The sequence below is a fragment of the Onychostruthus taczanowskii genome, unplaced genomic scaffold (genome assembly GCF_017590055.1).
Source record: "Onychostruthus taczanowskii isolate IOZ18803 unplaced genomic scaffold, ASM1759005v1 scaffold7, whole genome shotgun sequence".
NCBI lineage: Eukaryota > Metazoa > Chordata > Aves > Passeriformes > Passeridae > Onychostruthus > Onychostruthus taczanowskii.
Window position 1 is genome coordinate 13,249,824 of NW_024504786.1, and position 268,410 is coordinate 13,518,233.

Consider the following 268,410-nt stretch of genomic DNA (forward strand, 5'->3'; position numbering starts at 1 on the left):
GCTGTGCACCCACACTGCTGGCGGCCGTGTGGGGCCATGGGCAAAATGAGTAGCACAGTTTCTTGTTAGGAACATTTGAAAGCAGTTTCAGAGAAATGTATCACATTTGGAAAACTCTGTGTCACAGAGCTGTTGTGTTTCTGGAGGGAGGAGACAGGAGGTGGAAGTGCAGCTTTACACAAGCGGGAGAAAAAAGCTTGGCACTGCTTTCAGCTCCACAAAATCTGAGCCTCTGTTAGCATGGATGGAACAGTGGTTGCCCAAGCATTCAGGTAATTTTTCCCAAGCTATACTCCTGAAGGGCTATTTTTTCCTTTTTTTTTTTTTTTTTTTTTTTTTTTTTTTTTTTTTCCAACACGCCCCCCCCCGGCTTTTTTTTTTTTTTTTTTTTTTTTTTTTTTTTGTCACACAGCATCTCCCAGGTCCTGTGCTACTACCTGCCATCAGTCTCCTGAGGACAGCAGGACTGAGTGGCAGCAAATGTCCCAACAGGAGCCCAACCCCAAGAAGCAGCACCACCATCCACATCACCCCTGACCCTCTTCCCTGCTGAGCTCTGCTGGCTCTATTCCCAGTGGGATGCTCACCCTCCCACGGTGACATTGACATCCCCCACAGATTCTCTGCATCACAAATGAGCTGCAAAGCTGCCAGCAAGGGAAGAGGAAAGGACACCTCTGAACTCCTGCCCTGCTCTCTCTTCTCTGGCAGCCAAAAGCTGGGCAGAGTCTTCCCTCAAACTGCAGCAGCAAAGGCTCACCCAGGGGTGCTGGAAGGCACTGGGGTGGGTCCAGCCACGTCTCCATGCCCGGGTGGCATGGCCAAGCTAACCAGCTGGAGCGTGGAGGAACAAGAACTGCTCCGTGGTTTTAAAAGGGGAAATTATTTTTCTGCCAGACCATCCCAAGCTTCCAGCACTCGCCACACCATCTGACCATGGACTACATTTAAAACATGCTTTCTGGCTCTTTCTTGCCTGGGAAAGGATATGAATAACAAGCTGGTACAGCCTTCTTATAATGTCACATTTTTCTGGTTAGTAAAATCTCTGGCAAAAACATGAAGAAGCGGATGGCTTGCTATGTGCCAGCACACCAGATGCAGGCTGGATGCCTGTGTGATGATGGACAGCTGGACATCACCTTCTCTAGCAGCACCCTGGCCTGGGAAACATCCTGACCCTGGGGAGGTGGAAAGGTAGGCTGACTCAGAGAAGACAAGTGCCCATTTTCCAATAGCCCTTCTACCAAGCCAAACACTTGGAAGCACTGGTGGAGCCATGAGCACGTTGTGGGCAGTAGAACTAATGAGACTTCATTTCCTATGGATTTGTGTCTTGCGGTTGGACTTTCCAGTGTCTGAAGACCATAGGAGCACCAAGGAGACACTCTCTGTGGTCAGGGTGTTCACAGCCTCTCCCTCTGCATTCCCACCTTGGATTCTTCCTCCAGACTCTAACTGGAGCTGGGCTCAGGCCATTAGCTCTCCAAGAGCATTGGCACCATCCTCTTCCCCCAGCTCCTCACCTTCCCTTCCTGGGCTCTGTCTCTGTCATAATCTCTTGGAAACAAATACTTTCACTGTGGGGTTGGCTGAAATAGATCCAGTGAACTCAAAAACAGAGAGCAAACTATCAGGCAGAAGTGACTAACAAAAATGCCTATAGTAAGAAAGCCAGCATAACAACCTTACATAAACATTAAATATAAAGCAGAAGCAGCCCACATCCTTGAGACTAGAAGCCACAAATGAAAACTTTCTCAGGGCCAGGAGATGCTGGGCATGTACCACACACCCCTGAGCTCTCAGGGCAGTGAGGGAGAGGGAGGGAATTGTGATGATGGCTCCCAGTTACCTCCCTGGACATCAGCACTGTCATCTTCCCAAGCTCCTGCTGCATCCCCAGAAAGCTCAGCAGTGCAGTCCCTGCTGCGGGTGTGAGGATCAGCGAGCATCCCAACCACTGCACAGTCCTGCCACAGGCACCCAGCACAGTAGCACAGGGGTGAGTGGGAAAAGGCTGGGCAGGCACACACTGCATTTCCCACATCAAAAGGGGATCCGTTTTGCATATGGTGCTTACCCTCAGTGAAACTAATTATGTAGTGCCAGCAAGGAAACACTGAGCTTTGCTGACCTGCACATGGTTCGGTGCTACGGACTGACTGCTGCTGCACTAAACACTGCCTCACATTAATCTCTTGCAAGGGCACAGAGATTAATGCTTCACCATGAAGATACACGACAAAGTAAACGGAAGAGATCGGATGCAGAAATGAAAGGTTACCCAGCTCTATTTACAGTGTTGGAGGTGTCATATGCCCAAAGCTACGCAGTTTTTAAAATAGACAGAAAACGAGGGGTTTTCTGTCAAAGGCAGGGGCAGGAGCACGGTGCAGCCCCAGCACAGTGTCACGGTGCCCGCTGGAGGGGACCAGCGATTCCCCTGCCCCGGGGCTGCAGCAGGAGGGAGGAGTGATGCAGGCACGGCTCCCTGCGTGCACACTGGGCAGGAGCCAGCAGCAAACGTGGCTGGGCTGAGGGAAGGGTGCTTGTCGCCATGGAGAAGCAAAGCCTGGCCCCCAGAGCAGCCCTGGCACCTCTGGAGCGTTATCCATAAGGCAGAGCCAGACTGATCCCACTGGTGCACACCAGAGAGACGCTAGGCACAAACAGGAATGAGAGAGGCTCAGGCTGGGTTCGGAATTCCAGCCTGAATTATCCAGTGATCTTCTATTTTCCCTATGGCTTGGCTTCCCATGTGTAAAATGCAGAGGCACATATAGATAGCTTTTCCCACTGACAGTAGAACACATGCACTAAGACTGTGCGGCACCAGAGACCACAGAGGCTTAAAAATAAATACCTTTTTAAGACAATGAAGAATAAATACCCATCACATGAACAAGTGCAAAATTAGCTGGGACTATGTTGTCTGTGGAACAGGAATTCACTTTGCTGTCAAGCTGGTTTGTGGCAGAGCTGACTGGCCACAGGGTGGGATCCTACAGCACATCCCCTGCTGCAGGAGGCGACCAGGACAGTGGGACATGGCCTTGGTCTGTATTTACAGCTTACTCCATGCGTCCCACACTTACTTTCTTTGCGTGATAATCTGCTTGCCACAATATTTTTCTTCCTAAAACTAACATGGAAATGAGAGCAGAAGAAACCTAGCCTCAAACTGCTGTTTGAACAGCACTGGGTTACTAAAAAGTAAAGTTAAAAAAAAAAAAAAGCAAGCTGAAGATGCTATCATCTGAAGTAAAAGAGGCTAGACTGAGAGTCAGCAAGAGACTTCAAGACAAGCTGAGGGAAAGATGGCTCTTCTTCACATCAACAGCAAAAAGTCCCTCAGCAACTGAATCAGGTCTCCTCTGCACTGGAAATCAGCTTTTGGATGGGGCCAGCCACTCTTTCATATTGACTGCCTATGCCACAGTGACAGCGCCACTAACACCTAATTTATTTTGTTCATTTAGGAGACATCTGGTTATCTCAATTATTTAACAATGTGTAAAATTACAAACATATTCAACTACAATATGTTCCTCTTGCGTAAACCTCTCCTCTTGGCCACATACATAATGAAAACCCTGTTGAGTCAGTAATAAAATCCAGAAAGCTTTCAAGTCTCAGAACTGAATGTTCAAATTTTGTGGCTCACTTCCTTTTCTAACCAGACAGCAGGGCTGCCAAGAGAATTTCTGGGCGTTCAGCCCCTTTTGATATACATACACACACAAATATATATATAGCACTCTGCTGGGACTGGCAGAGCGCAGGCACTAATTGTTTTAAATGCAGTATGAACAAATGCACTTTAAAAATAAATCAGAATACTACTTGTTTTCATCTGACAGAACAGACATCTCAGACTTGGACAGGGAAAACGATCAGCTTGAGCTCTGTCAATAAATAAATATTTGCATTTCACTCCAGGAGAGGAAAAATGCAGCACCAGTTTTGGGAACAAACCTCAAAAATTCCCGTGTGGAAATACCATGGCTCTTTATGCAAATAGACTGGTTACACATGCAGATGCATGATTAAGGTACTGTGTGCAGGTACAGATCAGATGTGATCTAGCACACCACAGGTTTGGAGGCCAAGCTCTGCTCCTGTGAAAAGCAGAGCATCCTGACCCTGCACTGGAGCCAAACAGTAATGAGCACACTGGACCAATCACAACTGGGAAGTTTTGATAGCTAAATACAAGAGCTTTAAGGTTATAATACACAGAACACTTGTGGATCCTGCCCAAAAAGGCTAAATAGCTTCTAAATCCTTTGCACTATTTATAACAACAACCACCACCACAATTACATTTATTTCTCTTCAGAAGCACTGCCTGCTTTTGTATTTAGTGTAAGCAGCATATTAAAAAGGGGACCAAATAGATTTCACATATGTCAGTGCAATCCAAGAGCAGCAGCCATGTGAAGGGACGGCAAATATTCAATGAGTTTCATATGGCATGGAAATACAAAGCAGAGTTCAAGTCTGAGAGTTTTCCCACACTTTGGCTGAGTACATTACCAACAGGCACTGTGCAGGAGCAGGAGGATCCAGGGCACGGGGCAGCATCCCCACAACACCCAGAGGTGCTTAAACTGCTGTGGGAGCAAAGACCATGGAATGAGACATACACTGGCAAACAGGCACTGGCTGAGGAATTAGACTCTGTGGCTCTTCACCTGACAGGCGCAGCAAGGTCATCCTAACCTACCCTGCACTCTAAACTGGGAGATTTTTACATCACTTTCATGATGAAACTTTTCCACTGTCAGTGGGCAATGAGTCAGAAGGGAGAGGGATGCTGTTTACTGAAAAGCTCTTGGCTCTAGAGAGAGTAAAAGGGAAATATATAGGAGGGGCTAAGGATGGGTTCCAAGAACATAAGAAAAATAAAACACAGACAAAATATGGAAGTGAGGGTGGAGGTGGAAGCAGAAATACCAAAGAGAAGACAAAAGGGAAGACACATCTAGAAGAACCCAGACAAAAAACTGGATACAGACAAAGAATAGCAGAAGGATGTAAACAGGAAACTGAGAGATGAAAAATGGAGGGATAAAAGGTGGTGGGTTCCCAAATTGTGTGCTACTGAAGTACATGTGCCCTTTTCAAAAATAAATCCATAGCAAGAAGACCATGATATTATCAGGATACCATTGATCCCATCAGGACAGCCAGCTTCCTCCAGCAGAGGATACAAAATAAAGGTGCCTGACTAGTGAAAATCACGACATTGACTAAAATTATTGGAATCAAAGGGAAGACCCATTGCTCCCCAAAAAAATGCCATTCCTCCTCTTGAGAGAGGTCAGCCTGTGCATTGTAGCTGTTCTGCATATGCTCCTATCATTCACAAGCACACATTGTATTCTCACTTCTGCTTCAGGTACCTCGTCCTTAGCACACCCTCCTGATCCCCAGGAGTCAGGCAATAACATTTATCTCCTGTCTGCAGAGAGACACTGAGGCACGGGGAAATGAATGGCTTGTCCAAGGCCATGCTGGCAGACTCTGGAAACCAGAGCTTGAACCCAGCTCTCCCAAGTTCCAGGTCAGAACTGCAGCTGCTAATGAGAACCAAGAAAATGTAAAACATGCAAACGAACCATCTTGAAAGTTTTATAGGTGAAAGTCCTGCTTCAGGCATGAATGGAGTAAGTGCAGACTCCAACAGGCAAATTCTTTGCCATCCCATCTCCTGAGTCCCAGAAATCCCGTTGATCTGGGCTAATAAATTTCCCTGAGCCCTAGACATTCTCTTGGCCCTCATCCCAAGCTCACATAAGAAGTTATTTCATAGACGAATTCCTTATTTACAGTTACTCAACTCCCATAATATTTTATCTGAGGTGGCATTTTTAACACTCCCCTCCCCAATACTGGATGAACTGTCTCTTTCTTTGCTTTATTGGTTTGTAACTAATCTAGTTAAAATCCCATAAATATTGGGATGTTTCTGTGCTCCCCATTCAGACAGGAGGCTGGCTGAGGAAAAAGTCCATTCGCATTAAAATGGTGGTGACATCCAGACTGGAGCTGACAATTAGTTCATTTTCTAAGGCTACTGTCACCGTGCCAGCTGCCCTTCAGGAGCTGACTGTGCATCAACTGTGTAGCCTCCTAAATGTGCGATACTTGGGCAAGAGTGTCCATAAAACCCATTGAGAGTCACCAGTCCTTGCCAGGTCTCACAGAGGGTTAATGTGCTGTTTGCTACCCCTGGGGGGCCTGGGCAGGAGCCTGTGCTTTACTGCAGCCCTGTGTGCCACTCCAGCATCAAGGGATGTGGGGGTCATAAATGCAGGGAATGTGGCTCCAGGGAGCAGCCAGCAGGCTGCCTCAGGCCAGCAGGACTGCTGGAATCAGTCAGTCTCAGTTTGGGTCCAGCCAGGCCAGGTTTGCTTGAGCCAGAGCTCACAACTGATGCACAGCAAAGAGGTGTGAGAGGGCCATAAATGAAAATGGGCTGTGGTTCAGCTTGCAAAGAAAAGATGGTGCTGCTCTGCCCCTTCTCCTGGATGTGCAATGGCACCAAGTGCTCCTGTGGCATTGCCAGTCCTGCCCCAGGCCCAGGATACCCCTCCTTTCCTGATGCTCCCTGGGCAGTGGGGTGGTCTGTGCATCCTTGTCCCAAAAGGAGCTGGCAGGCAAGGGAGCTGCAGCCAGGGCTCAAGGCAAAGGCAGCCCCTCACCCCTGTACTGGAAAGCCCCAGGAAGGAGAGGTGCTGAGCTGCTTTCACCACCATGGTGCTGGCCTGCACTCAACAGGTACCCATGGGACAGCTCCAGCCCCATGTGTCACCAGGACAGCAGGAAAGATGTCCTGGGCAGGTGAAGCTGGGGAGAAAGCAAAACCATCTCACCAGAACTCCTGGCCTTCTTACACACCTGAGATGACTGCTAATTTTTTTTTTTTTTATGCATACTTATACATACTTAATCATAAAGTGCTCAGCTAGCCCTAAGACAGGCTTCTGCTTCCTCACTCCACTTTTTCTTCAACAGAAAACTTTTATGAGAAGTTAAACAGCCCAAGATCTCCCTTTAAAAGTTTTTTTTTTTTTTTTTTAATTCAAAAGCTGCCAACTATTTAATCAGATTACTGAAATAAACTCACTTCTCAACCAAGGATAACTTCTGAGGAAATCAGAGAGAGGCAGTTGCAGCCACCCATTCCTTGGGAACTTTCCAAAACCCAAATGTCAGATGTTTCAGTTAATCAATGTGTGCTAGTTAATTGATGCCATTAATTTTGACAAGATGTATCAGCCTTAATGTCAGTGTAATGGAAGAGAAGCTAGTCCTCAGAAAATACCTCAACCAATGTCAAAACTAACACATAAAAAAACTTGGAAGTGGGTTCCCAACCATTCCTGTCAACATCTCACGTGTGTGGGAGGTGTGTCCAACCTATTGGGTGGGGAGGGTTCTGCACATTTTGCTTTCCCCACAGCATCTGGTTCCTCTCAGCTTTTAGAAATGTGCATCCTAATAAACATCCAGGATCTCAGCCATGGTCCTGAGCACCAGCTCCTTGTCTGTGGAAAACCACAAGCCCTGCATTCTGGCCTGCATCCCCACCTACCCAGGCTTCCCCACACACAGGGTTGCTGCCCTGGTCCCTCCTGATCCCTTCATTGTACTCCCCACCTTCATCAGGGGCATTTCAGCAACAACCATCTGCTCCTGCCAGAAGAACTGCCCATGACTGTCCTTTCCCTGGCTACATAGGAGAGGAAACACTTATTACAGATCCCTACCATCCAGTCCTCTATTTTTCAAGTATGGAAGGCCTGAAATGTAGAGTTTGGGATTTTACACCAGCTAATATTAATAGAAACATTCTCAGGATTTTTTCCCCCCCAATGTAAATGGAACACTTTTATTTTTTTAAGCATGTCCCTGCAGAGCTCACAGGCCAAACACTGCAGCATTGTACCTGCCTGGGGAGCACGCTATAAACACATCTGTCTAGCTGCTCTGTCAGGCCCACTGAGCTTTCTATAAACCAGGAAAAGTAAACCTGTACATTAAATATTTACTGTTTTCAGCGTGTATAATCTAGAAGTGTTTTTAGCAGCACAAGCGAGGCACAATTTTAATCAATGATTTTTATTTTGACATGGCACAGTTAAAGGCTGCAAGGGTACATCCTTGGAAGCAGAGGCTCTCCTCTCACAGCCAGTTACAAACATTATCATGTTATCACACACTGCTCACCTGAAAGACCCATCCTATCCACCACTTTTCTGCTCTGATAATAAATTATCCTGTAAGTCTGAGATCTGAGCTCATGGGGGGGCCATAGAAGCAGACTCCAGGTTAGGCAGTGAGAGAGGACAGTGGCAAACTTGAGTGGTGAGTGGTTGAGTGTGTACAAAAGAATAGAGATGGATGCAAAGTGTTAAAAGAATTAAAATAAAAAGCAAACTTATCTGAAAGCAAGTAGCTGGTGGCCAGCACTAATTTTCTTTTACAAATAGTGTATCAGCTAGCTTTTAATGCTTGCTCCATGCAGAAGAGCTTCTGGTTTCATCTCCACACTGACACTAGGAGCCATAACTTATGTACAACAACAGGAAAAGTCATGTTAATGCAGTCATAAAAAAGTCTCTGCACCAAAGCAGTCTGCTGATAGCCTCTGCTAACCTTCTACTTCCTGAGAACACTGGTGGCTGGGAAAGCAGTAGCCAGGCTTCCTGGCTGGCTCAAAGAGGTGTCCTTCTCCCTGAGGCTCTGCACACAGCTGCTCGAGGGAGCTCATGTCTGCACCCTTCCTCAGAGCAGCCCACCAGCTCTCACCACCTCACTCCCTCCAGTTTTATTTTAGCCCCCACCAGAAAGAAGGTAAAGAAACATTCCATTCATGTAGTTTCTTCTTTGCTCGCCTAGAAAAATCACCCCGGCCAGCTCCCCATAACAAGACAATCTTTTGTGTTTGTACGCTAGTCAAGTCTAGAGATGGTTTAGCACTTCTTCCGCATCACAGGCATGCAACACTGGGATGGGCAGCTATTTGCACATTCTTGGATCATAACTCCATCTCCACAAGCATTCTTAAGGCACATACATGATCTGCTGTCTGCCTGCAAGTCCTCCCTATCTGCAAGGATGACATCGTGTCTAATTATTTGTCTGCTATTGATTTTTCCACTGCACTATCACAGACTGGAAGCAAGAGGCAGAAGCAACTAATTTCCAGCAGTGGATATCCCTGGAGGAGGGTGGCTGGCTTCCTTGCATCACTTAGCTCATGACATAAGCATGCCCAAGAGAAGAACACAGCTAGCTGCCACTGCAAGGTACTCACATAACATGCTGGGGGGAAAGGGTAGGAGTCCAGATGGAGCAGAACAGAAATGAACAGTAATGCAGCAAACACAGCTAAGGTCTCACTGTGTTTTAGTAACAGAAAATGAGTACATAGCAGAGAATGAGTAATGATTTTGGACAAAGCCAACAGGGACCTTAGGGGATTCTGAAATTAATCCTGTGACATTTCCAGCAGCTAGCCTGGAAAGCACAGTAAGTGACAGAAAGCACTGTGTGGCATAGCATGTTCAGCATCCTGCCAGAGCAGGCCTCTCCTCCCATTTGCATGCAAATAAAAAAATAATTAATCAATACTCTCTTATTTTTTCAAGAAAACAGCTACAAAAACTTGTTAATAAAATCAAAGGCTAGGCAACTCCTTTGAATGTCCACAAATCAGTGAGAGAAAACTATTCTGTCATGTCATAAACAACAGGGAGGGAAAGCATCAGCAAGAAGGCAAAGGCTTCCCATACCTTAACACAGACTGACCTCAAGAAAATATAGTTGTGATTATTAATTATAATGAAAGAAAGCACCTTTGGGAAAAGAAGAGTTTGTAATATATTTTAAATGAAGACAAGGAAAACAAACAAACCTGAACCTACCAAAGAGAGCATGTTCTGAGCAGACAGTCCCACAACACAGATACAAGCAGGAGATGGTTGTCTCCAAGGTGCAGTTAGGCTGTAGGCTAAGGCAGACTGCAGCTGACAACCATTATGGATCACAGCTTGGAAACGTGCTTTGATCAAGGATTTCTCAGGCACAGCCCAACTGACTGCAATCTCAGGTTCAGCTGGCTCCAGTAACTCCTTGAGATCACGAGCGACTTTCTTCTGAGCATGGTTATTTTGTCTAAGCAGATGTCAGTGCACATGCATTGCTCCACTGGGAAATGCTGCACTCTGAAGACCAAAGTTTAAAGTTAAGATCCTTCCACTGAGGTCACTTGGGATGATGAATTCTCTGCAATGAGATCTCTGCCTGAGACTTTTGTCTCAGCAGATGCTGGGGAAGAACCTGTGTATGCCCCTGACACCTCAGCCTCCTTCATGTAAGTCACGAGACGCAGCTGTGAACTCTTTTCTGGAATTTATAAAGAGATTACAGGCTATATTGCTACCTTCTGCAAGCTTCATGACTGCATGGGATGAAAACAATAGACATAACTAAGAAATATATGTGCAGCCAGGTGTAGCTAGGACCACCTGATGATTTTTGTTTTGTGGCATGGAGAGACACATCCCACAATAGTCTCAGCATTGCAAACCTCAGCTATAGGGAGGTGTTTGATGCAAACTGCATCTTCTGGATGTAGCCTAGTGCTGAGGTACACCTGCATGAGAGTAGGTGAACATGTGCAAGGAATTCACTCATCTCATTGAGGTAATGGTAGTCACTGGTGCTGAAGTAAAGTTAATATCAGATCCTTGAATGACCATGACAAACGTGTTTTGAGTCTCTGACTGGGGAGGAACTGAGCAGGAGCTGGCTGTAACTGCTGCACGTTTCTGCTCCAGCTCGATGTGAGGAAGCCATGCAGTACAGACACAGCCCTACAGGGGTTCAACAGGAGCATGCCACGCCTGACCGTCAGCAGGGATGTTTCCTGCCTCTGTCACACTGCTGTGTCCCTTATGTCCATGTAAGTTGCAGGTATCTTTGTATGCATGTAAGCAGCAAGTATGGCCATGCAGTTCACGCACCGAAGCAGAAATAAGCACGACTGAATATGACATCAGATTCTCCTTCTCTGTTTCCCTGCTGGATGAGGAGGCTCAAAAGTCTCCCTTGCACTTCCACACAATGGGAACCTCCACAACACTTTGACAGCAGCCAGGGGAAAATGCATCACACTTACAAAGCACAGTGTCTCTCACTGCACAAATACTGCAAAGCAACCCCCCACATATTAGAAACCACAAGCAAGGCACAGACTGTACAAAAACTGACAGGCATGAGCATAGCTGAAGGGAGGGCAGTAGGGAAGAGGAAGAAAACAAATAGGAAATGCCATACTCAAAAGAATGCAGCATAAACTCTGAGCAAATCAAAGCAAGGAAAAACTTCTGAACCCACTTGAATTTTAGCTGCCGAAGCCTCCTGGCTACTTGGCTGCTCTGCCTGCGCATTGCTATGCTTAATTTGCCCCACTGGATTTGCACCTCCTGTGAGTGACTGAGAGGAGCCATTGACTCAGGGAGGACTGATTTAGTGCGGCAGGAACCAGCGGCCTGGCAGAGGCTGCGGGAGAGGCCCAGCCCAAGGTAGGTAAACACGGTGGTGGTTTAACCCGGCAGGCAGCTGAGCACCACAGAGCCACTCGCGGACTGCAGCGGGCTGGGGAGGGAACGGGGAACAGTACAGCCCAAGGGTTAGACAGAGACACTTTAACAGAACAGGAAAGGATGCAAAGTAATAGTAATAGTTAGTAATAGTAATAAGGAACATACAAACCAAGTGATGCCCAATGCAATTCCCCGCCATCCCCTGACCAGTGTCCAGCCAGTTCCCAAGCAGGAGCCCCTGGCCAGCTTCCCCCTAGTTTACACACTGACCATGTGTCATATGATACAGAATGTCCCTTTGGCCAGTTGGGATCAGCTGTCCTTGCTGTGTCTTCTCCCAGCTTCTTGTGCTTCCCAGCCTCGTTGGTGGGGTGGGGGGAGAAGAGCTGAAAAGTCCTCAACTTAGTGCAAGCACTGCTCAGCAACAACTGAAACTGTGTGCTACCAACAGTCTTCTCATCCTAAATACAAACACAGCAATGTACCAGCTACAAGGAAGAAAATTAACTTTATCCCAGCCAAAACCAGGACATAGCAGAAGAGGGAAGGATGTGGTGGAAGAACAAAAAAGAGAAGAAAGAGTAGGAGAGATGGAAGAAACACACAGCAATGGATATAAAAAACAGAATGAGAAAGAGGAAATTAAACACAGTACAAAAAAAGGGCTGGATGCTGGATTTAGTAAGATTTTTCTCCAGAGTCCACATGGCTGTAAACTTCTGGTGTGCTCCAGTTTGGGGCTGGATACTTACTGCCAGTGGGAGCACCCGGGCAGCCTCTGTCCCACACAACCCTTCTTGCTGCTCCATGGTCCCTGTGTACAGCTATGAAGAGCTGTTGCTGGGTGGAGGGAAATTAAGCCAGTTATTTTTTCTTGATTTGTTTCTCTGGAAAGTCCTTTCCCTGGAGAGACATAGGCCTGTAAAAATGACAGGATATACTCAGTAAATCTGTAATAGCTGCTATGAAAGCCAACAGCGTCAAATTCCTGCTTTGCTTTAGCCAAGGTCCCAGTGATTCCCTACTAAAAGCACTAAAAGTGAGAAACCAGTAAAGCATTCCTCATGACATGATGCAGGGGTTATTTCCCAGTAGGCAAACAAAGTTCTGTAACTCTACATTACACTGAACAAAATCTAAAAAAGGAAGATACTGCAAACTTCTTCCTGTTTCCTGAAGTACATCCAGGATATGTAGGCACAGCCTGGAGTGCAAATGCTGGCTCATGGTTTGAGACAGGGAAGTGTGTGCAGGGAAAGGGTCACAGTCTAACCTGAACTCCAAACAAACTCAACCTATCTCAAGTGTTGTCAACTACTTGAAATTCAGGACAGGTTTGTTAAAAGGTTCTTCAAAGCTTTTGAAGTGACCTTTTCTTGAGCAAATGTAGGTTCAGTTAGTTTCCCATCAAAGTTGTGTGAATATGTGGTAAGACATGAAACCAAGTGAGAAAAGGCACTATTCATTGACTTTTCCTGTGGCATTTGCTGAATGTTGTGAAAGCCATAGATCAAAGCAAAATGCTCGGTGCATGTCCTTAAATTAAATGTAATTAAACAAACATTTTTTTTTGTTTGCATAAATCCCTGAAAAGCAAAACTGGCCAATTTAAACACACAATAGTGTGTTAGCATCTTCTTTTTCAAAATTTTTGAAATTTTTTGAAAATTTTCATAAATCAAGGCGTTGAATCAAAAACATTTTCCTCCTCATCATAATGCTGCTGTGTAAAGAGTTACCCTGGGAAAAATGTAGCAGTCAGATTCCCCATCTAAAAAAGTACTTTGGATTTTTAAAACTGAAGTACCACAGAAAAACTCATACACCTGTAAAACTAAGAGAAAACCAACGTAGTGGATAGCTTGAAGTCTAGAGCCCTGTTCCTCCTTGTCACCAGCTGGGGCTCAGCTAAATCAGTAGGGATGGAAAGTCATTACTATCATTACTGGCAGCCGTCAAAGCTTGCTGGTGGGTCTCTCTCCAATTCTTGAAGGACACACAAAATAATTTCTGTCATCAGAAATGGCACTACATGGTACATATTGGCAGTCTCCAGAGAGCTGCATATCACTAAGGACTGGGTTTCCCTCTCAGCTGTTGTTTTTTATGACCAAATTTTGAGGCATACAAGTAATGAACAAAACCACTGCCGCTTTCTGAAGCGCAAGTTCCGGCCAAATAGTGCCTGGAGCTTTCATCCCAACACCTTTTCTTCCCACCTCCCCAAACCACCACAAAGTAAAACGTCAAGTCAATTTACTTGAATGAAAAGAAAGCCACGAAGACAAGAAACTGAGGAGGGGAAAAACCCTGCGACGGGAGCTGTCTATCAGGCCTGGCGCGGGCAGGGGCCTGGCCGCGGGTCCGCAGTGCTGAGGACATGAGCCCCTCTGCCGGGCACGGCCTGGCCGCGGGGACATCCCGGAGCAGGAGCAGGAGCTGGAGGAGCCCGGCAGGCAGCGTCATCCTGTCCCCCGCGGGACACCCCTGGCACCGCCCCGCCCCCGGGGTCACGGCATCCCTCTGCGGGAGAGGCTGCCCATCCACAGCGCCCACCCCGCCTCGTCCTAGTCCCCGTGCGGTCCGGTCCGGTCCGGCGCCGCGCCGCCCGCGGAGCCGCTGCGGGGCCGGGGGCAGCGCCGGGGCAGAGCCGGGCTGTCCTCACGCCGAGGCCGGGCCGGCAGCCGCAGGTGCGCGGTGGCGAGCCGAGCCCGCCCGGCGCTGCCCCGAGCCCCCGCAGCGCTCCCGCCGGCCCGGACGGGCCCCCCCGTGCTGCGGCCCCGGCAGGGTCCCACAGGGCGCCTCATCATTCCCGCTGGTGTGGGAATGCACGGGGAACAGCACACGGGCCCGCGGCACTTACCGGAGCCCTGCGCACCGTCCTTGCTGTCACCCTTTGGGCCGTGGCACCGGGCTGGCGACGAGACGACCGGGCTGGGCTCCTCGGAGCGGCGGGGCTGCGGCTGCCTCCCCTCCCCGGGCGGGCGGCACGCAGAACACCCGCTGAACGGGAATGCCGCAGCCAGGTTAATCGCATCCCTCCTCTCCGCATCCCCCCACCCGCTGTCCCCCTCGCCCTCTCCCCCTCCACTTTTCGTGGCCTTTGGAGGGGGTTTTGCAAGCTTTCGCCTCTCCTTTGAATCCGGCTTCTCTACCTTCCAGCCTTGAAGGCGACAAGAAAAACCCCAAACTTGTGTTGGGAACAGTAATCTCATTTGCAAAGAAAAATCCCTGGAATGGGGACTCATTGTAGCGCCTTTGGGCAGCAGACCCAACTGCTGGGCTATTTCAATAAAGAAGCGAACTGCAGCAGAACGCCAGTTGGCTCCTCCAGCAGAGTTCTCCTAAATCATGATAGACAGATTGCGTGAAAAACAGGAATTCCAAAGAATTTCCTGCCCTGGGAACAGAAGTTAAGGCTATATTTAACAACATCTGAAGCTGTCAAGAATGCTTTGTGGTTGGATAACAGAGCAGAAAAATGTGAAAAATGCGGGCTACTGCTATACCAAATATGGAAATATTGTTACGTCTGGGGTCTAAATCCCATCTGGAAGTACTTACAGCCAGGAAAAGAAAAGACGCCACAACAGAAGCTGAAACTCTCCTCCCTATCCCCAAATATTAAACTTCAACAATTCAAGGGCACCCAACCAAAGTGGGGGGCAGAGAACCCGGGGGTACACAGGCTGAGGGGGCTGCTGGCTGCGCGGCCATCCCGTTCCTGGCCCGGTGCCGCCGGGCATCGCCGGCTCCCGGGCTCCGGGAACCGCTTGGATGCTGGCTCGCACCGCAGCAGCAGCACGGAGCGAACCCCGGCACGGCCGGGCGACCCTGCGGGCCGTGTCACAGCGCGGGGCAGCCGCGGGCGCTCACGGCGGCCCGGGGAGCTGCCCCGCCGCTGCCCGCAACGCGCGACGTCAGCGCCGCGGCGCACGCGGCGGCCCCGCGCCCTATATAAGGCGGTGGCGCCCGCCGCCGCCTCAGACCGCGCCGGCCGCGCTCCCGCTCTCCTCTCACACGGCTCCCGCTGCACCGGCGCTGGACATGGGCTCTGCGGGCACCCGGCCCGCTCTGGCGGCCGCTCTCCTCTGCCTGGCCCGCCTGGTAAGTGCCGCGGGTCTTCCCGCGGTCCGGGGGAGAGGGAGGGAGAGGAGGCGGGTCGGGTGGCTCCGCTCGGCTCCCGGCGCTCACCGGACGCTCCGCTCCGCTCCGCAGGCTCTGGGCTCGCCCTGCCCCGCCGTGTGCCAGTGCCCGGCGGCCCCGCCGCAGTGCGCCCCGGGCGTGGGGCTGGTGCCGGACGGCTGCGGCTGCTGCAAGGTCTGCGCCAAGCAACTGAACGAGGACTGCAGCCGATCGCAGCCCTGCGACCACACCAAGGGGCTGGAGTGCAACTTCGGGGCCAGCCCCGCCGCCCTGAAGGGCATCTGCAGAGGTAAGCGGCGACCCCGCTCGCCCGGGACGGACCCCGCGCCCCGCGGTGCGGGGGTTCGGTAATTTCGAGCCCATGTATGGTTATGCTTTGTTGTCGGTAGCTTGGCAGAAAGGCACATGACTTCAGCAGTCTGGAATGCGATTCAGTATGTCTGGGCTCCGCTAAACGCACATAAGGAAAAGTGATTCCTGACTAAGTTATTGTTCTGGCCCCGCGTCCCCGGGGGGTTGTAGGGAGCTCCGCCGTACATTGAGTTTAAGAGACCAGCAAATACCTGTGCTTAAACCAGCGGTTCTCGCCGCTCACCCCCTTCTTTCCCTTCCTGTTGATCTCTGCAGCACAGTCCGAGGGAAGACCGTGTGAATATAACTCCAAAATCTACCAGAACGGCGAGAGCTTCCAGCCGAACTGTAAACACCAGTGTACGTGCATAGATGGAGCTGTGGGCTGCATCCCGCTCTGCCCGCAGGAGCTCTCTCTTCCCAACCTGGGCTGCTCCAGCCCCAGGCTGGTCAAAGTCCCCGGGCAGTGCTGCGAGGAGTGGGTCTGTGACGAAAGGAAGGATGCACTGGAGGAGCTGGAAGGCTTTTTCAGCGAAAAGTTTGGTCCGGATGATTCCGAAGGCGAATTAACCAGGAACAATGAGCTAATTGCCATTGTGAAGGGAGGCCTGAAAATGCTACCCGGTGAGTGTGGGTTTATCTGGGTGACAGTTTAGGGGAGAAGGCTAGAGGGTGGCTAGACCTTAGACCCCAAGGGGTCTAAGAAAGAAACCTAGTGAGAGGTTATATTTAGACTAACCCCTCCTTTTCTTTTCCAGTTTTTGGATCCGAGCCACAAAGCCGAACTTTTGAGAATCCCAAATGCATCGTGCAAACAACCTCATGGTCCCAGTGCTCAAAGACGTGTGGAACTGGCATCTCCACAAGGGTGACAAACGACAATCCTGACTGCAAGCTCATCAAAGAGACCAGGATATGTGAAGTGAGGCCATGTGGCCAGCCCAGCTATGCCTCCCTAAAGGTAAATACAGATTCTTCTGGTGTTCCTCTTCTTTCTAAGCTGCTTCAGGTAGTCGGTAAAGGCTGCAAACGAATCTCCTGCTAATAATGTTATCGCCTTTCCTTTGCAGAAGGGAAAGAAATGTACCAAGACAAGGAAGTCCCCCTCCCCGGTGAAGTTTACTTATGCTGGATGTTCCAGTGTGAAGAAGTACCGGCCCAAGTACTGTGGCTCCTGCGTGGATGGCAGGTGCTGCACACCCCAGCAGACCAGGACTGTCAAGGTCAGGTTCCGCTGCGATGACGGGGAAACCTTCACCAAGAGTGTCATGATGATCCAGTCCTGCCGATGCAACTACAACTGTCCTCATGCCAACGAAGCCTATCCCTACTACAGACTAGTCAACGACATTCATAAATTTAGGGACTAACTTGTGTTGGGGGTGGGATGCAAAACAGAATTTTGAAGTACCCAGCCATGGAGAAAGGACCTTTGATGGAAGTGGTGCCTTGCCCATGTGAGGGCAACATTGAGATGTTACAGGAGTGCACTGTGCAACTGGACACTAATGCAACAGAGATTTAAGCATACTTAAAGCTTCATAATACTGGAGCAACTTTACTGCTTCTTTTTGGAGCACCTTATCTAATTATATACTGTTTTCTGTTTGTAAGTGATCAGATTAATGTTTTGTTCCGGTTATGAAAACTTTTCTATCCTGTTCAATTTAACACTATGCTTCTTCCCCTTCCTTCAATCTTCTCCCACCCTTTCCCAACTAAGTTGGAAGTTACATTCCTTCCTGAGGTGGGCACCTGTGGGGTGTTCACAGTGGCAGCTATTATGTACCAACTGTAGTTTAATGGCAAACAGAAATCAGTTGTTTTAAAGCTGAGTATTTTATTTATCAAACTGTAGCTTATTGTTTGTTTGTTTCCTCTGAGTTTTTTTTACCCCTTCCAGCCCCTGTAATACTGGAATAAGTTGTAAATGATTTTAATTTTATATTCAATGAATTAAAAGAATTTATTTATGGAATTAATCATTTAATAAAGAAATATTTACCTAACTACTCTTAGTAGAGTATTCTGATAGGCAACAGGCTTAAATACAGCACATGCAAGAGGTTTCTGTAAAAACTTGGAATTCTGAAAAGTTTGGATTCTCTGAAAGCAAGTTCTGCTGCAGATGCAGAAATGGACTAAATAGCCAAGTCCGTTTCTTTGGATAAATGTTTTGAAGGAGTATCTGCAGTCTGCAACCCCATGCTTTAGAAAGTATACGTAGAAAGAGCTTCTTGGCACTGAATGCAAATCTTTGATAGACTGAAATGTTAATTAGACTGTCAGATTATTCAAGCTGTCCTGGAATTTGCAACATAAGGTACTTCATTAGAATGCAGTGCATGCATGGTGATGTTGAACATAGGGGTGAAAATGGTCATCGGGTCTCACGTTTTTTGGTGGCTGCTTTTTCCAAATTAATACATTTCTATGGCAGAGGAATGCTTCCTACAGACTGCACGAGGTAGTTTGCTTTCACTAAATTCAAATTAAATGAGCTTGAAGCAATGACTTTTGTTAATCCTAATAACACAGTGATGAAAAGTAAACATACTGTTAACAAGAGAAGAATGTGAGGAATTTCAAGTACTAGTCCCAGAGCAGAAACTAGTAGCATTAGAGTAGAAAGCAAGGGAGCTACTCTTTTCCTCACATCCCCTTCCCAATTTTAAATATGTAATTACACTTTATGTTGTGGGACACAGAGGACATTTGGCTAAGCAAGGGAGCTCGCTGGCATGCAGTAAAAAAAAAGGCATTTAAAGAAATTAACTAGAGCAGGATCTGAGAAAGCATCCAACATAGTACACTTCTGGTTAGCCTAAAGCTGTGCTACACATAAGACTGACAGGAAACCTGCAACAGAGTATTATTTTCTTCTCCTTGTGTGGGTATTTCTCTGTCAAAATATTCTCCCACAGTCTTTAATAAGAAAGATACTACTTATAAAAAAGAGCCTGATTTTGAGGTTTTAGAATTGTGAAGGGGTGTCATCCAGTGTCATTAGTTACAAGCAGAATTGGTTAAGGGTCAATTTTTTTATTAATTAGACATAAATATCTCAAGAAAATAAATAGCCAAATATCTCAGAAACTTATCTCTGGCAGCTAATGCTTTGTCTGAGAAATTACAGCCTTCCCTCTTTTCTGCTCAGTCAAGTTTTCTCCCTGAAGGCTTTCAAAAGTTGAGCTGTTTTGGAATTCACCACCTGGCCACCAGTCTCAGCTGTACCTAAACTTGTCTGTACAGTATTTGTTGACAGCAGAAGGGTAAAACACAAGGAAGCACTTTTGTTTGGCTTCTATGTAGATCCAGCACTAAACAGTTCACAACATCAGCTGCTCGCTGGGAAACCACCAGGTTTACACACTGGGTTACTGTCGGGCAGGGATACACTGCTCCCAGACACCCAGCAGCTGCAGGCATTCCTCGCCATCGCCACTGTCACCCACACTTGAATGACATCCATCTTCACACCAACGTAAGTCACAGCTCCCCAAAAATCACACGTACGTGTGGCTGTACTGCACACAGAGACGTGGCTGTGACACACGTCACGGACAAACAGCGGCCCTGCCGACCCCGGCCCCGAGTGTGGTCCCAGCCAGGCCCCGGGCTTTACAACCTGCCCTTTGGTTTTATCATCTTACGGGGTGCTTCTGTACCCTGCTCACTGGAAACAAGGGCTGTAGAGGCAGGTCAGATAAACAAAATATACTACGTGAAGTTATCCTGATGCAAAAAGAGTAAAATGAATCCCACTAAAAAAACCTGCAAGTCTTTCGAAGCGCGCTGTCACACCGACTGGTCATCATCCATATAGTCCTCTCTTCTATTTTGCATTTCACAATTACATGGCAAAACTACTTTTACCACACTATAAAGGGAATCACTGTCATTTTTTGTGTGTCATCTTTGTACTTGCTTTGAAACCTTTACATTCTCTGTTATTCCAGCAGAATAAAAAAAAACCCCTAAGTAGTGGGTTTGGATATATAAAGGATTGTAAACTCAGATTCCATGAAGTGAAGCAGCAGGGCTTACAGGTTAAAGGTTCTTTACAGGTAAAGTAATGAGCACATCTATAATTGTATTTCTTGTCAAAAAACTAAAATATCAATATACTGCTTCTGGAGGAATACTAGGAGATGAAGAGTTAGGAACATGATAAATATTGTACATAACAAAAAGCTATGCATTTGGAATGAATTCAAACCCTGAAGTAAAGCCACCAGCACGGTGTGGAGCTCCCCGGAGCTGGGCAGAGCCGGGGGAGTCCCGACACGCCAGGAGGGAGCGCGGCACTGCCTGAGGCCCCAGCGCAGGCTGCAGCACTGTCCCCTCCACAGCAGCCCTGCTCCAGCCACCCTGCCTGTCCCCTGGCCTGTGCCCCGTCCTTCGCTGCTCCCCTCCCAGCCGCTGGCACCGGCACGGGGTACTCGGCCGGATCCGGTGCTGCCGCCACAAGGAGCGTTTCTCACACTACAGGTTTGGGATCGAAGGAACGCGCAGCCTTGTGTTTCCCCACGCTTATTTCCTTGATGGTGGGAAACGCTGTAATATCGAGGTTACACAAAATCTTCCCTACTATTAGTGAAGACAAAATTTCGGCTTCCATAAGTGCTCCATGACAAGAAACAAAACAAAAGCAGACAGACTTCCATGACTACACCAAGTTCTTGTGGGATGCTGCCAGCTCGCTCCTCTGAAGCAGCAGCAGGTGGAGGTAAAGCCAATACTGTACTGACAGTGGGACAACTGAACTACTACTGAACCCTCGTGGGGCTGAAAGAATCTCTTTATCCACACATCAGTTACTGCAGAGCCCACGGCAGATCAGTCCCCTGGGCTGCCTGGCCCTCCAGCTGCCACCGTGTGGAACAGGCCCATCTCCCTGCTACTCATGGGCAGCCACCGGGATACCCAGGAACAGGCAGGCCCTGTGATCAGTGGGACTGCTGCAGGAGGATTTCCAGTCCACTGAACCTGCATGAATCCCTCACACATTTTGAGGACTGAAACAAAAAAGTTTGCAGTGGGCAGTCATTACTGGCTGGAACTCAAACCTACCTACCCACACAGAAGCAGTTAAATGTGTCACACCAGAGGCTTGCTCTTGCCAGATGCTTGCCCTTCTGAGATGATCCTGCAGAAATGCATGTGCACAATTTAGCTCACTTGTTTAATCAGTGAAACTATTTCGATGCAGGGCTCCAAGTGCTCAGCACACAGCAAGGGAAGGCTGTACAGTTTTACCAGCTGCTCTGCCTCAAGACAGCTCCTTTCATGTAGACATGTCCCCATTTTCACCTTCACAGTTTTTTTCTGCATATTACATAGCCACAAATAAAACAGCACACAGAAACAGGGAGGTGTCACAGTGAAAGCAGTAATCTATAACTAGCTTTGGAGGTACTTAGAAATGCACTCCAATGCACAACTAAACTGCATTAAACTGCAGTGAGACTTGGTATTTAGAAAATATAAATCCTGCAAAAAAGAAAAAAAAAAAATACTCCAACCAACAGAATGATACAATAAGCATCTCTCTATCATGCTGTAAAGACCAAACACCAAGAAACTGAATAGATGGCATCCACTATGCTATGGTTCCCCCCATAAAACTACACAGCTATGATTTCTATGTACACAATTTATATTGGAGAAGATCCTGAAAGACCCCAAGGCACCATTCACATAAGCAACTTCATCTGTCTTGAAGTACAACCACTTATGAGATGGAATGTAACAACCATCCCAGAGGAAAACATTACACAATTTTTTGGTAAGTTTTCATTTTCTAGTCAGAAGAACTTCAAAGATGGGGTGAAACCATTTGCCATTTGCCCAGATGGGAATCCAGCTGGGACATACACATTAACTATTTCACCTCCTGACAAATGGCAGCTTGAGTCAGAATGAAGAGACTCAATTTACGTGAGTGAAACAATCAGCAGTAGCCCAGCAGTGTTTTGAGACTACTGAATGTCAGATCAAAAGAAGCCCAGTGTACCAGCCAAGTCAAAGACACTAGTTTCTCTGAAACTACTCATTTCCTTCAGCATCTCAAACCAACAGGTTTGAGAACAACTCCTACTTAATCTATTAACTTGACACAATCAGACATCAAGATGTCATGGCTGTAAAACCAGCAGTCTGTTAGGAACTTGAAACAGGAAAATGCATTTTTCTCTAGGGGTAGGTGTTTGTGCTGCAGTGGAACAATGCTGCTAAAATCAATGTGGATGCCCAAGCACAGCTGAAAGTAGAGGCTGGGAAAAAAGGTCAACAAAGAGGTATGACTGAGAATTTAGATCACAGAATCACAGAAATGCTAAGCTGGAAGAGACACAACAGGATCATCAAGTCTAACTCTGGGCCCTGTGCAGGAAACCCCAAGAGTCACACCATGTGCCCAAGAGCATCACCCAAACACGTCTTGAACTCTGGCAGGCTGGTGTGGTGACCACTGCCCTGGGGAGCTGTTCCAGTGCCCAAACACCCTCTGGGTGAAGACTTCTCCTGATACCCAGCCTAAACCTGCCCTGACTCGGCCTCAGGCCATTCCCTCGGTCCTGTCCCTGTCACTGAGCAGAGATCAGGGCCTGCTGCTCCTCTTCCCCTCACGAGGAGGTTGTGACTGCAGTGAGGTCTGCCCTCAGTCTGCTCCAGGCTCGACAGACCCAGCGCCCTCAGCTGCTCCTCACAGCTTCCCCTCAAGGCCCTTCACCATCTTTGTTGCCCTCCTCTGGACAATCTCTAATAGTTCAATGTCTTTCTTACATTGTGGCACCCAAAGCTGCCCCCAGCACTGGAGGTGAGGCCACCCCAGTGCAGAGCAGAGCCGGACAATCCCTCCCTGGCCTGGCTGGTGATGCTGTGCCTGATGTCTCCAGGACATGGCTGCCCCTGCTGGCTGCGTGAAAGTGATGGGGACTTCTTGGCAAGCTTCTAATGCCACCCATCCATTCTTTTTTGTTAGTATCTACACCTCATCCACTGACTTAATGTTTACCTCACTTTAGCACAGCTCTACTTCCTATTGGCACTCTTGGCACAACAGACAAGTTCTGGAGCTACAATACAGAGCCAGTAGAGAACCTGGAAGCAAGGAAAGGAAAAAGAAAACCAGCTTTCTCAGTTGTTTCTTCCTTCTCCTTGAGGCAGAACAGGGATGATGGGAAGAAAGTGGCAATGCAATTTTAAAAAAAGTTTTGCTTTTCCACCAGCTGAATTGATGCAGGAACCAGCCAGCTCCCAGTGTAGTCATTTATTCTCTAAAAAAAGATTCCCTCTCCCTTCTCATTTCTACTCTTCCTTCTCTGGCAGATTATTTTGACCTCATTCTGATTTTTCATACAAACACATGAACACCTGTACTGATGCAGCTGATGCAAAAAGAAGCCTCATGCAAATGGATCAGATAAACACAAGGACTACTGTGACAGTCAAATAAAAATGAATTAATTCCACCATTTCTATCACGAGTTTATAAAGACTTTCCCTTACCCCAAAGGCAGGCAAAGCTCTAGTGGCTTTCCATATTTTATCACCCTATTGATTTTTCCTGCCAAAAAGCCTACTATAATAAGGAATCCTGAAAATGCTTTTCTGCAGGAAAAGCTAGCAGCCGTGAAATCAGGCCAGGGAAACTTTGCTTCCAAAGCAACAACAGAAAAGCTACAATGCACAGGACCATTGAGGGAAAGAAGCTCTCACTACAAAAGCATCACTAGAGCAAAGTTACTATACCATGGGTCTCTGAGACCTTCTGGGGCATAATGAGAGTACACTTCTGTTATCAAATCACAGATAACAGAACAACCACCCCTCTTTTTACCTGGTTTTACATGACATCTCTAACTTCCCTTGCAGTTTCAGTATTTCTTTTGAGTTATTTTTGATGCCATTTTTTGTCTTGCATACATGTGACTTCTTTCCATTTCACCACAGATTTCCAGCAAATAAAACCATATGCACTACCATAGCAACATTTTAACACAAACACAGTGTAATCTTTGTTCACTGAAGTACACAGTTCATTTCTTTTTCTCTTATTAACAGAACCTGCATCTGCATACAGTTTAACTGAATGTCATAGCAACAACATAAACATCAATTCAAGATATTTTTCCTCTGGATGGCAGAAGAATAAATGTTTTCAGGAAGAGTGTGGGACTTCAAGCAGAATGAAATGTTTGTGACTAAACAGGGCCTGAAGTTACATCATCATGGCTGTATATTTATGCTTGGAAAGCCTGCTCTTGCACAGTGTTATACATTCTCAGCTCCTACAGATGTCAACAGAGAACAGCCATATCTGGCAGGGCAAGGACTGAATCCCAGCTATGCTGATACACAACACGTAGCTGGGACTTGCTATCAGCACTCCCATGAACTTAGAAATCCATGTACTCCTTCAGACTGGAGTCCACGTTCTGCACTGAACTTTCCTCTACTGCAGAGTAAAACTGCACTGTTGACTGGAGTAACAAAAACTGCTCCAGCATGCCTCCAAGGACCAGTGCCAGCCACACATTCTGTGGCATGACCCTCTTTTCCTCTACGGATCAACAATTCCTAATGCCAAGATAAATGCAGCAAAACTTAGAATTCGAATGTGTTCATTCAAAACTGAGCTGTTACACTGACAGGGGGTACAACGCTGTTTACCCATGACAACTCAATTATGCCTCGTTCCCCCAGGAAGTTATACAAAAAAGGAAAAGAACCAAGTTCTCTCCCATGGCTGACTCAGTCCTACCTCCCAGCTATTGCTGTGTGTTTAGATATGCTCTATTTTTGTCCTTTAAGGTTTGTGAAAGGGATGACATCATTAAGCTTTTAATTTTTCTAAGTAGTGTTTTCATTCAAGACAAGAGCCTTTACTCTTTGTAAGCTGATAGTCATTCAGCTCAAGCATGCTGAAAAGTCTAAACATTAAAAGAAATGCTGTAACAACACTACACAGAAATAGCTTGTTCCTTCTGTGACAAATAGTTTACAGAGGAAAATAAATGAGTAAGCATAGTAGGCATAAAATCAAGCACTCAATGCAAGCTGGTGTTGAATGACGAAGATTAAAACAACATCACACAGTTCTCATTCACAGACATGATCTGTTCTGAATCAAGGCAGAGTCCTGTAGGGATCTGTGTGTAAAAGGACTACAACAGTATGTTTTCAAAATGGACAGAATGGAAGCCTCCTAGGAAGCCTCAGCTCCATGTTTTAAATTTCTAGTTCTTGACCAAAAATTTTAAAAATACAGAAGATGCTTTTTCTCTCTTCTGTTTATTAAAAGGTGCCTGTTCCAGGTTAAAAAAAAAATTAAGAACTTTCCTTAACTGCCTATTAGAGTGTTCAAAAACATCTGCCTAGCACAACAGTGCATAAACTTTGATTAAATCAAGAACCGTATTATTATGAAGAGTTATGACTAATATGAAGAATTTTGATTTCTTATTATAAAGAAAAATTGAAAAAGCTTAGGAAAACTGAATAAAATATTTGAATTGCATTTTGGTTTGTATTTGATCAATCAGCTCTGTTCAAACTAGTGTAACCGTAAAAATAGGTAAGTAGCAACCTAGGAAAGAAAGGCAAATGCTAGCTTTTACTCTCAGTTTGACTGAACTCTGGGAGATTATTCCCAGCTTGGTCTGGGAAATTTAAGTTCTAGTAACCACCACAGGAATGCTCCTTAAAAATGTTTTAAAGCCTTCTTTAAGGTAAATCTGAAGGACAGATTTAACAGAATCTTCCTTTAAAAATAAATTATGTTCTGTTTGATTCACAAGGAAGTTTAAAGTAGCTTTATATACGGAAAAAAAACCCCACAGGCAAACTCTTTGGTACAATTAATGAAAACCCCCAAGAGCACAGGAAAATAATGCAAATCACAAATCTGTGCTCCTCAGCCAAAGACTAATCACACACACATGCAGATCAACACCACTACTTGCAGCACTCTCATTTTCACTGTGCTCTGGATCCAACAGAAGTGCCATGCTTTTACTCCAGATGAAGCATTTTCTAGCAAATGAACTGTGGCAGTTTTGCTATTTGGCTCTTTTATTGGTATTACTATGAATGAGTTCAAGACTGGTCTAAAGTAATTTGTGGCTACCAAGTCAGTGTGCAGCAATCACTGATTAGGAAAAGCTTATTCACTTTCACTGAACTGAAAAAATATGAAAGCAGCACCTATAGCTAGGAATCCTGGTCCTTTAAAAAACGTTAGAAAAACAAACGTTCAAACAAGAGGTGGGCAGAGGACCAACAATGACTAAGAAAGAAAATAGAGCACAAGTGGCTTCTGCCAGGTGAGAAGCAAAACTTTCCTGTTTCACCAGAGGTTGCAAAACACACAAGAGAAAGGACACATGATACCACTGGGAGAAAAAGTAGTATGTGACTACAAAGGTCTGACACTGGCCAAACTTCAGTAGTGAGCTGTCATGGTAAAAAACTTATTAACTCCAATTTCTTTACAAGGGGGAAAAAAAAAACCCTTCTAAAACTTTGAACATCTCAAAAATCCTCTCCATGCAGCATGACTGGTGAGGACCCAGCAGCCTGGTGCCCTGAATCCCAGACTGAGAGTCCAGAAGCCTAAGCCCCCTCAGTACTGCTCCCCCAGCCTCCTGGTACCTCCAGAAGTTCCTTCTGTTGTGGTTCTGACCCCAACATCAGCACTGGCAGAAGCAGACTTATGACTGAAACACCGCCTTCATGGCAATTTAGCACACACCCCAGGCTACCAAGACACAAAGGTGCTTGTCTCAAGCAGGAGACAGTCTGTGAACTGCAGCAGCAGCAACCTCAGAGAACTGTTTAGAGTGAACATGTCCTGAAGACAAATGCTGGCTTGGCCAGACCCTTGCAAAACTCAGGCAAAGGCTGATGCTGATTCCTGAGAATGCCCTGGTGCAGTGGGGAGAGGGGCTCACCTGGCTTGCACCACTTGTGGCATTGCTGTTCTCATCCTCCAACAGTCCCCACAGGCACAAGGGACTTGGATACAGGATAGGTGGTCTGTGATCTAAGAATCTTTTCAGAAGGTAAAAACTGTCAGCAGACAATACCATACAGGAATTTCTATTCCTTTACAATTTATTTGTTTTTAAGTAGGTAAATATGCCAGTAAGTATTTACAATAACTAACTGCAGTAGGTACTAGGAATATGAGAGCCATGACACAGGCATTCTTTAGAAGTCCAGTGTTATTTGCATAGTGCCAGTCTATGCATCCATTTCTATGGATTTAAAAACTCATGCTAATTTAGAAGACCTGGAGAGAGGACTAAACACACTTGCAACATTCCCCCCTGAAAACACAGTCTGACTTCTCCATTAACACATGGAACAAGATGCAACCAAGTAAGGAACCAAAAAAAAAGTAGTATTGCATCAAGCACCCAAAATGTCACCAGAGAAGAACAAAAGTAACATAAGACCATTTTCAGTAGCTCAGTGTTACACAGAAATACTGTAAAATGAAACTGATCTAATGAAATACCTGTACTTTTTTCTCCAGTAAATTTAAGCATTAAGACTCAAATCAACATATAAATACAAATATGTGATCAGATATTTAAACCCAAACATTTGGCACTGAGCTGGTTAGGAAAAAGGAAAAACAATGGTGCAATTAAAGACTGCAATTAAATTAGAATAGTATTTTTTTTTCTGAAACCACAATTCCCCATCTTTTTGTTTACATCTCTAAATATGCATTATTAAATCCAAAAATAGTCAAGCACTTTGAAAGTGCTAACTTTAGTAAAGGAAGTTAAGCCAAACCTCCAGGAACTTAGTTGTATAAAAAAATTTAATTAAATAATTAAAAAAATAAAAGCTCATTCCATCCTGTTCTCTCAAAGAACTGTCACGAACTGTCCTGAATCTCCCCTTCTTCCACAGATGAAAGGGATGAGCTTTCACTGTCTGAGTTCTCTGCAGGCTCACTGCCATCTGAGGATAAAGAACACAAAAAACAAACAAGCAATTAGTTTCAGCAATGTTGTTTGCTCATCAAACAGAAGCAGTTTCATATCTTCTTTTCCTTTTAATCATTCTTCTTTAGAACACCTATTTCATAAGACATAACCAGTTTCATGACATAGGATAAAGCCCTGGATAGGACCTCAATTGTGGAAAGAGAAAGCAAGACAATGTTGAGAATTCTTTTTACCTTTTAAATATTGGTCTTTCAGTCAAGTAGGAAAGCAGAATATTTAATCCCCACAAAAAACTCTAGATCTACTGAGAATTTAAAATTATTCTTTTGGCTTGTTTTAAATGTTGTTTTCTGGGATGTCACAGATATATATCACAATTGGAATGCATTATAAATAATTTACAGTCTTCTTAGCATTTCAGTTAAGATGAGGAACTACAGAGAAATTGGAAATGGAAAATTAAAATTCCACATGTTCCAGCATCCCAAAGAGAGTGATAAGCTATTTAAGTCCATAAGCTAAGGCTGGTGAAGTTCAAGGTACACAATAACTTGTGCTTTAGGGCACAGCTATTGTGCTCTGCTGAGATCATATAGTGAAATTCTCATCTCCAAAACTGGTCTTCAGCCTCACACCCCATGGATCCTTATTTAACAAGCCCTGACCCTGGTCACCTTGTGCTGATGTCATCAAATGCCACTTGGTTGGTGACACTCAAGCAGCACAAAAATAAACTACAGCAAAGCAGGCCCATGATTCACACTCTGCTCTCATTGTTATTTTCAGTATTTGATCTAAGAATTTAAAGATGTTTTTGAGCATTTAGTATCAGAGGTTTCATTAAGAAAATGTTACCAAAAGGGAGCTGATGAAGTATAGCTACTGTCTGGTCAAGACAAGTTCTACAGCTGGCAAATATGGATAATACACAGGACACAGTGTGCACCTGTACAGTTTCCAAGGAATTTGTTCAAGAAAATAGAAGCATTTCACCCAGAAACATCAGAGGTCACATTTTGTCTATATTAAATCTAGTGTATAATCAATTAACATTTATATGCCAGATATGTACTGAGTAATGCACAAAGTAAGGCCTGTGAAAGCTTCCATAATCCCCTGCTATCTTCAGCCATGACTGACCTTGTATGCTGAAATCAGAGCACCTGTAGTTTTTGCTGTTACACAAGTCAAGCAGCAAAACATCACATAAAAGAATGTGGCAATCTTCTGACTCACAGCAATGCTCAACAGATAGATTTTACTTCTGTTACAGTAATATTTAACAGGAATTATAGATTGTTGTCACTAAAAAAGAGCATACTTTGGTATGGTATGGTGCTGATAGCATTGCCTACAAATTAAGATTGCCCAATCCATGTCACCATAAAACTGTCTGCAGTTTAGTTATAATGTATAATTTAAACTCTGAGTTTAAGTTTTTCAATGGCAGTTTCCTTCCTCAATCTTTATTTTCCTTATGTAGTTGAAAGTTTCAGCCAAAATACTTCAGCCATTTCTGACATGAAGAATAGGAGAAATAGGCTTTATACTCATTAAATCCTAGCAGCTTTTCTTTGAAGGTGTCCAGCTCTAGCTATCCCCTAGTCCTTGGGGGTTACTACTTGAATCTCAGGGAGAATGGTGATGTTTCCCCAGCATGTGCCTGTTGCTGTGGCCATGAAAACTTGATTCTGTTGTTCCTGGGGAAGGGGGCAGATCTGAGATTGCTCAGGAAGGAAGAAGTATTTTAGCAATTAAATTCCCGCAAGATTTCGCTTCTTGTTCTAGCCTGGGTCCCCTGCAAACAGGGTCAGCAGGGTTATGGCTGCCTGAGCCCATGCTCAGCAGACACCCTGCCACATGTCCACTCAGCAGTGTGGCAGCTGTTTGCCTGGAATGCAAAGGGAGGTCAGTGCCAGGCTCCCAAGTGTCCCTCGGGGCACGCCAGCAGGCAGACAGGAAAGGCAGCACTGGGGGCAGTAGGATCAGCAGGATGGATGGCTTGGGAGGAGAGGGCCACTGATACAGAAAGCCATACATGGCAAAGAAACTGGACTGCAACAAACACAGAAGATGCTGTAGCAGAAAGGTCACTTCTTGGGAGATGGGAAGGGGAATGGGAAGTCTCTGATTACAACATTCTCCTCCCTGGACAGGAGGTTAACATAAGATTTGCACTCTTAGCAATTCACTCTGTGAATGCAAACTGAAAACTGCTTTTTTCCTCTTATATTCTGTAAAGATGACATGCAAAAGAAAAGCACAATGATTGTGACACACTAACTAAAATGGTACTTTGTCTTCAGACAGAGTAACAGCAACAGAAAAGTCCTCCAACTTTTATATTCATGTTGTGAATATGCTTTTCCTCAAGGAATTTGAAATTACTGTCACATACTTCTACTCTGAACAGAAAAAATACCAAGAACACAAGTTCCCAACCTAACTCAAGGCCGAAGTTGATTATTAATATCTTAACCAAGAAGATGACAATAAGTTATGATAAAAGTTGTGAAAATCATGGTATTTTTGCCATTAGCTGTAACTTTTGCTGTCATACCTTAACACGGAGATATTAAATCCATTTTTATGGAATTTATAGAAACAGAACAAAACCAACAACAACAACAAAAATCAATGGTTTTCAAAACTTGAAACGCCTGTAAGTGTTCTCAGAACCCCTGCAGGGATGACTTCTCATCAAATGATTCCTGCAGCAGAGGAAGGTTACTGTCCTCAAGACACACACTTGCACTGCCCCGTGGCAGAGCTGCTGCTTCCCAGCTATTCCTGGCTCTCTCTTCCCCTCCTCTTCTGCCTTTCACAGAGTCAGGTAGGTGCTGCAGTAGCAGCATGACCTCAAAATACCGTTGTTTCAATCACCACTCCTTGAATCTATATCCTTAAAAGGACAACCACCCTATTAGCTCAGAAGACAATGACAACCCTATACACATTAAGTACATGAGTCAATCAACTGTAATTCCCTCCTGACCTCTAAATCATAGGGGTACATCTGAGTACTGAAAAGCAAGGCTCCTAGACAAAGAAATAAGGGATAAACTCAAAAGCAGCCAGCTCCATGTACTGCAGTGCGTATCACAGTTACCCAGACCCGACCCCTGCCTTATCCCCTGCCGTGCTCTCTCACTCTCAGAAGCCCCTGCAGTGCATAGCACCAGGAATGTTTGCATGCCAGATCTTTGGGTGCAGATTGCTCTCACCGAGGGGATCACTCAGTGTAATCTAGCCAGAACAGCCAAGCTCCATGGAGGTCCAGTATCACTGGTACAATATTCTCAGCCCTGTATTTCATCAGTCAAATTACATACATATAGAGCCATGGCTGAGCTGCTGCAGGGAAACAGTAACTGCAAATATATATCAAAGCTTTTCTACAAAAATCTGTAAGAATTAGAGACTGGCCCATCACTGTACATCACGGGATATGATAACTAAGGTGACTAGGTGGGTGACTAGGAGATGAGAACTGATTCCCTATTTCAACAGCTAAAATATCCTTTAGCAATCTTTTAGCTTTAGAAACAGATGCTGAGACATGATTTCTAATAATTATCATCTCACAACTCAGAATTATTTGTCCAATGTTAGAAGCTATGCTAGAAAATAATGAAGAATGATTCTTTGCATGATTATCAGGTTTACTTAAAATTAATCTTCCCCAGGCAGCCTGACTCTTCAGAAATAATCAACTCTGTCCAACTTTGTTACATAAAAAAAGTTAGCACAAGTCTGAATAGCTGTTTCACCTTAGTGGCTAAAAATATAAAAAGACCCCAGTAAAGCACCAGTAAACAAATTTAGAAAAACCACATCCAATACAGCTCATGGATGGATGCCATCAGCCAGCAATTTTAAGACTAGAGCATTTGTAACAGCTTTTTCTATAGCAATCTTTAAGCTTCAGAAGGAAATATCCTTATATACTGTATATATAACTGGCAATATCCTTAACTACTGTATATATAACTAAAATATCCAAGTATAACATAACAGGAAATAAATATATGCTCACCTTGGCCAAGGACCACCATGTCATTCTTCATTGTTTTCAAGACCACAAATAATGTTGGATACTCAATTATTACTTTGCCTTTCAGATTATCTAGAAGGCTTCTGTTGGCATCCAGTTCATTGTACCTTAAAAATAAAAAAATAGAACAAGAAGTTTATTTTGGGTTTTAATATTAGCAAGGATGTAATGTACATTTGCTGTGCGGGGGGAAAAAAAAGTAAAAGGCTTTCTGGCATTTCACATGATTTTCAGGTGATACCATGTCCAGAAGAAATACCTTATAATTCAAATTGCATATCCAGTCTTATTCTCCGACTACATAATTTTTTTAAACATTCTTAATATCTAAGCATAAAGAACAAACGGAGAATGAAAGTCAAATTTCCCTAAGGGTTGAAATGTTTTATTATGTCTTAATGAATATGTTTAGCAAATCAGATAAGGACAAAAAGGTTATTAAAATGGATACATTTACCAAAATCTGATTATAAATTAAAAATAACACTTAATATTTTACTCATGGGCTTTAAGACTACAGGTTTAATTTACTCAACTAGTAGTGTACCTTATTTATCACATTTTGCTTATGAATTACCAGTGAAGCCCTAGGAAGATGAAATAAAAACCTTATCCGAACAACTACAAAAGCACAGGCATACTGGAGCTCTTAGAGCTCTGCTTTTGTAGGAGAGGTATCCTTGTTCTGCTACAGGAGCATTACAGCAATCATTTCTAGAAGATGGTACAACAGCCGCTGTGCCAGAGCAAACCTCTGCCCACAGCACCAGCAGCGAGGAGCTCCCTGCAGAAATCCCCACACGTGTGTGTGCTCCAGAGGCACAGGACTGGATGTGCAGCCCCTTCCCAGGAAGGGCACCTCTTCAGCCCAGACAGTGAAACCAGGTGCACAACAAATGATACCACAGTAATGAAAAGCAAACTGAGCATGCTCTCCACAATTACTCTCTCAATCTGTAATGCTCTCTCCCAGCTCTTGAACTAGAAACCTGGACATGGGATTTTGTGGAAAGGAAGGGAAGTATTTCAAAGGCTTCTGAAAGAGGGACCTTTTTGCCTTCACTTAGCAAAAACTGAGGCATCCAAAGGATGCTCTGATATTATTACGCTGCAATCTGAGTTATGCAACTTTCTGTATGCAGCATTATTAAATTATTAGTAAGCTAATGTATCAGCTAAGGGCAAATGAAGTTCAAAACCAAAATATATTGTAGGCAATTCGTGGGGTATTTCCCATAGCTGCTCTACCTCCTCTGATCATTAACATATTATACAGTTGTGTTTTCTTTTGCCAAAATCAAAGGGATAGGTGAAGGAAATTATATACTTAATGATTTACAATAATGTGTGATTAAAAGCAGTACACTAGGAGTCAGCACACAAGAAAAATATTGGAGGTAAACCAGGAACTGAGTTCCTGGGATTTAAGGGAGACTTAGTTTGAGCAAAAATTCTCTCAATATTCAACTTCAAATCATCATGAAAATATTTGGTTTCATGTTTCTCTCAAGCCAAAGTAATTACAACCTCTTCTTACTGAAACCCTTGAAAAGGGATAACAGTACATTACATGTCTTATTGGATGAATGCATTCATAAGTTGTGGATTAACACACATGAACAGAAACATATTTACTGCTTTATTTACAGTACTCTAAATGCAAAGTATGGCAATACCTTTCCATTGGCAAGGCCCTCAACACATTCCTTTCTGGTTAAGCAAACATTTACCACCGAGAGGCTAAAGTAATTCACATGCCACAATACACTTTCCATTATCTCATATTTTAGACAAAACATCTTTAGAGTCCAGCTTGGCATAAGATAAAACATTCGTACTTAAAATTATTTTATGATAGCAAATTACTGAAGTGTTAGATCACTGAGTCAGAGCTTTATCTTTTTTTGTTAAAGTAAATTTTATTGGTTGACAGTAACAGGAAAAACACCTAAATTTTTAGTCCATAATGTGGGCCATAAACTTCAGGAAGAATGCAACAAAGGAGCTTAATGCTTCTCTTATTCAAACTTGTCTGTTACTGTATATATTATCCAAAAGACCTAAGTCTACCACATTTTCTACTTCATACACAAATGCAAGTTGAGGTTTTCTGCTAATCCACCTGTCAGGCTCTTCCTTGACTGTGCATGCTTAAAAGATCTCAAAATAAAACTATTGTCACATCAATTCCAAAGTCTACTAAAGAACAGCTCTTGAGTAAGACTGACTTTTCAGGCTATCTCAGAAAGACCAGGTCATGATAAAAACCTTCCCAATTTCATCCCAGAGCTAGAACAAAGTCATACATAGAGGGTCAGAGGGTGAACAATAGAATTTTTGCCCCTTCTATGGGCAAAAGAAGACTGCCCTGTAGGATTTAACCAGACGTGAGGATGTAGAGCAACACTGGCATAGTAGGCCCTTCTATGTATGTGCAGCAAATTGGACTCACCACAAGCAGGAGATAGAAGAAGAAGAACATCACAGATATTACTAGATATCCTTTTATCACCACTTTTACCCACTAGTTTTGTTTCATTGGGATTGCATAGCCTGTGTGAGAAGAACCCATAAGGAGCTGTAACCTTCTTCAAACCCATCCTTCACTGCGCACTTCAACTGCCAAGCCAGTGAAATGAAGAACGACCAGTGTAAGTCTATCCTTTCACTTGGACTCCTCCATACTCCAGGACCTCCTGCAGGAACCAGCTTAACTGAGGCTGTCATCCTAAATAAGATCCTTCAGCCCTTCATGCCAGGATGGATTTGAGATAACCCTGGCTCCAAACTAACTGACTATGCCAACAAAACCATTGCCTTAACCCATCTTCACATCTTTCTTTTAAAGCCTCCCTCTGCTTTCTCTTTTCTCCCACTGTCCCATTCATGCAAATTGTCTGCACTATGGCTTCCTAATCCCTGTATTCAGCAGGACTTCTCTTTGCATGCTTCCCCTCCATCTTCTTTCCTTCCTGGTATTTACTTTCCACATATTTTCTCTCTCCCTTCCTTATGTTCCCTCAGCCTCTCTGAACAACACTCACTATCTAATAATACACTTTGCTGATTATTTTCTTGCCCCAAGCAAAGCTTTATGCCCATGTTGCAAAGCAATAAATAGGCCTGGCTTTTTTCTTAATATGAAATGACTCTACTTATAAGGACCACAAAGAGATGATCTTAGACAACCGCTTCTGATTTTAGCTGGAATGAAATAACAATAAGTGCTTTTTGAAGAACCAAAATTAAGTAGAATTTGCCTGCTAGCAGGCAGTTTAAAAGCCTACAAAAATTGTGACAATTGAGAAAATTTGGCAAGATTCAGCAATCCCACATCAGTTCCCATACAAATTGTTATATCTGCTCTATGAAAGTTGTTACCTTCCTCAAAATACTGAAATTAATGTGTCTCTGCACTTCTGATAGAATCTGTGAGTTTCTGCAAAGACTAGTTTCAGTATCCATAGTTATTCCACCACCTTCCAGGAATTCAACAATTCAGTCTCCTAATCTGTCTCCCACAGGCAGGAATGCCACATTAGGTCACTGCATCACAACAAGTTCCCCTCAAATGGAGCCTGTGGCTATAATCTCAGTGGCGTAACTTGTCTCCATGAATTCAGACAGCAGGAAATTCCCTGCTGATCAGGTTTTCCTGAATGCCATCTACAGGAATTTTTTATTATTTTATAATAATAAAAAAAAATCTGTAACCTGGAATTAAAGATAAATTGTAGCCATATTATTTCTTTAGTTGTCTTCTATAAGCTGAAAAGAGAACAAACAAGTTTTAGCTATCTAAATAATTGTAAATATTACCAAAATCTGGATTTGTGTAATGACATTCATGATTTCCCTGTGAGAGTGATCAACTAAACTGCTTGCACATATTTTACACAAAGATGACTTTTCTTCCTAGAACTGAGTGGAAACATCGAGGTATTTACTTGGCATAACTCAGATACAATAAATCATGCTATCTATTTTGGGCCTAGTCCTAAAAATCCACAACCAAGCTTACTCTAATGTATGGGAAGAAAAAAGGATTTTTTTTCACCAGACCAAAGAGGGTAGCATTTCCTAGGTATCTGCATATGCCTAGAAGGGGGCAAAGACTGGGTACAGCATTTAAAGTCTCTCCCAAGCACTCATTCTGAAGTGCTGCAGTACTGCAAAGATAATAACTAACAGATGGACTTTCATTCCTAAGTGGTGAATAACCTCTTCGTGTGGTTATGATTTGGTGAACATCGAAGTAGGGAAATGCTCTCTTGAATTAGGTATGAAAGGAAAACTGCATGGCAGAAAGCAAATACATTATATTGAAATAATGCACGGTATTTATATTTAACTTTGTCACTAGAATTCTGACATTCTTAAAAACCTAAACCAGTGAATTTGATTAGTCCAGATACATGACAAAATTAGAAAACTCAATGCTCAAAACAGCAGAGATCTTAGAAACAAACAAACATAAAAAAACCCTCAAGACATGCCATGATACTTCCTTTATAACTAACTCTTGCCAACAGCAAAACAATATGAAGGAATATTCTCCCTGAACACTCTTTTAAGGAAAGAGACCTGCTAGCTTCTCCTTTCACTCTTGGTTACATTTCTTTTTCTGGTCTAGGACCTCCATAATTTGCCTCAACAGATGTTCATTAAGCTCTCCTCCTTACTATTGATATCTGCATACCTTAATCAATACCAATACAGACCAGATGCCTGGCCAAACCCTTTTCAAGTCAAATCCCTATCTCAAGCAACACTTCCACCAAAAACATGCTTTTTCTGTGAAAAAAAAGAAAAAAAAAGAAAAAAAAAAGAAAGTTATGACAAGAAACGTTCTCTTATCAACCACTTGGACTACAAGCGCTGCCAGGAACCAACTAAAAAAGTATAGGAAGAAAAGTTGCCAGCAGAGCAGGAAAGCATCTTGGACATCATCACCATCTCCTAACTATGCCTACCTTCACAGAGCATATAAAGGCACAGCCAATTAATGAGACAGCTATGGAGCTGTTCCTTTTCCTTGTCATATTTCAGGCATAGTCCATCCTCCAACAATGACTATATTAAGACAAGCTGTAACAATCCAAGGTCTCATCTCTTTCATGGGCTAAGAAATGTAAGAACTGTTAAAAAGTCAAGTGTAAAATGGGGAAAAGAAAAACTGAACTCACAACCCTCCTCTTACGACAAATGTATTTCAGGCAGTTTAAACATCCTGCAAGAAAAATGTAATACCCAGGTGAAGATAGCAGGAACAACAACTGTCACCAAAATTATTTGACACAATAGTAGATGTCTAGAAAAACTCATTGGTGTGTTCACTTCTACCCTAGAAAATATACAAAACAGTTAATGGAGAGAGAAGCTAAGTAAGAGTACAAGTATGTCACCATAGATGCACAAAGGCTGTCCCTGTTTAAGCCTCTTGAGAATGAGGCAATTGCACAGAGGAAAAAAAACACATTAAAAGTTGTTTAATGGCAGTAATGGAAAAATATATCAATTAAAGGCAAAACACATTAAGCAGATAAGGCAACTGCTTCAACAATTTAGTGGACTGAGCTTTAAGAGTGATGTGGTAAAAGGATTCAGGATCACAATAATGACCTAAAGATTAACTGAAGTACAGAACATTCTGCATCTTTTAGTTATAAAACAAAGTACAATAAAACAAAAGGAAAATGTGAAACCAGCAAATGTCAGTTTCTTGCATTTGGCAGAATTTGGTGCAAAGAATACAGAAATAAAGTGATACTGAATTTCAAGAATGCAAATACTTTCCCCATCTCATAAGACATAATAAAAAAAAGAACAAAAATTCAGCAGCAAATAAAGATGTTATAACTCAAGTGCATCACAGCAATAGCTCTTTACACACATGGGAATTTACTTACTTTGTGAAGCCAGACAGCTCCACAAACTGCTCAAAAGCTCAAGGTTCACAACTCTTTAAATATTATAGAGCTGACATATGAAAAAAATGTAAACCACAATCATGTAAGGCCATTATATGACTTAGATAAAGAAACAAAACAGCGTGAGTTAACACTAGCCAGAAGACTTATTGTGAATATGAAATTTCACAAGAAAAAAGTTGTGATTAGTAAGACAGTGATTCGGCTGCAGATGATTGCTTTAAGTTTCAAACACTGAAAAGGTATCAGTGGCATATTTAGTAGGAGTAAAAGCTATGCATGGCTCCCCAAAAATGCAGAGAAGTCAAAACATGAATCTTGTATCACTAATACAATACTGGCTTGGTCACACGGAAAAAGCAATGTCGTAAATCTACTTAGTGACAGCATACTGATACACAGCCCCCTGAAATCTAACTGTAAATAATTTCAGAGTATAAGGTGTACCAAGGAGTATCAAGAGATTAAATTGAAAACACTTAATACATCAAATTCAGAAAACTAATACATCAAATCTCATTTGACAAATTAACGCAAGCAAGCAGTACACTGCTAAAATAAACAAATATAAAACTGATGAGAAATCAGTCACCTGTAAATTGGAAATACTTTTGTTATTATGCTTGGGTTAATCTCATGAACCTTCACTTCAAGAAGAACTGATCCTGCTCTAATTCTGAATCCCCAAAAAGCAAGTATTAACTTTTGAATTTAGCTCATATGGAGAGAGTCTATATGTCTTTAACACTCTGGTGGAAACATATTCACCAATATTATACTTATTTTCCTGGGAATCACAGTATCACAAACATTCCATTAAGGTAACAGGTTACCAATGCTTTACAATGAAAAGGAAAAGCTATGAAGTAAAGAAAACAAATTATTCTCTTGGGAAACAGGCAGGAAGGTCAATTCCCTACTTGGCAATGTTGAAACAATCAGCCCTAGCTCACTTCCGTCAGAAGGGAGGGAAAAAAAAGAGGGATTCCCTTTTGGCAGGATCAGGAGGAAATAACAGGTTTTCTCCTTCCTGACAAGAACAGGGAGAAGCTGCCCTCTCCTCTGCCTCTTTAAAAACACCGATGGCTATGCTGCCAGGTTTTACAGTGCTGCAGATTCCAAGTTCAGCCTATCACTTAAACTGTCCAGGGCAGTTTGTATCTTTGCTTCTAGAAGCCTCTTCAGCCTTTCCATACTCCTGGTCCCTGAAATTTAGGAACTATGCTAACTTTAAGTCAGCATCTCATTGTTTTTTTCTTCCAAGAAACCAGCAGCAAATCCTCTTGTTCCTTCAGAAGAATATTTTAACAGCAACCCACAGAGTTGAATTAAACCCCTCAACAGATCTCACAACTTTTATTCTACACAGGAATAGGACAGAGTTCGAACATCACTTTGGCTCTACAGCTCATTTTCACCAGCTCCTTCCCTCAGCCAAGGGGCTACCGATTATTCAACAGGGTTTTCTTGAATTTCATGGCCTATTTTCCTGCCTTCGGTCTGCCTTATATGTGCATGCTACACAGCAGATAAACTTGCATGAGGACTTTTTCCATACTATACATGTTACATAGGTACATACATATAAGGCAGTTCCCCTCTGTTCTCCAACAGAAATGGCAGGCTGGAGCAAACTGCAAGATTTGTTCTGGAAACAGTCTTTTCTAGCTGCACATTCTAAGAGAGGAGAGAAAATTTGCCTGTTCATGTGCTGGGTAGGCTGCTCCTTGCTTTAAACTCAGACACAGTGAGAAAAAGAGAAAAACTGTGTACAGTTTTTCTAGTTTAGAATTTGGAGTCTGACTACCTGCTTTGCAAGCATGAAGCATCTGGGGTCTTCAGATCTGGCTGTGGTGCTTATAGAACACCACTACATGCTGGACAGGTCAAACTACAGCTGAAGCCAACCAAAAGTAATAACACTTTTACTGTTCTCTCATCCTACACCTCTTTGCTTACATATTCCTCCTCTGTGAGTTGTCTGGATTTAGCCTGCTGTACTATAGACAGCAGAATTTTGGAGTGGAGGCTATGATTTCAAACAAATCTTTGTGCAATAAATGTCTCAGTCAGCAACTCTAGCTGGGACACTCTAGAAACCCTAATGCAATACCATTAATTATAAAACAGTTCATCCAAAAGAATTTAGCACGGATTACAAAACACTGGATTGTTACTTTAAAAAAAACCAGGCGTCTACTGGTTCATAAAGGAATCCCTTTCAAGAAAAAATGATTGCACAAGATAGTAAGATGGACAAACTCTGGGTGTTTTTGAAATCATCCCAAAAATCTTTTGAAAGGTCAAGTAATTGTAGTCAGACATCACAAACATTTAACTATGCATGCTAAAGATTCTGACCGTACACACTATACTCACCAATGAGTAGTTTTTTGCTTTCCATCTCTGTTGTGTAACAGAATTTCACTGAAATATGCAAGTAGCTAGGAAGGAAAGTGACTGTTTTTTACAGTAAAAGCTGTGTAACCTGGCATTTGCTGCTCTGCATTGCTTTTGTCAGCAGAGAGACTGATGTTCAGATAAAGAAGGAGCATGTGAAAAAATGACACTGAAAAGGCTGCAGTAACAAACTAGGAAGTCTGAAATGACTGAAATCAGGAAAATGGAAGGAAGTATTCAGTAAGAAAAGCAAGAAGTTTTAATTTAAAAAACTCCACAAACCAAAATCCAACACTCTGGGGGAAAAACAGCAGGAAATTTAAATACACAGGAGTGCTGTGTTTAAGAAACAGACTACAGACCAAATTCTATTTCCCCTTGAACAGCACGAAGTCACCGGTGCCTGACTACAGTTGTGCAGAATGTGAAGAATGACTATTGTAAGCTGGCTCCCTGCTTTTGTAAAGCTGGCAGAGCAGCTTTTGTGCCAGCTGCTGCAAGCTACAGAGAAGTAATGAATTCTACTGTCAATCTTCTGGCATAGGTTAAAGCCAGCTTGGGGTCTGTTCCAACTCATGCCAAGGCCAGCAGTTCAGCCAAGGATTTGTATCCTAATTCCTGTCTCATGTATATTGTCTACTACACAAAAGTGAAAAGAAATTGCTTCCTAAGTAAGACTAGAAAATCATAAATAAAGCACACCACTTTTCAACATTTGCAGAAAATGCAAAGAAGAAATAATGCCTGAAATGTGCTAATTCTAGCACACTTGTTCTGCAAGATGAAGTTTCTTTTTAAAAGAAACTGAGTTGTGTGTGAAAAGCAGAAAGCAAAGACTGTAAGTTCTCTTGGTTTTACATGAAGTTATTCACAAATGATAATGCAGAAGGAAGTGCCCAAGGAAGAGAGCATGAAAAACTAATGAAAACATAAACACCTCAATACCTGAGGCTACTGTCAAAGTATTTCAATAACAGGGTTCTAAAAATAATCTTAAAGTAACTGACAGAACAAGTATATAATAGACATTTTTAAAGATAAGGAAATAAATTCATCTAAATGCTACATTAAAAAATGTGGTTCCATTGTATTTCTACCACTTTTTGAATTCCAGGATAATTTTCCAAAAGTATTTTGGCTTATTTGCCCATACTAAGACACAAAAGCTTCACCTTCCTAAATCTATTACTGCAACTACTGCAACCTACTGATGTGATCTAACCCATAGTTATTTAAAAACAATAGACTACAAAAGAATATTCTCTTTGAGCACAGAGCTAAGTCATCCAAGGAAATAACTTTCATTTCTGCCAGCTGATCTTGAGACAGGGAAGGGATCCAAAATTACTAACATCATCCAGCCTTCTGGAAAGCAACTCAATTAGATCAGTTAAAGCAAAAGAAGTTCACCACCATAAAACAATGGCATTTAGTAGAGGAGAACCTCTGATACTTGTTTAGCAGATTTTCTTCCCTGTGGTCCACAAGAATTAAGTGCCAAACATGCCATTATTCTCATGTGCCCCAGCCAGTACCACCACAGACAGTTAAGAAGCCCCTTGATGTTGGAACAGGCACAAAAATCCTTTTGGTATTTTTTGCTTTCTGAGTAATTGAAGCATGAGCTACACCAGTACTACTGATACAAAAAACAATTCCACAACTGATTCTGTATCCATCCCTGTATGATGTGGCAGTTTCACAACAGGAAAGTGACAGGATATAGTCTGGTACAGTTCTGTACTCCAGCTCCTTCATGGATTTGCTATACTGAAAGCAGTAGCCTTTGCAAAGCTCTTAAAGCCAACCAAACTGTATTTTCCAGGCACCTAAATATTCTGTCAGTGCATACTCTGACCTTCAAATCCCCAAAAAGTCTCCTGCAACAACTTATTCTGAAACAATGCTCACATGCTACTCTGAATAGGCCAAAAAAGAACATTACCATATAAAAGACCTAACCTTGATGTTTAAGAAAGCATTCTTTTTCAATTCTATTAAATCCTGTATATATGATTAAAGTGTCAACTATCTAAACAAGATTCATGCAAGATGTTACTGAACCCACTAAAACAGATATTCAATTTTTGTGGTTTGACTTCATTTAGATTTATTTAATTGTCTCTGAAAGTATCTACTGCAAATTAAGTTTAAGTTGCAGTTATTTATCTTATAGAAATAGGACCATCTTATAGGATAAGGCTGAGTAAATTAATTTCTCATTAAGTATCTGCAGTTACAAAACAACCTAACTCTGACTACTAACTTACTAATAAAAAAGACCAAGGATCTTATTCATTTTGGAAGGGCTGGTTGCTGTTTTGGTTTAGTTTTTTTGTTACACAAAGCCTGATAAGGCTATTCTCAGGAAAATGAGAAGGTGTATTTCCCAAACCACACTGTGTCATTTGGCTGTTGCACCTTTCCTTTCCTTACTGGAAAAATCAATACTCTTACCATATGAAGTCACTTTGAAGGCATCCCAAATAAAGGTCTGAAGACAGGACACTAATTTATCCTGAAGAAAGAAAATACTACTTTATGAAAGAATGCAGACTGTAAAATTCATCCAAGAGGCAGAAGTTAAACCTTCCTTGGAATAGTTACACCCAAGGAGAGAATGGACACCAACACTAACTAAATATTGCATAACAGGTGATCAAAGCAAGCAATACCAAATGGAAAACTATTCTGACCCATTCAAAGACAGATTTCTTCCAAACTTTATTTAAAACCAAAAGGTTTTAAACGAAGAAGAGAGTTATGTAATGCTTGTTTTTTGAAACCCTAAGTTGCAAGACTCCTCATGAAGTAAGTGTAGCAAATGAGAAGATAAACTAAGTGTGACTAAGAGTTACAGAGCATGAAATGACAGGTAAAGCTGGGAAGACATGAGGAGAAATTATGCTTTAGGTTACCCCAATTAACTGTGGAGTGCTACCAATTCATACTGAAAGCAATCATTACAAGCTGATTTTAGAAAAGACAGAAATAAGAACCTATTATAAAGTTCTCTAAGAACTGCCACCACTGATGGTAAAAGACACATGGCAAGAAGAAAGTAAGGACTGTGTTTGGCTGCTACCCAGGATATCTGCACACCAGTGGCTTTCTGCATTTCCACAGAACTCCTGTGAGAAAGCAGAAATCAGTACTTCATGGCTAATTTATATTTCTGGAGAAAGAAAAAATAAAACCCCAAGAATTTAAAGCATTCTACAGAGGACCTTCAAACTAAAAGGATGATTTGCTGTGAAACACAGAAAACAGCCAAAACTAAACCACAAACTCCTGTTTCATAAACAAGTGCAGGAAATACTAAAATCCTTCTGTAACATACTTATCTTAAAACTAGAAGACTAACATTTTATATTCCTGTTTAGATACTCTCTGAAACACCACTGCACTGCCTCAATAATACAAAATTGTAACTATGAAAATTATTTTTTTCCAGAAGGTTCTGCTAAGCCTAAAACCAACATTTGACATAACAACATATGTTTTCAACTTTTCTATCATCTAGTGCTTGTGGAGAAGAAATTTTTCTGGTGGACACAGGAGCTGCAGATAACAAAACGTTCATGTAGACTTACATGTATCAGTAGCCTACACCAATCTACTGCTTCAGCCTGCCCTCAATGTGATGGAAGAGCATTTTGCCATACAGGAATGTGCAGCCTAAAATCATGCAGAATGAGGAGGCACAGGATGAGAAATTACACTGAGCTGACAGTGGCACTCAAGGCTACACAAACCAGCAGTTAACACTTCTCACTGTTAAAGAAACATACATCAAGAAAGGTGAGGGAGCTCTGTTTTTGATCCATAGGGAAGACCACTAAGCAGCAAGCTGGTCATGTTTCAATCACAAGTACTTCCACTGCAATTCCACCCATTGATTCATAGAGTATGAGCCAGTACTCTCCAATTAACTTAGGGATGAGGAACCAAAAGGACAAAAAAATCAAAATAAATTCTCTCTTACTTATCTGTAATGAAACTACAGTAAAAATCTGAATTCCCTCACAGAGCCTTTGTCACAACATCCGCTCTCAGTGCCTGCTGTCACAGACACAGCTTATGTTGACAGAAGTGACTTTATGCTGACATAGCAGTCCCACCATTTCAAACAAACTTTGTTCTTTCCTTTCACAGGAGGAATTTTTTTTTCAGTATGCTGTTTCCTTGACCTGTCTGCACTGCCCCAGCTGGGCCTGCTCCACAAACTTATATGAAGAGATTCACATAATTTCCAAGTGAGGAACTGCAGTTTTCAAGTCAAGATACACCCCTATTTTAACTTTCTACTGGTTTTCCTGTACATGAAACTTTACATTCACTAAGTGGAATGTATACCAATTACTCCAACCTCATTATCAACCAACACAGAATACAGATGACTATAGACTTGAGACTTGAGAATATTTAGGTTAGAGAATTCCTGCTCAAATCTGTGACATAAGGAAATGCTATAGATACTTCAGAAGAGGCAAATGATTAAGTAATGAAAAAGTCTTAATGAGCACATGAGACCGTCAACTTCTATATTAAACTAGTTTCTTTCCCAAACCTTCTACACAGCTGCTAAATAAACAACTTTTCCTTCTTTCTTAAAAAAAAAAAAAAAAGTGAAAGACCACTGCTTACACTGTGAAGGTCATTTCAGCTCCTCACACCACCCCACCTGCAAGTAGGCTGGAAGGCACAAGAAGCTGGGAGAAGACACAGCAAGGACAGCTGATCCCAACTGGCCAAAGGGATACCTGATACTGTATCACACACGGTCAATATTAAAGGCAAATTAAATTAAATTAAAGGCAAAGCTGGCTGGGCGCTGCTTCTTGGGAACTGGCTGGACACTGCTCAGTGGAGAGCAAGCAACTTCACTGGGCATCACTTGTTTTGTATATTCTAATTATTTTATCATTCTCATCCTTTCCTTTTTTGTCCTATTAAACTATCTTTATCTCAACACAAGAATTTAAATTTTTTCTTTCTGAATCTCTTCCCCCTCCCCCTGGGGATGTGAGGGGTTGTGTGAGTACCTGAGCTGTGTTTAGCTGCCTGCTAGATTAAAACATGACATCCAGTCAACAGGGACCTCCTCAGACCTCAGGCCTTTAATACATGATCAAAAGGGGTCTTGCCATAACATCCAATACCTCTTTCAGTACTCTGGGATGAAACCCATCAGGCTCCGTGGAATTCTGAATATTGAGTTGAAACAGCTGGTCCCTTACAATTTCAGTGTCCACAAATGAGAACTCACTATTCCCACACTTACAACACTCATAGGGTACTGGGTAGCCCAAGTACCCAGTTTCATGTTTTCTCCCTGCATATAAGAACCAGGGCTCTCTATCTTCAAACTCACTTAAAAACAACAGGTTTCTAGCTGCCAATTCTGATGGCAAATGTCACAACCATATACCAAATAATGACTGCAAAGAGAAAAAAAATCAATCAAAATCTTTAAGAGTTTGCACTTGAATCTGAATTGAAAAGTACATTACACATTTTTTAATATTACTGGGAAAAATCCCCAGCATAAACTGCTAAGTTACAGCAAAATTCTTGCAATATACCCTTATTTCCCCTTAGAAATAATGTATCGTATTTTAGGGAAGCACATTATTTACATTTGTTACATTTGAAGACAAAAATGTAATTTCAGATGCCTAACTAGGAATCACTGGTGAACCACAGTAACTTATGCTACTAAGCTGATACATATCCTTTTCAGTAACAATGACAACAGGGTGGAGTGTTCAAAATGGTATTTATACTAGCAAAAAATATTTATTTGAAACTTAATTTTGACGTTCAAGATTATTGTCTGTTCTGAAAAAAAAAGAAAACAATTCTGCACAAGCCTGAATTCTGAAGACATAAAAGCCCACACCCAGAAATCTGTTAATATGAAGAGTGATCAGCAAGTAACTTTGAGAAAAATGTGTAATTTCAAATGCAGTGACTGGTTGTGATAAACACATAATTTTTGCTGCACTAATTTAAAAAGATAACCCTCCTTGACTATCACTTCAGCTCCCTCTGGAGTTAACACATCCACAGCAGAACTTCCAGAAAGAAATGGATGTATGCATTTCTGTGGGTCAATACAATTATTTAGCATTTTAACACACAGCTGTGCTCTGTTACATTGGCATGGACTGCTGCTGAAGCAGTTTAGGTACGGGCACATTCATTCAATAATTGCACTGAAATGTCAATGCTGACATAATAAAAGACAAAGAATTAGCATTTCTGCCAAATCATTTTTATATCCATTTGTAATTACTCACTGAAGTTTAATCCATGACATTATGTAATCTCCAATTGTAATATTAAGGACTAAGAAACATGTTAAATCTTCTTGATATTTTTAATTAGTAAGCATATAAACTCAAGAACCACCTTACCTGACAGAGTTTCGGCTCCTGTTTTCTATTTTCATTAAAATTCGTACATCTGATTGAGGAGATGCTGTATAGATTTTTAATCTGAAAAAAAAAAACAGCAAAGATGCAGAAATGATGTACAATGACTTTTCTTCCTGTCATCCATAAGAGATGGATCTCTTATGCATGTCAACAGGCAAAGTAATGTATTTTTTTCATTAAAACAATAATTTGTCACATACTAGATGTTTTCTATAAATGAGGGTTATAATTATTAGCATGTTTTTCTAATTATTCTGAAGGTTTACTGTCACCTCCACTGAAGTTAATTATGGTTACATTTTTCAGAATTACAGTTGCTTTATTTGGTCTTTATGCCATGAGTCAATTTCTTAATTTTTTTGGCTGGTTTAAATTTGGACCCCAGGGTCAGTTTTTTGATGAATGTTAGGATGGTTTTTGTCACAGGAATTAAAGGTGTACTGCTGACTGGGAACTAAGCTCTGCAAGCTGATAGTGCAGCTAATTTAAGCCATGTATTCAGAACCATTACCTTTTATTAGTGCATTAGATCAACTAGGCAGGAAAGTTATTCAATACACACCTTTGACAAACTACAGGATCTGACTCCACTGGATCAATGTATGGCTTGAGGATATCAGCAAGTGTTTTATCGTCAGGCACCCTTTCAGCAAAGATAAAAATCAAGCATGTGAGACATCCTTCATCATGTACACAAATCTATTGTGAGTCACCTGGAGGAAGCTGTATATTAGCATGCTACAGTGGCACAGCTGAGTAGTTTATGGGAGGATCATAAATGTGTATCAATACTGCACAGATATGGGTAGCTTTATCTCACTTTCAGCACTGGGATTTCACAGGCACGGATGAGGAGTAAACAGATGCCTATCTCTAGTTTCTAAGCCTGCGAAAGAAACATGCTATTCCTGCAGCCCTAGGAGCAGACAAGCACATAATTCTCATCTCCCTTCAGGCTAGGAAAAAAGGAGAAACATTTGTCAATAAAAGCTTATTTTTTTGCCTTTTCAGAACGTATTTGTGGACTTTCCTACAAAGCAAACAATGCAACCATTTCACCCTGTATGAAGGTCAGTTCCAGAGTGCAGTGAGGAGCAAATTGTGCTGAACATCTGCTCTGTGAGAAGACAATATGTCAGGTGTGGGGGTTATGAATATCATGAATATGCAAACTCTCTATTTACACAGAGAAAAGGACTAACAAACATTATGCCTGATTTGGAAAGTCTGCTAGCTTTCAGAGAGAAAAGGACTACACAACTTTCAATATTTTTTAGATTGAAATGCTCTTTTATTTAAGACTAAAATTAATACCTGAGTTTACCTTGCATAACTGAACTCAGTAAGAACTGATCAAAATATTTTGCAGTACAACTTCAGCAGATTAATTTAAACTTTATAACAATCGTTTTTAAAGTTCTGTACCCTTTTAAAGTGTATTCAGCATGACAGTGAGGAAATACGAGCTTCAAATGCCAGTAGAACTTGTTCTCCCTGAAAACAAAAAGAAATGCATATTCTTAGTCATAGTTGATAACAACTACCTTTTTTTTTCCTGTGATAAAGCTTGGCAACCTACAGCATGGGTGCAGAAGAAAATACATGATTAAGATTTTGAATGGCTTCAAAGAGTAAAAGGGGCATGCAGAGAAGCTGAAATGTCCTTTGAAAGATGAAATGCTCCCACATCCTGCTAAATTTCAAATCCTCATGGAATTAAAATCTGTTCCTTACAAATATAATAATATATCACCAATTAACTGATCACATTTTAAAAGCGAGTATAGTCCAGCTTTAATTTCAGAAAAGGAAACTGCTTTTTGGCACATCACCCAGGGCAGATTACCAAACCTCTACAACAATAGTAGCCAGAGTCCCAGGTGAGGCTGGGTCCTACAGAACACAGGGGACTCAACTTTTTCCAGCAATGATGGCCTCAATAGAAAATGTGTCATGGCCAGGGAAGGAAGCTGCCTTCTGGCATAACATGGATAAGAGAAGTTAGAAAGAACAAACATTTTACAGAAAGATCGTAAAACTTCTGGTAGAGACAAAGTGATGTCACATTCCTTTCTTCTGTATGTCAGTTGTTATTTTTAAAACCCACCTTCCCTTTCCAGCTACCATAAGTAATACCTGAGAACAGAAGCTACTGAAGCATAGCTTAAGAGCAGTATCATCTCAGGCAGTATTTCTAGAGAATACCTTGCTACATCAGGCAGTCTCTATTTGCCTTTTTGCTCATTTGCAAAAAATCTGTGGAAACTTTTCTGAAAGAATTCCCTGAGAGAAAGCACTAAATCTAGAAACCAATCTAAAAGGTAGGTTCCTGGCCTTTGGCTCTGGTTCAGAAACTCACAATCATGACAAACAGCAAAGATTTAGAAATTGGAGCTCAAACACCTGTGAAGCCCAGGGACATCTAATGATGTCTTTTTTTTTAACTACTTTTTTAAACATTATTATGATGAATCATTGCATCCAGGATAATCACCCTCAGTTATGCAAAGATTCTGGTCTACAATAAAAAGTAAACATGGTGTTGTTCCAACATGTTGTTTAATTTGTTTATCAGGCAAATGAAACATTATCCAGCAGGTTCTAGCTGGCTGCAGAGAGAAGTGTACGTGCATTCACTAGCAAAACAATAAACTTAGCTGCTAAGATCAAGTAAGTGTGATATCAATTTTTAAATGCAAGCACTTTTTATAAAGTGAGCTTATCAAATAAGTAATTCCCATACCTAGATGTTCCTAGGAGAAAAGTGAGCTTTACAGCTGAACTATACTTTCTGGAGTATAAGTAAAATCACATGCATTAGTATTTACCAAATAAAAGAGCAAGCAGGAACCTCCAGCTCCAAGAAAGTAATAATTAGATTAAAACAAATTAATGAAGTCCAGGGTCCCCAAAGCAAATATATGCCTCAGCAGAGTTGTGCAGCATGCCTTGTGATTCCTCCCTTCTCTCTGCTCGTGTTTGTTAAAGTACAGAATGAGAATGTGGAATTAGAGAACATCAGGTCTGGAAGAGGTAAGAAGACTCTACAGCCAGAGCCGGAGGGTAACCCAGAAAATGTTATTAATCATATAGCATATATATATAACCAGAAGTTGACATAGTATTTGGGCCCATGAATCTTATGCTCTTTTGCACATTGGTATGACAGTCTTACATTACCAAACTGCAAAATGTTTTGAAATAACTCAAAACCATTGAGTGGAATTTTGGGAGTTTTTTGCAAGGTAAGTAAAACAAGGTTTTGCAATTCTTATCTTGACAGCTGAAGGAAGCACCAATGGTACCACACACACAGAGCAAACTGGAATACCAGTAAGGTTATGTAACTTGTTCACTTGTGATTAACAAGCTTGTGATTCCTCTCAGACACATTAATATCTGCCATTTAACATGGAATGGTGTTATTTCAAAGCACTTTCCCAGAGAGACTAGTAAAAGTTAGTAAGCTTTATACACAGAAATAGGGTCACCAACATCAGCTGAAGGAAATGCTTATGATGGGCACATAAATTAAAAAGTTTATCAGGACTGTTCAGATGAGGGTTTTGTACTATGTTATTAACTGACATGAGGCTTGGTAGCACGTTTTCATTTAACTCACCATATTCCACAATTTTTGCAAACAGGCCATGCTCATCTATTCTAAGCGACCCTTTCTGTGAAACCTTGATCTTTAAATCAAGACAGCCAAAGCATGAGAGAGACAAACCACGACACAGCTCACAGAAACATGTATGTGGCCCAAGGACTGTCTCTAACACAGGCACTAGAAAAAGAAATACTCCAAAAAGAACTTCTAGCTATCTGCTACCTGTTGCTAGGAACACTCTATATGTGTCTGTAAATGGCTGTCACACAGCACATCCTCATTTCACATGCAAGACTGATTCCCTGTGGGCTCACTGAGGCAGACTGAGTTCATCACTGCAGCTGTAAAATCAGCTTAGAGGATTCTTCTCAGACTTCCGCCCTCCCTCCCCCTTCCAGGCACAATCTAGTCTATGGAATAGTGCACAGAAAGTGCTGTGAATCAGGGAAGCTGAAGTTAAAATCATTTCTCATATATATAACAGAAATATTGATTTTTTTCTCAGCAAACTAATAGCATAACTGGCAACTACTGACTTCATCTCTCTTCAAAGTACTTTTGCCTGGAAGTAAATGGCAAGCAGAAAGAGGCAAGACAGTTTAGGAACAGGATAAAAGTAGGCAAGAAAAAAAGAAAGCTTGGAACAGGAATAGCCTCACTGTATAATGAAGTCTTGAAAAACAACCTGCTGGGTGCCTGTTATTGAAGTGAAGCCTCCCTCACCATCACTGATGTGTGCCCACAGAACTTGATGTCAGCTGTAGATGCTATCAAGGCTGTTTCACAACAAGTTCTGATCAAAGTTAGATATCCTGGCTCCAGATCTCACTGACTTAATTTTCCATTACGGTTCACTGGAGTAATATTTCCTTCAAATACAATGGACATGTAGTATTCTAAATGAAAATGCCTAATTGAATAAGTCATCTGCATTTGACTAACAGCTCACTCCATGAAGCAGTACCATGCCACTCTGCTGCCATGGAATGCCGCTCCAACAGCGCCCTGGTTTTTTGGATACTGACTATAAAACTACCAAACAGCAGAGATGTGGCTGGAGCAGAAGCACATCAGTGATGTCAGTAAAAGCAGCATCATAGCCCATCCCTGCACTGCTTGGCTTCATCTCCTATTCTGGCTACTTCAGAAGCATGGAAATGGATCAGAGGGAAAAGGGGAGCCAAGCTCTCTCTGCATGAGATGTAGATGCAAAATACATTCAGAACTGCACAGGCTGTTTCACAACTACAGTTTTACAAAAAGTGACTATCTACCTTTCATCTCTCCTAAAACTACCAAAAACTTCCTTTGTCTTCAACCGTAGTTCCCCCAGAACTACATGCAGATGATCTAAAATTTTTTCACAGCAACAATGGAAACATTTTTACTTCTGATGTTACAAAGACAGCAGCAGTATATACAAAGTGGCTGTCTCCTCCAGCCGGCTCTCAGAAGAACTGCAAAAATTTTCACCACATTTACAGTTATAGCAGTACCTAAGAAGATGCTCAAAAAACTGAGACTGTAGACAGTACAGCTGCTGAGAATTAAAGGATTGATCTAAAATGATTCTGGACTTGGACATACCTGTTAAGTGCCTTGGCAGATTTCTAGAAGTGTCTAATATTTACACATTTCTTTAAAAATATATAAATACCTCATAAAGCTTAATTTTCTCACCTAGGCTTCCTTTGAGCATTTCCTCTCAGTTTTGTCTAGAATGTAGTGGAACTGTTTTAAACATGTTTAGAAGGTGTTTTTAAATATGTGTGTGTGTGTGTATATATATATATATATATATATGCAAACTAAAATATTGACAAACATTCCAAATTAATCACATCTTAAGATATCAGCTGCAGTTCTGGCTCTACAGAAGTATTTCACTGGCAGCCTGTCAAAGATAGTGATTCACTGATGATTCTGTTTCAATTTAGCAACTAGTATTCTTAAAATATTAGTACACAGGATATCTTACGTCAAAGTTCAAATACTGTAGTATTTCCTGTCTCTTTCACTTTGAATTCATAAAAGTGATTAAAAGGACATGAAGTTTAATGACAGACCAGTTATCCTTTCATCTGACAATACCCAATACTCTGTCAGAATGCAGTGAAGTTTAAATGAAGTACTGGGCATTCAGCTTGTACAGTTTCGGATAATATTGACTTCCTTCAGCAACTTAACTTTCTTCTTCATGGGTTCAAGAAGGCAAGCAAACCTATGTACTAAGTAACAACTAAATTCAAGTTTAACAGCTCCAGTGGTGCTACATTAAGTCAAAACCCAGCTCAGAAAACTCCTTGCTATATTCTCAAAATCAACACTTCAAACAATAATTGGAATTATCTCCACCTAGCTAAGGATTAGAGCTGACATTTTAGATCCAGGTGTACCTCGAAGTGTAACAATAATGATCTCCTAAATTATGCTAATCCCAAATCCCCACACTGTATTTTTTCCTCACAATTACATTGAAGAGGTGAGGTAACGTAAAAACTTCCTCCTCCCACATATACCCCTCTGACCAAATGCTCCCAGGCTGCAAGCATGCCTGCTGCAAGAAAGGTTTGTAGACCTCTGGTCCCTCTTGGTGGGGAGGAGAGGTAAAAACGATTTTGTCTGGGAGACATATGCTGTGGAGTGTGGAAGAAGCTGGCTGGAGATGTCTATGACAGTGCAAGCAGCAGGGAGGGCTGGAGTAGGGCAGCACAAGCTGCAGAGCTCAGGGAACTGCACTGCCCCATTTCAGTGTCTCACTACATCATCTCCTGCCAGGGAACAGGAGCCATGGACTTGCAAGCTCATTCCCCTCTTCCTGTTTGACCTGCTGGCTGGAGCTTCCCAGTTGGTGCTCCTGCCCTTGGATTCACCCTGGCCTCACCCTTCACCCTTTTCCCAGAGGTCCCCTATCCCAGCAATTCACCCCATCAACTCCATGGAAGAATGTATACAGGGGGCAACTCTCAGCTGTATTGAAAAGAAGGACACCACAAGAAATGTAGGGTGAAGAAGCCCTTGAAAAACAATTTATGGATAAGAAGTCAGATGCACCATGAGTTCACACTCTGGACTCAGACACTACTTTCTAATGACCCTCCATTACCTAGATATTCAATATTACACATTAGTCTAACCCATGTGTTGCCCAGCATTGGCACATATGCTTCCACAACATCGGATTTAGCACACAAATTCATGGAATCCAGGAAGTGCAGAGTCTGGCTAACACTTCAAAACAACACTGATGTGTCCTCCAGTGCTGGCACAGGCAGGGGATGACACAAGAATACATCTTGTACTTCCTAGTTCTGGCCTACTCTCCTTCCTGCTGTGTACTGCCCAACAGCTTGGCTCACAGGAGGGTGTCAAGAGGACAAGGGAGAAGCCTGTTCTCAGTTTTCCATGCACAGATGTTGAGCAGCTTCCAGCCTCCACCCTCTGGAGCAATCTGTCTACAAATCTCAACTGACAGAGTGAGAAGGGGCTCACAACTACAGGAGTGACACACCAGGCCCTGAGCACTGTCAGGTGCTAAACCCATATAATGGATATATGACTATTTGCACAGGTTTACCTCATTTCAATGTGATGTTCAACAAAATGTTATGGGTGTCATGAAGTCCTGTGACACAGGTGCTAAATGCCTGATAATCACTGGTTTGACCAAACTTGATTCCTTAGAACCCATTTAAAGAGAGTAGGCAGAACAAGCCAATTAAAAAAACAAACCAATCAAAAAACAAATTCCCAAAACCTGGTGTTAATTTTTAACCTGCATCACGGAGTGAATTCCTGAGTGAATAACAGCAGCAGCAATAGAGAGGAAATACATCCTTTGTGTAATAATCACTGAGCATATTCCATACCCATGGACAGCATTTGCAAGAGAAGGGCAGTGACTTCTTATGCTCTTCAGGACAGAGAATGTTATCAAGTCCTTTCTGGTGAGATGTAAAAGTTCCATAGAAGCTACCATTCCACAGCAACAGAAGTTCCCCAGGACCTTATGAATGACACCAACCAGTAAGGCATTTTACCAGAAAGCCTGTGAAATATTCCCATGCCTATTCACCAATAAGTCACCTTCCTTGCCCCTTCTTAATTTGTCCTCAACACAAGCAACACTTCAGTGTGTACCCCAAAAAGCTTTCTAGAGGAAAAACAAAATGGTACGTGAAGCCAAATGTCTGTCACTACAGCATTGTACCATGCCCAGGATCTTCCCAACCATGTCAAACCTGCCTGTGTCTGTGTCCTCTTCTGTCCTCTTACCTACTGACCCCAGCATTCCTGGGCTTCCTGCACTTGGTCTTGAGGGCTGTTCCTTACCCTGTACTTGTTAAGTGTGTTTATGTTGTTTTATCTGTAACACTGAGGAAATTCCCCATTAAAGTGAAGCTCAGCTCTAAGCCTGAGGTACTTTTTCCAGCATGAGACTAATAAAAGGGATCTGTATGCAGCCAAAGTCAGGGAAGTCAGTGCAGAGGGAGACAACCTCTGCAAAGTCTGGGACAGGCCTGGTCTGTTTTGAGAGGAGACCTACAAATCTGGGGCAGAGGGAGGAGAAAATACCTCAGATATCCTTTCTTTCCATTGGTTCAGTCTGGGTTTTCTCTAACAGAGCTGGTAAAATATGTAACTTTAAAAGGTTACACTCTACATCTATTTGATGCCTAATGTTCTGCTAAATGTACTCTATGTGCAAAACCAAACCTGCCTGTGTTTTTCCCTAGAGCAGCCTGAACGAACCTGGTGGGTGTGTTGAGCAGCTTCCAGGTGGGTTATTACTCTGTCAGAGACAGACCTCTGGTGGCCAGCCAGAGACCGGCACCGTGGAGCACACAGCTCCCAGAACAGAGGGAAATCACAAACTGCCACCAAAGCCGAGACCATGAACAGAACAAGAAAGGAGGCATCATGGGCATATGAGCCATCAGGGATGTCACTGCTGTGAGATGCTCAGAAGGCATTTCTATTTGACCCCAGTGTACCACTGAGTTGAACTGTAGACCGGATTCCTGTCACAATGAAATACTTCACAATTTCTTTCATTTTCACTGTGAAAATACTTTAAAATACAATCTCTGAATATCAGAGAAAAACCACAGCATGGATAAAGGAAGAAATATTTCAATTTTCCTCAGCCTTCTTCCTGAATTTGTATCTGTCTGCACTTGTCTCTCTAAGCTGCTCTGTACCAAACATTCCCATTCTGCAGCACAGGAACTCCCATCACAGAATGCAACTCGGGTACTGAAGCACCTCTTCAGGTTTGAAGTCAGCCTTTTCAGAGACAGGTATTTGTGCAAGCTTTCTACAGCAATCAATCCTCTATCATAAAACCTCCAAAGTAGCATTTTCTTTTACCAGCAAAAAACCCCCAAGTGTTAATTAAAAGACCACAACAGCACTGATTCTTTGTGCTGTTACCCAGTGTTAGCATTTTTCAAAATAAAGCATGAATTATGTAAGCTGTTAAACTGAGCTCAAAGAACCCAAAGAAAATGAAAACGTAAAGCATGAAATATGAAACAGCTTTTGCAAAACAAAGTGCATCTAACAGATTTCAAAGCAAGCATATTGGTATGAAGTCAAATTCTCATCATTATGTGCTCAAAATATTGCTGACTGTAACCAACTGAAGACTCACATCGAATTGAAGGTGGTAGAATTTTCTCTTCTTTTTGTGAATCCAATAGGCAGTGTTTTTAGCTCAATATTACACCCTCGAGCTTTGTTTCTCAAGCAGTATAACTGAAAAAAAATAAAAACATGAAAAAATTTGAACCACTTAATTTTTAGGTGATTATTAAATCCATTGTTTACCTAGGAAGTGTGTATTAAAAAATTCAAAAGTTGTGGAGGTGTAAGGAAACATTCAGGCTTTCTTAACACACATCTATCATCCAACAGCAACAGTGGTCACACATAAATTTTAAGAAATGTTAGTGATCTTTTCTTCCAAGCAACTGGATGTAGGCATCAATACTATTGCTGCACAAACCTGGAGGCTTCTTTTGATTTCTGGCTCTAAAATTCATGATCATTCATATCTTCATAAGAGAGGTACCAGCTCTGGAATGTGGACTGGGACTACCTCAGTGGAACTCAAAGGTAGCCAACCCTAATTCCAGCGCAGCAAAAGGAGAATCAAAAACTTACAAGTCTTTTTGTTGCTGGACTATGCACAATACAATGTCGAGCAGCAGCATCAGCTGTCCTTCCTACATCTTCCAGGAAACGATAATCTGAAGGTTGAATAGAGCACAGAAAAATGCAGTGCCAGCCTAGTAAAACCAGGGAGTTTTAGAATGCACACAGTATGTTCTTACCACTCAGAAGGTTCAAGTCAGTAAATTCATTTACAGAGACAAATGCTGTTTTATCCCTGACTCCGTTACAGCTCAGTGCAAGCTTGTGTTTCTTTACACACAACAGGCTGAAATGACAAAAACAAAAGGAATTAACATGTTCAGCACATGAATGGGGGAAATAATCAAAACTATTTAGTTCAGATAACAGATACCTGCACGAATATTTCATGCATCGTGGACATCTGTACTTAGCTTCTTCTTTGCTACAGGTTTCACACCTGAAAGAAGTAAAAAACACTTCTCAATAAGGGAGCATTTTTGCACCTACTGGCTTATGGAAGTACCTGCTCAGGCACTAGGCTATCCATCAGCATTTTCAGGAAAAGCTATTTTAAGTACACCTCGAAAGCACCGAGAGAAAATACAAATATCCTGAATTAGGAAAGGTGGCAGACAAAACAACACAAGGGAGTATCTCCAAACACAGGCACATTACAACACTGTAGATGCTTGAAAGAAAAAAACCCACATGCTAACTGAAGAGCTGGAAACAGAGCAAGCCCTTACCAGCTTATGTCTTGTAGCCTGTGCTTTTCTCCTTTTGCATCATCTGCACTCTACCATGCTGGCTTACAATACTCCCAGCTTTAGGCAGACAGAAAATAAATTTCATGGATTCACACTAAACCCTGAACAATGCCTCCCATTTTCAGAACAAAAAGAGCATGAGAACATGGTCAACCAAACAACTTCTGGCTGTCAGCAGGGCAGACTCCAAAGTCAGGGAACCTTTCAGGCACAATGTGTAAGACTTATCAATTTAACTAATAAGTATCAGTGAAAAATCATATTCCTCTACAAATATGACCATATGTTTTTAACTAGGCCATCAAAACAGCTCTTTCTCCCGCTCTTAAGAAAAAGGTCTCTATATATGTCAACAGAAATAATCATCACTTTTATTTTAAATCTGACAAACAGAAAAGAGAAATAACAGTTCCCCCACTTCAGTAAGGTTTTCGAGAATAGCACAAACGCACGATTTTCAGCTCCTCGGGGGTAAACGCCAGCCCTAACCCATCTCCCTTCCTCTCCCCACCACGTGCTCGCTGTTTGCTGCTGGAGAGGGCCCGAAGGACAAGCCCAGCAATCCCACCCGCCCGACGAGCTCTGTGAAACAGCAGCACAAAGCCATTCCAGGAACCGGGAAAAGGGTTTCAAACATTGCAAACCAGGAACGGGGAGTTATTCTGAACGGGGATTCCCCTTCCCTGCCCCGCACGATCTCAGCAGAGCCCGCTGCCCATCACCGCTCCAGCGAGGCTCTGCCCCGGGCCGAGGCAGCGCGCAGCCCCTCGCTCGGTCGGGCCTCACCCGCGCGGGAGCTGCAGGCCACAGGACTACCCCCGAGCCCCAGAGAAGGCGCTCCCGAAGCCCGTGCGGCCGCCGCCGTGCCGTACCTGTGCAGGGACATCTTCCCGCCGCCCGCCGCTCGCCCGGGCCCGTCCCGCTCCCGCTCCGCCATGGCCGCGCCGCGGGGCCTCACGGGGCACGCGCGGCCTCTGCTGCGCGGCGGCGCCGCCTGGCGGCCGCCAGCCGCACGGGGCGGCCTCGGAGCCGCCGGGCTGCGGGACCTGAGGGCCCCGGGAGCCGCGGGGCTCGGGGACCTGCGGGGGTCCGGGATCTGAGGGGCTCGGGGACCTGCGGGGGTCCGGGACCTGAGGGCTCCGGGGCCGATGTTCCAGCCAGGGGGGCTTTCCAGAGCACAGAGCAGGCTTCCCGAGCCGCACAGCAGCACGCCGCCGGCCCCTGAGCCCGGGCACCGCTCCTCACCTGCCCGAGTCCCGCTGCCCCGGCCGCCGTGCCCGCTGTCTGCGTGGGATGTGCATGTTTGCCTCAACTACGGAAACGCACATCCCAGCAGCCTTGTAAGACTTTAAACTCCTTGCTTTGAAAACGGATAATTTATGAGATTAAGAACTCCCAAAAATAGGACCATGAAATGAATAAATATATACATGAAGCAGGCGTTTTCTAAAAATTTATAATTTTAGAAAATACCCCCAACATTTGCCAAAACATCACCTCCAAAGCCCAACTAAGAGCAAATGTCAAATCACAATGTCACTGTATTGATCGTGAAAATGCATAAAATGAAACATTTTCTCATTCTTCTGTAATCTTGCTTTGTTTTTCATTTTATCCGATTTTTCTCAAAGTGGTCAAAAATGATGCTTTGATAAAAAATAAAAGATGGGATATGCACATACATTACTTTGTAAAAGCAAACATTGTCCCTCTGGCAGTGTTCCATGCACAGAGCATATGGATTTCCCCTTGGGAGGAGAAACACTGCCACCTAAGAAAAGTGCCCTTCTAGAGGATTTTCACAATTTCTAAGGAAGAACTGTACAATATGAAACAGAATAGTAAAAGACAAAGAGATAGCTTGGAAGCTTGTTTTATTATACTTTGGTGGTGTGGTTTACTGCAGGTGAAGACAGACAGGTTGTTTGCACACTCCTGGGCTCCCTCAAATACAGTCCGGTATCACCTTGCCATGTACTGCTGAGCACACTTTGAATTGATAATAGATAGAGGCATATCAATATAAAGAGTGCTTTTCCTAATAGTAAAACTCTTCCTTTTTTCCTAAAAAAAACCCCTTCACTGAGCATTTTAGGCTTATTTTAAAAAACCTAAAATAATCTAATAAATTTTGAAAAAAAAATTTCTAAGAGGATGAAATGGTGATTATAATTTAACAGGAGCCATTCAGAAGACATATTATAGTAGATCTTTTCAGAAGTTACAAAATATATACAGAATATATCATCTTAAGATGGCTTTGGCATTAGCAATGTTAACTGAAATACAGAATTTAAAAGTCAAAACTACTTTAGGTAGTTCTTACAACAATTTTCACAATGGCTGTAACGGAAACTGTTCTGACTATATGCATCATATACAATATGCTGTCTTATACACCATTTCCAAAATAGTACACAAAAATATTTTAAACAAGAAATCCACATAAATAATGTTTTCAATTATATGAAGTATGTGACCAACGGTTTAAAACAAGTACCTTCACAACAGAAACATATCCTGATGTAACCAGCACATACAGTCTGAAAGATAAAAAGGGACTCAAATAATCTCTGCTAAGGCCACAAGCACCCTGTGTTATGAAGAGCACCAAGGCAACATGGACAGGAAACACAAAAGAGGTAGTGTGCCATCTGTTCAGATGTGTGTGTCCACGAAGGACTGGAATAAAGCAATGGTTAAGAAAAGACAACTTGTTGTAGTGTGGCATGATTCACTTTTCAGAAAAAAGCTATTGCACATTTAGGAGCATTAGCAGGTATTGCTCCTCAGTATCATACGTCTCCAGCTTTCCTCAGGATGGTTTTTGTGCAGTGCTGTTGAAAAGATTGCTCAGAACACTTGACGTCCTGAAAAACTCCATGTTCAGATACTGCATTCCAGAAAATTATGCAAGAAAGCACCAAGAAATTTATTTTTAAATACTTTAAGAAAATTGCTTTAGTATATTCTTTTATTTTTTCAATGTCATTTCTCCTTAGGAGGAAGTCTTTTTCTTCCTGAGGTTCTTTAACCAACAATACTTGAAATGATTCTTCTGTTTCCTAGTAATTTTGCCTGCAATGGATCTTTACTTTTGTATTCAATCTGTGCAGCAACTCCATGTTGATGCCACAAGAAACCCAGGACAGAAACCTTAAAGGAAGCATATGGAGCCACTTTCTATGAAGTGCTGCTGTCCTGGTTTGAGGTGAGGAAGTGCATTAACTTGAACAACTGGAAGCTGATTCGTGTCCTGAGTGTGAAAAAAGAACTGTGTCTTATGCCAGCTGCCATCTACGATCTGAAACACACAGGAGAAGCATATTAGAATCATGTAAAAGATGAGCTTCAAAACACAAATGAAAATTGTGCTTACAGAGTGAAAGAGAAGTAGTGTACAGAAACATTCTCTCAGCAGGTCCTAAAGAAACTGTGAAATGTAACAAATGCCATTTCTGAAGCCTGGATTTTCATTTTGAGGGTAACTGTTTCTAAATTTTCCTGGAGGACCTCCCTATTTCTGTGCTGATGTCTCTGAAGTGTCTTTGTACAGTCTCAAAATACATGAGACAAAATGCAAACAGCAAGTACAGATGCCCTGTATCACTGCCATTGCTTTTACCCTTGAAGAGATGATGAATTCAGTATCTAAAGGCTGGCATATGCAGAACTACGTAAAGAAGCAAGTTTTAAGAGATGTGAATCTAAATGATTATTTATTTGCAGAAGATTAGTAATGTCATCCCTCTGTCATTCCTTTGATAAAGTGATGCTAAAAGGTATTTACCATGCATTCATCCAGCAGCACTTTGGGTTCCAGTAGCGTATTTGCTTTAAATATTTGACCATTCCATCCCTTAAAGGTAACTGATGTCTTCTGGCCACCTGCTGTAGTTAATCCCCACACTGGTGTGTTTAGACAATGGATTGTGATGCTGTGGGTTGCTTCTGAGCTCAGTAAGTGAAGGAAGTTCATCTGCACTTTTCCAACACCGAACTCCAGCTAAATTCCGAGAGAAAAGCGTTGTTAGATTTACAGCTGGACTGTGCTGAATGCCTCAGCAACACAAAGTGCCATGGACGTGTCAGTGTGGTGTTCAGGCATGGGAGCATGCATACATGTTTATATACATTGGGGTCAATGCCAAAGAGCACAATCTGCATTCCTCAGCGAGATGTTAGGTCCTATTACAGTCATTACTATAAACAGAAGCTTTCATAGGACATTTTCAAAGTGTAAATATAAACATTTGCTGATGCTTACAACATCGCTGAAGCACAGCTGGTCAGAAAACAGTATTTTTAAATAAGGAAACTGAAAGAAAAATTCAAACAAAGATATTATCAGCAGCAGTGTTTTAACTGAAGCCACATCAGTCTGCTGTTTAGTCATCTTAGACCACAGGTTCTGGCAATACTGATAGTCCATTACAAATGCAAAAGTTCCTAAGTGTATTTTGATTTTAGACAAAAAATATAGTAACTCATTATACAAGAAGAATTTCTCCAAGACTATTTCATATTCAAGGATCTTCCAAATGTAGGAATGCATATGTGAACTTCACAGTATTTCTGAAGCTTTTCAATGACTACAGTGTATATACAGAACTTCACAAACATAAAATTTCTATGCCCAAAAGTTCAAGAACTACATGTAAAAAGGAGCATGAACTAATGATATACAGAAATCCAGTCCCTCCCTAAAGACATTTAAAAGTTCCCAAGTGTTGGAAAACAGTAATAATTTTCATTCTTTCTATTGTAACAACCTCAGCGTCTCTACTCTTAGGCATCCTGAGTGATGAGATACTAATGTAGCTTAAATGTATTCCAGGCTTATTTTTATGCCTTGTAAAAGAAAGTGTAAAGCAAAACAAAACAATTCCATCAGCATACATAAGTTCTCACACAGTGAGAATTACTAACATGTAGTCTCCAGAAAATCTGTAACTTCTGTACCAGAATACATAACGTCCTTCCACAAAGATGCACAATAATGCCCCCCTGAAATCTAACTCTTTTTAATGAGTTATGTAAATAAGCATGCATTTGTTTAGAGTTCAAGCACAGACACAGTGTCTCTAGAAGCAATGCATACCTTCGTCACAGACAGTGGTGTTAAACATGTCTGACCACCTGCAGTAAAGTTGCAGAAAACTTCAATGGCATCAGAAGGACAGCCAATATTTGGGTCAATCCAGTATTTTCCTAGTAGTATATAATTTCAGACAGAAAAGAAAACCAAAATGTAATTACTACTAAGCAATTTGCTAAAATATTAATACTTCTTGGGAAATATTACATATATTATCACTATACCTCCACAAGGAGATAAAAGGAACATGAAAATGTTCTATTAAAATTATACTAATAACAGATACTGAGAAAAATTACCATAATAAACCATTTCTGACTACAATTACACTGACAGCTTTAAATAGTAGGGTTTTTTAATTTGAAATATTGATTCAGGGACTTCTACAGTCAGTATATCTGACAGTGGTAATGTATGGTATGCAATTTTTTCATTAGGAATCTTGCAAGATTAGCTACAAATATTTGGAAAACTTTGAATCACAAAATTGCATTCAGTTTCAAATTTTCTGGACACATGTTTATTGTACCAAAAAACTATCTATATACCTATAGCTATCTACATTAGATAGCTACATACTTCCACCTTTAAAATTCAGATATTTTATCTTAAAGATGAAATAAATATATTTGTGACAGGCACACTGCAAGAGAATACAATAAAAAAAGAATTAAAACATGAAATCTGTCAGATCAGAATTTTAGTGTAGAAAGCAACATTCAGAAGCAGCACCTTTCAAAGGTCCTTGAGTGAAAGTGGGCACTTACCATCTGACACTTTAGGTTCACAATGGAGCAAATCCCTGCAGATGCGTGCTGGGTTATCCCGTGTGCCAAGAGGGTTCTTGATGCTGTGCAGTAAATTGCTAAGGTAGTGGAGCGTTTTGAGTATCTCTGTACTCTGATCTAGTAAAGTTACTTCAGTATTCTGGTATTTCTGCCAAGGGCCATTAGCAAATGTGTTACCACAAAGAAGCGTCACAACAACAGTTTATGCAGTAAGAGTCAAACGTCAAATGGCCATTGAATAGCCAGACAGAATCAAAGTGTTTATATGAATGCAATCAGCCATGTAAAACAACGTAAGGCTAACATATCCCAATAAACAAATTAGGACATTTTATTAAAATTATCAGAGACGTGACATTAAGGCAGCTTTAAGTCATGCAAATTTGTCATTATGATCTATTGTCATGAAAATATGGGTACAAGGAAAAAAAGGAAAAATTGGTGCATTTTTAAAGTAAACTTAGAGGTTTCAGATTTGAAATAGTGAAATTTACTCTAAGGCTTAACCTAAAAAATATATGCAAATTTATTTGACTTCACCCACATAAGGGATTTTCATGCAACCAATGCAGCCAGACACCTATATGTTGATTTTTTTAAAAATCAAACCCTAAATGCTGGTATTGTTATCTGTGTTTGAACAGATACAGTCCAATATGTGTGACAGTCAGTAAATTTTCACTACTACGAATTATCACAAAATGTAGAAGTCTTGCTGGTTCTCTTAACTTCATTTCAACTCTATCCTGTAAATCCTAGCATGTTTCACTACATTCTATAATTAGTTTAAATTAATAATGGATAGCAAGTAAGTCTTTGAAAATAAATGCTGTTATGTCCTCAAAATTATAATTGCATTCCCTGTATGATAATGTAAATACATTTAAATATATACCTCCATCTGCAAGGCAGCATTTGACCCAAACAAAGCTTGAACAGCAGCATTGAGATCCACTTGTTTCTAAAAAACAGGTATTTCAGAATATAAAAAGATGAACAAAAACATACAAAGGTGCATCTGGTAAATTCTTTGAACAGTGGAACAAAGAGTACATTTGAAGAGGATCCTGTTATTTTCCCTTTCAATAAAGCACTGGTTAGGGTAGGTTAGGGTTGTTACAGAATTTACCCTTGGTCCTGGTGGTCCAGGTGGTCCCTGGAAAATGGGAAAAGACAGATATTAGGCGCTTCACATCTTTATATAGTGCAATCAAAATGGAAAAATACAAGCACATTTTTTTATGCACTTACGGGTGGCCCAGGCTGGCCCTGCCGTCCCTGAGGCCCCTAGAAGAAATGGAGATAAAATGCAATGGTTATGCATTAAAATCTCTGGGTTTACATTTATGTATTTATTAAATCACAAACATGTCCCAGTCTTTAGAAGGAAGAAGGTGTGATATCAGTTGTGGTAAAGTTATGGATTATTAGTTACTATTTTTAAAGCACCTTGCTCCATTTACCATATGAATATTCATGTTGGAATTCCTGTGTTGCCTGGTTTCTTGTTTCTCCAATTACTTCTGATATTAAAGGAACATTAGAAGTCATAGAAAGTATTCATATATAATGTGCTCTACATTGTGCCAGTGTTATATGTATGCTGACAAGATAAGTACTAAAAAGAGTAAATAATCACAAGAACATTGTAAATAATGTTATCAGTATCTGCAAAAAACTAACTGATCCACTTTAGTCTAGGAGTATGTGCCAGGCTTTTATCAGTTTAATTTATTAGCAGTGTCAATTTTCAGCCAGAATATGTTATGTTCATTGTTTTACAGTGATATGGCAGACTTCCTCTTTATTCAAGAAGTTATGCCCTTATTTTAGTGTGTAGGATGATTGCAGAGGAGAGGAGGAGAAGGAACTGCTTTTCCCTAGCTTATGGTACCTACAGTGCACGTAAATCTGAGTTTTAGGCTGCCTTAGGATTGAACATGGACTTTTCTGGTACAATAAACCCATGTAAATAATTCTTTCTTTATTCAACTATCCACACTGAGCTGGAATGGTTGTGGACATTTATTAACATGCAGTGATACTTGTGTCTCTGTTAGAGTCTTATCTTGAATACTCAAAGCTTCTTGGAGCTATTGTAACAAACAATGGCACAAATGATCACAAGGGGAAGAATAAGTGGCAGTGCCTTAAGAAGAGAAAAAGAGAAAGAATGAAAGGCATGGGCTAGATCTGCACCTTAAATTACTAAAACCCTTTCAACACAGCTAAGTCAATTTAAGCAGAACATTCTTTTGTCAGTGCTGCTTGTACCAATTACTTGAGCACAATAAGCTGTTCCAACAAAAGCCCTCATACGTCAGTACAGTCATGCTAGTACAAAATCTCTGCCAAAAGAGAAATAATCTGATGTGACGTGGTCACGCTGACAAATGTTGTGAAACTGATCTAGTCAAACAGGAATTAAGCTGTATCACTTGATATAGTAATAACAAGTGTTTCTGCTGTGAGATTTCACAGCAAGCAAGGTCTGTGTGCCACTTCATGCTACAACTGCTGAACTCGGGTTGTGCTCAAGCTGCCACAAGCAAGGGCAGCTGGAAATGGTTAAAGAAAGACCAGATTCAATCTAATATTAATTCATGTATATTTTAAAAAAAGGATCTCAAACCAGATAGAAGCAATGTACCTAAATCACCGAGGCTGCAAATTTATCAGTACTTAGTCCTAATGCAGAGCATGCGGTAGTGCCAGGGAAGGCATCTGCTGGGGGTTACAAGGACAGCTGCACGACTGAACTATGTCTGCACATCACCTGCCCCGGCCATGCCAAGGGCCTCAGGTGCTGGATGATGAAGGATGTGAAAATTGGGGCCCATCATATAATTCCAGGCACCAGCTCTATTCAAGGCTATGTTGATGGCTGTGCTGCCTCAAATGGCTTTGAGGCAAGATCCATGTCTTGTATGTGTTCTTTGGAGAATAGAGGAAATTCAAAAATGAAGCAATTTCTGGATGTTTAGGTACATGATTTTCTGATATGTAACCAAGAAGACCTTAATAAGATAACGTCTATGGATTGTAAATATTGTGAGCTTTTCAACTGATACCTCCTGACCCTATTTATGTTTCATCCTCTTAAACCTATAGAAGGGACTGGAAGCCATCTTTTAAGTGGATATTTAATGATTAACATCTTTATAAAAGATGTTAATCATTAATGTTGGCAAAAGGAAATAGAAGAACAAGTAATTTTAGCACATGTAGTATAATAGTATGGACATCCCTGTGGGTTCTGTGTGAAGTAACTAGCTGTCATTACTCTTCTGAGTTTGATTATTGCCCAGCTTGAATTTTTCTTTGAGATCCTAAATAGTAATATTTAACATTAGTGTTAAATATGCTTAAAATATTGTTGCTATTCATTATTAGAAAACTGTTCAAAGTTTACAAAGATTACATTCACTATTTTGGCATAGCTCCTCAGCTGTTGCAAATCAATTGGGTTTCACAGAGCTATGCTGTTGCATGCCAGCTGGGAAGGCTGACTCCACATTTAATTAATCAGGTCAGGTGCTCAGGTGCTATTAGACTGCTCCAGGATACCTTCAGTCTCATGTGAATATATTACTGGCCTGTCTGATCATGCTTGGCCAAGTATGTTTAGAATAAAATGAAAGAGAAAGTGTGAAAAAGAATCTTGAGAAACAAATTTGACATTGTAAGGATATATTTGTTTTTCTTCGTTCAGGACTTGATTATGCAAATACCAAACCAAGGAAAGGCACAAAGTCTTCAACAGTTTGTCCCTAAGTAACCACTGCTCTCGGATGAATAGATGTCCTTGTTCTGAACGCTGAGATTTAGACATTCCAGTATATTTTTCAGATGAGTGAATGGTTCAGTTAATGTTCTATGTTCTTGGCATATGTCACCTTTTAAAGACTCAAGATGTCTTGGGACAAGAGCAGCTCAAGTTTATAGTGGTTTCTGAGATAGAACTGAATGTTTTAAAAATAAAAACCTTCACTGTTCCAATGAGTTTAAGGTATTTTGCAAAAGTGGAATGTCATTTGTCTTGATCCACTGTCTCCTTGCCAGTAAAACCCATGAAAGAAAAAAGAGGTAAATAGTGAATGCTGTTTGTGAACTACTTTGTGGAATATCACATTTCTTAAATGCATTAAAACTTCAGAGAGCTATAGCAATTATCTTTACAAATCTTTAAAATGTAATGATACTGCACAGTGCAGGGATTTTACCAATGTTCTTTCTTTCTGCTGCAGAGCAGAAAAATGAGGCTTAATTACACTTTTCATGAACTAAGTTAATTGCTAAATGTTTTACTGGAATGTACTGGATTACTTTTACAAATCTACTTAACTTAACCTCTGGTCGCATGAGAATTTAAGTGAGAAAAGTGTAATTCCAGTCCATGCAAACAACAGCAGAGACTAAACCAGTTAGCTTCAGTGTGTTCTTAATTCTTTAAGCACTCCATTTGATTGAACAGAAGTTCAAAGGCCAAAATCCCAATCTTTTACTAATGCTGAGAGGCCCTGATTTTGCATACAATAGTACATACAGTTAACTATGAAAGCATGAGCAATCCCAAGGACATTCATGTTTTCTAAGAATTTTTAAATTCTTGAGGAGTGTATTTTTAACAGAGAATGTGTGCTTTACCACTCAATAAGAAGACATGATTCTGCATTCTATGTCTTTCTGGGGATAAAAGGATATTTCTTTCTAGTATGAACTCTGTAACCCTGACAGACTGAAAAATATAACTAAATATACTACAAAAAGGTTAAAATCTATGTGATTCTAGGAAGAATGCCAATATAAATTTTAAAGGTATAAATTAAAGTTCAGAATACACAGTTGGATGAAAAAAAAATTCATCTCCTTTGTATGTGAAAGCAGCTGGAAATAAATCCCTTTCTTGGGGGAAAGTAATGCCACTGTATATGACTTAAAATTAAACATTCTTCTTCTGAAGACAGCCTTACTAGATTAACTCATCATGATGAATTCAAGAACTTACTTAGGAAATAACTTCTTAAACACCAGAACCAACAATGGAAACAGATGTTTCTTGTTCACCATTGTGGATGGTTTTTTTAAGGATTATTTTTGGATTTTTTTTAAGTGTCAGCATTTTTAGCTCTGTGCTGTCATAACAATTCTTATGAACAAACAGTAGAAAAAGACAGCTAAGATGGATAACAGCAAATTGAGAAAATAGTTTTCCTCTTATTCTGAGATAGCAATTGGCTCAAGAGCATTAGAATCAAAGAGGAGAGTTCTCCAAGACACAGAAAAGAAGCTTCATTTCAAGCTTTAGCTCTTTAAAATGTTTTGAATATTTCAGATTTATTTTTCAAAACTTTTATAAGGCAGTTTTATTGAATTTTTTGGAGGTGGCTGCTAAAAGCAAAATAGAGTAAGTGAAACTAAATAATTTTAAATGAGATAGGATGAAAGGCAGGGTAAGAGAAACAGGAAAAAGATCACATCTGCTAGTTACTGGAAAATGAACTAATTATACATCTGTCATAGAAGGTAATATCATAGTTATCAACTTTGTGTTTGTAAATTTGCTGTAAATACGATAACTTAATGACTTTTCATGTAGCCATAATTAATTGGAGACTTTACTGGCTCTAACACAAATTTAGCATTAAATCCAACATTCACGAATGTACAACGACTCTTGCTGAAAAATGAAAGACAGCAAATTCATAACCCATCAGTGCTGCCCATAGTTCCTACAGCTGGAATGCATTGCATGGACACCCACCCGCAGGTCTGGGCTTCTCCTGAGCTTCTCCCTTCCTAGACAAGAGATCCAGATCTATGAATGTGTGCGTGCTGTGAGGCACTAGATCTTTGACAGCAAATGTGGCACAAGATTTTCCTTTTAAATATGAACATGGACAGATTTGGAGTATGCTCCAAACTGCTGTATGACCAGGGCCCAGCAGCTCACACCCACTGGGCATAACTCCTTAAGTCAACTTGAAGAAGAAGGTCACACTTCTAACCCAGGCTACCAGCTTCTTGGGCACTGCTCTCCAGGAGCACAACACGACTGCCTGGCATGCAGAGCATGCATGAGTACATTCAGTGTAACACAGGAATAGATTTTACACAGCCAAAAGAATGAAAGCACAAAAGTTGTTTCATCTTACCATTTCACCCCTCGTGCCCTTTTCACCTCTCGGTCCCTGTAAGAAAGAGCAGCTGTTAATCTGATATGCTTTCTAGTTGCCTAGGACTGAAATAAGCAGATTAATATCCATGAGAATTATACTGCTCACATGAAAAGTCCAGTCTCATCTGTGGAAGTATTTACAGCTCTAGGGGTTTAATTACCCTGTACTACTAGAAAAAGAAATTAGTTGAAAACATCTTGTGATTCCTATATGTTGAAAGCTGTGTTCTTTAGCTTGTATGTATTCTCTCAGTAATTTTAACTGTTGTCTGTCAATCAGCTGTGTTCTCCACAATTTCATCCACATTCAACGTATCAGTGCTTCACCATCTTTAGAGAACAAAACTCAATACTCTCCATCACTGAAGAAATCCATTCATCACATATATGTTTTTGTTATGTTATTAGTTCTGCCCTCATTACCAGATAGACACCATTTTTCTGTCCCCATTTTTGGCTGGTTTTGCACTTGAATTGCGTTCCCAAGGATGGCAACAATCTTAAAGTTCTTCTCTGGAAAAATTTTGTATCTTGTTGGCTGCATTTCATAACATGTAGAAGTAGCCTTCAACTAAAATGCTTTCTTGATAATGGCAAACTTTTACTTTCAATATGAAGTCTATTAAAAGCCTTCATACAAGTGCACATAACTGTAAAGTTTCTTTCCTCAGTGCAATTGAAAAGAATGGAGCAAGACAAAGTACTGATTTTTCCAGCAGGTGGAAAGAATTATAGAAGGGACATTCCCCTTCTTTCTATTTCACTTGTAAATATTTGCATTTATTACTTTTATTGTATATTTACTATTTTTATGATTATTTTGATTTTTAGACATTCTCATTTACTCCAAGTCTACTTGATCAGACAGAGAGTTTCATGGTACAAAGAGTTCTTAAAACTGCTTACATGGTTGGGTGGTTGGGAGACATGAACCACGGGGTTCTCTTGCAAAACAAATCTGGCTCTGACCGTGAGTGTGACAAAAGATGGAAACAGGAATGAGGGCAGAGCTCCTCCAGTGCAGGGAGCCTTCGGTGCATTGGAAGCTGTCAGAGAGGCCACAATGATGTTTGAGTTGTAACAGGGACCTCATCGGCACCTGGAACAGCCTTACAAGGGCACACAGGCACTCCCAGCATGTCTAGAGGGGCACTCTGGAGAGTTCAGCCCACAAGAAATAAAAAATAAACTATATTGAAACTCAGTGTGGATGTTCTCCAGATAAATCTCAGACCAAAGGCTGAGAAAGGATATCCAGGTGGTAATTACTGTGTGCTGTTTTACACCTTGGCTTGCCCACTGCCCCTGTACACATGCTCTCTGCACGCTGTACTCAGGCAGAAGGCCATTGCAATTACTTTTTTGTCACTGGTTTTGGTAATTGTTTTCTTGTTTGCACTACAAATGCTGGAGTCACATACATTAACTTACCAGCATGGTATAACAAGGAAGGTCCTGTTAGTTGCTATTTGCAAACAGAAAAATAAGAAGGTTGCTAGTTGAAAAACAAGATGGTTAAACCAAAGGGTAATGAAATAAATTATGCAAAAGTGAAGGGAAACTTACAGGTCTGCCAGTTGGGCCTGCTATGCCTTCTTGACCAACAGGGCCAATATATCCCTGTAAACAAGCAAAGAATTTATTAGTACACTGTGTTTCCAAAATAAAGAAAATCCTTATGACATGTCCTGATTTAAAGTTGCTCAGCACACAGACCTGTCAAATATCCAAAAGATCATGGTGGTACTCTCTAAATATTGAGTGCACATTACGACAAAATCAGTAAGGTAAATATTTTAGTAATTTGTAATACTTGTGCTTGGAAAGCCCTCACACATTCTTTAATGTGAAAAGTGATGCACTAAAACCAGTGGAAACTTAAGTACTCTGATTACAAAAGATCACATATTTATTGAGCAACAACCAACTCTATCGTGAGCTGTGTTACTGCCCACAAGGGCTCTTGTAAGGCTGCCAGTAAGTGCTGCTAAAATGCCACTTTTCAGTTCCATCTCACTTAGAGCAAACTGCTTGTGTCCAATGTTTATCTCATATAGGAATGTTTAGAAAAATAAAGTAGCTATGAGAACCCTAAAGCTGCTGCTCTGCACCTGGTTAACTGAACAAACTCAGTTCTGTGGTGGTAAAGGCGGCAGTGAGAGAAGATGTTCTGGTAAGGCCTCCCATGCTTCAGCCTTTCACACTTGATGCAAAAAATGCTAACCATGTTTTCATGTTTTTTGGTGAGTAGCAAAGCAGAATGTTACGAAGAATGAGCTAATGAATGTTAGGAACATTTCAGATAAAAAGAGAATCTTCATTAAAAAAAGATTACCTATCAATCAATAATGCCTGAGCACCACTGTGCTTTTACTGCAGGCAAAGTTTATCCCTATTTTCTTTTGCTGTAGAACACAGTTACACAATCAGCAGTTTTGCCAGTAAGAAGAATGATCAATAGACAAAGAAATACAAAGTCATAAGGTTACACTAGGAGATCCACACTTAGCCAGCAGAGCCTGCTTTTTTCTTTCAAGATTAAGGGCCCAGCTCTGTTCGTGTGTCTGTGTGCATGATGTAACCAGAGCAGTGTTGTATCCAGACTCAGACAAAGGTTTGGGTAGAGGCTTCTGGCCTTGCTAATAAGAAAAAGGACTATTTTCTATGTTGAAAATGTATGCCACTTTCAAACCATCCTAACCATCTCTTTCATGTAGTGAAACACTTACAACTTGGCCTGTTGGACCTTTCGGGCCCAGAATTCCAACTAAGCCAATGTCCCCTGCAGGGCCCTGAAAATGCAAAGGAACAGTTTAATCCAACATGGACATTAGCTATCCACCTGTTTCAAACTCTTGTAATTTCCAAAAGTAAGATAATTTCTAAGAGCAGCAAGAGTGAAAATATCAAGCGCACTGACGCAGAATGTTTGTCCTTAGACAGGGAATACACAGTTCTGCCTACCATGTTCCAACAATTCAGGGATATTTTGAACAAATGAGTGCTAAAGCCGATTAATTTTATGCTTTCATAATGTTCTCACTCTGTAAATAGCTTACAATCTGAGAGAAAAGAACAAGCACATACTTTTGGACCTGGGAATCCTTGAAACCCCATTAAACCTTGATCTCCATCTTCTCCCTGTAATAGGAGCAGGCATCCTTACCATTAGTTCACGTTGTTAACTCTTGGACTACTTGTTTTGCATCAAGCACTGTGATTACGTACAATCTGTCCTTTCAGGCCAGTGTCTCCTGCTGATCCTTGGTCACCTTGGGATCCTGGAAGGCCTCTTCTGCCTCGCTTTCCTGGATGACCTAGAAGCCCTTTCTCACCCTGCCAATAAAAAGAAAATATATATTTTAATATGATTATGGAAGTTACAGAGGCAAATACACATTTCCTGTCAGAAGTGTGGAACTTGCTTTCTCCTTAAGAAATACACTTATTCCATTCCTTTTATTTCCCTCAGGAAAAGAATTAAACATACACTAAAATGCAAATGTGACTTGACTGCTCCTTGAACTGGAAACATAAAAACCATACATGCTGGAGCAATTCTAGTATGGTATCTCTCAGTGTGAGCAGTAAAATTCACAAAATTAAATACAGAACAGACAGGTTAAAAGTAAATTTTAAAAATAATCCTCTGAGCAAGACACAGTGTACTTGTCAAACTCCCTGCTGTTAGACTAAAAATCCACATTGATTCAAAAGGAAACTAGACAAGTTCCTGCAAGAGAAATCCTCTGAGGACTATCAAAAGCACAGAAGACATGTCTAGCTCAGGAAGTTATTGAGGTGCAGTAATGGCTGTGAATATACAGGTTTCATGCTTTGTGCTTATGCTCTTTTCCAGGTTTTACCTTTATTTTATTTGCCTTGAGTGTATGTGCATTATTAATGCTTATTCTGTAGTACATGTGGCAACAGTTTCCCCTCAACTCATCTATTCCTTGCCTTTCTCAGATTGCAGGCACTTCTGAGCAGGAACTACCTCCTACAGCTCATTGTCTAGGCAAAGTAAAATTCAGACTGGAGGCACTGGCAATAAACACTGCAAATAATGAATACATTTTATATTAAATAAAATGATAACAAAGACATTATTTCCAGTTTCCAAGTAACTTAAGGTTTAAAAGAATGGCTTACTAATAAAATCTCACAAAGAAAATGAATTTAGATAAAAATCATGATTTTACATAAAAAATCTATTCTAAATAATGAAAATTCCATTCAAAATGAAGAAAATTATCTGTAATTGTTACTTGTTTTCTTGTTTTAAAATTGAAATTAGTCTAATTTATATGAGGATATGCTGATATCAGGTACCTGGAACTGCCTGTAAAATGAAGCACACTCAGATTTCTCTTTTTGAAAGGGCTAAACAAAAACAATTTATGTCCTGTGGTAAATGATGTACTTATTAGCCCCCAAACCTGGAACTTAGGCTTAAAGTTATGGTAATTCTCTGCTATTAGATTGCTTAGATGTTTAAATAATCCTGACTGTTCTAGTAGCTACAGAAGTTTAGAAATAAGTCAGGCAACATCTGACCCTAAAGCTGGAGTGAATAAATACAAAGTGTTTTAATGGCTTCTGGAGTTGGAATAGCATTCAGACCGATGAGATCTCTATTTTCAAATTACAGTTTATAGAAATGTGGTAAACACAACTTATAATCTTAGCCTTCAAATAACACTTGATGTCTTTTACTCACGTGATTAACAGCAGTGTGGTGGCTCCACTGCCACCAAATGCAGCATGAAGAATAAGCAGTACCAGCAAAACTCTACTTAAACAACCAGATCCCATGTAGGTACCCACCTTTAGTCCAGGTGCTCCCATGGGCCCTGGCATGCCTGGCAACCCCTTGGGACCTCGAGCTCCAGGATAACCCGCTAGACCTGGTAAGCCTGAGTTTCCTTTATTGCCCTTAACAAATTGAAAATAATGGTTCACAAGTAGAACAGCCAAGCATGATTTTTCACTATATGCTGAGACAGGCAAATAACATAAAATCAGCCAAAACCAGTTAAGGCTGTCTGTATATAAGGACACACAATGATAGTACATCAAAACATATAGAAAGACAATGATCAGCAGTATCATGTGGATTTCTGCTAATATTCCAAAAGTAAAAGGCTGAGAATTGTTTGAACTTCTCAGTATTCTTCTTTCAAGAAGAAATAACTCCACATGAAACAGAATGAGACTACCTTCCCAAAGAAATATTCAAAATTCAACATGTTTACTTCTGAGGATCAGGCACACCGGTAATACTAGCATGGCTGTGTACACTCTGTAAAGATTCACACACAATAACATTACCAGATGAAGAAAGACCAGAACACTTGTTGTGAAAATGTATGAGAACATCAACCTATCAACAAAAGCAAGTATTTTAAATGAAAAAACCTGCTAGTGAGTACATGGAGTCAAGCCACTTTTGACATGCTACAAAATGGAAATTTGCTACCATACAAACGAACATTTCTGTGGTAAAATTTAATAGAAATGTAAGCGTATATAAATCTTCCTTATTTTCTATGACATTCAGTTAAGAGCTCATAGAAATAAAAAGGTTGTATAAAACACCATTTTTGTATTAAATGTCATTTTTTTGGCTTTTGAATATGGTGATGTGGCTTATAGATGGATGGACTGATAAACTTACATAGCAAAAGTTCTGCTCTTTTTATTCATTGTGGCAAAAATCAGTTATAAGCCCCCTTTTATTACAAACTGTAATGGGGTAATGGAGTTGTCTTTACTATGATTGTATGACCTTTTTGGTGGAAAGACAAAAATGTAAAAATTCTTTGGGGTGATTCTCCTAAATCCAGCTCTGAAGAATTTTAAGAACTTGGAAGAGGTTCATGACCTGAGACTGGAGAAGCTTGAGTAGGGTGCACCTGCCCCCTACGGGTAACTTGTTTAATTTTCTCTTTGCTCAACCAGATTGGAAATTTATACCTGAAACAACAGTCCCTCATCCAGCATCCTGGCTAATTCCTAACTCCAAATCTAACTCATTAATCTTTTATAACAGTTACTGCTCCATCTGGGTAGAATACTGAGACATTAATACTCAAAATCAAAATGGTCAGACTTTCAATGATGAGAACTACTCAAGGAATCTTCCCCCCCTCTCTGGAAGGACTAATTGAAGAGCTGTGTCACTGCTCCCAGTGGCAGCAGGTCACCACCTTTGGCCCACAGCAAAGAACAGTCAGACAAAAAAAACATTTCCAAGAATGCTTTTAGATACCTCACATACCTGGCTTTGGACAAAGCTTCATAATTATTTAGGTGGAGAGACACAGGTTACAAATACAAAGTCAATAAGGAAATGTGGGATTATCTCAGACCCTAAGAGGAAATAGTCTCAGGTTAATTTTCAGGACCAAAATTGTGCAGCCTCTCTAAGAAATGACTTTCACTTAGCTGTAGTTACTACTGTCATATACCAATGAAACTGTTCTCACAGCACACTTCCCTTATGCTAACTTTGTATCTTGGCTGGAATATCAGGAGCAAAAGAGAAAGAAAATAAAAAAAAATGGTCCAATTTCCAAGATACTCAGGGAACTGAGAATGGTCTCTTCCTTTTAAATACCTTAACCCTGGAAAATCTGTAATGCAAAATGACATAGAGGAAATGTGGAAAGCAACTTACCCTGGGGCCAGGCTTCCCTGACAGCCCAGTCTTTCCAGGGTTCCCAGGAATGCCTTCTGGTCCAGGGTACCCAACTACTCCTTTCTGCCCTGGTGGCCCTGGTTTTCCCTTGAAAAAAATTCAAATCAAATATAGCACTGTTTGCTCCCTTCATCTTCACCCTCCCATAGCTGGATTTCAGTCACAGTATTTCCTAAACCCTACGTAACAGCAGACCCAGTGATATGAATGAATAGTTGCAGAGGGAGCTCTGAGTTAGGATGTTTGCTTCACAATTCTACTAGTTTAACCTTAGACTTGCCCTGCCATGGGATCTGAGCAACTTCAGCTGAAATCATGGGACTGTCCCCTTTGTGTGCCAGCCTGGAAGAGTGTCAGTTCTTAAACTGAAGTGAGGAATCCTGATAAAGTTGTCTATTTATCCCTGGAAAAAACAATCATATACCTTTTCAGCCTTTATTTCACTAAATGTTCAGTACTGGACTTTCACAAATTTATGCTGTTCACATTTGAACATATCAAAAATACAAATTTGTAATGTGGCAAGTTTGTGGTAACTGTTGCTGTACTTGCACAAAAAAGGCCTCATCCAACAGAGGAACATTGATTTATTTCCTTACAATTGTTTCCCTTTAGACTGACAGACTGTCTTAAAAGGCTTGGAGTGCTGCACTAATCTCTCTATAAATGCCATTTCTCAGAAATGTAAAATGTTCTAACTACAACACATTTTGTCTGAAAAGGTATTGGTAGCACCAGCCATATAGAATATAAGAAGTGGGCCACCCTAATCTTATTTCTAATTTCTGGTTGCTTAAGTATCTTCATTTTGGATGTGCTTTGAAACTTCCTCACATTCTAGTTTTACTGCCTTCTCCTCATTTCTCTGTATGTTCCACTTTCCTTCTTTTCCTTTGCCTGCTGAATGATCCCTGCAGCTCTCCAAGAGAAAATGCTGAGTATTTACAAAGGACACACAGTTCCTTGTCTTCAAAAGGCTCCTCTTGCACTCTGCCCAGCAGGTACAAGGTCTGTGCAACAGCTGCTTTTCTCCAGTTACTGACAATGTTTTGATGTGAGGTAGTAAAAGTTATTTACAATACGTGCTTGTGTGGCATTATTTATTAGGGGACCAAAATAACCTTGATGCATTTTGTTCTTCGTTATGTTTACAGGACACCTACTGCTTCCTGCTCTGTTTTCTCCCTCAGGGACAAAGGCATGCAAGTCAGCTCCTCTGCAGTAACTCAAAAAAAAACATTAAAAATTTCAGCTCAGGGCAAGCAAGAGACATAAATAAACCTCAAGGCATTTGCCACATGTATCCATCATGGACATATGGATCCAGGCTTCTGTAGGCTGCAGTGGATCAAAGAACTGATGGGGTCAGAAGTGAACACAAGTACAGTTCTGTACAATATAATGTGATAACTTCCAAATGGACTTCACAAATGAGCTAATTAAATAACTTCACAAGTGGTAAGAACCTTGTTGTTAGTTGCACATCACTTCCATATGCTGAGTAACTGAATATAATTCAGTATAATTTAACAAAATTTCAAAAATCATTAATATTCAAAAATGACAGGGGCTCCTTTACATTTCCTGGATAGTAAAAAGGTGCTTTAGAGTGAACACAAGACCTTCTGGTAACCCTGACACGACCCAATTTTTGTTTTATTAGTTAGTATTTTCTTTGTTTTATAATTTGAAAATGGGCTGTAGAATTTTGTTACTTACAGGAATTCCAGCTTTGCCTGCTTGGCCTGTTGCTCCTTTCTTCCCTGTGGGTCCCTAGAAGTTACAAATATTTGTGAACTGACAAATGTCTTAAATTCAATCCCCTAAGAAGAGCTGGGGATTGTTCCCCTCTAGAATTCATGTTCACATTGCCTGGCTTTGGACCAGATTATTCACATTTCAGGAGACAGCAGAAAGTTGTTCAAGTAAAAGCAAATACATTTTTGGCAGAATTGTGTATGTTTTTTCCCCGTTGTGAACCAGTTTTTAAAACTTTTCCAACAATAATAATAAAATGTTTTCATCATGAATTTGGTAATTTCTCCTGTATCAGCCCCCCCCATACACTTTTACTGCATTTGCTGTACTCTTCAAAAGGGAAGTCATGAAAAGTAGGCAATGTAAATGCACTGAATGTCTGTGGAAGAGAATACTAGAAAACAATAGTGTCACATATCACAGATGTGAACATTTGTTTTTATCTAAGATCTACACAAAATATAAAATTGGCTTGAAATTGGCTTCAGAATTTTTTTCATCTTGACTGATCTTGAAATTGGTAGTCTTAGAAAACTGAGAGATACTGGGCAGATAACATTCTTGTAAGTGGTTTAGTGACACAGGAGGTCATGCACCAAGGAAGAAAAGCTCAGAATGGTCAAAAGCTTCTCAGAGAACTTTGTTATAGGATAGTCTGCACAGAATATAAAGATTTATAGCATCAATTTTATCCTACCTCTAAAAGATGCAACCACTGAAGAACAGGGACAAGAATAACACTTGTTAGCACAGAACAACTAGAAAAAGTTTTCTAAGATTTTTCCAGACTATTTCAAAAACACTCCTCAAAGCTATGCTACCACTACCATGCTGCAATATGATACAACATGCAATAAGGTGAAAAAGCATGGGTTATTTTAAGTGTAAATGTTTTATAATTATGCAAATATGACAAAAGCAGCAAAATATTGTCCTATTGTTAATTTAACACCTTTTTTTGTAAAGAATGGCATAAAGGAGTCCACCACTCAGAACTGGAATGAGCATATTCAAATAACCTAATGTAGTTTTCATTAAGATTTCTGGATGCATGTAAAGAAAACCCAGCTGATTCAGGGTTGCAGTTTGTGGGATTAGCTTTGCAAGCCTTGCTACAGCAGCACCAGTAAAGGCACTGGGGTTAAGACTGTGCCACTGTTCTCACTACTGACACTTCTGTGGAAACCTTTAAGCCCTTATGGGCAGCTCCATGCTGGATATTGGTTGCACATTTGTAAATGGCAGTATTGATCTGAGGGGCATTTGCAAGACAAAGAAAACGTTTCTTCAAGAGGAACTGCTGATTTTGTCCTGGGATGTAAGTAGTTTGTCAAAAGCAATACAGCAATATATCTGAGTTCACAGCTGGAGTACATGTTCGCAATGTCCCCACACCACGTTTCCTTTCTGTTGCTTCAGTCAGTCCCAATCTACTACAGATTCATGTAGTTACCTACAAAATTTTTAAACTCTAACAGAGCTGCTTCATGGAACTTCTCAGACAAAATATCTCATTTAAATTGGAATGGTAATTGGTATTTTAAGAAAGCTTTCAGCCTAAAGCTTTTGAAATCTCAAAAGCCAATGACATTCAGTCCATGGAAGAACACAAACACTTTTGGCAATTTTCAACACATCACCAAGATGAGCTAATATTTCTAAAGAGAAAGATATGGTCTTTGATCTTTGTCATGACTTGCTCTGTCATTATTGCTCTAGTATTCTGTAGCAAATTCCTTATTCCCAGGTCTCTGAAAACTCAGTGCAGTGCAGTACCAGGAGGCTCTATTTACAGATCAGAGAAGCAAAATCCCTCCAGAGCTACTTTAACACAAGAAACTCCACTTTAGGGGATAATTAAATATCACTCCAACGTTTCCAAAAGAGCTTCTCATCATGCTTGATATCACTCCAAAGTAAAACTACTTACCTATCAAATAACACCTAGTTACTAATCAAGATCATTATGCAATTTTCCACTTTATATTTTTTTTGTCCCTGCAGGTATGAAAAGGAAACCCAAACACTCAGTTTTAGCCTTATGGAACAGTTTTCCAAGGATAGCCAGTGAACAAAAAACCCTGCAAATTCCAAGTAAGTGCAGTTTTGGTTTACTTTTTTCTACTTACTTCTGAACCTCTTTCTCCTTTTAGTCCTTGTTCTCCCAATTCACCTGGCTCTCCCTTTGAAAAGAACATACATTAAATAAATGCAAGGAATCATTTGCATGCAAATGAAAACATATTTTCAATACTCAATAGAGAACTCTCCCTTGTTCGAAATACTTACTGGAGGTCCTTGTTGTCCAATAGGTCCTCTAAGCCCTGGAAGACCTGTATGACCCTGGGAAAGAGAAAATATAACATATTGCAGCACAGTAACTTAGGCTGCCGTGCTCAGTGAGCTGCAGCTTCCTGGTAAAGCCCATCCTGGGAGGTGTCCGTGGACCCAGGTTCACCGACACGACCCAGGTAAGTATGGTCAGATCTCCAAGATCAAACTCTACAGAGATTTTATTCTTTACACACTCTACTCCAAGCTGCAAGTGGGAATTACATATTATTTAAACATTTCTGCACTTCTGTAATCATAGATTTGGTTCATTCATTTATTACTGTGTCTGTCTGTATTACTGTGGAACTGGATATTCTGTGTCAAGGATTGTCTCTCTTGTATCTCAGTGAACTGCATCAGTGATAAGCATGAGTTACCATCCAATTTGTATGTGTTGAAAGACTGAATATAATTAATGAATAATTTTTAGGATTAGATTTAAAATAGGTAGTGCTTAAATTTCAGAGAAAAACGTTAACTAATACAGTATTACAGAAACACAGAACTGTTTAGGTTAAAAGTGACTCTTTCTCAAGCAAGGCCAGATAGAAATGATTCAACAACAACAACAAAAAATTTTGAAAGGAATTTCATGTGTTTCAGTTTTTGCCCTTTGCCTCCTGTCCTGTCACTGGACACTATAGTGACAGATCTGTCTACCTCATCTTAATTTCCTCCCATCAGGTATTTATACACACTAAGGTCACTGGGGTCTTCTCCAGCTGAGGAGCTGCAGCTCCCTTTTCCCACAGGAAAGATGCTCCAAGGTGGTCCAGGAGTGCACCAGTGCAGTGAGGGACCAGCACAGGCATCCCTGCACACTTCTGAGGGAAGATGACACTGCTGCTGCATTACTCCACAAGTCTGCAGAGCATGCCATGCCCAAACAAAAAGATAAACCCCAAAAGGTATTACCTTGTAGCCCTCATCACCAGGCTCTCCTCTGTCTCCACGTTCACCACTTCGACCCTAGAGAGGAAACCAGGGAGCAAAATGAAACAGCTGAACTGAATATAATGCTGCAGTGAAATATGAACAGAAAGCTGGGATTTGTCTTAAACTATCCACTGAGAGGGAACTGAGAAATACAAATATGAAGGGCAGCTTGGCTAAAGGAATAAACAAGATTTTTTTCTAAACAGAATGCATTGCAGTCAGACAGTAGCCACAGTCTACAATTTTTTGTGACTGAAGACTAGAAGCTAAAAGATTAATATTACATGGTGCTTAAATGAAAGAGGAGGGAGGATTGACCTCAGTGGAACTTCTCCAGATTTATACTTATATTAAAAAAATTTAAAAATATATGAATTTAAAATCTGAATGGATAAATGCAGTGACTCTGATTTCAAGACATGCAAGGAAACTCTCTTATGGCTTCCTTAAGACAGCCCATTAAAAATTGGATTCTTTTCTGAAATTACTTGCTGTCCTCAGAATCTGTTTTAAATTTGAAGTTTGTACTAATAATTTTGACAGGTTCATAAATGCTGCAGAGATACACTCCACATGTGAATTCAGTACAAAAATGGTTGCAAAATGCAGTTTATAAATCAGCTGAATTAGTTTGCAGTGATAATGAAATAAGTCAAAACATATTTTTGATTAGTAAAGCAATGATGTATAACTCGGGTTAAACACAGAGGGAAAAATTATTTTCTAAAATGTGCTGATCTACACACAGACTAATGGCATTAGTGTAATTAAATAGAGGGCACAGATCTTTAAGCAGGAAAGAGCACACAACAGCATTTTCAGACTGAGATTACTCATGAAAGGACCATCATTCTCTATATTTGTACTGATTCCTGAGACCTGAGATGATATAAATCTTCAGAAATAAATGCATTTGCTCTTGTCTTGAGATGCACTAGTATAATTTTTTTGAGAAAGAAAGACCTACTGGTTCACCTATGGGCCCAGGTAGTCCAGGGACTGTATTGTCTTCGCCTGGGTAACCCTAAACCAAAGAGAAGTATTAACAAATGTTAACTTGGAAGTTCAACCTCATCTACCACGCACATAAGTTCAAATGCTAATAAGAAGCAGAGATGATGTTGTATAGATGCTAAAAGTGAACATGATGCTTATAGTTTAATATCATGGATATGGTAACTCAATTTTAACATTCACCTAAATGTCCCAAAAACATTAAGGACTAAAAAACCTAAATATTTGCTTTATTCTCAAAGGCAGCTATAAGGGAAAAAACTGATTAACTGAACAATATCCATGTCATTGTGTCTTTATTTAATGAAAAAAGGATAAACAGGATATTTGACAAGGGGAAAAAAGACTATTTCTTCCACTACTTTGAGAAATACACTTAATAGAAAGAAAAACAAGAGTACAGAAGACTCCTACATTAAGTCTGAAGCCAATTACAATTAAAATATGAAATAACTGCCATCCAAGTTAATAAACAAAAGATTATCTATTCCAGATGATACCTAGCAATAGCAATGCAAAGAGAATCACAATTTAAATATAATTACAGATTCCTACAGTGCATCAAAGTGGTTTTTCAGAAGTGACCCAGCAATCTAAGCACCTAGCTGCCAACAAAGCAGTTTTCAGTTATTGTTTCTTAAAGCGTATCAAAACCTGTTTACAACATCAGCCACTAAATGCCTATTTACAGTATTTATTGCAAAACTTGCTCCAGGTTGTAGCTCTGTGTCAGGACAACTCCAATCGAATCTCCATGAAGTGAATCCATGTACCTGCCCTCTTGGGTTACATGGGTCTCAGTGAGCATACAAATCTGTTTTCAGCATTTGAGACTTGAGAGAAAAACAATAAATTTGACACTAAAATAGCAGTACTGAGGCCACATCCTGTCCCTAACATTTTATATTAACCACAGACATTTGTCCATCCTGGTTGGACTTTCAGGCAAGTCTGTGGGTGTACTCACAGGCTCAGAGTTAAGTAAATATTTAGCTGGTTCTGCACTGATTATTTTTGTCAGCAGTGCTCGCTAAGGGCAGTGGAGCTGTCTGATACAATAGACTGTGTTCTGTACAATGGGTACCTTGTGTTTTAAAACCTCAAACATTTTAACAGTGTAATTTTGGACTCCAGCTCTGAATGACCCATTTCCTCACTTTGCATTTCTTTTCCTAGTCTTTGACAATACTAACAAATACTGCAAATGATGGCTTTTGCTGCTTGCTGTGGAAAACAGTGGGTGTGCAGTAACATTTCCTCCCTTTATAATTTCACAAAACAGAGCAGTAAAACCCATGTTCATACCTTTTCTCCTTTGGGGCCTGGGGGCCCTGAGGGCCCTGGAGGACCCTGGTGACCCTAAAGAAGCAAACCAAACACAAATTATTTTAAAACAAATAATTAAAGAAATAGCTAATTCCAAAATTTCTTTTAGCTACTTGCTACATTTCTTTTTCTGCTTGAAAATTATTCTAAATCTTGTTATGACAACAAAATCAATGGCAGAAAATGGATTGTGTGCAGGAAAAGCTCTATGCATGTTGGGAAACTACATGTTCTGATAGGGCTTAATGCAGGTGATGGGAGCTGGGCTGGTTCTTGCTTCAAATTCAGGGTCAGTGATGGGTGTTTTTCTTTGGAAAAGAGACTGGACAGTCTGCTCCGTAAGAGGATGACTCAATCCATCTATGATGATTTTCACAGCTATTTTTCAGTGAAAGCCACAATATCTTTATGTCCTTCAACTAACCTCATTCAATCAGCTTCTGTTATTTAAATGGAAATACGTGGCCAGACAGTAAGCAGAGGTGGGGTGTTTGCTGAACTCTCTTTATAATGAATAGCTGTAGTAGTTTTAGAGGAGCTTTATTCAGAAGGGGTGAGATATATTGCATAAACAAGAGTTTAAAGTTTGTGGTAAAACCCCCCCTGTGAGCAAACTAACAAAAACCAGGCATCCTTGCTTAAGGCTAGCATTTCTGTGTAGGCAAACACACCATATAAACATACATGAGTATCTGGCTGTCCTGAAAATATTTGTGTAGTCTAGATATAGATTCTTAGGATATTTGAAATTAGAGTACCATGGACTTTGGGATGTATGTGTACCTGAATTCAGCAAAAAAACGTACCCCATAACCTGGAATTCCTGGCTCTCCTTCAGGTCCCATTCCTCCTAGATGTCCCTGTTAAATGCAGTAATCAGAGAGAGAAACAAAATCCTTTGTAAAGTGCTACAACAATGCCTACTATATAAAGCAAGGACTTGGAAAAATCTTGAAATACTGACATTTGACACCATGGTTAACTTTCTTGTAGATCCTACTTCATTTATTAAATAATTCTGGGCTTTCCATTCTTCTGTGGAAAAAAGTGGTCAATGTTTTGAGTTCCAACATTATAGTCTTTGTGCATAATTAAATCAAAATGATCTAAGCTTTGAGAGGTGAGGAAGAACTCTCTTTATAAGTGCTAGTATGCCAAGGGAAGCAGGGGGTGGTCATCACTTCAGAAAGTTGACTCCTTCTCTTGAAAACGTTGGCCATTAGATAGTAAACTTTGCTTCTGTACCTCATGTGCTCAGGAGCACACAGCTGCATTCAGTGGCCACAGCACTGGACTGAGACAGGCACTTGGCCTCTAGTGTGGAGCCTGGATGCTTCTGTGCATCTGTCACACAGTATGGAGCAAGCTTGGGAGCTTACTATGAAAGGAACTAAAAGTGAATGGAATGGACTTCATTCAGCTAACTTTGGAGTAGATTCCTATCTGATAGGAGTAGTAGCCTTCAGCTGAAGTGCTTTGTTTTCAGCCATGGCTAAGGCTGATGGTATGTGACAGCAAACCCCTTGATTTTTGCTCTTGGATCTGGAAAGGTTTATGAGCAGCCACAGCAGTGAGGCTGTACGTGCAGCGTGGGACATGAGTGCTCCGTGGTGTGCTCTGCCATCCCACCCCCACAACTGTCAGATGACCAAAAGCTTGAGATGGCTCTTTCCAGATCCATGGGCCAGGCTTCTGTCTGCAAAGGTGAACAGGTCTCATTCTGATGCTGAAAGGCCTCTGTAACTAAATATGCTTTGTACTAACCGTGGGACCTCGAGTTCCTCTTGCACCTTTAGGACCAGTTTTTCCAGGTTGGCCAGAATCACCAGCAGGTCCAGTTTCTCCTGGAGGGCCAAGCTGCCCCTTTTCCCCCTGTTGGTATTATTGTATTAAAAATACTAAGAGATTGACACTAAGTTTCAAAATGCAGTTGATGCTTAATCAAAATGTGTAACAGCATTATTTAATAGGTATGACATTTACTGGATGTTATTTACTGTAGTTATTAGAATGTCTGAGCCCAGAACTCTGCAGTATAAAAGAGTCTCTGCTAAAGCCTTCCCATTATGTTTTTGTTTTCTTTTGGTCAAAGCTTAAAGCAGAAACTCTCCTGAGTTGCAAAACCACATCTTGATACAAATTTAAATTTCCTAAGACCTTGAATGTTATTGATTACAGAATGATGACAATTCTAATTGCTATGGCTAACAAGTAAAAAATTGGCTTGAAGCATGACACAAAACAGGAATAGTTTTGGTTCAATGGAATTCTGTAATGTAAATTTGAGTTTCAGATGAAAGGAAGGGAACTGGGGAAGATGAAAAATACTACCTTCTTTCCTAAACGGCCCCTCTGACCTGGATTTCCTGGTATTCCTTCAGGGCCCTATAGATTTATTAGGGAGAGAAAGAGAAATTATTGAGAAAGGCCTGGAAACAGGTTTAACCTCTGCTCCAAAGCGCATAACTAAGTAGGCTTTGGTAAAGCAGAGAGGTGGGAGGAAAAATATCATAAACTGTGTCTTTAAGCAAGTTAGAAGGGCTGTCTCAAGTTTTAGGATAAACAAGTTTCAGAGATTATTTATCAAAGCAGTGTAAATGCACTGCAAATAAGGGAGAAAAAAACCCATTACCTCTTGTCCACACAGAAATTATTACTTTACAGATTTGTGAAGTTTATTTGTCGCTTGTAAGCTACTGTTTAAGGAAAATGTAATGTTACTCTCACCTCCAATGAAACACTCAGACAATGGGCTATAGGAAAATGATTTCCATGTTTAGACTAGGATATCATGATCTGTCTGCATCCCTAGAACGAGGTCAAACTAAAGCTGTGATGTGTACACTCCCAGATGCCAGGGAGGACAAGTGGAGAAGGAGGCAGCTCTACAGCTGCCTTTGGAACATGTAGAACAAAAACGTGAAAAATCCCTCCCTAACCACATCCTCCCAAAAATCGAATTGCCAGACCTGCCTGTCTCACTGAGGCACAGAAGCACTGCTGATGCTGATTATTGTACACAAGTATAATTACATAAAGTAATGCCAGGGTTGAGCTGTTTTGCAACGTCAACATATGAAACTTTCAATGTTCCCCAAAACTACCAATTCAAAATAGAGAGTCAAAGAAACAAAGCTTTTTCTGCACAAACACCCAAAAGAATACTTTTTTCTTTCCCTAGAAAAGTAGTTCACAGTGAAGAACCCAGAACTAAAGACAGCAGAATGTAGCACTGATGCTTAGAGGACAGAGTGGACAGTGCTCCCAGCCATGAAGAGCTGGAGTTCCAAGCAGCATTTTGTCAGACCCACCATCACATAAGAGCTACGCAGAAGGCAGCCAGAGGACTGCAGATGAGAACATGATGATTTTTGGTAAGGGAAGCTGGTCTGATTTAAAGCTACAGTCCTTGCTTTGGAAACTGTGCTCCAAAATTAGTTCTCATGAAGAAGTTGCATACAATTTCATGGATGGATTTTAGTTGCTAGGAGTGATGCCAGAACAAATAGGCAAATGGATCTAACAATGTTATCTGTGAATTCTAATGCTTTTCTACTATTTGATCTGTGTATGTTTGATGCCACATTGTTTGGAGAGGAGAGATCTGAAGCGAGAGGCTCCAGGCTGTGTGGTACGTGTGTCTGGATGACAGATGTTGAGGAATCACTGTTTGCCAAGAGGTCCCATATTTAAGATAGGAAAAGCATTTGTCTCCTCTCTCTACCAATCCTGAACCACATTGGAAGCTTATTTAAATACGGTCATCTCTAATTACATAGCAAACCAGGAAAATAAAAAATAAAGGAAGAAAGAAAAATGAACTTTGTTTACTAAAAGCAAACAAACAAGAAGTCCATTTCAACCAGAAAACACTTACAGGAATTCCCATTAGGCCAGGTTCACCAGGGGGCCCAGCAATTCCTGGTAATCCCATCTCTCCTTTCTCACCGCCTTCTCCAACAAGTCCCTGGTCTCCAGGGTCTCCCTAAAACACAGCAAAAAACCCCCAAAAATCCCTTAGTCAACCTGCTGCTACAGAATTATTTGTTCATAGGGAATTCTGGACCTCTGAGTTTGAAAAAAAAGCACACTGAAACTGATGTGAACCTTACCAGTCACATTCAGATCAGGCTTTCTATCCCATTCCTACACTCCTCCAGCCACATTTTGCCTCATCCATCACCAAGTATCTGAGGTTGCTCTCCATGACATCCCCTGTCGTGGCACCTGCCACAGTCCCTGGCACAGCACTGACCTGGTCTGTGGAGCAGAGCAGCCTTGGGCTTGCTTCCTCCAGCACTTTAGTCACCACAGACAAAGACTGCACTCAGGTAAAGCTTGCTTTTCTTTGTCAAGCCATTCAGCTCTGCAGCCCTTGCAAGCTAGACATGTACCCAAAAGATACAGAAAAGCCTGTGCTTTACAGGACCTCCTATGTTAAAACTAAGGCTCAGCTGATCTGGTGCTGACCTAGGATAAAAAGGGAGATTTGGGTCCATAGACCAATTAAAGTACTTTACATCTGCTGCAAAAATTTAATGTACCTTTGGGCCATCTTTTCCTTGAACACCATCTTCTCCTGGAGGCCCTGGTTCACCCTTATAGAAAGAAACAGTTGAAAAAGTTATTGTCTGTATTTCTTGACTAGTTTTATACATGCTTATTATATTTTGGATAACTTTTAGTTGCTGTTATGGTTTATTTATCTTCAGTGTCACAGCCCATGAATATCCAATGCAAGAAAACATAAAAGATGATCAGCATTAGAAAAATGAGGCAAAACTATGCCCATATAACCCTGGAGATTTAGACAGTGGCACTGAGATTTTGTTTGGATTCAGAACATATAATTACAGTAACCTCAAAAAATATACCTGTTCTGTCCTGAAACTTCCATGTTTATGTGGATAACTACTATATTGGTATGTTTACTGTAGGGCCATTTACCATTAGAAATATTTCAACATTATAATCACAGAATCATCAAGGTTGAAAGAAAGCTTCAAGACCATTGAGTCCAACCATCAGCCCAGCACCACCATAATCATATTCCCAAGTGCTACACCCAGATGCCTCCCAAACACTTCAAGAGACAGACTCCACCACCTCCCATGGCAACTTACTCCAATGCCTAACCACTCTTTCGGTGAAGATTTTACTGCTAAAGGTTCCAATGTGAACCTCTCCTGGAACAACTTAAGGCCATTCATTCATTCATTCATTTGTTACCTGGCAAAAGAGACTGACCCCCACCTCACTACAGCCTCCTTTCAAGTAGTTATAGAGGGAAATGAGCCTCCTTTTCTTCAGGTTAAACAACCCCTGCTCTCTCAACTGTTTCTCAAAATGTGTGCTTCAGCAGCTCCATTGCCCTTTTCTGAATGTGCTCCAGCACCTCAATGTCCTCTTTTGAAATGAGACCCAGAACTGGACACAAAGCTCAAGGTGCACCTTCACCGGTGCCAAGTACAGGGAAACAATTCACTGCCCTGCTCGCCACACCATTTCTGACACAGGCCAGGAGGCCATGTGCCTTCTTGGCCATCTGGGCACAGCTGGCTCATGTTCAGGTGCTGTTGACCAGAATCTCCAAGTCCCTTTCTCCTGAGCAGCTCTTAAGCCACCCTTCCTGAGTCAATACTCTTTCTACCTTGCCACAATATTACACTGGGGTTTTTTTTGGTTTTTTTTTTTTTTTGGGGTTTTTTTTTTTTTTTAAAGAAGCTATCAGAAAATAGCTTTTTATTGAATTCTTCTGTTAAATCAAGATTTCTCAACCTGCACTTCATTCGTAACATACTTCTCTATTGTGGAAGAAGATTTGTATCCACAGCTTACCCTCAAACCTTGGTCACCTGGTTCTCCAGCTTTCCCAGCAGGTCCAATGTCTCCCTGGGATATCACAAGAAAAATAATTCAATTTTAAAGGGCAATATCCGTAACAATGACAGGGTTTACAGCTGATGGAGTCATCACGATAATAACGGTATTTCTTAATGGTCTGTTTCCTGTATCACTGTCTACTTGGCTAATGAATCAGATCTCTCTGATTTTCTTTAATGAGAATTTGAAAATATAAACATCTTGCGTGAGAATAATTTCAACATTTACCTTTGTGCCTGGTTCCCCCTGCAGACCAGGTTCTCCCTCAGGGCCAGGAGATCCCTGCATGGTACAAGAGCTACTGTTACATGATCACTAGTAATAATTTTGCAACATCTAAATAATACACCCAAAACTGAAGCAGAAGAATGGCCTGAGACACTGGGAAAGATGAAGGTCTGAGAAATCAAATCAAGACAACACAGTTCTTTGTTCTTTCTAGAGCCAAACAGAAAAGAAATGAGGGTATAGAAGGAGTTCAGGAAATACAGTGTGGGTGAGGATCATATTGAAGACTCAGCAGTACCACTAAGCCTGTACCTTTCACCATAAATTACTGCTGAGCAAGCATCTATCTTCTGAAAATCTGACTGACAACTTCAGCTCTGTTTAGGCTTGGAGCCAAGTGGACACAGCCTTTGGAGAACTAAACCCTTTTTGGAGGCCTCAGCCCCTAATGAGTTGAAGATATCAGACTGCTTTTTGCAAAGTTTAATATAAACCTTTTCTTAGTAGCTAGTCAGAAGTCTGGACTCTGGGTGACTGAGGAAGAACATTTCTTTGAATAAGCCAAATCCCTACTGCTCTGAGTGAGCTCATCCCTCAGTTACTTCATTACAAATGTGGCTAATACATTCTGTCACTTTTCTCTCAATGAAATATTAAAAATAAAGCAAAAAACAAAAGCATAAGTGAGCAAGAAGGCTTTCTACAGCTGCTTTCCTTTATCTACAAATTGAAAGAACATATGATTAATGGTGTTTTACTGCTAACTGCAAGGAGAAGAGTGCTTTCAAAAAAATTGTTTGCTCAATTAAACATTCACCTTCTATGACAAATGTCATAACTGTGTTCTCAAAGACAGCGCTTACAACAGAACAAGCTACTTATTTTAGACATTCTTTGGTAACAGCTTTAAGTAAGAGTCTCTGAGTAGCTCATGATATTTAAGTCATCCAATTTTTTTAATTTAAAAGATTTTTTTATAAACATTGTCCAGGATTAGTCAGTTGTTTGAGTATTTGTTGCTTATATAGCAATCACTTATTGCTATATAAGTGATTAAATCTCACCTCAAAACCCGTTTCTCCAATAGGGCCAGCATCCCCTGGTTGTCCTCTTGGACCCTGGCATTAAACAAGATTTTGGATGCATTATTCAATTAACATTAAATTACATTGTAGAGTGTACAATTTGTCTCTTCACAAGTCTTCTAACTGGAATAAAGAATTGTATTTCATTGTCTTTCCTCCTGAATCCAACAGTGTATCCAAGCCCCATGATGGCATACAGTACCATCCCTGATGCACTGAAATAACAGATCTCGAATAATAGCACAGATGTCTTTTCTTTTAGATCAAAAATAAATTATTATCTGAACTAAGCTCTTCTCTTGACTAGCTGAGACTTTGTTTAATTAAGGTTTGTTAGACTGTCTGGTTTGCTTTGTGGAAAAGCCTGCAGTCTGGTATGGAATTAACAGAAAACAACTACTTCACCATGGACAGAGCAGTCACTGAGGCATGACAGACTAAAGGCTGGAGCCTTCTTAGTAATATTGGTAACTGTAGCATAAGCATTTTATGATAAGCCTTACATGTAAGGAGTAGATTTACTGCTGTAACATCCAGGGATCATTTTCCAAAGAGCCATGTTCAAATTCTCTGCACATGTAAGATCTGAGCTCACAGAGCAGGATTTGTGTGCTGGGGAGCAGAAGCTGCCTGTAACAGTTTAAAGCTGGTTCTACAGCCACCATGAATGTATGTCCAGACAAATCAGCTCTCTGCATGGAACCAATCCTTGAACTTCAAGGAAGTTCATATCTATTTATCCCTTTGGGACTCATCTGTGTCTAAACACATTCTAAATTCAAAACATTTTCTTGATCTACAGTTCTTATGTAAAGGAAAGATGCTGCTTCTATTTTATGACAGAAGCCTTTTAAACAAATATTTACTCTTATTTTGTTTCACTTCCTCTTACAGATTCTGCATATGGTTTTCCTCCTCCTGATGACCTGTGAATATTCTCTTCCCTTGTAAAAACAATGTAAATTGCATCTTACTGACAGAATTCTGGCAGATGCATCTATTTTGCATTTTATCTTCATTTAAATATGAACAACTAAAACTGCAGTTACATCCCTTCGATAATTCACTTTGTCCTAAACTAAGTTAGTTGATTTTTATTTGCAGAAACTCCATGAAATTCCACTAGGCAAGCGTCACAAAGCTTCAGTTTGCTTCACAAATCAAGTATTTCTTCGTATTACCATGGAGATAAGGCTGCTGGATCAGTAATGTATCTTTCTCCCAAGACTTTCTGAAGCCAGAATTTTATAGCAGTATTGGAACTCCTTTTAACCATTCACATCAGGAAACTTGCAAAGGATTTTACTGAGATGTCTCGCCAGTAGATAAAGTTTGAGTGCAATTTAGAGCAATCCCGTTAATACAAATGGTTCTAATTGCTCATATTTCTCTGCTCCTCCACCAACAATTAGGGTTTTTCCTATGTGTAGAACTAGTGACAGGGCCAGAAAAGCTCAGCAGCTGGCTTTCACATAGTGGCTATCTGACAGAGGATGAAATCAAGCTGCTTGGATAGGCAGCTAAAAAAAAGAGCCGTGCGTTTCGTTGCGCAACATCTTCTGTCATTTTATCACTTCCTTACAGCTCCACAGACCTTCTTCTGAAGACATTTCACTCTTTCAGCACTTGAAAGAAAAGATACCCTCTTCACAGAGTAAGTTTTTTCTTCTGACAGTGAATATGTAGTTTCTATGATGGTGAGCACAAGAGAAATGTAGGCTGCACAAGAGTAGACCAGGTAAGGCAGACAGGCATGATATTGATAGGAAAATTCAGACTTGGCCAGAAAATGGCAGGAATTTGACATATAAACCTTTCATTGTAAAGCTCACAGATGTTGCAACATGAAGATATAATAAACTAAAGAGATGAAGTAACAGGAATCCAGTGATAACTCCTGGAAAAACACATTTTTTGTGAAAGATTTTGCCATTCCTACAGGTTGGGAGCTCAAGTTAAATATGCAATTCTACCCTAAAGAAAATTTGTTGGGGTTTTTCTAGCCCTCAAAATGTGCAATTACTTTCTGTAAGCATGGAGTTGTAGAAATAATATTATAAAAAATACTAAAACACAAATAATACTAAAATTAATACAATTTTTATCAGCACTTCACTTTCGAGATTTAAATTAACTATGTGAAATTTACTGTGCAAAATTACTTTCCAGAAGCAATGTAAACACACAATTTTTGACAACTCTATTAGATTTCTGCACCAGAAAATGGGAGCCTTCTCTCAAATCCTACTTAGCATATATTCTTTTACTGTATTTACATAATCTGATTTACCCCCAGAGATGGTGCTGCAATACTATTCACAGCTATATCTTGCAGTTCAGTGCATATATTTGCTGCAGGTTCTGCCTTATCTTCTGTAACAATATTGGCCACATGAAAGTGAGCGTGGCTTTGACACAGTAACAAGAATCCATCCAGCAGAGGAATGTCTGAGGTTTATTATAGCAGTCTCTTCTTGAAAATTTAACCTGCCAAACAGATGTGGTTCCTGAACAACAATCCTAATATTTGCCTAAAAAACCACCACTAAAGTATTGCCACATACATTTACCTAATACATAACACAGATTTCCAGCTCAGTGTGGTGTAAATTCACATGACACTGTGGTCTATGCTCTGTTATGTTCTCTTATGTTGTGCCCCCCTTACTACAGAGCTTCCCAACAACATCAACAGGTCTCTGTGAACAAGTTACAATAAGCAAGGGAGGCAGACTCCAGCTCTGCAGCTTTGGAGCAATCACCCCACAATTCCTGCCTAACCACAGCTGGCAATACTGCATCTCAGTAAAATGGAGCTTGAGTTGTAAGGAAGCTTGTGTAATACATGGAAAAACTTGGAATAGGCATAAGGATCAACTTACTGGCTCTCCCATTGGTCCTCTGTCTCCTGTGGCTCCTGGAGGCCCAAGCAAACCCTGGAAGATTAAAACAAAATTAAAAAAAATCACTGGAAAGAAGCCCCTTCATATTCTGAGCACAGCCACTTCCTCTCTTGTGCTTGCTCACACAGTAACTAACACAGAAACACCCATGAAATATGTGCAGCCTTTTTTTCTGGTTGACATGCATTGACATGTCACTGGCTTCTGTGGCAGGTGAGGAGGTCCTGAGTAAGTCATTCCTCAGTTTTTTACATACAAATGAATCTCAGGTGAACCACCATTTACCAGTTCATTGTAATGCTCCTTAGATCCACGTGCTGCTTGTATGCCCAAACTGCCCTAGGGGCTGTAATTTAGATAATCAGGAAGGTTCACAGCACACTTTCCTCTCTGTTCAACCTTTCTCATAGCATTTCTTTTTCACACTGTCTTCTAGAAACTGCAGCTGTAAGAGTAATAGATCTGTATTCTGTACTTTGCAATAAATGTGCTATTTCACATCATTTCAGCCTAATGAGGTTTTGCTTCATTTATTTCTGTGTATATGAGTACATCTAAAAGTTCTAGTGAAATGAAGAGGAAATGAAAACCCCTTGTGTCAAGTGTGAGAAGCAAGAAGCTCCTAAATCTGAGCAGAAAAGGCAAGAGAAGTATGGTGACAACCAACATTTTCAGTTTCAACTGCAGAACAAAATCACCACCATTACTGCTTTGCTTTTGTTTTTCTGCTTCTCTTTGTTGAAAATCCAGTACAATTTGGACTCACTGATAACCTGCTTTGTAAAAAAAGCCTCAAATAGAACACATTAGATTTCCATTCCAAAAAGCACTAAAAGAAAGCATTTTCTCCTATACATGATATTCATTTACCACATTTCTACATTTATCCCTACATTGATAACACACATCTACCCCAAATTCTATCCAAGAATTATTGTTCTACATTACAAAGACTTTCATTCTTAAAACTGCACTTCTGTCCCTGGTTCATGGATAAATGCAAACTGTCAGAGCTTTCCAGCTGCCCTGAAATAGATAAACTTCCTCAGACCCAAGTGTCAAAGTATGAGATTTTCTGGATTTTTTTTTTGGTAGAAGTACTAGCGAATTTCATACTCACAAGTGCACCCTGATCTCCTCTTTCTCCTGGATTTCCAGCTTTACCCTGGTTAAAGAGAAATACCAAAAGACAATGCTGGTTCCAAGCAACTCCCAAACACAGCTCAGAAATCAGAGTTACTGTGTTAAAGCTTACTGGAAGCACTGGCTCCAATACTTACAATGAGCCCAGGAACTCCTTTCTTTCCTGGATCACCTCTTTCTCCCTGACAAATAACAAACATACATTTTCTTGATAAGCTGCATACAGTTACTGTGAGTTTAAATGCTGGGTAACTACAGAAAATGCCGCAAAATACCTGGAAAAGCCAGAAATTTGCAACTCTCTTGGATTAAATGGAAATCACTGGCTTCTGCCATGATGGGCTGGAGGGTTTTTTTTTTCTTTTTCTTTTGTTTACTTTTCTCTTTTATGGTCTACCTCAGTGTTTTATATAGTACTGAGCAATGCAAAGACTCACCTTGACACCTTCTGTTCCCAGCTCTCCTGGAGGACCATCGAGACCTCTTGGCCCCTGAATATTGAACAAATGAGTTGGAATACTAATTATGCATTATTTTTGCTTGTCATTAAGGAGATGTTACATAAGCTTTAGGAGAGGGGAAACATTTTGTTATCAGGAAAACCAATTCTCATTGTGTGAAATAAAGCTTCAAAGAATAAAATAAGTTTCTGGTTTGTTGAATTATGAACTTAAGAAGAAAGATTTTTTCAAAAGTATGTAAACAAAACATTCAGTGTCTCTGTGGAAGCCAGATGGCAGGCTGATATTTTCTGCTCTTTTTTAATCCATCTTGTACTTGTGCAACAGACATGAATTTAGAGGGACTTAGATGATCACTGGATATACAGAGTGCTTGCTTTTGAGCACATTATAAAATGTATATGCAAAAATTAATCTTGCTAGTAAGACTCTAAAAAAAGCAGATAAAATTCTTCCACTAGTAAATCACTTTGAGGAAAGATTAGAAGAAATTTATAATTGTGAACTATTGTGCTCTATTGTTAGACTAAAATGTTTTTGTAAATTAATATTTATAAGCAATAGATGAACAAAGATAACATGTTATATTATTGTAGCATAATATAGCAAATACCTATTGCCAAAAGATTCAGAGTTTTATTATTTAAGATTGGTAATCTAAATCCATTAGCTTACAAGCAAATGAAAAATCCCTAAATACATCATGAGCAAAATGGAAAATAAGATTTTATCCATGCTGGCTTAGGAAGTTATTCCCATAATTCTAAAAACTGTGACTGTTTAGGTATGGAACATTAAATTAAAACCAGTTAATAATAACTTAAAACTAATGACCACTTCAAAGGAAGAGCTAGATAAGTATCAAGACAGGCTCTTTACAGCAGGGTGCATTGGGAGGATGAGAGACAAGAGCTTTCCTGGTGGCATTTGAGCTGGGCTGGCATCAGAAGGAGTTAGTGCACTACTATGGCAGTGCCTAGAGGAAAATAATCTCCATTTCTATGGTGAATTTCTGAGTTGCAGACAACCTGACATCTTGGGTCATGGTTTACAGTGAAGGGCATCCAGTCATGACTGATTTTCAGTTGTAAGACTGTTCTAAATGATAATAATAGGGGCTTGTAAAATGACTTTGTTGGAAGCACATCTGAGTTAATTTAGTTTACTTTCCCTGCAAAAATTATCAGTGACTTCCATATCTCTCTTGAATATTTTGAGAAAAAACATACCAGAATTTGTTCTCTCTGACTCAGACTCACTGATTGATATCAAAGCCTCACTTGCAACCTCTCTCTTTTCTCTGGAGCAGAAGTGAAAATGGCTGATTGGTAACTCAGGAACTGTGTGTATCCAGAATCATTTAGGCTTTTCTCCTGAAATGAAAACCTCTCAGCAACAGGCCTTTCCTGTGAGCTGATATAGAACTACAACCCCTGGCAAAGCCAGAAATATCCCATGAGAACTCATCTGTCATCATTTCAGCACTGCCACTTCTGGCCAGCACAAAGGAGCACAGAAAGCATAGGAAAAGGGAAAAGGGAGAGCTGAATGAAATACTCTGTAGCTTGGGACACAGCTTTTGTGAGGCAATCCTTGGGCTAGTCTGGCCACCGTTTTTGTTTTGGTGCAAGCCAGGACTCAGCAATTACAGGCATTTTTTTGGGCTAGAGAGGAAAAGAGGCTACAGAAGACAACACTGAGCTGCCACATGGCACTCAGTGTGAAAGGTCCCAAACCAAATAATACCCAAGTCTATGGAAGAAAACCTGTGACTTCAGTGCCCTCAGAGATTAGAAACAAAAGGCTAGTGGTGTTTTCAAAGGTGAAGGAGGCTTTTATAAAAACAGTTATATTTGGACTCCTGTTAAGATTATGCAATTGGGTAACTCAATTGTTGAATTACTATATAGCATAATTGAAAAGAAAGCTAAACAAATTGATCCAATTAATTTCAGGTCACTGCTCTTCACTTTTTTTCTGTCACTGCTATCTGTAATACAGATATCAGTTGTGATGAAAATTCAAAGCAGATTTAGCAGGTTTATTGTTCCCTGATCTGAAATATCTCAAAGAACAGGAGGATAAGAGACAAGAAGAAGCTGAGATGGATTGAGGACAGGTCATTCAGCCCTGGGGGTAGAAGGGACAGAAGCTCAAGACCCGTGGAGGAACCACCTCCAGCAACACAAGGAAGGGGGAAATTGAGAGCATAAAGTTAAGCAATTGCAGGGTAGTTTTAGATTTTCTCAGACTTTTTAGATATGTGATCTATCATTTCTCTTTGTGCATTCTCCACAGGGCTGACCAGAGGACAGAATCTCAACATTAAATATTCAAGGAAGAAAAAGAACATGTTTCCATTTTACAGATTTGTGTAATAAGGAATTGTCTTTCTAGGTTTCATCTTCTATCATTCAGAATTTCAGATAAATTCTTTCAACACTTCTGACATAATTTTAATCATAAAGAGGATCATAGCTTGAGAAACAGGCCTGCACAAGATTCTTAGTCCCTGTTATGCACATTACACACCACAACCCTTCTGGCACTCACACAGATCTCCATTTCAGTGGAGTTCACCTTGGCAGCCCATGACAACTGATCTGATCACTAACAGTTAAGCAAAAAAGTCTACCATTTAAAACACCAACTTTCTACTATATAACTTTGAATTGAAAGCAAAGTAACAGAAAGCAACATGATGCTCTGGGCCATGCCTTCCTTTAGCCAGCCACAGAACAAAGGGCAGGAATCCAAGGGAAAGGCAATTTAATATCCTGACAAAAGCACACAATAACATTCCTATAAATAGTATGGTGTGACTCCTTATTGGCACAGATGAATTGGATGGTACAATTTCTTACTAGAGCTAGTACAGAATGAGATATACTTGATTTGCCTGCTGTTATTTAAATTAGGTTCCAAGAGAGCTAAGGAGAGAGGCTGCCAAATTATTGCTACTGCTTTTTTCTTTGGCATGTGTACAGCTCTGTTTCCAAAATGGAACATTTTACATTGAAAACTCTAGAATGATAATCTGAGAAAAAGTTCATCTAAGAAGGTAAAAAGCACAAATTAACTATTTTTATTCTTTCTCATCCTGTCTCCCAAATACCAGAAGGGCAGAAATAACACAAACACAATATATAGTACTTCTCTTTTTTGGTGGCTGACATGGAAGAATATTAGAAAACTACATCAATTTACTCTCACTTCCTTCAAACAACTGAGAGAGATAAACATTCAGCTATCAATGAAGCACACTGGACACTTGTTTCACAAGTGCACACAGTTTGCTATGTTCCATATTCCCTGTGAGAAATATGAAAGATATCACTCATTAAAACCAAGCCCAGATGTCCTCAGGCAGCTGAGGTTCTTCATGCCAGTACAGATACCACTAACCAGGCACAACCCTACTGGCTGCTAGGAACTGGCTGCTGCTGCCTGACCCCAAATTTACATCAGTTCACTGTGTCATTTATCTGTATTTTCAAGTACAAATTTCATGATCTGCATTCCAGGAAAGAGCAGAAAAACTACTTCTTTTGAGCTTTAAAATACCAAATGCCAATCTGAAGAATATTAAATGCCAAGAATTTTAGCACCTCTTGGGAATTTAGCTTAGGTCTGACTTATGAAATGAATTTAATGATACAGAATCTCTTCCTCTCAAACTAGGAGCTACAGTTGTGTTAGTCCAAGATTATGGTATGGACTGAAAGCAGTCTCTGACATTGTAGTTTACGTCACACACTAGCAAACAAAGACAATGAAAGATCATGCAACAACAAGTTCATGGCTGCTTACGCTGCCAGGCTTCCAGACCAATGCATTTGTTCCCTCTGGTCATGGAAAGCAATTCTTTCTCCTACATATTGATACTCTCACCCTCAGTGTCATTCTGCCATTGAAGTATCTACAAAATTATGCTCTCCCTCTGTGTTTTCATGAGATTAAAAAATAAAAGAGACTAAAAAATAAAGTGTAATAAACCTTTCACATTATTCTAGCCAAGTGCATTGAGTCCCAGGCATGACCTGAGGAAGCTGTGCCAGGGCTGTGCTCAGTGGCATATTCCCTGACATCCCAAGGCTGAGATACTCCACAGCCTTCCAGGCAGCCTGCCTTCAGCTGGCCAGAGCTCCGGGGTGTACAGAGAGTGAACAGCTGGATACTCTCACACAGAAGTAAGCGCTGGCTAATCCTGGATGCAAAACCATTGCTGAAAGGTCCAGAATTTATGAAGTGAAGGAATTCTATTCTGTGACAGTGCACAAGTAGAGGGTCAGTGCTTCTAAGACTTCTCACAGATTCCAGCTGTGAAGACAGAGTACGTTCTTGTTTCCATAGACAATGAAGGGAAATTTCCATATGATTCCATTTAACTTCTGTATCTGACTGTGGTATGCATTTTCTGAGGCCTTCCACACAGAGCTCTGGGTTCTGACACTTCTCTTTCTGAATCCAGAGATGACAAACCCCAGGTTTCAGGGCATCTCAGATATTTTCCGTATATGAGATTCCACTTTTGGTCTGATATTTTGATCTTGAGAGCAGATAAAATTCTCAGTGGCTTCAGTGGGAGTTTATTCTCAGAGCCTGAGGACCTGGGTCTGTTCTGAGACCCTCTTTCATGAGACATTCCCAGTCACGCTGGCTAGAGGCAAAGGCATAAACCACAATTCCAAAACTGGACTTTCACAGAGTTTGGGATATTTGGGATTTATTTTGAGTGATCTTTAATTATAAGCACTGTGCTCCATGATGTGCTGCCAAAATCACAGAGACATATTTATCAGGGATAAATGGAGCTGTGAAGACACACTGGTCCAGCCACTGGTATGAGCTGTACAAGTCTCTTAGGAATCACAGACATGCTGTCAATCTGGTAGGGGAGGTGAGAGACACTTCGCTAATGTGGGCTTTGGATCAGTGTTTTGTGTGCAGTGAAAAAATGGTTTCCATTTCCCTGATAACAGAGGAATGGAAATGACAAGCTAACAAGTGCAGGCTCAAGGTTCTAGCACACACTATCTTCTGATTGCACTTCTGCCTCCCTCAAAACTGTGTTTGAGAGATTTTCATTGCATTTCCAAAGTACTAAATGCAGGTAAAGAAAATTGTCCTTAAAACATTGAACTAGTCCAGTAGTAGTTATAAATGACAACTTTTTCATGTTTATGTGTACAGAAAAGAGTCAAGTGGTCATCTTGGTTCTAGTTTTGCTCTCAGCTGAAACCAATGGCAAAGCCCATTTCACTGTGAGGAGAAATGAAGATTCATATTGTTTCCTACCTGGAAATACAAGTATAATCTATCTGATTTCAGTACAAATGAGTTCAGTCCAGAGGAAAGAGAGCAGCTGTAAATGGGTTATATTTCAGATTCATATTTGAAACACACTGCCCTCTGCTCTAACATGAAGGAGCATTAGTACTTACTCTTCTTCCCTTCGGCCCCTCTGGCCCTGATGGTCCTCGTGCCCCTGAAGGTCCCTATATGTCAAACAAACGTATTATTCATTGTCTTCTAAACACAGGTTCATGAAAATTACAAAGCTTATGCACCTTGAGCAATCAAGCTTATGCACTTTTCTTGCAATCAATGCAAGAAAAGCAAATGAATCACTTTCACTCATGGTTCAAATTCAGTTAATCGTGTTTGTACAATTTATGTAGAAAAATATAATTAACAGACTCTACGTAACATTTTCACAAAACACTGATGTGACTGTTGGATAGATTACTTCTAATATCGCAAAATTTTTAGAAGATACTTGTATTTCAACAACATTATGTTAAAAAGCATTAATATTTTCTGAAAAAAGGTTCATTTTTTATCTGCATTGAAGACCCATGGCAGACAAATTATAACAATTATACACAGCAGATCAGAATATATATTTTTGTATTAACAATGAAACTAAATACATAATGAGTCTATTTATACTGTATTATGCCCCAATGAATTTTAAAAATATTATGCAATTATTAACCATCCTTGTAAAATTGCATTTCCCTACTTGTCTAAATGGAGTGATTTTTAAATGGATGAGTAAATCATATAACTACTTTTCCCTCTCTCACAGATCATTCTGGCAAAGAGCAAGTGAACAGATTCCATCTGGATGGGTACATTTTCATGACAGTTTTACAGATTGCAGTACAAACTAGAAACCATTCTTAGCTTCACCAAAGCAAAAAGACAATTTGAAAATAGTTCATTTTATGTAAAACCAAAGCACCACCCTATACCTACAGGTAATCCTTCTGGCCCCACAGGTCCAGGCCCTCCTGGAGGTCCTGGATAGCCCTAGAATTAAAATAAACATAAAAGACAGAACAGTTTTATCTAAATTGCTATTACAGCAACAGCCAAGCATGCAGCACATTTTCTAGAGAACTTCAACAAGGACAAGGCCATGGGCACATGGGCACAGTCTGCCACTTCTGCACCCCAACACCCTCCATGGAGTGACCTCTGGGCTGCATGGAGTGCTGTGTCCTGCTTCAGGACAAGGGTCTTGGCAGGAAGCCAGTCCTCCCACCAGAGTGGCACCCAGGAGCTGTCTGGGAAGTGCAGGGCAGTGGAATTAGAGGTGGTGATATTTACTAGTCTATCTACTAGGATAACCTGGGTTACCCTGGTTTACACAGGAAATGGTTATTTTACTTTCCCTCCTTTTAATTTTCCCTGCTTAGAGCCATTTTTCAAAAATGCAGTTGCTCTGCTGTTTCATTCAGCAGATCACTTTGCAATATCACTGCTGCAGAGGGGATAAAGCCATGAAATGAAACTTTGTAGGAACCATGCATCACAAAGGCTACTCTTCCATAAGGCCTGCACAGCTAAAAGGGTGAGAACTTATTACTGTTTTGGAGACCAAAGTGCCTCTGTAAGTCACATAATTGTGGATTTTACATTACTTGTAACTTACCATGACACCTTTTTCTCCAGGAGGACCTACAGGTCCTGGGCTGCCTCGCTCTCCCTTTAAAAACAAAGAAACAGAAGAAAGAGAAAAGAACATTGAATATTCTTCCCCTTCTTCCACGTCCCCTGAGCACACCTCTCAGTGCATCACACTACTGGTTGAGAGGCTGCTCTTCAGAAACAGTACAGAGGCCTCTTTTAACTTCTCTTTTTTTTTTTTTTTAATCTCTGCATTCCTTCCTCCTACAAGCCTATCCATCTTTTCAAAAAGCGATCAAAAAATGACAAAACTGAATTTCTTTATCTTCTCTTTTCTAGAAGACTGAAGAAGAGGTTTGACTACCTCAGTCTCTGAGAACTGCTGATAGAAGATATTTTGTCTCTGTTGTGTGCATCATATTAGTAGTATGCTCCTTAATCCACAATATTCAGAACAGCAAACAAAGAAAAAAGACAATTTTTTTTCTCTCTTCCTCTTTTCTTCAGTCTGTGTTAGGAAAGTACAGCTCTAAAAGGAAGGCCAGCCCTTCAACAGCTGGAAGCAACTGGAGCAGGGGAAGCAGGAAGGGTGTTTTTCTAGTCTTCCATACCTTTTCACCTTTCATTCATGTCACATCCAGCCCAAATATCAGACTTAGCTGTAGATTATCCTCAGAAGATTACACTTATATTACAAATAGTGCACATGACATAGTAATAACACTATATTTTATACTTCATAGTATAATTATGATGGAAATACATTTGTCATTTAAATCCACATAGCATCTCTTTAGTATTTAGTCTTTTTTGCACTACTTAATCCATAAGAGAGGAAGACAAATTCTACAGAAACAGCATAGCAGTGACAATTATTGCACCATGAAGAAGCTTCCTTCCATTTGCTGATGATTTGCATCTTTTACTGCCTTTCCTCCCCTAGCTAAACCAGCAATAGTATCACAAGGTAATCTTTTTGAGCAAAGTGTAATTATCAAGAACAAGAGTCCTTTGATATGAAATTCTATGATATTATCACTAAAACCATATGAGATTTGTCTAAATCTAAAGCAGGGCTTTCCACTGATGTATTTCCTTTCAGAGATTATATAAATTATAATCAGATTTTAATGGAATTGTTAATAGTAGATGAAGACTTCCTCAATAAAATATCTAAATAGCAGACACCAGTCTAGGTGAAATAATTCAGCCTGCAGCAAAGAAATACAAATGGTGCTGCATCATTCTGACAAACAATTATGTTTTTATCATAATTGAAGCTGACATGCAGTCCAGTAATAGTTTCCTGTTTTTCAGTTTTAAAATACTTCACCTAAATAAAAGCATGCCAAATACACTTAAGCTACTTACACTGTTTTAGTCACGTTGAGTCTGCCAGACTTTGCTTTTCACAAACACAACTGTTACTGCACAGCAGACAAAACTCAGTCTTGTCTTTTTGATTCAGTTAATGTATACAGCCAAGTTTTACCTTTCTGCTTTTGTGTTCATTATGTAGTAGTGCAAAACCAGTGAATACTGTACAAAACAAGTATAATTCATGCCAGTTTGAAACAATAGCAGTAAAGTGATATAAGAAAGGTATCACATCTATCAACTCTAAATTAACTGTGGTGTAAAATCGAGGATATCAGATACATACCTCAAATAAGAACATTGGGATTCGCAGTTATTACATCCCCATGCTCTGAAATAGCTGCAAGAATATTAGCTCTGACAGTGGTCAGTAAATGATCTCTCACTAGCACTTTCTCAACCCAATGGTTTTCAAAGAGGCTGAGTAGTCAGATACATTATTATACCTTTTCACCCAGGTTTCCAGATGGCCCAGCTTCTCCAGGTAAGCCAGCTGATCCCTGTATAAAAACAAAGCAGACTTGAGCTTGCATGATGTCTATACTAGTTCATGGTCAGCAGCTCTCCAGCAAGAGAGCAGGGCCCATTTCTTGCTGACAGAGAGCCCCATGCCAGCACCTGAGCCAGGTACCCTGGCTCACAGCCAGGCAGGAGCTGCATCTCAGCTCACCAACTGCAAACTGCTTCTGCCAGAAGGGAAACTGCCTCAATTCCATCACAGCACTACCCCACCAACTTAGATCTGCCACTCAGCTCAACCTTGCACTGCTAAAAGCTTTACAAACGTACAAATAAAGGTGATAATTGCTCTGCTAGTGCTTCAGTCTGACCACAAATTTCAAAGGGAATGAATTCAGAGGAACAAAGTAAAATGCAGTCAAAACAAAAATTATATTGGATCAGGTGTTGTCAGAATTTTCCCCTCGACAGTAGTAGCTCCAAATGCCTTTGAAGTCAGAGGATCAGAGCCTTTCAGGCATTCAAAAATGAAATAATTCTCTCCTGAGGCTCTCTCACAAATTTCCACTGGGTAGAACAAGTATGACCATATGGGATGGGAAACAGGATAGGAAGTACTTTTAGAAACCTTATTCCCAGTGCTTACAATATCTACTTTATTATGAAAGCTAAAAGAAAAAGAAATTATAGCACAAGGTTCTAATTGAGAAAAATATGACACAATGAGCTTGAAGAAAAAGCACTGAGTGCCCAGAGTACACTGCACGACTGCTCCTGGAGCATGGAAGAAATGTGGAAGCTCCCAGTAGTGATGTAACACACAACTGTATGATGTCTGTATCACTTTAAAAAAGGGAAAAAAAGGAAGTGATGTCAATCCACACATTGGCATTGCTGCCTTTATGTGTGCAAGAAGGAACTAGCATTAGTAGCACTACAATCGCATTGAAGTACAATTAGAAAAAATAAAAGGCATTACTTAAAAAAAATAAAAATGCAGTCTTTATCTGTATAATCTGGATACAGTTCAGCCTCAAGTCCTTTAACAAAACAGGTGCAAAGTAAGTAGAGATTTTATGATTACTTGTTCTCTTGGACTGCTAGCTATGCTGTAAATCCCACAGTTTGAACATATGGCAAAGAGCCAGCGATACAGCTACTTTTGAGGCTGACAATACTGGCACAAATTACTTTATGGAAGGGACTAAAGAGATAAGCAGGCACCTCTATGGCCACGGGACCGATATATTATGTGTGGGAACTTGTGTATTATATGTCAGAACTGAGATGTCTCTTGCCTTGGCAGCAGCCAAAGATGGGTCCTGGTGATACTGGCACTGAGGCAATGGCCCCGACGTCACTGGCAGCAATGAGGGACTTTTGTGATGAATTCTGAGAGTGAGAGCTCCCAGTCAGAGCCAACAGGAGGCCTCAGTAGAAGGCAGAAATCTGTGGGACAAAGAATTACCCTGTACTCTTGCTTATCAAGGTAAGAGGCATGGAGGTACAATTTCAAAATGCTAAAGATTAATCACTTTGATTCCCTTATTCCAGAAAGAACAGAAGACATAATTAGAGCCAAGGTGAAACTCAGACCTATTCTCTTCCCACAGAGACACTCCTGATCTCCCACCCAATGCCATGTTGTTTATAGGACTGAAGATGCTGATCAGAAAGATGGAGAGCTGTGCATTGCCCCAGCAGTGAATAATTTAATATACAGCCTCTGATCAAGTTCTGTTTTCAGTTCAGAAGTACTGTCTTCCTGATTTGGTTGCTCTGAGCTGAAAGAGCAGGAATGACTGGGAAGCAGTGACTGTGAATGTGCTCTTGTATTCCTTAGCACATGAGGGCAAGCCTATGGCACCGTCCAGGGAGAGGACAGAAGCTGGCTATTCAACAGAAAGTTTCTTATACATTGGCTATTCCTCAAAAGTAGTTAAGAAAATTTACGGCAAAAACACTAAGAAGGTTGATAAAAAGATGCAAAAGAGACTTGGCATACCTGGAATTGGATATCCATGACAAGCAAAACAATAGTCAAGATAACTAGAAGTGAAGTCAGTGAAATGCTAAAAGCAACAGGGCCTTCAGAAGGTATGAAGGGGAAAGAAATTCATGACAGGTTAACTAAATGCTCTTCCACCCCTCTATTCAAAACAGTGGTCAAGTATCTGAGACTAAGAAAATGCTAGGGCTGGTATGCACACAGGCAGAAGGGCCAAAATACTTAAGAATAGAATCTTGAATTTCAAACAATTAGTAGCATCCAGTGAAAAGAAAGCACAGAGAGCAAAACATTTTGTTCTGTCAACATATTAGCCAGAAAGTGATGTTTTCCCTGCATCATTCCTGACAGACTTTCTGTAAGATCAAGCGTTTCTTAAAATCCCAGATTTGGACTGGCTTGTTATAAAGACCAGCTACTAGGACTGGACTGAGGTTTCAACTCTCTCTCCATCTTTTGTAAGAAAATAAATACAGTCCAAAGCAAATCTGTTGAATCAATGTCTTCCAGCATCCCTTGAATCCTCTGGAGAGCAGTGATGGATTCCAAATATAAAACTGAACGCATTAGAAAACAAAAAAGTGAAGCAAAAATCCTGAAGTGATTAAAAAAAGAAATCAGCAACTTATTAAAAAAATAGTCATCAACTTTCATTTACAAGGACTTGTGCAAAAGTCTCCAGTGACAATAACAGCATTTCAAAAACCTCCTTGACAGGAGCATTTTGTAGAAAATGAATCAGAGACCAGACCTCACAACTAACACATGCCTGAGAAAGACAAAAACATCTTGGCAGGGCATATGCTCTGTGTTAGAAACTGGACTGTGGTTGAATAATTGAAAACACATTGTACACTTAATGCAAACCCAAGTATGGAGTAATCCATTGAAAACCCTGGTAGTGAGAAATGAATATACAGCTAGTTCCAAACATTCCCATGGCAGCAGTTACCTTGTACTTTAATGTGCTCTTCTGTGATAACTGAAAGTTTTCCAGTCCAGTGCTATTTCATTTACAGTTCAGCATTCCCAAATGTTTTTATTGAACATTCATTTAGTAAGATAAGATAATACATTTGAAATACTATCTTGCCACAATAACATTTTTCTATTAATTTTCTGTCTGTTGAGAAAGTTAGTTCGTAATCAACCAGAGGTGATAATCTGAGTGAAAATCTGTGATTTGCTATGGCCAGTGGAGGAAGGGAACAAGAACAGAGATGCACCGTATTTGCACCTTGCAGCTGATATTTCACTCAATTCTTTAAAGGACTCAAAAATTCAACTACCCAAATATTTGAAAGGCAAAATGTACTGGCACCAATCACCTACTCAACAGCAGTTTCAGGAAATAAATAAATGGATTAAATTTTGCTTCCAGTGTACAGCAGGGTAATTCTGTTTGATAGCACTTGTAGGGGAATGCTTGCATTTAAGGGAAGCTGCCTGACCAGGTGGGGGTAGGATGTGCTCACTGACAAAACCTTGGAAGCTAAACTGCAGGTACTATTATGAACCCTGAAAAACAGCTGAACCCAAATGATAAAGAGAACCACTAGCAAAAAATCCTTTAAGAAAAATGAGTAACAGCTTGATAAAGCTAACTTCTAGATACTGCAACCTCTTTCTCCACGGGTCTCAGCAGGAACTGCAGCATATCAGGTCATGTAGGGTAGAAACAAGAAGCACAAGGTAAGACACAGAAGTATCTTTATTGCCATTCACTGTTAAGTCCTTCACAGAACCCACAATAATCTCTATCCAACTGCTTTCTGAAAGCAGCTGAAGCAGTTCCTTCTTTGGAAGCCCTTGGCAATGTCCCATGCATTCACCAGACTTTGAAAAAAAAGAGACTTTCCTCAACTGACTTATCTTTTGGCCTATGGTTTAAAATTCTCTTTTGTATATCCCTAAAGCCCAGACTTTTCAGGATAATTCAAACAACTCCTTCTCTTGAGCATCCTGAACACATCAGTTAAAGTTCACTTAATCTTTTCTTCAAGCAAAAGGAATTGCAGTTTCCATTCTCCCTGAATTATGCATCCCTAGTGCCTAATCCAGCTAATTTGTACCTCGCTGAAAGATGTGGTAATTACTTTACAGTAATTCTTCCCAAAAGCAACTCAGCTACAAGGCACATGGCCTGACTGCAGTATTTTATTGCCATTCACAGATTCCTGGAGCTGCCATCGACAGCCTGAACATCACTGGTTTTCCTTTGCTGCATTGTAAGGGGTTTTTTTCATGGCAAAGCACTTTTTATTTCAGCTTGGTTTCCTTCTGTTGTTTCAAAAACTATGTGCAACCAGAGAAATTTGCTGACATGTAATTTCTGAAGATTATTTTTCCAGGATTTGTGTTCACGAACTCTGCCTTTTGACACCAGTTGCACATACTACAGCTGACAGTTCTACTCTGTCTCAATGTGTGTATAAACATCATGGATTTCTAATTCAGAAGTGTACAGGCTGAATTTCTTTAGCACAGGTGGCAAGGAAAAATAGAAATTAACTTGAACTTAGTCATTCAGAGTGGTGCAGCCTGGGTAAACACTAGCATTATCAAACTAAAACAATCCTGGAAACAACTGTTTTAAGCTCAGATGAGTTCTGAATAATTCAATAAATTATTTTCCTAAATCATCCCTGACATTTTAGTAAAGAAATCGTTTGTATAAGGTGCTTGAAGTTAGTTTCAAATATTTGCTCTCCATCACTGAGCAGTATTTTATCTAAGCATAAAAAAATTCAGTTGCACATGTCAGCAAAGTCAGATTTTCCTCCCCCAAAATGTGAGGGGAATTTTCTCAGTAGCTGAAGGGGTTGTTTCTTTTGGCACAGCTTCCAAAAGATTTTGTCTCATCAGCAGTGTACATTTGCTCTGTCTGCTGTTCCCTTGCTTCTCACTATCTTAACCAATCCCTCTTCAATTGGACCTGCTGGTCCTGCAGTTAACCAAATATCCTGCAGCAAGGAACAGCTGCTGGATTCTACCACAGCTCAGGGCTCTGCTGAACCAAGCAGCCCCACCTCAACAAACACAACACATGCTGTAGCCAGAAAAACAGTTTTTGTTGTAGGATTTGGTTAAGGAATAGTGTCTGAAGTCTGACTTTAAGCACATTCCTGATCTACTCTTAAATGTGTGCCATTTAAGCTTACAAGCACAGTGAACATTTTATAAATTTAGTCTACTCTGTTTCCACAGTGGACAAGCATCCAGAATATTTTGGCAGAAATGTGCTCTGAAGAATCAGCAGCTTCATGTGACCTAAGAAATGTTGGATGCTGTGGCTTCTAGCTTATTGACAGAGCTGTATTTCAGCACATATTCCACCTTACTAGGCTGAAAAATCAAGTGTTGTAGTCCAGTCTCCTGCAGTTGAAATTTCCCTGCTTGTGCAGAGTTTCCATATGTACTTTTCTAAGCAGGTATTAAGCAGGACCTGGGAAAGCTGCTACAGAAAAGGAACAACCATTTTGGCACCTCAAACAGACAATGATACCAAGAGAAGTAAGCAAATTGAAAGAAACAGAAGAAAAATATTGGTACAACCCTTTGGTATCAGCACTAAGCCAAAACCAGGGATCGTATCTCTCCTCAGCATAGGTTAACTCTAGAAATAAAATCAATTTAATAGTGTTCTACGCAATATTTGGGTAACTCAAGCATGGGCCAGCAAGATCACATCTACTCATAAATCCCAGACAAAAGTTAAAAATGCAAAAGGGCAGGGGATGAAGTAGAGAGAATTGCAAAGTGGGTGTTTCAGTGACAACTACCACCTTAAAAAGCGCCTGCAGTGGAAGAACTGAGAGAGATCAGGCCTTTAAAAAACATAGGATAGGAGGCTGTGAATCTAAAACTGAATAAGAATTCACTACTGTAAAAGGGAGCACACCTATGCAAGAAGTAGGCTCGTAAGAAGCAATGTTTCCTCTCTCAGTATTCTCAGCAGCTGGGGCAGTGGGCTGGAGTCACAGATGTTTGGATGAATTGGAAACAGACTACAGGGGAGTTAGATTGTGACTTAAATGATCTCAAAAACATAACAGGCTAATTGAATTGGGACTGTTAAGCCTGAAAAGAAAGAATGAAAGAGGCACAGAATAACAACCACCATATGTAAAAGGCTGTTTCCAGCAGAAAGGAATCAGGTTACACAAGTGAAAGAACTGTTCAAAAAATAGAGAAGCCCTGGTCTTGGCACTTTTTAATAACTGGTTAGACAAATATTTGTCAAAAATTATGCAAAGATAACAGGTCCTGCCTAGGCAGAAGAGGATGGACTAAGTGTCACCACAAGGTCATCTTGAGCTCTGTGATTTTATGCAGCATAGATAGAACAAGCCTGCAAAATACAACTCAGGCTAAATGCAGCCTCTCAGGTGATGTACTGGAAAAGGATCACTTGTTCACATACATGAACGTGCCTTGGAAAATCCCTACAACCACCTGCAATATTTACACAACATACTGGGAGAACAGCAGAGCTAATTTTGGAAAATGTTTCAAATGGGAAATTTCTTTAAATAGTATGAATCTTAAAGACTACAAAGGTATAACTGACATACTACAGCTTCAAGTACAGGGAAACTTCATCAGACAATGTCTGCAAGCAATTATTAATTCACTCTCAAATAAAACAGAATTAAAAATTAAACCAGAAAGAGAATTCAAGCTTACTGCTTCACCAGTTTTTCCAAGGTTTCCTTGGTCTCCTTGTTCTCCCTGTTAAATGTAGAAAACAGATGATCTAGTTCACTAGAAAAGTAATTTCCTTCATATGTGTATATTAAAGCCCTCTGTTTTCCTAGGAGCCTCTTTGTTTTCTATCTTACATCTGCCAATTAAAACTTTAAAAGCTAAAATTAAGTGACCAAAACCAATTTTGTCAGTCACTAATTTTGATTTGGTAAAATGATGTCCTAATGTATTCAGGATTTGCCTGCAAAAATAAAAACTATCAATTTACTGCTCATAAAAGCCATTAGGTCAGCAAACATTATAAGTTAATTATTCTACTTTTATTTAAATCTTTCTTTCAGCAAAGTACCTTCACTATTTCACTACTGCTTCAAAGATAGATATTGCCTGTGCCCTTTATTGGTTACTGTAATTTTGTTACGAAATATTAGGAAAAGTGACATTTGAATGACATTTTAACAAACCTCTCCCACTTCTCCCAAAATCTTGAAACTGTCATTAAGTATTAATTCTATTCTCCAAAATAACACTGTTACATAACTGGAATGTTTCGCTGTGTGTTTCACAGGTGGAAGCTGGGTGTGTAAGCACTATTGATGATCTGGCTGGGACTATAATCTCAGATAGATAACAATTGATGAACAGTTATTTGCATACATCTGCAGATGGCAGATCAGCACTGGGAAATTCTGCTGCCAAGAGCTCCTCTTTTGAGCTGCAGCACTTCATCTCATCCCCATTCACACTTCCAAAGTCCTGCCAGTGCAGGAACTGCCCTGAATCCCTCGTTGCCCCCTGGTCCAGGCACCCTCACATTCCCAGGCTGCTCAATTTCATTCTAGCAGGGGCAGTCTTTGCTCACACATCCCTGTCTCTTGTACAGTTCTCTCCTTTTTCAAAATGGGATCTTGCAAGAAACAGAATCATCAGTATGATACACATTTATATTCTTTGGAAGCACGCGTGCTCATATGCTTTCACTGACATGGCACTGTAAATAGCTGTGTATAACTCTATTCCAAATACATTCCATTTCATAATAAAACCATCTCTTACCTTTAAACCTTCTGGTCCAGGATCACCTACATAACCTTTCTGTCCTGGTTTTCCCTAAAAGAAAGATTAGAATAAAATTGCAAATATTTTATTTCAAAAAGGTAATTTCATCCCAGTTTATCCATTTATCAAAATACATGCACTGAATATGTACTGTTTAGTAATATTTAATACAAAAAAATTTAAGCAAGTGTATTTAGAAATCTGTATCTGAAAACACACTGCTGAATATTTCATCAAATACTGGAGCAGTAAGCAAAATTTGTATTAAGTCTTACAGCAGTTAACACTGAGGAAAAACTGTCACAATCCAAGATGGAAACACATTTCAATTTCACTTTGAAAAAACATATTAGGGAGACAAAAAAAAAAAGGCATTCTCTCCTGCTTAATTCCAGCAGAATAGGGATTCAACACTAGTACATAAAATTTGATGCATAGACTACAGGGACTGGTGTCATCACAGTCCTTCCTCAACCAGAAAAATTCACCCTCTCCTCCTTACTCAGAAAACGGATGATTTTGAGCCTCATTTCTCTTTACTAGCATTTTGCTGCTGACAGATCTTGTTGCCGTGATACTGTGGCAATAACACTGCTAGCCAGAAGAAATACAGCAACATCAATCAGAGCAGGAGGCCACAAAGGTACAGGACCTTTGAAGCACTTTACAACATGCATCCCTCCCTCTGTCATCACTCACAAAGACTCACAAAGGCACACAAACCAGAAAGCTTTCCCCCTTAATTTTCAATTAGATGTTTATAAGGTAATTATGTCTCCCTTTTAAGAAATTGTTTTCCCTCCCAGTATACTTGACTTCCTCTACAACATAAAATATGGCCTAACCATTTGTCTATCTAGACAGCCCAGCCCTGCCTAGACAAACTTTCCCCATCTGCCCTGAGGAAAAGGCCCTGGTCCAGCAAACAGGAGTCCAGGGGACTGGACCTGGCTCCTGAGCAAGCTGCTGATGAGATCCCTGGAGGCTGACAACTGGAGAAAGAAAATTAATTCAACATTTTAATGATTCAGTATCAAAACCATGCAGATTGGTCCCTAAAAAGAAATGATCAACAGCTGTTCCAGCAAAGTGAATAATTGGAATTGCCAGAGTCTGTAATCAGAGTTTTCCATCCCACATAAACTGAGAAAAGAGCAACTGAAGCAACAGATAATAAAATGTTTCTTAAAAAGAGATGGCATTTTTTCATTTGGCTCATTTGCTTCATCTGCTTTGTTCCTGTATTTCAGAGTATGTGTGTTTTAGTTTCTGGGAATCAGAGAAATGCTCTATATGGCTTAAATCTGTATGAAATTGCCTTAGCAGGTTCCATGACTTCTTATATTAATCCCTTTCTGTAACTCTCATTCTCTTTGCCCACCTGAGTAATCACTCATTCTGCCCAACAAGTTCCAACAAATAAAATCACTTTAGGAACATTTGTTTTTGCCAATGGACTAACATATGGTAAAGCCAAGAATGCAGGGAGAAAAGACCATGAAGAGAAGTTCTGACAGAACCAGATAAAGCAAGTCAAGTCTTTCCACAAGGCTTAACAAAAAACAAGGAATGGGCTTCTGCAGGTCACTACGTACTGTTTGACTACTTTGTTGTAAAGAAACTTAAGGTCTTTCTATACAGCAAGACTGTAACATAAAAATGTTTTTTTAAGTTAAATTCATCAAAAGACAACTAGTGGCCCCTATTAACTGCCTTGATAATTTTAAGCCTTATGAGAGCTGAACTGGAGTTTCAGCTTGTAAAGGTTTCTTGGCTGTCATTGCTCCTATGTACTAGCTGCAAAGGACATAGAACAGATGGAAGTTGATCAGAAAATGGAACAAGTGGATTTAACTGGTAAAGCAATCTGAAACACATGGATTTGGCTTTAAACAGAAATACATTACACTTAAACACGGAGGAAAAGCCACTGACAGAAGGTTAAAGTAGGGATGGCTGCTTTTCTACTTGCAAACCCCTGAGAAAATTACTCTTCCAGGGCAGGGTAATCCCAAAGGAAATGTCTGTTTCCTAAAATATTAACTGCGAGTTCTACCCTTCTCTTTCAGGAAACAGCAACTGACTGTGCTTCCTTTCACCTCACAACAGGTGTGGATATAAATATCTCCCACTATCACTCTACTTCAATCCCCCCACAAGCTTCCCACGTGCCTTCAGCCCACAGGAAGGCACTTGCAAAAAATACTGCCCTGGGGGTGTGGGGCAGATTTGAAAACATTTTCCACTATCATCAGGAGAAACTGCTCCGCTTGTGACTATATAAATTCCAGCTTCTGTTTAACACAGATAGCTCATAAAGGAATCAACTTGCAACAGTTCCTTTTCACTTTCTGGTTTAAAACAATCTCCACTCTTTTAAAGGCATTTTCTTCCCCAGCAATGAAGATACAAAAAAAAAAAAAAAAAAGCATCAATGCTTGCATTGAGTGAGCTGAGCTATACTGACAGTCACAGTGTTAATATTTGGATAGCCTTTGAGAGAGAGGGTTAAGTGAATGGACACTAAATAAACAGTCACATCTTTAGTGGCAGCTCCTGTATTTTCATGGGACAAATGAGGGAAGCACCAAAAAAAAAAAAAACAACAAAACTTTTTTTTTTTTTTAATGTAGAAGGATTAATTTAAGAGAATGCAAGTATTTGACTTTGGAATAGAATAGGTGGGAAGGTTTGGAAAGGAATTAATGAAACATCAAATGATGCGATCAGATTCAGCTCAAACACCTCTTCCAAAGCTTTGGAACTGAGATATATCCTGAGTAAGCAGGGGAATTTTTTGTTTCTAGTTGGTTTAGACACTGGGAAATTCTTTTTTGAGTGGGGACTGAGAACCCCTGTGCAGATTCATATTCACTTCTGCTCCAGCAGAAGATGATCTGTTTTGATGGCAGCATTGGTCAGGTGGGTCACAGGGGTTTTTGGTCTCTTTCATGTTTTTTAAAGCAGATGATAGAAACAAGAGCAGGGGAGGGAGGAGGAAGAAAAATGAGGTGAAATTTTATGGCTGCCAGCTTGCCACAAGCCTAACTTGAACTAGAGATTGGATATTTTGACCTGAAATTGTAAAAAAGATGAGGATTACAGAAGCACTAGAAACCTGCTCTGTTATTGTTTCATAAGAACAATGAAAGGTTTACAGTACATCACCTACATTTACCCACCTCAGACAAGACCCAGAAAATTAAGGTAAGAGTGGCTGAAAAGAGAACTCACCTATTTAACCATGCCCACAACTAAAGTCTGTGGGGCAGGAAGCAAGGCTGTGATGGGAAAAAGGCAAGATTTTAGATAGAAAAGCTAGACATTAGGATAAAGGACTGTAAACCCGGCAAACAGCCGAAGCAGACTGATGAGGAAAATGAAGAATTCCCACTCCTGGAGGCTGCAAAACACAGGTTAAACACATCTGTCAGCTAAAGACAGAGCTGACAGCTGATGGTGCCTTGGGGCCATCATGGCCAGACCACTTCTTCAGGTCCCTCCTCTGCCCCCATGGCTATTTAATTAGTGCAGGGACAACACAGCTGGGACACAGTTTACTTTGAGGTGTAACAGCCACTTTTTACAACTCCTTTCACAGAAGATGGAAGCAAAAGCTATGTAAATCAAATGAACATCAAATTGCAGTCAAGGAAGCAAAATTAAAAAAGACAGATGTGTTCAGCAGCTTGTTGACTCAGTCCTGCTACACTGTGTGAGATCCCAGTCCTGGCTGTGATTCTCACCCACACGAGCTCAGCGTGTGTCACACGTGGGAGGGACCCAGGACAGGCAGAGGTGGGAGCAGAGTGCACAGCAGCAGCACAAACAAGTTGGCCTGGAGCTGTGAAACAGCTGGAGTCAAGAGAAGGCAGAGAATCCAGGAAAGAGCCTCTGGGCCCCTGGAAGAGGAGGAAAAACAGGCAGAGCTGCCCATCAAGAAAAATTCCCTTTTCCCCTATCTCTAATTTCAGGAGGGGATGTTAGCCAGGAAGCTACTAAAAAATGTCTAGAGCCAGCAGCCCTGGGGCTCACTTCAGATGCACATACTCTGCTCTCAGCAACTTGCTGTGAGAGAGAAACCAGAGAGCCATAAGACATGCCAATGGTGCGCACATTTCCCACTGGGAGAAATAAAAACCTAAATAATTCAGGTCAAATTGACCCAAAATATATTAAAAATATTTCAGTTTGCTAGGTTACACAAAAATGTTTCCTCTGGGATCACTTTGACAGCAGCTGATGGTGGCCTGTGCGTGCCTGGTGACGTGGAGGATGGAAGGTGGGTGTCACTGCCCATGAGTCACCCACTGCAGCATCTTCTTTTCCAATGGCCACAGCACAACATGGGAGCTGCTGTCCAGCCATGAAGCCCTGCCCAAGGAGGAGACTCAAAGGATGATGCAGCCAAAATAAAAATTTCCATGAGGCTCTCGGCAGAAGCTCAGACAGATTAAACTCAATATTGAACTAAGTTACAAAACGTTTTGAAATTCTGTTTAATTTTTTGCATGTTTTCCTCAGCTGAAAAACAAAAAGACTTTTGTGGGAAGGTTTTGTGTTTGGTCTTCTGCCTTTTTTCGTTTTGGTATGGGTTTGTCTTAACACCTAATCTATGTGGCAAATAAATATTGTAATATAATTTTTAGCAGAAAGCAAATTCCCAGCTTTAACTAGCTACTAAACAGGAAAAATGACATATGCATATATTCACTCCAAAAACAGAAAACAGTGGAAAAGACTCTCAAACTCATGCAAGAAATGGGAAGTCATCCAGAATGAAAGCCAAGTCAGTGATTACCACACATAATCAAATCATGTAAAGGCAGAAGATCAAATTGCATTCAGTAAACTTAGAGACACTCCTGTAATCCCTAGAGCAGGTTAGTATCCATTTTAGCCTAAAAATTTTCTAAAAATAAGATTCAAGTTCACTGAAACACTCTTAGACAATAGTATAACTAACAAAAAATTGGATGATAGTTTTAATCTGCTATCTTTTAAAACATGTCAGCATAAACAGCATTGTGACCTTCCAACTTTATTGTTTTCAGTAATTATCTGCCAGGTTTCTGGTAGATTTCTTAAAGCATACATCCTTTATATTTCCCCCTGTGAGCCGAATAGGTTCTTCCCCAGTTGAAATATTTTGATATATCAGCCACTGCCGTCCCTAGGAGGTGCATGGCAGTTTCATCTGTCTCAGGGGAGCACTACATTTTGTGCACTATAGCAGTGATTTCCCGTCAAACCCTTTGTTTGGAAAATCATTCCCCCTCCCAGCTCTGCTTTGAGCACGTTCTGAGGAAAAACACACATTCATTCAGGAGATGCCTTTTTATCACAGTCCCTTCTCACAGTAAACTCACATTTCAAAGCAGTATTCCTACTGAAAAACAGCCTGCCCTACCGAAATTCCTCATACTTACTCTTGGGCCGACTCCCCCAATAGATCCAGCTGGTCCTACTTCTCCCTAAAAGAAACCAGCACTTAATGATCATGATGACAAGTCTAGTTTTAAAAAAGAAAGTCTGCAGATAAATGTTCATATTTATTCCATCATCCTAAGCTGCATGTGTGTTTGTCTGAGTCCAAGTCTGATAAAAACACCTGGAAACAGACCATTGTGCCACTGTTAGCCTTCACTCACTCAATACCTGGCAGAGAATCCCATTGTTTAGCTGCTTAGAAGTCCAGAGATCTATTTTCAGAATCACCAACTAAATTATTTTGAGTGTTAATTATTTTTAGCATACAAGATAGAAGCTTTTGTTTTTGTGATGATGAATTAAGAATACTTGATGAATGTGTAAGATGAGGAACTGCCTTTCTCCCCTTTCAGTTAATAGGGGTCTAAGTGTTTACTTAAGAGTATCAAGGACACCGTAATTAAATTTGTATGAGCTTTCTATTTCCATACAGCTGCCATTCCCTTCCCTCCCATCTCCCCAGTTTAACTAAAATAACCACATACAGCTCTGGACATATATTATCTGAGACTCCACTGAAATTAAAATAAACCACATAATGGATGCACATCCCCATAAGGCTGCTAAAAACTTTTAAAAACACTTGCCAAAATGCAAAAGACACTTGAAATTTTGCTTTACAACACCACACACACCTAACCATTGTTGTCTAACCCTCTTAACCCCTCACAACTTGGAAACATAATCTCTTAATTGGACAATTTTTTTCACCTTACCTCAACTCCTTTGGGGCCTTGTGGCCCTGGAGGCCCTCGGTCACCCAGAGCTCCCTAAACATCCAAACAAACACAGTGAGAACTTACATCAAGTGACAATCATGTTGGTCTGGTTTCTCTCCTCTTACAAACCTGGACTGAAACACAAAACTGAGGTAGCAGACCTAATCTCTTACCATTGTTCATAGTGTTTCCCATAGAAAGCCAGGCATGCAGAAAACCAAGCATCCCAAAAACTTCCATACAGATTTTGCTGAAACATTATTCTTTTTATGTTATAAAAAGGAAGTAAGAAAATATTTGAACACAATAGAACAACTTCTCTCTTTTGGAAGAGGTAAAACACACCACCATAGTAAGATTAAAGCATCATCAATGTGCAGACCTTGTATTAGGGAAGTCTTTAGAATAACACATTTTGACAACATTGCAATGGGAAGAAACTACAAAGTGAATTTAGACCACTAGCTTGTCCAAAACTACTTGTGATTTTCAATCCCTACTTTTCTATTAGGATTAGAATCAGCTACCCAGAGATAAAGCACCTTAACCTCTGCCAGCTCAGAGTTTTCATGACTGCTCACACCAACATTTTCAAAACTTGGTAAAAAAGACTTTGCAGCTAGCAGTGTATCAAAAACCTCAGGCACCCCAATTACAATGGGATAATTGGGAAAAGCACTTGATCTGGCATAGCACAGCAAAAAAAAAGTGTAAACATATTAATGTTCTGGGAAACCTAAGCTTAACAATATCAGATAAAGCAACAAGAACAAAGAAGCTGCCCTTTAGGAGAGATATGATTATCCTCTGAGGAAAGCAATGGTGGAAAGTGTAAACCTTATTAACTGTGTACTAATGAAGCTGAAGTCTAGACTTTGGTCCAGGCATTGGTCCAGCAACAATTTACTCAGCAGGCAAAGTAAAATGGAAGAGCAAAATGGATCAGGCCATCTCAAGGTAGTGAGAGTCATGGAAGAGCACATCAGTCTGGGAAGGACTGGGGTGGAGGGCTGGTGGACACACCACACACAAGTGACAGGAGGGCTTTCAGCAGTAATTAAAATATTACTAGATAAGTAATATTCTCCTATGGTTAGCAAAGACATTTTGTCATTGGCACAGCTGCTGTTTTATTCTAACAACAAAGCCCGTTAGGAAATCAGGATTTCAGTGCAGTGTAACTGAGGTGGAGGTGGCAGCAGCACTGCTACCGTACCCACCCTTCCACTGCCCTGAACTGAAGCCAGAAAAAAGTTCCAGGCTGTAAACTCTATATTAATACTAAATGACGTTTCCATCTCCTCCTTGGGGTTTTAGGCAAAACCAGAAAATGCAGGTAGTCAGTACACATGTGCCAAAGTGTCTGGAAAAAAAACGGGAGTCAGCAAATGGGGTATCCTGTATTTCACATACATAACTTCCCACTTGACCATCCCTTCCAGAACAGGTGAAACTCCTAATAATCACTTTATTAAAATGTGTTATACAAACAAACATAAGTTAACAGGGGAAGGAAGCTCTTAGCTTATTCCATAGTACAAAACACACTGCTGGAAAACCTACAGCGGTAGTCAGCATATTCTGACCATCTTTTCCTCTCACTTTTCTTGGTTAGAGAGCATAAATACTTGCAAAGAATAAAATAGAGAAAAAACAAAGTTATTTCAGAACTTCTTTAAAACATTCTTATTCCCTTTTTTAAAAAAATGTGTTTTGCTATTTTTTAAATAAGTGGTGGATCAAGATCAAACACCTTCTAAAATATTGTTTCCAAGCTGAGTAAGGTTCTGTAGACCAAATTACACAATAAATCCTTTGAACATTGAATTAGAAAGATCAGATTTGCTGATTATTTCACTAATTTGGGAAAAACTTACAACCCAGAACTTCTACTGGCATTTAGAGACAGCGGATCACACTCAATGGAGCTTAAATGTCCAACAAGTTGAATTCATCCCACACCAACAGCTAAAAAATGAAGTTTACCCTGCTTTCTTAGCTTTTAAATGGGTATTGCTTCTGAGGAAGCATAAACGAAAACATGAGGAAAATAGCAGCATAATGAGAACAGTTTTCTAAAAATAAAAGCTGGAGGAAAATTTTAGAACTGCAGTCAACTCAAGGCAGCTGGGAATCCCAAAAGCCAAACATTTCCAAAGTTATGCAGACCTTGTCCCTCAGTACTGGGAGCAGCATAAGAGTTTTTCCAGTTTGGTAATCCTTCTTTTCAAATGTAAGCCATCAATTCTCCCTGACTAGGGCAGGCTGTCTAAACTTTTTGTCTCTAATACCAAATGTGCTGGAGAGCACCGAATCTGGTTCAGCTGTGTAATTTTGTAAAGGAACATGGAGTCTCAAACTTTATGGTCCACCTCTTAGTAACTTTTTTCTCTGAAATCTTGAAAAGGCAACAAATCTGTAACATATGTATTAAACAGAATTCTAACAGAAACTCCTCAGATATGATGTGCAACAACTCGATCTCACTGAAGAAACTGAGCAGCAGGGATTAGATCTGTCACACCATTCATGTATGATCTTGGGCAATTAAATCTGAACTGCAGCATGATAATTGTTGCATTTCTCTTCTAGTATTTTCACTAGACCCTAGACAGAGTCTTTCACCACCACAGGGGGTTTTGTTGTGAACACTCTGGTAAGTCAGAAACACAAGAGCAACAGCCACTGCGATGGTGGGACAAACTCACTCACATAAGGCTGCTAATATTGTGCACACACACCAATAAACAAGTTACCAAAGCAACAAATCAGAATTGAAGGTGGACACCCTCTAGAAACATATTTTAACTTCTCAATTTGCCCCATCAGATCACTAGCTCTCAGCCTTCCTAGTCAATTCATGTGCACTTTGGTAAAAGGCTCTTGCCATGGGTGAAAGAGAAGAGATACAGCAAACATTGGCTATGGCTTCAGCAACTGGATTATTTAGCAACTGTAATTAAGAATGATCACCTTTGGCTTGGAGGTATTGTTACAATCTTCCAGGTACAAATAAGAGTCTTTAAATTATTTACTGCTCCCTATCCTATGTTTTCTTGAGTAGTTTGCTACAGAATTTCACACCTTTTGATAGAAAATGTTGTAATTTCCATGTCTGTTTATTCATAGACAATCAGCATGATTTGTTCTTGGTCAAATGATATTGCTGGTCTTGCACAGTTCTTTTGCCTCATCAGTTTCTGCCCTCTGGTTTACTTAAAGGTCAAAAAAGGCCTCCATTTTAGTCTAATAAACAGTGTCTCAGAATAAAGCCATTCAAGCATTATTTCTGCATCTAGTCTCACTTGATTGAGTCCTTCTGGAATAAAAATGCCCAGTAATGGACTACAGAGATAAAGCTATCTCATGCTTTGAGCAGTGGCATTAATGAGACATTTTGCCTCATATGTTCTACAATTTCACTTGATTTCTAACTGCATTATTGTGCTTTCATTTCAAAGAGATCAGGCAATGTCTTTGATCTAAGTTTATAATGGGATTTATTGTTTTAGTCCCTACATGAATCAATCTGAAATAACTGAAGTGGGATGAATTAGCAAAAAGTGCATTTTTTTAGATAATCTAAAGATGCTCAACTTGGTTCCATATACAGATTTCATTCTGCCATACTTGTGCCTATTCACCACATAAAATACAATGTAAGAATAGTCCCAAGGCTGATGAGTAAGAAACTTCATTGGTATTTGCCTTTCAACAAGTAGTTAATCTTCAGATGTCATTCAATCATTTTCCTCTGGTTAATTTCTGAGCTACCTGCACTTTTTCTATTAGTCTCTACCATTTCAAATTCAACAGAAATTTCCTATATCTGCTTTTATTCCACGCTTCATTGAAAACTCTATCCATGTGAATTACTGCCTAAGCTGGGTCTACAATCTTAATCTACTAAAAAGCAGAAGCTAAATTATTCTGGCACAGTTTTGAGATAAATTTTATCCTTAATTGTTATTTCTATTATTTTATCTATAATTTAATCTGGTGCATGAATTTGACACATTTTCCATACCTTCAAATACTATTTCTTTTAAAAATTGTTGAAAACAATTCTTAGGGCAGGTGGAACCTGAGCAATACAAAGATCTGCAAATATTTGGCATACATTCTATTTAAGTACAGGTGAAACATATGCTACTTTCTGACTACATAGCATTTTCTCAAACTTATTTTGCCATTACATGCTTCCACCTAACACTGTAATTACTCTCAGAACTGTGTGGACAGCATTAAACATTCAAATAACTTCCTCATATAAATACCTGAGGCAAAGTATCTGCATTCTGACAGTAGTATTGTCTTCTCATAATGCCAGTGTCCATTTCTCAGAGCCTTTTCCTCAGACATTAACACTATTTACTGTTATTTTTAATAGGTTTTCATATAATCTTACCTTAGGACCTTCAGGGCCATTTAATCCAGGTACACCAATATCTCCTGGAAAACCCTAAAGAAATCATACAGACAAATTATTTGCAGAGTAGGAGTGTTTTCAATGTACTTCTTTTGATTCTGTTCATTCATTTAATAAACCTGAGTCACAGAAACAAGAAATAAATTTGTTCTACCATCCCAAAAAATGTCAAAATCCATTATGTTTCCTTGAAAGGACTTGGATAAGTGACAGATTTTAGGCAGCTTTTGTTAAACTCAATTTAGCAGATGTCAGCACAGATTTAATTTCTCTTACGATAAGACTTTTTATCCGTTAAGCAATGTTTGAAATTAAATTGGACTGGTTTGGAGGCACAAAAAATTCACCACAGAAAAGCCTGCACCAGCTCCTGCACTTATGAATTCAACTGTTCTTTTCATAAAGCTGTGAGAGCAGCTGAAGCCCTTTAATCCGTGGCCACAGGTTAAGGACAAGATCACTGCAAGATTAAGAAAAAGGTAAGAGGCTTTTGCCTCCAAATCAGCAGGTGGTAATCGAGGTCTGGCTGGCACTAACTGAAGGTCATCAGCACGTGGCTTTATTCAGAACAGACCTTTGTGAAATACACTCCAGTGTAGGTCAAGCTGTTAGTAAAGAAAAAGTAACTATGCACAGAAAAGAAATGAGCTAAAATAGTCACTGCAAGCCACCTGGCCAGTGGGCATTGACTTGGGACACCATGAGGAGGCCCCTGAGTAAGAGGAATTCAGCTCCAGTTAGACTCATTTCTTCTAAAGCAATCTATTTTAAGGAAAAAAAAAATGGTGCCATTAACCTTAATGCAATAGAGTAGTAGATGAGTAGTAGCGAGTTAAATTTCATAAACATCCAGGGAGGAAACATGATCTTACATTTGTAGGATAAAATAAAGCATTGGTAATTAACCCGTTAGTTAGCACACTGCTCTTTCAATCTCTTGACAAGATTTTGCTTTTTTAATGAACTTCCATATTTCATTAAATTTTGACCATCTGAAAACAGCAAGACTGCCACTTCCTCTGAGCAAATTATTTATTACTACATCTAAGCAAACCCATGGTCTAGCATGGGAAGAACAAGTTTCCTTCTTCATTAAGAGAAAATAATTAAGATTAAAATATATGCATACTTTTTCCAATAATGGAAACAAAAAGCACATACACAGAACTATTTCTAAAAATCAGGTTTAGCACTTGGATGCTAATGAGTCTGAAAGAAAACCACTAAAGAGTTAAAATGGTCTGAGTTTGCAGAAGATGGGCAACAACTCTAACACCCAACATTTCACAAAACATCACAGTGGTTTCCCTCTCTTCTGCCATAAATCAGCAATTACAAGCAGAGCTGTGCAACAATTTCAACATGCCTCTAGGTGGCACAGAGCATTTTATTTACCTGTGACCAAGGCCCTGAGACTCACATCTAGAGCACTCACTTGCATCACCCTTGACTTCTACACAGTTCAAAAGAGGAGGTGTTGTTTTGAAAATCCTGGCCACTGCTGAAATTCATTGAGGAGTTAGGTCAATTCCTTGGTAATTTTTTCTTGTCCTTTCTTAAGTTTAAATTTGCTTATTTATAGACCTTAAATAGTTACCAAGGGGAGAGTTGCTTCATATATCTGTAAATCTGCACGTTTCTAGTGCGTGAACAAGTGCTAAATGCTGACACAGACAATTTCCTCTTGGCAGTAAACATTCCAGAAAACAATCTGCCTAGAAAAATGTTAGTTTAGAAAGATTTGAATGATTTTATAAATGAATAGATCTATTTTATTTATTTGTTTAATTTTTTCTAGCAGGAATTCAGTAAGGACCACGAGATGTAGGTGTGGACAAGTACTACTGCATGTAGAAAAACGTGGTATTTTGAAATCTTTTCATGTCAGGCAAAGTCTTAGAACACAAGAGGGTTACTGGCCTGAGAACATCAACACTAAACAATGCATTTAAAAATTTTAAATCCTCATAATTTTTATCTTTTCTGTGAAGATGGATCAAGACTTTTCTTCTTGAGCACAACCATGAAGAAAAGGCAGATGCCCTGGCAGTATTAAAACACTGTTTCTAAGATGTTCTCACATTAATAATCCATGAAATAAGTGTAATAATCCAGGACACAAACAGCCACTTTAGACAATTCCAGAAAAAGAAGGAACCAGGGAGGACCCCTTGAAATACCTCAGCAATGGTGCTTGCCAGTCAGATTCCTCGTAGTGAAGTGGGATACATCTCTAGCAATACCTAAATTTGAAATGAGTTATTCAGCAGCCAGCGCTCTGGGAAGTTTCTCCAGCTTAAAAATTAATTATTTTTCCATAAGTAAAAGGCCAGGAGATTAGTGTATAGTGTCCAGCTGCAATGTCGTTTTCAGCAGAGACTATTCAGAACCAAACAGCCCTTGGTATTATGACTTCTAAGGAAATGCAGAGTCTTCATTTCCATCAGCCAGAAGCCCAGCAGCTGGTAGGATACATATTATTTTCAAAATCTTGCTACAGATGTGGTCTTTTGCCAGCAAAGCACTTTAGAATCCACTTCATTTAATCAAAAGAAACGCAGCATCAGAAAAACCTGAAGTGCCAACTATCTTAACACAAATGTGCTTTAACCTTGCTGTGGGAGTGTTACTTTTTGTACTGAACACTTAAATATAAAATTAACATATTTATTGCTCTTATTTATCAATATAATGTTTAATTTAAAAAAAAAGCAGAGATGACCTAGTTGTTACTATGTTGGGGCATATCTGAGTGCCCCAGAGATGAGCACTCTGCCAAAGCTTTTGCTCTGCTTTTGTTTTTCTGTGTGGCTGAAAATATGGAAGCAGAATATCAGAAATATTGAGAGACATTACACTCCATTTCCATGGGGATTTCTCTCACATTTGCAGAATCCCACTTCAAATTGTTTCCACATGACATTTGCCAGCATCACTGGCCACCCATCTTCATGCCCTTGGCTGCCCTCAAGGGGATCAGGACAAGCACGGGTGGAGGGGCACCATGGAGGGAAAAGTCTCCATGGAGAGCAATAGTCCCTTCAGTCACCAGGTTTCCCTGCTCCAATAAGAGTTCATCCAATCACAGACTGCAATTCATTTCAATGAGAATTTAGTATAAATTTTCAGAAGCAAGACTGACTGGATGTAGCTACTGAACTTCAACGAGATACCTCATTAGAGATTTGTTACTAATTATTATAATTAAATCACCAAAATAAAGTTTCTGCAAAAAACTACAATTCTCCAATAAGTGTTTTTTATTCTTCTGAAAGCATGTGCAATGCAGACATAGAACTTTGGGAAAGGACCAGATGAAGATTCTGTGCACAGGCAAGTAGAGAGTATAAGAAATTTAACAACAAGAGCATTTCCTCAGATATATGCCAGAACACACAATTATTCAGCCCTTAAATTATCTTTACTTCTATATTTCCTACAAGTCATTTGCATGCAACTGATTTGATGCAATATTGAAACAGAAGGCTATATTATCACTGCACACCTGGCTTTGTTTGCAAAAACTAAAAAAATCATGTGATAATGCATGTGAAACAGGCACTAAAAATAAAGTTGGGTTTTTTTAAATGCTTTTTCAAAGCAGCCACTGATTCACTTAGAAAATGTTTGCCTTTTTGATTCTTTACTATTACTTGAATGTATCCTTTCTTTTGGAGGGCTACTGCCTTGAGCATGGAACACTCCAGCCGAGTCCCTTCCTGAAGGAGTAAGCTAATGACTCCAGATCAAAATACTGCACAGATGAAAAAAGTTCTATTGAAGACAATGAAAAATTCTCTCTGCTTCAGATAAAACCTATTTATAACACTCTGAAGGCACATCTGAAGGGAGCCATCACCCTCATTTTGGGGGGATAATTAAATGCAATTCCTAGAGCAAAATTTAACTATAAAATATTCTGAATACACGTGGAAGCCTTGTCAAATTTCCTTCACATTAACAATAAGCACTGCATACTTCATTGTACAGACATTGTGGGTTAGAACGGTCAGATCAGCACTTTCCAGCTGTCATGCCAATAAAAGAAAGCTCTACAGAAGTTTCCTATTTTGGTGGTTCATTTTCAGGTGCATGACAGAGCAGCACAATGATGAAGAATCCACTCCATGACGTGTTCACTGAGTAAATGCAGTGCTTTGTGAGCAGCAGGCACTCTGGCACATGGCAGACCTGGCTCTGAAGAAACACACCCAGGAGAGAATTTGGCCTGACACTGCAGGAGTCTTGCACTGAAAAATCACTTGGCAGCCAAAACTTGTCTGGCCACCCAGAGAGCAAGAGCCAGACCTCTGTCCCTCCCTCTGCCCTCCTGCCAGCAGCACTGCAGGTCCCAAATGGACCCTGGCTAGAGGTGGGTGGCTTATTTCAACTCTGACCTGGTGTACCTTGGCTGCACAGCTGCAGAGGAAAGATTTAGGAAGCAACTCACTGGTGATCTGCATTTGAAACCACAAAACCCCGTGAGGAGGATCAGAGTCTGCCTGCCTGCTCCCAGCACTGCGTGCTCAGGGGGTTACAGCCTTCAGCTGCTGGAGTGCCAGCCAGAATTACTGCAGAGTTCACATGGGAGGAAAATCAGGGACAGGACTACTCATTCTTTGCACTGGAAATGAAACACTCAAATGTGTAACTGGAAGGATGAAAGGATGCCCAGGTTCTTATTACACGTGTACCCAAAACAAATGGGGACAGGGCACATTTATAAATCCCGCTGGCTTAATGTTGGACAAAAGGAGAGAGGAGTAGCTGGAAGCAGAGTCTGAGAGGTTCTGCCACTGTGCAGATGCAGCCTTGCTCCTCCTGCTCACAGCAAAGTCCAACAAATCCCAATATAGGTTTTGGGGTTTTTAAAAATAAAATCTCTCTTTTAGAAGGCATATGGTATGGATTGTCACATCTATACTAAATCCAAAATACTCTCCTTGAACTACACTAATTCATCATATTCTTCTATTTCCAGAAACATCAAGGGAACATTTAGTATACTATAGAATGCATGTTTTCTACATGGGGTCACAGGAAGTCTGACCATTCAGATAATGAAACAGGAACAAGGATAGTAGCCCTGTCTGACCTGCTAGCTGTCTGGTTTTGGAAGAAGAGACCTAATCAGACATATGACAGCAGGCTTTTCTTGTGGAAAAATATACATTATTTGCTCATACTTCATATATTTGGTTGTGTCTAAATAACTTCTGGCAACAACAACTAGTTTATTTTTGTAAGACAATGTAACTGGAGGGACATATACACTCTTCAGTTTTAAGCTGCTTATTTTAAATTCCTTTCAATATAGAACTTCTAATATCTACAATTTGTCCAAAATCCCAGTATGCTGCTATCCTACATCCCTTCTGTTTCTATTTTGCCATATGGTGACCATATTTTTATGAAGTAAAAGGTGGAAAAACTTCTTACTTTATTTGGAACTGTCTTGCATGACTGAAGTTAAGACAAACATTGCTCTGCAGTTTTAAACTGACCATTTTGCAGATAATTACTCAAAAAAACTAGCTGGACACCCAAATTTAAATTATCTAGCACCATGCACCTTATTTGCCTTATAATGATGAAGTAATTCTGGACTCCTGAGTAAGGGGAAATGCTGAGCTTTTCAGACAGAAAGATTCCCATCCATGTCTGCCCTGAGGATAACCAGCCCATGATGATCTTTCCCCCAGACACCAAGGAGTAGCATGTCTGTCCTGGAACAAAGAACAATGAAGGACTACCAGCAGGGACAGCAGGACACAGGCCTCAAGACCAACAATTTGGGATTAACCTGCCTCAAGTCTCCCTTGCTGGAAGCTACGCAAAGAAATCATGCAATGAAGAGTCTGGAAAAATCCAAAATGCTGAGCCACAGAGGGTGGCAGCTGTGGACAAGATGCACAGGCTTTGTCTTCTGCACACCCTTTGACAAGTGAGAGACAAGACTGCTTTGTGTTGCTACAACGCACTTCCCAGGGAGTTTTCTCTCAGTGAGGGCTTCTGCCTAATAGGAAAGGTAGGAACACAGAGCCTCGGTTTGAGGAGATGTGCCCATGTAAATGCACAAAAAAGATCATTGCTAGTATATGTCTTCCATTCATACTTTTTTTTAAAAAAGGAAAACCCACAAACAAACAAAGAAACCCCACCACAAACCAAACAAAACCCAAAATACATTCATTGCAGGAGGCTGATTAGAAAGAATAAGCCACAATTTCTGCTTTCATCTCTCCAGCAAATACATGTGTCTGTGTATAAACATGTCTTTCTGGTACAGACCACAGCATTTTTCCTGAAAGCCTGTGGTATAAAAGCAAAAAAAGCACTAAAATGGGACAATTTGGAGACTGAGTTTCTGCACAGACTTCCATAGCACTCAGTAGTTCTTAGGAAACTTCACTTCTAGATTCAGCTGATTGGCAACACTTCCCAGGTGACTGGGGCTTATCCTCTGTGTTTCTTGTGATAAATATGCAACCAGACCTGGAAAATCCCATTTGTAAACATGTTTTAGTATTTACAAATGGAAACGTGCCTGAGAAATCACATGAGCCTCATTCCAGGTGTACCCCATAACAACAGGATTCAAGAGACAGCAAGTCCTAATCACTTAAGAAAATGAAGAACTAATTTGTATGCAAAGATCCTATACATTAATATTTTGCAGAAAAAAATGAGCTAGAATATTTTGTACTTCATGGAGGAGCATGAATTCATCAAATATGACTGAATAAAAAGATTTTCCTAATTCAACTAAGAAAACAGTCTTTTATGAAGCAAACCCATTTAGCTCCTATTTTCATAATTTAGAACCAACATTCAATTTACTGCTACCAAGCAATTCCTTACCTCAGGTCCTTGAGGACCCAATGGTCCACGGGCTCCAGGCTCTCCAATTTTCCCCTTGAAAAAAATCCAAACAGTTAAGATTTCTGATGATAATTTATTTTTAACAACAGATGGTTATGAAGATTTTAAAAACGTTTATTAACAAGAAGGCCAACAGAAAAGTTGAGATGAATTTTTCACTAAATAGGACATTTTATACCTGCCTCTCTTCTGACTTAATACTAGCTCTTCATATCTCTTACTTTATTTGGAACTGTCTTTGAAGTCACAACAAAAAAAAATATTCAAATTAGTTTAGGATAGAGAAAATTGGGAATTTTGGGAGGAACCATACAAAAACCCCTTTAAATATATAGCTGTTTTCACAATAAAACTATATATTATTTAAACATCTAGAAAGCAATGGTTAGAGATATTGGTTTACACACTAATATATTTTAAGTATCCAATCATAGCCAAAGAAATGGCCATTTTGTGATTAACAACAACAAAATCAGATCCTATCCACAAGTAATGGTAGCTTCATTATATACAAATTTCAAGCCATCTAAAAATGGGCCAAATTTCTCTAAGTTATATCTGTTCTTCCACATTTTCACAATCTTTAGGAAAATTAAGGTCTGACCTGCAAAATATTTCTCTAATTTTTAACATGAATGACTTAATTGTAAATTCACTCTACAAAATTTCTATTACTTGGATAGTGATAGATTAATTTAGCATAGATAATAATTGCATAGATTAATTTAACATAAGTCACAAGGTTGGTCACATTCAGCTTGTGCTTAAAATCCACAACTCTTTCAGGAATCGGCCAATTCACATGCTTATCTTAAAATGAAAATTCTTGTACCTTTAAAAGCAAAAAATAGGATTTTTCCCATCAAAGCTCAAGCAAATTTGTGTACGTTTATTGCAGGATTTGTGCTTATACTATAAATTCTATAGGACAAGGAAAGTGTTATTGAATTTAAGGGCCCATGACATTCATGTGGTCAAAGTAGGTGTACCAGTTATTGGCTTGATTGTACATAAGAAAATTTACACTGGAGTGAGTATTGGAAGCTTTTAATTATAAATGGAAAGGAGACAGATATTAGCACTGAAACAGGTGAGGAAGAGCCAGGTATCCCTGTGCAGTATGCCTTTTCTGCCTCAGCATCTAAAAACCCAGCAGTGCAGCAGTGCACAGATGCCTTTAAAGCTGCTAAAAATCACTAAATACAGGAATTCATGACTACTCCCATCCCTGTGAGAAATGACTTATTAATGAGATCTCACACATTGCCTGCAAAACCAGCGAGTCCAAATGGTCATCTGGAAGTTCCCAAAGCTCTCAGCGGATTTGTTTCAAATATTACCTACATGTCCATTCCCCCTCACAGTGATTGTCCCAGAATATATAATATCCTAAGCACTCTATTAAAATTTGTCACATATACTGATCTTGGTAATAAAGTCTCACATTTTAGGATCTGACTCACTCATTAACACCAGTCACTAGAAATAAAAGCAGCTTAGACCTTATCCTTTGTGCATTTTGAATTAGGTCACTTCTAGGGGATTACATGCACTGTGAACATAATCCAAAAAAGTGTCAAATATCAATAACACCCAGTGATATACTGAGGATAAAATTTGATGTGCAAACTTACTGGGGGTCCTGGTTTTCCTCTGATCCCTGGAGGTCCTGGTAAACCAAGAGCACCCTGAAAAAAGATAGCTATTAAATACACATGAAAATCGTTGTGTTATGTTGGAAGCAATAAATTGCTATACTTTGACACCTGAAACAGGCTTCAAAAGAATTCTTCGTGTTGGAAACCATTTTCTAGCATTCAACTTTCATCAAAAGAGTTCTCACAGGATGTGCTTTTTCAGTGACTTCTGATGTACTAGCCAAACAGGAAAGAAGATCCTTATTTATCTCAGTTTGATGATGTGAAGGAGCATGCCAGACCATGTGCTGCTGCTAACCGCAGCAGGTCCAGGTGAGCTGCAGATGAACCTCAATGGTTAAGCGAAAAACAGCTTTTCCAACAGTTCCTCAGAAAGACTGAGATCCCACCATAATCCTTGTTTGTTGCCTCTCTGTACACACAGCTGCCAGAGCTCTGCTCGTGCAGAACTCGTCTTTGTGCACACTTTCCATTACTGAGTTTTAATTAGCATAGAATTTCTTTAAAATATGTTAATACAGTGATATCCAGATAGTATTACTACTGCATTCTACTTTTATGAAGCCAACCTGCTGCATTTTAAGAGACTGATAAGCCTGATGAAGTTGCTGAAATGGGATCATTTTGTAAAACAACGCAGTTATAACTTACCTTGTCTCCTGGGTACCCCTGATCTCCTGGCTCTCCTGCAAGGCCATGTTCACCCTAAACAATATATAATTTTATACAGACATATGTGTGTGGCTTAAAATGGGGAAGTTTTCAGAAATAGAGAAAGATTAATTCAATATTCACTATTTAAAATTTACACAGATCTTTGACAATGCAAGGTGCTGCACTGAAATACCTCTTCCAGGAAAGTTTGAAGGCACAGCCCTGGATATTATTATGTTCAGTAGTTAGTGTTCTGTTCAGAAAAAGCCTTGTCTAAACTACCAGATCATGAGTCTGACATAAATTTTAAAAATAAAAGTCAGAAGACAAAAGAAATCAAAAGGAAAAAGAGAAAGCTTTGCCAAGCACATTATGCTGAAGTTTTAAGGAAGGGAGCCTGAAAGAACTATGTATCTCCAGGATAATGAAAATATTTAAATCACCTTATCACCTTTCATTCCAGGCTGTCCCACACTCCCTGGGAAACCCTGTTAAAGTAAAGAAAACATAAATCCAATGCTTGACTATAATTTGGAAAGCAGCATGAGCACCTGGCTGTGGGGTGATTAAATACCATACCGTGGGCCCTGGAATTCCTGATGGTCCACTTGGTCCTGCTGGCCCAATGTCTCCCTATCAAACAGCAAGAAAGGTGACTGCATTTGGTGAAATGGAGTAACCTAAAGACTCCTAACAGAATGTGGCATTTTTATGCACCACAGAGAGAAACCAAAATATTTTTTAGGTTAATTTCTTAGGGGAAAAAAAGGTATTGGTATCATAAGCTCTCCATGTTTACCAACATCATCAGCAGAAACACAAGAAACAAAACTTGCCTCTTCTCCTGTAGATTATAAATTCAAGAGAAGATCACAGTGTATTAGGCAATGCAAATTAAGAAAGCTTTCTTTTGTACTGCAGCTGCACTTTCAGTGGCCATCACTGCTGTCCTTAGGGCTACTTAATAGCAGTTCTCTGTAGGGATCAAATTTGGCCCAAATACATTATTCTGTGATGAGCAGGGCCTTAAAAAGAGGCCTTTTTAATGGTCCTTTTACTTAATATCTCATCTATCAGTGGCTTCTACGAGTTAAAAGAAAAAAAAGAAAGATGTGACTCTAAATACCACGTGTACAGAATCAAACCTACGTTCCCATGGGCATGCTAACCTTTTCTGATCTGATGTACTTTAAGAGCCCTTACTACAACTATTCTTTCTGGGATTTATTTAGGCAGTTTTATGACAGAAAAAAAAATAAGTGAATCACAAAAATAAAGCATCTTTAAAGATCAGCACAGCAACAGCAATAATATTAATGAAAAAGCTAAACATAAGACCTGACTCAGAATAGTTAAAAGTATATTACAAAGGTAGAAGTCTATCTACTTTCTGCCTATTCAAGCTCGGGAGGAAAAAACCCCAAAAAGATAATGTTATGTCTCTATGGCTACACAGAAATTTAACAAAACATACAAATAAAGAAATCATTTGCCACTTGCTGAGAGTGATATGGAAAAGATGAGATGCACATCTATGCATTTCCAGTTAAAGCACACACTCATTATTCTCTGGAGACTCTTTCAGCAACCACATTCTTCTGCAGCCACCATCAGACTTGTGGCTCAGTGAAGAAAAAGCAAGACCAATCCCTTAGTTAGTGTCTTAATGGTGCTTGGCAGAGCTCCCAAGAAAACTGCCACTCTACATTGCTTTAGCCTTCCATGACTGCTTAAATGATATATTCTGTCATGCTAGCTGATCAAGGAAACTGTTTGCATTGCTGTCTCTGAGCTGTGCTACACATTCAAATTCAGCAAGGCATTTATGCATTCATGGTACTGAATGTTGAAATGCACATTATGGTAACAACAGCATTGACTGGAAAATCACAGAGGGATACTGAGCTGGGAAATTTAGCTTACAACAGCAACAGGAAGTAATTCCAAAACAACTTTACAACATTCAGGTTCATTAAACACCTGCCACAGTCTCCAGATACATTGAATGACTTAATTAAGAGCAAAGAATGGGAACTGCACGAAAAATAAAACTGAAAAAGTGTTGAATTAGTTAGTCTGTCAGGTTTTTTAACCATTCTCCACCTACAACAGCCTTGCTATATGTTAAGATATGCTTATCACTTTGGATAAAACTTACTGATCAATAAAACCTGCAGCCACATAAAGTGTACCTTTTCCAACATTTCCATGTGACAAGTGAAACTAAAACCAAATTGCTTTTTCCAGGCAAAAAGATAAAATACCAGAAAAGCAAAACTAATTGTTTCTTAGTATTTAGTGGGTTTTTCAAAAGGAAAAAAAAATCAAAAACTGATTTGGGTATCAAGCAGTGAATTTTCTGCAACTCTTCATCTTATTAAAACACATGGCCTTGCTAAGTCTTGAAAGACTGACTATTCAGCCAGTCAAAACTCTGAACATGACAACAGCTTTGTATATTGAAAAAAATCATGGATGGAAGGAATTACTGGACTCAGCTTGCTGATGCTGCTCATTTTGCCATTGTTCTCATGAACAAAGACAAAAATAAAACTAACTCTTGACACTGACCAGCTGGGCTGGACGACCTACTTGAATTAATGCTTTTGATTTCTGCCAGAAAAATACATTTAATCCCATGTTCAATACTGCATCTTGTAGTAGTATAGTGTGTTATTATTGACTAAGTATTTTAAAGCAAACATTGAGGGCTGTGGCTCTTCACTCAGTTTTGGGTGCCCATCAGCATCTGCCTGGACAAGAGCAGGCTGAGGCCAGGGAGCACAGACCCACTTGGAGAGCAGGGCTGGCTGAGGACAGGGATGCTGGGGTCACCTGGAACTCCCCCAGGGTCCTGGTGAAATTCTGCTGCAGATTAAAGAGTGCCATGGTCCCTTGTAAAGAAACTCTGGAACAGAGCACAGCTCTTCCAATTATCTGACTGTGAAAGAGGAAACCAGACTAACCCATGCACTGGAACCATGAGAAAGAGTCCCACACATAAACACAAGAAGGCCACTCAAATGGAAGTCACACTCTAAACAATTGTTAATTTTGTGCTGTTCAAAATCTAAACATGCCAAATCTAAACATTCTTTTCTCCCCAATAAATAGCTCTCACTATGGTTATATTCCATCTATGCACAAGAGGCAAAAACTTTGGACTGGTTATAGAGAATTATTTTTCTATTTCACAAAAAATTGACACTCAATCTCTCTGTAAGTGACTACAGCTCAGCAAGAAGGCACATGCAGCTTTGATCCTGCAAACATTTATGCTCATGAACTCTAGATAGGGCTAAACTGATAAGTTTTAGTCAAAATAATCAGTAACAGAATCTTTTTGAAAGTGACACATTTTTTAAAAACCTCAGGTACATTTGTACAAGTATCAAAGCCTTTGAGATTAAATTCCAAAGACAGTCATGTAAGAGAGAAAAGCAAACCACAATTCTAAACAAATTCTCAGGAGAGCAAGCTCCAGCTTCACGTGTCAATTGGTCTGAAGAACACAGAAAATCATGTTTGCATGATGAAGGCTGGAAGATACAGAGGTTTCTTGACCTAGCTTTTGTTTTCACTATAGCAATGCCATAACAATCCTAATCAAGACAGCAAGGGATGACTTACAGGAATTTTTTTTTTTTTGTTATGAACATATAATTAGGAAGAGTAACAATTGAACTCAACTGTTGTGCTTCAAAGGAAAAGTAAGATGAACATCAGTGTAAAGCGTAAACTTATCAAGAATGTTTCAGATCTGCAGATATCAAAAAAACCCACAAAGCAAACACTGGAGACAATCATAGCTTTCTTAGCTCAAGTGTAAACACTTGCTATTTCTCCCTTGTTAAGAATGTGGCCATGTAGCCAGACATGACTGAAACAACATCAAGAATCAGAGGTCCTCTATGAGCAAACACATGAATTAAAAACATAAGGGAGTGAAACTACTCAGGAGGAAAGTCTTTCCCACCTTCTGTAGGACTCAGAGAGCTACTCTGGCACAATTGATAGATACAACTACTGTGTGCAACTCCACAGTGAGCATCACAGCCTTATTCTACATACATTTAAATAAATTAATATGATATTGTAAACATGATAAAGTAATTTTTCTTAGAAATTAATTCTGCTTTCAATTTGGTAGCCATGTGCAGGAACCAATAAGGACTGGTTGTTAAAATGTTTGAGACCATTGCACCCTTCACACTGGCTTTAGTGCCATAAACTAGCAAATTCAGTCATTTCAAACAAAAGACCCAAACACACTGGATCAGAAACAAACATACAAATCCACACCAAGTATAGAAGTGCTCCATACTGCCAACACGACAGCAGTTTTGTAGAGTGGTACTGTTCAAAATCATGGCTATCTAAAACAAAAGCTGTTTAAATCCTTGAATTTTCATAATTGTTTTTATTATTTCACAAACACACAAGACAAACGGTCTAATAAAGTAACAATAAAAGTATACTCACTCTTAGTCCTGGAAATCCAGGAGGGCCAACACCACCAACAATTCCCTTTAAAGAAAGTTAATCATAGATTATCTGAATTTTACCATTTTAAAAAGAAATCCCAGTGACAAGATAAAAGCAACCTACAAAGCAAATCAGTTTTGATTTTTACAGAATTTCCACAGAGTGACAGTGTATAGAGAAATATGCTCAGTATATGAGAAATATAATACTGTATACACTTATCAGCATATAGAGAAATATACTCAGTAAAATCCCTGAATTGTGGAATGAGATCACCAGATATTTGCACCATGGGAACATTTCTGCTGTTAATGTAGGAATATGAGAATTTTTTTTACCATGATACTTGAAGTGGAAGGAAGAAAAAACAATTTTTGAGGGTGAAAAACAAATTTATTAAGATTCCCTAGAAAAATAAATAAGAACACCATCTCAGTTAAACTGAGAAGAGGCTGGAACAGTTACTAAGTCTCTTTGCCCGTGAAACAGATATTGCAGTCCTCCAGGTCACCATGTCTCATGCAAGCTGTCCCAACACCTGGGACCTGCTACTCAGTGGATAACATTCCCAGGGCCCACTGCAGCTTGTTGGCACCCATGGGGAAGGAGAAGTTTTATGCAAGCAAAGCTAAGCCCATTCTGAAAGTGTCCAGCTGGGCACGGCTGCTGGACATGACCCAGAGGACACCTCGGTGCTCTCCTCCCTCCTTGGCTGCCTTCACACTTTCCCCAACCTGCTCAAAACTATGCACAGGGAAGCTGAATGCTCCAGCAACATCCTCCAAGGCAGAGAGCCACCCTCAGGGAATTGGGAGGGTGTTGTGGAAATGAAGGATGGCATTAGCCAGTTAAGCAGAAGAAATTAGGCATGGAGATAAACGCCATTAGTGTTAAGTCAGCACATGGGAAGAAATGTCTTCCCTTCAAGTTCCTGCTGCCACAGGCCTCCAGGCAGCCCCTGGTCGGCAGTGCCAGCTCTCAGAGATGCTCTGTAAATATCCATTAGCATTGCAGACCCCTGCAGCTGCAGCACTGGCCCCTTGCCTGAACAAGCCCTGCAGGGTGAGCCTGGGGAGGAGGGGAGATGCTGCCTGTCAAAGAAGGCAGTAAGATCAGCAGCTGTCTTGGCAGATTAGATGGAACTTGTTTGCAAATGCTTGCAGTGAAACGGGCTTCTTTGTAACATGCAAGTCTGAAATTTCAGACCCAGGCTTTCTGAGCTTGTTTCTATTAAAGCACTGTTCTGCAGATCTAGTGGAAAGAAAATATCTGCTTTATCAGGAATGGAGGGAGACTTGGGAGTACGAGGAGGGGAAGGAAGAACTCTCCTTTTAATATCATTTGCAAAGCAGTTGGTGACACTCAACCGCTCAGTGGGTTTTCAAGATGAAAACCATACTGATATCACCTGACATTCCAACAAGGGAAGCTTTGCCTTAGGGACCAGAAATGCATAAGAAATCTTTTCCTGTGATCCAGAATGTTGACACCAAACATTGATAACCCACCAGCAAAATCCATGTAAGCTTTCTAAAATAAGTTTCTAAGATGGGTGTCAAGGCAGACCTTCAAAAATTAGAGAAACTCTGTCTAGCTGATGACTCTGCTGCACAGCAGAAACATCTTTAGATTCAAACTGACAGCAGTTTCCAAAGGAGCACCCAACAATGCAAGATTATTTAAATCACCTACTCTTTTACCCAGCACCTATTGCTGCTCTCTTCACTTGCCCAAAGCCTTTCACTGGTTTCTGACACCAAAGGAAAGCTGAGTTTGGAGTCTGCAGCCAGAGTTTCCCTACAAATAGAGCAAGACAGCAAAGCTCCCTGGAGGGCAGCCTGTGAAGTGAGGTGACTGTGCCACAGGCTGGACACCACGCCGCAAGGGCACACACTGCCAAGGACAAAGCTCTCACCACACTGATCACAATGCACTAAATGACAGGCTAGCATAACTGTGTTCAGTACCTCTTCAAAGGATGAAATCAACTATCAAATGCACAAGCACACAGAAGCTGGGGTTTCACATGCAGGCCAAATCCTATTTTGTTAAGGTGATCTTAGAATAATGGTTTAAATAAACAACACAAAGTCATAGCTAATGCAAGAACTTTGGAAGACAGAACATTCATCACTCACGCAATGAGGACAGCAAGAGATCTGATTCTCAAGGTAGTCAGCACATGCTGCAGTGGAAAATGTGTGCTCTCGGCAGCTTTCTGAGTATTTTCTTCCTCTTTTTTGTACTTATTACAGTACTTTCATAGCAATTTCCATGGGAAAGATTTAACAGTCCAAAATTTTCCTGGGGACTTCAAGACATTTCTTTCGAGGCAAAAGTCTCCTTTAATTTTGGAGGAGAGTTAGCATTGAGTTTTACAAATTTTATCATGTTAATCAACACACAATTCAGTACTTACAGGACTTCCATCTGGACCAGGGGGGCCTCTATTTCCAAAGTCACCTGGAAAACCCTAAAGCAGAATAGAAAATACCTGTTCTTCATTATTCAAGATAGGAAAGGTGGTCTGAGGACTGAATCACTCTCAGTTTGGGGAATTAAGATATCATAAATAGATTGAGGGAGTGTGATGGCGGAATGGGAAAACCAGAAACTTTCAGCTACACAGTTCAAATAAACAGAATAATGATATTTGTTGGCCCCCTAAAGTCATAAACTCAAAATGATACAACTATACACAATGGACACAAAGAAAAAGCAGACAATTGAATTACTTTCAGAGCAATATTAAACAAGTATTACTTGAATTGTTTTCTTGGAGCCTGTTTTCTTATTTCTTAACTCATTTTTCTTTTTTTTTCCTGTTAGCTTCAACATTCACCAAAACATCCGTCCTTCTTTCCTTAACTCATCCCCAAATATTAATGGTTGACATCTCAGTGTGAGGTCTCATATTCATTAGAAATCAAAATTTTCATCTTTCTAACCAATGTGAACACTTGTCTTGGTCTGCATCTAGACACTGAAACAATAACTCAAGACACAATAAAGCCTCATTTATTTTATGAGAGTTTTGACTTCAGAGACACAAGTATCAGAACAGGAAAGAAATCTGATTTGCCAAGTCAAGCATTGAAGCTTAAAACAGAATTTCCATTTCTTGCTTCAGAAAGAAAATGGAATGGAATTCCACCACTTTACTGGCTCTAATCTTCCTTCCTTCCTGTTAGGGTTTTGAAAATTGCTTTACTTCTTTCAGATGTTGCCCACTGCAGAAGCATATAAGTTGCTGGGGAAAAGTTACTTGATTTTTTGTTTGGGTTTTTTAGGGAGAGTGGGGGTGGGAGGGTAGTTTTTAAATTAATTTTTATCTGCTTAGTATTGCTAGGCACATCTCACTATTTTACTAGAAGAGCCACATGTAGCTAAGTAGAAACTCATGCTATTAGTTTGAAGCTGTACCATGAAATATTTTCATGATTGCTATATATTCACTGTATGAAATTAGGAGAAGGAAGGTAGTGCAGATAACTGAGAAGTCAAAAGCATTTTTTAGCCACAGAGTAAAGTCTATACAGGAGTTTGCAAGAAAACTTGCAAAATACTAAGCTGGAAAGGGATTCTACCTGGAAAAACCCAAGCTATGGCAGGCAAACCAAAGAGACTTTTCTTGGAATTGAAAAATGTCACACAGTATTACTGGAGTTTTGAGATAATGGAGAGATGCACTGGCCTCAAGAAATCAGAAATTATCTTTGCATTTTCAGCGTCTTTTTACCTCTCCATGTGTATCAGAACAGTACTTGAAGGCATTAACCTTTCCCCTCAGTAAGACCATGTTCAAACCTGCTGCAGCTCCAAGGTACAGCTCATTTGGCCTTTTAAAGCTGCTTTGTTCAGAGAGCATCCACACAGCTGCCCAGCCCAGGACTTGCTGCAGCACTGTCTTTCCTCAGTGGAATGGGGGGATCTACATTACCAAAAAATAGTATTCCAACAGTAGTCAGGAAGACAATATAAAACTGTGTCAAGGAGATGGAAAAATCATATCATAAATCAAAAAATTTTAAGCACTGCTTAAGCCATATATGGCTTCAGTAACAAGCCAAACTTTTATAAAAAGGAAGGCAACATTTTATGCATGGATGCACACTGCCAAAATATTTTGAAACAACTATTAATTACCATCATGCATGATAATGTGACGTAATCTGAGACAGTCTTCTGTAGCAACTTTTGAGCTGATTTTAGGTGGAGATTTTTTTATGCTTTCTCCTGTTAATTCTGAAAAGCTAGACACAGGAATTCCTCTCACTGCAATGAATTTTTTGTTCAGCATCTGATCACAGAACTCACAAATAAGAATCTATAGTTGTAAGATCTGACAATACAGGTCTTCATATTTTTGCCACTTTATAATTTAAAAAGCAGAGGTTCTTAGCTAACGGTCAATAAAGCAGATTTAATTGATTCTGAAGGTTGTACATAATTGGTCATTTTTTTCCCCAGGTGTCAAAATGTGTGTAAAATTTTACATATGCCAAATGGATATTTGAGAGTGACTCTGTTGTTAAAAGCTACCAACTAAGAGGATGAAGCCAAAGATTAATTTATGACCCTTTCCTAAACAGCATAATTGGGTTGTACTGCCTACCATTGGTAGATGTTGGAAGAGGCAAAATTGTCATAACACACATGCATATTCTTTTGAAACTACAAATGAGGCCTCAAAGGGGAAATGAAGGATGCTATGGGACAGTTTTACCAACCACACAGAATCACAAATAATACAGCACAATCCCAGCACAGCAAGTTACAGAAGCGACAGATCACCCACAGTCATTGTAATCACATTCTCAACAGCATGTGTTTTTGAACTGATACTCAAAAATCTATCTTAGTAAGTAGAAAAATGAAAGCAAAATGAACAGTCACAAAAGTATAAAACTGGAAGCAATATAATAAAACTACTGTGCAACAACTGTTTATTAAATCAATATTATCATTTAACATTATTGTTAAGCATACAAAGGATGATTATTCATAACTTTAACACAAAACAGAACCTGAACTGTTTTTACAGTTACAATGGACTTGATTACTGAATTCTTGGTAAAATTTACAAGGTCTGTTCTGACACATTAACTACTGGTTTTAACTAATCACAGATAGAAGAGAAGTATATTAAAATCTTCCCCCAAATAAAAGCAAAATGCATCATGCTAACAGGACAGAAAATGCATTAGAAATACTGCAGAACTAGCCAACAGAAGGAAACTGAACACATATACTTCTACCATGAAATATTTTCTTTAAATGATATTGTATGCAAAACAAATATAAAATTAAAACAAATCCTCACTCTATAGATTCAGGCAATTTAATATTTTGTTCCATTTCAAATATGCCAGAAATGTTACAAATATGAACAACTGTTCAATAAACCTACTACGTAGCAGCATTTTGTCAATTATGAATGTTTACAATCCCTTGCATGATTCACTTCTATACTTTAAAATTGTTTTCCAAAAATGAGATTATACTTCAGATCTCATTTCTTTCAAAAAGATCTCTGCCAATCAGACAGGGTTTTTATTTTCTCAACTATTATTAGGGGCAGTTTTGTCCAAAATAATAAGCTGCACCCTAGAACAAAAGGTGAGGACCCTGACTTCAGGCACTGTGGAATTCCCATGCCAAATTTCTTTTAGTGACAGTGCCCTGCCCCAAAGCATTGTGAACTCCAGGGCACTGTGCCAAAAAACGTTGTCATTTCAGCTATCATTGTTTTGGGGGTTAAAATAACATGTCTTCTCTAAGCTTGTGATCCAGCAAAGTACTTCAAGCCAGGTTCCCATGTGATTGCTGTGCTGGCTGGTCTCCACATCAGTAGCCTTTAGTCAAATAAGTACTTTGTAGATCATAGAAAGGAATTGGGATGAACCTTGGGACTGAGGGAATTACAACGTTACAAAGAAATCAGAACTGAATGAAGGTAATCTCAGACATCGTGCAGAGGTGTTTTTGGGGCTCTGTCACCTATGTGAATCCTCTCTGAGCAGATTTATACTAACAAAAGTCCTTACAGAACGTAGCCTGGCACCAACAGAAGCTCTGCTCTTACTGTAAATGGAAAATAAGTGCTGACCACAGCACCAACAGACTGCTGTGGGCTGGGACAAATCCGACAGGAACCACGGCACTGGCAGGCAGAAGCCTCAATGAAACTGCCACAGACTGATGGCAGAAGGCAAAATGTGTTTCAGTGTATCTGCTGTCACCTCCACTTTCTATGTCACACTGAACATGAGCCTTTGATTCCCATCCAGGTTCTTCTCCCCTTCAAACGCTGCATGTGACTCAGGGGCACAAGACACTGCCAACTTCTGCAAGGGAGCGATGGCACAGGGCCCTTCTCACCCAGCACTCAGATACAAAGAGTAGCATTTCATCCAGATTATGTGCAAACTACAGGATGGTCTCACAGCAGCTTCAGAAAGAGCAGTCTAGAGACTTAGTGTAATTTTGCTTGCCTTTCTTTATATCAAAGCCATTCTTGTAGGCTAGTGACTTTTCTGGCTGGTGTTAGATCACACAGAAAACAAAACACAATTAAACAGAATCCTCTACATCTTCCATAGCATGCATCAAGGGCCAAATGATGATCATCATGCTACTGCTGGACAAATTTGTTCAACATGGTAGATGAAAATCATCTGAACTGCTGAGCAGAACTGACTGCACAGCTGGAGAGCCCTATGGTGTTTTCCAATCTCAAACCACAAGAAAGTTAAAACTGGAAACTCCTGGATAGCTTCAAAGACCTAAAATAATATGGTTGCAACAGAAAACAAAACATTTGACATTGAAGACACACCACAGGAAATATGTAAACCTTGATAATGTGTACTTGGCAGACTTGTGTTTATTCTCAGCTGTAGAAATACATGTTAAGTAGAGGACGGCTTCAATTTACTACAGTCCAGAAATATCAGACATTAGAAGAAGCTGATTTTCATCCAAACCAACACCAGACTTATGAAGCTTCCATCATATCTGCACCTCATGCTAACACCAATTTTACAGAATATATTTGTGTGTTTCTGTCACCTTCTAACCCTCCTCCTAGCTGATATCAGTAACCTGCCTCAAAGCTCACAGTGATAAGTCTTCCACACTTTAGTGCTTATAACTGCACAGAATCTGCAGTTGTGAAAAGGACTAATTGAAAGTGATAGAAAGTAATTTATGGACAAAAATAAAACTAACATTTTTCAGCTGTTTAAAGCTATAGAGTTAATTCCAGGTGGGTTTACACTGGCAGCAGGAATTGTAACAAGTATTAGAATCTTTACCTGTCTCCCTTTAGGACCTCTTTTTCCACGGAGGCCTGGGATACCCTGAGAAAGAAATAACCCATCATAAATAGATTTTCTTTTCTTCAATACTTAAATTCAAGTAATTAAATCTGCATTTGATTGGAAAAAACAGTGTGAGGAGCACCATTTTAAAATAAAATACAAAAAGTGTTTGAGCAAAGCATCATAGAGCCAATGTCCTGGAGCAGAAAGACAAACTTTGTCTTTCCTGTGGTAATGCCAGAACAATTGTGAAAAAAGGCCTTGTCCTGCTTCCATCACAGTACATCTCCAGACAGCCTTTTTGCTCAAGTGCAGTAAGAAAAGGCTCAAGCAGAGTGATAGAGATTAACATTTCCATGGCTGGTTCTACTGCAAAGATCATCCAACAAGACACAAGACACAAATATTAGTTATTGTCAAAAAGTAATTGCTTAAATGCAAAATATTCATTCACATTTTGCTGAAGAAAAAAAATAACCCTAATCCTTGCAGCTGTAGATTAAAGTGAAATAATACCTTACAGCTACTCCCCATTTTACTTTAGCACCAAGGCATTTCATTGATTAGACTAATCGGGTATGTCCTCTTCATCTTATTTTCTTCAAATCAGCTTTCCTTTTAACCAAAAAAAAAAAAACCAAAAAAACCCACCAAAAACCAAATGAATGGTTAAACTTTGTACATTTTCCTCCGTTCTAATATATATTGCATTACCATACAAACATCAACATTTCATTAATGTTCTGTTAGCCCTACCCTTTCTCCTTCAGGTCCTGGTTGTCCTGCCACACCTGGAGGTCCAATGAAACCCTAAAAATGCAAGAACAGTGCTTCATTTCAAGGCTGCTTGTCCCTCAGTACTGGCCAGCTAGAGCTCATGACACAGGAAATAAATTCAGGCTCATTTGAAACTATCAGTGAAGCTTTAGAAATTTAAATGTGACTAGGATTTAATTTCTTGGAGGCTGATTTTTTTTTAATTATGGAAGATGGTACCTACCTTATCATCCAGACCTAAGGAGAGTAAGGAAAACAAAGACACATCTACTTTCTATAGTTACTAGAAACAGCTGAGAAGCACAGTTTGATTACAGGAATATTTTAAAGCTAAAGCTCTAAAGATACTTCGCATCATGTTGATAAACACCTCCAAGGCACAGGAGTATGTGTCAAGAGGGCTGTGTCATCATTTTTACTGGGAGTTACTTTTAGAATTCACACACAAGATTTAGCCTTAAGGTGTTTTCCCCTAAAATGACTCCGCATTGGCCATTTTTAGCTTTGTGTAAACAGAGAAGCAGTAACTTTCAGGAAAGTGACTGGGATCACTTATGTCTTGTTCATTGAAGGGAGAATAAGTCAAAATGCAGATGAGAATCTGAACAAAAATAAACTGAAGAAACATAAATGAAACAATCCCTGAGGGTGCAATATCTGTTGGCACTTGATCCTGCCAAACTGATTTTCCCCATCACTGTAATCAAAAGTGGCATTAAAAAAACCATTCCAAAACCCCCAGACATGTGTCTGAGAAGCTGCTGCAGGTAAAGTCTTCTAGTAACTACACTAAAAAAACAAGTCAAAAGCAACACTTGCAACACAGTAAGATGATATTAATTGATACTTGAGAACACAATGCACTGCTGAGAAACCTGTACATGAGCTGAGGGCCTGAAAATGCCCACAAAAAGCCTCCTTCCAATCCTGGATGCAAGCAGCAATATACAGGTTTCTGTAAACCTGTGCCTTCTCCTTGATGGTGAGAGTCAGTCTGAAGAAATACTCATCCATGCAGAAGCATGTGTAGGCATGCTCATGTGTCTATTCACAGAAAACTAAATTACACAGCACCCACCCAAAAAAAACCAAACCAAAACAAAATGAACAAACCCACGACCCTCAAAAAAACCCAAACCACCAAGAAAAAGAGAGAGAGCATGATAAAAGGCACACACAGAGAAAAACCCAAACCAGCCAGGAATAAAAACCAATCTATTTTGCTTCCAAGAATAACCAAAACCAAACCTTGGATGCGTGGAGCATTAAGAACCTTCAGTGCCTGGGATACATATAACTATGACTGAATCATTCTAAAATCTCAAGATCCCTTTCATGGTTTTTATGTGACAAGACTGTTTCCTTTTATCTACTTCTGTAGCTGTTACAGACTGCAAATGTCAGATCTGTCTCCCTTCTTGACAGCCTCCATGATGGAAATAAAGCTTCAGGCCTGAGAAACATCCACTCAGCCCTCACACCCAGCACGGCTTTTCTTTCTCTCCTGCAGGCAAGTGAGAGGAAGGGCAACAATGGAAAACTGCTGCTCACCATGGGAAAAAAATAAACTCTTGCACACATATGTTGAAAGAAGCTCTGAGTTTTCTCATTTGTAGGTTCTATAAAGGCAGCATGGTTCTGCAGGCACACAACTGGCACAGCTCAGTTAAATTCCTCACCCCCTTTCTTACTGTATGGGTAAAAATAGACATGGATATCAAAATGCTTAAGATGCTTACTTACTCTTACTCCTTTAGGACCTGGGTTACCTTCTGGTCCAGCTAGACCCTGTTACAAAAAGACAGAAGTTGTAATTTTAAACAACCAGATATGCTCTGTGTAAAAGAATTGGAACAGCACTTGTCAACTGTAAACTGGCAACGCAGTCTTGAAATTTTTAAGACTGAAGAAAGTGTCATCAAGTACCCCCCTGGGACTGTATTCAGAAAGGTCTCCCATTAGAGCATGCCTGAAACATAGATCATGACTGAAACTTCCATTACATTAAAATTATTTATTCGGGGAGAAAATTTTTTTTTCCAGACACATTGATCAGGCATTACAGTGACATAATTTCACAGGATTTTTAATGAACTTTTGTATTTGGACACATTTCAATTACATTCAAGCTAGTGTCAGAATTGCATATGTGGTCCAAATGCTCTAAACATTTTATGTGATTCAACACAAAACGTTATCATCCATTACTCTATAAAATATTGTAAAGGAACTTTGAAATATATAATCACTACAAACTTAATCCAACAATACACTGAAGTATTGGTGAAATTCACCCTTTAAGCAGATACAAAACCACAAAGTCTGTTGTTGCCAATTGGCTCACAGACATTTACATGAGGAAGATGCTGAGCATTTCACTTTTTATCTTATTTGTATTACTGCACTGAGGTATCTGTTACTTTATACATAAATCAATATTTATATAAGTACTTCTGTGTAAAGAAAGCTGCTTTCTGGCTTTATTGGTTGTCCTAAAATATCCCAGTGGGGGGAAAAACCCATCAAACTTTTAACATTCCCCTTTCCTAAAGGACTGAAGAAATAAACAGCAGTGAAAGAAACACATTGGTGAAAAATCAGGAGGAACAGGTAGTTTCCTATTGCCTCTGGACTTGAAATACAAAGAAGATAAACCACACAGAACCACATGAGTTTTATAAAGAGAGTGTAAAGTATTTAGACATTCAGTTCTTTGGTAATGCCATTTATATGCTCCAGAAAAGAACAGCATCTAACACATCCAAGTTTAAAAGGCATGAGAATCAACATTCCCTCCAAGCCACTACCAGAGAAAGAGGTTTGTTTCAAAGAAAAAAGACAGGATGTAAACAAATACATTTTTACAATCAGTAGTTTCAAAAGAGTTAGATATGGTACTTTTGAAAAGAGTAAATGAGAAAAACAAAAAATAAAATGCAAAGACATTTGTATAGTTACTGCACCTGCCTGCCAGGGTAACCAACTGCCCCAATACTGCCAGCCATTCCTGGAATTCCCTAAGTGGAAAAGGAAAAAAGAAAAGGAAAATAAACAACAAACATGTTTAATGTCATGGTTTGGAGTCTGTTCTATCATTTCTCTTTTAACATCTACTGGTATGACACAGCTTAAGCACGTGGAAAAATTACTCTTCAAGCAAGCTACACGCAACACCCAAAAACTGACTCATCTTATGTAAGAACTCTGCCAATTTCAGTCACATGTCCTTTCAAAAGTGTCTAAGATTTTGTGAAATACAACAGTGGACACCTTATTTCCATAATTCAAACATAATTCAGGAGGGCAATAGGAGGCAATGAGGTAATTGCACTGGTCTTAGATGTATTTGAAACAAATACCTTAAACTTTCCATTAAAGAATCCTTGTGTCCTTACAAAGCCAATTTTTGTTTTGTTTCTTCCAGAATCAGGTCTATATAGCACTGGATAAAACATGAATGCATACAATTGTCTCTACATTCCTCTTCTGATGTCAAGAATCAACTTTTTTTTCCCCCATTAGTTATCTCTATCTCACTGATAGATTACAGTCATCACAGAAAACATCCTGTGAGACTGTAACAAAAATCAGCACTCATACAGTTAAGGTTTGGGCATAGAACTCAGGAAAGTCATGAATGATGTCCTTGCATTTTCATCTCCTTTCAGGTGTTTACCATCAGTTATCATCACCATTTCCTTTTCAGTGTGATCCAAAAGGAGACTCTTTCCATCTCCTCTGCCATTAGGAGCATCATAAATGCTAACAAGAGACAGTAGCAATTGGATGCCTTTGAAATTACATTCAGATTTCTTCCTGAACTGACATGGCAGTTTAAAAAGTGCTGAATAACTATTTCATTTCCTACATGCTAGGAGATGTAAAATGCATTAAATCAGTAGAGGTTTGAAATGTGTCTCTTATAAGAATTTTACATCAACATACTTCAAATTGGTGTGGTAGCTAAAAAACAAGCTGAATAAGCTTTTACATTTCATTTAGACTCCTTTTTTTACCACACTGACCTCAACACAATCAGAATTAGTGTTCAAAACTTGTTCAATATTTCCTTAAGCAGTTTACACAGCTTGCTTGTGTTGAACACTTATAATGGATTATACATTCTCCTGTCCTAATGGTTCACCTGCAGAGCACAGAGCACTGTGCTTGCATCCCTTACCTGCTCACCCCGTGGGCCTTGCAGTCCTGGGTAACCCTTAAGACCCTACAGGTAGAGACAGATATCTGTGATAAATACAATTAAACAAAATGGGCATTCTTTTTCTACTCTATTCTCTCTTTATCAAAGAAAAAAAATCCAGATTTGTCTGCCTGCGGAATTAGCATGGTTTACATTTAGCAGCTCATATGAAAACTAAGCTAGAGAAAACTTGGCAGTTTAGACAGAAAACTTGGCAGTTTAGACAATTTCAAGACATAAGTATGCTTAAAGGCAGTTTCAGACTTGTACTCTTTTAAACAAATGAATACACGGGATGCTGTCCTAGATTCTGTACTGTGCATTTCCCCATCCCAAACCCTTGTCACAGCGCCCTTTCTGAACACGGCAGCTTGGAAGAAGGGTATAGAGGGTCATGCCAGACTGTTCTAGGACACACTCAGGAAAGACAGACCTTCCAGGACACAAAATACCTCTTTTTAAAATTCATATAGAACAAATTTTGGCTCTTATACTGTGGAATTTATATTGGTAGCGAGAACATCATCCCAGAAATCTCTGTGGGGCTGGAACCACAGAGAGAGATGAAACTCTTGAACTTCACTCCCTATGCATCGGCTATTTCAAGCACATTTTAACTCTTTAAAAAAAAGAAGAATTAAAATAGAGCCGGAGCCTGCTGCCTCCATCAGTGCACTTGAAAGAGGAACCACCTCCTTGAACATCTTTGCGCTGGACTAAACACATCCAGACCAGCTGGCCTAGAAGGGAGCCTTGACTGTTGCATGACAGATGCAGAAGCCTGGTCTCCACATCCCTTGCAAGAGGTACTGGGAATACACAAGTCCAAAAGCTACAGCTTGAAAGACAAAAGACCAAAGCAATCCTTATTCTGGCTGGAAATCTATCATAAACTTGGACTCAAAGGCATTGGCTGAGCCGTGGGAGTGTCTTGGCTGATGTTGAACATCCATCTGCCTTGCAGCATGATAGTACTCATCACTCAGTAGAGACTTGAGACTCACTGGCATAAAAAGCAATTCTGCAACTGATTTCAGCACATCAGGTATTCCAGAGTTTCAGATAAGCTTCTGTGTGACCACAACAGTATTGCTGCATGACATTAATTTTTTTATCATATACAAAGTTAAAAGATAAAATTATTTTGCTTGGTGACAATTTTGGCATAAACAGGTAACTCCTCTTTAATTTTTGTAGTATGCCTCAAGAAACTACAATTTCTTACAGTCCCAGCCAATCCTTTATCTCATGCATTTTATCCACTACAGAATTTTATCTTCTCTCTATACTTAAATGATCAACTGAAGTAGGTGTAGCTAGAAGAGACCCCTCAGTAGTTTCCTTATTTTGTACTAGAACAAAAGGAAAACTATACACAGAAATGCTCAAAGAAAAGTTTACCACAATTATTTCAAAGTGGGTCATTTTAGCTGATTAACACCAGTACAGACAGACCCAAAAGAAGGCACACAAAAAAGTGAGATGGACTGATTTCTGCTTTGTATATTTCTACACAACAGCACGTGGCTTCTGTAGAGGAAAACTGCTCTTAACTAATGTTTTAGAATAGTATGCCCATATTTTCATTCAGAATTAACACGGCCTTAATTCATTGTAACTCACTCAGTGCTGGTTGGGAATGCAACTAAACCACGGTAAAGTGAGCACCATTCCAAAGAGACAGTTTTCACACATAGGTTTCTTTTTCTGTGACTTAGCTAAGCCCCTTCAAATTCTTCATTTTTTATTAGCTTGAATTTGTATTCTTAAGTATGCCCACATAATTAAGTTTAATCTGCGCTAAAATGAAAATTAAGAATAAGAATACAAGTTCACATGTGCTAGTTTGAAAAATCAATTACCTTCCAAATTCTATGAAGATTAATTCTCTGACTTAAAAGCTCAATATGGAACAGAATGGTTTGAAGCTTCCAAATACAACTTCAAGCACATTTCAAAAACACAGCAAGTTGTAAGAATAATTCAGTGTGCTTGAGAGAAAAAAATACTTACTGCCAACTAAAATGTAGCAAGTTTAAATGTCTGACTTCTACCATGTGCAGCACAGTGGGACCCAGACTGAGTGAAGTATGTATACAGCAGTCTGTACATGACAGCCAGGACTATTCAGGCTGAGTCTTTCCATTTTACTGCTACCCATTGTGCTTTACCAGAATTTCTAGGTATTTGTAATTAAAATCTAGCACAACATCGGCAACTACACTAGAGTGCCAGGAAGTCCCTGTAACCCGTAAAAATCAGTAGGTAAAGTTGTTATGACTAACACTACAACCATCAGCTACAGAGAGAAAGTAAGTGCAGCACATAAAAGGACTCCCATGTGCTGTCAGGAGTCCTCACAATGCTGACTTTTGAAAAAATGTTTCATCAGAGAACAGCTTTGTTTTATTTTTCCTTAATAGTTCCATTCTATCTTGTTTGCTGATCTTTATTCCACAACTAAGACTTCACCTAGCAACTCAGCCCAAATATCTCAAGGAATGGAAATACTACTTTTCTCTCACAGGACTGGAGTTTCCTTCTGGTCCAGGAAAATAGGATTCTGTAGAAGAAGCACTGGGAGACACTCAGCAGCATAAAGCTGACACTTAATAGAATAATGCTGATCTTAGCATAGGTATACTTCTTTTGAAATTTGCTTATCAGCCTTACCCTTACATGATGCCAAAGTAAAGACAAAATGAAATATGGAGCCCTTCTCTGGTTGAAACCAGCCCTTTTCCTTTCCTATTTCTTACTGTGTTCTACTTCAGTATGCAAATTTTACCAGGATTTTATACACCCAGATTCTCATGAATTACTGTCACACACAGATAGGGAATAAACTAGAGCAGAAATCTTGGGAAAGCTCTTTCCCAGAGCCATTCCAAACCACCCTAACCCCAGAGCACTGCAGTGGTTCTCAGGTACTGCCATGGCCTTGGCAAGCCCCTGCCCAGGAGTGATGTCCTTTGGTGCCAACCCTCCCCCAAGTGCCCTGGCTTGTAGGGGCAGGTACTGGCCTCTCTGTACAGTCCACTCAATTCAGGGGAGAGGGAAAGGGGAGCCTTCTGCCCTATGAGGTCTCCAGACTGATATAAAGAAAAACACATAAAAAAAACACTTTATATGCTGTATTATAGCATACAACTGTCCTGAAACTGAGCACAATTGAAGTGAAGTGGTTTCATTTCACAGGTAAGCCTGCCTTCCCTAGTAGCACTTCTCTCTGAACAGGGAACAGGGGCACACCATGCCTTTTGGAGAACACCAACATAAACAGCTGTGATTTACACCCTGCTATGATGATCCCACTGAATTGTTGTAAGGGGAGGTTTTGCACAGTAGACACAGTGCCAACAGCAAGTCTTGACCATCAGACATCCACCTGGTGGGCACTGATTTGAGCCAGGATGAGTTAAATGGAAATGGAAACAGTGTCTTACCTTTAACCCTTTGACCCCAGGTGGGCCTGGAGAGCCCATGGGACCTGGATCACCCTATAAGACAAAACAGCCAGAATCAATATGTTTCACTGCAACATCACCCAGGGTTATAAACATGTAGCACTTAATATCTTCTCTGCACTCTTGGACACTTGGTATGAAGAACTAGCTAATGTTATTTGATTTTTATTACTTTTTTAGAGGAAGAAAATTGAAAAGGCAACAGTTCCTCAACTGCAACCATTGGGTGCAACACGTCTGCTCCTGTAACATGGCCAAATCATGGCTGGAACAGACCTGGTTCACAACCTCACAAGGTTTTCAATTAGCCAACATAAACAGGAGTGAGGAAGCCATACAGCTCTTGAGTCAACCCTTTCCTCAGAAACAAGTGGTTTTACCTCAAATTAATACATATATATATATAACCACTGCTGTGGATTGTTTGTTTTAATGTTATGCCAACAATCAGCAGCCAAGAGCCAGACACCATGATGGTGTGTGCTGTCAGAACATAGCATAAATCTGATCTCTGTGAAAGTCAGCTGGAGAGGAGCACAAGGACAAAGAGGCTGTGGGGGAACACTGCTGCTCTCTTCAGGTGCTTTAAACTTCACAACCACATGATGGTACATGGCAATAAGAATCAGAGCATCTCAAATGCTGGGGAGATGGAAAAAGACAGAAATTTTCATGGTTGCTGCACATGGGGAAGGAGGGAAGGTTTTTTTAGCTCTTCTTCTTGCTCAGGACTCACAGTGAAGAGATTCACTCATTCATGATTACTGCCTGAATTCAAACCCAGTAAGTCAAGGAATGCATCCTGGAAGTGAATTACTGTCCAAGTAAATGCAAGTCTATTAATGTAAGTCTATTAATCTAAGTGTATTAATTAGAGCAAGCAATTTTGATTTGAGGGAAAAAATTAAGAACAGCACAGGCTAACATATTAGAATGCAAACATCCAACTACATATTAAGTATTATCACATTACTGTGTAGGAAACTATAGTGCCAATCTGAAAATGAAACAATCACAAGCTTTCAAGCCCACAATTTCTACAAAAAATGGAATATTTATACTCAGATATTTGGGCAGAGAAAGCAGCAACTAGTTTGGCTAAAGTTGCTTAGGAGGCAGTAGCAGAAAAAGCCTCTGAAGTGAAAAGACAAATTCTGGCTATTTTAAAAAGCAGTTAAATACAATACAGCGTGCAGTAATTTGTTCACTTGTCATCACCAAATTCTGTTTTACACAACTTTCTGGAATATAAGGAAAACTGGAATCTGTACTTTGTTATATCAGTGTGAATCTAGTCCAATTTCATTGTTCTATAGTCCTTGCATTTCATTTTTATAAATTACATCAAATACATAATTTAAATTTCAACTTTTAATATATTTTTTAATTTTCCTTGGATTCATTATGTCACCTGTGTCTACAGTGGTCACTCTAATGTAATTAACTGCTAAAATACATCAGTGCTAAAGTAAATACAAAGAATTTTTCTGTTATAATTTATCTGACTATTACACGAGACTTCACAGAAGAATGGGACAGACAAAACATTTTTCTATAATTAAGTAAATAATACCTTTTCTCCACATTTTGCCCGTCCTGGAGAGAGTCCTGGGTCTCCTTTAGGGCCCTGTCACAGAGAAATTAAGCTCAATAATACCACTGGAAGAGAATTTCTAATAATATATGCTAAAACAAGTATTCTCAACCATTACAGCAAGAGCAGAAAAAAATGTAAACTTGCTTCCTACTATAGATATTTTTCTCATAACTTTTTCAGTAAAGATCTAGGGAAAAAATAAAATAGTGCAGGTTCACACTGAAATGAGATTTACCTTTTTCAAACTTTGTAAAGTCACAAAACTTTGAAAAGCAGATTTTTTTTGGTAAATCCAAGCAGGATTAGAGCAGATGCTCCAGCCAAATTGCTCTGCCCCTGTGTCCATCACTTTAGGGCAGCAGTTGTTCCTCCAACAAAGTGCAGGATTATCAGGCTGTATTGCTGCATGAACCATAACCTCGTACACGTTTCCTCAGGCTCAGCCTTCCCACAGTGCCAGAATCCACAAAATTCGATTTTCTTAACTAATCTATTTTTCAAAGAGCCAAGAATAAAGCCAAACCTCGTGGATACCTTACATTACTTTACAAACTCCCCCAAGCGTTTATCAGGAATTAAGTGCTGAGGGGTTGGCTATTGCTTGGAACTGCTGGCCCTCACTCAGGGCTGGACACTTTGCTGCAAGGATATTAAAGTTGTGCTTTGTTTCAGAAGCAGCTGCAGAAAGGATCCTTCAGCACAGGAGGGAAACATTCATGCATGTTAAAGACAGAATAAAATTCTGCCTTCATTTACTGCTGGAAAATTCTTGCAACTCATCTGCCATGTTTTAATATCAAACAAGAGTGTTTGTTTCAGTGTGGTCAACTGGATCATCACAGACAATAATTCAGGAGCACCTAGCTGATTTTTATTTAGAGAATACCACTTCAGAATATGCCTGTATCAAAAGGATAATTTATAATCTAACAAATTACAGAGATCACTAAGCACCTAGCAATATATATATATATTTATACTTAAATAAAATATATATAGGTCCATACACACATGTACAATTCCTTCTATTCTTAAACTAATGGACAGAGCTACAGAACTGATCAATACTATCATCCAGCAGAGGGAGAAAATAAATTCTAAAACAATGCCTAGGAGTAATTGGTTACAATAAATAATTATTTTCCTAGCAATGTATTCCATTACATAGCTAGCATAACTACAGTAAAAATTAATTATGAATCTTTAACTGTCCCTATAGAACTAGATAAAAACAAACACACACAAAAGCCACATTCACTTGGTTTTACAGCACTTGGCACTGAAAGCTTTATTAAATTTCTTTTTATGTCCTCAAGCAGATTTTAGCACCTGTCATGACATGTCAGATTCCTGCAATTAGGAATCATACTAAACAAATCATGGTGCTGCCTTTTTCCTAACAGATCTATCAAATTGTTCAAACTAAATTTGAGTTGAAGGCATTCTGCAACTGCACAAATCTGTCAAATCTATTTAAAGGGCCTATGTTACACAAGATGGAAGATGTTATTTGAGCTTCAAGTCCAGTATTTTGTCTTTGACTTTAAATATCACTTCCATAAATCTTCAGAAAATTATTCTAGCATATTAATAAATAAAAATGTTGCAGATATTAGAATATTTAAATAGCAAAGCTTGGACATGGACAATAAAATAGCAATTGACAGGGACTGACCATCTACATTTTTCCTTTTTTTAAGCAAAGCAAACATTTACAGCAGTTAAGCATTTAAACCTCAGTTTATCAGAGGCTGATTTATAGGTACTCTTTTGGGAAGTACAGATTACTTGCAAAGATAACCATTTCCAAGTCATCATTCTGCACACATAGGTGATTTTCTTTCCACTGAATAATCTGCTATTTTGTTTTGATCTGAAGTTCAATTTGATTGATTACATTTAATTAAAATATGTTTATAGTAGCAGTCTCCACCTGTAAACAAAAGTAGCCCAATTACTTCTATTGTAGGAAACAGTTCTGGAGCTTCCAAAAAGTATTAAAAAGTTCATGTATTTACATGTCACCATGGATAAATAAACTCACCTTGGGACCTGGCAGTCCTGGCAGACCTGGGTTCCCATGTGGTCCTGGAATACCCTATTAAAAAAGCCCCAAACAAATGAAGAGAACAACGACTGGGATTACTCTGTACACCACTGAACAAATGTGAATGGATTGCAGAGAACAATTTCACTGCATCTTTCCTGCTTTTAGAATCACTGGTTAGGATTTTCAAAGGATTCACAAGAAATAAAACATACACTTCTTCCTAAAAATTAAAAGTGAAGGTGAGTACCCCCTTTTTTATTACAAATCTCAGTTTCTGTTGTCTTCCCAGGTAATTCTTAACAGGTTTGGCATAGTCACTGCAATGTTGCTCTCCAGCTACAACACTTGAAGGCATGGAATAAAAATCAGAAAAAATCACATTCTGGGGTTCCCAGCTACACACTGCAAAGGGAAGGAAGTGGATGAGTATCACAGACTCTCCTGATTCTCCCACAGCCAGTGTAGAAAATGGACTTGTTACTAAAACAATTCAACTGTTCCAGGAACAGAATAAGCTATCAAGACTATCCACGCTGTCCAGTATAAATGTCTGTTCCTGCAACATATTCAGCAATCTTCACTCCTTGAAAAATTGCATATTAGGGAAAATATTTGTTGCAATGGTTGTCAGCAGCTATTCATCTTCCAAGTGCTGAAGGATCCAACTGGTGAAAATCTGTCCCTGAAAAACTGGCAACAAAGCTTCTGTTGAATTCACTAAAGCCAAAATTCTTCCAAAATCCACATATAATAAGAATACTTTTGGACTTTCTTGTATACTCAGTGGTGTAACAACAGATAAACTCAGTGTTTGTCTTTCCCCCAAAAGAGGGCTCATTTAGCAATTACACCTTGCAGTAACACTGAAAGCTGCATCTCTTCAGTGCTCCCTCTCACTCATGACAATGTTGACATAACCCCACAGAAATGCTAATCCCACGTGCTGTTTGAGAGATTAATTTGCACACTGGCAACTCTGGAGGCACTCTCAGGGATTTAGAAGAAAGGAAACAAATAGAAAGTGCCAGCAGTGCTGCAGTGGCTCCTGCTTTCGCTGCTGCAGCGTTACTGTCTTGGGGCACGGACCTGGGATACAGAAATTCTAGCACAAGATTCTCATGGAATGAGGTATCAGAGGAGTTTCATGACATCACTAATTCTGAAACCGCTGAAATTTCATTATCAAGAAACTTGGAACAAGCCATGACACTTAGAAAACACTGTCACATGTGAGCTTCTCTACCATACAATTGCAGGGGTCAAAATCGTTTTCAGTGACGTCTCTAACCATTAACCATACATGCCCCAAGTGTCCCAGCCATGTGGGTCTCTGTCAGGATCAGCTTTGGACACACACCCTGAAGAAGGCCCAGGCAATGCAGCTCTGCACTCTGCTGTTTCCCTTTGACACCTTGAGTCACATTTCAGGATCACAAATGGCAACTCAAGTGAAGGAAAACAGAAGTCACAGGGCAGGCTGCTAGATGAGGATCTGAATTTTCAGTCAACAAAGTTTGTGCAGGCTTTTTGGTTCAAAAAACTCTTGTCATAACTTACATCATCACTAGCTGCACCTGCCTAAATTTATCAGTATTGTACAAAGGAAAGAACACTGACATTTCAAAACCATTTATTTTTTTATCAAATAAACAGGTTTATAGACTTGCTTGGCCTGTATAAATATACTTTAAACTCAGAACTGCTAGTAAATATTCATCTCAGCCATTTTCATACTTCTCCAGGCACCTTACTGTAAGCTGTTCCTTCACATTGGAAAGTGTATCCTACACAATAATTAATCCAGAGAACTCACATAGTAGAGCACAGTGCTTTTAAATACTCTATACCTGTAAAAAGACCTTCAGAAAAAAAAATCCCAAACAAATTGCAGCTAGGCAAGGGCAATCTCACCAACAAGCATGCTTTTAAACACATGAACAGCCTCCTCTAAAACAAAGAAAACTTTCCAGTTGTGAGGATCTACCTGCACACGTGAGATCCTGCCTCTGATGCCAGACATATCCTTGCCACAGGCAGTGTGCAACATAAAAAAGCCGAGTTGTAAAAATTGTCAGCTCTTACACAGAAGGATCCAAGAAGTCATGAAGAGATTAATTAGAAGGAATACTTTTCATTTTATACTTTTAAATGTGCCTCTTCTCCTTTTGCCTCCAAAATGCTCTGAAACATCAGTTAGGTTTTTGGTCTCCTTGACCAGTGCACTTCCCACCCATCAGGCCAAGTTTAGAACATCCTGTGCTGTGCTGCCTTTCAACAGGCTATTGAGCAGCATCTTCTTTAAACCTTCCTCAAAGGCTGAACCAAAACTCCTCCCACACATCTGCAGATGTCAGCTCCTTTTCTCCCACTTCCCATCTGCCTGGCTGACTCCAGCCACAACCATTCACATCCCCAGCTACCACAGCCTGAAATCATCCCCACACCAAACCTTCAGCTGCTCCCTCCAGCTGCCCTTCCCCTAAAACCCCACTGATCAATCACGACCTCAGGGACTGCTCAAACAGTTTTAGTGCACAACTGCACAAACACAAATTCAGCCTCCATTGCACCCTCCTCTCCCCTGCTCACGGCAGCGGGGGTCACTGGGCAAAGCCCCTGCTCTGTCCCGGGCACAGGGCAAGGCTGCTGCCCCTGCTCCTGCTGGGCTGCACCCACTCACACCAAATAAACCATTTCCTACTGTAGCTCATTCTTTAGCAAAGCACCCTGATAGCAACCTAGCATCAAGCTGTTGAAGCTCAAGAGACTAAAAGAAATTTTTAGGATTACTTTTCCCCCTCCACTCTGTCTTGCAATGGTTAATTTTGTATCTGTGCCTGCTCCTCAGAGGATGCATTACTCACTCCTCCTCACTCCAAAACAAATGAATGTGGCTTTAGATTGCAGCAGATGGGAGCAGCATGTTAAAACTAGAAGTTAATTCTGGGAGCAGCAAAATCCAGGTACAAATATAACAATGCTCAGTGCATGCGTCCATACATGGAATTAACTATGCCGGAAACACAGCAGAAGAAACTGTTTGTTTGTCTTGCTTTAACCCATCTGCCAAATGTTAAGAATCATACACTTTCATAACCACTAAACATATGAATAAAGTTGAGAAAAACAAAATTATGCAAACTCCAGTCTGATTATTATGACCAGCCCAGAGGCGCAGAAGAACACAGAGGTTTTACTCACCCGAGGACCTCTCTTCCCTGAAGGACCAGGTAAACCTGGAGGACCTGGAGGACCCTGGTGATAGAAAATCAAAGCAGTTGAGGCTAAAACCTGACAGAAGGACAGTATCACAACTCCACATGAGACCAGTTTTGCTAAGTGACAACCTTGTGCTCGTGCTGACCTCCTCAATTTGAAAACCAATTCTGAAATTACAAGGAAGTGTGTTTTTGATCTGACTGCAAATCAGATTTCTGTTTAGAAAGTATCTTGTGTCAGAGAAATTGGAGCTAACAATCTGGATAGTAACTTTTACTCAAGTGTATTGGTACTAAAGGAAGAAAAGATTTGATGAGGAAAGCAAGTGCAACGTATTTGTAAACAAAGGACAGAGAATAATTAAGGCTCTTCAATAAGCTTGCTGGCATACCACACATTTCAGAAAGGTTGGAGTAACTGTGAAAAAATAAAATACTACCTCACAGAAATTACAAATATGAAATATAGAAAATAAATGTGGACAAATTACTGTTCAGTTTCCTATTAAAAGCTTTTACTAAGAATAACTGGTAGCCCATTTGCCCTTGTACATAATGAATATCATTCTCTTTAAAGATAATGCAGACTTTTCAAGATGCTAGTATATGATCAAATGTTTCTTTTGTAAATGAGTTATATTACTAGTCACCATATGAGACAGTGTAACAGCCCCTGCATATCTGGTTGTTTTGAACATAGAAACCTTTCTTTTTCTATACAACGACTGCTGTTCAAATTTGAAACCCCAGGATCAACTTCACTGCACTTAAATACAAATGAGTGCTCTAAACTAAAATCTGCACTACCTTATGTTACATTTCCCCTATCAAATTAAGGGAAATTAAGAGCCCCAGCTGTAACAGGAGCCATGTACTTTCTGCAAGGGCATATGGGCATCAGCAAAGCCAGACCTCTTGGAGGAGGTCAGTGGATGGCAGCAGTCAGGGTTCAAGCTGCTCCCTCACCCAGGCTTCCTCACACTGCTCTGCAGGTGTGACACCCTCCCAGCTGAGACACCAGGCCAACCACTGAGCACCACACTGCCCACCACCCAACAACAGAGCTGAAAACCGCTGAAAGGAGCACCAGGAAAACCAGAAGCGCTATTATGGTGGCTGAAATGACCAGCAGGAAGGTTTTGCTAAACAGGGAAGAGATAAAAAAGGGAAGTGTGGAAGGAAAAAAAGACAAACAGCCTTGAGGGTTTTATCAGCAAGCAACATTTCATTAAGATCAAAGCTGGATTTTTGAAAACTTCCCATTTTGCATGATACTTTTTTTTCTTAGAAAGGTAATGTCACTGCAGACAAGACAGTGCTGATTATGGAATTCAGGCATCGTCAAGCTAATGACATTAATTTGGTCAAAATACAGATTACTTATGCACAGTTCTGGGAAAAACACTGTTCTAAGGAACTAAAAATATGAATTATTTCCTCTCCAATTAATCACAAGAAACATAGGAGTTTTAACGCAGTTGGGAATATCTGCATGTCCCTACATGCTACATTAAATCACACTGAAACCCATGCCTGCACTTTCCCCTCTGTGCAATTTAGAGGACACAAATCTGTGTAACAGCCCTGATCTTTAGATCAAACCATAACATGTCATGCTTTTAGCATAGGACATCCTCTATTCATTATGATTCCATAAATGCTCACTAACATCCTCATTTTTCTGAAGTAGAAAGACCCCAAGTTTAATAGCACAAGAAACATAACAGGGAGATATATGGAAAACTCTTGACCTGACATTCTTGTCCAGGTTCAAAAATGCACTTGAAAGGGCACAGAGAGCTCCCACCCCACCCTGCTGAAGCAGTATGTTTTTAAAAACTCCTCCCAAAATGTAAGTTAAGTGATGCCTTTTGATTAGATAATTATCCTGGGACTACAAAAGAAAACATATTTTTGTTAAGTGAAACAGTTGCAACCAGTGTGCATTCTTTTGTAATTTGTGTTCTTCTCTATCCCTCTTTCAGACATTTCCTTAAAAATACATTAATAGCTAAATCACATACACTCATTTTCTTAATAGAATCTTGCTGAGTATTAAGATCCCTGATCTTTGTTGCTGGTTTATTGAATGAGGGCAGTGAGAACACGTTTCCTTATGTGACTTCTAATTTTTTTTAAAACATTATCTGCTTCCTTTGCAACAGAAAACAAATAAAAGAACACCCAAATCCATCCACCCTTACTTTCATTACTCTAATTCAAACCTAACTATATCTTTTCATACAAAAAGAAAACCACAAAAAAAAGGAAAATCTAATCAACAAAACAAAAAAAGCAAGTGAAATTGTACTTCATGATATGGTTTAAAAATTTTAACCAAAATCTCACACAAGCACAAAGCATGATCTATCATATTTCCCAGGCTAAGCATGAACTGATGTTCCTTCTGGTCTGTAGCTTCATATATATGGGCACATTTCTATGTACTAAAAAGTTTATGAGCCTTGTGCACACAATAACAAAAGATTAACAAGTTTCTATTAAAACCACTACTGTGCATTTGCAGTTGTATCAAAAATCACTTACCCTGCGAACTGAAAAAATACCTCCAAATCTTGTAAGACTGTTCTAAAAACCGTTTTCTATCCAGGTTTGTTTAACCCCATAACCTTGAATTGATTGCAGACTAGATTCTGCAGCTGGTCTATTTCTACAACTATAAATTTTGCCTGCATTGCTCAACCAAGACAACTGTGTCAGTTTTCCAAGCAGCCTGGTCTTTTTATGGACCAGCACCCTTATTTGTGAACTACATTGAATGAGCCTGCAATTTTATTATGTGAGCAGTCCCTGTAATTAGTACTTACAAATATCCAGCTGCATTCAAAATTTTAAAGAAGTCTGGATTGCCTACCACTTCACCAGAGGTGAATGTCTTGGATGTCTTTATATTCTTCCAGTAAATAAAAGTATATGACACTTACATTAAAATTACATGTGAGAAAAAGACACATTTAAGGCAGACAAATATTGGTACAATACAGCTAGGAGAAACCAGAGTCACAGCTTTGGCATGCTTGGAAAGGTTTCTTTCAAAGCCTCTGTTAAACATATGCTGCCTCAATATAGTAAAAAGAGTAATAAAGATAACTTACAGGAGGTCCAGTTTCCCCCTTTGGACCTCTGACACTTCCCCTTTCAAACATTTTGCCAAGATCTTCATAGTCATAAGCATAATTATCAATACCATTTGCATAAGTATTTTCTGTATGATAAGTCTCATCAGCATCAAATGCACCTTCCTGCCCCGGATGGAGTTGATTATCCAGAGGGAGCTCAGCAGGCAAATTGTACGGGGTTGTGTTGAAGGTTTGCTGCTTTTTGTTTAGTACATCCAAATACTGTTTTGCTTTTTCCATTCTCTTGCTTTTAGTTTTACTCTGTTTTACAGGGGACATCAGAGAAGGCTCACTATGTCTGCCTGCATCTTTTGTGGTATTAGCTGAACTATTTGGATATGATGCTGCAGGGGTTTTAGTGATGTTTCTTTTTCTGCTCATCTCCTGCTGCTGAAGAGCCAGATCGATGTTCTCCTGGAGTTCTGTTTGAGGCAAACCTTCCAGCAACAGAGGTTTGGTCTCTGCAAACTCCCATACAGAAGCATTTCTTAACTCAAAATAGTCTGGTAAAAAGTGAATCTGAGAAACACTGGTGACAGGCATGTTTGATACTTCTTTCCATCTATAAGCTGATATATCTTCCTGGTTTTCCTCATCAATGATCATTGAAAAAGCATCCAGCCCATCTGGCAGAAGTGAAGCCCCACGCAGGGATCGATAGGTTTCAGCCTGGCGACACTGCTGCTTCACATACCTGCAGTAGTTTGCAGAGGCTTCTGCAGAGGGAATAATATCGAGCTGACATATAACTCCTTCAAAGCTGACAGAGTGAGAGCTCATCCTTCCCAGGGTAAATACACCCTCTGAATCAAATGTCTCTACTTCAGAAAGTACTTCACTGCTGTAGTACTTGTTTCCACACTCAGCAAACAGTGAGACAGTCTTGTCCCCAATGCCAATGGCAAATGAATGCCACTGCTCATTATGAACACAATAATCAAAGTACACGGGCTGCTTCCCTCCGGTGTACACCGCTACCTTTCTCGGTAGCAGCTGCACACCAAACTGCAGTCTGCTTTTGTTCCTAACACTGAAAAGAAAAGCATCACTGGCTCCGTAAGAGTACAACCCAACCAACAAGGTGAACTGATGCCCTAGATTTGACGGGATGACTTGAGGGACGCGGGACTCGATATGTGCATCACTGCTTAGCACCACTCCTGAAGCAGTTAGACGAACACCCTGAGGTAACAGAGAGGATGTTGAGGGCACTGCTGTGTCTGAAGGCTCTTGGACATCTTTCACAAGGCCTAGTTGATGAAGAACATCTATTGCTGTGAAAAGAAATAAAGGCACACTGTTGATTTAATTTACAAGCTCATACATTCGGATTCATATAAACAAATGTACACACAACATTTTATCAAATCTGTACCTCTCAGAGCATATACACTTCACCCAGTAAGGCCACCAAATCCCTCCTGGAAGGCACTGATCTTTCACATAAATCGAACAAATAATTAAAGCCAGAGCAAAATTTCCGTCTTCAAAAAAGCCCAGCCAAACTAAACAAACACACAGAAAGGTCCACAAAATGCCCATTGTATGTAAATTCACTTATGAAAGTGAGAAATCCTCATTTGCTCTCTTCAAATTTTCCAGTGACCAGTGAATACACTTTGGTTAGTTCCTTATTTATTTAGCTAATCCTGTCTACTCTTTGAGCAGAGAATTACTCTTTTTTAGAAAATCTTTTCTGCAAGAAACCTTCTGCAATAGATCCATGCTGTTGCTCTTTATAAAAAGTTCAAACCAAAGCATTTGAGGGAAGGGTTGCTTTGTTTATAAGAAAGGACAAGCTATTTATAGCACAGTAATGCCTCCTTTCCCTTCACACAGTTTACTTGTTAGAGCCACGGATAAGGTGAACTCTGGAGTAGTGGAAGTGGTGAGGAGCAAGGAAAAAGGAGAATTGTCAGGACCCAAGGGGTAGTGCTCCTGTCTTCTGGCTCATCCCTCCCCCTAAAGTGCACAAGGCTGCAGCTACCATGACAAGACATTGAATAAAAAATGCACTCCACAGCAGCAGACAGAGCAGCCAGCTGTCCTACTGATTGATATTCTATAGATTTGGCTTTGACTTATAGAAATCTGAATAGATCTTCCTACAGGGAAGAATGGGCAGTGGTTTATTCACTGTTGGATTCTCTAGTTTCTCATTCAATGTGAGCTATGTTAAGCTTTTCCTTAGTCTGGGCCATACAGTGTCTCCATTTTTTACCTGGCTAAATAACTTCACCAAATGGGTAGAAACAAATTTATCTATCATCCTGATAAACTGAAATTCTATCTGTTCTGGGATAAGAAATCAAAGATACCTTTGGGTAAGTCAACAGTTGAAGGTGACCCAATTAATTTCTTATTGCCGAAATCAGATTTGGGCAAGCTGGAGTTGGTGGGCACAAATACCTTCCTTCAGAATGAACATAGAGGCACTGTTACATCCCTTATGATGCAGCTGAAACACTACAAAGGCTTGAGTAGGAGCTAAACCACACATCCCCAGGAGCCTTTCTCCAGGACCTCAAAGTAAGATAGCATTTATGGCATTGATAGATTGATTGAAACTGCCTGCCTGAGTGTTTGTGAAAGGTGCAGAAATATTGCAGATGTTGAAACAAAATGCAGTCACGGAAATTTGAACAGTAACGGAACAAGAAGATCAGGAGCTAAAAGATACTGAAAAGGCTGAAGAAACAACATTTGCTTGGCTTAGAGACAGGAAGGTTTGGGGGAATCTAAATAAAATTGTCCTTTGTCTGAATTGAGGCCACAGGGAAAACAGAGAAAAGCTGAGGAGTAACAGTCACAAGCTGCAGCACAAGAAATTTCAGTTCCCTACAAAGAAAAAGCATTCCCACCACAAAAGTGGTCAAGTGCTGAACCAGGGGGCAGAGACATGGGATAATCTCGATTCTTGGAGATTTTCAAAGATCAGTTGGACAGAACCCAATAACCTGAAGTGACTTCAGCATTGACTCTGACCTCAGCAGAAGTTAGGACCAGATGAGTTCAAGGTCCCCCTAACCTATATTTTAGGATTTTTTTTCACAAGGGGAAGCTGAAGACTAGTTTTCATAAACAACATTGCACAGCAGCATACGAAATCATCTGTTTGCACCTCTCACTGGAGCAACTTCAGAGAAACACCTATATTAAAAATTACTTGTATTATCTAATAGTTGCACTGGTTAAAGAAGCCTGGCTGGGCAGACACAGGCTGGGCAGACACAGACACTTTCTACTATAGCATTTTGCTGAGGCTACTTTTGCTATGGACATGCTTATACTAAGTAAATAAAACTATCATAAGACACGACAAAAATTTAAAGAACAAAAGTTAAGGATTTGCTGCAATATTAAATGGAAAGAACCACTGAAACAAATGGATATTTACACTTTGAGTGGAAAAAAGATCACCTTTCCCAGATTCCCTTTCTCTGTTTACTGAATGTATTCATAGCAAACTTTAAGAATAGACAGATGTTGGCTTAGTTTCAGTGCTAAATTATGAGAAGTGCCTGAGATTTCTTTGAGAGTGATTTATAAGTTGGAACCAAACGCATCAACCTGAACACACTGTACATCTTGAAAATTCATTACACACCTTGTAGTGTTTCTAGTCATGTTTGAGATCCACAGACGAGCCAAGACTATCCTGGAGAGTGGCCAGGGCAGACGGGGGTATGGAGAAAGAGTATTTCTGCAGAAAGTCCTGTGTGTGCCAAGTTCTCAAGATGTTTTGCCTCAGAGCAATTAATTCACCATGGCTGTATTTTTATCTGTCAGGCTGCTAATAGAGGTCAGGTTGGAGTAGAGCTCCGAAGAACAGTGCCTCTGCTAATGAGCCACCGCTCTTTGCCAGGACCCCGTCCTGCCTGGTCTGCCTGCAGCTCTGCAGGAGAAAGCTGTGCTTGCACTGCCCTGGTGCAGGGAAGCTGGGAAGAAACACAGGTCCTGAGCTCTGGGCAACGCAGTCTTACACATGCAAAGAGCCCCCAAGGCAGAATACACTGCTCCACTACTTCTGTCCACTGGCAGGGCCAGCTGACTGCACAAGGAGAATGGCTGCTAGTCTAACCTAAGGTTGTGTCTAAATACCACATCCTAACCTGAAATACTGTGCAAGCAGTTTTATTTTTAAAAATTTTTAATTACATATTTTTGTTTTAAAATAGTAATGCATGTGATCTATCAAAAGTATTATAAATTAAAGTGTAAAATAAAAATCTTAAACTGGTTTTAAATAGTCAGCTAAAAATTGCATTTAACCCTATCACTAATAAAAGGCACCCTGCAAGCAAAATAGCCAAATTTTTGGCAGTTCTGATTTGAAAAGAGCACATAGTTTAAATGTTATTAAAGAAAATCATCAGCATGATGAGGAATAAGATTTTTTTTTCTATTCTGCAAACAATGGCAGGTCTTGAGAGAGCCAAACACAAATAAATATTGTGTGAAAAATGACATTAAATAAGTAAATGTAAAGGAATTACTCCTTGCTGACTTGCTGCATGTTAACCCACTGTCAAGCCAAAAGACTGTTCCAAACTTTTTTGGCCAGTCATTTCACTTCTGGTCCAACATGCATATTTATTTTATTTTAAGGCTTTCAGAAGCTCTTGGCAGCACACTGGATTTTGGGAGCAGGCAACCCTCTCATTCTTCCTCTCAGCTTGACAACCACTATTTGCTTTACCTATCAGTTGTCAGTTTTCTTTGTTTACTCATGTCTGCAAAGCATCTGTCTTCACTTACTGCTTATTCAACCCATCAGTCCCCCAAATTGTAACAGCTCAACTTTTTGAAGGAAAGGTTGTTTTGGGTTTTTGGTGTCAAGTGCTTTCCTTCCACCTTCTAGGAGATCTTTAAAAATTCACAACCTTACAGCATCATGAGGTAAGGCAAAGCCTTACACCAGCTTTGGCAAAAAGCCTTCACACCCTCATGTGGCACAAAAATAACCCCACGAAAGAACTGGGGAGGGATGAAGGGATTTGACTATAGGATTGTTTCACACACAGACTCCATTCAGTCCCTCTTGCTCATTTCCCACGTTGCTCCATACCCACGGCTACTCTCAAGGCAGGATCTCTGAGATGCTCTCCCTGTTTCAGCAATCTTAGTACACACATTTCTCCTTTTCCCTTTCCAGTGTGGTAAGGGAAAAGAAAAGGGCCATTCATCAATCAGCTCCACCAGAACCAAGAGTAATTTTTCATCAGATTTGCCCATTTTCTAGGTGATGATGCATCTGCAACTGGGTACATTAGAGATACCTGGCTGCAACAAGTGCTCTCCTGGATGCCAGAGCAGATTACTGGCATAGGAAAGACACATTATTAGTGTGTGTCCTTGAGCCGCACTCAAAGTATTATTCCTAAAGTCTCAGTCTGTATCTTTACACACACTTCACTGAACATGGTTTATAGCAGCATACCAAACTGAACAACGTGTATCTTCCCAGCTAAAGCATGCAGAAGTTGTCTCCTCAGCTCAGGAGAGAAGGCACATTAATTAGCTAGCATCTTCGTGTTTGGCAGAATATTCTTTTTTCAAAATACAACTGCCAAGGAAGTCTAAAAGCCAAGGTGTTAACATGTTCCTAATGGGCATGCAATCCTGTTCCTGGACAAACACTAAGCACCACAAATGTAATAATGCAGCTCTGCAGCTTACATACTGAAACTGAAGGATATACTTGAAATGCTCTCTGTTTTTTCTGAGGAGGTTTCCTTCTCTGAACCGCTTTTTCCATCTTTGTTTACACGCTGCCCAAATAAAGTGCAAGAGGAACCAAATTCACTCATGGGAAGAAAGTTGCATCAAGGTTCAATGCATCATTTTGATCCCAAGCAAGCATTTAAAGAAAATAAAGTCATGTATGGCACTTGTGCATCAAGGATGGAAAGGAGTTTCCATTCAGTAAGGTTTCTCGTATGGCTATCTAGAAATGTTGTTGAATAACAGTAATAACAATAACAACAAAATAATAATAGAAAAAAAAGGAAACTCCTTCATCTGCTGGTAACAAAATAAAAAAATAATTCAATATAAGCATGTTGAGACTGAAGACTTTATCCCATTTCTGCAAAGCTCTGTGCATGGAGGCATTCTCAGCCAAGAGGCAGGTAAGACTCAGTCTCCACCCACTCTCCTGCGTTCCTCACCCCCAGCCCTGCAGCTTCCACAGTCCTTGCCTGTAGGGCCAGTAAAAGGAATTTCCAGACTGAGGGACATGAGAAGTGAGAGAAAAGGTTTATTTCTTTGCAGAGGAGGAGGGTGGGCTGGAGGGATGAAGACACTCAAATTGTCACCCCACAGCTGTCTCTGGCATCCGCCACCTGCTCCTGCTACACCAGGAAACTGTAAACTGCCTCCCTAAAACTGCCTCTTCCCTTTCCATCCCTGCAGGCCTGGAGCAGGATGGCCACACACATCTAACAGTGCTGCCCCTCCTCCAGTGAGAACTTGGCTCAGCTGTTATAAAAATCCAGGAAAATCCCATCATCACAAAAGCATATGGCCCCCATTGAGCTGGATGTGAAAAATCAACAACCAATCTTAGCAGGCAAGCAATGGGCAACACTGGAGGGCAAAACTACAAAGGCAACGGGGGGGAGACAAAACAAAAAATCCACAACTGAAGGAAAAACCAAGCTTTGCCAATCTCTGGGAATGACAAGCAGGAAAAATGCATTGGTGAGAATAATGGTGGGAGGCTGCTGAGATATCCCAAAGGGCTCTAGCAAAACATTATCAGGAATGAGTTTTGCCTTAACCACGCAACCCATCTGTTTGCATTCAGATGAGTATTTGCAGTTACACACTCACCAGCCAAGGATGACCTGCTTCATGCTTCACCTGCACAGCAGAGGGCCATGGTGGAGAACTGATGCTGCCACTCTCATGGCAAATAAGTGACTAAATGGCACATTGGCCTCCACCACTTCAGGACGCTATCATTCCCACAACAGTCTCCAGAGCAAGCTGCACATCTGGTGCTGTTATAACAGCTGGCAGATTAAAAAAGAAACTAAAAACAAGACAATCCTATTTCCTCACAACATCTGCATCTGAATGCAAGGCCAAATGAATACCAAATTTCACATTTTGCTCTAGCGATGCCAGCCTGTATTATGCGCCGTGGCTTGCCTGCCTTAAGTGGAAAGGTAACTCAGTCATAGCTTGCCACCCCCAAGGACACCCACATACAGAGAAGACACAATCCAAGCCTTTTCACTGTACAAGGCTTCTTTTTTATGAAGAGCTTGCTTAAATATGTAAGCAATTTCATAGACAGAAAATCTGAGCAATTTTCGAAAGGTCATCTTTTCCAAAACTGGTGCTTTAAACTTTTGCTCTCATTATGCTGTAATTGGTATTTTCTTTAAGTCACATGCATTAATGAACTGAATCCAAGGTCACAAGTAACAATAGCCATTTACTCTTTTCATCTACTAACATATTACACAAATGTCCTATTATGAACAAAGCATTCTCACCTTGTTTGGATACTTGTGCAACACCCACAGCTATACATGTTGCAATGAAAAGGAGAGCTTTCCTAAAAGGGAAAGAAAGGGAAAAAACATGTGAGAAAACATCTACAGTTTCAGAACTCCAAGGAATTAGAAACCTGATTCAAGATCCAAATGGCAGAATACCACTGACTTCAGCAAGTTCTGAATCGAAGCCATCACACTGTACAACTTTCCACTGATACTGAGAAGGTGCTTCACACAAAGATCGAGGTTGTGTATGCCCTTAGACAGAGCACATATATTTTACACTGGTTTTTATTAACAAAATGACTGCATCTGCTTTATATTTTCTTGCAGCAGCTTTCAAATATGAATGCTGCTATGCAGTAAATTTCTTCCTGGAAAGAAAAAAATGTTACCATAAAAAACCCATAAAATAAATGACAAATTAATTCCTGTAGAGATCATTAGATACTTTAGATACTTTGATGTCCTATTGGTCTTCTCACTAGATCACATCACCTTCCCATAAGTGAAAATGTTGTCAAATTTTTGTTCTTGTATCACAAAATTTTATCATGTTACAAGCAAGTCATGCTCTTCACAAAGTTAATCACATTTCAGCTTACAAGTCCATGCTCAGGTAGAAGAGTGCAATACTGATAGCTATCACAGGCTCACTGCCCTGGTTTCAGCCAGCCAGATAATTTTCTTAGTAGCTGGTGGACGGTTGTGTTTTGGATTTAGTATGAAAATAATGTTGATAGCACACTGATGTTCCAGCTTCTCCAACAAACATATATAAGATTTATCTAGATCATGTGCTCAAAATCCACTTTACGAGTGTTGAATGTTGTACAGACTACATTTTTAATTGATTAAGAACAGATTGTTTGCTGTTTCTTAATTATTGTTTTAGCCAGATTAACATCTAATCACTCTCTTATCAGTGACTGAATCTTCTAATAAGTGAGAAATATATTTTCTGTTAATGCTGGACAACCAGGCACAGATGCCTGTAACAATTATAGTAACCTCTGTCCACTCAGTTCTAAGAAGAAATATTTCAAAAATATCAGAAATATAGTTCTGACACTAACTAATCAACTCACACTCAAGCCTCTTGCTCATTAATGTTTGTAACCTCGGCGATTTTTCATAATATGGAATGCTAGAGTGACTAAAAAAGTTTCCTGGACCAGGTCAGAGAGCACTTGAGTATGGAGATCCAAGTCTATTTGGAAGTAACATAGTTGCAACTAAACATATATAACTTCAGATCACCTAATTCTGCCAGCTAATGTCAGATTTTCACATTAAAAAAAAAAAAGGTAAGAAGAAAACACTACCACTCTCTTTACAGGAACATATGGTTTAAACAGAAAGAAAAGATCTATAAGTACATGTGCATACACACAGAATGGTATTTAGTAAAAAGTCTTACTAATTCTTTAAAGTGTTTGGAGTTCAAACATTTCAGAAACATCCAAGTACATGAAAACCACAGAGCAATAGCCTGGCTTTATCAAGTGGATTTGTATATTGAGAGAGCTTAAATTTTGGCAAATAGAACAAATTATTAATTTAAGGAACAATAAGATGCAGTAGTCACCATTGCCACTGTAAAATGGGAGATACATCATGTCTTTCAGAAGAAAATACACAGAACATATAGGATATTCAAAAATATGCATCAATGCTTTAGCTCTGATCACAGAGGGAGGGAAAGGTGGAAACTATGCCTCACACATCCCAACATGCTTGTAGGGGCATGTTCTTTAATTAACCACCACTACAATCCCTAGCTATTCCTCCCTTCAAGCTTTCTCCTGCTACAGCCATGAAATGTCTACTGGAGCAGTTCTGCCATTCCTAAAAAAGACCTAACACCAACTGTTGTCCAAACAGCTCATCCACTACAGTACACTCAGCTCATTTTTCAGGGTTCTAAAGCCCAGAATTCAAGTTCAAAGTTTCTGCATCACACAATGTGTCATCTTTTGATCAAATGGGAAGCTCAGTGACAGGAGACAGCTGTGCCAGAAACAAAGTCCATGCATTGCACTGTATCAGTTAAAATGCTGGACAATCCCTTTATTTTACCCTTATTATTTTCAAAGGTGCAAAATGGATTTGCCATTAAAAATCACATAAAACATTTTAGCTAGCTACAAAATAAGGATGCTCAAAGAACCCCAGAGCCCAAAATTTAAAGATGACTCCTCTAACAATTACAACAGCCTCTTCTACTACACCAGCCAGGTACAAAGCTGTGTCTGTCAGGTGACAGCTGCCTCTGTCACTTCCCAGCAAACATCGTAGGAAAGCAAGAAATCACAACATGTTCCCAGGGCTGTAAATTACACAAATGTAGCTGAATATACAGAAACATTTAGTGAGAAGTAAAGACAAATGTCTGGCTTACACAGTGCTCTCAAGCTAATGTCAAGAACAGATGAGTTATCAACTGAGAGAAAAAACAGGGACCAGAGATAACCAGAGGGCTGGGGGTCCTCTAATGCGTGAGAAAAGTGAGACTTCCTTCCATCTTTTTTCACAAGTAAAATTTTTTGTCAATGAAACCATGTGCAACCTAATCCATGCAAACCCTCCCTCCTGGCTGAGATCACCACTCTGTACATTTGCAGAACAGTCAGTTCTCAGTGTTCACTCTCACACCAGCACAGCCACTGAGACACCAGGCTCCAGGGTACACCAGGCATAATGTGCATGTGGCTTGACCCATCATCTGCCGTCACTGCATGGAGCTTGGCTCCTTGTCTCAGCTGAGTCCACAGCTCCTGGAGATGCTGGGACACACCAAGAGAAAAATGCAGAATCATGTGGCGTGGAAGACTTCAGCTGACCCAAATGCTGCCTATTTTTTCCCCATTTAACATCACACTTGAAGCTGTTACAATACCTAGGCTTTGGGGCACAGCCAAGGGGTCTCTCTTAAACTTCCTCCCCTTCTCCTACCTTTTCATTTGCTCTATTGTACTTGCAAGCATATCCTGAGGGTCACTATTGAATCACTTTGGAAGAAGGCACTACCAAATGTGACTGAGCTATTGTACCACTAAAAACTGAGTTTATCTTCCTGATAATCTTTGACATCTTATGGCCATTTATCTCTTCCTACAGAGTGGACAGCAACTATCTATGGGTTTTTTTTGCGTTAGGGGTGATGGATGGATGAGAAAACTGACAAGCTTCAAAGCAAGTTGTGGCAAGCTACAATGAAAAATTCCACCCTCTGAAGACTACCCAGCAGCATACAGAACGCAGGTATGGTCAGTGCACAGAAGTATCCTCTTCATTCCAGCCTAGTTTCCTAAATCTCAAGTTTAAAGGAAGAAATACCATCAGCTGGCTGCTAGGAAGGACAAGTAAACCTGTCTGCAGTGTGACTGCCACAGGTGCACTCAGTCCTGCACTCCTCAGGGATGATGGTTTAAACACCAGCACCTGTCTGGGTACTGCTGAGGAGAACGGCACAGTTTGGGTCCATCAGGCTTGAGAAGGGCTTTGGAAAGGTCACAGCACCTTGTGGACAAAGATGCCCTGCAACTCTCAAATTTATCTTTCAAGATATAAAAAGAAATATAACTTTCTTTGCTACTATAATTAAATTAGCCAGCAGGTCCAGTGCTGCTTCCCAAATTTTAAAAGACCTACTAGCAACACAGTCTGAGGGGACATAACAGCCTGCAAAACCTCTCTGGTGTGACACTCACATGCCCTTTGGTCACAGATGGCACCATGCAATTAGCCATCAAGGGGGGAAGCTCCTGAATCCTTTGCCAAATTTCACAATTTGAATGAATGGAAAATGGGAGAAATACAAGTTGAGGTGAGAGGTAGAGGAGCATTGCCCTAAGAGGAGTTCTACAACAGGACTGGGAGCAAGAGAGAGGAAACTCCCTGCCTGGTGGCCCATTCTTTGGACTGCATCTGGCTTAAAATGAGAAACTACCACATCCAGAAGAACAGTCAACTCCATTAGTATTTCTAAAAGAAAGGAAAAAAATGAAAAGGAGTGAATTTAGAACAGTTTTATGAGTAAATCTCTGATTGCTTACACTAGCTCTCTTCTCCAGGTAGCATACACCATATTTTTCTGTATGAAGGGAAAAGTATATAACTTGAATTCCTTCTCATGTGAAATACTCGTCTTTCACAGAGTTTGTCTCTATATATTTTGTAGATCATTCTTCAAATGTACTACAACTTAGTGCTTGCAAGAAACAAGGGTGACACAAGGCTGCTCATACTTTAAATATTCTGTCAATAAATGGGGTGAGAGATTTAGAAGACATGCAGCTGTTTCATTTATTTAACCTGCAGACACACTCCTATACATGCCTGACCTAATGGTGTTTCAAGGAAAAGGTGGTTGAAGTTGCAAGGGATTTACTGGTTTGACATGTGCTAAGGAAACCTGATCCTTTTGTGAGGAATTCTGGTTTCTTTATACAGGCAAGTGACCAGGTTGCTTGCTCTCTATAGAAGTAAATTAGTAAATATAGAAGCATATAGATATATTCTGAAGCTATCTCATATTTTGAGCTTGAGTAAACTGCATCTCTGCTACTGTACCTCTTTCCTGTAATGCAATTTATGTTTCTCCATCAGCAATACTCCTTTACAGATTTCAAATAAAACCATTCTCTGAAATTGCACTCAGACAATTCCTCAAGAAGTCTCAAAGACACAGCCACTAAAAACAGATCTCCTAGGAAGACGACCTTCAGGAAGCCCCTTAACTGCTCACAAGCATTCAAGCACACCCAGATTATACATCAGGCACACTTTAGCAGCACAATCCTCGCTACAACACTAAACAAATTCTTCTGTCCTGCTCAGAAGGCTCAGTAAACGTAAGACACAGTCAGAACAAAGTCAGCCCTTTACAAAGAGAGACACATACAAGTAACCTCCCTAATATCGTTACAACTATAAATTCAGTCATTTTACAGAGGCTGCTTTTAGGTACAGTGTAGAGAGCAGAGCTCTACCTTTGCATCACTGGTGAGGAGGCACTAGAAATACCTCTGCCAATTGCAAAAACATGCAAATAGCCAGATGAGCTGTTCTGTATTTCTGGTACTAAGAGAGCAGCCTTAGCTCTTGACCTTAAATTCTACATGCTTTTGCGTTTGCTTGTTTGCCGCGTTTTACTAGCTAGGTACCAAAGGGGCGGAGGAGCTGCCAGGTTACTGCGGAACGCTGGGCCCCGGGATGCTCGCCCCCCCTCGGGGACCAGGGGGCACGGGATCCCGGGTCAGGGGACACCAGAGCCAGGCTGCCCGGTGTGGGCGAGGGTAGGACGACACGAAGGTGCTGGACGGGACAGAGCACATCCAGAACGACACCAGGGTCGCGGGGGAGAGAGACGGGAACAGCCAGCGATACAGGCGGTCTCCGTCCGAGCAGCCGGCACCCCGCCGCTCCGCCGGGAGCCCCGCGGGGTGACGGCTGGCGCTCGGAAGGCAGAGCTGGGGACACTGCCCGCCGGGCTCGTCGTCCCTGCCCGCGGTGGGAGCGAGCCGCAGCCCCATCCCCTGCCCGGCCCCGCGGCGGGGTGGCGGAGCGGTGCGCCCCGTCTCGCCGGCTCCCGCTTACGTTTGTGCCGCGGGAGAGATGCGTCCTCGCCTTGTGCTCTCGGCTCCCAAATGCATTTGTATGCATCTGCCCGGGCAGCGGAGATCCGAGGGAAAGCCGAGCGCCGCGCCGCCGCAGGGGCAGCTCCTGTCCATGAAAGCCCGCCGGCCCCGAGGTCTCCGCCGAGCTCCGCGCAAGCCCGAGGGCGGCCCGGCCGCGTACAGCCCGCGGGGGCGGGCGCGCCGCCGCGGAGTCCGGCGGCGGAGCGGCGCTGCACCGCCTGCCCCGGCACCGGCGGAGCTCCCGCCCGCCGCGGTGTTGAATTTCAGCGCTGGCTGCCTGGCGATTACATCAGCACACGCGGCCCCCGGGGCGGGCCGGGCCGCGGCCCCGCATGGTGCGCGCTGCCCCGCGCCGCTCCCCCGGGCGCCGACCCGCAGCCGGAGCCGGGGGGAACCGGGGGGAAGCAGGGGAGCCGGGCCGCGCCCGGAGCCGCCCGTGCGCAGCGCCGAGCCCGGCCCCGCCCGGCCCAGGTGCGGCGGCAGCGCTGGGACAGGTGATGCCCGCAGCGCGGCCCGAGGGCGAGAAGAGCCTAGGGCTGCCGCTGGGCTCCAGCTGGGGACACTCGGCAAGTTAAATTAAAATCTGCGGACGGGCGGGGAGAGTTGATGAAATGAGCTAAACACAAAAAGCTGAGTGCGCTGGACGTTTTCTATTTCCAGGATAATTGGAGTTGGGTCTAGAAATCCTCCCTCTGAAAAATGTTTGAGGAGCAGATGTAATTTAGTAGCATTACAATGCCAAAGAAATATGACACCCTTCAGTGTCTTCCTCGAGAGACAAAAGTCTTTTTCTCTTTAATTTCCAGTTTTCTTACCTTGTTCCCACTACAAAGCCTATTTGTACCTTTATCCCATAAGACATCTTTTTGCAAACTATCACTAAAAACAAGCACGGTAGAGTTAAACAATACCAGACGTTACAGTACACGCTGTACAGCAAACACGTGGTCGAGTCCTGCAGCCTTTCTTAGGCAAAACTGCCACGGATTTCAGAAGTTTGCTGTGAGTTAGGGTTAGGGTTATACTTACCTCTTTCTGGATGCTACAAGAATGAAGATTTCACATCATGCAAATACCTTAATGACATACAGCAAATACCTTACAGTTGTAGATAAGTTGAAGAAAGATGTCCTGAAATAAAACCAAAGATATTCCCAAACAGCAGAAAATAATGAAAACGCTAAAACAAAAAGAAAGGCTGTAAAAGATAAAAATTGTATATTGTTGTGACTGAGGGTGCCCTCTTTTGCTGAAAAGGACTTCTATGGGTGATCCAGGTAGCTGCAACTGGCAAAAAGATGGGGGGGTGGGCAAGGAATTTAGAGGGAACCAAGAGTAAACCTAAGGTGCTGAATTTTACTGGGGATAGGAACCCAATGTTAGAGGGGGGAAAGTTATTTTCAGACAATACAGCAGAATGATTGATTTCAAATTAATTTTCAATATCTTAAATCATTCAGAACTGGTATACTCTCACAGACTATGATGGGATTTCCTGTTTACTTCACTTTTTGAAAGCCAAAGGGAGAAGCTGACAGCATTTTACTTTCTTGTCTCGCCAACCTTATGTTGGCCATACTGACAGCAAAATATGAAATGTATATTTTCACTGGAGAGAGCATGGTACCTGCCCAGGCAGATTTTGCTCATTTCAGCAATAAAGTATTTGTCAACTTTTCTTTTTTAAATCACACTTTAATGGCTTCCAAGAACAGAAGTATTGTATTTTATTAGGTTTTGTTTGTCAGCATTACAATGAACTACCACACAAACATTACTGGTTGGGTTTGGTGCCCTTCCCTGAAATCTATCAATCTCTTACGTAGCATGTCTTGTATCAAGTAGACAAATAGTTGTTTTCTTAACTTTTTAGCATCAGCATTAAATATCGTGGAGATAGATATTATCAGATATGATGGAGAGAATTCTTCCCTGAGAGTGACCCTGGATAAATCCTGCCCTTGTTGCAATGCAAATCTACAAGTACAGGAGCCATCCTGCAGCACATGGTGAGATGGGCTGGGGACATTTTGTGCAGAGATCTCCCTTTCTAGCAGCATTTGCACTGCAAAAGGTGCAACTTGAGATTCTTGCCAGCTGCACACACACAATGAAGTTTGCTGACCCTGATTATGCAGTTACTTAAGACAGTATAAAGTTTAAAAATTAGCACTGGTTGTTCAGTTCTCTATATTCAAAACTACCCAATTAATTTCTCAAAGTAGGACTCTTGACTTCTTGTTGGCTCTTTGCTCCTCGAGTCCTTGTTACAGCCCCTGCTGCGGTTGATCACAGCCTTTTGGCTGTTTGGACAGGTTCTTTGGCCATGGGGAGGCACAGGTCAGGAGAAGGGCTACCTGTGCCCTTCCATTGCCTCACTGCACACAGCTCACACATCTCTGAATCATGTATCCACAAATGGGTCAGGAATGTGCCAGGCATGCTCCTTCTCCCCTTCCCTGTGTCCCTCTGCCTGGAAGATCTTTTTTGGGAAGTGGCTGATGCTATTCTGCACCTCAGTTGTTTTCCTTCCATAATAGGACCCTGCAGAGCTGCTTCTCTTCTAAGTTTCATAGCAAAAATCAGTACTAGTTCTATTATTATGCTTGCTTCTTCCAAGTGTTCTTAAAGTCTAATAAGAAAACCAACTATGTTTAAAGCTATCAGATTACATGTGTTTATTTCCAGAGCTATATTTAGCAGTCTGTATACTTACACACACCTAAGACATGGTCAAGTTCCAAACCTATTAGCAATTATTGCAACACAGTGATGGTGGAGGTTTCATTTCCTATGGCAAATGTCCCAAGATCCCATCTTGCCACATCTGCTTTCTCCTGCTTGTTCACAGCCTATCCCCAATTTATCATCTTTCCATGTAAACTCAGGGATTACTGAAATACAAAATTAATTCTTCCGAGATATCACTCCTTGCCTTTCTGATACGATTACAAGATTTCCTTCTGGTTTTTTGCTCCTTTTCCAGCAGCTTTTTCCTCCTTTCATGATCTGACTTGCTCATCTGTCACTCCAGATTACAGCTGCTGAGTTCCAGCTGTGCTTTGGGGCACAAAACAGGAGCTACTCTTAAACAGTGTGAGAGATGAGTGAAAGGTTCCTATCTATGATTCTCCTTCCAGAAAATGTATGGGAGAGTGCAAGGGTTTTGCCAGAGCCTAAAAATAGAGGAAAAAAAGAATTTGAAGGAAAATGTGTGAAATGGGAATGTGAGGACTGGAGTCTGAACTTTATCCCTCTGCAACTGGGAGGACTTTGCCTTTGAATTGAGTAGGAGCAAAATGGGACCCACACAAGTTTCCTGGTACTGTCCCAAAATTAGGAATTTTTGGCAAAAGGTCCATGCTGCTATTGAGTTCCTTTTGGAGAACTGATTTTCTCTGCACACCACAATATATGGTGTTAGGCTACGTACCAAAACTGCTGGAACCTAGTTCAGCAAAATTGTTTAGAATACTCTGTGGCAGCCAAAAAAAAGTTTAACACATTGCTCTGGTTAAAGAAAGTTACTAAGTTATCAAATCCGATTAAAAATACAAGAAATGGAAAGGATTACAGCATGTTTTTGACAACAATTGGCTAAGGTTGAAAAAAGGAGGACTCTAGGTCTGAAACCATGAGACTTACCTATTCTTTGTAGAAAATGAAAGAAATTGTTATGATGATCATTTGTCTTCTCTCTCTAGTTATGCCTGTTACCTTCTGAGAGCTTTGAATATGCCAAAAATCTGGAAATGCCTTTAAAGAGCACAGTTGATGACTATTTGGATTAATCCTATCCCTTCTAATTTCCTACCAAGAAACTAAGGAGAAAATTAACATCAATTTACATTCTGAAGCATTTGGAGTGGAGAGGATTTTCCTGCCTTGCAAGACCAACACACAAAAACCTGTGACGGGAAGGAGCTGAGAGAGGAAAGGAGGGGTGCTGTGGGTACAGGGGACCAGAAGTTGGCATGGTAGAGTCAGGACTGACAAAAGCGCCAAGCCACAAATAACTATATAGACTAGTGAGATACTTAGTTAAAGCAAACAAGGGAATATATTCAGCCAGGAGCAAGAAACAGAAGAGAGTCTTAGCGAACCACAAGACAGGGTAGAGACTCCAGACCACAAGACTCCAGCAGCTCCAACTGAAAGGTGTCTCACTGAAGCCAAGATACTTGCAATTGTCTACAAGTCCAGGTATTATCCATTTTGGAAAGTCACTGCTATAGCAGAAACCCACCATGGAGCAGAATAAAAACTCACGTGGACAGAGCTCAAACAGGCAATTGAAGCAAAGCCTGCTAGAGAAATAACCACACACACAGCTCTGAAAGGCTGTGACGTCTTGCTCCAGTGATGGCACATAGTATGCCATACCAAGAATGCAGAGAAGCCTAGCCAAACACACAAGAAACATTAAAGGAAGAGAGGAGCCTCAGAAGCAGTTATTAGGAAAGTAATAAGGGAACACAAAGTACAAGAGCAAGAATGAGTGTAACTAGGGGACCATGGGAACAGCTCACCAAATGAGAAGACTCTAATTACCAAATAGGCCAAACTGCCAAGAGAGAAGCACAGGAAATTTCCATGTTAAAGAGGGTCTCTGGAGCCTCAGAACAACCAGTGAGACTAAAACCGGGAGGAGTTAGAGAAAACCCAGTGACTGTCATTTTCGGTTAATCTTTATCCCATCATTGATGGAGTGTTTTGCCATCCAGGCAGGAAGTGGAGACACCCACTCCAACAGGCACTAAGATGTATGAGACATGAGGTATTTTCTGGGATACTCATTGAACTGAAAAACTCCTCCTAGGCAAAGTCCATAAACACAACTAAGCGTCTGATTCCTGCCATCACTGCTGGGTTGTGCTGAGACACACAGAGCAAGATGGGCTTCAGTGGGTGTGTTAAAGGAGCATTCCCACACAGTGTGGTGGCTCTGACCTCCTGACATGGACACTCAGAAACCTTGACAGGCGCCCTGCATCAGGGCTTCCTCAGCATGTCTCCCCAAAGCCTTCTGTCCATAGCAAAAGCCTTCCCCAAAGGGTCCTGGTTTCCTTGCTCATGGTATAAATCCTGCTGTATCCATCACTAAAAAGAAGTAAAAGACTACATTTGCAAAAGGATAAAATCTGTATTTGGCCAAGGTAAAAAGCCCACAAGCTTATAGCACCCAAGGACACAAGCTCCTTGGTAGTGCTCTGTAGCACCCTTTCACACTGGAAGGATGGGTCAAAAACCCTTTGAGACATCATATAGGACATCTTTCTGCAGGCTAGAATCGACAGGTATTCCTGAAAACCATTCTCTGCAATATAAAAACAGAGCCCATTTGAAGTTAAACCAGCCACACTCATGTGCTCTTAGCTGGCTAGCAAAATCTCATCAGCGCTAAAAATTGCTCACACATCTGGAAGAAGCAACTCAGTCATCTGAGAACTATTTCATTCCCAAGCCACAGAGAACCCTGCATTAGGCCAGTGCTTTTTGAAGACATTCCCTTCCTTTTGTCAGCAACTGTGAGAGATGCTTCATTCTGCAGTTCATCAGTCCTAGTATCATTTCCTGATCATCCCTTCTTCCAGATCTGTAGCTGCATGGGTTCTCACACTACTGCCCTGCAGCCAACAATATGTGTTCTTTCTGCAATAATTAAAAGTACAATGTTAGCTTGCTTCTGCAAAATTAGCTTCTGGCAAATGCAAGGGGTGTTTGCAGAAGCCTTCTCACCTGATGAGAGGTGAGATACTGATGCTTGGTGGCTAACACCATATTAAATCTCTGCCTTGGAATACGAAGGCTTGTTCCCACATTAGAAATCTTATCAGCATTTTCTCACCAATTATAAAAGCAGAAAATTCTGCAAGACTCCTGTTTATGGATACAAAATAGAATTGTTTGAGACAGCTATAAGTCCATTTCCCCTGCTGAGACTTTGAAACTGAGGAATATCATCATACCATGAAGAGTTTGAACTCCATCTTCTGGAAGTAAGACATTTAATTGCAAGACATAAATAATTTCACCAATTTCACCTAGTTGGCTCAACCGTTAACAATAAATGATTGCTCTGATGTGTCAGGAAGTTTCCTGCAGCTTCCCACCAATTCTCTCTAGTGGTTTTTAAATATCCTGAGTCTTTTAACACACAGCCTACCTAAATCATGTGGAACAATGGAGTAATTTAAGGCTGACAACAATTGTTGATTACATTCAATAAAACAGGAGTTCCCAGGCTATTTCCAGGCAGGTATTAACATTATCAATGAAAAGAGAAATTGTTGTACTTCCCACTTCTGTTGTCTCTCACATGAGTAAGTGATCACTGGACATGTTCAGTACTCTTTCACTCCCAATAAAGGAAAAAAATGTGACTTATTGTTGTCTGGTTTCTTGGAATCTCTGGATTTAAGAAAGCCAAAAATACAAAATGTCAATAACAACATGGTATTTTGTATGAGGAACATTTAACTTTCAAATAAAGAATTTTAGATCAGCCATGTATAATGTCAGGAAAAAAATTCTATAGAGAAAGATTTTAAGTTGATTGCTTTTTCTGAAAATACCAGACAGATGAAAATGTGGAATCCAAGACCAAAATACATTGGCACTAACTTCAATGCTGATATTTTTACAATAGTTATATAATTAATTTTCATAAATCCCTTACAGCTGTACCACCAATATAGCATAGTGTTTTTAATAGGCTGTTTCATCACTTTATTTTTAGAGATGAAGTTTTGATTGTGTTCCTCAGTCTTTTAAACTTGGCATGTGAGGAAGAACTACTGTTGCAGGAAAGTAAAGGACTAAGACTTTCACCAGGCACAAAATTATTTCAGATGACTCTTCCCCCTGCTCCTCCCACTCATGTCATGCAAGAAACTGAATAAAAACTTCCTATAAACACTCACTTTAAAATGAAAAATTAGAAAAAATATTAATACATCAGAGAGATGAGACTTATTTTTTTGCTGGGATCAAAGAAGTTAATTAAACCAGATGTGCCTGGATTATTCTTATTACAGAGAGCCATAAAAACCTCATGGTTGCTTAGTTATCCAGTGTTGGCTTAGACATAGTCAAAAGTTGAACAGCAGATGAGTAACTGCATCATGCTGACCCAAACACACATGCAACAGTTTAATGAATTAACTTCTTCAAAGCTGAGAAGTTCAGACCTTGTCAAAGGACCAGCATTAATATATGTTTGCAACTTCACGCTGCACACTGGAGTCCTTACAAGACCCTGGATTACTTTTCACTGGCCACCAACCTTCTTCTGGTGCTCCAGGTTCTCCAGATGGGCGTTGCACCTTAGGACATCCAGGAAGTGCTGGGGGGAAACCTGCAGCATCTCTCCTGGGCGCAGCTGAGCTGCTGCTCTTTGAAAGGCTCCCAGCCTGTGTGCGCTGCCATGGCAAGGCAAGAGACACCGGGCTGGCACAGCCATCTGCTGCACCACCACTGCTGCTCCAGCTGTTTGCATCAGAGCACGAGATGCCAAACCCTACCTCAGCCTCCCTTTTCCACCCCAGGCACAATATACTCTTTACATCTCTTCAGAAACTACTGAGGCTGCTTGAAGTTTTCTGAACTATCCAGTGTAGACAGCCGTTCATGCATGCCAAAATGTAGACACCTCTAAAACCAATAAGAGGGGAAAAAATCATTAAAATTCTACAGTTTATTATTTTTCTGTTTCCGTTTGGGGATCACCTTTTTATCTTGAGTACTTATGGGAATAGAATGTGCCTATGAAAAATAACATGTATGGTTATCGGATGTTCAGCTTTAAAGTGGTCAGCCAACACATGTAAGCTGACTGCCCTTTTCAAAAGATAAATATTCTCTCCTAATAGCACACTTGCGATGATTGAATGTTATGTATGCAAACACAATGTAACATCATTCTTATTTACCTGTTGGGGAAAAAAGGATTTTAATAAAAATTCTCAACAAAATTAATATTTTTGCATCTCAGAAATTATTTATATAAATACACATTAAGCTAGGCAAATATCACTAAATATTTTTACAATATTTACACCGTTCTTGTAGTGATCCCAGGCTTAAGGAAATAATTTCTTAATCAATAATATTTTTGCAAGTGTTTTTGCTTGTTTGTTTTTTTTTGGGGTTTTTGTCATTTACTGTTAAATTTGGGTTATTTCATTTGGAGTGTTCATAGAGCCTAAACAACCATATTTCTTAAAGCAGACTCCTGAACAAAGAATGGCAATCAAAAGGTGTTAAATTTTTTTTAACTAAAATAACAATAAGTAAATAAAAGTATCTCTTAAATCCATCTGGATATTTCAATGACACTTCTTTATATGAACATGACATTCATTTTCAGAAATATCATCTATCCCAGGTCCAGTTTACTTTAGCAAAATGCCAGTAACTGTCAAATGCACCCAGGGGTTTTATGTTGTGACATGGAAGGAGAGCATTTCACAAGTGCCTCTGACAGACAGCACCAGCTCTTTGTCTCTGTTTGGAGGATGGAAAAGATTTTGAATACCTTTGGTTTAACAAGTTCAGGAGTAAGGCTTACTTTTGGGCTTCATGTGGATTGCTGGAAGAAATGACATGTGCTAGTTACTGCCAGGCAAATCCACTCTTGTCCTGCACATGGAACTGGAGACGATGTGTTAATCCAAAGAAATGAGAACATGCATTGAGAAGTTCATTTTATTATCCTCATGATACTTTTGAGGAAATGCTGGTGCCAGCAGGAGCACTGGAAGTCAGATCCCTGCTGTCAGACCATCACCAAGAAGAATCCAAGTGGCACCAAAGTGTCCAGGTTTGGGCCCCTCACTTCAAGACAGACATCGAGGGGCTGGAGTCTTTCAGAGAAGAGCAGTGGAGCTGGGGAAGGGCCTGAAGCACAGGTGTCATGAGGAGCAGCTGAGGAAGCTGGGGGTGTTTAAGCTGGAGAAAAGGAGGTTCAGGGGGAACCTCATTGCTCTCTACAACTGCCTGGAAGGAAAATGTCATGAGGTGGTCATGGTCTTCTACCATGTCCCAAGTGACAGGATAAGGGGAAATTGCCTTAAGTTGCACTGGGAAAAGTTCAAATTGGATATTAGAATAAAGTTTTTCATTGAGAGTTGCTAGGCATTGGAATAAATTGCCCAAGGAGGTGGTGGGGGTCACCATCTCTGGAAGCATTAGTTCACTTAGAAATCTGACAGGGAAAAAAAATCTAGTCATCATTTTAGCATAGCAGCAGGTAACATGTTACTCCAGATCTGTAAATAAATTTAACAGAATAGTTATCAGGGAAATAATTGCTAGGACTGACTTCCTTGTTTCTTCCTTGTTGATGTCAGGGGATTTATTTTCCATTCTTTTCCTATGCCTCCCCAGTTCAGCTGCTTCCCTCATTTTGACAGTCTTCTATAAAGACACTGAAGAAAATGATACCACAAGGCATTTGGAAGAGGGAGTGTTTACAAAGCATATAAATAGACTGTGCTGTATCTAGAATAATTAGCTGTAAGCAAAGTAATAAAAAATGTGGAGAATTTATAAATATGCCAGATAATTGAAAATCCAACATTTACTCAGATGTTAGGGATAGCTTGCATACTATAAGCACATAGGATGAATGTCACTGCACAATCTGAGGGGAAAAAATAAGCAGTGAGCTACATTCAGGCCAAATGCATGTAATACATCTGAAATATCCATCGAGCCAGACGTTAATTTAGCTCATGACCCTAAAAATACATTTCTGCAATCTTATGCACAATGTGCAATGCAGGATGCATTTTCCAGACTATTTATTGAAAACTGAATTATTCTGAAATAAGAGCTTTAAAAACCTTAGAATTCTTCAGAACTTTGCCATTGCAATCAAAAAGTTTCTGGGGAGAATTATTTAGGGGAAAAAAAAAACCCAGTAAGTACTGAAAACATACCTCACTTCTATTGTGTAAGCAGCTAGGTCTCAGTGAAAAACCCTGTCCCCCCTTGCCCCCTGCTGTTATGTTTCAAAAATTAATGCAGGACTCCATCAGATCAATGTTTATTTCAGACATGGAGCTTTTGGCTGAGCTGTAGCTGATGTCCTTGGCGTGTTTTAAATACCATATCAGAATGAGTCATCTGCTTTGCTAATACCACATTACGTTTCTGTAGCTTGTTTGGAGAAGTAATGTGTAACAAGGGAACCTTTAAGGATTCCGTTTGGGAGACAATTACATGTACTCATGGTGTGATATGTGACTGCAGTCCATTAAACAGCGGCAACCCTGGACTTACCCACTCATAGACACACCTCCTTGATTTACCTCCTATAGCCTAAAATATTAACTAATTCTCTCACCTCATGTTTCCCAGAAAGACATAATACAGAACAAACTCTCAATGGAATCATTTAAACCATTTTGTTTTAAGGGTCTCAATGTATGACACAAAGAGTAGCCTGGAGCACTTTCTAGCCACAGGCTGAGGAGGTGGATGAAGAAGGAAGCAAACCCAGGTCAGGGGTTTGCTTCATCCTGTTATCCTCCAGCACCACTTGGTAATTCCTACACAGAGTATTAAATACACGCAAAACAGAACAGATGCCGTTGGTTGCCATAATGTATGGTGATCACCTCAAACTGAATGGCTGCTTGGGCCGCTGAGATCCCTTACTGCTCTCAGAAATGGCCCTTTTGCAGAGGCACACTCTGCACTTGAAGCAGCCCTGGCAGCTGCAGGTAGCTCCTAGCTGTGCTGCCAGTCTCCCTGAGATGCTCACTTCATCCAGGCACTGTCAGTGACACTGTGTTCTCAACAGGATGCAAGATTTGTTTTATCTCATTCAGGGGCTTCCTCTCCTGCAGGAACCACTCTCCCCAGCAATAATATCAGATAAATGCATCATAGCAGTCTGGCCCTTGGCAGCCTTTACACTCTCTAGCATAGTAGCATGAAGTTTCTTAACATGAGACTGCTTCCTTTCCCGTCTGTTGTATAATTCCAAGTACAGTATATTCAAGAAGCTCAATGGATGGTGGCACTTCAAATTGCATTGGGCAATTTTTTTGTCCTGTAAGTAGGAAAAATCTGAAGATATCATCCTGCTAAACAATACCAGTAGTGCTAGTGACTTTTTTAGTTGTCATTTATGTGGATTGACATTTCCAACACTACACTAGAGTTCACAGCACAGGCTTGCTATTGTCCGCCTGAGCTCACAGGCCCAAAAGTTTGGCAAACAGCAGCATACTACACTCTGGTGATATTCCTGCCCAATTTTAAAACAAAACCAGGAACAATCTACTAATGGAAGGTACTTAGTTTCCCTATTTAACTCAGCTGCACCTCCTGACCATGTACCAAGATCCCCAGGGAACCCCATTCTTCTGTATTTCACTTCTGCACATGCCTCATATCCCTTTTCCTGCTCTTTTCCTCTCTGTTTGTACCCTGTGAAGCTGCAGGCAGAGTGTTTGGTACCCTGTTTGGTGTTCTGTTTTCACTGACAGTTGAGCTTCCCTGTGTTCCCTGTGTGGGGAAGAACACACACAGAGGTAATCAGGGAGCCAGACAATGCTGTGCTCCCAACAGTGAGCCACAGAGCTGTGTCTTGTATGTGGCTTTGTTTGCAGCTTGTGGTCCTCAGGCAATAGTCTTACTGAAGCATTTTGATACTCGCTCACAGAAGATTTCAGCATAATCAGCAAAGGTTTCCTTGGCAAACCAAACCAGTATTTTATCTCTTGTCTGTATATAAGCATAGGCTTATTTTCCATGCTGATTTTTCCCCTCTTCCTCTGTTGCATACCCATCTGTCATAAGGCTTCATCAATAAATACTACACTATATAGCCTAGTATAATAGCACTACATATAGGAATTTAAAATAGAAAGTAAAAAAATTTTGGTACTATAATTTCATTAAAATTTATTGAACAGACATGCAAAGCAACAATGTCATTCAGAGGTCAAAGCATGCCACAGCTAACTCAAAGGGAACTATGACATTTTTTAAAACTTTTTCTTCACTCGTCATATTAGGGGGAAAAAAATCTTGCCCTTCCCCCACTGAGCATATTTAGAGCAGTTTAGCCAGCTGGATTATAGCTGCACAAAATGCTTTCAGAGTATTAGAAGCAGCTCTCTCCATTGCTGATTGTCATGACAGATGATAAAATAGCTTTATTTTGCCCTTGTACTTGTGTGTTTTGGTTTTTATCTTTTTTTCCAAGATGTTCTGACATTTGTTAAACTAGTTCTATATGGTTTGCTGACAGCACAATTGACCTCAGGAAATGTTATCAATAATTGTATGGAAGTCTTGAATTGCTTTCCCAGCAGCAGGTAATGACATCTCACACCAGGGCTTTGCTTTGGTCTGCTTCCCTTTGTCAAATTTTCAGTCTTAATTTACCTTGCAATTGTGGATTCCTAAATGTACTACAGTAGGAATTCACAGTGAGGAATAGCAAATAACTTAGAAATTTTCCACCAGACAAGTTAGATACTGGTTCATATGTAAAGGAGAAAAATATGTATTTACAAATAAGTACAGTGCAGGAGATTAATTTTAGTCTCCCAGTAGAACAAGTGAAGCCATGCTCTGGAATGATATTCAGAAGTAGAACTCATACTTTGCATGTCCTATCTTCAAGAAGAGTGATTAAGAAACCTTAATTTTTGCCTAAAAATGATGTATTCATGGGTCCTTGTTTCATACTGCATACAGTATTTCAGCACCCTTAACTGACAGTAAAATGCTGTATGCTGTTGCTCCAACTCCTTGTAAACACCAAGCCTGAAAGTATTTATCCTGTTTTACTTGAAGTTTAATCAAGCTGAGCAAGTACATCCTCTTTTCTATAGAATTGCTACTTGCAAAAAACAACCTATTTTTTTTAAATATACAAATATATACGGAAGATGTTGCAGTCTATGATATTCTTCTCAAAGAGGAAGATTTTAACTTGTTTTCCATAGAGGCATCTCACAGGGATATCTCAACTCTATCAGTTTCAAGTAAAATATTGACAATGAGCAGCAAAGGCCCATGAGGAGAGTGAAGGTTCAGAGCTTTCCACTTGTGTTTTGGATTCAGCCTCAATAAAACCAAGTAGGCAACTGCTTTCCTTTGTGCCATCATGACTGAAGCAATAGATGCCAATATGTTATCAACATCCACACCACCACACAACATGATCTAAAGTAGAACACATTTCAGAGCAAGAAGAGTCACAGATAATTTTGGTGAGATATGTGTATGCCTGTGACAGGAATAGGAAAAAACACTCTAAGAAGCCATGGGGGGAGGGGGGAGGGGGGGAATAGCACAAAGATGCTGCTTAAAAAGCTTCTTTGGGAACATCTCATAGAACCAGGAACTGAACATTAAAGCTGCTTATGGAAAAAAAAAAAAGCACAAAAAAAACTCCACTAAACTCAAAATAACTGAGTCTTTAAAGATCTAGAGGTGTTTCAGGCTGACATAATAGTGGGAATCAGAAAACTTGGGGTGACAAGCTGGCATACCTTGCCATGGGCTAATGGGGGTGAGACAGATTTGATGGGGGTTTCCAATGCCAGTCTCAGCTGAATCCTGTCATGCACTGTCAGGAGTCCAACACCACCACCAGGGCAGCAGTTCTTTAAATTCAGTGGCACAAGTCACCCTGAAGGGCTGCTTTATCTTCCCCAACACATTCTCCATGTGATCTGACCAATGCAAGCACCAAGAAACTGTGCTGAAGCCTATTTTTACTGCTAGTTTCAAACCTCACTGCAATGCAGCTGGCACACAGGCTCTACAAGAGCATCAGTCCTGATGGCAGAGACACTTCAGACACTGCAGACAGGTGTGCAGGGCTGGTTCAGTGGACAATGTTCCCTTTGGACAGCAGAGTCAAAGGCAAACAAAATTGAAAATGCAGTCAGGTCAACTGCTTATATTTCTCATGTACAATCAATCAATTCTGTCCTCACTTAAATTTGTTTTCCACTAACTGTGCCAATTTTCGTGATGTTATCCTAGACTTACACTAATGAGAAGAATAGTGCCAGATCTGCTAAATTCCCTGAAAATTGTCTTCCTTTTGGTTTTGGCTTTTTTTAGCTCATCTAATAAGAAGACATGTGACAGACTTACTCAGTAACACTTCCTCAGCCAACAACTGATGGTAACAAGAATAATTGAAGGAAGAATTTCTGCTCCTCACAAAACATTTGTAAATGAAGAAAAATTCTTTACATCTGGCATTTTCATTTAACAGCAGGTACTTTTCATAATTTTCTAGGATATTATGTCCATAATAGAAGAGTATTAAATGATCCAAGAAAAACAGTTGATACCTACATAGCATATTAAATTACTGATGTCTGGCTTGGGATTGGGACAGAACTGAACTGGTGACAAAGCAAAGGAGCCATCTCCCAAGATGCTGCATAGCATTAATTGATTTTCCATCTCATTTTCCATCCTGATTCAACAACCTTTTTGAAATGACTGAATGCATCTCCTTGATGACTTTCCCAGCCTTGTTTTACAAGAGGAAATGGAAGAGACTGTGGTTGATGCATTAAAAACAGCTTACACAAGGAAAGTTGTGTAAGCTTTGTCATGTTTCCTCTTAACTCTGGACAAGGTTGAACTCTTTTTTGTAGGAAGCTTATCAGAATGGGCAAGTATTACAATCATTCTGGAAATTAACAGTTTTTGGCTGGTGACCTTTGATGGTGAAAGACTGCTCAAAGGGCCAGATACAATAGAAGTTTGTAATAGAAGTTTGTCATTGTAATTGAAAACAGATAAATCTTTTAAATTAATTCATTTCTACTAGTTTGTGATTTTGAGGAGGCTCTCCCCTTTTATCCCTCTCAAAACCAGGATAAACTATGTGTCCTTCACTGTTATAAACATGATTTCCATGAGAAGCATCCCAGATGGGGAGGATGGAGATGGCTCCAGGGACTATACCTCAGAACAGGGCCATTGCACTCAGACATGGGTACTCTGAAGGGTTTCCATTTCTGCCAGTTCCCCAGCATTGCTTTAGTAGAAAACACCATCACTCAGGCTTCAAATTCCTTTTTGCATTCATGTAAAGCAGCTTTACCATAAACAAGAATCAGCCCCAGATGTCTTTACAGGAAATAGTACATGGGAAAGAATGCATAGTGCTACAAAGATAGAAACTTTTTCTCTCTCCATCCATTTTCAAACCTGAAATTTTCCTTAGACATAAAAAGACACATATAATTAAGGACATTGAGCCGGCTGTAGGGATGCAAATTTGTAGCCCTGCTCTAATTTAGGCCATTGAAGCAGAAGCAGTAAGACAGACCACTAATCAGGAGGGAACCATTTATAGAAGGAAGGAGGGAACACGTGTGCCCAGAGATCATGAAGCAGCCTTGCACCTGCAATGCCCCCATTACACAAGTGACACATTCTCTCCCTCCAAGCATCACCATGTTTTTTGTCTGGGTCATGTCTTCACCCAAGTGCCCTTGGCAAGGGTTGGGGGACAGGAAGAAGCACCTTCTGAATTTAGATAGTGTGATCAGGGGTTTTTGTAAGGCTGAAATTTCACATTCCCAGCAGCTTACAGTGAGGACATCCCAGATGGCTTCCAGGCTTACGTGTACAAGGCTTCCCTGAGTTCATTCTGGAGTTTGAGCGGGAAAAGGGGAATCACTGGCCCAAAAACTTTCACTGCAATAAAAATTATTATCAGATTACCTAGTGTTTCATGGCAGAAGAGGAATTTGTGAAGTAGCAGTTCCCCCAGGGTTGCTTGAGCAGTGTGCAGTTGTGGGGGCAGCAGTGGGGCTGTGACCCCCAGCACAGTCCTGTCAGCACCCACACATCTGCCGGGCTCCAAACACGCTCCCTGCATCACCACTGCTCAGCGGAACTCCATCGCAGAGCAGCTGCTATATGAAGCTACAAAGAAACCATGTGTGCAGCCCTTTTGATACTCACAGACCAGGCAAGTCTGACTCAGTGAGAAAATAGATATTGTGGATATTTATAATTTTCCTCCTTTATCAGGTGTAGGCTGACAAAGCTAGTGAGAGCATCAGAGTTGAGAAAGGTTTCTTCTTTTATGTAAAAACCTGCACTATGCAGCTCTCAAACATGTAGTTTGCCATGTTTGACTGAAATAGTTTGGATGAAAGAGGAACTCTGTGCAGTTTTCCCATTTTTTGCAAAACCTGGGCTTACCCCTGTTCCAGGAGTGAATCTAAAACCAGCAGTGAACAATAAGGACACACCAGGCAGCTCCAGATCACCATGATTTCAGTGCTCCAAAACTTTTGGAAGAGCCCATCCACACCCACCAATAGCACCAGGAACACGGGGATATTTGTCTTCCAAAGCATTTCTAAACTGGTTAGATGTGAAAAAGCAGGCTGGAAAAATAGAGATAGAAGCACACAGTTGAATTGCACTTCAGACCTTCTGCTCTCGTCTATGGTACTTCACCTCCTCCTGAAAGGCTCACTCCCCTTCCCTCAGAGTTCTTCCTCCAAAGACCACAGTCCTTCTTTCTTTTGTCACCAAAATTATACTCCCAGAATAAACAAGTAATCTATTAGCCATGCCAAAACAGTGGACATACTTTCCTGTAATAGTGTTACTTGCTGAGCAATGAATTGAAAGGTGGATAATGTAAATCCAGCCTTGTTTTGCTCCCTGCAGCAGCAAGGGGTGGAAATAACAATGTTGCTACTGCAGAGTCAGTGCATTGCTATTTTGCAGCCCATCACTGACTGTTTCCCCTGTCCTTTCAAGACCACAGAGATATTTTTATTACTAGCTTAGTGAATGCAAATACTGCCAGAGGTGAGCATAATTACCTTAATGCACCTCCATGCCACTCATCTGCTGCAGATTTAGTAGGGCAAGTCTCATGAGCCACCATTGAAGGCTTCCTATTCTTCCTGTTCTTCTTGCTTCCTGCAAGAGGATGAAAGAAAGTAAAAATGTGCCTCGGGAGGCCATGGTGAGATTGTTCTGTCTGCCCCCCTGCAGTGGGCATGACATGAGACAAGGTGGGAATGTTGTGCAACATATCTTACTCTCACCAGCTGTTCTTGGAAAAGTTTCTGCCCTAAAACTAGACATGACAGTTTTCTGTCAATAGTTCTAAAAGCATATTAATATGCTTTATCAACTTGTGGTATAGAGTTTGTGATCTTAATAGTGAATAAAATTCATTAATAAAATTACTGCTCTCTGCCTCAGCAGTCAAATTGAGTTGCATATTAGCTTTCTGAAACAAACCTAATATACTTTGCCTTTAATGGCAAAAAAGTAGGTTTTTTTTCTAATGCTGTATTCACTCAAACATATTCCATACTTTTAACATGGCAAAGGAAGTCCTTAATATAACAGAATACTCTCAACTCCCAACAACCTGAACTGTTCAGCACCCAAATATGTATTTGAAGAAATATTTAAATCATTTAAACTAATTCCCTTGATGATGCAGGTTGAGGTAAAGGCACTTTAAATGTGAAAACTGAGAACCAATTTCAGTAGGAAGGAGTCCAAATTTTGAACTTGATAGAGAATTTAGGCTCTGAACCTGTAAAATCCCTTTACAGCATTGTCTGTGCTTGAGACGGACACATCTTGATTCCTCCCATCTGAGATGAGTTTCAAGATAGATTGCTAGGGTTTAGTTATAATACAGAATTGTAAGTGTGAGTCATGCAGCACAAGTGATTTCAGTGGTGGAAGGTCAGGGTGTAGAGCTGCCAATGCCCAGAACTTGTGCATAGAATAAAGAGGTTTTGAGCTATTCATGTATAAGTATATTTATACATAAGCATCATAGCAAGGAAAGAGCAGAGAGGAACCAAATATGATTCAAAGCCCCATTCATATGGAAGAGTAGCCAACCAACTACTAAATTCTAATTCAACCAACTGCAAATTCAAACAACCACTAAAAACTGTAGGATGAAGCACATCCATTTTTCCCTATAAAGACAGAAACAACCCCAAAATTATTTTACATTGAATCAACTTTGTTCCAACACGTTGCCCATACTAAGCAGGACACTCCAGCCACAACTCATTATAACAGCCTTACTTACACACCCCTCCTTAAAAACACACCCAAAATAGCTCCCTAGAACCAGCATTCACCCATCCAAAGAGCAGCAGCTGTGCAAAAAGCCATCTCATTAGGCACCCCAAAGTAAAAGGAGGTCTTCTTGGGCCTGGAGGATATACAGGAACACCAGCTGATTGTTTGGGGATGATCACTGTAATTGGAGAAAACACATCTCAGCTGGAGCATCATATGGACATCCATCATATGTTTAATCATCAGTCTGTGTTTTATGTTTTTAATATCTATGTTATCTATGTTATCTATGTTTTTTTGGCTTATTGAACAGCAAACCACATACAAAAGGGTGAGGGAACACAACCCTATGTCATCAAAACCACATCACCTTCAAAAACTGCTAATATGGAGTTAAAGCTTTTACCTAAGCAGCCAGCTTCCCTTTCCCCAGCTTGTTTTGGTTTTGGTTTTTTGTTTTGTTTTGTTTTGTTTTGTTTTTTGAGGAGTGAGAATAGATATATGTACATTTCTTTTGAACTTCTAAATCAAGCTGGAAGGAGCTCAAGTGCCCAAGAGCAATTTATTGTAAATGCTGGGGACAGGAAATTTGCATACACATTCCTGTTAATATGAGTAAGCCTGAAAAGAAGGCAGGAGCTCTACCTCTGTGTAAAGCACATCCCCATTTATGCTACAGTGATTTATGTGGTAAAACCATTTGCCTGTAAGCATCTTTTGAAGTAGTAGTAAACCAGTTATTTAGAGATTGATAAATACACTGATGTAAGCAGATGCAGCTCAGTGTCTGTCCACACCACAGAGGGAGACCCTGTTCCCTTGGTGAACATGGGTCACTGTAAATGGCACCTTCCAAAGTAGGTTCACAACTGCATCCAGTACTGAGCACCATCACTGAATGTTCCAAAATTATATATGACACTGCTGAGCTTCTGTGAGCAAAAATCAAAATGCTTCTCTTAAATGTAGTACACTTTACTGTGCTAAATGACAGCAAAAAAGGTCTATCAATGTCCTCCAGTCCTGGGTTTGCATAGGTAAACCAGGTCTGTGGCCAAAATAGGATAATTGGTTGATAATCCAGGTTTGTCTCACTAGAGGTGACACTGTTACTCAAAACCTAATTTACTGAGAATATTTCTGAACTGACACTGTGTGCCCAGAAAAGCCTGGAACACATGCTGCACATAAGAAGCTGCTTCCAAGATTTTTCCTGGATCTTTTTGCACTTGTGAGCTGAAAGAACATGAGATTATTCCACGCTGGGATGTTAGCAGCTTCACCAGACATGTTGTGAAACATAACTGTGCAAACCCTCCTCCCTGTGCCGCCCACCCTCGGGGTCTGGCACCTGCCGTGTCTGCTGGCTGCCTCGGGGGATGCCTTTCCAGCCAGATGCCTCTGAGCTTTACAGTGTCTATATGGCCTCCAGATACAGACCTGATAATATCTGAACACCCACTTGTCACCTCTTTAGGTGAAATGGGTTAAGTCCATATGTTCAGCTTTTATTTCTCCACATTCTAGAGCACATAAATCCACTCCAGAAGTGCATGAGAGGGGATGGACTCCTGTCAGTCATCGAAAAACTGCATCAGAGCCTGTCTTTACATCTGCAGCTCCTTCTGAGGATGCTTTTGCACGGGCTGGTACCAGCTGGTGGTTCCACTCATGGGTCCTGGGGGAGCAGCTCAGTGTCCAGATGTGGGCTGACCAACCATTCCACATTTCACCACCGAGGACTGGAGAGCATCTCTCCTAAATATGATACCCCAAATGTGTATTTCACTGCAGACTGTGCCCTTTGGGACTCAGCCTACTAGAATTAACGTGCCAGTAAATTTAAAAACTCAAATACACAAGATGGAAGTCATATGAATCTTTTAACCCAAGTGAAGATATCACAGTCTTGCCTTGACAACTCACATGGCAATTTCATACACCATTCTGCTCTCAGTAACTATCAATGAATACAATGAATAGATTTTGATAATGTTTTAAAAACTCTTCTTTTTCTCTTCTTCACAGATTTTCCTCTCTCTTTACAGGGCACAAAATTCTTAAGGAATTTCTTCTGCTGTAAAGATTGTTTTGTAAAGAGAACATGTGTCTTTTATTTCCAGAACATTATATACAGATATATTGCCAAGAACTAGATTTTTTTCACAATAGATAATAGCAAAACAAAGACAAAAGTGCTACAGACTTTAAATTAAATTTTTCAAACCAGTAAGAGCACCAACAGGAGCTCATTTATGCTGTTTATTAGAGAGATGTTACTAATACCAAATGGTCTGGATAGATTCCACAGAAAAATGTTCCCTAAAAATAGTAAATTTTTATTATAATTTTGCTGAAAATTAAGTCTATTTATATATAATTCCCAGTGCAGGTAATGGTTCTGCTCGCCATAGGATACACTTAATCAAACAAAAGCACTCCAGAAGCACTCTTGGAGTGCCTTTATTTGACTGAGTCCAGCTGGGAGCTCCACATATGTTAGGAATAAGATTTGCAGTTAATTGGCAAAAGCTTAAAAGATTTGAGAAAGCTGCTTCTGCACAGGAGGACATAATCCACGTCCACAGAAAGTCATATTTGACTCACAGATGCAGCTCCATCTTGAAGATGAGCTCCTGATGACTATTTACAGCAGGGAATAGAGGAGGTATCTGGAGCTGAGGTATCTTCAGCTGTCACACAAACACCCATTTGCTTGAAGCCTTTCAGGACTGAGGCTGCTCCTCCTGCACGTGAGGACATGCAAGAAGTGCCACTGCCAAGGAACCCCTGACAGCAGCCGAGTCACTTTTCTTACATAAAACTAAACAAAACAAGCTCTTAGTAAAACAACATTTACTGGAGCCATTGGCTTGTCCTAGAGACAACAGAAATTTGCTAAATAGCTCTAAGCCAAGAGGATGTTTACAATTTAAGATCTGTTTAGCACTTATGGTACGATTTGTGCCATATGTTCTCTTCCTTAGAGGTTTCCCTGCAAAGCATTTTTATTAGATGTGGAGCACAAGCTCCAAGCACAAACATCTTCCCACATCATTACAGTGGCATCATGCTTCCAGGGCAATCTGTTACCCAGTAACATGTACCTTGAATTCTTTATCAGGTCTCTGGCAGTAAAGTTGCAACTGATGAGTCTGAACTACTGAAAGCTGATCTGATAGAATGGAGCATGCATGGAATATGGAACATAATTGGTTTTTTCATGACAGGCTGTATTCATCCTGGGAGAAAACCTCCTTTGGAGACTGTTTCCAGCAGATAGCCTGGGACACTCTGGAGTGAGCCTTTTAGTAAAAAGCAGCATGCTTTATGTTATTAACCCTACTGAACTTGCAGCAGCAGTAGTGCATAAGTGAGCACAACCTGTCACGATTGCTCTGAAGTGAAAGGCTGAAACTATCAGTCACCATGGAAGGGCTTTTACATTCTTCTTAGCCTTCTTGAAGGGACTGGGTGTTGATGCTTGGGCACACAATGGAAAATCAGGGAGTAAGCTACAAAGGCACAGGAAAAAATATATGTGAAATAAAATAACGTCATATTGACTAAGGAACTGTTTTTCTTCCATTTCTGAGTGAGATTTCACTCCCACAATACAGCAAGTACTTAAAAATCCTTATTATGTCTGAAGAAAGGCTTTTCCTTTACTGACAGAAGTATATTTCTGCTGGTCCTTTCTATAAGTTAATGCATTGTCAAGAGATATCCATGCAGTAAAAATAATGGGAAGCTGAGGGTTTTTACACCAGCAGAATTTTTAATAATAGTCCTGCAGGATATTTTCAAAATCATAGGTGAATACAAAAGCTGAGCTTTTGGTTCACTGGGGGGAATAACAGGGCAGCAGTTAGATTTGAAAAGTCAGAGTGAATAAATCCAGCATACAATTCAGAACAGATGAACATGGAAATATTTTGCTATTTTTCTAAAGTGGTTTTCAGACTACCTCCATGGGGAGTGTTGATCATTGGGTTGATGCTACTTAATGGCAACATTTTCTACACAGCTTCTATTGTCTTGCTATTGTACCTGATGATTCTTTGTCATCCAATGAGTAAAGAAGTGGCCCTTGCAGTGGCCAGACTTACAATGTTCCACTTGATATTTCTGCTTACACTTTTGCTGAACCTGCCATTGCTGCTTATGCACCATGTATTTGTGCAGAACCTGCTTCATGCACACACTTCTCCACCAGAAAGAAATGGGAGACTGGAATGGCTTAGTTTATTTCAGGTATCACTGACCACAATCAGTAGGCAAGAAAGAGCACTTTTACTGTCTGGTAAAATAGAATCAGCAGTGCTTGGCTCAAAGCACAGTTCAGCAGCGAACTTGATGATTGTTGTTCATTTTAATTTTAGCCTATTCTTACCACCCTCTTGAAAGTGTACATATATTTTTTTGAGGAACTTCACTAAAAATAGATCAAGGGTGTTCATTTGACTAAACATAATGCATCTGGCATCTTTGAAGTAAATTGTTTAATGATTTCACTGAAATCAAAGCAGCTTACTAACTGTTAATTAAGCATCTTCATCTGGTGGGTCACAGCTCATAGAATTAAAAATGTGAATAGTACAATGAAAGAAACACAAAAGAGTTCTTTTGATCTGGAGATTTTCCCCACCAGAATGAGATCACAAATGCTTCATGATGTTTCATAAACTGATGGAAGTTCAAAGCTAACATGACACAGAAATTAGCTGTCCTTATTGGATTAAATAACAATTATTCAGTCAGACACAGTTAGCACTTATGATAATTCCATAGGAGTGCAAGAGTGAATAAAAACAGCAAGTGTGGTAATCATACACAGTCACAAAAATGTTTAGACTTTCCTTGGAGCACCATTACTACCATTGTGGAAACAATTTTATGGTCTTTTTGCAACACTGTCATCCCTTTTGTTCAGTTTGGTGCCCTGGTAGGAAAGAAACAAGGAGATGGATGTGCTTGAGCTGCTAACACTGAAAGCTGCATTAGATGCAATTTTACTAAACTTAGGGTCTGTTCAGTGCAAGCACAGCTTTACAAGAGTTCTTTGTCTGATGCATAAAACATAGATCATCTCAAAGCAAATAGGGGCAAATGAACAAAGTCTGATGTACAGTGAGTATTTAAGAAAAATAGAGTGGAATAATAGGGAAGTAATTTCTTCCAGGGTATTGGCTGTGAGTCTGGGATTTTCTGTGTGCCTTATATAAAGTTTTACTGTTCAATGTGAGTAAAATTTTCATCTACTTTTACCAGCTCCAATCATTACCTCCTCTCCTTTATAAGATCAATATATTCAATAAGAAGCATTTCAGCTAATGAGTTCAACATAATTGAAAGACTATTCAAAATTCTTTTTCTTGAGCAGATGCTCCAATAAGTCAACTCTAACTCATAATTTGGTTTTACAGAGTTTAAGATTGTGTTAAGAACTACAACCTCCCTGATTATTTGTTTAAAGGAATCCAAATATAACCTCTTTTAATGTTTTAGTACCTAGAGAATAAAACAGCTGTCAGCAATATGTTCTCCTGAGTGGCTTTCAAATGAACACTCAGACTCCTGTTTGTAATTTAAAAAATACAGCCACAGTCAATTGTCACCCGCAGACAGGTGTGCAGTCCAAGTATAAATTTTATATTTGCCAGCACTTATGCAAATTAAATATGAAGATGGTAATACTAAATTTTACACAGTGGAACAGTAAGAGCTCTGTAATTAATATCAAATGTCTTGACACTGTCAGATGTTTACCAGGTGCCTTACCCTATGAATTTCCCACTATTAAGGACATATTTAAGAAATATGTGTTGTGGTGCAATATGTCACCAAAATTGCCAAATTCGGGCATTGAATTATGCATGGTGAAAATTTCTCATGCTGGACAGATTTAAGTGGCCTAATGCATGGATATTTTTGTCCCATGGGCTCTGTGAGCACTTAATACAGATGTTTTGAAGTAGGCAAGCTGAAGATCCCTAAAGAGTGTCACTGAGTAAAAAGGTGTGACACCCCATATATGTTTGGGTTGAATAAATCCACAGTTGACTACAGTTCTGAATAAAACAGAGACTCAGCTTCAGAAAACAGTTTTTTATTTTGCATACAGATAGTAGAAAAGTATCTGATTCATGCCTGGTCGTGTTGATGTTACTGGTAAAGCGCCTATAGAGTTTAATCAAACCCCAGTCCACTGACTCTGAAAGTACCTATCATAATATAAAAAAAGGTTTTAGATAGAGACCAAGCATAGGAGTAGGAGTTGCCTCATTTAATATAACACATTGTGTGAATTAAAACTTACTTTTGCCTTTGTTTCTGCTTAACCAACAATAATGTCTGAGGATTCGTGGAAGAAATTGCATAGAACTTCCAAGTAAAGATACTGAAGTTCCCATTGAGATTCTTTTCTCATTAAATAGTGCAAAAACATTATTTAGAAGAAGAAAGGGAGGGTAAGTTGAAGAATGAAACCAAACATTCTGAGATATTTCTGTATGACAGTATTATTTCATTTAGCCAGGAATAGTGAGCATGCCAGACAAAAGGAGCGTATTTTGACATGAGGGCACAATAGCTGCAACCACAAACATCCACACTCTCACTTTGCTCACAACCCCCTTTTTTTTTTAAAGTTTCTGCCCATGCCTGGGATTCCTTATATGTCTGCACATTTCTGATGCAGCACACTACTTGTACAAGTGTGGGGCTGGGAATCACCACCATGTGTGCTTCCATCTCTAAGCACTGGAATCACTCTCCAGTCACAGTGGCTGGGAGCACCTTCCATGAGCAACACCGTGAAAAGCCATTGCAGATTCAGAATAAACACAGCAGTTTACTGATAGCAGTTGACTGCTTTGAAGGAAATGCCTGAGATGGGTAGTGACCCAGAAACCTCTATTATTTGCCTATGTTTTTTAATTTAATAAAATTTTGATAAGGCAAAGTTAATCTTGTGTAATGTACTGGTATGGAAACAATCTAGTTCAAAGGATGATTAATCTGTTCCAGTGTGATAAATGTTAAGCAAGGATAATTAATTCCAGATTTTTAGATTCAAGAACTTAAGCTTCTGCATGGCTAATCAAATACATAAAATGGTAAGATAATGCAGGAAGTCTGATCACATCTCGCATGCCCCACCAGAAGCTTTATCTATCATAAAAGAAATAAAGGAAATAATCTTATTCTTGAAGCAACTTGACAGCAGTCAGACATTGCACATAAAACTGTCCACATCTAGCCATTCATTCAAAGCCATCACCTCAAAAGGACCGCTGTAATCCACATGTTCTTTCACACGACTTTGCAAGTGTATGTGAGTCTTCATTTTGATCTCTCTTTGGAAGTATTCAATTTATATCATTCTAGATCAAAGCAGATGTCAAGTCATTAAAATCTGCAATCAAACCTGGCAACCTTGGACATAACTCTAAATAATTTATCCATGTTTAGTGTACAGTTCTTAGATGCATCTTTTCATATTTTGTGGAAGTGGAGTCTGACATGCACAATGAAGTATGAGGTTCACTGCTATAAACCAATATTTATCCAGGAGGTAATAGTTACACTAAAGTACATTTCTTCCTTATTTAAGTAAATGATACTGTGAGACTCATAAGATTTTAAACCATAAGGTTTTGAAGAAAAAAAAAAAAACAGGAAAACCCTGAAAGTTTAGGATGATCCTGAATAAGTAAGAAGATTGGTAAAGAATACATTGTGTAGGGGCAGTTGCTGTTGCAGTCTACATGTAAGGTCTGGGATACTTATGTGGAGGCAAAGAGGAAAATTATCACCAGAGAATAATGAATTAGTTCACCCTGAGGAATTTTTGGCATGATTGCCTTGTTTCTGATACTTGATTGACCAAATAAGAGCTGTCACTGAAATGTGCCATTTTTGAGAAAAATGAAATGATTGTTTGAAATAAACTCTTCATTGTAGAGTCATATAATGCCTGTGAAATACATCATCCAGAGTTTCTGAAACTTCCACAGCTGATGGAAATAGCAAGATGTAGAGGAAAGACGAAATGGAATTGAGCAACAAGTCTTGGGGCTACATTACATCTTCACTTGGGCTGGAATATTCAGGCATTAGACTAATGTGTGCAAAGGTGACTCCAGTGTAATTCTGATCTGGCTTCCAAAATAGGTTTTAGAAAATTATTCAAAACTGTTTTTTTCTGCCTGGAAAAAATCTAAAAGGAAGGAAGCCAGTTCAAGAATTTCCATATTGCTCAAAGAAAGCACAACCACATAACCAACATGTCCTTTAGAATCTGTGGAGAGTAATTAGACCAAGTAATGTGGGTTTGCCAAAAGGACCCTTATTAACACAAAATTGCAGTTCATTAAATACAGCGACAAGACACAGAGAAATTAAAGATTTTATGTTTACCATTTGAAGCCAGATATAATGCTAAGAACTGAGAAATTATTAGGCTGCTAGAAAGAAAGGAGGCTTATTTTATAAAATTTACCCTTTTTCCAGACATTAACTTGGGTTAACTGAAGCCAGAAGAGCTAAAACCTAGCAAGCAGTATTTTGTGAAAATTAGGAACTGCAGTACCACTGTCCCCAGTACCCCTAGCAGATGGGAGTAGTGCTTAAACACACTAAGTTCATGAGTGGAACCCTGCCAAGAATGCTATCGACAAACAGTACCTAGGAGGATTGAAAGATTATCTTGCACTACACAGCAGCATGGAGTTTTTGTTTCTGCTGCTGGGATTTATTTCATACTGTTGAGCTTCTTTTTTGTTTAGATCTTGGAATGATGGGTCTATTAGAAACATGTCACTAGAAGACAAGATTTCCCCTCCATTATTATATGTGCACACTGAAAAGAGAAATCCACAGGGCTGCCACCTCTGAATACTCCTGTCTGGGGAAATCTCCCATGAAATACAAGTATGCAAAGAAATATATTAGTGTCTATTCCTGCATCACACATGCTTCTCAATATGTTGATGCTTGACTGTAACTGCATTGAGTTACAAAGGATTGGAATGACAACAGTAAATGTCAGAACAATATTTGAACAGTCACAGAACTTGAACTCCATTTTTGTCTATTCATAAATATCCATGAGAAATTTCTGCTGAACCACAATCTTAATAAAACAAGACTTAATAAAAGAAGGAAATTTATTTGAAATGGAAAGAAACTTGATATTTTTTCCACTTTTGCAGAAATACTTGAAAGATCTTAAGTTTGGCTCTTTCTTCAGTTTTCTCCAGATTTTTTTCCTTTAGAATGGAGTGAAATGTTGATATAAACCAGTTTGTGTTTTGCAGCATATTAATATACTGATTTTCTCAAGGACAGAGAAGAAGGGGAACCCTTACTGTGGAAGAACAGTGAATGTCCTGAGAACAACCTGAAATGCCAACTTAGCGTTTTTGCACTTCAAAAATGTCTTTGACTTTTATAAACAGCCATGATGGTAAAATTGAGGCTGTTAAAAATACATGGTTTACTTCAGTAGTTTATAATTCACAGTGGCATTTAGTGGGTGGAGTTGTAAATTAGTAAGTGGACTGTTGCCACAGCAGAGTAGGCTGCTGCTCTGCAAAGGAGAAGCTTTGCTAAGAATAGGAATGTGGTCATGATGATAATGAACAAGGGCTCCACATGCCTGAAACGTTGATGGGAGATGGTTGTTGGATCTTTAACAGCTGCTCTAGAAATTAGATGTTATCAAAGATCTGTTTGAAAGATTGAACTGGATGAGAAGCACACAAAACTTAACCAGTAAGACCTGGTTTCAATTTTTAGTAGCACTACCAAAAGGCAGAGTGGCACACAAAATGTTTATGTTGTCAATAAATTGGAAGGTACAGTTTTACAGCCAACAAAATGCTACGTTTATTCTGCTGCAAGAGGGAGGCAGGATTGCAGCAGTCTCTACACATAAAAGTCTCTACTTTTTCCCTATTGCTTTCAAATTAAGTAGATTAATGTGCCAAGAAAGCATTACAATATGTTAATCAGGTATTTGATCTGGTCTGTCAAACACTCAAAGAAAAGTCAGTTACTTCCTGGAAACCACATAATGTTCCAAATAAACCAAGCTTTTTAAAGACTCTAGATTTCTCTGAGGGGGATGATTTACTTATCACTAGGATGATTTGCCTTTGGACTCTTAGTATCTGTAACAGCCTTATTTAAAGGTTGAAAGCCAACAGCATTACAGGAGAGACCCTGAGTGAAGGGCACAGATAGATACGGATGGCAATATAAAACATGCCACCTTCAACTTTTGGAAGCTTTACTACTGAGTGACAGCTGCTGTGTGATTGCTGTTCAGCCAGAAGTAGACAGGAAAATACTCTGAATCTAAATGCACGACCTGCATGACTGCTATTATTCCATGTTTTTGACTGCTTAAATTCCCAGTTGGTGGACATCAACACAGTGCTCTCAGTTTTCTGGCATTAAGATACAAGTTTGAGCTATGTCAACCTTAAAGTGATCCACAGGAAACTGAAGAGCAAAAATAAAATCTGTATGAAATCATTGTGTCTACTTCACACACTGCACAACCCTTTCCTATGGGGCCCTGCTTTGATCCCTGTTTGTGCTGGCCAGCTCTAGGCTCCCCAGAGCAGAAAGAGCTGCACACAGATGTTACACTGCTAAACAGCTCATCATGGAGGAAACCAGATCACTTCTCCTGTAGGAAGATCAACAAAGTGATTTTGTCACAAAAAATCTAATCTGGCTGTTTTCTGAGTCAGAATATGGGACACGTTTCTAGCAGAAACCCCTTTGAGCTGCAGTCCCTCCCGAAATTTTCCCAGATACCCAAATTTCATTCACTATTAAATAGCAAAAGAACTTCTCAAAAGGATTGCTGGGCTAGTAACCTATCACATTCTACTGAGGACTCACCCATACAGAGCTCAGTGATCCCTGTGTGTCTTCTATAGAGATTTCCCCTAGGGAGTCATTTGTCTGGTTCAAAATGGAGAATCTCTGCTCTTACTGGAAAGACTTCATCTTACAGGACAATTTATAGCAGCTTTTGTGACATAGACAGGAAACAAAAAATATCTTTTAGAAAACTAGAGGCACAAATAAACTACTTGGCAGAGAGGATTAAAGGGGTAGCCTCCCAAGTAGCCCTAAGACTTATGCTCTTTTGTTTAAATTCTGTGTTCCCACACACTAACAAATCTAAAGCATACAAGATTACAGTAGGGAGTAGGGAATCCAGGACAGCTCTTTAAGATTTGCCAGTTTCAGGACTCTACATGCTTACAATTTAACCTAATTAAAGCCATAAAATTATAATTGAATATGGAAATGTACTGGCTAGAAAGTGAATCTGTCACAACCTCAAATCATTTCATTTATTATAATTCTGAATTCCTGCCCCATTATGAAACATGTGCAGCACTGTATCCCACACTGACAAAGGGGCACCCTACAGATTCAAATGTGGTGTCATCTCTGAACTGTATTTTAAAAGGCGGCTTTGAAAGATACCAGCAACAGTTGGGTTTGTTTCCCAGAGCCCGATTCTTCCTGCCCAGCTGATGCCCGCCTGGCCAGCAGGAGCACACTGCTCATGGGGGGATTGAGCACACTCGTCCTCACCCCAACAGCTCCTTAACTCCTGGCTACCTTCTGTGTGTGCAGACCAGTCAAGAACTGAAGTATCCTTTTAAACTGTGCATATTCTGCTGGCAGAGTCTCAACAAACTGATTTAAAAGCAGATCCATAGCAATCAGACTGAAGTCGTTCCTGGAAAACTCCACAGGAAATAAAAAAAAAAACAAAAAAAAACCCAACAAAAACAAACAAAAAAAAACCCAACAAAAACAAACAAAAAAAAACCCAACAAAAACAAACAAAAAAAAACCCAACAAAAACAAACAAAAAAAAAACAAAACAAAAAAACAAAAACCAAAAAACAAACAACAAACAAACAAACACACAAACATAAAACCAAAAAAAAACCAAAAAAAACCAAACCAAAACAAAACAAAACAAACAAAAAAAAACCCAACAAAAACAAACAAAAAAAAAAACACCAAAAAAAACCCACCAAAAACCCAAACCCTAATTAATTAACAGGGGTAGCAAATCAAGCAATATACAGATATAGGGGGGGATATTGTAACACTGCAGGTGGCTTTAATTTGATTTACAAGAACACTTGGCATCAGTTCAACCATGGGTTCTCTCACATACCTTGGATCATACTGAGCCAGCTTCTGCAAAAAATTACTACAAAATCCTTTCAAAATAAAAAAACTTTTGCAACACACACAATGTACATTTGACTGTGTACCTTAGTAAGCCTACAGTACAAATGGCTTCTTACTAAGAACTCTAAATAAACTGGGATACAGAATATAGCATTTGAATCTTTTTTTCTTTCTGCTCTGTTCTTAACCAGGTAAAATCTCCTTCTATTGGAAGAGCTCATCACTGAAAGCATGGTCAAACTTCTATACAAAATCTCTGGGTTTTACTGCTTTCCTGGCCAAGGACTTTCTGCACAGCAGAAGAGAAACATTCCTGCTTGCTAAGGGCCCTGTGAAAGAACAGTATCTGACTAAAAATATAATCACAAAAGCAAGCATGGTATAGACCAAGAACTTTGGGTTTCGTGCTTTTTCTGTCCATACTTACAGCAATAAGATGTTTAATCTGACTGTATTTGAAAACTGCAACAGCATATTCAGCTTTTTTTTTTTTTTAATGACAAATTAAAATCACATTGGAAAAAAGGCTGAGACGTGATATGGTGGCAACACCATCCTTACCAAAGGCTTCTAAAATTGTTAGAGATGACAACACCCCAAAAAGCAAGCATAATTAGTCTATTTCTTACTATAAAACTTTGCTTTGTGTCACTTTGCTATGTGATGATGCAGATGGTAAAAATAAATTACTTTAATGAAAAATAGTAGAATCCCAAAATGCAGTCAAATCAGTACAGCTGTATCCAAGAATTTTGTGGCACAGCATAGAGATTTCTATACTGAAAAATGAACAAAGCAAGAACTAATTTAGCTATACATTACACAGTTACTAAAAATACAAGCAGCAATCTCAAGTAAATGCTAGATCCTTCAGCAGTTAGACAATATTTTATCATTTTCTTTATTAGAATGAAATGATCCACAATAACTTGTCCTAAATTAATTTTTAAAATGCAAAAGACATGATAAGCTATCACCAGTTCAAAAAGAAGCTGAGTAAAACCAAATGATCTTTGTGACTATCAGCCTTATTTCTATCAAGCAAAAAAACCCCCCACACACACAAAAAAAAATGGAGAACCATAAAAAGAAACAAAACAAACTAAAAAGGAAAAAACCAAAAATCTAATGAAAGGTGTACAGTTTTTCAGTATGAGCTCTGGAAAACCACTCATGCACTAGATTGAACAATTTATTTCTAAACTCTTTCCTTCATACATGATGACTTTCAAAAGGTTTTGATATAAGTAGCACAATCAGAACTAAATGGATCCAGGTATTCGTGTGTGTGTAATGCAAACCCCCCAAATTTAAAATAAATATTGCTGCTAACATGTTATATAGAATAAATGACAATTTTATTTTTAAAAAGTGAACAAAAGCATATTGTATTTGTTAAGATGGATAAGCATTTGCAAAAAAGAAAGATCTGTATTCAACACATTACTAATAACTAACAATGAAATAGAATGGGCATTGCCTATGCATAAACAAACAAGTTTTTGGTCAAAAAATAAATATTATTTAAGTACACATTGTAAATCACATATATTTAACGGAATGTACTATTTTTAAAAACATAACATAACATATATCTACAAAACTAATTAGAATTTACAACTGAAATGAAATCAGGAATTGTTTCTTGTACTAATCCTGCATCAGCTGAATATTTACCTGTGTTTTACTTGAGGCACAAGTCAGTCTTATTGAACAGCAGCTCTTGAACTGAGAAAAATACTTAAATATCTCACTGGAGCTGCATCACCAGGGTATATCAGCACATTCAGAGCTTAAACTATACCTGTATCAGGGCTATACCTATACCTGTATGAGTAGGAAAAAATTTTCCTACTCATATTTATAAAATACTACTATAGTGTATTTCTGAGCATAATGATGAGATATAGAGGAAAATGGCTGGATGGGACAGCCTTGTGGTGGCAACTTTCCCATGTAGTGTAGGGCTATAGTGGGGCTAAACTGCATGGGAAAAAAAGGGAAGGAACCTAATGATCTTAATTTTTGCCTGTTTTAATAGGTTAGATATCATTGAATTGAAAACCAATCTGTGATCACCTGCATTTACCATGGACTAAAAGGACCCAGATAAGATTTTACAGGCCAGGACATTCACAGACCCATTTTGTGTGTATAACCCAGACATACCCACCTGCTTCTGCTCTCATGCACTGGCTTTTGCATGGCTGTAGCATGGATAACACAATGCTCAGGAACATCAACTCCATTCCCCATGTGCCCAGCCAGTAGGACACACAGCCATGGCTGACCTGTTTCTCCTGCCCAGAGCAGATGTTTTCCTAGGGAAGAATTCACATTATAAAATGTAATCTGTCAAAATAACATAAGGCCTCAACAGCTTTGCCTCCAAGAAGAGTGGGAGCCCAATCTTGACAAGTTTCTCTACTATAAAAACAGATTAAAGAATTCAGCCAAACATTGTTACATATGCATCTTTCAAAAACTGCACATAATTCTGTATGCTCTGGTTCTTGATCACTGACTTCTGTAGGCTGTTCTCCAGCTCTTTCAAATGTACTTCATGGTGCTTTTCATTCTAATGAAAAAAGAAAAATGCATAGAAACTTAGAAACAAAATATAAATCAATGAACATAATAATCTGAGATGCAAAGTACCTAATTTTTATAGCTTTATTTACCTGTAAAAGTTTTCAGAGGCTCCACAAAAGCAAGGCTAAAAAAAGCTTCAAAGGATTGAATCTTTTATTTATGTTCTGTCAGGACTAAACCACACGTGTTTGGATAGACTCAATATCAAAAAAGGCCTACAATAGTTTATAAAAATTATAAATTCAGATTACTGTCATTAACCAGGAAAGAAAAAGAAGCTATCACTACATCATTATGGGATTGTTATGCATCTAATCAAATGTAGATATGCTTACTGAACACAATTGATCTGAGGGAAATTACAACTTCAGACTTTTTTTTTTGTCTTGCGGGGAAAACTCAGCTGAGTAAAAGTTGTAAACTCAATGTTATTCAAGTGATTTAGTTAGACTGGACATCTGTTAGGTTGATGGGAAATGTCAGTGTATGAAGTATATTGTCAAGTTGAATTAATTTACTGCTCTGAAAAGTGTGCCTCAAATGTGTTTTCAGTAAAAGGAACTTGTTTTTGTAAATGGTGACATGGTAAGTGATTTCTTAAATCACAAACAGCATTATTTACTCACATGGTGAAATAAGCAGAGGAGTTGGTTTTTTTCTTCTTGCCTCTTTCTCACTTCAGCTTCAAGAAGTAACAGTTTTGTCTGAAAGGCTTGTTCTTTGTATGACATTTTTTCCCATTCTTCAGCTACCTATAAAAGTAATGAGAGAGAAAAGATATATATGTGTTATATATATATATACACACAATATATTTATAAATATATATGTATTACATATATATTTACTCTTAAAGCCCAAATAAAATTATTTTCTTATCTCTTAAAATTAATAGCTCTATTTCCTATTCCTTAATCTAATACTTAATTTATTTCCCATGCCCAGGGCTTAAACAAAACTGAGAAATATTCTGGCTAAATTTGAAAGCTGTTTCAATTTGGAAAAAAAAAAAAAAAAGTAATACAGTGGGAGAGAAACACTTTTTAGCTTATTTTTCTCAAAACCAAGAAAATATCCTCAGTAGTGAAAAAAATCAGATGTTTATTTCTACATTTTTAGTCTGAAATTACAACTTCATACATTTTTTCTGATTAAACTAATATAATTCACTACAATCTAAATTCGTACATTTCCTCTTGAATTTGATTAACTGTTTGCATAATTTCAACAAATGATAAAATTCTGCTTAATATAGAAAGAATGCAAATTCTTAATCTAAAAAGAGAAGGATTTCAACACAAACGTTCTTGTGGGCTTTTATAACAAAGAAAAGAAAAGGTAAAATTAAGCTTTTGTATAGAAACTTTTTGCCATATGTGTGGGATTTACTATAAGGTGGTTAAAGAATCTTGATTTGTCAGTTTAAAAAGAAATTATAATAAAACATTTGTAAACTGAAACTTGGTATTTTTTCCCACAGTATCCAAACCTGACAAAGAAATTTAGTTGTTCCATCCTTATTTAAAACATGCAGAGAGTCACAGTAACTGTTTAGTGTTTCTCTCTACGTGCAAAATAGTCTCATCACATAATTTTTTCTCAAGCTCATTTTTAATGCTGTTTTTAAATAGAAAGTAGCAAACAAGATTGAGAGAGGTATTAAATCACCAATACCATCTTTCTCCCTTCTTCCAAAGCAGATTCAAGTTGTCTGGTCAATGCATTATATTCTGCAATTTTCTCTTCAAGCTGCAATTTGCTGCTCTGAAGACTCTCATCTTCTTTCCTGAGTTGGTAAGCAAGTTCTTCATTCTGATATTCCACCTGTCCTAATTGCCTTTATGCAAAACAGGTCAATGCATTATAATTCTCTATAGCAGAAAATGTAGGAATTAATTTTAATCAGATTTTTCAAGTTACCTTTGAAGATCATAATATTTCTTCTGAATGTTACAGATTTCTCCTTGTAAGCAAAGATTGCCCATAGGAGTTACACTATGGTTATCCTGTGAAAATGACAATTTGTTTCTAGTTGAAGAGACCTGTATACAGGATCTTACTGGAGAAAAGTAAGTCTGTCCATTAAAATCCAAAAAGAAATGTAATTGTAATTTCAGATAAATGCTATGTTCATTCAGACAAATGCTATACTATAATCAAATAAACGTTATCTTGTATTATTGTACCTTGTATAATTATCTTAAATTAGTAAAATACAGCTAAAGTTGGAGACTAAAATTTTGTGTGAACACCTTAAGGCTGAAAACCTGCTATGTAACAAAGTCCTAGAAAACTCCATGTGCTGCTCATGCAGCCTTGTGTATTAGGAGTTGGGCAGGTCTACCTGACCAGCAAAAAAGGCTCCCTCACACTACAGTCACAGGAAGTATAAAATAACACTGCATATACAAACAGTTATCACAGGAGAACAGTGCGGCACTGGCAAAGAATTTCAGAAAGAGGAAAATATCAAAAAAGACAAGTTCATGAAAAGAGATACATCAGCAGCAAGAAGACAGTCTTCTCCTGCCCAGCATCCAAAGTGCTAAACTTTTACATGTGTTCTTTCAAATCTCAGTAGCAATGAGATTATTGCTCCTTCTTCCACCCATCAACAGCACGATAGCAACAAACAGGCACATCAACAGCCGGTGGGTGCCATCTTCTAAGGGGTGACCATACCATTCTTTGGACTGCCTCAAGCAGTCCCATCCAGCAATTTGAGCCCATCTGCCTGATTGTGTTTATCAGAATTACAGGCTGTTCAGGTAGCAGCAGACTGGTGGTAGCAGAAATTAGTCCAGCTGAACCCAGGAGCAATTGCTCCAAAAGGAATTTTCCAAAATTCTGGTCATAGAGTCAAGGGTACAGTACATCAATCACAAAGACTTAATGCTGAAATTTAACTACTGTTCCACCAGACTAGTGAGTATATTTCCAATTATTTTGCTATACTTAAGAGGTTCTTCTGCATTTTTCAAGTAAACACGTAGTTAGATTAAAACTACATACGTAATTTTATATGATGTATAAATTTTGCACCTCAAAATTAATTATTGCTTAAGTACTTTAAGATTTAGGAGTTGATGAACATTCCTGGAAGAATCAAAAATCAAGAGCAATGTTTTATATAAAGTCTATAGGACCACAGAGATTCACAGTACTTCACCTGTAGTTTTCTTACTGACATAGCAGGATGATTAGGCCCCTTCCCCACCCCACTAACTTAAAAACCTTTGTCATTTGTGCTCTTCTCACTTAAAAGGACATTAAAATAAAGACAAAAAACAATAACAAAAAAACCCCAAACCTACCCTGCCATAGAAATTGATGTCAGAGAAAAAAAGAGTCCAGGAAAATTCATTTTGAGGCTTTAGAGAAAATACAAGCATTAGTGTTAAATACAGCTAAAAAATGCAATTATCCTATTAAAGCATATTTTAAAAGTACTTACTCAACTAAAACATTTTAAAATGTTATACATCATCAAGAATATAACTTATCTTATTAAATATTGTATGGCTTATAAATTTGCCATTAAAACAAAACCTAATGTATATTTAAATTATTCTACTAGATACAAAAAAAAAAAAAAAAAATCTAAATTTGCATTTATTTCCAGGGAAGAATTCTGCAATACATCTCAGGACATATGTATTCAAAAAGATCAAGAATATACTCATTCTAAAATTTACAAGTCTTGCCACATAATGAATTCATATAAAAACAGTTGGCAACAGTTTTATTTGCATTATCTAATTTCCACAGAAAATGATTTATGATTTATGAAGATTTTCACAGAAATTTTGATTTATGAAAAAAATAACAAAGGATACCTCACTACTGTCACACACACTAATAGTAAAATGCCCCAGTGACTTTTTTTCCACATAATTTTCTCATTTATCTTTAGAAATCAGCATGTTCTAACCACCTGAAGCTCCAGCTCCCTGAGGGTTTTGCATTTCTGCACATGGATCCTTTCCCAGGCCAGAAGCTTTTGCTGGTTTTCCTCAGCTGCTTTCAGCAAGTCACAAACATGTTCTAACTCCTTTAACTCAGCCTCCATTTTGTGCCTCACCTACATAGCAGCATCACAGGAGAAAAATGTAAATGTAAAATCATAAATTAATTGTAATACTTAATGGATTTTCATGTAGGTAATAAAGCTAAAATTCTGTAGAAGTTACATATCACCTATTTTATAAAAAACTGACAAGGATACAAGTCCTTTTCTGATGCTTAAGAATGTGCTGTCTCTTCCAGTGTTCAGCTCCATCTGCTGAAAAATTTATAACTCATCTCTGTATGGAGTCTCAATCTTAAATGTTAGTTAAAAAAAAAGAACTTACAATAGGTTTGCTTCCATATACAACTTTCACAACTGTTCTGTCAAAAAGATAGTTTGAAAATCACCAACAATAAAATCACACTTTTGAAAGTGATAAAGGAATTCTGGAATTCTAAAATAGTAGCCAAACTACTTAATAATTGTGCTAGGAATCATTGCTCAATTCTTTGCAATTGTGTAGTATCCAAAAAGCACCAGCTTTAGACAGCAGTCGGTAAAACTCTCAGAAATTTAAAACCAAGAGACAGTACCTTGTGACTTCTAACAAGATGACAAAAATATAGAAAAGATCTTGCCCTACAGAATTGTTTGGAAACATTCTTTATTACTGCAAAACTTACCTTATCTGCTTCTAAGCCTTTGTTTTCTATTATTTTTCTGTTTTCATTTAAGACTGTTTTATATCTGGATTTCAATTCTTCCACAGCAATTTGTCTTTTTTTAACCTAGGACAACATACATTTTTCACATACATTTGCAAGGTCCTTCATACCTCTGACTTCTAAATAGGATCTCAAAATTTGTCATTATTTGACATTTTTATTTTCATTATCCTACTTGTCACAGCAAGTACAAAAGGGTTACCAGGTAAAGAGCACTGTCATATCAGCAGTGGGCTACCAACAATGGAGAATGAGCTACAGTTGTGCTGTAGAAGCAGCCAGTACGACTCACACCTCTCTCCCCACATAACAACTGTCACTGACACTTCCCATCTGGAGTCACTACAGCCCTGAGCTAGGGAATTACTCTCCATTCAATGCTTAAGGCTGGCTGTTAACTGGAACTACATCTACCATCTTAAAGCTGGAAGCAACTTTAGTTGTGATGATGCATTCCAAAGACAAGGCTCTCTGGCTCTACTCTAGATTTTGTATCATGTCTTTCCTTTCTCTTGTCAGTGATTAAAATAAATCAGTAAGTGAAGAATGTCAGTGAAATTGTGTCTATACTATAGTATAAATAGATACATATTTGAATCAATGTTCTAAAACTTCTGTGTGAATAAAGACAAATACAAAAAATGAATTTATAAAAAGCCCATTATAAGTTTGGTTTGCTTGTTTTGCTGGTATTTCTATGTGGATTTATCCACTGAGAGAAAAGAACTCGTATAACCCTATACTCATAACCCTAAGACATATTTCTTGAATGAACCTGAATTTCTTGAACTTACTTGAATACTGATACACTCTCAGGAACATGAAGATAAAATATGGCCAAGTAGAGGTAAAATATCAACAGTATATCCACTTAAGACACCAGATGCAAACTTTTAAAATATCTAGTTTATTGGGTCACTAACCCGCTTTTTAGCAAGCCAATCTTGTCAAAGCAATCTTGTCTTGTTGGCTTCAAGTGGGCTTCACACAATTCAGTACAGACAATGTGTATTTGTAATTCTGTGGAGACTATTCTTCCATATGGTCCATATTCTTCTTTCCATATGAAAGAAGCAATTTCTTCTTTCATATTCAATATTACAAAAATATTACAATCCCCATGACAACAAGATGGATTTATGACAAACAAAACCTTTATCATTTCCTCAAAATGGCTTACAATTTAAAAAAAAAAACATACTTGAAGATTCAAACATGGTAAGTCACCTCATTTTTATGCTGTTCTACAAGGTTTTCCTGCAGCTTTGCTTTTTCTTGTAGATGAAGCAATTCATATTCAACAGATACTGTACTTTTCTCCAATATAGCAAGGGAAGCCTTGATCAAAACCAGAAAATATAAAAATGTTAAGAGTGTTACTAAAATAATGCATTCTACAATATGATATTACTAGCAAGTAACTGGCTGGCACTAGGAAGTGTGGTATTTTTCCTGTCAAACAAAAAGGATAGTCTATAGTTCATTTGTCAGCTCATGAGAACACTTATATCAGATGGTCAAAACCTGCAAACTATTTCAAAATTGAAATTAATAACTGAGGTAAACTCAGTTCTTTAATTTGAAAGAAAGTTTAACAAACATAAAATAACAATTTCTACTTAAGCAGTTGTGGAATTATTAACAGTAAAATAAATAGTATCCTGATTAGCAGACAATCCTGTTCCTAGCTTTGCCATAAATTTCCACTGGAAAATTCAGTATCTCATTTGTCCTTACTATTATAAACAGATGCAAACCTTATTCTGCAGGTCTGGGGTCCCTAAACAGAAGGTCCAAAGAGAATTAATGTTGTTACTTCATTAATGTATGAGAAATGTAGAGCCATTCAACAGTGATTTATAATCTCACCTTTAATTTTTCGTTTTCAAGGTAAATCTTTTCATTTTCAGAGTTAATGGAATTTAGCTTTCCAAGAATTTCCTCTTCTGAGTTTCTTCTCCATTCCTCCCTTCTTTCCACGTCTTCCATCAGGCCTCTGATCTGACTTGTAAGACAGGCAAGTTCTCTATGACACACAATGCTTCCAAAACTCTCAGTATGAAAATGAAATCAAACATTAACACATTCTCCTTCATTGTATGTGTATATATATATATAAAAGGGGGAATGCATTTACACATCCAAAGAAAGGATTATCTACTCATATTCTGAAATAAACTCTCTGAAACAGAAGAGTTTCTCCTCTTCTTCTTCCAAGGAACTTGTATTAGCTCAATTATAGAACACCAAATGATACTTCCAAGAGAACTTTGTATATGCACACTGTACAAAATGTAACTATATTGAATTTATAGGGTATATCACATAATGCCCTACTAAGAACACTCCTTAGCTACTTTAGGAATGTTGCTTTCCATTATTAAAAGCAGCAAATTATGCTATGCCTCATTTTTTGGAGCTTCTTTTGGTTAATAAAGTTCACAACATTTGTTTTGCTGTTGACAAATAAGTCTTGTTAGAATGGCACATTTCAAGCAAAGACTTGTATTTTCAGCTGAAATGAAAACAGCAAAACCCAGCTGGAAGCAGAATAGTATTTGTTCTTTCTTAGATGCCATCCTATGTACACTGGACCAACAGTGGGCTAGACAGATTTCTGGACTGATGTCATCTACCCGTTCTCTGGTTAAATTTTAAAATATACTGCAAGTATTTTCAGAAATGTCAGATTTTCTGAGGCAAATCCAAAATATTTAAGTAATTTTAATGTGAGCTGTTAAATACTTGAGCATGAAGCAAGTTCTTTGTGAAATAAACATTTCCTTAGACCTGGAATAAAGACATCTAACAGTTTCTTTTGCTGGTTTAAATCACAGTCCATATTTCTAACAACAGAAATGGTAAAAGGATATTTGTCATTGCCTGCCCAAAAAATAACATATCCCTCACTTAAGGATAAGTGAAGATTAAGATTTGACTGTGTAGTTTGGATAATTTTATTCTGCTTTTCCTTACATGAGTGAACTGTTCTAATGGCATCTAAGAGGAACCATTCTCTATCCTCTACTGAGGTGAGACATTAGTGGAACTGAAATAATTTGGCCTTCACTAGTCAGAAGTAGGACCTAGAAGACAAAGAACCTTCTTCTATTCTGTAAACACAAGGGTTAACACTCAAGCTGTTGAATCAGTTATTAAATAAGTGGTTATGTGGAGGCCACATAGGAGCTGCCAGCAAGTTCAGGCTGATCAGAAGTATGCAGGAAAAAGAATATGTTCTTTACTGGCAAAGGGGAATAAAGCTTCAAAAGAAGTGAAATTCAACAGAGGGGAGGCTACAGATCTTAAGTTTGTTCATATTTCCAACTTCTAAATTCTGCTCAGAATTTTAAAATATTTAAAAACTCATTTACATTGTCAACACTGAGTATTGCACCTACTAAATATCAATATCCTGTGACGACAGAAATAAACAAACAAAAACGAACAACAGTCCAACTTACTTCTCAAGATCTTCTATTTGAACTTCTAACATTGTCTTTTCTTCAAATATTCTATCGTGACGGTTTTTCCAGACATCAGAGGCTGACAGTATCTCACCCAGTTTGACTTCCTAGAGAATGCAGAAATTACAAATTATGTAATGAAAGAATGCCACTGAAGAATGCCATTTAATTCTACAAATTTGTAGATAATAGAGATATTTAATATAAGATGGTTTTATTGAATCTCCCTTGTACAAATCAATATAAATTTTCTCTCCTCTCAAAATAAAATCAACAAAATTACCCACATTTTTTAAAAATCAGAGTCTAACTGTATACTTACTTTCAAGGCACAGACAGTTAAACAATGGTACTGTATATCAACTGTAGAATACAATACTTCAAAATTTAAGATGACAATCTTTTCTTACCAAAAAAATTGTCTTCAATACATCTCTACTACATATAAATTTCATCATTAAATAAATTAATAAAATTGTGCCGAAATATTTTAAGAATAAAAAATGCTAGCTAGGTGAGAAATGAAACATTAGGTAAAATCCCTTAAATGAAAAGAGATAATTAACCAATACAGGCTATCTTGAAAGTACACTAGGATTTCAATGAGGAAGGAAACAAGTGTGACTACAAAACATCAGAAGTTCAGGAAGTAGTTGCTGTCCCTCTGTACTGCTAATTTTAGTTAAAGATTCACTACTGTCTTCTCAAAAAGATCCAAGAATACAAAAACCATTATTAATCATCTCCTGGTACACTAAGTGGAAAAATATATCTTTAATACTGACATATCCAAAATAATTATAACACACCTAAGAGTATGAAAACATACTCTTCTTAGGAAATCCAAATAGGACAATAAGCACAGTTCTGATGCAGCTGGCCTTTTTGAACAATTACCAACTATTAACAGGCAACGCAAGGAACAACTTGGACTTGGATTTTGAAAAGGTTCAGAGCAAGCATCTAGGAAACTAAAAGCTAAGTAACCACATGAGACATCACACATTAATAAATAAAGAAAACTAACACTTCAAACCTCATGGATTCTCAGTCAGTACACTGTATTTCTGAGTGAGTCAGTGCTTATCCATAGAGGACTAATAAGAAGACGAGGAGAGGTTTAACCAAAAGCTGATGACACTACTCTTACTTCCTACAGCTTAAAATGTTCAACCTCTTGACTTAAGACAACCACTAAATTTTAACAAAACAAAAGCAGTTAACAGTAATAGCTTTCAGGATACCTATAGCAACCTTTTCCTTAACAATGAGCAACAAAACAAAAGACATACAAGCACAGCATAATCAAACAAATTTTTCTATTTTCCACAGTTGTTCAATTTCAAACAGTACAACACAGCATTGCTCACAGCATAGTCACTCACATGTTCTTTTATTTTAGAGGTTACATCTTTCACAGCTTCTTGTAAGCGTTGAGCTCTTAGTTTCTGGGTCCTTACTGCTTTTTCCAGAGCTATCTTCTTTTGCTCACTTGTCTCCTTTAAGGCTAACTTCTTGCACTTGTATTCACCAATTTGATGTTGCCACTCTGCTATTTTATTTTCTAGAGTCTGCAGCATAATTAAAATAAACTCTTCAAATTCCAAGCCTTACAGATAATTTTGTGTAAATAAAATAATTAGGAAGAGCTGTTAAATTTATAACATCTGTTTCCATATAATCTTGGTATCTCAAACCTTGTGGTTGATACAAGGAGCTAGCTAAGTACAACAGTCGACAAGAAAAGCACAGAGAGAAAGTCATTACAAAGATGAAGAGGTTGAGAAGGTGCAGGAGCAGGCAGGAGCAGGGGGAAAGACAGCAATCCAACCATGTCTGTGTGCTCTTGCAAATGAATGCAGAATTTCCACATAGGAGGCATGGTGATGTTAAACCTATTTATGAGGAGGAAAATAAAATGGTTTCATCAGACTATTTCTGTAAAGAATATCACCTTAATGATGTTACCAGTGATATGCACTGATGTATTATAGTATGTGCTGTGAATCTAGTGACACACACACTACCAGGTCCTGAGATAGGCTGTATGACTGTATATGAAATTTTATTATGAAAGTTAATATCTTGAATTTGTGTTTTTTTGAAATCAGGAGGCTAGGAAAGGCTGGGATCTTTTCCTAAGTATATGTATTATTATATGGACTGTGATTAGATTACAATATACTATTTTCTTGCAAGATCTCTGATTTTTTTCTGTGCATAAAATGGCCCTGCTTTATTAATGACATAGATTTGTTTAGTGAAGAAAGTATTTTTTATAAACAAGCAGAAATGCATTTTAATGCATCTAATAATACTATGAAAACATGTACAAAGCAGCCAAGATGGGAACTGGGCTCTGTGATGGCTATTATATTATCTTTTGTATTGCTGCTATTATTTCTGACTAGCTAGATGTTTACATCACTCTGATGAAGACTGATCCCATTCCATGCAGGAAGCATGCAGGAAGCCAATCTCTCTAACTTCATGACTTTTGTATTATTCATCTATATACCACATAAATATGAATGGAAAACAACTACAGACATTAAAACACTACATGATGATATTCATTAAGAGCAATACCAGACTGTTTCAAGGAGAATCTCAGATCCACTTATCAAAAATGCTACCAATAGAAAATTAGTTTCATAAAGACAAGTCTAAATCTTGTTCATATCTCTTACTATTCTTCCACCAAACTGCAGTAATGTAGGGAAGCCAGCAGTGTCAGCTTTCTCAGTTCAATGATAAATATCCGAATTGTGGGAATGATTAATGCATTTGCTTCCTCCTTTTAGCCTAGGTCTGACACTACATTACTACTACTAGTTAACTACTGAATCTGTGAATGTGCCAGCGTGATAAATATCCAAATTGTGGGAATGATTAATGCATTTGTTTCCTTCCTTTTAGCCTAGGTCTGACACTACATTACTACTACTAGTTAACTACTGAATCTGTGAATGTGCCAGCCTTATTCAAGATACTCACTGACAGCTGCTATAAAAATACGCATATTATGCATGAGGGGATATCTCTCAGTCCAGCTTCTGCTAATGGCCCCAAAACTTTTACACAACCAAAACAAAATGTTTGTGGTTTTCCAAATGAAAGAAAGATGGTCTCAGGTACTGGGATTCACCAAAAAGCAGAAGTACTACTTCAACAAAAAAGGAAATTATAAAAAGACCCAAATATATAAAAAGTGGTTTTGCTATATAAATGCTTACAGGGCACCTCATTTACAGAGATGTGACTTAAGGTGGTGGATAAACACTTTCAATAAACACAGCAAACAAAATTTCAGTCTGTGAATGAATTTCAAGTGTCAGTATAAGTCAACAGCTGCTATCCCCTGTTATAACCACAGGAGGTCAGAATCACACTAAGAATAAGTGCTTCGGGAATTAGTGGTTGAGATAAATTCGAATTGAGAATTAATTTCATATTTTTAAGCTTTTACAAGCTTTTGTCTAGTTATTTACAAAACCATCTCCAGAATTTAAGCTAGCAAAAGACTTCAGCAATTTCTGAAAGTGAACAAAGCTTTTAAATAGAGATTGAATGACAATACAGCTGCATATTAAGTTATTTTATCTAATGAAGATGTTGTTGGAATTCTATAATTGTCCTGGTAGAACAAGAAAGCAATTTTTATTTAGAAGAAAACATAAGGCATTTATGCAGACATAGACGTGATTTGAAATTGCCTTGATACAGGTTGGGTAAACATCTCAAATGATTCAATTAGCAGGGGATGTATGCTAGTAAAAAATTTTGGAAATTAGAAATACATTGTTTTTAGCCAGTGTTTTCTCATTCATGTCTATGTTCTCGACAAGTTTCATATACTGTATTCTGAGGCCACATACAGCTCCAGCCTTTTACACTTGACCTCCTCCTTGCCTTTTTCTGAAGCCAGTAACTGATTCAAACACCCAAATTTAACTTGTTCTTTTTAGAACAGAAAATGGAAATAATTTAATCTACTTTAAACAAACTGAGATTAGGCATTAGTCTTAAGTGTTTCACTTTCAGTCAGTATTAAGAGACTTATCGATTCTTCACAGACAATAAGAAGAAACAGGGTGTGGCTGTCACTGTTTTTTTAGAATAGGAAGTCACCATAGGGACTTGCTTATCTCTTGACCATATGGAGACTTTCTTCTAGACAGCACAGTTAAGTGAGTGCAAACACTTCTATGCATGTTTCACTTTGCTTCACCAGAACTGTTCAAGTGTGCATAAGTTGAGAAAACTAAAAAAAAAAAAAAACAACAAGCAACCTTGCAATTCAAATAGTGGTCAGGCAGATCTTGCAAAACATAAATGTTTATGATTTTAACTGTTTGGGATTTTTCTTCTGCCAGTAGTTTGATTTCAAAACAGTCCACAGCAAGGCTTTATTTTTGTTGTTGTTTGTTTTTTTTCTCCAAGAAACTGAAACACAAGTAAAATATTTTGACCTGTATTTTCACTTTTAATTCATAATTTTCTGCTTCTTTTCTTTCAATCTGACGCTGCAGGTGAGCTTGTACTTCCTTTACTGATCTTGAGAAGCGGTCCCCTTTCTGTATTTTGATCTAGGAAAGACAAACACAAATTTATTGGACAATGCTGTATGATGCTTTCTGTATTTTTTCTACTCTACTGTAGTTTCTGACATTTGAATGTCCTCAAAACCTGGAAAAGATAAAACATGCTCTACAAGCGTATTCACAGGCAGTAACTTGCTACTAACTGTATTAATGTTAAACAGAAATCACCAACTTGAAACCTTTTATGTATAATTTTACATATAATATTTAATCTGAATTTACGTAGCAGGAAAAAGGCCTGGAAGCATGAACTCAGGCTAAGGAAAGGCATCCAGCTAGCAGGATGACTAACACTAAGCCACACTGATCAGCTGTGCTCTGACTAATTAGACCTGAACTGATCTTCATTGAATTCCAAAGACCACCATCTCCTATTAGAACTATTGATACATTTAATTCAAACTCTAATTTTGGGGGATATGTAAATCATAAGGGAAGAGGAAAATTATGTCACCAGCACTCAGGTCAGATGATTCTATGCAATTTCTTTCAACTTGATTTCTTTGGCTCATTCTAAGTAAGAAGTAATAGGGTAGATAAGTATTGTATTGTCAGTATAGACTGCAAAAGACTAAAATAATGTAACAGTGGAAGTGTTCATTATAGACACCAGTAAGAAAGGCAGATTCACTCAAGTGTTGATGAAAATGCCATGTATTGAAATTAATGTAAGGAACAAGGGAATAGCATAGGAAATTATTTATCCTTTCAGATGCTAGGCACCCTAAATTGTTCAACATTAGGTAGTCTCCAGTCAGGGAGACTGGTATGCCACATAGATCCCATCACCACTGAGGTCTGCTGGCATTGGGGTCTTCAGAATTTTTATAGGCTTTTCTGTTCAGCATTTCTGTTCTATAGCAAAAAGATGCTTCCATGAAAATGTGCTCTTTCACTTCAAGATGAAGACAAGGACATGACGAGAGCCCTCAAAGGCTCCTCTATTATGGTTAAGTTTATTGAGCAGCCATGTGATATGTTCATTTGGTTAAGCAAAAAAAAAAAAACAAAACAAACCAAACTCTTAAAGAAAACCATGTCTCTTAAAAACCTGCAAGGAGTTGCAAATATCAAAGTACACTGCTGTCCCCTGAAAGGTTTAACTGAGCCTATGCTGTCCCTCACCAATGCTGAACCATGCTGCATGGCACACACACCAAGTGCCCTGGAGGTATTCAGTCTGTAACACAGATTGCCAAACCACCAGTAAAATAACTTTCCAACTTTTACAGTACCCTCTTATACAGGACAATTCTTCCCTTTCAGTGCTGGCTTTTGCACTGAACCCCTTCAGAATGAATGACCTCTTGCCAGACTTGTCAGCCTTTGATGATATTAGCTCTGTTGTCTGAACTACCTTTCCTAAAAGAGCCATGGAAACCAACTGTGAACAGTATCTGTTTAGCTTACTCCATATTATTCATTATAAGTACATTTTCCCCACACTATTGCGAATCAGTAAATGAGAAGTCAAAAGCTACCTTAGGATATTAGTGTTAAGAATAACTGTACCCTTATTTGTATAACTATATTCTTATTTGAATACAGTTGTGATGGTTTTAAGATAATTCTGTAGGAAACACCTTTCAGGATTTTAGTTTTTTCATAGGTCTTTGAAATAATTGTTTTACTCAAAATTTATAATTTTTCTTAATTGGGAATCTAGTATGTTTGAACAAAATATTCAGTCTAATGGAACCGGTCACTCACTTTTTCACACTGGAGCATAGATGAAAGTTCTTTAATCTGTTTCTCCCTTTCAAGTATTTTTTTCCTGAGATTCTTCATGGGAAAAAACCAACAAAGAAATTATTTTAATGTCTGTATACAACAAAGCATCAGAAATGCACAGTGATGAACATTTCAGATGTAAAACTAAGATTTCAATGGTAAATCACAAATACTCCCACTTTGCCACTCTCACCAGAAATTTTATGACTCTACAAGGTAGCCAATTTCAGATATTCAGCATAGAACAGAGAGAATCAAACTTTAATTTACTTACAGTATTCTGAATTTCACTTTCACTTAGCTCCTGCATCCAAGTGTCAATTTTTTTACTGTTTAACTGCAACACAGAAAACATTATAAATTTCTTCTGATTATAACTGATTTTGTATTTTTCAATGGTTTTAAATTGGCTACACATAGTTTGCTATATTTTTAAACCTGGTACATACGACTAGAAAAGCTCACACACTCACAAGTTACTTGGTGGTCAAAAACTAAAGAATTTTCTTAGTGCACAGGACATAACAAAAAAAATCTTCCCACAATGTGGGAGAAGACTATATGACTACATGTTTCTTTCAGACTTGTGTAAGAAATGCACATTTCCATTGATTCTGTGTTTATGCCTTACATGTTTTCTTACTTGGTGTTCTAGACTGTCAGATTCTTTGCTCAGATCAGTAAAATACTTCCCATCTTGGATGGCTTTTGTAGTTCTGTGACAATCCTTTTTATCTGGCTGAATCAGTGAACAGAGTTTTCCTGTTTCTCCAGGTGGCACACATGTTTGTCCCTGAAATAGCATTCATAATTATGTAACATTCCATTTCACTCCCAGTTAGGTCACTTATATTGCTAATTCAAGGATATCAACATAAAACAAGTCAGCTCCTCCAGAGAATCCTTTAAGAGAAAGTTTAAAGATCAAAGAATCATTTAGGACTTTCAACAAGGATAAAAGCCTGCCATGCCACAGGATGCACCCTCAGATAGTTTGCTCACAGAACACAGCTAATCCACAAGGCAAAGGCAGACTACCTCCAGTGAAGGTGAAGGCCAAGACCTGCTCAGATTCCAATGTTGCTGTTTTGCACAACAGACTTCTTCCAGTTTGGAGGCAGCAATGGCTCTCCTCTTTTCCCAGTTTGGAAAAGCTTTTCACCAGGCCCAGCTGCTCAAGAAAATGATACTGCCCATGCCATGGCAAGTCCAGAGCCATATCAGACCTAAAACCTAAATGAATTCCATTCCCCCCCTTCCTTATCAGGCACCAGGAACCTGTCATTACCCTCACCCCTTCTCCAAACACCTCTCTCCTGCCTCTGCCCCAGCACTCCAGAATGACAGATGCCTTCACCAAGCACAAAGTTACCTGTTTACTCCACTCAATGCTCCACTGACTACTCATTATTTGTTCAGAAGTGGATTGTGTTGCCTTCTCTACCCACCAGGACCCATTTTTCCTGTGCTCAGTCTGTGCCAGGTGCATCTCCATCAAAAGGATTTGTCAGACTATGAGTTTCAGTCCTTATACCCATATTGCCTTTCATATAATTGAGAAAATGAGTAACAAATTTGAGAAGTTCCCATCTTAAATAATCACTTCCTCATAGAATCAGAATGCAGACTGCTCTGTTTCCACTTGTTGTCCGACAGCAAATAAGTACAATCAAACATCTAAGGTTTTTTATTTCATATGTGCATATATGTGTGTCTTGTTTTATTACAGGATTAGATTCCTGGCAGACCTCAACTTGTGTAACATAATGCAACTCTCTGTAGCTTTTTCCTGGATATACAACCAAAATCAAGTTCTTGAAATTAATTACTTCCAGTGAAAACAGCACCTTGGAAGATTAAACATCACGCTTGATTTATCATAGCCAATCGATGTAAGCAGAACAAAGAAGAATTTTGCCATAGTTTCAGTATCCTGTTGTTGCCATGTCCAGCATTGTCACTTAGCCAGTTTTTGAAATATCACCGCATCATGCTTGATTTATCATAGCAAATCGATGTAAGCAGAAAAGAACAAAGAAGAATTTTGCCATAGTTTCAGTATCCTGTTGTTGCCATGTCCAGCATTGTCACTTAGCCAGTTTTTGAAATATCAACACCGTCACATCTATAACTAGGAAGTATATTTTTAACTTTGTTAACAAAAAAAATACAATTTAAAATATCAAGCCTAACAGGAACAGAATGAACTTGCCTCAACAGTGTGAAGAAGAATAAACTTTTCCTGAAGATCAAAGTCCAAGGAAGGAGCAGTACAATCATGTACAGGTAAAGACAAGGATGCTTGTGATAATGATGACATTTTGATTTAATGCTGTATAACAAGACAATATATATTAAAATATATTAGAGTTCCACGAATCAGTAACTGAAATATTACTGGCAGGCCAGGTTGTTCCCACTACAGTTGGACTGCTGGACTGGACCAAGTAAATCCCAGTCACAGCAGAGATGTAACACAGCTAATGCTCCTGAAATCTTCCACAAGAATTCCCAATTTGCAATTGCTCAGCACTGAATTCACAAACAAGGTGCGCAGAAAGCAAATCCTTCCACAGCAGAAAACGGAATGCACTCGAAGGACAAAGTAAAGCTCACAACTGCTATTTCCCGCTTCCACGCTCCCCAGCACAGAGGGGAGGCTCAGGGGCACAGGTCACCCATCGCCAGCCCTCGCCCCGGGCCCGCTCGGGCTCTCACCTCACCAAAGGCCTCCGCGCCCGCTGCCGGCGGCTCCCGACGCGGTGTCCCGCGAGCCGCCCCCTCCAGCACCGGTCCTACGGGACAGTGTCCCCTCAGCACCGCTCCTGGGGGACAGTGTCCCCTCAGCACCTGTCCTGTGGAGCAGTGTCCGCTCAGCACCGCTGCTGTGGGGCAGTGCCGCTCCGCACTCCTCCCGCGGCTCCCCACCTGCGCCCGCCGCTCCTCGCCGCCGGGAGCCGTTGCCGGAGCAACGCGCCATTGCCGTTGCCGTTGCCGTTGCCGTTGCCGTTGCCGTTGCCGTTGCCGTTGCCGTTGCCGTTGCCATTGCCGTTGCCGTTGCCGTTGTCTCTGCCGGTGCCGGCCCCTCTCGCAGCGGGGGGAGGCGGTGGTGCCGTCCCCGGGCCGGCCCTGCCCGTCGCTCCCCGCGAGCGCCACTGCCCCCGGCCGGGGCCGGTGAGGGCCGCAGCCCCCGCGGGCCCGGCGAGGCGGCATCGGCCCTTCCCCGGGAGAAGAGGGGCGCAAAGCTGCCTCAAGAAGCGGCTGCGCCCTTACTCGGCCGGGACGTGCCCCGCGCACCCAGGAGGTTACTGTCAGACCCAGCTGGACAAGAAACCTGGAGACCTCTGGGGAGCTTTAGATCCTCCAGATAATTGCTTTCTGGGTGTTTCCATTAATTTTTTATTTTTTTTTCCTGAAGTTAAACACAAAGTATTCATGTAACCTGACTGTATGTGACGCTGTTTTGGCAATACATTGTCAAACACTGTAGAGAAGCCACATATTTTTAAATAACCACATTCAGATGAGGTGGCAATTCATAAAATATCTGAGACACTGCAATAGATGTGTGGAAAGATCACTTGCAAATCATAAATTGTGCAAAATTGAGTGATCATGTGATACAAACATGGTCACTTGTACAAATGCAAAGGTAGATATGTACATAGACACATATACTCATACATAATTATAATTTGTACATTTTGTTTAGAAAATCATACTGATAGAAATGTTACTTTTTAAATATTCTAGGTAATAGCAGTGTCAGCAACTTATATTAAAAATAAGCTTGAGAGAAATAATCAAAATAAAAATCAAACACATCCTCTGGCATCCTTTGTAAACATGCCAGTGTGTATTTTCTTCTATTGCTGGCAATGGAATTTCAGAAAGCAGCTACTCACTTCATATACTCTTTGGAGAATATTACCTAGCCATGTGTGCCTGGTAATAAAAATTAAATGCTAAATTTCAACCTTTTAAATTCAAGTAGACATGAAATCACTTCATTATCCATTCTGGAGCAAGTGCCTGATTGTACCTGAATTCCAAAGGAGATTTTGTCTTTGCATGTGCAAAAGGCCTACGGCTTTGTTCTCTGTAGGACCCACAGCCGGGAACTGAGAATTCACCATCTCTGACAGACCTCTGCTGCAGCACCACTGTTATGAGCTGTGGCTTTGGTACCCCTAGCCACCTCAGATAAAATTCTTAATTTTAGCTGCCCAGAACTTGCTGTAAGATTGGCTTATTTTAAAAAGAAAGCAATAAGTTTTTGGAACTTTCTAAAAATCTGGTCATAGTTTATAAAATACCGCAAGCACTACCCAGCAGTGAGGGCTAATTAGCATGATAATTAGCATTGCACTCTGAACCTCCTAAACAAAGAATGAATTACAAGTTTCAGTCCTCAAAACCACATTTTAATGACAGTGGCACAATCCACAGAGTAGAAAATAATTAAAGGAAATGGGACACACAGCTCCACAATGACATAATTACAGGCCTTATTAAAAGAGATGTGCTTGAGAGAAGCTTCTTTAGATACCACAGGAACACTGCTGAGTATTTGTCACAGCTCATGACTTCATCTGCTCTAAAGGTATAATTGAACCTTTCATTTCCACGTCAGAAATTCATTGCTCCAGTGTGTTTCTTTGTTCATTGGTTAATTTTGGCAATAGTCTGCTATTGCAAAAGCTGCAGATTTGCTGTGACCCTGTTAATATACTGTTCCTTCCCCATCCTTGTATGCACTGCTCAGTGCAGTACTGACCAGATTTGATTTCTCCAGCAATCCTTAGACACTTGCTGCCTCACACAGAAGTGGACATCAGGCAGAGACAGAGCACTGTGTGTTCAGATCTAACATTTCACTTTCCCAAGTAACAATCAAAGCTGTAACTTCATATTAAAGCCAGAATAGCTGTCATTTTAGAGTAGAAAGGCTCCTTTGGAGAAAAATGTCAGAGATGAAGCACTATTTGCTAGTAATAGTTCCCTCTAATTGCTTTTTAGGTCAGTGAATGCCCTTTCAGTCAGAAATATCTCCTTTTGTTTCCTTCTGATAAATCTTATTATTCCATAAGGAAGTCCTGCTGCATACAAATTCTTTGATAGGAACTACATCACACAATCTGAATAAATAGGTTGCAGCCCTGTAACTGTTTCCCAGAGTTATGTAAAAATATGACATCACATAGACAATCCCTGTGACCCAGGACAACTCACTCGCTTCTCTGGGACACCCAGTCCTATCTGCCTAGCAAGCAGAGCTGCAGTAGTCTATGGTATGAAGGCACTGACATCTAGTGGGCTCCAGCTACATTTCCAGTTTTTCCAAATGTTCCAAAAAATCTAACCTTGATATTAATGCATATTTAAAAGTACAATCAAATATGAATAGTTGGAGGTTGAATTTATTAATTAAGTATGACTCTTACGATAGTAGCAAGAGGAAGATTTGTTTTAATTAGAAGTTCGTGTTCACTGAGCTCTCTCCATAGTAAAAGCTCTGAAGAAGTCAATTCAAGTAAAGCAGGATTCAGCATTTCCCAAACACCACTGCAAAACACAGAAAAAATTTGCTCTGTCATGTTTCAAGGTTTTTTTTCCCCAAGTTTTTTTTTTTTGTTTTTTTTTTTTGTTTTGTTTTTTTTTTCTGTCAAGTCATACTTTCTGACAAGCAGATATAAAACGACAGGATAAGGCTTCTGATTTCCATTATTATGCTTATATGTATATGTGTATATATATGTATGTATGTGTATATATATGTGTGTATATATTTGTACATATATATGTATTTCCAAAAGCTATGTTGGCTGCAGTCCCAGTTGCCAACACAACTGCCACATGCCAGCTCAAGCTAGCAAGAAAAGATGTGCTAGTTGATGTCAAAACCATACAAATTGTGTTCTCAATCTGGTGTTCCAAATGCTCTTAAAATATTTTCAGCTTCCAGTTTCCTACATGGACACTTCATGATGTTCCATGAAGAATGTAAGTTTAATTATTCCTATGCCACATGTGGAGAAACTGTAGTATCATGTGATGAAACAACTTTCTCACAGTCACTATTAGGGAAGTGGTAAAGCTGCAAATATACCTCCAGTCATTAAACTATCATTGCATAGTAAAAGGAAGAAGCCCAAAATTTTTATTTCTATTTCCACAGGGGTAATTTCCTCCAAGTATAAGATAGCCAACTTCTTCTAAGATAGACAGCTGGAGTGTGGGACTAAATTATTATCCTTCATGCTCCAGGAAAGGACAAAGACCATGAAAACAACATATGCTATACCTAGTCCAGTTCCCCAAAATATCAGGACTTTTGCCTACTGAATGTTTTGCCAGTTGCTGCATGCAGCCCTAGTACAACTCCAGTTCAAGTGTTTAGGGGAAGCACAGCAACAGCTGCCACAAGGACCACTGAAAGGGTGCACCAATGTGAAAAGGAGCATGAATTGTCCCTCACATCGCTGCAGCTTCTGAGCGGAAGTGTGCTGTTGAGAACAGCTGCTTTCTGGCTCTGTCAAATCCAGTCCCCACATTTTCCATGAAAGCCTGATTGTACATAGGCCAGGCAGCTGGCATTACTGATTTTATAATCTTTGCCTGGTTATTATCAAGCTAAGCTTACAGTTGTTAATGTTGGCAAAGAATCTATAGACTCACACACAAACAAATGCCCTTACCTATTTTAGTAAAACAAGTTTTGATTATTAAATAGAGATTCTGCTCCTCTTATTTTTATATGTATTTTCAATACATCAATAAATGGTAAATCAAATTTACACACATTTATCTGCAAAAACTGGTTCCAGGATTGCTACTAATAGTAGCAATCAAAGTATTAGCTGGAGTTCTGCAGGGTTGTGGCTGGTGCCGGTTGTGACTTTGCCAAAACTCTTAATTTCCCATTGCTAAACTGCATTAAATGATTACATAAATATGTTAAGTATTAATAAAAATATATTATGCAAATATATGCTTCAGTTACATAATCATGAGTGGGAATAGAAGCGGTGTATATACACACAGTGACACAATATGTGACCCTAAGTGTATTACAGAACTAAATAGGTATGAATTCCAAGAAGGGCACTACATTATTGGGATTAGATGTGCTACCAGAGTGTGTTTGTTTCCTTTAGAGTGTTTTCACAGGATATAAACTGACTTATGAAGGCATTTCTGGGATTGTATTTTTCAAATCTTTGACTCCAAAGCCTTTGGCGTAAACACTACCTTCCCATACTGTCTGCAGTACTGGGAGTCAATTGAGAATCATTTCAGTTCTAAGCTATTACTCTTTACATCAAAATATTTTAATTACACTATAAACCTTTATATTAACATAATTTTGGTTGGTTAGTTTGGGTTTTCTGTGCAAATTCTATTTCTACTCATAGGAATGGATGCTTCAGGGTCCATTTATATCCAGGAGTAAAATGCTATGAAATGTTATTTCTTCTTTTGGGGTATGTTACAAGAAAGGCTGAAAATCAGACAGTAGGCAAAGTTATATTGTTCACCATACCTTCTGGTACAGTGGTCACCCACTTCTTAATTCTCAGAGATTGTGCACATGGAAGGCTTTAATTTCTTTTTAAAATTAAGCCTAAAACAATTATTCAGCCTGACAATCTTACGGCTCCAGCACTTTTACAAGTGACCTTCCCCACACTTCGGAGCTACTGTTTGATACTGTTCCTCCAGCACAGCTCCTCGGCCCTTGCAACTGATTTTCTCAGAATGCATTGGTGTATATCTCTACACATTGTGCATGCTTTGAATTCACCTTCAGCACTCCTGTGTCAGTATCTGGCTTGTAACTAAGCCTGTGTGCTAAGGTATGGCTTTCCTTACCTGGGCCAGATATATCACTTTATCCCAAACCCAAATCCCTGACAGTGCTTTTGGGTCTGAAGAGTACTTGTAGAGAGGGACCCAATTTCCTACTAGAACCAGCTACTGAAGCTTCCAATAAGAACTAGGCAGACAGCCTGCATGTGGTAATTTCTCAAAATGGCAACAGCAATCTCCAAAATAAGGCTGTTAACACCTTCTAGGATGCCAAAAAACTTTCCAGAGTTTGTCCTGAACAGTACATAATAGGCCTGCAACACACAAAGAAAGAGAATGACAAAGAAGGGAGAAACACAGTAGTGTTTTAAGAATAGTAGAATACTGCGGAATTTCAAAAGCATGGAAATCCAGGTTGTGATCCATTAAATGAATTTATTTATACATTAAATACAAAATGGGAAAAATTATCTGAACTAGAGTTTTGTATGAAATATACAATCATGCAGTATAACAGATCTTCCTTTTGAATAAGTGTAGTAAATACTAGCTGAAGATTTATTTTTTTCCCTCTCACATTCTGAGTGCTTAGCATTCATAAAAAGGGGAAGGATGTTAAAAGTGAGAACTGAAACACCAGATCCAGTGCCAAGCAACCCATCTGTTAGTGGTGGAAATACTTGCTACATAAGGCATTTTCCTAAGAAGTAGTACCACTCTGTTTGGGGCTCCTCGGGAAGGCAGCAACTAAAAGTAGGTTTTCCAAATCCTACAAGATCACTCTAACCCGTGGGGGCTTAAAGGATGGGAGTCTTGTTCCTCTTCCAGGAGCAATTTTCAGAAGGAAAAGCAATACCAAGGATAGTGGACAATGTAACAGAAAGCAGCACTTTCCTCTCTGGCAGGCAAGGCTCAATGTCATGGGCAGCAGCAGGCTGCAAGCTTCAGGGAAGAACAAGCAGTGTGTTGATTTGGGAAGAGTTAGACCAACTTGATGGCTGTTCACTCCAGCCTGAAAACACCACACAGCCGGGGCATTACTGGGGTACATTGCAGCTCAGCTGGTGCTTCTGCTACAAGCTCAGGCACCACTGCTTTCAGTTGTTGGGCATCTCTTTTTGTGGAAATCCACCAATGTGAACTGCTGGAACTTAGTGCCAATGGAAGTTATAAAGTGAAATAATTGCTTCTGTAGATCCAAATTTAAAATTTTGGATGTTGTTGTCTTTTCACATATGCTAAATTGATATCACAATGAATTGTAACCAGCACTTACACAACTGTAATCAGCTTTCATCAGGTCATATAGTACTGGGCCTTGAAAGAGAGACTCCTGGGACTTCTGTATACCAGCAACATTAATTTTAGGAAATAGAAACAAACTTGTCATATAGCTTTTATATGCAAACATTTATACTCGTGTAAACTAAACAATACCATCTGAAAAAGGTAAAATGATTCAAGAAAAGGAAACACATACACACAATAGCTTTCAGGCCCTGTTCTTAGCAGGATAAAAGGTACAACAGGAACTGTACACAGCCTGGGTTTTGTTTTGGTTTTAATTCCTGGAATCTGACCGGCATGTAAGCAAGATTGCTTTGATTGTTAGCTATTTCCCTTCTCTGGAATTCACCTCTTGTCATAATGCCATAGGATTTCCTCTGACTTTATCAAATTCAGACACTCATTACTCACTATTTGGATTATGAAATAAATTACTGAACAACCAGGATTATTTTCAAGCTGGGTATATTAAGTTGCTGCCAGTGATGCCACAATGTAAATGTTTTCTAATTCCTGGCCATGTCAAACGTCCTTTCTTTTCTTCTTGAATATTCAATAATCATGCTGAGAGATATTAAAATAATGGAAATTACTAAAAGTAGAGACTACTTTCTCCTGATTTGCTTGATTACTGCTATTGAGTTTTGCTACTGTACTCAAGGTTTTCAAAACCTCCCTTTGTGATGTTTTGGCGCTAATGCCTAGTTGCATCTCACTAGATGTTTATCCAAACATCTTTTAATAAACACTTTCTTTCTGAACGACTTCTTAAAAATTCATCCCCAGTTTACATTTTGACGGTTTAACCAAAAACTATTTTTCGTGAAGACAAGGTGTGACTTACTAAACTCAGGACACACGGAAAGGGAGGGGAGGCGAGACTTGTCCTCTCAAGAGCCGGGTCGGAGGGGTGCAGCCCCCGGGACAGGCCGGGCCGCGGTCCCTGCGAGCGGCGGGATTTCCACGCTTGCGGCACGGACAGACATGCCCGGGGGATCACCGACAGACGTGCCCGGGGCTCACCGCCGCCCGCCCGAGGGGATTCTGCCTGTGCCGCCCGCCCTGCTAGCGAGTCTTCCCGGCAAAGGCCGCTTCCCTGAGCCTCCTTTGGCCGGGGCTGGCGGGCAGGCTAACCCGGCCCCGAAGCAGCCGCAGCCTCGGGACCCCCGATAATGCTCGGGGCCAGCTGGCATGAAAAGCGCGCCGGGCCACCACGGCCAGCCTGGCCACCCCACTCCGCCCCGCCCCGCCCGCTGTCCCCTCACGCCAGCGTGGGGCGGGCCGCGGCAGGAGCGGGGCGGAGCGGGGCTGCGGAGGGAGGTGGCCGGGGCGGAGCGGGGCCGCGGAGGGAGGTGGCCGGGGCGGAGCGGGGCTGCGGAGGGAGGTGGCCGGGGCGGAGCGGGGCCAGGGCAGTCTAGGGTCGGGGCGGGGCGGCCGCCGGTGCCGCTCACCCGGCCGATCCGGGCCCTGGGCTGACGCCGCGGCCCCGCCAATCCGCTGCGGTCGGGCCGGGCCCGGCACCGCCCCCGGCGGCTCCCACAGGGACGGGCCGGAGCGGCCGCCGCCGCCGCCGCGGGTGCCTGGGCTGAGTCAGCGCCCCCGCCCAAGATGAACATCATGGATTTCAATGTGAAGAAGCTGGCGGCTGACGCGGGCACCTTCCTGAGCCGTGCTGTGCAGGTACGAACCGCCCTCCCCTCCCGGGGCCTCACCGGGACGGGGTTCTGCCGGGGGGGCCGGGAGGGGCCGGGCCCACCGCGGGCTCCCAGCTCGCAGGGAGCGGCAGGCCCGGCTGTGCTGGCGGGGGCGAGGCCGGAGCATTGGCCGGGCCGGGCGGCGATGGGCTGCTGCGAGGAGTCTCCTCCAGCCGGCCCCTTCGGCCGCGGGCTGGGCAGGCCCGGCGGCTCGTCTGGCAGGCTGCACAACAACAGCCTCGGGGGGCTGGCGGGGGTGAGACAGCCCAAGGTCAGACGGGCAAAGGGGGGAGAAGGCGCCAGCACTGGGAGCGCGAGATGCGCAGGCATCAGCTGCCGGGCGATACGGCCGGACTTTGTGCATGCAAAGGACAAAGGTGTGTCTCGCCTGAAATAAGCACCTGGCTTTTACCGGCTGCTAGAAACGTGCTCGTATCGCTGCCTGATCGGTAAAAATCGAACTCTCATGCGACACATGAAAGTCCGGTATGTGTCTGCTTAGGTTGTTTGATTTGTTTTACTTCTGGTATCGTTTTAAAGCCAGTTTGATAGCCCATTGTTTCAGATTTGGTCTTTCCCTTTCTTCGCAGTAACAGCACTGGAACTGTCTTTTGTTCCTTAGCGCTTGTCTTGAGCCGTAATCCCCTTTCCTTGTATAATCAAACTTGAACAGATTTCCTGTAGGGAGATGGGCACCCAAGCAGTGTATAGTAATCCACTTTCGTTTCCACAGTCAGGTTTGGAATGTGGTAAGCGTTGTTGTCTGGTCTGGTCAGTCTGGTGTGTTGCCCTAAATCTCAATATTCAAGCAGAACCAATGACCAGCAGCACAGCAGAGCTCTGAAAATGCGAACTCGTCAAAAATATTGTTCAAATTTAAATGAAGTTGAAGCAGTCATTATAGCTTCTCTTTGTGGTGGAGGTATTTCCATGCTTCCCGCACTACTCCTGGCTTTTGGCTTCTTCCACATCTACCTGCTTCCCAGACCGACTCTTCCTTTCCTGCCTCCACTTTCTCTTTTCTTGTTGGACAAGGGGAAAAAAGGAGATGCAGTTTCACTCTTTATTGTAAGATCTTCTGATGGGACCTTGTGATTTCATTTTAAGTGTATGTGTGAAATCTAACATTGTGGTCTTCACTTAGCAATCTTCACACTGCTGAAAGGATTTATGGAAATACTAATAATAAATATTAATAATTTTATATACAAATATTCTTATCTGTAATTAGTAAAAAAATAATTCCACACCTATTTTTACTGTGTTGTAAAGTATCTGTACAAAGTTTCTGAGAACACCTGGCATAGTTTTAAAAGCCTTTTAAACAGTGGTAGTAGTAGATCTATGAATAAATTCCCTTTTTCCCTATACAGCAGCTGAACTTTCTCATGACTGCAGTTTGCTTTTATGTAGAACTGCAAGTGCCAGAAGCATTTATCAAGATGTGTATGCTATCAAAGTTAATTTGTAGTTAATCTACATGTGACAGAAATTAAAACAAACTTGGATAATGCGGTTTACTTCTATTGTATTCCGTTTCTTACTGACCACCAAAGAACTTGTTAAGAATGAAATTGGACAGTCAGAATGCTTCCGGTCCTGTTAAGTTCCTAATTGGTAAATTTGTTAGTGACTTAATCATAAGCCAGATTCTCCTGGGAATGCCTGACTTTGACCAGCGGCTGCCAGGGATGGGATCATCGCTGGGAGGAACTGCTGCTCGGAAGGGGGCAGGCGAAGCCCTCACTTCCGGCTGTGCTCGCTTCCCTGGTGTGAAATGTGCAGCTTCTCCCTGACTGGGATTGACAAACAAACTGCTTGTAGGACTTGGCATGAATTTTGTGTCGAGTGAAATGAATTGTCTGATGGATTTATTTAGCTAAATGAAGTTATATTGTACTTCATGGTCACTGAAATCACAGAACAGCTGAGGTGGTCTTACTGTTTCTCTAAGGCATAACAGGACATCTAAAGAGTTTATCAGACACTGGGTTGTCCTATTCTATAAACCAACACACTCCCCACTCCCAAAGATATATAATTCACAGCTTCCCAAGAAAGTTTGTTTTAGCTTTTAATCCTTGTCTTTAGAAGCTTTCTTTAATGTCTAATTATAATTTAAATCTTCTTACTGAAGTTTAAACTCCCTATTTTTGTCCTGTTGCCTCTGGACAGGACATTTTTTCAATATATTCAAGGTAGCTGCAATCGGAATTTGTTTTGTCTTCAGGTTTTACACGAGGTTAGTTAACAAGCAATTACCAAATATACAAGATTGAAGTAATTTTTAAGTTTTCTTTATTACCTCTGGACTTCCGTTTTGGTTAATGTTTTAAAGAACACTGTGCAAAATTGGACAAAATGCTTCAAGTGAGCATTCTCAGTACCAAGTTTAGCAGAGGATTTCTTCATAATGTTACAAATTACCTTTCGCATATTTTTCTGCCCTTTTTTATCTGATAGTATGGATGTGTTTGTGAACTGAATAGCTTTCAAATTTGTCCTTAGGTTTTTACTGATGATTGGGGAATGGTTATATCTTTTAAAACATCATTTTCAAACTAATATAAGTGACTGTTTTAAATTTGTTCTGGAAAATTATTTCTATGAACTGAATATTTGTAACGTGACTGACTTGCAGTTCACAGAAGAAAAGCTTGGTCAGGCGGAGAAGACTGAACTGGATGCTCATCTGGAGAACCTTCTCAGCAAAGCAGAATGCACTAAATTATGGACAGAAAAAATAATGAAGCAAACAGAGGTGTTATTGCAGCCAAATCCAAGTAAGGAGCCCTTCAGGTTTTTGTTTTCAACTTTTGAATTAATAAATATGCCAATGTAAATATTTCCTGCAATAGCTATTGTATAAGTAATGACTACAGCAGTTTTAAAATTTGAAGGCTGCAGTTATGGAAAGCACATTTTGAAGAGCTGGTAAGAACTGGAGACCCTGCCAGTTGCTGATACTTCCTGAACCTTTCAAATGGGAGAAACTTTATACAGGGCTTTTTAAACTGTTCCCATTCTAATTCCAGATATCTTGGATAGCTGTAAGAACTCTGAAGTTCTTCATGGGGTACATATAGTGGTTCAAGAATATTTAATTATTTAAACTCTCTGCACAGTACAAATCCACTTGAAGCAAGCAAGATGAACTAAAATACCTGTCTTTAATAATTCCGTTGCTGAAGAATTAGCACTCTACTTAAGCAATACAAAATAGTGTCAAATATGATTTCATCACTGTTGAGTCTCTTACTGTAACAGTAACAGGAAAAAAAAACATGGGCAGAAGTAATGAAGTTTTGTGGTGTGCTAATTTTATTTGTTTCTGAAATTGCTGCTATGAAGTAGTAATGTTGAGGACATCAGTTTCAGACTCATCCTACAGTTGTACTAGAGTTTAGTGCTATAGGAATTTGCTTAGTGTATAGCTCTAGATTTTAAGTCAAGACCTGGTGACTAGTCAGTGGGTGAACTACTTCACTGAAAAATCTAAACCTCCTTTGGGTTTGCTCAAATGATAATTATATAAAACTGCTACTACCTCTGCACTGAAAACAAATATTCTCCTTGTAATGACATACTGAGCTAGGATTAATTACTAAAGGTAAATCATACACTGTTAACACTTCTCTAATGCCAAGTGGGTAAATTCTTTATTACAGAGATGTTTGAAGTATTACTTTGGAAGTGTGTTGCATCTTTTAGTTCCGTAAGAACAGTATTTTAAAAATAAACCAACTAATCATGTGGGAAGGATGCAGTAGAACTTGCAGAATATTCTAGCTCAAATTTCTGCTTTTGTCTAGGCCAGAGGAAGTAGTTGCTGTTTCATTCAATTCAGTATTTGTAGTATCTCTTGGACTTTTTCAGAAACTTGTAAGCTTTGAATACTGAAGCACTGACTGGAGGCTAGTGGAAGCGTATAAAGAAGTTTCAGTAGAAGGATGATATATAGTAGTGTCTCAGTTCTGCTCTCCAGTCCATTTTCTTATGCCTAAAAATACTCAGCATTGAGCAGTGATCTTTGTGAATGTAACTTCAGCTGTTTGCTGGCCTACTTGGGAGAAGGATCACATGCTGCAGGGAGCTGCTTTTGGTGGTTGTTAATGGAGTGACCCTGTCTGGGGGAGGAAAAATCACTTTCAGTCCCATTTATAATTGTGTCTATAGATCAGTCCAATAATTTTAGATTACTTTCCAGTTCTTTTGTGATTTAGTAAAAAATAAATATTATGGTATTTTATATATATATAGATATTTAGTCAAAAAGATATATTTATATATATATATAGTAAAAAATAAATATTATGGTATTTTATATATATTTAGATATTTAGTCAAAAAGATATATTTATATATATATATAGTAAAAAATAAATATTATGGTATAAAGAAAACAAATCACTTTTGATAATTTCTGGTTCACTCTTGCTGCCAGGGAATGCACTGGTACCCATAATTGTCTATCTTAGATTAATTTCTGTGACCTTCATGAGAGAGTAGTTATTTAATCCACTGCTGTTGAAAGTTGTCTAATTAAGAAATAGTATTAAAGTGGCAGGTTTGATCACTGGAAAGCTTCTTTGTGGTTGTCTGTACTATTGTAGGCTGAAATGAGTTGTTACTGACTGTATAAATAAAGCCAGCTAGGTGAGAAATGAAAGCAGTTGGTCAGAGAAATTGGGTATTGTATCTGAGGAGTTTGCTTTTTCAATTACAGAGTCCCTGTTGAGGTGTGTGAGGCCTTTCCACCTAAGAAGCTCCCTGTGGCTTAGTATTGTGATAGATGGGTAGTAATGCTCACATAGTCTCGACACATTTTTCTGCTAATTTTATTGCTTGGACTAAGGAAATAGGGGAACATGAAATGAAACGTTTTCTAATAACTTCTAATGGTTTCTTTCAGAGTGTTTCAAGGGATCATGGGGCATGCGAAGGAGGGTATAATTTTTGGGGCTATTGAACTTTCAGAATATCTTAATAGGGAACTTAGAGTAGTTGTTGAATTTAATTCCTACTGCTAATTGTAGTGAACAATTTTGGTCTTTTTTCTGGAAGGGGAACAAAAGACTGTTTTTTTTTTAAGGACAAGTGTTCTGTTATTGCTCTTACTGTGGAGACTTCTGATCAAAATTCTGAAAAGCTGTATAACTATGCTAATGGAGAAGAAATGTATAAATTTTCACTTTCCCAGCTGGGTCTAGGAAGCATTTGAACATGGCATGGCAAACATGGAACATGGTTTGTTTCCAGGAACAGGATCTCCAGCTTAACATTGTTCACTTAATGTTGAGTTTAATGGCTGGATTTTGAAATTCTTTTTTTTTGTGTTCCTTTTCTTGTTTGCTTGTTTCTCATTCTGACTTGTGCTTTAAATGACAGTAATTATTTCAAATCAACATTTTTAGATGCCAGAATAGAAGAATTTGTCTACGAGAAGCTGGACCGCAAAGCACCAAGTCGCATGAATAACCCAGAGTTATTAGGCCAGTATATGATTGATGCTGGGAATGAGTTTGGCCCAGGAACAGCCTATGGTAAGAAGTAAAAAAACTCACAGATACAGGCTTTTTAAACAATATCAAGTTATATTTCTTGTCTTCCTCTAGATAAAACTGTTTATTGACGTTTGTATCAGTTTGAGTTGACTTGCTGTATAACTGAGCATTAGGAGATCAATGATGAGGTTTCTCTCCAAATCTAGAAACAGAGCTTGGGGTTGGAATGGTATCCATCTTCATGGATGGGTAATTATCTTACCAGAGAACTATTTTTGGAGTTTAGTTTCCTTGTTTAAAGGAACACATCTGCACATTTGACAGTATTTATTGATTTTATTTGTTGTTTGGAGTGAAAATGTTACCTGAAATTGACTTCTGTGTTAAGAAACCTTTCTAACAGTACAGTATTTCTGCTTTTCTTAATATATAATATTCTGGAAAGGATAGTAGTGTGGAACAAATCTAAGTTTTATTCCTTCTCTAGAAAATTTATATACCTATGACAAGATGATTGGGGGTATTACCTCTAATATTTTAACACTGCTGTTAATTTTAAAGTCTAATTCTAGTCTTCTCTACACCTCTTTAAGTTGCCGATACAAATTCTGCTGTTGATTTAATTTAAACAACTGAAAAATGCAGGTGTCTGTATTTATTATGGTATGCCAACTCTGATAACCCACTCTCTCCAAGTTTTTCTTCAAAATTACTGTAGGAGAGAACTTTTGTTCTGTGAAGAATGAGTTCCTTCTATCTGTAAATAATGACCTTCTTTTTCAAAAAAGGAAAACACATTAAAAAAAAAGTAAATGTTTTATAGAATTCTTATGCCAAAATCAATAATGGCAAGCTTTGTTCCTCTTACTTCCATGTGATTTTATGTATCTGTGGCCTTCCTTCTGATCATCAGTCTCAAGTCTTGCTCTTTAACATCAAACAGAATTGTACTTAGAGGCACACGCTCCCTTAAGTTGCAGAAGTTTTTGAATTCAGGCAAATAAGATAAAATGTTAGCATATAGATAGAATGTTAGGGTTTCACGTGGTGTCATAAAGTCTTCTCTGAATACTTAGTGTCCTAAGCAGTATCAGGCTGTTGAAGTTCCTTTTGATACACTAACTTCAGTGTCAATACTTAACTTGCAACTAAATTTCAAAGTATTACTCTGTTAATGTGCAAATGCGTATTTAGAAGTTGGAGTAGATGGGGGCAAGGAAAAGCACATTATTTTCCAAAATCTTAATAAGGATGTTTATTTTAGTGTGGGGTTTTTGTTTGTTTTTATGTTGGGTTTTTTTTGGTGTTTAGTTTTGGGGGGTTTGGAGTGGTTTTTTTTTTTGGGGGGGGGGGGGGGGGGGGGGGCGGGGGGTTGAGTTTTTTGCACATTATTTTCTTTCTTTTGAAGACCCTTTTTGTGACATTGGATTGTTTTCCAAAATGCTGGCCTAAACTTTCCTGACTGTGGCAACCTGTTTTGTTAACCTCCTGCCTGAACAATATGATTAACATATTTTTTCCTTTTCAGGAAATGCACTCATTAAATGTGGAGAAACACAAAAGCGAATTGGGGCAGCAGACAGAGAACTCATTCAAACTTCTGCTATAAACTTTCTCACTCCCTTAAGAAACTTTATTGAAGGAGACTACAAAACCATTACTGTAAGTTGAATTGTACATTTTTCAGAATCTCACACCATTTCTAACTGTCAGTCTTCAAAACATAGTAGTAGATAATGGTGCATTATTACTTTCCTCCAGGTAATATAGAAAAAATCAAGTGAAATTTGTGCCTTTGGAGTATTTTCTGTTTTTCTGCGGAGCTAAAAACAAAATAATGATGAAAATGTTTGTTTAGTAACTGTTCTATGAGAAGTATGCATATTGAGCATAAACTGTGTGAGAATAATTAGGATCTAATTCTGCCTCTCTCTTCAACTGAAGAACTTTTTTTTATGTGATACTTCATTAAAAGCATTTCGAAGTAGACAGTCTTTTGCTTGTGTGTGTACCCATTCTCACAAACTAACCTCACTCACTTTCAGAAAGAACGTAAACTGTTACAAAATAAAAGACTGGATTTGGATGCTGCAAAAACCAGACTGAAGAAAGCAAAAGTTGCAGAAGCTCGAGCTGCAGTAAGTAGAGGGGTTTTTCAGTTGGTCTATAACTTTCAGACTTTTTCATACATATTTATCAACTTGACTGCTTGGTTATGTTTCCAGTCCTAGCTTCTCACCCTGGTTGTTTTCTAGGTACTTTTGTAAGAAATGCCTTAGTGGAACACAAGGAAACAGAAGTGAGTTACTGATCAAGGTGTTAGTCTTCTACTTTTAAATATTCCATCAAGTTAGACTTACTTACTCTCTTCTTGTTTTATAGTAGATGAGCCTATACTGTCAAAAATTAATTGATACAACCTGCCAATATGGGTGTACATACACATACTTGAATCTCTGTAAGTGCTGATGTGCATGTATAGTTGCTCTCAACTGATGAACCTATCTATACTGAACTTCTCTATGTCAAAAATATTTGTGGTTTCTCTTTATGTATTGCTTACTATTTTACACCACCAAACAGAGGTGAGACGCTTCAACTCACATGACTTAACCATTCTGATTCCCTCAGAAAATGCTTATTCAAGGAGATTAAATTGAAAAAAAGATTACTGCTTTTTAAACTCTTAAAATGCTCTAAGTGAAGGAATGGACTGTTGACTGTAAGTAGTTTCATCAGGATATATTTACAGTATTTTCATAGCTGTCTTTTGACTTCATTTCTAAAGGTTCAGCAGTTAATGATGGACAGTGATTTCTCCTGTGAGGGTTAATGCAGTGAGGGTCATGCAAATAAGGAAATCCAGTCAATTTAAATACACAGGGACAGTGTACATGACAGAGAGGCAGAAGGAAGACTGACAGATTTTTCTGGCTTTTCAGAATACACATTTGTCCTGAAAGATCTGAGAGACATCATCTTGAGCTTTGAAGTGCGTTGCATCTTTGCGATCATGAGCCATCTAAAAACCAACATAATCTCTACCTGACAGTTCTGCTCTTGTGTGTCAGTCCATGTCATGCACACTGTCCCTCTGTATTTAAACTATCTGTATTTTTAAGTCTATGCATGCATTTTCCCTTGTGTAAATTCTATGCAAAAAGAGTCACTTCTCTATTTGTCAAGCTTTTTTAATTTGTAAGACTAACTACGGAGAACACAGAAGGTGTTGATCAGCAAGTAGTGCAATTTTGAAGCAATGGATAGGAGAGCATTGGATAGTAAACTGTTCCTTTGCCTGACTTTGTTCAGAGTTAAGTTAATAGAAAAACTGTTTTTATTATTAGCTTCCTTTGTAGTGTAGTAGCAAGTATGGACCTTACTTTCTAAAGCAACGAAAAGACCATGAGGAATTGTTCCCCTTGAGCCTAGTATTAAAATTATACATGTATATATTATACTGAAGTTTTAATTCCATCACTGATGCAATCATTCAGAACTTGGTGCCAATTGCTGCTGCTACTGTGCTTGATCCTAAGTATTCATACAGCAAATATGGAGTTTTATGCACATAATTTAGTGCTGGAAGAGCATGAAACTCTAAACCTCTTCACTGTTTTGCCTATACTTTGCTGTCAAAATGTAATTAAAATTAATATGCATGTGTAAGAAGTATTAGATTGTAGAATGCTAGCAGAAATAACAAAATTGCAGTTCTTCCTTATCCTCTGCAATATAGCTAACCTGGATATAGGTGTGATGCAAATGGGTTATGTTCTGCTGGCTCCCTTTATTTATAAGGGAAGAAACCTAACAAATAGGGCTGGACTGATAGGTTAGTGAAGTGTATTGAGCTGTGATGCAAATTTTTATGCTTTACTATTTTCTGTGACAGGTACAAGTGCTAAATTTTATCTACATGTGGTTACATATTTTTATAACTGGGAAAAATAATTTGAAAATTACTTGTCCTTTGCTTACTGTACAACTGAAACAGTTTAGTTCAGTGTTTTAAACCAAAATCCAAACTGTTTTATTTATCTGTCTTCACTTCACAGTCTTGTTTAGCTTAAACTTGCAGTACTTTGTGCTTATAATCTAGTTACCTGCTATATTTACAGTTTTGTAACTTGCTTTTGTTTTTTATCTGTACACTTAAGCAACTAAACATCTCTCAGCCTGAAGAGAATAACATTATGGTAAATGTCTCTTACATGCTCAACTTGCTGCATGTAAAATGGCTAAAGGTTTGTTGGCCTCCTGTGTTCATTCATTTTCCTGTGAAATGTTTCCTCTTGCTATCCAGTTCATTTTGTTGTTTTCCATTTGAAAATGGATTGGTGTAATGAATAAATACACTTATGTCAGTGCAGCACTGGATGTTATTTTTATCAGATTATTTCTGATAATTTGAAATATACAGTATTAGATTCAAATTTCTGTGATTTTATCAATGTAAACTTAGGATACAAAGGAGTTAATTTTTCACTTCTGAAATTATTTTCAGCTATTAGAGGAAAGGAATTTAGTTTTCCTATCTTTTTAATATGAGTTAAAGTGAATTATGTGAAACAGCTAGGAATATGTAGAAATGATTCCCTTCAAGCAATGTGTTACGAAGAACTGCAACTGAGTAATGTCACAGAAGTTAATGGCTTAACTTAGAGTACAATGTATCCTAAACTTGTTGCAAAGACTCCCTGGTGCAGCTGGTTTTAGCACTATAGTTGTGAAAGTGGAAGAGAAAGGGATTAATTAGTTATGTACAGCATAGCCTATTCTGGTTGGGGTTTGGATCTGCACAGCATATTGGGTCTCATCTCAATTTAGTGTTCCAGATTTCTCAGCTGTGATCAGATTAAAAAATGAGCAAATAAACTTGTTTGTTACAGTTTTCTCCTGCAACCATTATGCACATTTCTTCCTACTCCTGATTGTGTCATCATCTTACAATGGCAGAAGATGAAAATTAAAGAACCACATTGCAAGAGGGAATTGAAAGAGCAAGCTGAAGTAATTAACTTTTAGACTAAATCCCTTGCAGTTCTATGACTTTGCTGTGCTGCTTGCTACTACCCTAATATTCAATGTGAGATACCTCTGTGGCAGTTTCAATTAAATTTAGGTTTCAGTCAAAGTGCTTGTGAAATAGAAAACTGGTAATGAAATTAGCAAGAGAAAGCATTCGTCTGTTTCAGTGTAAAAATGAGAATATATTTCCATAGTTTTCCATTATTATAACACATTAAGGTAACTTAAGTTCCTCCTAAGGTAATTTGGTTTGTCTGATTCATGTCATTTTTTAAAGTAGTTATGTCTTGTGTTGTAATAGCTTGTTTTAAGTAGATTCTTGTAATACATGAGTTCTATAAGTCACTCTCCTCTTCAGTATCTAACTTGTTCTATAGATGTAATGCTATCCATATTCATAATAGATTCATTGTGTCTGAAGGGCTTTGGGCAACTGACTTGTAGCACTCCTCAAATCCCTGTGAAGTTCTGAGGACAGGAAAGTACATATACTGTAATAGAGTACCACCAATGTCTAAGTTTGTATGTTTTTATTTTCTCCTCCCCCACTCTTAATGCTGACTAGATATGGGCTGAGGAAGTGACAAAAGTAAGTAAACAATTTTAAAATTGCAGAATTCTAAAGTCATGACTTGTGCTGGTCTGCTGTAATAAGGGATATTACATGTTGTTGATTTCAGTCTGATGCTGGCAGCCTGATGTACATCAGAGTACACTGGGCCCCTCCAGGGCTTTCAGGTTTCAGTGGCAAAACAATGCCTGGGGCTTGTTTTGTAGTAAGCTGTTTCTGGCTGTCACTTAGTACCAGTACTATATGATTCTCATGGGACAAGATACAATGGACAACTACAGGACTTCTCTCAAAATTTACTGGCATGATATCCTCATAAGAACAAGCTTATTTGAACATTTTCAGAAATATAGGGGTCTAGTAATCTAAACTCTCCTGAAAACACTGATCTTCAAGTTTTACCCAGAGCATGGAACACCTCACCTTTCTCCCCAGTGTCACTAGATCTTCAGCAGCTTAAGTTAGGGGGTAGGCACATCTGAAAACTGCACCTGCCCTGAAAGCTAGTTTGTAAGCTTAGTATTGGCCTTGGAATGGGCGTTGCAGCCTGCTCTGTTGTGCCGTCCCTTGCCCAGGGACAAACTCAGAGGAGCTAATGGGTTGTTGGGCGGTGGCTGCTGTGGTGCCTTGAGAAGGGCTGTTCACAGGCTCACTGGCTCTGACAAACCAGCACTGGCACAGGCTGTGAGGGGGGGTGCTGGCAGGAAAGGAGGGGTTTCTTAGTGGGTTTCTGTAGAGGAAGGGTAATTCAAATCATGGCAGTAGAAGGAGAGCATGGGCTTTGGAGTATGGTTTTTAATGGGGAGCTAGCTAGGCAGCTGTGGGAGGTGTAGGGAGAAGCTGGGATATGCAGCTTCAAGTGAAATTTTGGGAGTTGTGGGAGTTGCTCTTCCAATTTTCTGTGAGTTATGGTGTACACAGGTGAGAATGAGTGTGAGTTCAGAGGGAAGGAGGCATTGAAAGTAAAAGGGGGGGTTAACTGTAAAAGGAGGGTGAGGTCCCAAAGTTTGAGAATTATTTAATGAATTAAGTAAAGTAACATTTGGAAGCGGGAAACCTGTCTGCTGGTCTTATATTGGGGGAAAAATGGCAGGGAAAGAATACTGCTGTATTGAAAACTAATCTTGAAGCTATCTGCTTTTCAGAGACAAGGATAAGCAATTTTAAGGGTAGTGAAATTTAAGAGATTATGGCTTGGAAAGAAGAAATACTATGAAGTGCTTAATTATAGCATAAAGAAGACAAAAAAACTTTAGCTCTTGTAATAAATTATGTAATTCAAGGTCCCCTTTTTATTTAGTAGATAAATAGCAGAGACTATTGAGAAGAAACGACAACATTATATGCAGCCAACGTAGCAGTAATCCATCTACATTTCTAAAGGCAATCTGTCCTTCTGTGTTTGAGAGTTGGAGGAGGAGATTCATAAATGTTTTTAATTTAAATATAAGCTTCCCAGCAAGGAATTCAGACCATCCAGTCATTTCTGGCTCAATTACAGTTGTTGGGGTTTTTTTTGAGTTAGAATAAAAGATGTGCGTGGTGGCAATGACAAACTTTCTTCAGTTTAGCTTCCTCTAACTCTGCATTTCAGAAGGAATATTGAATACTAGGCACAGCTGTATATCCACTACCAGAGTTTTACTAAAAGCATGTCTGGTAAAAAAACATTAGCAAGGTGATTTTATTTCATATGCTTTTATGTGTGTTGTCCCTTCACTGCAGGATTGCACAATATTTCTAAGAGGTCCTGTATTCCTATATGAAATCTGGGGAGATTATTTACATGTGAATACTCAGATTCAAAACCTGGGGTCATATTCTGTAGTTGCAGAGCAAGTACCATTTTGAGGGATCTTCATGAGACATACCTAGTGAGGCCTTTTAATGGTCCTAAAACCACAATACAACTGCAGCTGGGAAGTTTAGTCTTGTATTTTTTAGCTCTCCACTCTGTTCAGAAATAAGGTGATCAGGCCATAAACTTCCCAGATTAAAAGTCTGCTGGTTTTCACCTTTGCCCCAAGGTGTAGAGTAGATATGCTGTTCTGCTACTGTTCACTTAGAAGTACTGAAATTAGGATGGGCAAAACTCATTAAAGACATCATCACATAATTCAGTTAATGTAAATCTCTATAAAACCAGTACACTGGGCTTTTGTAAATATATTTTAAGTCACTCAGTACTGACTAAGTTAATATGTGTTACCACATTACCTATTTTTCCTTTTCTTACAGAAAGTAGTTGATTTGCTAGAATGTTGTTGAAACAAATAAAATCATTCTGATGGATATGTCCCCCTTCTTGTAAGTTCCTGTTCTCCTGTATTTACTTACCTGACAGGGAGACAGAAACATTAGCAACTGCTGACTTCAGAGAAGCAAGAGACAAAACTATTTCTCTCCAGATAAATGAGTTACTTATTGCTTTGATGGGTTTTTAAAAGAAAATTAAGATGTTGCTTTTCTTCCCCTCTTGGCTATCAGATTAGCTTTTTTCATCTGTTTGTTCTTACATTTCTCTCAAAGACTGACAGATGGATTTCACTGATACTAATTAAAATTTAATCAGAAAATTCAAAGCAAAGATTCTTTCCTCAACAAACTTTGAAGACCTAATTAATTTGAAACTTGATACAAACACTGCTATCTCAGTTTTGAGTAAGAGGCACACGGTTCTCTTTAGGTACTTCTTCAGTGTTTAATTACTGTGTAAGCGCTTCCAGCTGCAGTGACTTCAGATGGAAAAACATTTCTTAGGTAACTCTGTCATTCTTCTGTGCTCTTTTCTGAGGTTCCGTGTGATTTTTCATACTGATTAACATTAGCTGGATGCAAGAGCAGAATGGTTGCGAACACATACAATGCTTTTGAAGCCAGTGTTTTACTGGTATCACCTCATTAATTTTCCTGAAAATATATTCCTCCTTTCTGAGAATAGTAATTGCTGCATCTTGGACCTAATGTAGATTTTTGCCCTTGGGTTTGGTTTTAGAAACAAAGCACTAAGTGAATATAAGCATTGAAGCAAGGTAATCCAGATTGCAGGCTGAGAACATTATGTTGTGGAGCAATGAATCTTAGAGCACATACTCTGTATATGTGTATTTAGTGTAATTTTTTTCTTTCCCCACCAAAAAAGTACTCTAAAGTAATTTTGGCTGTGCTATATTGAAGTAATTTAAAACTAGTGTAACACTGATAACTTACTTAAAAATCATTGAGAACGATATGTAACAAAGAATAAATTTGAATTATTGAAATATGGAACTTGTATTACATCATTTTAATAGACGTTTTACTCTAATTGTAGCACCAAGTGTTAGAACATTTTGTGCAGTTCAGATTTATTTATTTCAAAGACTCCTTGATTACAATCTCCAGAAGCAGTTGTAGTAGTTTGTTGGCCAGTATAAGACATTAAATTATGAGACATCCAGGTGAAACTTCACATGAAAGATTTATATGCAGCTGATTGCTGTGTAATTACCTGGCAAAAATAACATGAGGTTTACCCTGAATTATTTAATCAGAGACCTGATAAGTTCATATATAGAAAAAAATTACATTATTCTTGGCTGCCATTGGTATGCTGACTAAACCCCTGGTGTAGACGTGGTTGTGCCAGTGAGCACTTGGTTTGTTATTGCGAGAGGTGGGGTAATATTGCTGGCAAAAAAATGCCTTTCTTTTGCACATGTAGCAGGTGTCTGATAGTAAGCTGCTGGCTGTGTACACAGGGTCTCAACATTTCTGAACCCAGAATGCAAGTACTGTTTTTGTTAGTAAAGATCTGCAAAGAAAAAGCCCATTTCAAACACCTAAGTTTGTGATTTGTGCATTTGTATGAGCAGTTCTGGATCGAGTGGGACTGTTGCAGTGGGCAGGTGTAGCACAGAGCACTGTACCAGTACCTGATGTGCATTCTTGATTTTAGTCTGAACAGGAGGTGCGAATTACTCAGAGTGAGTTTGACCGTCAAGCAGAGATTACCAGACTGCTGCTGGAAGGCATCAGCAGCACACATGTGAGTACTCAAAAGGTGTTGAGGAGGAAAGTCAATATCAGGGTGCCTTCTAAAAATAGCTGCAGTAAACTTCTTGGGAACTCTGGTCTGTGAGGTTTCACTTCAGTGCATTAAAGCATCAAACCACAAGGGCTGGTTTTTTTTTTAATTCTAATTTAATATCCATGAATTTACTTTCCTATTAACCTTCAGAATGCAGGAGCTTTCATTTTCATTCTTTATACCCAGCTTCCCATTCATCAAATCAACTGAGTGTTGAAACCACAAAAATGTTTACTCAAGTATGTTAATTTTTTTATCCTGTTTGCCTGGTAAATCCAGGCACTCTGCCTATCTGGTGTTTATCCCTTAATGCAAGTAGTGGCATTAGCACCTGACTAGGTGCCTACTCCTTCTAATGCACCTGGGTGCCCCTGTAGACTAAACTCTTGAATTCTTTGCTGTGTTACAGGCACATCATCTCCGCTGTCTGAATGACTTTGTGGAAGCTCAGATGACCTACTATGCACAATGTTACCAATATATGTTGGATCTCCAGAAACAACTTGGAAGGTAGTAATACTGTATAAACTTTGGGAAAAAGCTCAGTTCTTAATAAATGCTTTTGAATAGTAGGAAAACGTACACTGAGAACAGTGGTGGACACACAGGCATGCTGGACTGAAAGGAAATGTATCTGTTCTCAGGTAATTAATATGTAATTACCCAGTGCAGCTACTTCCCTAAGCCAACACACAGCACTAAGGCTTTTTGAGAGTTGATCTACTGAGATTTTATAGATTGTGTAATTGAGGAAAGTGAGCTCTTGGTAACCTCATTTAAGGTGACAAGAAGAAATTTCTAGAGATTTATTTGTAGTCTCAGTATTTCAGTTGTGTTATGCTTATGCTACTAAATCACTTGCAATGTGGGAAAAGTTTTTATACTTCCTATAAATTGCTGTTGCCTCTTAATCAGATAATGACCTGTAGTGAATTTTCTGATGAAACCCTGTTCTCAACTCTTAATGGAGTTGCTAGCATAGATACTGTATAGGGAGAAATCTACTTCATCCTGTTTATTATCCAGAGCACACACAGTAGAATGAACAAGTTTCTCTTGTTTCCTGGGTTTAGCATTTTTAAAGAGAAGAAGCTGACATTAATTTGTGCTCTTAATCCTTTTTGTGTGATGGGTGGGAATGTAGAGAGATCGACATACTTACACTTCATAAAGTTTTTCTGTTGTAATCCTTCACAAATCACCCTTTCTTAGAGTTACACAGATCATGTTATTTACATGAGTGTAGTCACTGAAGAATTGTCTGTACTTAGAAGTTTACTGTGGTATCTGTTCTAGGTAACTGTCTCTGAGATATCTATGTTTATGTTTTCCCTGACAAGGAAGTAAAAACAAAAGTGTTCTTGAGTCTTACCCTTTTCCTGACTTGCAATTTCCTGTGGCATTTGATTTCCTCAGTTTGTTTAAATGTGTAGTTTAAAGATTGTTTTTTTAGTCTTGAAGAAGACTAAGCTTCTAAATTGTAATTTAAAATATTTAAAACTTCGATCTGAAAAAAAACTGCATCTTTAAAGTTACATCCCAATCTAATACATTCCAGATAGTCAACTATAAAATATGGTAGCACATAAATACAAGTTATGGAATTGAAAGCTTGAAAACAAACATTTACAGTATTAAGGAAAAGCAACTTTTAAACTAGAAATTAAGTGAAATATTTTTACACAACTATTTTGAGAAGATTTTTAAAATGTATACCCTTATCTTAGTGTATTTATCAAAGTCTTAAACTTTGATAAATACAAATACCCTTATTCTAAGGAAGAATATGTTCCTCTTTAAATCCTGCTTTAGGATGTATTGCTTGTCCCAGAGCTGCTGTTTTTGTTTAGAATTTGTGTAAGTTGCTACCAAGTATAAAAAAAGTATATTTGAAGAAAATAGTGCCTTTAGGAAAACAGAAGGATGTATCTTTATGTGGCTGTGATCTGATTAGCATTTTTAATAAAATGACTATGACTGGTAGAAAACAAAAGCATGGAAGCTTTGCAAAATTCTAAATGCCTCTAACAGTGAAGTTTCTCTGCCTATGTGGATTAAAATAGTTATGGTATTAAATGTTGGGTGTGTCTTTCCTTCCTCATGCAAGGAAATCCCACTGAAGTATAACAGAGCACTGGGACAGGGTCTCAGGTTGTGCTCCTTGCTTCCATTTATAGGGATGTGGTGTGTAGCCCTTGCACTAAACAAGCAGATGAGTAGGGTTTGTGTTCTGTGCTCCTGAGGTTATGTGGGCACATACAGACCAAATAAACAACTTAAGCAGCTCAGATGTTGGTTGTGCTCTGTTGGTTAACATGTAGTGCTGAGTTACACAGCTTTTCACACATCTAAGAATGGTGTTGTGCGATAGTCTCGCATAAAAGCCAAGAACTGTGAAGGACTGAGTTTTGTTTTGAGGTTGCTGATGGACCAGAGGCATTCAGCCTCTAAGTGAGATCAGTTTGTTGCTTGAAACAGAACCTGTTCTCAGAGGAGAAGCATATGATGTTTTACCTGGGTCAGAGTGGGCATACACCCCTTCCTGGTTCCAAACCTCAGTGCTGATCTTCCTGATGTACTCTCCAGAGGCAACTGTAAGGAAGGTGGGGGGAAAGCTTGTACTCAGTTCTCTCTATATAAATATACATATTTTTATGGATGTTTCTCTTCAAGGCAGCACCAGCTGCTTATCTCTGCACTGCCTTCCCCTCCTCTGAGGCTGGATTGATTCTTTAAATCAAATCTCCCTTTTTTTCTTATTTTCAGTTCCCCAGAATGAACTAAACAAATATTCTGGTACTCTGGCTGCTTTTTTCCTTCCTGATAACTGCTTTTGCTCTGCAGTTTCTCAGCTTCCCTGACAAACAAATGTAAGCTGTGGCATAATTTTTTCAGATTATCTATTACCAGTATCTTACTCTACAAGCTGTGAGACTCCTGTTACTCAAGCATTCAAAATAAAAAGCCCTGAACAGACAATCTCTGTATAGCTGAAGCCTTCCAGAAAAATGCCTTACATATGGCTTTGCAAAAGGAGCGAGACTTAATGCTCCACTGATTGACAGGCTGGTTATAAAGTTTTGGCTTTCTGTTCCACTGACTGTACAAACCAGTGACCCTTTGAACTGAGCAGAATAACTTACAGGTAATTACTGTGTTAACTGAGAACAGGTTTAGCAGTATATTGAACAGTCATTTAGCAATATTGAGAAACAGCTGATTGTCATTTAAAACTAAATCCCTCTGGTTGAATGCCAACTAATCATGTAATAAATACATCATGAGGCACAGCTGAGTTATACCTACAGAAATGTGCGGGTCTGGTTTTGGCTCCCTTTATTCTGCTTGTTGGATTTGTTCAGGGAACATGATGAACTAGTTTGAAAAACTAATCTAGCAAATGGAAAAAAACCCCAACATTTGGTGGAGTTGCATTCTCTTGGTGAGTTGAACCAGGTCTTTATGATCAAGGGGGGTCAAGGTAAGCCACAGGGGCAAATGGGACTTCCTCCTTTGCACAGTAGTAAGCTGCTGCCTAAATTCAGAACAGTTTCCTGAAGTCTTGCCAATTTCTACATGCAATTTGCTCTGACTGTCAAGGGGCTAGTGCTGTCCTCCATATTACACTGCTGCTCTTTCCTTTCAGTCAGATACAATTGTGAGTGCAAGACAAACATGTTTAAAAAGCTATTCTCATGGAGAGTTAGTTATCTTCCTGATTTTTGGTTAGTTCAGGTTGTTGAATCCAAAGCAGCAGATTGCTAGATCTGACTCAAATTATGGAGAATGAACGTTTGTGCAAAAAAGGGTTACAGGAGTGGGTCTACCCTGTTGGGTGACACTGCATTTACCAGGTTAAGTATAGTGTGAACCTGGAACCTTGTGTGCAGGACTGCTGCAGCTGTTACAGGTATGAGCTGCATTTGTTTCACTATTTACTGTCACATGAACAAAAATTAGTTTCTGCACTGTTTGGTTTGATTTTTACCTGCATCAGCTCCCTAAAGCAGCTCCTCTTATGATTATATGAGCACCAATAATGCTGTAGACATGGTTATGGGAACATACTGATCTGGATTTACATAGGTACAGTTGCCACTGAACTGCATCTTCAGAAAAAAATCTGACTGGAGAGCAGAGGTTGGCAGGGATGGGATGAGGTTGTTTTCTGGTGGGTTCATATGCATGGTATGGATAGATCCTCCTTATGTCAAAAGAGCAGGCACAGGAAAGGAGGGGGGAGGTAATATGCCCATATCCAGATGTTAATGAAGAGGCATTCATGTAGAAGGACTGATGAGGGGAGTTATGTGTGAGAATTCACTGGTCCAAAGAATGGAAGGAAATACAACTACAGTTCCAGGTCATCCTGACTCAGTCTAACTCCTAGTTGCTGGCCCTTTTTTACTGCATCAGTAGTTCTGTCACTTTTTAAGACTTCTATTGACCTACTCTTAAGGTAAAATCCAGATGGGTGTTAGAACCAAGTAAGGCAACAAAGGGACAAGAAATTGTTACATCAGCTGCTAAATAAATGAGTTTAGTCTGCCACAGAACTGCATCCCAGAATGTAGGGCAGAGTGATATGGGCTGTTCTCAGAGCTCATCATTGCTGAGCCATTCTTCCTACTCCACTGCCCCAAAATCTCTTCCTGCTTTGCTCTCCTTTTTGCTCCTTCCATTTTTCAGTCATGTTATTCTGTGCTTTCCCTTGTATCTGCTCTGTCACTCATAACAGTTTTTTGTGACTGAGCTCATTAACAAAGTAGGATATTATACACTTTTCCCCCTCTTTTTCAGTCAGGTTAATGAATTTAATTGACTTCATGGGAGGGTCTGGCAAGCACTACGGCTGGCACTGAGCAAGTAGCAGCCTGACCTAGAAATGAGGAGCTTAAGTTGGTATAAGTTCGTTTTTAGTGTAAAAAATAATTTTTGCTTTACAGCATGAAGTTAGCTGAATCAATGAACTGATTTGGATTACAAAAACAGTTGTGTGGTTTTTCTTGCTTTCAGAGGGAGGCTGTGGTTTTAAGTTGTATTGTATTTCCCTGATCTGGTTCGTCAGCACAATCTTTTGTGTAACCACATAATTGAGGAATGAGCAGGAGGAGGTGGAGGCTACTTTTTCTGGCAGAGCTGTCAAAAGAAATGTTTATCAAAGTACAGCCTGAATTAAGTTTGACCAACAGTGCTTTCTTGGTTTTGCCTTTTTTAGAGACAAATAGCCAGGGTTTTTTTAAGGTGGCAGCATTCCTTTTAAATGATACTGATTTGATTTATGCTACTTATCAGGAACAAGTATCTTTATTTATGTTATAGAACTCTCAGTGCTGTTCTCTTACTGCTATTTACTGGTGTTTATTGCTGATAAAAATAAGAATGCTAATTTAGGCATGGGAGCATGTGTAATGCCCTATGTAAAACAGATTCACTCAAGTATTTTCTTTTTTTTTTTTTTCCTCTCACAGTTTTCCATCTACTTTCCTCTCTAACAACAATCAGTCTTCCACAACTCCTGTGCAGAGTGTTTCTTCTCCCTCAGTCTTGGCCTCAGCCTCTGCTTCATTGCCTTCAGTAAGCAATTCAATGGTTACTTCAGGCCTCAGTGAACTGAAGTCATCAAGTGGCAGCAGAAAAGCAAGAGTTCTCTATGATTATGATGCTGCAAACAGCAGTGAATTATCTCTACTTGCAGATGAGGTAAGAGTTTTCTATGTACCTTAATTATTTGAAAGTAAAATGGGAATGTTTGTGAGTAGCCAGTTAAGGTAGACTCCATCCAGAAGTCTATGTAGTTGATTTTTTAAAACTAAATTTCAATAATACCCTTGGAGCATTGTCCTGTACCTGTGTATCCTAATATTCTGTAGTGAGAGTCAACTTCTCTGACACCATCTTAGCTTACAAGAACATTTGCTGGACAGTTCTGCTGTCTACTTTTCACCACACCTTTAGCACTATTTTCAATACGATTAGTCTTTCAAATGTTGAATACTGCAGTGTGGGAAGAATATGAAAATACAATAACTTCTTATTTTGTGAAGGTTGTGCTGTGTTTATTCCTGTTTCAGTTCAGTTCCAGTTGTAAGTTAGAGAGTCTATACAAAGCAAATGGAGATGGTGAAGCACAGTGCTGGAACAGAGTTCCACCTGGTAATGTGAATGTAGCTTAATGCTGAAGAAGAAATTTAAAAAAGAATATTCAGGATTTTTGGGTTTTTAAATGTGCATTACTTCAATATTTTTATTTAACTTTTTTCTTATCTAGAGAGTGGCTTAGGTAGAAGCTGTGGGCTTGGATTTTCTGTGAAGATGTAGCACATCAACACCATCTGTCTTTCTATCATGCACTCCACAGAAGTCTCTTTTAGGCTGCCTGTTAAGGCTGAGGGTGGATACACAAGTTAAAACATGATAGAAAATAAACAGTAATGAATAGAATTTCAACAGAAAAAAGGTACTTTAAAATATGATACTGTGTCTGTTCTTTTCCACAGACCAGTGAAATAATTTTTATGAGCATAGATTATGTTCCATGGATGATCATATTAAATGCTCTGTTTAACCTGGTTAATCTCAATTCCAAGACACTGGGAATCCCATGAAGATAGACTGTAACTCTCTTTCCTGCAAATGAAGTTTATAATAATGTGTTTTTCTTTTTGTAGGTGATAACAGTGTACAGTATCCCTGGCATGGATTCAGACTGGCTGATGGGTGAAAGGGGAAATCAGAAAGGCAAAGTGCCTATTACTTATTTAGAACTGCTAAACTAAATCGTTGGCCGGAATAGAGACTGTCAATTATGGCAACAGCATATTTATATACAATTAACGTTATGTAAGCAGGTTTATGTGTCTTCCATGTTATTGTCTTGAGGGACAAATACCAGCCATTAAAAACTGGCTTTTCTGCCAGCATGGTTGCACGGTCAATACTCTATTCAAACTTAATGTGTTTAAAGCTTTTACTTCATGTGCCAAGAACGTTTCCTACAGATTTGTTTCTACTGAAGTTTTCACTAATACAAGCTTCTACTTTTGAGTAATCTAGATTGAAAGCAGGAGGTACTTCCTTGTTTTCTACTGAAATTTTTCATTAATGGCAAAGCTTTTCTTCACATAAAATAAACTTATTGTGAACTGATGCAGGTGTAATGCATGTTATTTGAATAACCAAAACCAAATGTGAAACAAACAATGTGGTTCTGTTCCCAACACTTGTGGAGCTCAGATGTGCTGAGGCACACATGGCTTCTGCTGAGTGTCTTGTGCATTTTGTCACCTCTGAAAACTTAAGGCAAGTTCTCAGTATGATGAGATTTTAAGTAGCATCTAGGTGAATTGACACACAGGGACATACATTGACTTGTTTTTAACCTTGCCTTGTATTTTTTCCTTTAATTGCTTTCCAGAAAAGAGATGAATTCAGTTTGATTAGTAATTATAAAAATTCTTTCAACTGCAAATCAGCCTTTATGTTAAATTAAGCACTGCATTTTGCTAACCAAATGCACTGTCTCCCTACTTTTAAGTAGTTGTATAGATGAGCATACAATTGTTCAGATTATAGGCTGTAATGAAATTCTGCATCCCCAATTCTTATGCAGTAGTTTATTGTCATGTTCTAATTGAATTCAATTAGTGTTAGGCATTTTGCTTTGCAAGACAATCTCCTTTCAATGCAGGAAGGAAAAAATGTTTTCAATCTAAAACGGGCTTTATGAAAGGTAGTATTATTTGTACATAAAATAACATTTTCCTAAACACTGCACCCTTTAGTGTTTCATAAGTAGGAGATTTTTAAGGCTGTAAAAAGATTAAAAAGTGTAGTTGAGGGGAATCTTCCTTTCTTGCTTCTGCCTTTAGTTTCAGTATAGTCAGTTAATTGGGTTGGACTTGTAGAAGGGAACTCTGTCCATTGAGAAGGATATTTTTCTCCTTGCAGATAATGCAGCATTACCAGAAGTGCATTTCAGCTCTCAGGGAACACTGGTACCAATGCTTAGCAAACTGCTTCTGATCAGCAACTTGGTTTGCAATGACATTTCCTTAACTAACTGTCATTGCAAGCATGTAGTGATGAAACATTCAGCAATAGAAATTACTTCAGTGAGATGGATAAACTATATTAATTTAGGTGCTACAGCTATTTAATTAAAAAGTGATGATTTTTATTTTGAATTTCACTTCCAAAATTACTCTCTCATTTTTAGAGTGCAGGAGTTACATTAGAACAAATATATCACATTGGTTCATCTCTTGGGGTAACTATCAAGAAAATCCTAAATTTATTCTGTCCATTAAATGCAAATATTAAAGAAAACAATAATAATAGTTAGTGATGAAGTAGAAATAACCATGAATCATTCATGATGCATTAAATAAAATTAATAGGAAGATAAAACTCTACAGTTTAGACGTAAAAAGACTGAGCCATTTCACCACAGTGATGATCTGCAGTCCTCTCTAATGTGAACTGCAATCAAATGTGTTTAAATTCAAATCAATACTGTTCATTTGACTTAATTTTTAGACTATTCAGGATAATTTAAAAAAATTACTCTGCTATACTGGACTAGTTACTTTGTTTTTAAGTGAGTGCAATAAAATGTTTTAGAGCAGCATGTTAAATGATGGAGATTTAGTGCAATCTGAGTAGTGCAGCTCTGTGAAGGCAACATTTAGCAGCAGTCTAAATTTTTGTTGTATGTCAACAGCTTAAGCTGTGTGCGAGAGAAATTGAAGTTGACCCTCCGTCTAAAAAAGCTGAAAATCTGTATTCTCAGTTCTCCCTGGTTTTGTTTAATTTTAGCCCAAAAGTAATTTAAGTAAAGAAACTTGTTAGTGTTTTCTTAAACTCACCTATTGTGAGATTCCCTGTTGTACCCCTGAAAAGGGGAGCTGATAGAACAGTGCTTGTTTGCACTTGTGTTGCACTGAACATAACTTTACTGCAGGTAGTCCCAAAACTCAATCTTTGCATGTCAATTTGTTGGCAGCTTTCAAGCAGAAATTAACTGGAAGTTTTTGGTTTTGTTTGCTGACTCAATGATTTTCGCAACAAATACGAAAGTAACTGATTTTGGCTTTGGCTCTCTTATTTCTTTGGTTGATTCCCTGTTTCTTTAGAACAAGCTTTATTGGTTAAAATAAAGGAGAAAAGGTAAACCAGCCCAGAAAAATCCTATGTGAAAATTGTAGACATTTATGAAATCAGATTTCAAACACAGAAAAATATGTAGAATATGCATTGCCTTACATTTAATAACTGGTTTGGCAAGCTAAGTGCATTCAGAATTGATACCTAAGAATATGTGGAGGCAGGGGATAAGTACTTCCATGGCTGTTCAATATATGCATTTTTTTTCCTGTATTCACTGGCATTTTACTTCATTCTACTTAATGCTAAGATTTTGAACAATGTCAAGTAGAATGTTTATATTCTGTAACAAACCTGAGTGAGTCTTCATCACTGCTTATCAGTTTTTATGGCAGATGGCATAATATAAAACATCATTAGTGCCAGTAAATTAATACTTTTAGAACACTACATACTAGTTTTATATAGTTTGTGCCATAACTGCTGGTTTCAATGCTTTCTTAGCCAGGCCAAGCTTGAAAATTAACTCTCACTGATTCTGAACAGAAATTCTGATTTAGACCTCTTGCAAACTGTGAGATTTTAATAATTGCTGTTACTTCTGTTTCTTTCTAGAGTAGTAGTGTATCTTGGAGCAAAATTCTCTACCATACGGAAATTTTGGCCACAGGTAAACCCATCAGTATGTGGTGTCTAATTGAGACAAATATGTGTGGGAAGGTGGAAAGAAATATCTGTGGAGCGTGTGACTGTGCAAAGATACTGAACTTAGCATAGAGCTCTGCCCAAACTAATTAATCTTGTGAAATGCAAGCATGATTAGCCCACAAACAGCAGTGTGTAGTAATTGGAGCTGGCATCCCTGGATCTCATACACAGTGCAGGAATTACTGTGCTGCCACAGTGTCACCAGTGCAGGTTCCAATTTACTGAGGTTATGGAAGTTGTAGGAAGGGATAGAGTTAAGCCCTTACATGCTAGTTGTGAGGATATCCCATATCTTCAAGGAACACTTTAGGGAGAATGTCTTTCTTGCTACAATGCAGATGCTGCAGCAGTAGACTAAAGCAGGCATATGAAGATTGAAAAATACGAAGTTTAATAACTGTAGGTGCTCTGCTAAAATGAACTTGAGAGAATTGCTTGCAAGCTGTTTAGGCAATGACCAGCAAGTCCATGTCCAACAAAAGCTACCAAAAGATGGTTCTGATGTTTTTGGAAGAGAAGCAAAGTGGGAAATGCCCAGATGTGAAACCTGAAGATATTTTGACAAAACCACGTAAATAATTGTAGTTGATGTATGTGCTCAGTATGGAGCTTACAGTATGTAACCAATGAAAATGTATAGGTATATTCTGGAATAAAACATTAGCAGAGTAAATGATAAGAGGGATCTAGATTTAATTTTTACATATGTAGTTGTAGCTTGATTTTTTTCTTATCATGTGGATAGCTGTACAATTGAGCCCTAAGTCTGGCCACAAAAGGCCTCTTCGTAATTGCATTTTGCTGTGTTGTTCTCAGTTGAATAAACATATATTTAAATCTGACCCAGGGAAAAAGGTAGCATTAAAACTGTTTTGGTTCTGATATCAATAACACATTTAGAGTTTAATCTGGTAATTAATTGTAAATCATTAGATTAAATGAGATTAAATAGAAATTGATGAATTTGATTATCAGCACGGAATAATGGCCTCTTGGATTTGAACTCAGTCCTTGAAAAATTGTGCAAGTTACCTGAGGTATTTTCTAGGAGCCTGGGTGTGATAATATGTAGACAATTAGTTAATTTGCCTCTATAGTGGTTCAAAATAATTAGCAATGCAAAAACTCAGTGAAATACAGGCAACTCGAGTGTAACTGTGTAGAATGTGGGGTTTCATGTATTATATCTGGGCTTTCCAGTCTCCTAAAAGAATGCTTTCTACCAAGCAGCTTCATCAAAGTTCAGTCTGGGAGTTTGACAAATAGTTTTTGCCTATCCTTAATACTTGTACCAGTGCATACATAGAGCCACTTTAAAGATCAATTATCATTTTAATATTCCATGACAATGCTTTTTGTTTTTGTCTCAGTTAGTCATGCCACAAAATAAACATAGGAAATACAACATTTGTAGCTACTATTGTCAGAAAATGATGATGTTTATTGCTTGATTTTTGTAAGAAGTTTCTGCTGTCAGCAGTCTCTCTGTCTGGCTTTTAGACTTGACAACACCACAAAGTCATCATGATGTTCCCTTTCAAGCACAGTCATATGGGAATTTGTGCTGACTCCAACAAGTACCAGTGCTATTGAATACAGAGCACTATGAAGGTACCCCAGCAGAACCCACTGGGAGTATGGGTTGCTTTGTGAGGATTTAGTTTTCTTCAGGAGTCATTACATTTTCAAGTATTAAGATACCATGCTAGAATTTGAGGTTTAATATGACAAGAACTCTCCTTTGTGTAGAACCTTTATAACATAATGCCAGTAATCACTGAAAGGTAAATTTAAGATACAATATATTGAACAGAACTAGATTAGGGCCATGCTTTTAGATCAGTGGTGGCCAAAGTCTTGGCTATTAGGAATTAGTCTGACCACTAATTGCATCTCATTTGTGTTAAAATAATGCTCCTGATTTTCTTTGTATCTGGAGGCACTGAATATAGAGATGCCTTGAATTTATATTTTGTCTTCCTTTTTTAGCTTATTCCCAACTCTTGCTATGAAACTGGCCATCAAAGCTTTCAGAATACTTCCCTCCAAAAATGAACTCAAGTATTTAGGAGTAAATAAGTAGCTTCAGAAGGCAGGACTTGCTAATTCCTATGGAGTCCAGTATTGGAAAAAAGCCTGAGTACAGTCTGTTGGAGATGTTTTACAGAGGGCACATACATCAATCAGAGATATGGGACTGATAGATTTTTTTCTTGCATTGTGTACAAATTCTCCACTGGTGTAGGATATAGTCTCCTCTATGTACACAGGTCTGTAGGTGAAATATAGAGGAAAAACTCATTTCAAGCTTAGTTTGCTGTAAATTAAAGGGCTCCTGTGAGCTTTGGTGAGGGCTGAACAGCCCTGGTAGCATGCTGATAGTCTCTCTTCACTCATGCAGGTGACATCATAGCCAGGGATTTATACGTGATGGCTTTAAAAAGCAAATCGGGCAGGATTGGCCTCATCCTGTATTTTGTGGCATGCTTCAAATTTTACAAGAGGCTGACATGGGCTTTCTGATTGTTACAACATACCAAGAATATATTGCAACTCAGAAAACAGAAGAACAAATGTAAAACTTGTCAGGACTTGTGCTGGCTGTGTCTGTGCTGTGTACACACCTTGTCTGGGATTTCAGAACCAGAGATATTATTCACTGTAAAATTTTTTGGTACTGGTGTCCACATAATATCATCAGTATTGATTGGAATAGCTGAGCTGTGCCTCATTCTATCTTGAAAGCTGAGGGGACTTCAAAACTGATGTTGTGAAATGGATCTTTGGTCTGGGCTTTAGCCTGGTACTGCAGTCCTGTGAAGTTGTAGGGGAACAGCAATAGGCTACTTCTTCCTGCTTGCGTTTTAGAAGCCCAAGAATTCACCATTTCAGTGTTGTAGACAGAAAGGCACTTGTGACAATCCACAAAGATGAAAGACTTAGGAAGCAAATGTTTTTTATTCAAAAATCACCATATTACTTCTCTGACTAAAGTTTCTGGCAGGAGTCCTGTGAGTAATCTTTATGCTTCCACCTAGAATGAACAGGCATAAATATTCTCATATGTATTCAGTGTAAAATTCTTGAGCATAGATTTTCAGTTCCCCAAAAATGTAGACTGAAATTGTCAATGGAAGGTAGTGAAGCTGTGTGAAATTCTGCAGTGAAACATGCTACCTTTTAATCCCTCTTTCAGAATTTGTGGAGTTTCTCTACCTTGCAACTCCACATGAGACTTAGAGCAAAAGGATTTAGTATTTAAATGCCTTATCAGCAGTTATGTTTGGGCTTCCCCTCTTCCAATTCAAAGCTGGTCTTTCAGAGGATCAGGTAGTCATCTGGTCTGAAATAAATACTTCTGGGAAAGGGAATAGGGCTATGAAACCCCATGAGCCATAAATAAAGTTCTGGAATCCTGTGTAACAAGAACTCTCGAGAGTTTGTACCCTATAAGAGGTGATGGGAAATTAGTCACTGCCTCTCTGGCACTATGGCTGCAAGTGCTGTCTAAACAAGGAGGACACAATTAGCCTGCCTTATTTTCCATGCACTGCCAAAGGTATGTATTTACTTAGGCTCACAGTGCTGTGTCCTGTGCGGCTGGTGTTGAATCCCTCTATCTCAGACCTCCTTGAAACTGTTTTAGTTTTTTTCTTCCATTTCATTAATCTTAAGAATTTATGAACTGATGAAAATCCTTGCTAAACTCGGCCTGCAGCCCAATCCTGATTCATTTTCTTTAAGCAGAATTTCTGGCTGTTTGTTCTAATATAATGGGCTGTAACCAATTAATCACACAGCTATTAATGGAAGTACAAGGCAGTACACTGCAAGCTTGTTAGTTTGGCCATGCAAATTTGTGTTTGGTGAGGATGCAAAGAACATCAGTCAAGCTGACAGACAGCCTCAGTTGTCTTCTGTGCTGCTGCCCTTACCATTGAGCCGTGACATGGAGCATTCAGCGTGGCATCTGGGGCTGAGAAACCCCTCCAAGCTGGGTAACTTGGTGAATTCTGTACCTTAGCTGAGGGAATGACAAGAAAATGCACCATGAAGGCAAACACTGAACTACTGTATGAATGTTACGCCTTTTTAAAATAGTTTCCTGCCAGAAGTGAACAACGGAAAATGCATTAGTATGGGGAGGTTACGTGCAATTAATAATCTAAACTTTGTCCTCCTGACAGCACAGAATTGTTTTATGAATTTTTAAATACATGAAATAGATGTTTGACATGAGCAATTAAGGAAAGCTATTTGGAATTACAAAATTAATTAAAGCTTTAAAATGTCTTTTCACAGTTATAGACAGAAGCAAAAGTACTGGAAATGAAGTAATGAGGGAGGAAATTGTTCATACAGAGAAACATTTGAAACAAGAAATCTTCCAGTTTTTCTTCTGAATTAAATTGCTTTTAATTTTAGATGCTCAACAGTGATATTTGTATACATTGGGAGTCTCACAAAACCAGGGAGGTTTTGTAAGTTAGAAGTCTTGAAAATGTTCAAATCCCCTTTTTGGAGATATTGGGGAGTTATGTTTTATCTATCTTTGGAAAAGGGAAGGGCATGTGTCACTGAGGCTTAATTTCATGTTTCCCCACATCAACCTTTATACGCCTTCCAATGGGAAAAGCATTGGTTTTTCTCCTTTGAGCATTTAGGAAAATTTCTAATCCTGTTCCTTGTGCAGGGAAACTGTTCATTATTTTCATTTTAATGCCTCCATATTGCTGATCATAAACTTCTCTCACAAAGGTGAGTGTCATTGTCTCTGTTTACCTGGGAGAATGTGCAGCACAGAAATGGGGAATGATTCATCCACATCATCTTAGTGATCTGGTGATTGAGGCTGCTGTTTTCCTGATGGCTCGTGCATTAATCATATCCTCCTGTAAAGGCTGGCTCAGACATGACCTCTCAAGGGCTCTGCTCACATTTTATATTAATAACAAGAAGAAAAAATTACTTTAGATAGAATTCTTTCTCACTTGTTGGAATGAAAAGAGACCCTAATATTAATTTATAATTTTCCCAGACTTTCATTTTGCTCTGTTGTTTTGTTTAGCACCAGTTGTGAGAAGGTCTGGCAGCCACTCAAGAGAATACAGAAATAGACTGAGTCCAACCTGGATCAGGTCAGACATATTTTTGCCCTGTGCAAATAGAATCACTGCTGGTGTCAACTTAATAAGGATTTTCTTTTCTTTGTCAATTCAAAGCTTTCTAGATCTTTAGATTTTAATATTAAGATACTTAGGGAGGCAGGAGTACTTCACTCCAAAGCAGCATGCAGTGACTGTAGTGCATCAGGTGAAGTTGCCATGGCTACCCTAAGGCTTTTCCAAGTCACCCGTGGCTGTCCTCAGGCCAGTCCTGCCTCGAGCTGCTGCACTGCTCACGACCACAGCCTGAAGTTTCCCTGCCCCACGTGTGCCACAGGAGACCTTCTCTTAGAAGAGCAGATTCTTCTTTCCTCCAGCTTCCCAGACAGGCTCAAACCCTGCCAATATTCATGAGCAAGAAGGTAAGAGGTTCTAGGGCTATGGGTGGTGAGAAATTGCTGTTAGAAAACCAAAATCCCCAGCTGCAGCAGGAACCCTGTGGTTCCAGTTGCAATCCCAACTGGGGCCATTAGGTAGCATGTGTTCACTAATATGCTGAGAGGTTTGGAGAAATCACTGGTAATAAGGGAAGGACCTAAATGTTTTCATTGATTATGTAAATCCTGTGAAAAGTGTAGATCACACATATTTTTTTTCTCCTTTTCTTAATTATATAATTTAAAGACATGCCTAAGGATAAATAGTGTTCAGCTAAATTTGGCATAAATAAGGAGACTGTTTAGAGATGAGGGGAGGCTTTGTGTGTTAGTTCTTAGATAACTGTGACAGGCTAGATTGGAAACCTACTGTCTTTAAAGCATTGTACAGTTGGCTGGAGAGCTATTTAAGATTTGGTGCCAAATGACTTTTGAGCAGGTGTGCAGGAAGCTTCATTTAATTCTCAGAGTGACTTTGATTGCTGTGTATGAGACTTGCCTAGAGAGCAGCTCTCCCTGGACTGCACACTGCCAGACACCTTTTGGCCCAACAGCCCCTTTTCTAGCCCTATTCCTTCTCTGGCTGCAGAGGACTGGAGCAGTGGCATTAGTGTCTGTACTCCACTGGACTGCTCTCAGCTTATGCAAAATCATGTACATTTTGAAGCTAACCTTTTTTTGCTCTAGTTTAAAAGAACACTGATATCTCTTCTTTGCACTTGCAAGGGACAGCATTACCAGTCTGCGTCCAGCAGACCTTTTAAATGTGCCTTTGTGAGTGGGATAGTTATACCTCCAGATTATGTGTACTTGTAAGGTGGAATTAAATGCTAGTTGCCTTGCAGCAGTAACCATCTGAAGAAAAAATAAGTGGAGAACAGTGTTATGTTAGCCAATCTGGCCCTGCTGCCAGGTGCTGAGTCTGTCTCAATGGCCATTTCTGTAGTTTGTCATCCAATCAATTCTGCAGCAAAAATCAGTAACAAATATGGTAATTATACTTTTTAATCCTCACAGTAGGATCCTGAACAATCGTGTCCTGCCTTAAATGTACATCTGAAGGGATCAGGCAGGATTCTTTGTCAAATGTCTATGTTCAGGGAAGGGAGTCTTGGCCTGGGGAGCTGGGAGTTTGATTGCCTCTGTTAGTGTTTTGTGTGCTTTTGATGTGAACCTCACACTTGTCCTTGCTTAGTGTGCATTGGTTTGTGTTACTGTGTTCTTAGTAGGTGGTTCAGGTTCCTTTATTGTGAAATGAAAGTGGGAGATGTTTCCTAGGAAAACACCTGGAATGTGCCATCCTATAATACTGGATTTTCAGTACCATCTCTTTTGCTCTGTACATCTCTCCCTCTGTGCCACACTTGTGTAGTCTGGAGGTCAGAGACACCAAAGCAATGAAAACTCTTCAGAAAGTCTCACAGCATTCTGAGCTTAGCTGAAAGTTTTTACCTGAGTTTTTAAGTCATTCTTGTAATGATGCTGCTTTAAGAAAAATCACAACTTCTGCTTGTCTCACAAGCCTTGGCTTTCTACACATAGGCAAACATCACATCACTTCAGAAGGCTGCAAGCTCTGCCCTTCTTGCTCTTTGTCCCAACCTTTTATCCCCTCATGTTGATGCATTGCACCCGTGTGCCCTCTGCTCCTTTGGCTGCTCAGTGCCCCTGGGCACTCCATGGCTCATTGCTGTCAGTGCTGCTCACCTGCTGCTCACAGCTGTAGCCCATTCCCAATTACCACAAACTGTGTACCTACAGGGAGATACAACTACGTGTATCTTAAAACAAAACACACTCAGCCTCAGAGAACCTGTGAGAGCAGAGCCCTGGCACTGCCTGTGTGAGACAAGCAGCAGCTGGCAGCCCATGTTCTGCTGAGAGCAGAGTTGGTCCTTGTCACCACGTTCCCATCCTGGGCAGGACATGGCGGGGGCACAGTCCCAGAAAAGGTGAGAAATAGAGTAACAAATGCTCTTAGTATTACTAAATTCTGTGACCTTCCAGTGCTTGTACCTGCATAAATGGTGAACAGCAGCATTGCTCATGTTAGGCCCAGTGTTTCACTTACACAAAAATAATATATGGCAATCCCTAGCTATCACAGTGATAAATGGCAATCAAATAGTTTCATGGTGAAGGATCTGTCAGCAAACTAGGAAAAGGGTGAGCCAGGGAGGCTGCAGCTGGATAGAGCTGGACCTGTGCACAGGTGTGAACGCAGGACAAGGAAACTCACCTTATTTTATTCAAAAGACATAAAGTAAGAAAAGCCCACTCTTACACCCTTCCTGACATGATTGTGTCTCTCAGGTCCCCTTAGGAAAACACTTCAGTGCAGTGCTGACACTGGTGCCCACCCTCTGCTGCAGTGGAGGCTGGTCCCTCTGCAGTGGTCAGTGTGGGGGCAGCCAGGACATCTCTGGGCAGCGGAGCGTGGAGAACAGCTGTGCTCTCCCTTCACACCTACCCACAGCTCCTCGGGTGGCTGTCACCTGTCCCCCAGTTTCTTTGACAGCAGTAAGCACATTGCCTGATGGCAGGATCTGCCTTTTGTTCCAGTGATGCAGAAATGAGCTGTAAGGCTTATTTCTTGGCCTGGCAAATCTGTTTTGAGGGCTGATGACAGCTGCCATGCTTTTGTTCAGGAAACCTGAATCTTTGCCACCAGGATTAGGAAGTAAAAGCTCCATACTGATTTAGTTTCTCTGCGTTTTCTGTTCTGGTGGGCTGTTGCCTCTGGTGTGACAGGAATGGGGAACCAGTACCAGCTCCAGAGGGAGATGCTGCTCTGGGATCAGCGGTCCAGGCTGAGCTGAGGGGTCATGGGGAGACTGTCCCATGGCCAGTGACACACCTCTGACTACTGCATGCAACCAGGAAAATCAGGTTGTGGATCTTTTTTGTCACAGTCCCTTCAGCAACCTTTTGGAAAGGCTGAAGGTGGCACTTGGCCGACGCCCTGGGGTCTTGCTGCATGTGGTGCCCCTCCACAGAGAGGCCAAGTGTCCTGTGTGAGGAAAGCCTGGCCAGGCTCCCAGGGAGGCGTGTGGCACAGGGGGCCCCAAGTTCAGAAATGACAGGTCATAAAACTTGATACTGTGTGACTGATATAGATAATTGAATAAAGCATTAGCAGGACTCCACTCTGGAGACACAGCTGCTTCAGCTGAGCACGCCTGGCTGAGCATGGTGGTTGCAGCATGGATGTGGGTGTTTCCTTACTGCTGAGAGTAACATGGACCCTTGTCAGGCACAGTTGACAAATTTCCAAGTCCATTTACTTTAAGTGATCAAAGCATCCCTAGCAAAGAAAATTTAATGCTTTGTCTGACCTTCCTTACAGAATCCAAGAACTGGCAAATGCCAGTTTTCCTTGCAAAACCATCTTGTTATATTTTAGCCTGCTTGCCTTTATGCATAGAATTTAGAGAAATGATACTACAGCTCTTACAATCCAGCATCCATGCTAATTAAGCAGAATGAAACCTAAAACTTTTTGGTTTTATTATTTTTTTTACATGAGGTGTGGTGTGTAATCTCCCTAGCTGAACACTGTAAGATATATTCTGCTTCTGAAAGCTCAAGTTCAAAACCAGAGACATTCTCAACAGGGGCTCAGGTTTCTGAACAGTTTTTTTGTGTGTGCTTTTCATTAAGTTGGCTATCTGTTCTTGTCCTATCTGTCTGCTGAAACAATAAAACAAGTACAGCGTGGAATACTTGCTTTCTTCCCATGATCTTAATGTCTGCTGGAAGGCTTCCCTTAGCTCTGAAACAGATTTTTGCTTGCTACAATCATGTTATTCAGGTTCACATTACAGGAATCTATGACTAAGTAAGTACCCAGGAAACCCTTCCAAGTGGTTTGTACACTATGCTTCAAGTTCCTCTACATATCATATATGTGTGTAAAATGGAGTGTACAACACGCTTTTTTCTTAAAAGCACAGACATTCTCTCCTGCAAAAAGACTGCTTTTTTTCCTTCTTAATGGACAGGAGTTTTAGACAGACAGTTCATGTTCCAAATCATACATGCATGCTTGCTGCTTTTGTTTGTCCTTTCATTAACTCTGAAGATTTGGCACAACAAGAGCATTATATAAGATTAAATAATTCTTACATAAGTCTGAGTGAATGCCTTTCATGAAGTACTGGGTACTTATCATGGCTATAAGTAAAAATGAATCACTTCCTTTTTAAACTGGAGCTTTCAACCTTGTATTCTGTGTGGTTAATTGCCACAAACCAAAATAACCTTTTGAGCTCTATGAATTTTCACAGCTGCAGACTGGAGGAAAAAACCTCTCACCAATAAATAGAAACTTAAGAATTTCCAAAAGAAATTATTCCCCACTCTAATTGCCTCTTTTAGCACAAAGCCCAGCTCATTTATGCCAGAATGTTAAATGTTCCTAACAGGTCTGTAGAGCCAAGAACCTGAGTATCATCTAAAGGACAGAATGAGAAAGAATAAAGGCAGGACAGTATGAATTCCACACTTTAGAGCAGCACGGAGCACGGCTAACAGGTCAGGAAGTGTAGGTAATTAGCTTTTGCTAAAAGCTGCAGACTGAGTAGGATCAGGGCTCAGCAGCCCAGTAACAGAATCAGAGA

At 39.6% G+C, this 268,410-nt stretch overlaps 5 protein-coding genes across 5 annotated transcripts; 2 read left to right on the top strand and 3 right to left on the bottom strand.

Annotated features, from left to right (window-relative positions):
• The first annotated feature begins 15,586 nt into the window (after window positions 1-15,586).
• CCN1 (cellular communication network factor 1) lies at window positions 15,587-18,127 on the top strand. The gene is made up of 5 exons (XM_041421775.1): window positions 15,587-15,728; window positions 15,840-16,056; window positions 16,395-16,742; window positions 16,877-17,079; window positions 17,189-18,127. Exons 1-5 carry the CDS (start codon window positions 15,669-15,671, stop codon window positions 17,486-17,488), a joined length of 1,128 nt encoding a protein of 375 aa, XP_041277709.1. The 5' UTR covers window positions 15,587-15,668; the 3' UTR covers window positions 17,489-18,127.
• A 9,809-nt stretch (window positions 18,128-27,936) lies between these two features.
• ZNHIT6 (zinc finger HIT-type containing 6) lies at window positions 27,937-60,548 on the bottom strand. Its single transcript, XM_041421682.1, has 11 exons — window positions 60,519-60,548; window positions 58,296-58,735; window positions 57,048-57,113; window positions 56,854-56,960; window positions 56,684-56,769; window positions 56,172-56,275; window positions 48,334-48,402; window positions 47,471-47,551; window positions 46,888-46,968; window positions 32,121-32,245; window positions 27,937-28,097 (listed from the first exon to the last, which is right to left on the bottom strand). The coding sequence occupies exons 1-11, from the start codon at window positions 60,546-60,548 to the stop codon at window positions 28,012-28,014; spliced, it is 1,275 nt and encodes a 424-aa protein (XP_041277616.1). The 3' UTR covers window positions 27,937-28,011.
• COL24A1 (collagen type XXIV alpha 1 chain) lies at window positions 59,281-175,136 on the bottom strand. The gene is made up of 60 exons (XM_041421831.1): window positions 174,982-175,136; window positions 169,378-169,439; window positions 161,849-163,146; window positions 158,716-158,769; window positions 155,509-155,562; window positions 153,441-153,494; window positions 151,847-151,900; window positions 148,380-148,424; window positions 147,163-147,216; window positions 145,943-145,987; window positions 144,179-144,232; window positions 143,417-143,461; window positions 138,520-138,573; window positions 136,098-136,142; window positions 132,195-132,248; window positions 132,059-132,103; window positions 131,613-131,666; window positions 130,938-130,991; window positions 129,283-129,336; window positions 122,401-122,454; window positions 117,990-118,043; window positions 117,213-117,257; window positions 111,781-111,834; window positions 110,704-110,748; window positions 103,997-104,050; window positions 102,199-102,252; window positions 101,520-101,573; window positions 100,703-100,756; window positions 95,235-95,288; window positions 94,935-94,979; window positions 94,775-94,819; window positions 93,634-93,687; window positions 90,731-90,784; window positions 89,667-89,720; window positions 89,394-89,447; window positions 88,100-88,153; window positions 87,433-87,540; window positions 85,887-85,940; window positions 85,320-85,427; window positions 84,362-84,415; window positions 83,535-83,588; window positions 82,183-82,239; window positions 81,195-81,248; window positions 80,235-80,288; window positions 80,075-80,128; window positions 77,907-77,960; window positions 76,167-76,274; window positions 74,315-74,422; window positions 72,716-72,823; window positions 72,575-72,628; window positions 72,217-72,279; window positions 71,054-71,107; window positions 69,465-69,500; window positions 64,561-64,596; window positions 64,439-64,465; window positions 64,205-64,270; window positions 63,289-63,457; window positions 62,525-62,634; window positions 61,214-61,429; window positions 59,281-60,727 (listed from the first exon to the last, which is right to left on the bottom strand). The coding sequence occupies exons 1-60, from the start codon at window positions 175,113-175,115 to the stop codon at window positions 60,581-60,583; spliced, it is 5,148 nt and encodes a 1,715-aa protein (XP_041277765.1). The 5' UTR covers window positions 175,116-175,136; the 3' UTR covers window positions 59,281-60,580.
• Window positions 175,137-207,723: 32,587 nt separating this feature from the next.
• Window positions 207,724-224,791, bottom strand: ODF2L (outer dense fiber of sperm tails 2 like). Its single transcript, XM_041421723.1, has 14 exons — window positions 224,690-224,791; window positions 222,746-222,808; window positions 222,451-222,522; window positions 220,609-220,725; window positions 217,522-217,707; window positions 216,134-216,243; window positions 214,539-214,674; window positions 213,897-214,007; window positions 212,628-212,732; window positions 211,870-212,016; window positions 209,856-209,941; window positions 209,610-209,772; window positions 208,562-208,687; window positions 207,724-207,921 (listed from the first exon to the last, which is right to left on the bottom strand). Exons 1-14 carry the CDS (start codon window positions 224,789-224,791, stop codon window positions 207,793-207,795), a joined length of 1,653 nt encoding a protein of 550 aa, XP_041277657.1. The 3' UTR covers window positions 207,724-207,792.
• An 8,187-nt stretch (window positions 224,792-232,978) lies between these two features.
• On the top strand, window positions 232,979-255,585 carry SH3GLB1 (SH3 domain containing GRB2 like, endophilin B1). The gene is made up of 9 exons (XM_041421565.1): window positions 232,979-233,247; window positions 235,903-236,044; window positions 238,676-238,804; window positions 240,294-240,427; window positions 240,811-240,903; window positions 248,305-248,394; window positions 248,846-248,946; window positions 253,908-254,139; window positions 255,108-255,585. The coding sequence occupies exons 1-9, from the start codon at window positions 233,176-233,178 to the stop codon at window positions 255,213-255,215; spliced, it is 1,101 nt and encodes a 366-aa protein (XP_041277499.1). The 5' UTR covers window positions 232,979-233,175; the 3' UTR covers window positions 255,216-255,585.
• The last annotated feature ends 12,825 nt before the right edge of the window (window positions 255,586-268,410 follow it).

Bases quoted from the DNA above. Each gene is read 5' to 3' on its own strand.
- CCN1 (XM_041421775.1), top strand. From the start codon at position 15,669: ATGGGCTCTGCGGGCACCCGGCCCGCTCTGGCGGCCGCTCTCCTCTGC. The intron at 15,729-15,839 runs GTAAGTGCCGCG...TCCGCTCCGCAG, and splicing joins TCCTCTGCCTGGCCCGCCTG to GCTCTGGGCTCGCCCTGCCC. The intron at 16,743-16,876 runs GTGAGTGTGGGT...TTTCTTTTCCAG, and splicing joins AGGCCTGAAAATGCTACCCG to TTTTTGGATCCGAGCCACAA.
- ZNHIT6 (XM_041421682.1), bottom strand. From the start codon at position 60,548: ATGGAGTTGCTGCACAGATTGAATACAAAA. The intron at 56,770-56,853 runs GTAAGAACATAC...TTCAACCTTCAG, and splicing joins TGACTTGAACCTTCTGAGTG to ATTATCGTTTCCTGGAAGAT. The intron at 32,246-46,887 runs GTAAGGTGGTTC...TTTATTTTTAAG, and splicing joins AGGAGCCGAAACTCTGTCAG to GTACAATGAACTGGATGCCA.
- COL24A1 (XM_041421831.1), bottom strand. From the start codon at position 175,115: ATGGACAGGAGCTGCCCCTGCGGCGGCGCGGCGCTCGGCTTTCCCTCG. The intron at 169,440-174,981 runs GTAAGCGGGAGC...TTTCCCTTTTAG, and splicing joins ATCTCTCCCGCGGCACAAAC to GAAAGCTCTCCTTTTCATTG. The intron at 80,129-80,234 runs GTAAGTATTTCG...TTCTTTTCAAAG, and splicing joins TTGGACAACAAGGACCTCCA to GGAGAGCCAGGTGAATTGGG.
- ODF2L (XM_041421723.1), bottom strand. From the start codon at position 224,791: ATGTCATCATTATCACAAGCATCCTTGTCTTTACCTGTACATGATTGT. The intron at 216,244-217,521 runs GTGAGTGACTAT...TGCATTCTCTAG, and splicing joins CCTCTAAAATAAAAGAACAT to GAAGTCAAACTGGGTGAGAT. The intron at 209,942-211,869 runs GTGGTTAGAACA...TCATTTTCACAG, and splicing joins TCAGGGAGCTGGAGCTTCAG to GATAACCATAGTGTAACTCC.
- SH3GLB1 (XM_041421565.1), top strand. From the start codon at position 233,176: ATGAACATCATGGATTTCAATGTGAAGAAGCTGGCGGCTGACGCGGGC. The intron at 248,395-248,845 runs GTGAGTACTCAA...GCTGTGTTACAG, and splicing joins AAGGCATCAGCAGCACACAT to GCACATCATCTCCGCTGTCT. The intron at 254,140-255,107 runs GTAAGAGTTTTC...TTCTTTTTGTAG, and splicing joins TATCTCTACTTGCAGATGAG to GTGATAACAGTGTACAGTAT.